The 288,358-nt window shown below is 47.3% G+C and overlaps 1 protein-coding gene across 3 annotated transcripts; it reads right to left on the reverse strand.

The window, feature by feature from the left end:
- Positions 1–848: 848 nt before the first annotated feature.
- Positions 849–195,931, reverse strand: CASZ1 (castor zinc finger 1). Of its 3 annotated transcripts, XM_066334522.1 has the most exons (21): positions 195,739–195,931; positions 160,628–160,771; positions 101,917–101,976; positions 44,369–44,935; positions 36,881–37,721; positions 34,091–34,159; positions 29,674–29,764; positions 27,443–27,607; positions 24,786–24,958; positions 23,195–24,063; positions 20,644–20,785; positions 19,443–19,506; positions 16,678–16,838; positions 13,575–13,697; positions 12,812–13,147; positions 11,893–12,091; positions 11,195–11,366; positions 8,825–8,973; positions 8,174–8,408; positions 6,474–6,764; positions 849–3,232 (listed from the first exon to the last, which is right to left on the reverse strand). In XM_066334522.1, exons 4-21 carry the CDS (start codon positions 44,889–44,891, stop codon positions 1,983–1,985), a joined length of 5,853 nt encoding a protein of 1,950 aa, XP_066190619.1. In that variant the 5' UTR covers positions 44,892–44,935; positions 101,917–101,976; positions 160,628–160,771; positions 195,739–195,931; the 3' UTR covers positions 849–1,982. The 3 variants fall into 3 exon arrangements, with proteins under 3 accessions (XP_066190619.1, XP_066190618.1, XP_066190620.1); XM_066334521.1 differs by lacking the exons at positions 101,917–101,976; positions 160,628–160,771; positions 195,739–195,931 and adding exons at positions 63,230–63,389; positions 85,744–85,863; XM_066334523.1 differs by lacking the exons at positions 6,474–6,764; positions 101,917–101,976; positions 160,628–160,771; positions 195,739–195,931 and adding an exon at positions 85,744–85,867 and having other exon boundaries at positions 850–3,232.
- Positions 195,932–288,358: the final 92,427 nt, after the last annotated feature.

A 288,358-nucleotide genomic window follows, 5' to 3' on the forward strand; every position in this document is an offset into this window, starting at 1 on the left:
TCTATATATAGTAATAACCTTTACAGGAAAAATACTGTACAACTTTTTTTTTTCCTTTCCTTTTGAAACATTAGCTGAACATTCTGTCCCCACATTTACACAGCTGAGCTGCTTGTTTATAAATCAGACCTGATCTGCACCAGTTCCTTAGGGAAATAACAAAAAACAAAAAAAAAAAATTAGCAACCTAAACTTCATGAGGCCTTTATCTGTTCAGGGTGAAAACAAATCCTAGGGATCCCTTACAGCTGAAGTGCTCATGGAGCTGAGGAGGGGAGAGGGTGCCTGCATGGTATAAAAAAAAAGAAATTTTTTTTTTAAAAGGACAAAGCGCAGATTAATCTGGTATATTTTAAAACCGGCACCAAAATAACTATCACCATTAATTCATACAAGTCCTTCCGGTGCCCTGGTGTGTGTAGACAAGCCCTTTCAGGCTCAGGCAAGGGTTTGGGGTCAAACAGCTACTGTCGCTCCTGCCAGAGTCCGGGACAGTGTCCTGTAGTGTGTGTGCTCCCAGACCAGGCCAGGAAAAGAGCAGGGAAGAGCTTGGGAGCAGGGGAAAGCCTGAGCTGCTGGAGCTGGCAGGTCCCAGCACAGTGCAGTTGCAATTGCTGACGCAGTGCCCAAGCCCGACCTGGCCACGGGTGCCCAGCCCTGCAGCAGTTCTCAGGGGGCACCTGCCCAGGTCTCTGGGCTCTGTGCCCGCCACGGCCAGGTCCTGCTGTCCCCTCCCCGGAGCCGAGTCACCTGAGAGCTGTGTCCATCACAGGCTGGCGTGGGGCAGCACGGGGCAGGGAGCCTGTCCTGGTCTGACTGCCCGGGGCAGAGCAGGGCCCTTTCTCAAGGCTCTTTGGGTGACCGGGACGCTCCTGTGGCAGCTCGGTGCTCCCTGGGCTGCACCACGGGCAGGGGCAGCTCACAGCCTCCTGAGATGGGGATACTGAAGCACCACGAAAACGCCTCACCCTCCGCGGAGAGGAAGCACCTAGGAGTTGGGATGAGATGGAACTGGATGGCGGAGTAACCCCAGTCCTCCAGTGTGACAGACCCTTGAAACTGCCTGCTCTGTTCTTCCCAGGTTACTTCAGCTAAATCCCTACAGTCAGAACAGCAGGGATGAGGAGAGGTGTCCTACAGAGAAAGTGTGGACTGAGAAAGTTTTACAATATAAATAGCATTCAAAATTATTATCATTAACAGTAAAAAGGATCTGGAAGAACAGAGGAGTGTCCCATTCCCACCCCTGCTCATTCATTAATGCATCCTCATTTATGTGACAATAAATACCCACTCCCACCCTGGCTGTCTGATGCCATTTAATGCTGGAGAAAGAAGGGGGAAGGGTGGAGAGAGAGAGAGAGCACACTCCTCACCCCCTCCTTCCCACTGGCAAAAGCTGAGCTACTTGTCTTTGTGACACCAATTCCTTTAATTTTATATATGTGTGTGTGTGTACATTATATATAGAGAGACACACACACAAATATATATTTGTAAAATTCATTACCTCTTGTTCCCACCCACCCCCCTCCAAGAAGTGGAGATTATTATTATTATCGTACAACTGAAAACATAGAAAAATAAAACCCAGAAAGAAAATTGGGGGGATAGAGCCCCACCCATAAAAAAGGGTCCCCAGATGGGCACAGGCCCCACACACCGTGCAGGGAGCAAGGAAAAGCAGCAGGTACCCTCAGGGTTCATATTTTACCCAGATAAAGGGTATTTTCTGCTGCATCCTGCCCCCTTGTTCCGGGATCTGTAGAATGAATGGAGTGATGCAGCACCAGTCCTGCTGCGAACCAACCTCTTCTGGGGCCTGGGGAGGAGCAGAGGTTTCCTTCCTTCCTCTCTCTCATTTGTGGCACGGAGTTCATTTTTCATTTGCCATCCCCATCTTTGTTCTCACCTCATACGGGGTCCTCTTAGTAATTGTGTGTCAGGGAAAAACCAAACCACTGCCGTTGCTGTCTGTAGGATTAAGGAGAAGCTGCTGGAGCAGGAGTGGAGGCTGAGGCAGCAGCTGGAGCTGGAGCAGGGGCAGGAGCTGGGGCTGGAGTGAGGGCTGGCTCGCCCTGTGGCCTGGAAGCATCGCCATGGTCTGTGGAAGAAGCACCCTCCTCTGGTTCTCCATCTTCTTTAGTGGCCAGGCCTTCAGGGTCTGGCAGAGATTCTTCAGAATCTGTGTTCAGGTCTTCTTCCTCCTCATCCTCCTCATCATCATCATCGTCATCCTCCTCTTCATCATCCTCTTCCTCTTCATTCATCTCCTCCTCGTCGTCCTCCTCATCCTCCTGGGAGGAGTCGTCCTCGTCCTCCACGTCGGCGGAGCCGGGTGCCCCCGTGTCCTGCGGCGCGGCCGCGGCTCTGCCGGGGGACGGGCCCTCGCCCGCCTCCGCCGGCTTCTTGCTGAGGTCCAGGGAGTCGCTGAGCCCCACGCCGGCCGCGTTCTGCAGGAAGAACAGGGAGCTGCTGTTGTCAGTGCTGAGGTTGAGGGAGCTGTCCAGGTTGATGGAAGAGTTCTGGATATCGTACTCGAGAGTGGAGTGGGCAAGGCCCTCGGGGCCGGGAGAGATGGCAGGCAGCTCCCCTCGCTCCTGCTTCTCGTGTTTGCGCTTGTGAGAGTCCATCTGTGACATCCCCACCACCGTGTGCTTGCAGCCAGGGTAGGTGCAGTGGAAGTGGGAGCATTTGAGTTTGTACTTGCAGTCGGGCACCTCGCAGTCCACGCTGGAGCTGAACTGGCAGAAGCCGGCGGCGCTGATGACGTCCTGCTTGCCGTGGTGCTTGCGGTGCGCCGTCACCTTGGTGCTGTCGGTGCAGCGGAAGCCGCAGCGCAGACAGTGGAAGTGTGTGCTGTTGCCAGAGAACTGACAGTCTGGGAAGTTACAGCTCAGTGAAGACTTGAAGCGTTTGAAGTCATCCAATACCAGGTTGTCAACGCGGTCGTGGTGCTGGGCGTGCTTGTACATGTGGGTACGGCCGCAGAACTTGTAGCCGCAGTTCTCCCGTGTGCAGTGGTAGTGGGTAACCTTGAGAGAGAACTGGCAGCTGGAGTCCTTGCAGTCCTCGTAGAGGTCATAGCGCCGAAATCCCTCCAGCATCATCCCTTCGTCCAGCATCTTGCGTGAGGACGCGGTCTTGCGGCGCTTGCCAAACGGGGACATGTCCTCAATAATCCAGAAACGCTTCTTGGCCCCCGAGGCAGTTGGCATAGTGATGGTGTTCCCTGAGGAGAGAAAGCGCAGAGCGGTGTTGCTGACAGCCAGGTCTCTCCAGCTCCCAGCCGTGCTGGCAAACTCTGTGTTTGCCAAGACACAATGCTGCGACTGTTCCCACCCCGCAGCTCATCCCTGGGGCTCTAAGGGAGCCTCATCTCCAGACCCTGGGCTAGCTGCTGCCTGCTGGACATCCCTTCCTCAGCTTCCAGCATATCCTGCCTGCTCTCTGACTGCTGCTCTGGCAAACCTGATCCTGTACAAGTGTTAACTGGTGCTTCTCTGGTTCGCTACTTTCACAGTTTCTCTTGCTTCTTAATTAATCTCTAGTCCCATTTTCCTCAGATCAGACTTTATTAAGGAGGAGCTGCCTTGTTCCAGTCCAAGGACTGAGGTGTGTTAGTGCAGTTCACTGGGATGGTAAAAAGAGTTGCAGTGTGTTAAAAGCTTGTACGTGTGCACTGTTTTCCCCTATCCAGGCTCCTGTAACACGCTACAATTGCCAAGGACAGGCAGGAAGTGAAGGAAGATCCCATGCGTGATTAAAACTGCAACGGGAGGGGGTGGAATTTATAGAAACAGGATGGACTTTGGCCAGGAGACTGCAACATCCCTCACTGTAATGAGCCCACATATCACAATGAGTGCACTTAGAAAGACAGATGGACAGATGTTCAATGGGGCTAATTCTCATCATCACTAGCCAGTGGACTCAGAGAAAATACCAGTTCTGCAGCATTCCCATGGGTCTCAAAAATTCCACGATGCCCCTAGTATAAATAAAGATCCCTCATCTATCTTCCTCTTTGATTCACAGGGCCAGCATAAGTGGCTAGTGCTCATGTCCCCTAGGATCACACTGACATCAAGGACTCGACCTCAGTGTATCTATTAACTTACTTCCTTCTCTGCTTGCTGTTTCCAGAATCAGCCCACAACCTCCACTATCAACATGCAGCACAGACAAGGTTGGAGGCAAGAATTTCTCACCAGGTGCAGAACTGCGAGTGTAATTAGAAATTATAGCTTGCAACTAACACATACTGGGTTTTTTTGACTCTCTTCCTGCTGAAACTGCCATCTCCTCAAAAGAGGCACAAGTTGTGACACACAGTGCAGTCCTCATCCCTGTCAGGGAGACTGAAGGGACAGTCAGTGCAGAAACACTTCCCTTCTGGCAGTGCACAGCTATTACAGGTGATGACCCCTCAGGGACTGCCCTTCAGGAGAAGGTGGTGACCACTGAAGGAGACCTCCCACGCAAGCCAGTGGCAGTGGTGGCAGGAACCTCCTCTCCCACATGGCTGGGCCCTGCAGTTGGTGGGATAAGCAAAGAACAAAAGGTTTTTCTGCACCATTTGTCAATCAATGGCTCCTGTGCTCAAACTCTGGACACCAGCTCAGGTCATCCATGGTGAGACCATCTGAGTGACACGGTGGAAACTGCACGCTGAGGCTGATTTAACCAGCTACCAGTGAAAGAATAACTTTCTGTCACTGGAGATTTGAAATTGGCAGGCTCCTAACTACAGAATCTGTGACCAATTTACTCTCTGCTCCCCCCTAAACATCTGGTATTGTAAAATGCAGTTCTTCACTCCCAGCCAACTCATGGAAGTGCAGCGGTGCCTGGACAAGTTGCTGCTGTCCAGATTAACTCCTTTTAATAAAATGTCAATTAAATTTTATAAATTTTTTTTTCAAACCATCAAGTTCCTTAGCATCAATTAACAAATGCTCACATTGTCTGTCTTTGGACAACCTATCTTGAAGAAAGGGGTCTGGATGGGAAGTAAGTGGAATTTAAATTTTACCTGTTTAAAACTATGTATCTACACAGCTTTTAAAATAGTTCAAACAGATGTGTTTAAAACTTTAGTTGAAAACCAATTCTGTTTTCTCATACAGGCAAAGTTTTGGAGTAAGGGCATAATGAAGAGAGATGACACCTTGGTGCACTCTCCTCTTTTGCCAATGTTCAGTCCCTGCACCCTGTGGAGGATTACAAGCCTCAATGGATGTGATCTCCACCAAGTCTCAATGGTTAGTGTTTTCCATAAGCTCATTTCTTTAACCACTAATACTGCCAGCTTTCACCAAACTATACCATGGTAAAAACAAAAGACACTTAAAAATATTTGATTAGAGGAAGCACAGCACAAGGTTAAAACGTTTCAGGCTGCATGCAATTCAGTTAAAAGAGAAGCAGAGATAAGAGTTTCTTGTGAATTTTGTTAATTGGCACACACTCCTTTGGACAAGGCAAGGATCTTCTCCTGCCAAGTCCCTTGAGAAAAACCTATGAACTGGAGTTGGAAACCTGTGTAGTTGGTGCTCCAGCCATACTCCCAACCACTGACCTCAGATTTACATATTACTAAAACTGGCAGGAAGAATGACTGGGACATTTGTAGGCTGCCAGAAGCCGCATAAATGTGAACTTTAAACACAAAGATGTCCTTAATTAACTAGAAAAGAGCTAGGAGTTGGGAAAGGACGCCAAAAATGAGACACACCCTAAAAGGCATTCCCAGATGGAATGAGAATATCCAGCCTGAGACATCTCTGATCTTAGTCACACATGGGATCATGGCAGCTTAAAAACGAAATCTATCTGCATTTTCTGTAGTTGATTAGAGCAGATATAAATAATGAGTGTGAGAAACAGCTCAACCTGTCTCGCTGCTATCACCATGTGACACTGCCTGTACTCCATTCCTCCTCCTGGGAAGGTACCCCTGAACTTTGTGGCTTCATATGAAGTTCACAAGATCAATTGAACCACAGAACCTGGGGACCTCATCAGACATTGACCTGCTGAGATGCGTGCAGCACACTGTGCCAGGCACTGGCTTGGGTGGCCTGGAAGATCTAACCAAGAAGTCTAAATCCCATTAATGCCACATGAGCAGAAGTTTGCTCTGTGGCCACTTTGAGGTTACCAAGACGCTGAAAATGCATTTTAACTGTGGATTTGTTAGGTTTTTCTCATAGTTAGGAACTGGTGGCAATTGCTCTCTGTCATCCATCCAAATGTCTGTAAATGATGGGCTGTGGTTTGTTTCCCCTTGGCTGTGGTTACTGTGTCAGCAAGGAGAAGGAGCAGGCAGGGATGGAAGACATTTGACATAAGGCACAGAGGGACCTTTGCTGCTCTACCGACCTCAAAGGTGCCGAGAAAAAACATGGGCAGGGTGAGAGGGGACGGAGCTGGGCACGGGGCATGGAGAGAAAGCAAAGAAGTGTTGTTACCTGCTGCATCCTGCACTAAGGGAACGTCACTTTTTACTGGAGGTGGAGTGGCAACGATGGGCGCAAACCCAGCGGTGCTGGCGGCAGTGACAATGCCTCTGCTGGCTCCCAGGGTGGCACTGAGCAACGAGTATGAGAGACAAGATGGAGAGAAGAGATAGGGGAGGCTGGGGAGGGGAGACCTAAGCAGGGCTTGGGAGAAAGATGGAGGCAGAGATGGTGGTGGAGGTTGTGGTGCAGTGTGGGTTGCATCATCGGCAGCAGCAGTAGCAGTAGAAGGAACCAGGCAGCCTGGAGAATGTGGAGAGAAAAAAAAAGGCAGAAAAAAAAACAAAAAAAAAAAAAAAAAAAAGAAAAAAAGAATAAAACAAAACCAAACCAAAAAAAATCACACAAAAAAAGGAAAAAAAAAACAACAAAACAAGAAACAAAAGAACTGAAATGAGAACCCAAGAGCAGAAGCAATATGATGAAAATGGAAAATACATTCACAAATGTATGGAACAGAACTGTAACAGAGAAGAAACAGAAGGTGAGGAATTGACAGCACCAGGAAGAGGAGAGTTGTCTCTGCAGGAGGTCAGGTGGCTTTATGGTACGGGGGAAGAGACACAGGCTCTCAGACAGGAATTCTGGATTCATTTGGTCACTCTGGTCCTTGTTCATCTATGGGGTTACTGCCTGCTTCAGGTAACAGCTGTGAGGGTGCTCCAGCCCGGGGTGGGTGCAGCTGCCCCCTCCCTGGAGAGCAGTGGGGGGCATTTCCCAGCCCTGGGGCCACTGCTGACACAGAAGAGAGTGCAGCAGCCACTGCCCCACCAGAACCCTCTGGAGCTGCCACCGTGCTGTGGGGCCAATGCCAGGAGCCAGCACTGCTCCTACAGTGACTGTGCTGTGATGGCCTTCATCTGGGGTGGGCAAGAAAACCAGGAAAATGTGCATGGAATTAAAGCAAACTGAGGCAGCCTATGCAGAATATCCCAGCTAACCAACCCTGGGAAGGATAACTGAGAGATCCTGGTCATCACTGTATGGTGGCAGAATTCCTGCCAGGTGTCTGACTGCTGACAAGTGACCCTGCAATGCAGGGCAGGGGGAGATGGCTCTGCACAGTCCTGGCAAACAGGACAGGAACTTACTTCCCAAAAGAGGGGATGAAGGGGGTCTGCTCTGTGCAACTGGGCAAAGTGGAACAAGAGGTTTTGGGTGAGGAAGGGAGCTCAGTGAGCTGCTTTTAGATGCTGCTTTCTGAAGATGTGATAGGTTTTATCCCCTGTGTATGTCACATCTGCTGTTGTACTTCAACACTACAGTGAAGTGCCTGACTTTGGATGCCGCTTGAGGAAATGCGAGAGGTACCAGAGGAAATGCCAAGTACAGAAGGGGCACACAGCTCTATTTTTTCCTTTTTTTTTTTTTTTTTTCTTTTTAAAAATAGACCCAACCCCAAAACCCAGGATAAAAAAACTCTCTTCATGGAAGGAAAAAGGTATGCTGCTAGCTCCTGGATGCTTGAGGTGTATATTTTGATGGCCCTCTTCTCTCAGGTGCTGGAGAGAGCTGGGTTAGCGTGAGGCACTACTGAAGTTGGCACAGTGTGTATTTTAAGGTGCAACTATCCCTTGGCCTCTTTTTATGAATTTACCTCCCAGGAGAGCAGGCAACTGATGGTTCATTTCACACACACCCTTCTCCCTTACCTGCTGATGTACTTTCATTGCCCACTGGAGTGCTGGAGCAGCTGCGGTCCATATTGGAAGATTCAGAGGAGATGCCCCCAGGGCTACAGCCAGTGTAATCCATGTATTCTTCTGTTTCAGTGTCCATCATGCTTGGGGGTCCCTGAAAGGAAGCTGGGGTTCCTGATGAGGCTGGGCTGGGTGCCATGCTGCCAACCTGGGGGAGATTTTCATTTCTTGGAGCGTGGCCAATAACCTGCAGCAGGAAAACAAGACGGGGACTTTTATACCAAAAGCAAGATATCAGGACCAAAACCATCTGTCTGCACATTTATCTCCCTCTGCCACAGTTCATGAGGGATAGCTGGCACATGCTTGTGAGTGGAACCCATGCACTGGGGCCAGGAGCAGGAATCCTCCGGAGCTCAGAGCATTAAACCTGGCACATGCACCCTGGTATGGGAATTGTGCTGCACTCAGGAGCTGGGAGTGCTAATCTTGGCACCAGCATCCTGGTGTGTGGACTCTGATGTGTTCACAAAGAGGAGGTGTTAATGTTGGCACTGCCCCTCACTGTGTAGGTCCTGCTGCAGCCAGATGCTGGAGCCATGCCTGAGTCATGTCAGAGCCAACACTGCGTGGGGACCTACAGCTTCAGCACAAGGAGTTTACCTGAGTAGGAACACGATCAAAGTTCTTCCCCAGCATCCTTCTCATGTGCTTCCTGGCATGGGATGTCATCTGGTGCTTGAGCAGGAAGGAGAACTGGCAGCCCTCTCGGATGCAGTGGAAGTGGCTGTTCACCTGGTTGTATTTGCAACCTGCAGACACAAAACCATTTTATGTTGCACATGAAGGTATTGAGAGGAAGCAGGACCAGAGGTGAGATGACTGGACAGGACAGAGCTGCTGTCCATGTGGATTTCTGATGGACTGAACATCATCAGTAGTCATGAGTTATTCAGGAACAGTCCTGAATGAAAAAAACTCAAACCCACAATCTACAGCCTGCTGAGCAACTTCAAGAGAGGATTACAGTGTGCAGAGATCCAAGACATGAGCCTGGTGCCATCGCTCTTTGTGCCATTATAAAGGAAGGAACATTGCCATTACATCTAGTAGTGCCTAATGCTCTTCAGTCTTAGCTAGTGCCTTTTCTTTTACAAGAACAAAATCAGGACATTTAGCTGTATTATAGAAGCTACAATCAAAACACATGCTCATAATTAGATTAGAAATGAAAAGTTCTTTTTCTTTCTTTTTTTTTTTTTTCCCCTCTAACTGTGCTCTCAGAAAAGCAGTCTCACAGCAGCTCCAGCTCTGGACAGTGTGTGTGCTCTGGTCAGGCAGGAATGAGCCAGAAGTGTTTACTGCCAGTCCAAAGCTGTTGTGTAATAGGGGCAGCTACTGAACAACGAGCAGTTCTTATGGGCTCTGGCACACAGCACTTCACACACTCTGCTCCACGTGCGCCAGGCGTGCACAGATCATTCATGGCCAGCCCCAAACAGCCACAGAGCTGATAAACAACGGCTTGTCATAGCTCAGACAGTGCATCAGTGATCAGGATCTGCTGCTTCCCGTCCTCCCTTGGCCATACCCTCAGATACACATAAGCAGAGACCTACAAACGGGCTTTTACTTATCTACCTACATCCATCCACCTTTACTTATATATTTATGTTTCACCTCTCTCTCCCCAGTCATACAGACTTATATAATTATACACACAGAAACATACATTGAAAAAAATCTCTCGTGTGTTCAGAAACACTCACAGCCCTTAAAACAAGCCAGTGCTTTCTGCACCTGCTATCTATAAATACACAACACAAACCCCAGGGATGTACACAGATGTAGAAATGAATCCACATGTTGGTAAGACCATACACACCTACACCATCCCACCACGCCGCCTCTATCTCTGCAGGCAGATGCAGGGTGCTGCCTAAGAGTGTGTCTCCTCACAGCAGGGCCAGCCTAGAGGCAGAGGCACATACTCTGCATGCCCCAGCCCTCCCAAAGGCTGCTGACACATGCAAAGGCTGCAGCTGCCTCGCTGCTCCTGCCTCACCCAGCTGATGTGGAGCTGACAGCCAGCGTTTCATCTGCGGGCCAGGAGCGTGTTTGTTTGGGTCCCACTTTCCCCACCCCGCCCATCTCCCCAGCCCTGTGCCCGGGAACAGAGAGTGCTGCAGGATGGAACACCACACAAAGGGCAGGTGAGGGCTCGCCTGTTGCCAGGGCTCCCCTTGGGCAGGTGTCACCTATCACTGTCCTGCTTTGTCTCGCCCCTGCTGTCACCTGAGACACTAAGGGTGAGTAAATAACAGCAACTGCTGAACCTACTGCCGGCTGTAAACAGGACCTAGGGAGAAACTGGCTGTGGTGTGCTGACACTCATTGCCCTGGTTACCACAAACAAACTTCCATTGGGGTACAAATTCTCGATGTATTCAAAGATGAAAAGCTCTGCTCCGGCTACTGTGGCTGTTTTCCTGTGGTGGGAAGGACCAGCCCCCAGAGGTGTTATTCTGAGCCTTGTTTGGTTCCAGCCTTTGTTCCAAACAGGAGTGATAGGGAAGACTGGGCCTTATTTGCCATTTGACTTTCAATAGGCTGCACTAGCACTGGTTAAGAAAAAAAAATCCTCTAAAGAGCACCCTTAAATTTCACCCAACACAAGCAGTAGGTCTAAAATACTACAAAGTATAAAAACAAACATCACCAAAAAATACCCAAACAACAACAAGAAAAAAAACCCTTTGACAATTGGATAAAAAGAAGAAAAAAGAGAAAGCTGTATGCCTGGACAAATTCATATGCACAGTTCTCTATAATACAGTTTCTATTTATTTACCTTGGGTCTCTTTGTGAAAACATGCTTCAACCAGACAGACCAGGCACTGATTTATGTTTTGTTGCCTTTCTTGTTTAGTGATTTAATGACCAAATACTTCTTAAGCATAACTTGCAGGTTCTAACTTATGGCATTCTTGGTCTGGACACGAGACACACCACGAGGAGCAGAACAAAACTCACCTAGTCTGCCACATTCTTCCCGCTTGGTAAAATACTTGAAGCCGTTGGCTGCCCTTCTCTCTGCCTTCTCATGCTTTTTGACGTGCCAGGGCAGCTTGGTGGTGATGTTAGTGACAAAGTAGCAGCCAGGACGCAGACAGTGGTAATGCCCTCGCATCCGGAATTCACAGTGCTGGAGGGGAGCACAAGGCTTTAGGCACATCTAAAACAAATGCACTCTCAGCTGCCTGCCACTCACTAATGATGTCCCTTCTGAGGTGTGAGAGGGGCCTGCACTGGTACTCCAGATCTCATTTTATCTTCTACAGCCTGCCCTCTCGAGTCCTTTCACAGTGCTGTCGTGTACTCCATAAAATACACTGTTCTGCACTGAAATATCCCAAACCTTACTCATGGCTTTCCCTGCATTCATCACAGATACACCACAAATTTTTATTCTATTTCATTTTGCATCTTCTCAGATTATTCTCATTCCCTTGTCCACTCACCCGAGTCAAAGACACACAAAAGCATCAATGATTTCTTATTTGATAGAAACCAATGTTTTCCCAGACCACATAATTATGATTTCCATGGTTCTGTAAGCAATGCCAAGAAAGCCACACATAGCCTCACTTCTTGCTGGGGCATCAGTCTACCTGATCCTTCATCTCCTTCTCCCCAGTGCTGCCAGAACACTGCTCTGGAATGGCTCTTACCTGGTTGGGGCAGAGACACTGCAGGGAGTAGTAAGCAAACTGGTCTCGCACATTCACCAGATTATTGTTGGGGTTGATGTGGTCCAGGCAGTGGGATTCTGCTTTGCCAGAGGTTTTGCACACATACTTGCAGTTCCCAAAGAGACAGTGGAAGTGGAATTTGTTGGCATACTTGCAGTCTGTTGCCAAGCAGGGATCACTGGAATACATCCAAAACCCAATCATCACCTTCACTCATTTCACACATTTGTTTCTTTGCCAAGATTTAATTCAAGGGGAGCCCAAGCTGAAGCCTCTGTTCCAAACATGGCCCACAGATTTCCCATAGCCACCTTCCTCTTCAGGGAAATTGAAGCTGGCAACATTACTGCAATTCCACACAGCTACTGCACTTTCTTGATTAGGATTATCAGAACGCAGCAATGCATGGTGGGTTCTGTAGTCTTTGAGGGCCACTTTTCCAATTTAAAGTTCAAAGAGAACACAACTCTTGGGCGTGGCCACTGCAGGATGCCAGGGATTCCCCTGATGTGACAAAACCAGCACTGCCCCTCTCATCAGCTAAATGGGGTTGGTACCTTCTGCCCCTCACTCAGTCCAAGGATTTCTGGCCCAATAACCCTTCACTGTCAAACACACTGCAAAGATCTCTGCCTTCCTGCACAGCTCCCACAAGGGATAAAATAGGGATCAGTGATAGATCACCAAGTTATTTACCTTCTAAACTCATGCCTAAAAGCGCTCTCAGATAAAAGTGTTTTCTAGACTTTACAGAACTACATTTTCTGTGAGATCAAGCCCAGAATACTTTCTAGACTTTGGGTGGACCAAAGTGTAGCATTGCAGCTCCAAGGAGAGGTACAGAGGGGACTGCAAGGCTGGGGAGGACAGACAGAGTCAAACAGCAGCAAAAACTTACTTCTCCTGGAACTGGAGAAATCCAGGTTTGACCTGAGGCTTAGCATTCTCCAGGGAAGTCGTGGCCAAGGGTGAAGCTGCCAGGTTAGGCACTGTTGCTGGGATCTGAGGCATCTGGGGTATGGTTGAAGCCAGCTGCTTCCAAGCAAGTAGTGTGGGAGCAGAGGGCATTGCAGCTGGATTTGGAGTGGGCACGTCAAGGGCAGGAGCACTGGCCATGGTGGCAGAAGCAGCAGATGGTGACGAAGGGGCCAGTGAAGCCTTATTCTCAGGAGCAGTTGAGAAGGGAGACTCAGAGTTGCTTTTCACAGTTCCACCTTCAGTTCGGAAGTGAAAACTGCAAAACACGACACTAATTCAGACACAAAATCTTGGCAATTTCATGTAATTTGATTAAACATCAACAAGAACATGGCAGGAGCCTGTAAACAAATTAAAGAAACCCCAGAATCACTGCAGTCACTGAGATCAGCTGTGGGGCAGCTTCCCAGGGCTGTTGGCAGGGGCCAGTAATTTCCTGCAGTGAGCCAGAGGGAACCATCAAACAGGAGAGACCAACTGTGCTAGCAGATCTGTCTTAAAATTTGCAGCATCTCCTTCCCTATAACCCCCTCAGGCCCAGGCATGTGAATGGCCCCTGAAGGCCTTACTCAGTCTTTACTTGGATATTTCATGCCCTTTAAAAGGAGCCTGGGGTGGTCTCGAGCCATAGTGTGCACTGCAGAGCTCTCTCAAGCTTCTCAGCCTCCTGCCCTCCTGCTTACTTGGCGTGCTTGATGGCTCCATCCAGGGTGCTGAAGAGGGCTCCACATTCCTCCACCACACAGTGGAAATGCACCTTGTGGAGAAAGTCACACTGGGCATCGCAGAAATCCTTGGTGCCAAACCTGGCCAAAACAGACAAGCAGACCTCTTAGGGAAGGCCCCAGGAGAGAAGTGGAGTTGGAACAGACTTTTTTTTCTGTGTTTTTTAACTCTGTTAGCATTCCCACAAACAGCAGCCATTCCAGGGAACCTAGACCCAGAAAGCACCCACCCCCTGCCCTGGACAGGAGAGTCTCTCCCAGGTGGGAGAGATGAACATCATCTAAGCAGCAGTTCCAGCCTGTTCTGCAGAAATACTGCACAGCATCATCCCTGCTGTACAGAACAACAACCCACCATGCAAACCCCAGAGCAAACCCCACCACATTACCCAGAAATGTCTTGTGTTATCTTGGAGCAAATGGCCAGCTCAGCGTGGTGTCACTGCTGAGACTCTCTGGATTTAATGAGTGCAGTACAAATGCATGTGATTTCAGGAAACTCCAGAATCACAGGGAATCAAGAAAACAAGTAAGAAACACTGGCAGGAAGGATTTGAAACTTAACAAGGGAATCTTGCATAATTAAGGTACAACAAACTACACTTGCTCTGATGAGCAGGAAAGCAAGAAACAAACAGCAGCCTGTACAGTCCCAGGAGGGACCCCTCACCAACGGGAGGGTAAAGGAAAGAGAAAAAACTTGCACTGGAGAAGGAAGGTCTGTGGATACACAACGTGTGCTGTCAGTTATGGCTTGCAGGGAGAAGAGGAAGGAAAGTAATTGTAGGGTAAGAGAGAAGAAACCACGTTATTGCAAACTGAAGGGGCTGTTTTATCAGAGACAAGAAGTGTTGAACCTAGAAAGAAGGGCTCCCACAAAAAGGGAGGTGATGAATCAAAAGTGGCTGCATTATAACATTTGCTATGGATGAGAGAACTGAAGACAAAGCAGAGAATTTGGGATGTAGTGAAGATGTTCTAGAAGGGCAGATAAATGGACTCATTCGAAAAGTGTAAAAATGCACAGATCAGTCAGTCTGGATGATGTATGTCCCAAAGTGCAATGAAAATTAACTCCCAAACTGATTACATTACCATTTGCTGGTTTTTAAGCCATAGGGAAGTGGGAGGTACTACATAAGTGGAAAAAACCCCAAAAAATTAAACAGTCAAGGTACTGGGTCTTTGAGGGGAAAAAAAAGACAAGTCATCTTTTGCAATTATCATACCTCTGGCCTTAACTTCTCCTTTCAGTAAAGTAATGGTACAAATATTAAGAGGGAGGAGAAAATCATTAAACATCTAGAGGATAAAGGAACCATGAGCAATAAACAGCATCAGGATTATAAAGAATAAATCTTTCCAGACAAATTTAATTGCTTTTTTTGATAGAAATACAAAATTAGTGGATGAAGGGATGCAATATATTTGGATTTTAGTAAAGCATTTGATTCTGTCTTGCATATGCTTAGAATTAATTCCAATTGGCCTGGACGTAATGCCACCTCATGGCTTGAAACTGGCTGAGAGACCATAAACAAAGGCTGATGACAACCAGCACCACACTGAGCTGGGAGAAGGAGGCATGGTGTGAGTGCTGAGAGGAGGACTTGGGTTAGTCTGAGTTTATTTAACATCTTAATTAGTAATCTAGGAGTAAACAGTGTGTTTATGAAATTCACAGAGATATTAAACCGGGAGGAGGTGGCAACACCAGCGCAAGAGGAGAAAAAGAGCACAGAGAGGTTTGGCAAGACAAGGGAGAAGGTTCAGAACAGGAGAATCATGTTTGGAAAGAGACAAGCACACCTGGGTGTGGAGGACTCACTGAACAACATGAAAAGCAATTCTGTGTCCCAGAGGATAATAAACATGGCACCATACATTCCTCTGTGCAGGTACAAACTAACTGTAAGCTTTGTTTGGGGGCAGGAGCTTGCTCTGTCGGGAGGGGGGTGACTCTGCATCATCTGGGGAACACCACGAAAGCAACAGCACCCACAGGCAGAAGGGACTAACCCAGAGTCAGATCAAAGGAAGCAAGTTAAATGGTTAAATGGAATGCTGAAAGGTTGGGACTGTCTGAAGGGGCTGAACTCCAGCTGCAGGGAGGGATGATCTGCTGTGGTTCAAGGGGATATAAACAGGGCTGCAACAAAACTACAGAAAGTGGAATTCAGGCCACATGCCATAGAAAAGGTGGTGACATTGACACTGACTAGGTGGTAGAATAATGCTCCCAGAGACAAGAAAACAGGCACACTGCCTGGCAGAATCACAACCAGACTGGACAAACTGCAAATGGACTGCAGGGAAGGGTCTCACACCAGCCAGGGGCTGATGCACTAGAAGATTTTCTAGTCCTCTCCATTAAAGCCTGTGATTTATGAAGTGTGCACTGGCATTTGTAGGTGATTCTCTGTGTCAGAGCACAAACCTATGTGTCTGCCTGGGTGTATCTGTGTGTGCACAAAGCACGTGTCTGTCTGGGCATGTGTGTGCATGTGTCTGTAGGTGGGTGAGCTCTGCTCCATTTTCCTCTTGAGTCTCCTTTCCTGCAACAAAAGCAGCAGAAAACACCCCAGCTCCCATACCCTTTTCCTTATTCCTGTGCCTCTACACCCCCAAAACTTGTTTTGTGTCAGTTGAAACACCACAGTAAGCATGTCAAGGCTCCAGTGACCCATGTGTAGTAACTGGCCATGGTCTCACACAGGTCCAGTGCTAAGAGCACAGCTGCACTGGGACCCCTGGGCTTGGCTCATAAGGAGGAGACCAAGGTGAAGCCCAGGATAACAGAACTACATGAAGATCTGTGCTTGTATTTGGTTCTCAAGATCCCTTTCCAAAACAATTCTACATGGGCAGGTATTTCTCACCAGCCATTTAACACCTGGTGCAGGTGGGTACAGCCAAAGGCTAAATGTGCCCCAGGTGAGCAGTGTCTGACAGAATCAGGCCTTTACATCCAACAGAATTCTGTGTTCAGGGTGAGCCAGTGAGTCAGACACTTTGCAAAGGAAGCACTTTTGCCCTGTCCCCAGTTCCAGGCTCTCCTTACCGGCGCAGGTACATCTTCCATGGCTCAGAGAGCTTCTCCTGGACAAGTGCCTTCACTGCCTTGCCCAAGTACTGGCTTGGCTCCCCAGCCCCAGCCTGGCTGCCTTCGCCTTCTGTCTTTATGTTCAGCAGGTTCCCAAGGCTGGCACTGGTCTTGGACATCTGGAACAAGAACACAGACACTGCATCATGCCCAGCACACAGACAGGGCCACCCTCAGGACTGTCCCACAGAGCGCAGCGTCTCCAAAGACTGAAAGACAAGACAAAAAGTCTGTGCAGGCTACTCCAACTGCATCAGCAAAAGTTAGTAACACCTCACTCTTCTGCTTCTTCCACCCAAACAGCATAAAGCACCCAGGTGCCCACTGAGTATTTATTCATGGATCTTGTTAAAGTAATGAAGCATCATGTCTACCTTTATCCAGGAGGAAACTGAGGTGAAGAGAGACATCTCCTATTTGACTATGGAAAAGGTGTGTGGGTTCCAACAGGAATAGCCCTGTGTAGCTCCTACAAATTGCTGGTGATAGAACTGGCAAACTCTAGTTTATTCAGTCATCTTATCCCAGCCACAAGGATGTCTCCTTTAAAGTGACTAAACTGTGAGGGTAGAAGGATGAAAATCTCATTCAAGTGGTGAAAAAATCTGTCTCAAGTTCCTGGAAAATTCTTATTAACTTCAATAATAAAATCATGTCACTTTTCTGTGCTAAATGGACACATCCTCCACGAAGCAGGACTTGGAGTCAATCTGCATTGCATGAAAGGCTTCAAATAGAATCTATACAGAAAGGTTTAGAGGTCCAGCTGTGTGAAGTGCAGGACAGAAAAATGAAGTTGCTCAAGCCTGCCTAGAGAAAAAAATTTCTTTGAGAATAAATGCACAATTTCCCAGACTCTTTCTTTCTCTGTTGTGCTCTCAGTTACCTCCAGTAACAACAGCAAAATTTGCAGCATGAGTAAAATGCAGGATTGGGCCCAATACTTGCACAGGAAACTCCACCCACTTGAGGGTCTAGAAGCCCTTTATAAATATCAGTTAATTAAGCCTGACAGCCCCCTAAATAAACTGCAATAGGCAACAGGAATCCTGGTTATCTGAGGCTCTCTTAATGCCCCCTGAAGGTAAAGCCCCTGCTGCTGTGTGGAGATTGCAACTCTTTATGGCTGCAGTCAGAAATTCAGGTCATGTGTTTCCACTGGTAATTCCAGTTCTGTAAAGGGCTCTTTTTCCTAGAAAAACAATGAAGGATTCCCCCACGGACAGAAATTGTGTGCAGCAAGAGGAAGAAGCAAGTGTGATGTCTTCCTGAGCAGACTGAACTTGACTCTGCAATCTTTAGCCTTGGAATTGGTTCCATCAATCACACACACAGTGGGTTCTACTCCTTGCTGCTTTATCTCACTGGTTAATCCCAGTCCTTTAACCTGACTCCCAGTTCACACCTGTGCTACATTTGCTCTGCACAGCTCAAAGAACCTTGTGTCAGGCTGCATACAAATAAATGCTTTTTTCTAAACATACACTTAAATCACATATTATCCTGGAGATTTTCAGGTGAAGTCTCCATTGAAAGAGAATTTCCCTAATCTGAGACCTTCAGAATGACCCATGACCCCAGAGAGCAGAGTAACTAAATTAATTTGCTCACTAAAGAAAGACCTGCATATTTGGAAACAGTAAAGGGACAATACAAAGGAACAAATCAGAAATTAAGTTTAAAAGGGAAAATCAAAACCCTAGTGTAACAGAGAGTGAATGGAAGGGAAAAGTGACATAAGGATAAATGCAGAAATTAAACAACACAGAGAAAAACAGTGATAAGAAAGAAAGGAGGTGGGAGATTAAAAGGCAAAGTCACTTTGCCCTCTCTTGAGGCCCCGATGCATGTAACACCCAGAGCCAAGGGGATGGCAGTAGTTATGCCTATAAACCCTATCACATAGCAGAATATTAAAGCATGGCTCAAAGGGTGCCCTGATCTCTACTGCAATTGTATACAGCCACAAAATTCATCTTGGTACAGTAGAATTTCTCATGTGAAAGAGAAATATACATTTGAAATTATGTATAATTTAACAAAAAAGTAAGGAAAAAGTAACTGTGCATTATCTAAAATAAATATTCTATAACACTGTAAAGGGGAATCTGTTAGATACCATTACTCATACCAGAAAGACAGAAATTGATAATTTTGTTTCAAAACTTCTAATTTTTTCTTCTCTTTCATAAAAACAGATTATTCTCTCCCTCCCCAAATGAAGGAAAATGTTTTTAAGTAAGTAAACAAAATGAGTACCTATAAAAGGAAAGTGAGAAATAAGTTGCCAGGTTCTGAAAACAAAAAAACAAATACCAAAACACCCCCCAAAACAAACAAACCCAAACCAACGCCCTCCCAAAAAAACCCCAACAACCAAAAACCAGAAAATAAAAGCAAAGACAAGCAAAAAAAAAAGAAAAATAAAAGAAAAGGAAAAGAAAAGAAACCTTTTGGAACCTCTGTCTAGAAAGGATGGGAAAAAAAAAAGGTGTCAGAGGCGGCAATATATTTCTTCAGCCAGTTCATTAAATTAATTCGTAAGCAGTGGCTCTGAAATTATACCCGATGAAAAATGGTCTCAAAATTTAAATGGTACAAACTCATCTTATTAGAGGCAAAACATTAAAAAACAAACACATCTCTTCCCCCCCTTCCCCGCTATCGCAGCTTTAATTTCTCTTGGTGGGGGGAATGAAAGGCGTTTGATGGATGGCTCTTACCTTATTCATAAGCGAGGATAAAAGAGATGAATTTGCCGAGACTGTGTGGCCATTTGATTCATTACTGAAACACACAGACCAACAGGGTTTAGTTAAGATGTGCACAGGGACTGTGAGCCCTGAGATTAATCCTTCTCCTTTCAAGCTGCCTCACTCCTCACCTACTACATCCAGAGGAAAAGAATGATGCCAACCCTCCCTTGGGCAGGCCAGACTCGCTTACTTGTGCTAGCCAAGTGGGACAGAAAGAGGGTCTCAGGTCTGCAGAATTTAGTTCTTTCAACTACTAAATGGCCTGGACCTTTTCTCCCAGTGTCCACTCCATCACACTTTGTTAACTCATGACCTCCCCCAGGTTTTACCCTTTCATCCCGTTAGAACTTTCAGAAATATCACAAAAATACCACAGAAGCAGGGGGGATGTTGATGAAGGCTCATACTGGCAGGGACAGGGGTTCCCTGGGCAGTAAGGAAGGCAAGGCACAGTCCTGCACTGAAGGGCAGCCTTAGGATCTCTGCACTTGCTCCAAGTGCTGGACTCCCAAAGGGACGCTTGTTTAAATAAGGTATGGACAGGAATGGATATAAAGGTCAAAGTGGAGCTCACTTATCCCCTGGATCAGTTCCTCTGCGTTTTTTCCACACAGCACAAGCCCCAAACACTCCTGTTCTCAGCAGAGATCCCGGGCAAGTGGGACACATGCTTTGAGATAGGTGCATTCACATCTGCACAACCATCACCACAACTGTAGAGCAGCCTGTGCCAGACCCTGACACCCAGCTGTTTTCTGTGTCCAGATTCTCTGGAATGTGCTTCCCTTAGCCCTGATTCAACAGACTCCAGCAGTGCAAATGCTGCTGCTAAGAGTGTGCTGAGGTGTGGCACTGGGGCAGCGTCCATCAGCAATTGATGACAACAGACTAAGTGAAAACAGCTTTGGCTCCATTTTCAGAAGGGAGCACAAGAAGTGAAGCTTTTGTCGAAGAGTCCAGTGCCTGTGAGCCCAAAAAACCATCTGGAAAACATACACTTAATGGGGAGCAGAGTGAGCCTCCCTGCCTCCAGTTTTGGGGCGTCCAACTCAACCACTATGAAGCTGCCTTTCACCAACACGCTGTGTCCTCTTGAATTAAGGTATGAAAAGTTCCCAAAGCCTGATGCTGGCAGTGCTGAGTGTGCCTGCCTGCCCACGTGTCTCACCCGTGGTCCTTGACACTCAAGTCCAAGCTGTGCTCCTGCAAGGGGTCCTGACTGGCGGCAGATGACGGTCCCATGGCCTCTGCAGGTTCCTGCTTCACCTGGACTGGATTGAACCGTCCAGGAGGTGCTGGTTGTCCATTCCCTGCTCAAGAAATACAGCGAAATTAAGCGCAAAAAAATACATTAAAAGCACGGGTCTAAAATGAGGTTACAATGGCAAATAAGTAAGTTAAATCATGGGCATCACGCCTAAGTGGAAAAAGCAAAAAAAAAGTGAGGGGGGAGGGAAGTACTGGGATTGCTGGTCAGCGTTTATTGCCAACTTGACATGATGGGTTCTGACGTCCACTCCAGCGTGGAAATTCTTCAAGTGATAATTATTGCAAAATTATGTCAAAGTTGTCCAGGCTATGGGCCCTTTAAAAGAGAAGGGCGGAAGGAGCGTGGGGGAGACTCGATTCTCTGCACAAACTGTCATAACTAATTTGCGGGGCTGCCTCTTAAGCGTTTATTAAAGACTCTGTTAATGCTGAGGCAATGTGGCAGCTTTCGACTGCTAGTCAAGCCCCCTTCCTCGTCCCCAATGGCAGCGTTGCCGTGGCGACAGCGCGGCCCGGCTCGGCGCCCGCCCGGCAGCAGCATCTCCCCGGCGGGACATCGGAGGTGACAGCGCCGGGGCCGCTCCGCACCGCGCCACCTCCGCCGCCTGCCCCGCGCCGCGCCCGCTCCTCGGCAGGAGAGAGAAAATCCAAACGGAAGGAAGAGAGGGAAAGAGCAGGGTGCGGGGAGGAAAGGAGGACAACAAATTGAAGGAAAAAAATTTTTTTAGGAAAAAAGAGCAAAGAAAAAAGGAAGGGGAAAAAAGTTGCTGACAGAAACATGTCTGCAGAGCTTTCTTCCACAATCCCCAAGTGACTAAAATATTAATTTGCCCTCCGGCAGTACAGCTGACGGCGAGCCGCTTCTCTGACTGCAAGTGGCATTTTATTAAAAAATAAAGGAAAATAGTTCCCTCAATGACCTTTCTCTGCTTTAGGAAACAATTTTTCAAAGAACAATTTTAAAAGTCTGGGAAGGATCCCCTCCCTCTTTAATCAGATCACTTCCTTGCACTCCCCCGTTGGCTCCTGGGGACACGGGATCACAGCTGCCGGTCACATCCCGGGACAGAGCCCGGGACAGAGCCTGCCACATCCCGGGACGGAGCCGGCCCCAGCCCGGGACAGAGCCTGTCACAGCCCGGGACAGAGCCCGGGACAGAGCCTGTCACAGCCCGGGACAGAGCCTGGGACAGAGCCCGAGACGGAGCCTGTCACAGCCCGGGACAGAGCCTGTCACAGCCCGGGACAGAGCCCGGGACAGAGCCTGTCACAGCCCGGGACAGAGCCTGGGACAGAGCCCGAGACGGAGCCTGTCACAGCCCGAGACGGAGCCTGTCACAGCCCGGGACGGAGCCGGCCCCAGCCCGGGACAGAGCCTGTCACAGCCCGGGACAGAGCCTGTCACAGCCCGGGACAGAGCCCGGGACAGAGCCCGGGACAGAGCCTGCCCCAGCCCGGGACAGAGCCTGTCACATCCCGGGACGGAGCCTGTCACATCCCGGGACGGAGCCTGTCACATCCCGGGACAGAGCCTGTCACAGCCCGGGACAGAGCCCGGGACAGAGCCCGGGACAGAGCCGGCCCCAGCCCGGGACAGAGCCGGTCACAGCCCGGGACAGAGCCCGGGACAGAGCCTGCCCCAGCCCAGCTGCCGGCCACAGCCTCCCCTGCTCTGCCCCTCGCTGCCCACCACGAGCCGAGCTCCTCAGCAGCCGGGGCAGGTTCCCCGTGCTCCCACGGGAGCCCACATCCACCTGTCGGGGATGCAGCCACGACCTACCCCAGGGGCGGCGGCAGCAGGAGAGCTCTGTGCTGCCCCAGGGCAATTCCCCTTCCCCATCCCTTACCCCGCAGGCAGCGCAGGGAGAGGGGAGCACAGCCTGCAAGAACTGTCCAAAAAGGTCTCGTTTGTGGACTGTACCAGCACTATCCCCAAACCCACAGCTGGGACAACAAAGCTGAAGCACAGAACAGTCCCCCAGATCAGGGAAACAACTGGCCATGGGCTACAGGACCAGAAACACTGGGCCCAGCTAAGGCTCAGAAGCTACAGTCCCAGTAGAGCCTCCAAGTACTGGCCAAGGTTTTTTGTTTTTTTCTTCATTTCTATTTTCAATGCAGTGCCCCTCTCTTTTCACCTATAGCCAATTGCACATGGCAACACTTCAGCTCTGGTAAGAAGCTACTTCCTTCATGGGCAAAGATGTTTCTTGCCCCTCTTCTGGCCATGTAGGCATAGCCAGGCTCCACAGGAAACCTTGCCAAGACTGCCTTCCTCAAGGGTTAGTTAGACACAACCAAATTCATTCTCCCATTTATTTTCTCTTTCTATCCCCTCCCCAGCTGCAGTCCCAAAGACAACTGGGTGGCTTCTCATTCACTCTCCTCCAAGTCATCAGGCCCTGCTCTGCCTCCCACCACTAACTATCACAACTGATGAAGTAACTCACCTGCTTCAACTGCCACAGAGGGCTTGAGTGCAGCTGCCGCCAGCCTGGCCATCATAGGAGAGATTAATCCCTTACTGGCAGAGATCCTTTCCATTATAGAGGCTGCTGGAGCAGGTGAAGAAGTTGCCACTGGCTCACCAGATGCTGAAACTGCCTGGGATGAGGAATCTGTAGGAGCAGATGATGCTGGATTGGTGCTCGAGGAACCAGCAGTCATCAGATTAGCCGAGCTGGCAGGAAGTGGTGTAGAGACCCGACTGGGGATGATGGGGAAGAAGGATCCAGCTGTTCCAGGAAGTGCTGAATTGGAGAGTGCCAGGGCCAAGGGTATATTGCTGGGAAGAGCCTGGGAAAGCAGGCCAGAGATCTTTGTGGCTGGTGTCATGCTGTTGGCAGACTTGGTGGCCTGTGAGGAAGCAAGCTCAGCCGCAGAGGAGGGTGCAGCTGGGACAATGAGAGAAACGGAAGACTGCTGACTGGTCGGGGAGGCACTCAGGCTGGAGTTCTTGGAGCTCATGGCTGAGAAGTCAATGAGGTCATCATTGCTGGACTCCTCCTGCTCGTTATCCTTGGAGCCCAGGAGTGAGGCAGGCAGCCCCAGCACCCCTGAGCTCCGGATGTGCCGGCGCTCGTGTTTGCGTTTGTGGGATGTCATCTGGCTGGTGGAGGTGAAGGTGAAACCACAGCCTGCCCTGATGCAGTGGAAGTGGTTGGTGGCCTTGCTGTAGACACAGCCCTCATACTTGCATTCCTCATACTTGTAGAACTTCTTGAAGCCATCCTTGGCATAGGCATCATCTTTGATGTGGTAGCTCTTGTGCTTCTCAATGTCACACTTGTTCTTGAAGGTGAATGTACACCCAGGTCTCCTGCAAGGGCATCGAGGAGAGGGTGGTTGGCTGTGTAGGCAGAGCTGCTGTCTCCTGCCTCCCTCTAGGACAAGGACTGGGGCTGAAATGAGACAACTGCCCCAGCTGCAGAGGGGCTGAGGGGTTGTCTGTGGGTTGACCTGGGACACCCAGGCAAGCAGATATGCTGCCACGTGGGAGAGCTGGGAAACTCACTCCACTGCAGAACTGCCACAGGAACATGGGAATGCAGGCTCCCTCCACTAAAAGTTCCAACAAAACAGCAGGTAAAGGGGACTAAGGTACAAACTGCGCTTTCCTACTCTTCCTGAAAACATAAGCAATCAATAGAAGAGCAGTGGTGTACAGAAGGCTAAGTCTGGCCCCAAAAGGGATGAGCTGGCTGCAGAGAACCCTATCACGGAATGCCATTAGCAGTGTATTAATGGCCTACTTCAGTTGCACTCTGAAGAGCGCTGTGGTCTCTTTCCCAAATGATTCTAGGCTCTATTTTCTAGTGGGTATCCTCTCCTCAGATCATACTCCTGCCTTCAGAGTGGTCTGTGGCACAGTCCTGGAAATCACATCTGCTCTGGTATACAAGCTCTCCCAGAAGCAGCACTGAGAAGGTCACAGCAGGGCAAATCAAGTCCCTGTGCATACTCCTGAAATTATGACTCGGCAGGAGGCAAACAGACCACACAGCTCTGAGGCAGGACTCCTCCCCTTCCCTGCTGTCTCACCTGCAGTGGAAGTGAGTGGTTTTCTGCCCGTAGAACTGGCATTCCACAGTGCCACAGTCCTCCGTGGCACGGAACCGCTGGAACCCGTCGTTGATGAGCTGCGTGTTCTTCTTGTGAAAGTTCTCATGGGTCATCACATCAGAGGTGCTTGTATAGACCTTGTTACAACCCACCTACCCCGGGCCCAAAGAGGAGTCATCAGCACAGCAGTTTAACAGCCTGACATTATTACCAGCAGCAATAAATACATGAGCAGCACACGTACATTTAATAGTTCCATTTGTGTGCTCCTCCTAGGGGTATTAAGTCATCACTTTAATTCCCAATCTAAAGACTGATAGAGCATAGAGCAGTTGTGAAAAAAAAAAAAAAAAACCAAACCCAAATCAGCTCTGGGCATGAAACAGTGAGGAAAAAAGGGAGGACTAGAGGGATAAAACAGCAGCTTATTATTATCTAATAATGCCTGCTTGGGGAAGCAGTTAGTAGGGTTCCTGCTCCTAAAGAGAACAGAATGCTAACTGATGCTGTTGCTTTTTGTTATCTTGGACTGACACAGAACAAAGTAGGAATTCATCTATTTGGGGAATACAAAATTGAGTGGGAATAAGTGATTTACTTTAGTCCTTCTGGGAGGTAAGGCATGCTGGTGCAACATGAGGCCAACCAGTCTTTTGAGCTTGTAATAAACGGTTTCATTCTAGCAAATCTTAAAGCCCATGTTCAGCTGGTTTTAGCAAACTGGTGACTTTTTTTTCCCTGTCACTGTTCAAGACTCCCACTTCAATAATTTTAAACTCGTGCAGCGAATGGGAATGCTGTGACAAGGACGGAATGCTGAAAACCTGCTTTCCTCTGGGTAAAGCGGGGCAACTTTGCCATATTGAGTAAAAACCCACTGGAATCTCAAAACGTCCTCAGCCCTGCTGAGGGAGAATTTTTTTTCTTTTCTTCTAGCACAACATGTGCCAATGCCTGCACCATCTCAGAAATGAAGAGAAGGAAAACACCACCCCTTAGTTCAGCCCAGGTTGATTCAAACAGGCAATAACAAAACCCATGACAAATACCCAGAGAAAAAAATAAAAAGGATCTCCAGCTATTTCCAATATAGAAGAGCCTCTCTCTCTCCACACTGACACCTTGAAAAAAGACAGGCCCTGCATGGCATTAAAAAAAAGAATTAAACAAAAGCGTCCTTAGGAATAATTTGCAATGCAGCTCTTGGTGCGAAAGCCTAAAAAAATGTCAGTTTATATAAACAGCTAACTGAATTTTATCCACACCAATTATGGACATAAAGAAAAAAAAATCCATGTGATGGATGGCACAAATTCTGCCATTTAAGCAGTATTTTCTTTAATTCAGAGTTTATATTCTGACACCTTTCCTGTAAGACACTGCTTACATGGGCATTACTTTACTGGAGGACAGTGGGCACAGGGTGGAATTAGCCATATATAGATGTGTAAGCCAGGGTCTCTATTTCAACTCGGAGTGACTGAAAGCTGTGAAACACTCCTCGTACTCCAAAAAAATCAAACAAATCCCACTCTGCTCAACTGAAGAAACTAAATAATCAACATTATGGAGGCGTAACAGAAAATGTCCTCAAGAGAAAGACACATGAAATTTCCAATTTATCAAATGCTGTAAGCACATGCTTCAACCGGCCCCTATTGAGGACAGAACTTGAGTGCATGCCTAACATTTAAGTATGTGCTTAAGCCCCATTGACTTCAGAAAGCTTACCTGACTTCAAGTTAAACACATGCTGAAGTCTATCCTAGCAAAGCATTTAAGCATGTGATTAAGGCCTTGTGACTTTAACTGGGGTCTTAAACTGCTGGGACAGGTCAGGAAGCAAGCCTGACTTTTCAGACCAGAAAATCTGTCACCAAGGGTTGTCTGATCACTCCACTTGTAACTGCAGCACATTCTCAGGGCAATGGTTTAGGCCACAATTCTACTACAACAAGTGCACGTCAAACCATTGAACCTGAGGAATGATCAGGACGAGACCCAAACAGTGTGGTGTGGTCTAAAAGAGTGAGGGATCACAGTGACATCTGTGCAGCAGCTCCAGCTCTGGCTACACTGCTGCTGAAGCTTGGCTGCCCCTAAAACACGGCTCTCAGCCTACACCACACACGAGTGCCACTGGCAAAGGACATGGAGAACCAGGGGTGTTAAGTGCAGATATGTGACATTAAGGTTTAATTACTCTGGAAATTTAATATGGAGGAAATTAACCCAGTGCTGAAGGGCAGATGTGCCACAAGAAAGTCTGGTTTCAAGGGAGGGACACATCCGTTTTGAGTAGAGACAGTGCAATGGCATTAAATAAGTCCCTGAGTCCTGGAGAATGGGACTTGCTTGAACAAGTCCAAGACTATGAGAAAACTCTGAGACCTGCTTTGCCTCACTGCAGGGACAAGGCTTCTAAAAACTGAGAACGGGGCTTCCCTTTGCCATTCCCAACACGTGGCAGGACAGCTGCATCGAGGACAGGGCACAGAGTTGTCAATGAGGCCCCTGAATCACAAGTGTGCAAGCCAGACTGTGACCATCCCCCTCTGCCTTAGGACAGCCCCGTGCTCTCTGACAAGGGCTGAATCCCCCCAGAGGAGCTGCCCCGTGTCCCCACGCTGCCCTACCTGCATGCAGTGGTAGTGAGTGCTCTTCCCGTTCAGGTGGCAGCCGTGGTAGTACACGCTGCAGTCGTCCAGGGGGCTGAAGCGCATGAAGCCATGCTGCAGGGAGTTATCACGCTTCTTGTGCATGTTGTAATGCCGGATCACGTCCTGTTTGCTAGTGAACCTCTGCAGAGATACAGGGACACACAGTGAGACACACACGGTGCCGGTGGGTGAGTAATCCTGGGGGCAGGGTGGGCGTCTTCTGTTGTTGTTAATAAACTTATGGGACCAGGAGTTGAAAGCTTGGCAGTAATCACCCCGAGAGAATCAGATTAAAGAGAAATTGTGTGCATGTATCTTCTTGGTAAAGGGAAAGTAAATACACATGAAAAGTTCTAGAGTAAACATGACACTGGGGTGATGCCCAGAATCTGCTCCCTGCAGCTTTAAGATTGCAGTTCTTCTGCCATAATTTTAGCTGCTACTATCTCAAGAAGTGCTATAGTTAGAAAGCAAACCAGTGAACTGAACAGCCTACAAGCAAGTAAGCCAAGCTTCCAAGTCACTCAGTGTAGTGGTTAGCAAGACACTGGCTGCCACATTCATGTCGGACTAGAAATCAGGAAAACCCCTTTGCTCTTTTACACTGTCTTCCCATTCTAAGTCTCTTGTGTCCCCTAAAAGGTAGGATGGTTTTATTAGGAAAACAGAGACACAAGACTTTCTTCAAGTCACAGAAAAAGATGTTTTTCTACAGAAAAATAGAGCTCAGAGCTAAATCTGTATGAACAGAATATCCTTTTCGATTTCTACCTGCTTGAAGCAATGAAGGGGTACCCCATTGTCAGAGCAGGCTAAGTGCCTTTAAAATGAAGCTTTTTATTTCTATTTCCCACAGACATCAATATTTACCACTGAAGGTGAGAAAGTAAATCTGATTTTTTTAAAAAGAAATCAATATCCATTTATTTTGAGCAGTAATTGAAAAGGCCTGTATTCTAATGTTTAACAACTTTTCTAGTCTGCCTCATAGGAAACAAATGATTATCACTTCCACTCTTTCCTCCTATAATATCAATCCTGATCAATCTCGTTGGTATTGGCACGGGAATATATGGATATAGATTTCAAGAGAAATCCCTTGGAGGTTGGAGCTATGATTTCCCAGGGCGTACATACAGGATTGCTATTGCCAATCATTGTTAATTTGTGCCCACTTATTACAAAGCGTTACTTATTCTAAAATATATCTCAGCCATAAAATAATTTGCATTTTAAAAAGCAGCCTAAATCCTTATTCCCTGCGAGACCAGACAGCTCCTTTGCAAACAGCTTCCAGACTCCTTAGGAAATAATCATGAGGCCAATCATAATAATAGGTTTTTCTGTTTTTCCATCCTTTGCATTTCTCTCTTTCTGGTGCAGGGATATCTGTGTCACAGTTGGGACAGACTCATCTTGATTACTCGATGCTTGGGCTGGAAAGACCAGTACGTGCATCCTGGAGGGAAACTCTCCTTTGATCAATAGAAACCCACAGCCAAGCCCAGCAGCTCCAGATCAACTTCCTGTGCTGTGGTCAGGCTCATCCCCGTGAGACCCAGAGGTCTCCCAGGGCAGGGCTGGAGTTGTGTCTGGTGCACGGCAGAGGCAAACTCTGGGATTCCCACTCGGGCATCAGCCTGACCACAGAAATGCCAGTGTCAACTCCGGGACCTGGGCTCAGGGTAAACAAACACAGCACGTGAGCTGCTGGCCTGACGTGCACACCCTGGCAATTCTCCCAGCAATTACAGCATGGCTCCTGCCCCAGTGCCTTCCCCACAAATCCCACACCGCTGCTGCTGCTCTCACTGGCTGCTCTGGTGCGGATCCTGCTGCTACGAAGCCACTCGGGCAGCAGAGGGAAAGAGACAGACTAACAGATCAGCATTCCCTAGTTTCAGGCACAGTTTGTAACACAGCACAAATTATGCCCTCGGTGTTTCACTGATATAAATGTGGAGTAGTTCCCACTGACTTGAGCTGATCTATATTCAGTTCCTCACTGTAGCAGTCTGAGTTTGGTTAAACAGTACTAGATAAGGTGAAATGGGAGCAAAATAAAGTTCTGTTAAGTTCAGAGTATATCCTGTCCTCTTTCAGAGCAGCAAAGTGAAAAGGCTGTGTGCCTGTGGGGGGAAGGCACAGGGGACGCACACTCCCCCATATGTTTGGGTAGCCGTGGTGCTCTTTGAGCACTGCTCTACCTGGTAGTTGCACTCGGGGTCCAGGCAGTGGTAATGCTCCCTGTACTGGTAGGCGCAGTGTATGTGTCCACAGTGCTGGCTGCCAGAGAACCTGCAAACAGGAGAGAGACAATAAACCACTGTCCTGGCAGCAGAGCCTGGAAGCAAGGTACAAATAAACTGAGTCCTGTTCCTGCTTTCATGTCACATGTTTATGGCATTAAACCCCACCTCTTTATCCCCTCCGAGGATGGTGACCCTTGCACCTTTCCTTGCTTATTTGTCACTATTTAAAGGCACTTCTTGAGCCGGATCACTCAGGTTCTGTACATCCCTAATCTGTCTTTCCCCTTGAAATTCATCTCTGTTATCTAAGCTGTTTACTTGGGGAGGCATAAGGAAGGAGGGTTCCTAGAAGTAAACACCACACAATTCTAGAACAGAGTTTAGGTACCACACCAGCAAGGTTCAGAAACCTCCCGTGACAGAAGGAGACAAGTAAATGTTGGACAAATATGGATTCTAAATTTTAAGTATAAGCCCATCTAGTATGATATCAGAAAAGCTGCATGCAGCACAGTTGGAAACTCCTGACATACAGGGTGGCAAAAAGACCAGAAAGACAGAAATGCTGTGTAATATCTACATACAAACAGTCAGTACGCAGAATTTACTGACTGACAGACACACCAAGAATTGGCACAAGGGGATGATCCAGTAACAGGGTAATCCGTGCAATGAACTCCCTCGTGTATATTCTAGAGGACCCTAGAAAAGCTTGAAAGGGAAAAGCAGTGGAGAGAAGGGGACTCAGAGGGGAAACATTCAAAGATAAAGTACCATCTGCTCAAAGGTTCCTCAAAGGTTCCTCACGTCACTTAAGCGCTGAACACAGCAGGAGTGCATATGATAAAGGGCATGGAAAAGAATTTAGGAAGGGCAACAGATATAAAGGAAAATGAGAGGAGTGAGGGTGTCCTGGGGCAATCGAGGAATGGGGCAGGAGCAGGGAAGATTACAAATCATCGTAAGGCGAGGTAACACGAGGCTACAGCACAGAAAAAGTCTGGATGAAAGGCAATACTAAATAAGCCATTTCTGAAGCACAGTAAGGAAGAGGAGGTCAACTGCAGAGACAGCAGGGGCTCTAGGAGATGGAAAGGGGACTTAATTGACAGAAAAGATAGACATTGCTAAAAAATTAAATGACTTCTTTGCCTAAGCATTCACAAAGGGAGACAGGGACAGATGCCAGGAGCAGACATGCCTTTCCCTGGGGAAGGAGAAGAAATACTGCAGGAAATCAGGATCACGTCAGAACAGGTGATTGAGAAACTGGAACAAACCTCAGCAGCAGAGAAGAAACAAACCACAAGGCAAACAGCCTGCACAAACAAAGGTGTGGAACTGAGAGCAGAGGAAGAGATTCCTGCTCAACTGCTAGGCTTGTCCAGGGCAGCTGCCAGAGCCACCGTGGCACTGACCAGGGACATGTGGCTCCACAGCACACATAACCAACTGGTTCTGCCAGTCCAGGGCTTTACATCAGCAGCACCATCAGCAGCTCTTCAAGGAAAGAAAGTGCCCTGTGGGAAGCTTCCTCTCTATTCCACTGATGTGATGGGGAAAAAAGAGCAAAGGGCTGTGCAGGGCTGGAGAACTGTGTGCTGCAGGCCAGGCAGAGAGGGTAATACAGACCTTGCTGACAAATACAAAGCAGTTCAAATTATTATCAAAAATGAGGGTGCAAAATGACCAGAGATACCAGCTGGAGTAAAAGAAGGGCCAGACACCAATGAGATTTGACGCTGGGAGATGAGCTATTTGAAGCATCCTAGCAGGAATAACACACAGGCTCAGTTTTAAAAACAATGGCTAAACAAGCACTCCAGCAGTTCCAACTCCTGCCCTCCATTCCATGTGCCATGGAAAGGTGTGTGTGGTGCCTACAGCACAGGAAGGGAGAGACAAGTGTTCCACCAAGCTGTGTGCTCAGGAAAGGAGGGAAGTGGCAAACTCAGCACAAAGGGGAAATTCTGCTCCTTCAGTGTGCAAGGTTGGGCTCCTAAAGGGTTATATTATCCTGTGTTTCTTCTGACACTTGAAACAGTTCAAAGCTATTAATTTTTAAAGCGCAGCATCTGTTTAGGTTTTTCATAACAGGAAAGCTTACACACCACACACTTACACGCGTACACACGCGCACATTTACATGCACAGCCTCCACAGGACATCAACACTCCCTGAATTTACATGAACGTACCCACAACTTCCATGCACACGAACAGACACAAACACAAACACACCCGAAACAAGAAAACTCACAGACCAGCTCCTCACCCTGATACACAAATCCCAGCTCCTAAGTTATCAATACAGACACATGGACTCAATTGCACAAGAACAGCCCACTCCCTCTTCCTTTGCATTAATCTGCTCACTTTATTTTTTTTTTGGGCCAGAAAATCTTGATCTGGCAAGAGTCGATAAATAATAATAAAAATAATAAATAAAGAAGTCAGCATGCTTAGAGAGTGTTTACAGAGTCATTACTCTGTAACGATGATGTGAAAGAAGAAAAAAAAAAACCCACCCCAATTACAAGGGGGGAGGAAACCCACACAGAAATAAATATTTAAGCAAGTGCTGCCAGAAGCACCATCTGCTGAGGCACTAATAATAATAATAATAATTTTTTCTGTGGTCTTTTTTTTTTTTTTTTTAATTATAAATATACAGGGAGGAGGAGGGGGAAAAACAACCCAACCCAAACTAGCTAAGTAAGAGGTTTTGTTTTGTTGTGTGAGAGAATGGATTATCCCTGGGCAGCTTTTGGCAGTGGCTTTGGCAAACTCATTAAGCTAATTATGCAGTACAGACATAAGAGTGTTGTGTCTCTTCTCCCCCCACCCCTTGATTTTACGGCTTTAAACTGTTTTTTTTTTAAATGTGTGTAAATTGAAGGGAAGTGGCTGTGCTGCCAACGGGTGGCTTGCGGAGCCTTTTAAGCAGGATGTGGTGTCCCTGAGGTAGCTCACAATCCTCTCTCAGCTACCTGCCTGACCCAGGGGAAGGGGCTTGCAGAGCTCCCCTAGAGTGGATGTGGCTGAACTGTTTAGTTCTCTACTCGAGAGGTGAATGGGGGACAGAAGGGTGCCACCTCCTCCTCCACTGCAATCCCTGCAATCTCAGAAAGAAAGAGATGCTGACCCTTCTGCCCCATGCAAAGAGAGATTTAAACCTCTGCTTTCCTTCCTATACTCTGTATACTCTACTGCAGTACTGTCCCCCGGGGCTGTGAATTCCCACATGCACTGGGGCATTGCTGCTTGAGGAGCTGCCTGTGGTGGCACAACTGTCCTCTCTTCCCGTGGGGTTTTGTGCCCCCTTTTCCTACATCTGGGATTCGGGCTAGAGGGAGGAAATTAAGTCACTTCTTGTTCCACTCTCAAGCTGGGAGAGTGCTGTTCCCACTCTTTTTCCCTGCCAAAATGTTCCCTTCACTTTCCTAGCAGCTGACTGTCTCCCACATGGAGACCCTCTGAGGGCTCTGGTATGGTGGGAAAGCACAGTACACACTCCCTTCCCCTTTCATTAGTAAGTGCACAAGTGCTGGTGGCAGCAAACCCTCCAGTTTTTCCCTGGAGAGAAGTGTTTGCTTCCTTCTCTGCCTCGTGTCTGTCTGCACACAAGGGGCTTTTGCTGAGAGCTTTCTCACATCACTGATGGAGGATGTAACCGGCTGGGGGCAAAGCCTGATGGACCCTTGATACCATGAGCTCTACACCAGGCAGGTGTCATGCAATCATCTCCTCTGTCCCTCTGGCTCTGGTGGCATTACTCACTCTGTCCCACCACTACAGCCCTGGGCTCTGTCTCAGCATCACTGTCCTGACCTAAGCACTCCCACAGCTGTGATCAGGTGCTCTGCTCTGCACCTGGCTCAGTGAGGGTTTTCTCAGACAAATGAGCTGCAAATATTTTCTACGATAAAAATCCCATCTTGATGCCAAGAGCTCCCTAAATTCAAGTCACTTATTAATCTCTCCAGCCTAGATTCTCAGAGCTCAGATGTTCTCTGCTTGCCTCCTGCAGACACTGGACACGGTAGGGGAAAAAGGCAGTGGAGGGAAAGAACGACAGCCAAGAGGCAGAACTCCCATTTAAATCCTGGGCTTCTTCAGTGAAGCAGTTTTCCACTATTTGTCACAAAGTTTAACAGCTCCAGGGAGCTAAGCATGCTCTTGGCATGACTGTATACCTCTCACAGCTACTGCTCTCCCAAGCAGGGGGACAGAGCAAGTACAGATGCCAAGGGAAATGGAAGTGCCAATGTCTGGTTTAAACACTTGATCCAGACAAGACCTTGTCTCTCCCACCACCACTCCACCTCCTTACTCCCAGCCCTCTCCCCAGCAAAGTCAAAAGTTTTGCCTACCTGGCAATATACTTCTGGTAAATATTTACGTCTTCGCTGACGGCTGGTTTATCAGTGGGTAATCCATTCCTAGGGAGAGACACGCAGGGCAGAGCTGGTTAGCAGAACAGGGCACAGCTGAAATTCCTTGTTTCTCTCACACACCGCTGACAGATCAGGAGAGAGGGCCCAGGGAAGGGTGCCAGCAAAGAAACCCGTAAGTTTAAATTTCCATCCCCTTCAAATCCTGTACCTTCTCCCAGGGAAACACACAGGCTGCCTACTACCCTTCCTGTATGTTCCCTCTTTGCAGGACTCAGCAGTTTGTTGGAGAAACTTAGACGAAGATCAACCACAAAAACCTGTTTCTACAGAAAAAATGCCTATACAAGAAAGTGATGGCCACATGCAAACACCTCTCTGAGGCACCTGGCAGTGCTGCCCTTGTGGGCATGGAAGCTTTGCCTCTGGCCAGCAAGAGTCTCACTGCCACATTGAGAGCTATTGCCCATTTCCCTGTGGCCAGCAGCTGCTCTATGACCAGCACTGGAACAGTGGCCCCAGCACCTGGATGGGGCTTCAAATGTTTCACAGATACCCCAAAACTCTAACAGACAGATTATGTATTTTAATCAAAGAGAAAACAGCCCAACTGTCACATAAGCCAGGATTATTTTACCTCATTAGGAAGCAGGAAAAAACCTACATCCTTAGTGATTTCAGGAAGAGGGAAAATGAGATGTAGGGCCAGACTCCAGCTGCCCAAGAGATAGAGCCACCTCAGTGGACGTCCAGATCGGCTGGACACCACCTTTTTTGTGCTTTGCCTGTGCCCAACCTCCCCTCCTCCTCCCTGCAGCTCTGCACCCTGGTTTAAACAAGGACACTTCCACACAGAGCTCACTTGAAGGTAGACGAGTTCAGGGCAGGTTAATGGCACTGGATCTAAGAGAGTTTAAACCCATGGCAAGGGTGTATGTACAGATGTGTGAGAGTAAAGGGCAATTCCTGCCAGGCTCCTGAACCCAGTGGGGACTGGGAATGGGAAGCCATGGCCCAGATACCACAGTCAGCACTTTCCTCACCAGCACAATTAACGGGCTGCTGTCTTTTATCCGGGAAGCCTGTGTCTAGTGAGTGGCCTGGAGAAGGGACCTGAGCCCATTCTGTACTGCAGTGTGGGATCAGGACATGGCAAGGGCCAGGCTGAAGGCCCTGGTCACCTCCATTCCAGCTGCAGCCCCATCGTGATGCCTTGGTTGAAGAAGTTCTGTGGCCAGAGGAAGGATCACCATGGTGCTGGCAAACCCACATGTGGCAAGGGGCAGGAAATGAGCAAGAGAAAGGAAAAACAAACTGGGATCCCAGTGCAACACCACAGCAGATAAGGGGCTTGCTTGTCTTGCTTGTGCCTTCGGGCACAGCTCCGGGATGGTGACTGAACCCCAGGCAGCTGAGTGCTCTCAAGACACTTCAGGCACAGAGTCTTGGACCAAGTGCCCCATCACAGCAGGGCACTGATCTACAGGAGTATTTACAACATTATGTTTTTAAGTAATAGGAGTCTCTGCCTGTCATTTGTAGCCTGTACAGGTTCACCCTGAGCAGACCCTGAGCATCCTGAGGAGATGTTAATAATCCTCTGTCCTTTCCCATACACCTTTACCATGGAGCTCCCCATCTGTCTGCAGGCAGTTGACAAACAATGTCACATGGAAGACAGGTATTATGTAGCTCTGCCTTCCACATGGGGAAACAGGAAAGTGGGTGATGCAGACTTTGCTGGGACTGCAAAGAGCATTCAAGTACCCCCCAAGGTCTCCTACATCCACACACCAAACACAAAATGGCCTTTTTCCTCCTCAGAGGAACGAGCAGTAGGGTGTGTGTGATGGCACAGAGAGCAGGACAGAAGGCCCTGGACTTACTACAAATGACCCCGTGTGATTCACAGCTCACAACAGACCCAGGTTCACAGTGAGGAACAAGTAAACCCAAACCATGACAAGAGAGCAGAGAAGTCTCTCCCCTCCTCCCTGCTGCAGCCTGACACACGTATTTATCTCTTCTACAGCTCCCACCTCTGGAAGTCACATTAAAAAGTAATCCAAGGTTTGGCAAGGCCTTCAGATACCTCCATTCAGGGAATGGCACCACTGCAGAGACTGCTGGCAACGTATGTGCAGGAGGTTATTAGTGCTAATTGGGCTAATGAGTTTGCCCAGTCTGAGGGGTAATTGAATCACCTCTATTTGTGTAAGCAAATTGAGAAGACACAGGCCTGGCCCCACACAAGTAGGTATATGCCTAACTTCTATGGAAATTGATGGGAATTAGGCACCAAAATGTCTTCTGAGCTCTGGGACAAACAAAAACACCCCAGTAAAGTCAGCACAGTCATGCCTTTGAGTTAATGGAAACAAGAATCAGGTTCTCCTACAGACACATCCAGATGCCTGGGAAACCAGAGGGAGAAGAAAATTAAGTAGTTCCAACCTTGACATTAGGAGTGCTGAGAGCACCATGTTCCCTCCTCTTTCATTTTAACATACAAACTAAGGAGCTATTGGACTCCAGATTCATGGCCATGACTGCTGATGGCAGGTCACAGCCTTAGTGCAAACCAGATAAATAGAAATGTAAGGTGTGAAAGAGGAACAGACAGAGAACTTTGACAGAGAGCAGAGAGAACCATCCCATGAACAACGCAGTATTTAACAGGGCAAGAACTTGAAACTGCTCACTGAACCACAGACACTTAGGGATGATCCCCCACTAGCACTTAGATAAGAGAAGCGGGAGTACACTTACTTTACTGTAGAGACTGTTCCAGTTGTGATGGAATCTGTCTTGGAGAAAGTTGATTTCAGGTACTCAGGAGTGTTGAATGGCAATGAGATGGACTGCTCCGGCCCGGCCATGGGAGTGCTGCTGGGGGTACTGGTGAGGGAGGCAGGGGCCAGGCTGGGGACTGGAGCTTTTACTGGAGTAAGCTTCTGAATGTTCCTCACGTCATACTTGGAAGGCCGGCCTACCTTGCCTGTCTTGAAGGCGATGGCTCCTCCCATATCTGGGCTTCCTTCCCCAGGCTTGAACAGGTGCAGGTACTTGACGTTCTCTAGGTCATACTTGGAGGCCTTCTTGTAAGTGTTGCCGTTTTGCGGCCTGATGCTCTCACCCGTCTTCAGCTTTTGAATGAAGAAGTCGTATTTGGAGGCCCGTGACATCAGGCCCTGCATCTGGGAGCTGCTGGGAGAGGGCAGTGGCAGGATGGTGGCTTTGGTCTCCGTCAGCAGGGAGGTGTCAGGACCCGGCACCCGCAGGGGCTGTGCCAGCACCGAGGACGGCTCCTTGCCCAGCTTGGAGCCCAGCTCCTCAGGTTTGGCCAAGTGCATGGGCCACGAGAGCTGCTCTCCAGCCTTCAGCTTGCGGATGTACTCCTCGTACTTGGAGAAGCGGGCTCGTTTGCTGATGGCATCCTCTCCGGGGAGCGGGGCAGCGGGGGCAGTGGCCTCTGAGGTAGCAGTGTGCAGCTTGTCGAAGCTGATCTTGCGGGCCAGCTCATCCCGCATGTTCTGGTCGTCGTAGCCAAACATGCCCAGGAACTCGTTCATGGTGGTGGCGGCGTAATCCCGCAGTGAGGAAGCTTCCCCTGCAGGGAAACCAGAGGACAGAGTCACACAGGGCTCTGATTTTTCTTCTCCTCCCATAGCAGCACTAGCAGCAGGGAGGGGGGGAGGAAGGGGAGAGGGGAACATGATCTACTGACGTTTGGCTCACTTGTTAGGTTTTATGACTCTTAAATTAATTTGTTTAAAAAAAAAAAAAGTAATTAATACTGGGGTAAAATAAAAAGAGTTCATCAATGCCAGGAAAATCAATTTCCTAAATGTTCTAGCCGATGGCTTTTCAGTACATTAAACAAAGTTTCATAAATGTCTCTGCACTCTTGCCTTGGCCTAATATGAAGAAAAAGTAATTTTACTGGAAGTGAGACCAATGCCAATATGCCGAGGTTTGTACAGATCTGTCCTTGTGTGTGTTTGTGTATGGAAGGAGGTGCACAGAGGATAGATGGCAGCATGTGTAAGGGGGAAAACTCGTGTGAAAATGCCGTGTGTGCTGGTGAAGCAGGGCTGAGAGCAGGCAGGTCAGCATGGTGTGAAATGGGTAAGGGAGATGGGCAAGGCCATGCATAGGGTGGAGCAGGAGGAGGGCAGGATAGAACAGTGCAGAGAGGAGGAAAGCAGCAGAGATGGAGATGAATCAAGGCAGGGGAAGAGCAGAAAAGAGAAGGCAAGACAAAGACAGGACAGCTCCCCAGCACTGCTGCAGTGCTTCCCTTCCCTGTCCATTTTGTAAGGGTTCACTCAGGTTGCTCTCTTCCCTCTCAATCCCTATAACTGGATTGCTACTACTTGCCATGTGGAAAAGGGCCACAGTCCAGTGAATGCCATGGAAACCTACAGGCAGCCTCTCAAGAAGCCAGGAACAGCTTCCAGTAACACCAGGGAAGGGGAAAGTCCTCACAGGTGCAAAATAGGTAAGGAAGAGCCTTCTCTCCATCGGGATTTAGACTGAGGAGAGAAAGCTGTTGTCCTGATGTGGGCTCCAGGGAGGGGGAGAAAGCCAGTGCTCTGGAGCATGGGCTGGGGAAGGGGCAGGAAGGGGTTAGTCTAACGGAGCCTGATTACAGGAAGGAAGAATGAGCAAAAGCTGTCCTTCCTTGGGTCTCTCCCTCTCTTCTTCCCTCCCCTACTCCCTCAGGCAGTTTCACAGGCCACCAGGAACAACACACATCTGGAGGTCACCCAATATCAGTGTAAAGGAAGAAATAAAGACTGCTCTGATGCACTGGCTTGGCCTCATTTAGGCTTCAGCCTGACACAGCGCTCCTCCTCCTCTCCCTCTTGCCTTCTCCTGCAGAGCAAAGATTTACTGTGTGCAGCAGTCCTTCAAACCTCCCTCGTCATCTTTACTCAACACTTGCTCCGGCTCTAATGGGCAAGCACACTCCTTCCCAGGCAGCCAGCACAGGGAGCTACACTGGCAGCAGAAGGGAAGCTCTGGGCATGAGGTCCTGCTCAAAACAAAGCAATACTGCCTCGAAACACAGTGGAAAAAGAAGGCTCCAAGATGCTGCCACAGAAGAGGCCAGTAGATCCCAAAGATCCCGAAGAAGTGGGGAATCTGACAGCCAGGGATGCCCCTTGCACAGGCAGGCACGTACACAAGAGCATTTCTGTGCACACGAGAGCCTGTCAATGAGCACAGTCCAAGTTCAATAGCCATCAGCTCCCACAAATCAGTTTTCACAGGACTCTATGGAGGAAAAGACTGCCTGTGACGGGCACTAAATGGGCAAGACCATGAAGGTCACATTCCTGCTCCAGGATTGCCTGGAATAGCTGTTTAAGTGCAGCAGAAGTGCTGCTATGCTGGTTCCCTGTGTACGTGGTTCTGGGGGAAGGTTCTGGGTGAAGAGCGTGCCTGGAGCCTGCAAGGCAAAGGACAAAGCCACACCTGCTGGGATCTGCTTTAGCCCAAAATGACCTTCCAGTTCTGGGCACTTAAGCCCAGCATTCTGCATGGGATCTGGGATCTGCCTGAATCCAGAATAAACACCCTGTTAGGCACAGAAGGAGTGGCAATGTCAGGGCATAGCACAACCTCATGGGTTGGTATTAAACTTAGAGGATGTTAAATGCAGAACCATTCCTCACTGGGTCTAGTAACAGGACTTGCCTGAAGGACAACTTTATCTTTCATATGCAGCATATTAAAAAAATTCATTCTGCTTTAAAGCACTTCTCCTCTTCACCTCTTTTTTTTTCTCTTCCCCTCTTCCATTTCAGCGTAACTCTATGACCCAACAGAAGAGAATGAGCCCATGAAATCCCTACTGGGTCTAACAACTTCCTGTTTCTGTTAAATCTTCTTTACCTGTTCTGCTTTTCCTTTCTTTTTGGACTTGTAAAACAACCCCCAGCTTCCCTCACAATGCCCTGATTTCCAAGGACTGCACAGAAAAACTCTAGCCAGCCCGTGTCAAGCTGCAAGGGGAAAAAGAATACCACACTGAATATGTGATATGGAATTAAACTATTAAATGTCCTTTTTGCTAGCTTTAGCCACTGCCCTGAAAGCCAATATGGCCCATCTTTGGTACCGTGTGGCTACACCTCAACTGGTGTAAACAGTTAGATGCAAAATCCAAGCCAATAGAAAAGGGTGGGGGGTGGTTCAGAACTTCTTTTGAGCTTTGTGAGGTCTGAGTTTCAGTTTTCACTGTTATGGATTTAATCCGTGGTTCCAGATGATCACAACACCCTCTGTGATCAACAGCTTTGCTGGTGTTGCTCAGTCTTTCCTCACCCACATTTGAGATGAAGCTCTGGCCAGCTCCCACTGCTCACTGCCAGGAAGTGCAGCTGGACTCATCCAGCACCAGCCCAAGAAGCCCAACACATGCCCTGAAGTTAAGACAACATGCATTTAATTGCTCAGGCACCTAACATGGAGGCTCCCCGTGGAGGCAGCCTACAGAGGAGAGCTGCCTCACCAGAAGGACTGTATTAGACTCCACCACCTCATTTCATATACGCTTTCAGACAAGAGAAGAGGTAATCGATATTACCTATTTGAGAGAAAACCCTGCTCATATCCATAAACAGACAAAAATGAAGCAGGACAACAGCTGGGAAACACTCCCTGTGAGGAATCCTGGAAGCCACAGGAAGCATTATGCCTGTGTTTTCCTCCCCCTTCCCTGCACCGCATTTTCCTCTCCTTTCCTGTGTGATAATAAAGGGCTCCCTCTCCCCTCGCGCTGCTCTCCATTTGTGGGCATTGCCAAAGAGCAGAGATCTGTGTGTCTCAGAGCAGCTATCATATCACAAAGGATCCGAAGCTAGCAAAAAAGGCGCTAAAAATAGCCTGCAGCAGCACACTATATATGGAAGGAAAAGCAAAACAGCCCAAATGGAGTGCAAGGTCTGGATACTGGGGGATGGGACATCCCAGCCAGGGCTCTGTCCTTTATTCCGCTTGAAAGGGAAAATACGTAGACTTGGGGGACACAGGGTGATGAGCAAGAAACTGGCACTTGGCATGTATGCTCTCCTAAGTGGAGTCGCCCCAGGAAATTAGAAAGAGAAAACTCTCCTGGTTGAAAACAGGGCCAATGAATATTCCAAGAGACTTAGCCAAGAAGCTAAGAAAAGAAAGGCAGATCCAAAAGTACAGGGGGAAGCTCCTACTGACTGCTTTAGCCCACTATGTAACAGACAAAGTGAAGAACATGTGTAGGAAAATCTGCCCGGCTATGTGTGCGTCAGTGAGCGACTGTGGAAAGGGATCTGTGTCAGAGACTACACTGAGAAATCTCACTGCTATATATAAATGTGCACAGAGAAGCATGGGCCGGTCAGTGGGCAAGAGAGGGTGCCTGAATGAATGAAGAAACATATCTGCACGTCCAGATCAGTTTCTGACACCCATCTCCTGACAGACAGCAGTTCTGTGACTCCTGAATGTGCTTCCCAGGTGGACCAGGGAGGAGGCACACAGGGCAAGACTGAGCACCGACCATCAGTCTTGTTCTCCCAAGGGGAGGCTCAGAAAGAAACTCCATCTTCTTTAAAAGCACGAGGCTTGAACAGCACTGAGCGAGTCTCTGTGAACACAACACACCACAAGCCTTCCTGTGAGCCTGGACGGACACAAAGGTGGCCAGGTTTGGCAACAGACCACGACAGGTATTGGTCAAGACATGGGCACTAGCTGAATCCCCAGACAGAGGACAGGGTGTGTACACATCAGGACCCTGGGACACAGGAACCCTTCTCAGCCCCTTATTATTTGGATTACTTTTCCCACTGACCAACAAAGCTTGTTAGATGTAGGATTTGCTTTTCTGTGAGGCTCCTGCTTTTCACACAAGTTTCCAGCTGATGCAAGTATGGGCTCTGTTTGAAACACTGCTCAGCACTGTCAGCTCTGTACCCTCTGTTCTTACAGGGAGCAACTGGTGCTCAGAATCTTCAAATCAAGGTTTCTGTGATGACTCAACCAAAGCCACTTTGATTGGGAGGGCAGAGCTGTATTCCTCTCCTTTTATCTGACTCCTGCGACCCCCCAGCTCCAAAAAATAATCCCTCCTTTTTGACAGAGGAAGTTCCAGATCTCCCTGGAATAAATTTAGCTCACACCCAGTAACATCAGGTCTTGAAGACTTGGTGATGAACAGCTGAAAATTCATTTCCTGAACACTGACAGAAAAAGTAAAGGAAAATAATTTTGTCCTTTCCAAAGCAAGGGATGTTTCTTGTGCTTTCAGGGAAATGTTGCAAATGACATTTATAACAAGGTTCTTGAAACAGACGCTCAAGAGGCAGCAGCACGTCTGTTTGCAAGTCAAATCCCACGTGGTTCTATATGTAAACTGGACCCCTCATGTGCCATTACCTGCCTTAGAGACATAAATAAAGCTTCAGCCCCCCTCTTCCTGAACAGTTACCCATTTTTGCATAATCCTTTGACAATACAGCCCTGCAAAGGTATTTTACTCAAATCTCTTCCCCCATTGAGAAACCTCAGCTTCTTTTCATTTTCCCTAGTTTGGTAACATTTTTTTTACATTTAAGTTCCCCTTCTTTTAGTTTTCATAGCAAATAAAAGCTGCAAATGGTGGGGTGGTGTGAATTAAAACAAACTAAACCAGAGTCCAGGCACAATCACCTTGTGTCTGGGAACGACAAGGGCTTTCCTATCAAAGGAAACTGAAGGTCACACTTTCCCTCATTGATCTTGCAATGTTTGTTAATTACTCTGTCACTGATGTGGCGAAGGATAATTAAACAGCTCTGTTTATATCTTATATGCATAATTATGTGCGCTGCCACTGAACTCGTGAAGACTAGAGAATGTGCCTCTCCAGAAGGGGAACGGACAGACGGAGATGAGTTTCAGCTGCATTATTAACAGGAGGAGGAAAACATGCGCGCACACAAAAGGAGGAAAGTTTGATGGATTCACAAAGTGCTGAGATCAGGGGAGGGGTGCATGCAGGTGGAGCAGATTAGGAGAAGATCTTTCAATTACAGATTCAGCCCGGCTGAGAGACAAATGGGGAGGGAGCTGCTCTGCCCTAATGGAGAGAATTCAATTCGCCCAAAGCTTTTATCAAGGCTTAGCACTCATACACCCCCTTGAATCAATCTGGGGGGACACCTGGCTATCAGAAAGGGAGCAAGGAAGTCATCTGAGGCTTTCCCCAGCATCTCTTGTTGAACTCAGCTTTTGAATGAACCACAAAAATAAAGCAAAAGCAATCTGAAAATAGGAAATACACAGCCGGAGGAAGAAAACACAAGATAGGGAGGTAAACTGAGGTTTGGGGGCAGCATTTCCACCAGCTCGATCCTGAGCTCAGGGTGGGCAAAGCTCAAGGACTGGGCTGCTCAAAAGGGGAGGCAGCACTGTGACACGGGTGTCACCTCAGCCCCTCCACCTGGGCCAAGGGACCATGAAGCAGCAAGAAGAGATCACGATGTTCAGTGTTGGGTGGCTCTGTAGGGGCCCTCTGGGACCCACCCCAGCCTTGCCCTGGCTCAGTTCAGCCTCCTGCAGGCTCCCCTCACCCGGTCCAGTCCCTGGAGGAACATCTCTGGCCATTCCTTCCAGACCCTTTGTCCCCTGTCTGTCCTGTCCTGTCCTGTCCTGTCCCACAGGTGAGGCTGCCTGCCCTGGGCTGTGCTGCATTCCCCACGGGGCTGCAGCTTGGGGCTCAGCCTCAGGAGCCGTGGAAGAGGCAGCCCTGCCTCTGTTCCTGCCCTCTCCCCGCTCATCCTGGGGCTTCCACCGTCAGGAACCACTAATCAAGATGCCATGTGTGGCCATGAGGGTGGTTAGATAACCCAGCCTGTGTGTGGACACCCTGCAGGATCCACCTGGGATTTGTTACAAGACAAATCTCTGCTTCTCTTTGCTTTTGGGGGAATACAAGAGCAGGAAACCCGCTATGGCCATCTGAGTGGTGTGAAGGAGTCTGGAGGGATTTGTGGGCTGGAAAGGGCTATCCAGCCTCATCCACCCTCACACCACCCTTCTTGGGAAGGGGAGGCTAAGCCAGAGGCAAACTCCGTATGGTCCCAAGAGCAAGATGACAGGTCTCTGCAAGGGGATCAGGGTTGTCACTCCTCCCCTTGGCTGCCAGGTGCTGCAGGACCCCGCATGGACACAGAAAATGTAACCCTGCAGCTGCCCTGTGTCAGGAGATGGAGGGGACAGAGGGATTACCTGAGGTGGTTCCTGCCCCCAGCTTGGAGCCTGGTTCGCCACTGGAGGACCGGTAGGCGTCGTCCTTCGCTGGCCCATCTGAATCCCTGTCATCCAAGAAGTTGCCATCCTGCGAGCCCCTGAGAGCATCTGCCTCGTCCCCGTTGTCTTCCTCATCGCTGCAGCCCTTGGGCTGCACCATGTAAACCCCTTCAGGGGGCACCTCTGCGCTCTCAGTGCCCTTACATTCCTTGCCCTCTGCTCTCCCCAGCAAGGGCTCCTCATTGTACTCCCCGTTCACCCATTTCTCGATCACCTCCCTCCTTTTGTCCTCCTCGATCTTCTGCACACGGCTGAGTCCATCTGAAAACTCCGTCCCCAGCTCTTTGGTCCCGGGCTGGGGCAGGTCCTTGTTGCTGCTCTCCTGCTGCGGGCCCTTGTCCGCACGTGCCTGCTCAGCTCCCCCGTGGTCGAAGACAACCTGGCGGCTCAGCTTGGCACAGATGGCATTCAGCTTCAGGCCGCCTTTGCGCTTGGCAGCCATCGCGGGTTTTCCTGAGGCTGCGTCAGTGCATATAGTTCTTTCAGCTGGGAAGAGAGAGGAGAAAGAAGCAAGGAAGGGCATTAGTGGGATCAGACAACTTGAACCCAAACAGCAAAAGGATGGCGCCAACCCAATGGGCTTTCAGGCACGGCCAGTCCCAGCCTTGGAAAGGTGGAGCTACTATGTGCTTCCTAAACTCTGAGTGGAAGCCCAGCCAGAAGAGCTTGGTGAGAAGCATCCTCTGAACCTGCTGGGACCAAAACATGACACTGGCCATCAAGAAAGAGGCACTTCTTTGTGCTGGGACAGACCTGGCCTTGAAAGGCCCCAAACATCTCAGGCAGGTGAGCACGGCACCGACCTTTGCTCCTGGCTGAGGCAGGACAGAAGTTTGTTAAAAGCCCAGACTGCCCTCTCCTTCAGACTGCAGCACCACTTGCCTTAGGTCCCCAGCTCTATCCCAGATGTAGTGGGTGCCAAACCCACACCAGCCAGGGACTGCACCCAAGCATCACTAGCAAGGACAACAGCCTCCCAAGCCTAACCCCATGGACAGTGATGAATTCACCTAGAAGAGTTTGTGCATAGTCTCAGAGAAGAGAACCAGTATGCACCTAAAAGAACCAGTATGGAGGACAGGAGCCCTGGCAAAGTGTGTGCTCTGGAGCACCAGAACTAGACTGGTGTGTCACAGTAGTATGGAGAAAACTGCTGTGGGCTGGTACTGGCTGATCAGGCCCCTGTGCCTGCTTGCTGTCGCACACAGGAAATTCTGCTCTCATACTTCCCAGCACAATCAGCTAATTAGTGTGAGTTTGTTATTTTAATGTAGTTTATTCATATGTGACAGCTAGTAAAGGAGGGGTGAGAGAAGGTGGGGGGAGAGAGGAAGAAGGTAAGGTCTTAACTTCAAGGTCATGGAGAATCTTGAACTAAATGGTCTCTATCAGTCACTTGCATTAGTATTGCACCAACAATTAACAAGGTTCAATCCCAAATAAAAGCAAAATAATTATTCTAAAGCAGCCGCTTTAGAATTTCTCATTTCTCCCTTTCTGAGAGATGCCCAGACTAAGCAGGGTTAAAGGACGGAAGGCTGCAATGGGCACACAGCCTGGCTCTTTCCCCAGAGCAGAGCCAAGGCAGACCCTGCCGGGCATTCCAGGGCTCAGGAAGAGCACTCAATAAAACACTTATTGGTCACACATGCCACAGGAGTTACTGTGGGCATATTGCTGGAGGAAGAGGTCCCTCCATAATTTTATGTTGTGCTGAAAGAGGTGCTGGTCACATGTAGAGCAAACAAAACATGTCTCCAGACCTCAAATGATGAGAACGGGTTCCTCTGCCACACAGGAGTCCCTTGTGGCAGCTCAGCCCACACCTCCCTGTCACCAGCACAGAGGTGCTGCTCCACAGAAGCACAGTGAGATTAATCAGACCCCCTACAATGCACCCAGAAGCCACCGTGACAGCCCCTAATCCCATAACATGACAGCCCAATACAAACAGACTGAAACTTTAGACCTGCTGTCCAACAGCCAGAGAGTGGCTGCTTAACGTAAACTCCTGACAGCTTCAGACACGCTTCCCTGTCAAGGACTGCAAGAAAAATAACCCCCCGACAAATATATCAGCCCCCCACACAAAGGGAGGCAAAATGTACTCCTCCACTTTCCGAACGCACCCCCTGGCACTAACACCTACGTGCAATCATGCTTTCACCAAGCGAAAGCACACGATGCTCCCAAACACGTACCTCCCCATCCAGAAATTACAGCTGTTCAAAGAGCCGTGTGTATGTGCTGGCACACTCCGTAAACACAGTCCTACATGCACAGGTTAAGAAGTCCCATCTCCCCAAAATGCATTCCTGTGCCTTCCCCCACGCATTCCTTTTTCACACGTTCCCCAACACAAGCCTGCAGCCCTCGCACATACAGATGGGCACAGGCAGATGCCTATAAAGCTGCAAGTCTCTATTTGCCGGCACCCACCTTCCCTTCCAACTGCATTCCCACTATTTAGGGCACAAAGTGAAGGCCGATTCCATACCCAGCTGGTATCACCAAGGGAATCTCAGGAGGCTGCTGTGAGCTCCAAGTGGAGCCTGGCCAGGACACCTACAGCTCGTGCCTGTGGGCTCAGGCCAAGGGCCAGGAGAGCTCTGCTGGCTGCAGGTGGCGGGGACAGAGCCTCCATGCAGTGCCTGCCCGGGGCCAGGGAACTGGGTCAGCAAGGAATCACCAGCCTCTCTCCCAAACACTGCCTGGAGATTCCCTGTCCATGCTCTCACGATAGCCAGCCCTACTTAACTGGTGAGATCAGCACCGCTCGCAGCTGGAGATAACTGGGAGGCAGACATTCGGCAGCCCAAATCCTCACTGCCCTACCCCTTTCTGCCAGGAGGGCAGATCCCATTATTCTGGTCTGGAGGTGAGCAGCCAAGTGTGTGCACCAGCTGGCAAATGAATATATAAATATTTATTCAAAGGAAAAGAGGAACAGACGTTCCTGAGGCTGCACTTGCTGCGTATGCAGCAATTCCAGGCAGCCTGCAACTCATCTTCCATTCCTGCTCTGCCTCCTTCCATCTCACACACTCTGGCTTTGACTCTCTACCTCCCCAGCTTCTGCCCCCCAGCTCCTGCCCTGCCCCTTGGCATCTTTCCTTTCCCTTCTTGTGTTTGGGATATTTTTCTCTTTAACATTTTGAGAATCTTTTCCTAAAGTTTAAGCTAAAAATAAAGCAAGTTCTGAAAACACACCACTTCCCTGATCTATAAAACTAACCTTCCCCCTACAAGAGACCTTCGGGGAACGGGAGTTGCTCTGAAATACCAGGGCTCTTGCACATCTACATCCCACCTATTCCAAAACAGCTGGAAATCAGAACTTCCAGCTTCTCCTGCCAGCCTTGTGACCACCTCTCTCCATGTCTGGATGCATCATTTTATCTTTCCATTCCTTTACTTCCTATCTATGGAATGGGTGGGACATTACCTCTACCAGCATTCCTGTTCCCCTCTTTTACGCTATCAGGTCCGTGAGCAGGAGGGAAACCCTTCTTACAGAGAAATGCTGAATATGACCCTTAGGCTGGAGGCAACCAGGGCACCTGTGTTTCATTGTCTCGGGCAGAGGGAGAGGAGCTGAGCTGCTGGATGAGGGGTCTTTGGGTCTGCCCAAGGTCGGGACTGCCAGATCCCCGAAGCCAGGCAGAGGCACCCTCCCCCCAGGCCGAGCTCCCCACCCCAAATCACTGTTTAAAGATTCCAGGCTAAGTAAACATCCCCCTTCATTTTCTTCGTCTAAATAGAAATGTTTTGATTTCACATCAATCTAAGGAAGCCATTTATAACCTGAGCCTGTCACACGGACTTTTCATCTCTGCCCGGGACAAACTCTTCCCACAAGCTCTATTTACACTGAGCACTTCCTCCGAAAACAATGCCACCGGGAGTTTACTCCTCTTTGCCCCTCTCCACACCCTTGGAGGAGACACGGGCTCTTCCCGCTCCGTGCCCACCGCCGCAGCACGGCAATGCTCCCTGCGAAGGCAAGGTGCAGCCGGGGCTGGCACACAGGTGGACAGAGCTCACCTGGACATTTCACTGTCCCCTCAGCCCAGGTGGCTGTCCCCTCAGCCCGGGCTGCTGTCCCCTCAGCCCAGGTGGCTGTCCCCTCAGCCCAGTGGCTGTCCCCTCAGCCCACCCGCTGTCCCCTCAGCCCAGGTGGCTGTCCCCTCAGCCCAGTGGCTGTCCCCTCAGCCCACCCGCTGTCCCCTCAGCCCAGGTGGCTGTCCCCTCAGCCCAGTGGCTGTCCCCTCAGCCCGGGCTGCCCCCTAAGCCCACCTTCTGCTGTCCCCTCAGCCCACCGCTGCCCCCTCAGCCCAGTGGCTGTCCCCTCAGCCCAGTGGCTGTCCCCTCAGCCCACCCGCTGTCCCCTCAGCCCGGGCTGCTGTCCCCTCAGCCCACCCGCTGCCCCCTAAGCCCACCTTCTGCTGTCCCCTCAGCCCACCGCTGTCCCCTCAGCCCACCCGCTGTCACCTCAGCCCGGCTGTCCCCTCAGCCCAGTGGCTGTCCTCTCCACCGTGCCCGGGTGTCCCCCGCAGCCCGAGCCCGGCTCTGGCCCCGTGCAGCCCTCAGACAGCGCCGTCTCACCATTAGCCCCCGGCGGGGGGCTGCAGAGCCGGGCACGGGGGGCTGCAGAGCCGGGCACGGGGGATGCAGGGCCGGGCACGGGGGGATGCAGGGCACAGGGGGATGCAGGGCCGGGCACGGGGGGCTGCAGGGCTGGGCATGGGGGAGCCGGGCACGGGGGGATGTAGAGCCGGGCACGGTCAGCCCTGCGGCCCCGAGGGACAACACGGGCTGTGGGGGACACGCGTGTGCACACAAGCGGACCTGCAGCCCGGACAGAAACGGGCCACCCCAGCCAAGGGGCAAACTGCTCCAAAGACAAGTCCGGCTTTGCGGGAGAGCCGGAGAGAGCCCAAACCCGCCCGCAGCTTGAGGTTCACGAAAACGCCGCCCGGCAGAGGGGAGAAAAGCGCCGTGGGGCTGGAAGAGCCCGCGGGGACGGGTGCAGGGTGACAGCAGGAGCTGTGCCGCGGGAAGGGGCAGGGTCAGGGCAGACCCCTGCCCCTGGGGCACCGCACCGCTCCGGGGGGACAGGTTTCCTGCCCGGGGAGGGACAGCCTTGTCACTTCAGAGGGCCGGGCACGGCGAACAGATGGAGCTTTCATATTCCTATTGAAGAGTTTTAAGCCCAGCTGAGCAGCTCCGTTCAGGAGGGAGGTCCCAGTGCCAGCTTTCCAGGAGCTGCAAGCTCTCATTCGATTAATTATTAACGGCATTATTTGGGGCGGGGAGGGGGAAGAAAAGAGAGCTGACATGCATGCACAGTCCTTTTCTTTTTTAACCACTGTGGTGCAAACTTGACTGGAGAGACTCCAGTCTGCCCAGCAGTCCCGAACAGGGAGGGCAGCACCGCTCGCTGGGGTAGGAGGTGAGGATGCTGCACACTGGAGCCTCTTCACACTTGAGCTGCAGTCCCTAAAATGGAGCCAAACCTTCACAGCAGAAGGCCACTGGAGCACTGGGAACATGCTTCTAAGGAGCAGTGCCCTGGCACTGCCCGGCCACATGCTAGGAGGAGGCAGGGAAGGCAGCCAAATGCTCAGCCCCCACCAGAAAACATCCTTCCTCCAGCACGAAGACCTGTGTATTTTCCCAGGCAGGGCCAGGGCAAAGGCAGAACATCCCAGGCATGGCCCACAATGTCTGAGAGTGGATTTAGTGCGTATTCTCCCCTCTTCAGTTTATCAATAAAACATTTTATTGCTTTTAGCCCAGGAAATGACCTTGGATTAGTGGATGCTGTCTGTTCTGGCTGACCTTGGGGAGTTCACAAAGGCTCTTTAACAACCTCCTCTGCCCTGGAAGCATGGATCCTGCCTGTGCGTGTCTGCAAGGAGCTGGGGAAAGCCCTCGGTGTGAGAGTCAGACGTGACAGCCTCCAGCTCAGCGCTGGGCAGGCAGGAGAAGGAGAATCAAAGACGTGGGAGGAGAAACGAAGTGAGCAGCCAGGGTGTCCTTACCCAAGAGCTGCCAGCTTCACTCCCTGCTTTCCCACAGCCAGGAGGGCTCTCCCCACACCCCCTCATCCATAAACCAGGGAGGAAAGGCTGGGGACTCTGCTCTGGTCCCCACCGCCAGCGCCTGCCAGAGCACAGTCTGCCTGCAGTCCTCACTGCTTGACTCTCTCCTGCCTCTCACACTGGCATTTACAGACCCACGAGGGGCTACTTTTCTCCCTATCTGCAGCTCCCAGGTTGCCTGGTTCAGCCCTGGCCCAAAGGGACAGAGAGCAGAGTCAGTTCCCTTCAGCAAGCCCATCTGCTTCCCTTTGCTCAACCTTCCCAGGTGCAGAGTTCAGCTGCAATTTGCTGGTGCCAGTGCGGGGCAGTGCACAGCAGCGGGCACGGGGCAGTGAGCGACAGGACACCTGAGAGCAGGGGAAGCCACGGGCTCTGGAGATCCCTGTGCCCTGCACCGGGGCTGGCAGCCAGGTGGGCTGCTCCTGTTTCTCACCTGGCCGTTTGGCTGCCCCGTGCTGCAGATAGGGCTTCTCTGGGAGAAGAGCTTATGAACACAGGGAGCCCCTCCTTTACCCAAGCAGAAAACAGCCACAGCATCTCTGAGCAGCGTGCATTTTCTGTGCGGGAGTGCACTTCTGAAGGGAGGGAATGGGACAGGAGAAACGGAGAGGAATTTTCCTCCTTAGGGGAACAGACACTACAAGTGAAGAGTGATGAGCGCTGAGCTGTAAGTCAGGGCCATGCCACAGGGCACAGACAGCCCACCCCCTTAGGCCACCCCCTCGCTGCCCTCCCCTGCCAACACAAAAGCCTCCCTTTTTAGCCATGTCCTCTCCAGTGTCCCCTGCTACTGGGCACAGGTCCCCATCCTCTACTGCAAACATCTCGACCCTCCCAGCGCTGCCCACACAGAGATCCCCTCCTGGCACTGCACACAAGCCAGCAGGACCCCTCCCCAGTGCCTGCTCCCAGCCCCCAGGTGCCCGTCTCCTCCATCGCATCCTCCTGAAGAGCAAGCCCTAAAGTGTTAACGGCGATTGGTGAAATGGCACAGCAGATTGCTACAATAAATAATTTACTGATATTTATAAATATTCAAATCAGCAAGCTTCAGAAATTGAAAGGGGGGGACTCAGTTGACGGGGAGGAGGGATGTTTAGGGAGGGGAGGGGGGGTCTGACATTAATTCCCAGGCTCTCCAAATTCACTCGAGAACTGTTTCTCATTTCAAACAAATATTAAATCTTTTGGTGTCAAGCCTCCAAAAATAAAATATCAAAGAGAAAGTCACCACCCCCTTGGTGGCCGATGCCTTGTCTGCCACGACTCTGGGTGCCCTGGGTGGCCCTGTCCTCTGGAACAGCCACTTACTGGGGGCATGATGGCAGCCTGCACTGGCCAGGTGCCTGGGAGCATGAGCTCGCACACCTCCACCTGTAACGCAGCCCACCGCAGCACCAACCACCATCCAAGACAGGAATTCCCATTGCTATTACCTACAAGACCTTGCCTTCATCTTCCAGGAGGTTTTCTAAATCTCATTGGGAAGAAAGGGCTGAAAGTGCAATGAAGATGGAATCAGGACTCCCGACTCCACTTGGGAGCACAGCTTTGTGCCAGAAACAGAACAGGAGGTCAGGCCTCCTGACTCTCACTCCTTGCCTCTGGAATGGAATTTGGTTTTGGTGATTCAGGCTGGGGATTAAGAGCCAGAAATGCTGGCTTCCAGCCTGGCTTCCAACCACAGTGTAACCGTCAGTCTCCCCAGCTTTCTGTGTCTTAGTTTCCCCATGCAGGGGAGGGGGAATGAGGACAATTCCCCACCCAGTGAGCCTTACCCAAGCGCTTTGGGGTCTCTGTATCAGCACTCCATGTCACTGTGCTGGATTGTTACAGTCTTTTTCACCTCTGATCATCCTACTGACCCCTTAGATGGCCAAGGGAGATGATCCCATGTTTTCCCCTGGACCACCCCATTGGTAACACAAGGCTCCAGCATGGGGTGAACTTCCCCTAGATGAGTAATGGCTTTTCTAATGCACGGGCAGGCTGTCAGCTTCCCTACTCCCAGTGTTTTATGGGTTTAACTGAACGGCTCTGAACTCCCTAGTAAGAAATAAAGTTATCCCTCAGCGTCCCTTCTAAACATTTCACTCAGTGCAAACGGTGTTTAAGAAAAATGAGGACATATTTCTTCTTAAGGATGCAGTATCCCCCTTCAGAGGCCTAATTTATGCCATATATCACTGGCCAGGGAGAGAAAGGCAGTGCAGACCTCACACTAGGAGTGAGCTGGCCCTAGCACAGCCGCTCCTGCTGCAATGGTGCAATGGGCTGCAACTCAAAAAGTCCTCCAGAGTCTGCAGAGTCCCTGCTGAAGAGCCGAGCTGGCTGGCAGCAGAGCAGGATGGACACCTTCACACTCTCAGGCTGCAGCATCTGCCGCAGGTCCCTCCTCACCTGTCCCCTGGATGGCTCGAAGGTGACAGCCTCCCCCGGCCCCTCTGCCTCCCCCCAGCACTCCTTTCTCACCTACTGCTGACCTGTTCCACCAGCTCCTCACAGGCATTTGGCACAGCTGGTGGGGAAAGTGCTTCAACTTCGAGCAAGGATAGGACTAATCCTTCCTCACAGCTCTTTAGTAACGCACGTCTGAACCTTTTCCTAGGCAGAGCTCAAAAATTACCCTAAGTGTGCTTTGATCTTGCCTACCCCCAGCTTCCTCACTGGGAGAGCCACTAAGGGTCTGCTTCTCACCCGAGTGCGAAGGCAAAGCCCCTCATCCCTGCCCTTCCCTTTGCCTTGCTCTGCACTCATGTGCCCTGGAACCTCCGAAGGACAAGAAAAAGAATGCCTTTCTGCATACAGGTAACAACAGGAAGCTACTACAAATTAACAAAAGGAGCCCAGTGTAAAGAGGAGGGGAAAAAAGTGGGGAACAGAGTCAGGAATTCTGATTCTGCTCCCCACTCTGCTACTGTTCCTTCTCTTTGGGCAAAGGACATCATGCAGGCTCCCCTTCATGGATCACCCATTGGGAAAGGATTTCTTGCTCAGCTTAATGAGCCCAGTGCCTTTGCAAATTTAGGTACTATTGCAAATCGAATAACAGCAGAGGAAAAGCATTGATAGAGGGCAGATTGAAGCTCAAAAGTCCCTTGTGTCCTGCAGCAAACTTCCTAGTTCATTTGTCAACGCAGGATCTTTGATAAGACATTTCAGCTGTTTCCTTCCTATGAAAACCTGCTCTCAGTGCTCCAACCCAATGCAGTGAGCAGGGTCTTGGGCTCCCCAGGCTGAGCAGCAGCTCCCTGGGAACTTTCTGTCCTCACCATCTTTCTTTCAGATAACATAAAGCCAAAAGGATCAGCTTTTCTGATCCAGTTTCTCTTACTTATTTATTTGTTATTAATTTTTTAGTCTGGTTAAAAGGTTTACTATCCAGAGGAGCATAAGTAGCCTCACTCAGCCTAAGTAACTCTATAAATCAAGCAGAACTGCTAACATCTACATCACAATCCTGCCATCAATCTCCCCACAGACTGTGAAGAAAACCAAGGGGAAAAAGATGTGAAAGAAAGAGTGAGGAGTAATAGCTCATCACCTTCAGGCCCCTGCAGGCTCCCCGTGGCCCACAGAAAACTCCCTGTGAAGCCAGACATGTTGTCAGGGCAGCTAAATGCAAACACAGTGCCTAACTTCACCTCTCCATAGCACAGATGCACGGCTGGAGTGCTGTGCCAGGAGGACACAGGGGATGCAGAGAGGGAGGGAAGGGGTGGTGGAAGCAGAGGGCTGGGAAAGCCTCTGGAGCAAAGCCTGCTGCCTCATGTGGGAGCCAGCTCCCAAGGAATGAAGAAGAGGCCAAGACATGAGCCTTTTGGAAACACTGCACAGATCCCTCTCCAAAGGCTGGGGGAGTCAAGGCAAGGGGTGCAGGGAAACATGGAGGAGAGATCAAGAGGGAAACAGACTTGGAAGCAAATACCTGACACTGGGGAAACAGACCAGAGAGACACAACAGATCCCATAGATTCAGAAGGGAATTGCTCAAAGTTTCATCAGTTCCTCTTGGTGACTGCCTTTAATGAGTGATTTTACAGAGAACCCCAAACCACCATGAACCAAGTCAGTGGACAGCAGCTCCCTGGTGTCAGGGTGGGCTCATCCCTAACTGAGGGCAGGGGTTAAGTGAGGCAGCTCCTAAAATAGGGTCCCTCTGACCCTTCGGTAGTTGGTCGGCAGTTTAAGAGCAATTTGCAATCCCTTTCAGCACTATTAAGCTCAGACCCAACAAAGAATGCAGACTGCTAATTAACTGCAGTGGGAAGTCGGGAGCTAAATAGGAATTGGGAGCGTGAATGCTTGTTGCACCACTAAAAAATGCAGGGCCAGAGAAAGTTCATTATTGTGGTCTTTCAAGGTCCTGCAAAGTGAATCAGTGTGTCACCCTGCAGGAGGTGAGTGAAACCTCAGCAAGGGCTGCATACAAAGAGTAAACCAGAGCATCTCAGCCTTCCAGCTCATGTTATGTCCCCTCCACGGCCCCTGGCTGTTGCCTGAGTTGTATGTGAGCAGGTAACTGCTCTGGGCTGGGTGTGCAAAGGGGGTACTCAGTGCTCTTAGAGGTTTCTGTGATCCCCAAGTGGGGCTGAACTCCTTTGTGGATCCAGAGCAGGTACCCATGATTACACACAGCACTGGGAGCTCAAGGGATCTTGGATCCCTGAAGATGTCTGCAACCTGCAAATATTGTGCACTGTGGTTAGGAGAAATGCTTCCATCCTGTTGGAAGGAATGATCAGGCCAGGGGAGAAAGAGCTCTGGTGTGAAAGCAGTGGGTCATGCCTGAGTTGTTCACTCAGCAGTCCTGTCAGAGCAGCACGGGAGAGCAACCTCACAGCTGGGCCATGTGGGCACTCACCCCGTGCTTCCCAGTGCTCGCAGCACTCTAATTCCATGTCTTGCCTTTTCTTGTTCTTCCTTCTGGTCATTAGGGCTCATCTTCTTATCTCCCATGTCCTCGTGAGCCCGTCCATGTGCCTGTGCTATCACTGCTGCAAACCCCCATCCGTGGGAACGCACACGTGCACAGAAACGTGGTTGTGCAGGTACACTATCACAAGCAGAGGCACACATGACCCTGCTCACACACCACTGTATGCACACGCTAACGCACACCAGCCTGTGTAGCCGGGGCCGTACAGGTGTCACATCTGCACATACACATCTGGACACGGAGAGCCAGCACCTGCACCCCGCACACACCTGGCTCCGCTCGGCCCCGCACACGCAGGGAGCACCCCACGGAGCCCAGCAGCAGCCAGGCAGAGCCCACGGGCAGCCCGACGTGCAGCCAGCACAGGGCAGTGTGAGCAGAGCACCCGCGGGCACTCGCACCACGCACACGCTCGGCACGACAGACGCAGTTTGTTCTGCAGCCTGGAGTGAGAGGACAGCGGACTCCCGGCTGGACCCTGCAGCCAGACTTGCAGCAGGGACAGACACACTCCCCACCCCGCCAAAGAGCCCCTCTGCAGCCCCAGCCCATCTGCAGCTCGCACCTCAAGGCAAACAGAGCACCGGGAATGTCTCACTGGAGCTGACGTCCCGGCAGAGTGTGTGTGCCGGGCAGGGGATCTCTCCCTCTCCCTCTCTCTCTTCCACTCGCATCTTTTCATGAACTCTATTTCTCTTTCCTTTCTGAAAACAACTGAGCTGTAAATACTGTTTAACCTTCTTCCCCCCTTCCCCCTCCCCTCCGCACTATAAAAACACAAATATGCCATAACTCAGCTGGCTCAGCCGCCGCGCCTCCAACATGCCCTGCTCCAGGCCTCTCAGGAAGGTCATAACAAACGACTTTCCGATTCAGTGCTCCTGAAATAATTTTGTGTATTAAAACCTGAATCTGCACTTTCTGGACCGAAAGCCTCTCTTAATTATGGCAAGCGTCCTTGGGATGGACAGTGATCCTTCACTACAGCACTGCTAACCAAGCGGAGAGGCAGTGGCTCTGGCTCCCCACCACCACCTCCTCCCGCTGCCCCCTCCCACCACCACCCAACCCACAGCCCCCCTTGCTCCCTCGCCCCCCCGCCTTCCCTTTGCCCAATCTGTTTTCAAAGTGTGTCTGTCCTTTATTAAATTGTTTTCTTTTCCACATTATCAGTTGCCATGGAGACCTCATCTCTCGGATTATTTGAATTTCATTATATCTATTGATTTGGGAGCATTTCATCTTTTTTATTGTTTTTCTGTCAATTTTCAAAACGAATAACCATCTAATTTGCGTCAGTGCTGATTATGTTTGTCCCTCAATAGAGGTCGGCAGCTGCGTCGGGGAAACAAATCAATGGGAAACCATCATAAACCTCCCCAGTACAATCTCCAGGATATGTGGGTGACATTCCACGCCTGCGAGAAACACTCATCATATCCAAACTTCTTTCTTTCTTTTCTTTTTTCTTCTCCCCTTCCTTTTTTTTTTTTTTTTTTTTTTTCTCCTCTTCCCCCTCGCAGATAGCTCTGCTGGCCAGTGGCAGGTACCGTTTAAAACTGTATTTATTTTACCCACAGACATGTACAATTTTGGGCACATCACATTTTCAGACAGGGAGGGGACAAGGGTAATAGAAGCGGGAAAGAGTATTTTATTTTTGTAGAAAAGAATGGAAGAAAAGAAAGACGACAGAAAGAAAAAGAGGAAAAGTAGATGGGGATTGCAAATTGCTTACTATGTTTTTTTTTTAAATAATTTATGCAATTTTAAGCATTTATGTATAAATTTTTTAATAAGCCACCCTGGAGCAAAATAGCCATTAACATCCCAACGTCCTTCTGTCCAATGGGCTCTTGTGCAGGATCAATTTCCGAGAGTACTTTCCTTTTTTTTTATGACATGATAAAATGCTTTTAAAGCAACTTACACAAATATGGAAATTTTTTTTTCCCCTCCTCTTTTTTCCCCTCTCTCTTTTTTTTTTTTTTTTTTAACAGCCTCACTTATTCACCAGGGAGAGCAAGTGAGTGAGAGTGTGTGTGTGTGTGTGCTGGGGAGGGCAGTTGGCAGAAGGATAGACCCAGCCCTAACTGGAATGGACCTGCCTGTCCTTCTAACAAGGGCATAAACTTTCATTAGCGATGCACACAGTCAAAGGCAATTTAGGGAAACGCGCTGTACAGAAAAGGAAACCTCAGCGTTTTTACTCGGTGGCTCCTTGGCTCCGTCCAGGGGGCTCTATCCTTGAGCTCTGCTTGTGCTCTCCAACCAAAGTGACCCCTCTGGCCACGGGGGAGGCAGGAGGGAGCAGAAGGAGGCTGGGGCTGCCCTGGGGGATGCGTGCACCCGGCCACGCCAGCAGCCTGCGTGCCCCGAGCTGGGCCAGGGGGGCCAGTCAATATTCGTGTCTTGCTGGAGCACACTGGTCCTGCAAGAGGCTCAGAGGGATCTGTTGCTCTGCCCACTGCAGAGCTTCATCCTCCAAGGGGCTGGTCCTCCCCAGAGGTCTTTATTTTGGGTTTCTGCACACTGACAAGGAGCTTGCAGCCTCCTGATGCCCTTTGGGGCATTAGTTACAAGCCAGCTCTGCCCAGACCAGACAGATGTGTCGCTGCTGCTCCTGTTTCCACAGGATATACAGACTAGTTATTTTTGCAGCTGGGACATGTTTGGCCTCACACAGAAACCTGGAAAATACCATTCCTAAAGGGACGGCTCCTGCCACTGGCCCCAGAAGCACACACAGCTCTGCAGAGAATGGACACGAGCACACAGCTGGAGGGAGAACAGCCCAACATGAGGGGCTTGGTGGGGTCTCAAAGTCATGACCATGTGTTGGAAATGAAGCAAAACTATCTCTCCAGCTAGCATTCTCCTGGCCCTTTAGCTTTGAGGTTGAAGTTTATGCACTCTAAGCCAGCTATACTTTATACATGCCCAAGAGTGGCAATCCCTGTGCATGTCCCTACTGTTTGCTCCAACATGAAGACCTGACAGTGGTTTTCATACAAGAGCACATTTCTTTACCTTTTTGTATGACATACAGCCAGAGATAATATAGACCTATGAATTTAATCCTACTGACAGCAGGTCTGCTGTCATTACTGGTACCTTTCACAGACCCCTTCACTCTCCCAGCCCTCTGCAGCCCCAGTGCAGGCTCAGCCCCTGCAGTACTGGCTGGCACTGAGATGGGCACACACCCGCCCCATCTGCCATGTTTGTGGGTATTTGAACTAAAGCAGAGGGAAAAAAAAAATTCCAGGGGCAGCCAATGCTCAGCTGGAAAAACACAAAGTGCCGAGAACAGCAAACCCAATCAATAACAATCACAACCCCAGCAGCGGGTGAGGAAAGCATGAACTGTTTTGGCCTGCTCCCTGCATGCTCACCCACTTGGGAAAACACACACTCCCCAGAGGCCCATGATTTCATCCCCTCCCACTCCACCCTACACTCACCCTCACCAAAAAGCTTTACGGAGTGTAAGTCCCCCATGCTCCTGGTCTGGCCAGAAATTTAACAAAGAGGAGAGAGGGGCCCTGCACAGAGGAACTGGACTCCTGGGAATGAGCTGGCACCTGGTTCTTTCTCCCAGCAAACTGCTCCTTACACCCCACACCCTCCTAACCCCTCCTCCCCTCTGAAGTTTTGCCCTTTGTGCCCCACTTCCCAAGCCAGCTGCTAGCCCTGGCCTTAGGGCACTCTTCTTCTCCCATCTTCTTTCCTCAAGTTCCCAGCACCATTCCACTCTTCTTCCTAGCATCTCCTGCCAAAGCTCTTGTGCCCCAGTCTGCACCCCCATACCCTCCTTACACCTCTGTGCCCTCATTCCCTGTGGGCCCAACAGCCAGGTCTGGCAGAAGAAGCTGGGCTGGGGAGGGGGAACGTGGAATTCTGTCAGGGAAAATACGGGAGCTCTCTTCCCTTCTCCTGATCTCATACCAATCCTCGCTCAGACTGCACAGATTTGGGGGATTTCGCTGTAGCAGCAGAGGTCAGCAGGAGTTGAAGGTTTTCAGATCATATATATCACTCTATATGGTCTTGTCTATAGTGAGAGCTAAATATAGCCAAGCCAAACCTGGAGGTGACTTCAGTGCTGTGGTGCGGGGACAGCAGCCACTGCACAGTCACTCTCCACCTCAAAGCAATGCAGATGTCAGAAGTCACAGTCCAAAATCAAGGATGCCTGTGAATTCTCTGCTCTCCCACTGCCAAGCATGTGAGCCAGACTCTCACCCTCTCAGGTCTCCATGATTCCTCATTTTGACTCGTCAAAATGAAACATCATCTTCTTGTTTCAAGGTCCATTTTTTTCCGTGGGATGTGGGACCCTCCTATGTATGACATGCCAGCATCTGTGTCAGCACAACTACTTAAAAACTTAACCAGTGGAAGAAGCTCTGAATAGAAGGGGAAAGTCTCTTGTGTGGGTCAGAATAATTAGACTGAGCTCAAATTGGCTTTAGGCATCTGCTGCTGTGTCTGAGCAAAATCAAGCCATGCTGCTTCCATCAGCATCTCTCTGCTGTTGGCCTCACCCTGCAGAACTGAAGGGATCACATACTGCCTTGTATAGGGCATCTCTGGGAACAAGACTTGCCTCAACTGAAGCCATAAAGCCTCCTCATCCACATATCATTAAAGCCAAGAGAAAAGAGGCCAGACAGAGAGATTGAGATGAGCCATTTCCCCAACAAACTTGCTTCCCTTTTTCATTCGCTCCTTTCTTTTTTTCCCCTTTAACTGTCATTAAAATAACAAGTTTCTGTTACAGTCTAAACATTCCCACATTGTATAAAGGGTTATGTTACACTAGAGTCACCGCCGGGCCCAGTGTTTGCACAGAAACCTCACTGCAGGTCCCCCCTCCTGACGAAGTGACTTATTAAAGTTTAAACAGTAATTAACAGAACAATAAAAATAAAGGGATGTTTGGGGAGTCGTAGTGCACACAGGGTTTTTGGCAGTGCCAGCACTTTTCAGTGCCCTGCGCTGGCAGAAAAAACGGCTGCAAAACCAGTGGGAGAGATTGTGTGCTGGAAGGCAGCAAGAGGCCACGGCAAGGCCAAGGTACCAGCCCCAGCACGAGGGTGTAGGGAGCAGCAGGATGCAAGGAAAGGGTTTGGGGGACAGGGGAAATGATGCCAAAGGGGCACCTGGCAGGAGGCTGATCAGATCCAGGGGTAACCACCAGCCCTGCCCTGCGTGTGCACATCAGACAGCAGCAAGAACTATCACTGCCTGTTCTCCCATTCTGCTGAGATGGTCGGGACAAGCCCCCAAAAATCTGCATTTGGGGAATCACGTCTGAGAAGCCAGAGCTGGGTTTTGGGGAAGTGGCTCTTTTATTTTAAAAGAGTAGTAGAGAGGAAAGAGCAATCGCAGAGAAAAACCTTGCAAATAGAGAGACCTTCTACAGGAGACTCCAAAACCAGGCCCCTTGCCTGGGAACTTTAAAAATAGACAGAAGATGTCTTGTAGGGACTGATCCTGCCCTGGCCCTGTGCAGGTGTGAACTGCAGATCCAACAGCATAGTGTAACTTCTGGGGTCATTCCCTCCTGAAATGCAGCCAGGGCCAGCATCACAGCCTAGAGCCTTGCCAGTGCCAGAACTTTCCCAACCATGTGAAGTTGGCTAATCAGAGATCCCTTGACAGGAGAAAACCTGTTTTTTCCTCTGTTTTGTTCCTATTCCCAGTAGCTTGGCTTGCTCAGGATGAGCTCTAGAGAATGTGGGTAGAGTTTAAGCTTAGGTTGTCAGCCCTCCCTATTACCTAACGTGCAGCAACTCAGAAAGATCACATCTGAAGATATTTTTGGTGCCTATTGTAGCTATTCTCAAATGTTTGCCTCAGTAGCTCACAGTGCTAGCTGGCTCCAGCCCTGATGTGTGACTCAGTACACACAGCATTGTGAAGTCCCATGTTTGCTAAATCTCTTCCAGTACAACTGCTCAGTTTGCAAATAAAAAGACAGCTCCGTGAGGGTGTATCTTCTGTGCAGAGGGAACTCAGGGAGTGCTGCTGTGAGCCTCTCCCAAATCTACAACTTGGCTCCTGGTCTGCCTGGGGAGCAGCATGGACCTGACCTGACCTGGGGACTGTCCCACTGCTCTGAGGACACACAGGGGGACAGACATCCATCACCAGCTGCCCCAGCCAGCCCACACCCTCCCTTCCCTCTGCTGGGGTGCAGAGGAGGAAACCTCAGGAGCTGTCCCCAGAAGCCTCAGTATTGCACCAGCACAGGTCACCCGAGTGAGGACACTGGGACCCAGCATGCCTGCTCACACTGCTCTGAGGAAAATTCCCCTTGTGAGGTGGGCTTGGCAGTGCCAGGGTAATGGCTGGATCTGATGACCTTAAAGGTTTCTTCTGACCTAAATGCTTCTATGATGTTGTGAATTCAGCCCAGGCTTCCAAGGTGCTGGTTTATTATGCCATGAGGAAGCCTGCATCAGCCATGACAGCCCTGCAAACAAGTGCCAGGGTGGAGGGCTGGCGTGTCAGGGTCCAGAATTAATGAAACTAAAACCCTTTCAGCCTTGGTGATTCTACTACATTTGGGTGTAAATTGATAAACTTGCCTGGAGCTCCAGGGAGGACATGAAATGGAAGCAAGGCAGAAGGGGGAGGTTGAGTTGAAGACACAGTGATGCCCTTTTACTTTACACCTGTGTTTTAACTGGGCCCCAGCAGCTGAACTGTGTGGCACACAGCTCTCCATCCCTCCCTTGCTGCCTTGTCACATTCAGCATCCCCTTCCCTGCTCAGGATGTCTTCACAGAAGCCTTCCTGAATCCTCGTGGGGTCCTTGGGTCCCACTGCCAGGGTGGTAAATGGGATGTGGGAGATACATCTCCATTCATAGCCTTGTTTGGCCAGCAACACTATGTCCTCTTATCCCCAAACTTCTATTGCAACTTATTTTTTTCCTCTGTGGCTTTTCTCCCTCCCTGGGAAATCAGGTGCCACTGGCTTGTTCTGACTTGCCCTAGTGACAGTTTCCAAAGTAAGCCCCTGAATCTACTACAAGTCAGGCAGGGCAACTTCTGCCTGGAATCCCTGATCAGCTGAGCTGCTGGCTCTGTTTTTTTAATTCTTTTTGCTGCCCCAAGCAAGCTGGATGTACAGGAACAGCAGCCAGGATTCAGCACTGGAGCAGGATGTTGTCAGGGTCAGCAGTTCACAGGAAAGGCAGGTACAGGTGTCTGTCTTCCTGACTCACCCCTGAGATCTCTCTGCACATTCCCACTCTCTGAACTGATGTTAGCTGAACTCCAGTCCCTTTAGCTCCATCTATTAGCTTCCAGTCCCTTTCTGGAGGGACTGAGGATGGGCAGCTCATCCCCACACACTCAGCCCAGGGCCTCAGCTCTTCCTGACTTGCTGGGCTTGATCCCTCTCTGACTGATCTTATGCTCATGTCACTCTGCTTGGCTCAGGAGAATCATTTCCCAGCTGACACCACATCAGTGACAGACGGGAGCTTATGCCTTTCCACTGCCACTCACACTAAACTGAGAGAAAAAGAAACGCCACCCAAATCTGAACTTTTCATCCCATTCACCCAACTATGGGATGTTTCTCAACTCCTGGCTGTGCTGGAGTCAGGGTCTCCAGACTCATTTGCAGTGAGAGTGGCAGTGCTTGAGAAGGGAGAGGTGTTGAACAAGTACAAGAAGGTGCAAATAGAACAACAGAAGGTGCCCCCAGGTCAGCACTCACGTGCATTTTCCTCGGCCATGTCTGAGGAGACTTGGAGTCAGAACAGAGCACAGCTTTGCATGGGGGTCTCAAACATGTTCACAATGCAGAAAGACTGTCCTGTGCACTTCCTTTTCCAACACGTCGTTCAGGATGTCTCTACAGCAATGCCAGTAACTGCCTGTAGGGAATGTTATGTTAGAAGATTATCTAATGCACTCTTAATCATCTGGTCTTGCAATCTACAGTGGGAAATCAGAGCAGCCAGCATAGTATGACCCTTCCTCCAGACACCACTGAGTTCAGATACCATTATCACTGGTAGCCTGGTCCGTGCCCCAGAACTTAAGCTCTCTTTTGGTTAACAGGCCATGAAATTATTTAGACTATTCTTCATGTTACATTCTGTTATATTTGTAATTAACAGAGAAGATCAGCAGTGCCACATTCTGTATATTGCTGAATACAAGAGAGTACTTAGAAGCACTTAGTCTTAACCTAACTGACCTGTGAGGTTTAGGGGAAGCCAACTCTTCAGAGCAGACCTGTCCCACAAGGAAAGGGCTGGGTATTGTCAGAGACCTTAACCTACATATGTCTGCAATATGATATGGGAACCAGCACCCTAAAATCTGCTCTTACCTCCTTTTTTTGGAAGGGACTTTTAAACGAGAGCAAACAGTCTGCCAGCACACTCAGTGTTCAGCGCCATCTTCAATCAGGGAAGCCTAATTATACCCATTATACTGATGAGGAAGCACTGGCACAAAACTATGCATTCACATGGCTACAGATACAAAGCAAATCAGTGGCAAAGCTGGAATTAAACCCAAGAATCATGGTGATGAGCTCATCACCCACCTCAGCACAGTCCCATACAGCAGGTTATGACCAGTCCTACCCACGTCCTGCAGGTTACAGGGCTGGTGTGGAGCCTACCACCCACCTGCTCAACAACTAGAAGTTTCAGTCCCTGTGCTGGGGTAGTTTGGGGAGCTCTGTGACATTAAGGAACTGGTCACATTAGTTGGCCCACAAGGACCAGTCAACTCAGCTCCCTGCATGAGAGACAGACTGGTGGGCTGCAGACACCCAACAGCCAGAACAGCAGGTCTGAGCTACTAAGAGACCCTGTGGCCAGAGAGCAGGCAGGGATGAATCATCTGCTCCTTCTGAAGCAGCTTAATCCTACTCCTCTGCATGTGGATCCTTGTAGCAGGTCCAGCCTGAGCCCTCTACATATTAATGATCCCCTGGGACACAGAGCCCAGAGATTTTCCTTGGCACCAGGGTCCAGCACTTGCCCTGCACTCTCCCTGCCAGGTGCTGGGTGCTCTGGTCTAAGAAAGGCTGCAGAACCCCTCGGGACTGAGAGCCATTACATAAACAATACAGTAGGATCACGGGCTGTAATTGTAAAAGCGCCAGAGGTCTTGGCACCAGAGTCTGCCTCAGCAAAGGCCTCTGTATGGAAACCCAAACAAAACAAACAAAACCCCAAACTCTCTTGGTGCTTAATGAATAGTAAATAGTAAATAATAACCCTAAGAGCCAACCTAGCAAGACAGATGTAAGGCACAAGGGCAGCTCTGAGGAAACATTGGTCCTACAGCAGCTGCCCTTCTTCCCCCATTTTCCAGTACACTGAGCTCAGGTCATCAGGTTGTTGCAGGATTAGGTCCAGGGGTAAGCCCGAGATTTCTGTCAAGAATGTGGGTAGGAATTGCAGCCTTTGTATGTCCCCGGCCTGGGATGTTCACCTGCTAAGTGAGCACACAGCAACTCATGCCCAGCTCCTTCTTGCTGCAGATCTCTCTTTAAGAGCTAAAGGCAAAAAGAAGCAGATGGAGCTGAGCAAGGGAATCCAGGTAGGTGTGAGTCCGGAGAAGTCTCTCCCCAGCATCATTACAGTCTGGACTCAGAGTCCCCCACCTGTTCTGTGCAAGCTGAGCTCCCGGCAGGACACCAGGATAGCTGCTTGGCAGGGACATGGGCTGAAACAAAGGGCCTAATTTAAGTATTTTTATAACTCGTTGCTTGTGACAGTGGGTTTAGCAGTTGCCAGCCATCTGGAATAAAGAATTACAGCCACCTCCCCTAATCCTATATTGCCTAAACCCTAAAGCTGGTTATGGTGCAAGGATGAGGCAGCAGGTTGGGAGGAGATAGTGATGGGAAGGTGGGGGTGGAGAAGGGACTGCAGGAAAATTGTCAAACTTATTTCTTTTTCCTGTAAGGTGCTGGGTGGCCCCAGATATGTCAGAAGTATTTTCGCTAAGAATCAAGAGAAGACAGAATGAACAAAAACAGGGGAGAAGGGAGACAAGGAGTCCTCCATGACCACACAGTCGCATGCACCACACACACACACGCACACAGAGGCTTACTGGTCTGCGCAGGGCTGTCAGGTAAATTAGATCTGAAAGCTGACAATTTCTGACCATATTTCCTTGATTATTTCAAACAAATGCACACCAGCCGCTGTAAGGAGATTAAAGTGACATAAATGTCCCGAGTGGGAGGAGGGAGGGCAGAGAATTCAGGTCACCCCCATCCGTCCCCCATTTGACAGCCGCTATATCGCTATCCAATCCAATAAAAAAATCCCCCCCTTTTGCTTTAATTAATTTTACAGCTAGCTTGCTTAATTACTTTCAATCAAAATCCTCCTGCCATCGCAAAATTAGAGATGGTTGAGCTCCATTAGCCTAAATTCTTCATTTCCATATAGAAAGAGGCTCCCTCGGCAAAGCCAACAGGGCTCCCTCCTATTCTAGCTGCCATCGGACAGACGCCCGTCCCTCTGTCTGTCTTCAGTTCCTTGGGAGAAGGAAGGTGGGAAGGATGCAGTCCTGTTCCCACCTTCCCCTTACACAGAGCATCTCCTTGAGAGCCCTGCTCATGGGAGACCTCTCTGCTCACAGCAAAGACCACAAGAGGTGAGGACAGCCCGCCCTCCTGGCCCTTTTATGGCCGTGCTGGAACGAGCTTTTCCATGGCCGTATGAGGAGCTGGATGGCCCAGAGCTTCCGCTGTGCTCCCAGCAGTGGGGCCAGGATTGGAAGGGACACTGCTCCCACTACAGCTGGTTTGAGCACTGTCACCCCACACATGTGTGCAGGCATCACTGACTTGTGATGATCTCGGTGGACACGTGGAAAGCACTTTGAGGGGACACAGGGGCAGATCATCTTACTGCTGCCTGCTGTGGGTTCAGTACCTTCCCTCAGAGCATCTGGCACAGTGGGCCACGGACCTGTGACATTCCTGCAGCTGCCACAGGCATCACTAGCACCCCTCTCTGGCAAACAAATCCTGAACTGCCCCATTTTGGGGACAGTGGAACTTCCTCTGAAGAGGGAGTGGCAGCAATAAGCTGCATGGTCTTTAGAGGGGACAAGGAGACTGGGTGGAGAGGGTGGATGCAGGAGGAAACCCTGGAAGGAGCTGGACACTCTGGGAACAGAGGAGAACCAGTTCTTCTCAAAGGACTACAGGAACTGGAATTATCCAGACCATTCCATGCTTTCCTCCCATTTTCTCCCATCTCCTTTGGTCTCCTTTTCCACATACCCAAACTAATTACAGAGCAATGGTTCTACTGGAATTTTACCTACACCCAGTACTCTGTGCAGGCACTGAGCCCTGAGGACCAGGCAGTGGAGCCTGGCCCCTGCTCCCTCCTGGCAGGACCTGCCCATGCCACATGTGCATCTAACCTGCAGCTGCAGGAAGGTCACACCAGCAGCCCAGTCTCTGCACTTCCCCACCCTTTGGAAAGCTCACGGGGATTCACAGGCACCAGAAGCTGAACTCCCCCCCAGCTCCAGGGAGGACGGGTCAAACCCTTCTTCTTTAGAACAAAATGAAGAAGAGACAAACACAGACCTATTTTGTTTATAAGCTTAAAACTGAATCCAATGGCGCATCTACCTAGGGATTTTAGATTAAATGGTTTAAGAAACTCAAATAGGCTTTTTAATCCGGTCAAATAAAAAGAGCCCCAAAGAAGCAAAGAATTCACCCTGCTGAGCCTCACACCTATGCAGACAGTCAGGCCTGAATGGCTTTCTTGCTCTCTGCCACTCCTCCCCACCCTGGCATGGGACAGAATGTATTTGCCAAAATCTGGAAGCTTAGGGTACACCCTGTTCAGGACTTGTGAAGACTTTACTTTCCCATGGACAACCCACTTCTATCACGCTGTATAACACTTTCTTCAGTCTTTCTGTGTTCTTCTATGCTTATGCTGTTCAGCTGGGCCCTTCCCCTAACACCTGGCAATGTGAGTGCAGTGCCAGCCTCAGTTACATCACCAGTGCCAGCCAAAAGCAATCCAAGAAATGACACCAAAACCCCTAATCCCCATTCACCACACACATAGGGGCACTATTTTTCATATGAACTACGTTCCTGAATGCTTCACAATAGAAGACAAGGAGCCATGGGCTCCTGAGAGGCAGTGAGGACCAGCAGGGTCTGCCAAGGGACAGCAGCCACTCGGCCCAGGTCTGACGGATGGAGACCAACCCCACACAGGCTGGGGGAGTGTGATCCACATCTGGAGCTGCATCCTGACAGAAACCAGGATGCAAAGGGGCTCTGTTCTCTGCTGGATGACCACCTGTCCAGGACTTCCAGCCTCCAGTACCACACCTCACCAGCTTCCCAAGAGAAGTGGTGCGCTCTCCCCCACTCTGGAAGCGCTCAGAACCAGCCTTCCCCCGAACACGCTCTGCAATAAAATTCCCGACTTGTGTCTCGCCTGCTCCAATGCTCCGAGCAGCCAGGACAATAGAACAGAGAGGCCCTAAATCCACCAGACTCACCCTAAATAGCAATGGCCCATAATTTTGCCTGACATTCAGGAGCTTGTTATTCTTTCCTCTCGTCGCCTGGCTGGAGCTGTTCAGACCCATCAGTGTTATTCTATGCATTAAATGGGAAAAAAACCAACTCAACAACAACCCAGAGAGTTTCCAAGCCTGCCCAGTGAGGGCTGAAGGGGCAGTGTCCGTAGCTGAGCCGGCAGTGAGAGAACAGGGGCAATCAATGCCTCAAACCCAGACCCATCCACTCTTCAGAGGAACTGCACGAATGGGTCCTGCAGAGACCCCCAGCAGGAACAAACACCCTCTTCTCTGCTTCCATCCCTACCAAGGAAACTGTAATCTCTGCAGCCCCTCCAGTCTCCCACCTGGTGCCCGGGAAGGCTGCTGCCCACCCCTCCCCACCACCTGGCACTGGGCAGCTTTAGCCACAACAGTTTGGGGTTTGGGGTTTTTTTTTCCAGGCTGGCTCCAGCTGATTAAGGACCTGCAACAGGATGTAGGGATTACAGCAAAACCTGGCTGCAGATCAGCTGGGGCACAGAGCCAAAGGAGAGAGCGAGGATTGCCCCCAGCCTGGCTGCCAAAGCGGCACTCGTCCTGCTGGGAGGCCGCGAGGGCTGGAGCTCAGTGCTGGAACAGCGAGCCCCTGCCCTCGCTGCCTCTGCTGGGGAATGGCCTGCAGCCCACTCTGACAAACATGCCCACGTGAAGGGCAGGGCTGCGAGGACACGGGATCCGTGGCTTACGGGGCTCTCTGGAGAGAGGAAAATCCCTACGGCCTCGCTCTTTGTGCCCTCACCCCAGGCCAAACAGAAGTGCGAGGGGGCAGGTGCACCCCTGCCTCCTGATCTGAGCAGCAGGAGCAGCCTGAGCTGGAGATGCCTCATGATTCCCTGGTGTCTCTGCCAGAGTCTGAACCATGTTGAGCTTCTAGTGTATCCTGCAATAACACACTGCAAAATACTCTGTGCTGAGTTTTTAATCCAGGAAGAAGTGATCAGGGAAAGCAATAATCTCAGTTGGCACACGGAGCACAGCAGGATCTTGCTTCTGGGGAAGCATCGAGAGCAGAATTCGCTTCAAGGAAACTCTGGGGCTTTTTTTTTTCCTTCTGCTAACACTGATCCCTGCCTGGACCAGCAGAAGCAGCAGCAGCTCCCAGCATCTTTCTAAAGTGCCTGTCACTGCAATATCCAACTGCTGATATCCCCTAGGGGACATCCCCCCAAGCCTGGGTTTTCCACATCCCTCTTAGATTGGAGCAAGAGGGACAGCAGCAGTGGGAGCAGCCCTCCTGCTCTGACCTGAAGCTGTTAGCCCCGAGTCCTGTTTTAATCAGGTCTGGCAGAGCTGCTGCCTCGCTTCCCAGCCTGCCACCTCAGAGGGATAATTTGCCAGCGCCTTCTCGGAGAGCTCAGTGGAAATGCTCTGCAGAGCTGGAGTATGCCTTTTCTTCATGGCCAAACCCTCTGAGCCTCATGCTGGCACATCTCTCTCTCCTAGTGACCCCCAGGCTCTGTCTGTATAAAGGAGATCATGAAGATGCCAGGACTTGGTCCTCTTTTCCAAGCGCTGCCTGGCCAAGACCTGGCAGTAAGAGGGGGAAGCTGCGTGAAGCAGCAGGAGGAGGTGGAAATCTGTCTGGCAGCAGCAGCACAGAGACTTCTTAGTGCTGCCCACCAGACTCATTGTAGCAGAGAAACTCTGGAGTCAGCTCCTGCTGAGCTGGGGCTGCGGGGGAAAGCAGGAGTTGATATTGCAGGCAGAGACCACTGGGATACTACTGAAAGCTGCTAAATATGACCAGGTTAGCACTTTAGTCTTTAATGGCAGGTCACCATTAATAAACCCAGGGCCCCAGGGTGCAGTACAGAGCCTCCCTCCTCCCCTCCCCAAAATACTCATTTCATTAACTTCTCTGTGAGCGGCGCTCAGCACCTGCCAGAGGCTGGGCAGCCAGGAGAGCCAGCAAGGGTTAAGGCCATCTTATGGCAGAGATAACTGCTCTTAGGACAGGAGGGAGCAAGGCAAGTCTGTACAGCATCCCTCTCCTCCCCAGTGCTCCCCTCTGTGCCTTGTTCCCCCAGTTCATGCTGGAGCCCAGCCCACGGCTTTTGGTCCCACAGAGACAGGGCAGCCTGGGACAGCTCTGAGTGGGGAAGCACTGTCCCCAGCCCATGGCCAAAGGGGCTGAGCACTGCCCAAAGACAGCAGAGACACGGCCCTGAAGCCCAACTCCAGCACCAAGTCCCTCTGGCTTCCAGAAAGTCACTTCCATCACTGTGCCTTGCCCTCCCCATCTCTGGAAAGATGAGGACAGCACTGATGGCCACAGCAGGGAAGGGCAGAGGGGAGCTACTTTGGATCCAGGCAGGGAAAAAACACTAGTTGAATAAAGAGACTGAGCAAACAATAAAGGCCAAATGCTGCTTTTGGAGAGCCTGAAATGAGCCATGGGATTGCCCCAGTATACAGAAGGGTGAACTTGGCCATTGCAAAAGGTAAGTGGCAGACAGGGGCCAGGGGAGCCAGCACAGGGTGGGATTACTCTGTCTCCACACACGCCCCACATTCTCTGCAGCCTCACAGATCCTCCTGCAGAGGCCTCTGGTCCCAGGGCTGCAGCACAGAGGACACATGACAAGGTGAGTGGCAAGCAGGAGGACGAAGCTTTGCCCCACCTGCTTCCACTGTGACACCGACCACTTCCCAGAGGGATGGTGGGGCGGAAGGAGGAACAAATACATGTTCCAGCTGCCAAAAATCCCATCCTGAGTCGCTATCGATCTGCCCTACTTGGCAACTGAAGCTGCAGCCACCGTCTGTGGTGCTTGATCAATAAGACCTGGGCAAACAGGGAGGGAGAGGCCCTTTTATGGGAAGGTGGTTCTTTGTAGGGAAGTATTTTGATTTTTCGAATGAGTGTAGAGTCAAGGAAGAGGAAATACTGGGACTGAAGCTGCAGTTTAGTTTGGACTCATTTCAAATACCTGCTGAGCCCTTTACACTGGGGACCTGGGGACCTCCTGCCCATAGGAGCTGCCCCAGCCTCTGTCCACTCTGTCCACCCAGGAGAGAGGCAAGAGCCTCCTGCCCACCCTGGGTGCTCTCAGTGCAGAGGTGTCAGCTGTAGCGATGGGCTGGTACATCCCTGATGCACAACACAGAGTCTGTGCCTGGCAATCCTCCAGGAGCTCCCTAGAGATCCTCCCCAGGGACCTGGGGAGAAGCAGAGATTCTGCAGCCGTGTGAGAAGGAATCGCTGTGCCACTCAAAGAGCCTCCAGAGATGCCTTGAGTCCCCAGGAGGCACTTTGGGATGACTTCTGCAGTGTGGCTCTCACTGGGGCCAGCCAGGTGGGCAGGTCTTGGCCTTGGTGGCAATAGGATGGCTGATTCAGCAGAGAGGACAGGCTCTGATGGGCCTGCCCACGCCATTTCCAGTGGCAAGCATCATGCCCTGCCTCTCAGGGATCACAGCCTGGTAAGACACACTGAGCCAGGCAGGTCATGGATCAGGGAGCTGATGACTGCCATTTACCCCTTTTATCCTTCGGTGCCTGGAGAGACCCCTTTCTTATGTTCAGGTCATGCAGCTGGGCCCCGGAGACCTGCTGGAGGAGAGCCCTGTGTTTGACTGCTCTGGTCACTCTGGCATTTTGCTAATTTTGTGCCCGTAACACCACCAGGAGAAGACAGAAGAGGAGGAAATGCTAGAGAGGGCTGGGTAGGGCCAACTCCAGAGGCAGAAGTGCCCCACTTCCAAAGCCAAGAAGGAGTGGCAGCCCGTCAGCTCCAATTAGAGCTGGCTGCAAGGGGGACGGTGCACTGGGTGTCACCTCCAAATGCCCTTTGGATAGATGGGGGGGTGTGTGAAGAGAGAATCTGCAGTTGTTCCAACGTCTCTTGCTCAGCAGAACAACTGTTGCCGTCCTTTTAGTACAAACCCAACAACTGTTCCCAAAAGCTCAGCCTCCTCAGCTCCTGTCCTTAAAAAAACCCCACCAACCAATCTCCAAAATGACGGCTTCTGAGTCAGGGCAAAAATGTTATTAACAAAAACATCACTCAGGGGTGGGACACCTGCTCCCTGACAAGCAACTGGCCTGGCTGCCCATGGTTAGAGTATTACATCAGACCCCAAAAAGAGAAAGGAAAGGGAGGGAGAAGGGGAGAGAGTGGAAAAGAACAGACAGAGGGAGGATGACAGCAGAAGGGAGTAACAAAGACAAAGAAGAGCAGGAGAGGGGAAGCACAGAAAGAAAAGAGCAAGTGCGAGCGTATGTGAGAGACAGCGCAGGAGAGAGCGGGAGCGTGGGGGAGCAGGGAAGTGTGCGGGAAGTGGCAGTGTGTGTGCAATAAAGTGTGGGAGTGCATATGTGTGAGACACTGCCAGCGTGTGCAGATGGCACACACCGCAGCTAAGAGCAAGGGAGACAAGAGGAAGGAAGGGCGAATGATGCCACGAAAAGCAAAAAATCTTGGAAAAGTGTAACAAGAAAATAGGGAGGAAGAGAGAAACAAAAGCTAAAGTGAAGGACATTGAACAAATGAGTCTAGTGAAGCAAGAGAGCAAAGATAAGAGTGGGAAGGGAGGGATGGGAGACGGAGGTGGGGGCACTTGGGATGGGACAGAGCCAGGGTGAGGATCAGGAAGAGAGAGAAAAGGGAGAAGAGGACAGAAGAGAATAGAGGAATAAAAGAAACAAACAGGGGTGAGGGAGAGAAAGATGTCTATTAAAAACCTCAGTGCATAACACAAAATGTCAGGGTTTATAGCTTCATTCTTGGCATTGCTGGTACTGAGAACCCCACACAGAAATGTCACTGCTTGTCATGTTTAATCACCTGCTATTTGTTAACACCTTCGCTGCAAGGAGTCTGCCCCTCACCCCTTGCAGGCTCTCCTTTCGGAGAATAAACTGTGAAAACGTGCCTCTGTCTTGCAGTTCTGGCAGGACAGTTCCAGCTGCACCCCAGGCTGGGCAGGGGAGGCCGGGCAGGGCCAGCACCCCAGGCATGGCTGTTTGACTTCCAGATGGGGCTTTCAGTACAGGGCAAGGCTTCTGCAGGAGGACACATCACGGGGCAGAAGAGCGGGACAGAGGATGCTCCCGGAGTGTGGGATGGCACTGGGAGCACAGGGAGCAGGTGAGTGAGCTAAGTTTGGAGGGACAGTGACTTCAGGGAAGAGTAAGAGACAGGGAGAAGGCTCAGCTCCTAAAATGAAGGTGCACAGGGGCAGGGAGGAGCAGGGTAGAGGGCCCTTCTCCTGCTGAAACAACCCCTGTGCTCCCATCCCACTCAGGTCTCGTGCTGAACACACATAAACAAAATCCCTGAAATCCACGCAAGTCTGGAATTCTCCAATCTGTTTGCTTGAGCAGCAACTGTCACATAAAAGCAAACATCCAAAGCTATTAAATGTACAGTTAACAGTTCCTTGCTCTGGCATCTGTGCTGGTGACTTTGTTCCAGTTCCTCCCAAAGCTGATGGTTTCCCCTGTGTCAGGCACTCGTGCCCCCACTGTCTGCGCTTCCCACCCAGACACATATTGTCTGTCTGACATCACATTGCACTGCTAGAGAAATTATTTTGAGGTCATCACTAGACAAGACTTTTCCTTACTATTTCACACACTCCAACTGGAAAGAAATCAAAAAATACTCCCCTCCATACAGTTCAGCTCTCCCATACCAGTAGTGAAGATGAAAATCTTACTCTACAGTTTTCAAGCTTATGGAAAGAAATCGAGCCCCCACCTAAATGAACTGAAATTTAAAGATGTGTATATGAGGACCATTAGTGCAGCTATTCAGGTTTAACCAAAGAGTGGTGATCAGTCCTGTTTCAACACAAATGAGAGCTCTGCTCCAGCACAATCCTTGCCCCACACTCTGAACTGCTTATGCTAGTGTGTAGTGGTTTGGAAGTGCTGATGCCACTGAGGTCAGGCTTCCCCTCTTGAAAATGAAGAGAATTTGGGGAGTCAAAGAGATTACAACAGAATGAGCTGTAAGGGGAGCCTATGCACATTTACACTTTTCTCATGCATTCAAACAACACAAAAAGTAGCAGAAGCCATTGGTTCCCTGAAGAGCAAAAGGGTTTCTGCCCCAGCCCCTCAACTTGTGGGCGCCAGGTCCTTGGTGCCCAGATTCCTCATGGAAATGGCACCAGAGCCAAGGACTGCAGGACTGAGGGGACACCAGAGCTGGAGTCGTCCAGGTACTGAGGACATGCTAGAGGAATATGAACCAGCAGAAACTTGGTGCTCAATCTCTCTCCAATCCCTACAACACAATTTTAAAATCCAGTTTAGATCCTCCAGGACTAGATGTGGGACTGAAGCAAAAACTATCAAGCCCAAACCAGGCAGTTTTGGAAAGCAAAGCTCCAAAGCCTGCTTGGACCTCACACCTTGGTCTCTGGTAGTGATAGCAGGGTGTTTCCACTCAAACTTTCTTCCTTGCAACAGTGGTTGGTCTTTTCTGACTGACATCCTCATTAGTTTTCAAAATCAAGCGTCTCCATCTCAACCTCACACACTAGAGGAACTCCAAGGATGGTTGGGAAATCTCCTGCTCCTGTCTGCTCCTGCACTGAGGACAAGAGGCTTTGCAGCATCCAGCTCCTTCTCCAGAGACCCACAGCCCCCCCCAAAATTCCACAATTAAATCCAAGCCCAGTTTCTGTGCCCAAAGACAACTGGGCTGACACATGAGCCCAGCCAGTGACCACTGCCTCCTGCACAGGGAGGGCTCAGCCCAAAACCTGAGAAGAGTGGGTTCTGCCCCTGCCCCAAAGGACCAGCACAAGCCCCAGGAGCCACCCCAAGTCCTATTCTGGGAACGGGAACAGAACACAGAAAGGCCTCCCACTGGCCTTTCGCCAAGGATAAAATTCACCCTTCTGAACACAGGCCAAGATGATCTTAAGTGACTACTGACTTTTGTTGTCCAACTTGAGTCACCTTAAATGGGCCTATTTTTCAAAGTGTCAGTGCTCAGCACAACTTAGAATTGGGCTCTTTAAAAGAGCCTAATATGACAGGTCCAGTCACTGCTGTAACAAGAAAGACCATTATTCCTCTCTTGTGTGACTTCTTCCAGTCTGGCCAGGCCTTTTATCTTTTTTCCTGTCCCCTCCCTTCTCCTTGTTCTTTTCTTTTTCAGCTTTTTATGAATTTCTGTCAGCTTTCCTCCCTCTCCCCCCACTCAAGGTCATGCAGCTCATTTCCACGTTGAACATTTACTCAGCAAGCCAGGTCCTTTCACAGGCTCTCACCACAAATATGCTTTCTGATAAAGTCTGGAGAAAAGAAACTGTAAAACCCAAAACAATGTCAGAAATAAATAAAAAAATCCCACCAGGGCAAAATGGGGCTGTGACAGGGCAGACTCTTTCAACACAGAGAGCTAGCAGGTAAAGCACCCCATTTCACTGCAGTTCTGTGACTATTTTCTTGCTCTCCTTTATAGCTTGCCTTCCTGAATATTTCTGTTTTGCTGTCAGTGCTGTGCCACCTATATGAGTGGGACTGTTAAATATAACCTTTTTTCATCCATAGTGAAACTCACCCTTATTCACGGGTCAGAACCCTCTCAGCCCGTGGGCACCTGCTCCTTCATGGCAGTGACCTGCAACCTGAAACCTAACATCTCATCATCTAAGATCCAATGCTGCTTGGCCTCCGTGGCCACTGAGAAATTACAGAGAAAAGTAACTTTGCTGGCTTTTGCCAATCAGGTCATGGTTTTACACCCAGGAGTATATCTAGCCTAAAATTTCCCAAAGGAAGAGAGCCCCCCATCTCCCTGCTTGCCAAGTCAGTTTTGGAATAACCAGCATATAGTATCAAAAGGCTCCCACCTTCCAAGAGCCCTGGGGGGTTCCCTGAGGACCACTGCCTGGAGCGAAGTCAGCTGAAAACAGTTGTCTTTTTTCTCTTGAGGCACCAGGGCTCTGCCTCCTCCTCACTCCAGAGTTGCTGCTTTAGGTTTCTTCATTTTGCTACTTTCCTTTTAGGAGCTCACAATGAAAAGCCAGAAATCTGGAGATTCCTCCTAGCAGGAAAGAGCTAATTGCCAGCGGTGTTGCCTGCCCTCCAGAGCTGTCCCCTCATTTCCACCTATGGCCTGAAGGCATCCCCCACTGCTCCCAGGTGAGCAGCTCCCAGCCACTCCCCAGCCCTATGCCCTGCTGTGCAGCAGATACCTGGCTATCTTGTTTCCATGGCATCTGACCTTCTCCTGGAGGCTGCAGAAACATGGCCTTCCATGTACAGGGATTTCTACCTAGGAAAGCCTCAAACCAGTGTCACAGTACTCTAGGTTGTGCTGGCTCAGGTAGCTGGCTGGGAATACCTCGGTGTAGTGTGGAACAGTCAGTTCTACTTCAGGAACTGCACAGGGCCACGGCTCTGCAGGGGAGCAGCACAGCTGACAGCAGCAAGAGCAGGGACCTGGGCAAGTGCCACGGTGGGGCTGTCACAGGGATAAATATTTGGGTCCACCACCATCACCAGAACTAAACGGAAAGTTACAAATTCTGCCAGACACTCACAGCCCTGACAGAAAATACAGAAAAAGTACACTCTAATTTTGAGTGCTTTTCTCCACTTGCAACTCTGCCTTAGCAGCACAGCAATGGGGAAAGCAGCACACTGGTGACAGTGACATTGTCCTGAGTGTCAGCACACTGCGAGAGAGCAGGGTAGAATGCTGTGGGACACTTTGTTGGCTGCCAGGCCCCTGCAGAGGCTGGGCACTGAGCTGGGTGTCACCACACTGTGCACAGGCTCCTGTGACCCTTCTGTCTCCCTGGCACGGCCCGTCTCGTCTCACTGAGTGCTGCTTGCCCTCCCTCCCTCCCAATGCGCACATGGCTTTAATGTTTTTATTACCTGTTTGACTCGCTGCCTTATTGCTTCTCCTCTTAATGGGGCTGTAACCGTGGAAACGAGGAATAAACGGCCACCAGAAAATGAGATGATTAAACAGGTCACCCTGGCAAAACAAACTCCGTGTTCACACAGCCCAGGCTGTGTGCGCAGTTTCTGTCCAGGGAAATGCAGGTGGGAGAGGGTGGAAGGGCTGGAGCAGGCTCCTGGAGCGAGCACACCAGTGAGAGGTGCATCCTCAGACAAGTGTGGTCTCTGCCCAGGAGGAATGGTGCTGTGAGCTTCCCAGCAAAGACACGCAAAAAAAGGTTTGCTCAGGGAATATGGAAGAGAGTGAGGACAAGACACATTCATGTAACTGGGGAAAAAATAGCAACTATGAAGAGTATAAATAGGCTGGACTGAAAACAGAACACAAGCCTGAGACAAGCTGGTATCCTCTGTTGTCCCTGTCTCTGGCATTACCCATGCCTGCCTCGTGGCAACTCCCAAGGGAGCATAGGGGCTCTTCTGCTTGCAGCTCTCCAGGCCCTGGGGCACAACTCCACCACTCTCCACGTCCCCAAGCTGCACTGGTGCTGCCCTGGCAAAGGCACAGCACTGTCCAGCTGAGCACAGCCAGGACCACAAGGAATGGAGGACCTCGTGCAGCACAGACTTGGCTCTCCCAGAGCCAGCTGCAGCCACTGTGCTCAGAGGTCCTTCTCTGAAGCCATGTTGCTGGGAGGAAAGGGACAGGACCACGAGAGCCAGGAGGAAATGACCACAGCCGGGGAGTGAGGGTTGGTCCACACCAGCCAGACAAGGAGAAGGTGCGGGGTCCATGTGTGTCCATGCCCCACTGCGTGCTAACATCTGAATGAGATCCCTCAGCCGAGCTGAGAGGTTCAGACCAAATGAGTTTCAGACCAGAATGTTGTTTGTTGAAAACAAAAATAAAACCCTAAAATATGCACACCACAATCAAAAAAGCACAATCACAAACCAACATTTAAAGTAGCGAGGATCCTGCCAGAATCCCCATCCTGTTCCAACCTGTCCAAACCTAGACTCATTGGGTGCTGGCAGTCTGGGAAGAGCAGACTTACTCCACCAAGAGCAACAAATTCAGCAGAAGAAACTGGAACAGCAAAGTCTGGCGAGGTAAAGATGTGAGACAACTGCTTGGAGCACACAGGCGAGTGGTTGTGCTTTCTTTCAAAAAAAACAGCAGGTGGTTTATGAAAAGGGCCCTATTCTTTAGGGTAATTTGAGCCATATTTCATTGTTTGATAGAAAAATCCTAATATTCATGACCTCCTTTAACTGGAAGAAGTTTGCTCATCTGAATATCAGCCCACAGATAAATGGGAAAATGAAAAATAGAGTAAGACAATGGAAGGGAGGGGGGAAGGAAAGGGAAAGCAAGACAGAATCAAAGACAGAATGGAAGTCCAGGAGAGTGACAAAGAGTGACAGGTCTGTGGGAATATGGAAAGGAAGGAGGACATAAAGGAAAGCTATTTAGTAAGAAAAGTTAAATAGTGCAGCATAAAAAAAAGGCTGAGAAAAGCGGAATGAGTGACAGAAAACACAGCAAGAGCAAGCAAAGGAGCTTTCCCCTCAAGTTTCCAAGTGCATGGATCAACTCTGCAGAACTGGGATTCTTGTCCAACTGAGTTTCAGTTAAGAAAATTCATATGCAATCGAGAAGAAAAATCAGACCTCCTTTTCCCAGCCTCTGTTCCCTCACCCTCTTCCAATCCTGTCCTCCTCTGCTAACATCTGCTGCCTGCCTTCGGGACATGCAGATGGTAATTACTCCAGGAGCAGCTTCCTCTCCTCTTTCTGCTTGCAGAGGGCCACTTGGAAGAGAGCTTCAAGCCACGGAAAGATACCACACACACCTTCACACCACACGGCCAGGAGAAGGGTTCGTGGGAGCCAGGCCCATGCCCAGAGAACTTGAGAGCACAGGGGTGGGAGGTGGGTGGGTGAAAAGATGAAGACATTTGTCTACAACACACACCAACAAAACACCCACCTGACCTAAAGGTGAGGGGTCTGGGGAGAAGCTGGCTTGAGATGTGGAACTCCTCCACACAGGGGAAGGGGGTGCTGGAGGATAGGTGTGCTGGGGAAGCACAGGAGGAGGAGGAGGAGGGCTGCCCTGGGTGAGGCAGCTCAGGGAGTGGATTCATATAGGCATGGAGCTGGCAAACACCAGGCAGAGAGGTGGAGCTGCTTTAATGAGAAGATGCTTCTATGACTCAGGCCTCAAAGGGATTGGTACTTTATTATTTTATTTTTCCATAATAAATTATGCCCTGGGATGCCAGGTCCTGCCGGGTTTTTCTGGAAATACCAGACAAAAGCTGGTGTTGCTACCTGGCTTTTGACTGTTTCCCATGTATGGAAGTGCAAAGTTCCTGGTTCTTCCTCTACTCTGCCCTGGCCCATCCAGTTTTGGGAGCAGGGCTGACACTACCGTGCCATTCCAACAGAACAGGCCGGCTGGAGCTCTTCACCCCCCAGCCCAGGTCCTGCAGAGGCCCCCCTGCAGGTGACAACCCACCCTGGGCACACCTTTGGGATGCCAGAGGTGCCCGGGGCAGGTGGGCGTGGGCTCCGCTCTCCCACACCTGGCACCCCGCCCCGGCCGGAGGGAGGAGTGCTCCTGCCCGACCCCCGCACCCACCCATGGACAGCAGCCAGGCCTCCTCCTTATCTCCATCCCTGAGCACCCAGCCCTGGCTCTGGGCTGCACAGGGGAGTATGATTATGCCGACTTTATAGATTAGGAGTTATTCATCCTACACCAAATCCTCAGACTCTGCCATGTCTCACAGACCTGTTCTGGAGCTCTTTGTTAGATTTAGGCTGAACTTGGCCCTAGTTCAGCTCAGAAACCCGTGTTACAAAAATCCCCTGTGCGGCCGCCTGTCTGAGGCTGTGGACCAAGCCATGACACCACGGCCATCGTTCAGCCCAGCAGAACAGTGGGGGCTTCACTGCAGAGCTGTGGGAGCACAGAGACACCCAACACACAGGGCACAGACCATACCCCTCTTCTCTTGCTGCCAAAAAAAGATTCACTCATGGCAACGATGATGCAAGTGCACAGAACCACAGTGTTCATCATGGCAATGTCTTGAGAAGAGCAACCTGGGGAACATGAAGTTCAGTGCACCAACACGTGAGTGTCCGGGAGCGTGGAGGTGGGTGAGTGTCTGGGGCAGACGTGCATGTTCGGGACAGGGTGATGGGGATGTAGGTGTTGGGTGTGGGGAACACCTTCAGAAATGTGCCACCAGAGCCTGGTGTTTTCACTGATTTCACAAGAGAGGCTCTGCTAAAATGCCACCTCTCCAAAGCAAAACATGAGCATGTTGGTGAATCATCATTTCACACCCCAAAACCAGGAATGGGTGGCAAAGCTCCCTAGTGAGGCACCAAATCCTCAGGGGATTGTCATAAAATGCACCCAGTGACCTTAGTCTTCCCATCCTTTTCCCTTGTATCTCCTGTTCTCCACCCTTTGCTTTCTCTTGCCAACCTACATGGGTTGTTCAGCTTTTATTCCAAGCATGAAACTGCCTTAGGACTGGAAGCTTTAAGCAGTTTCCCAGCCTCCAGAAATTTTCTGGTTTTGTTTCTCCATAGCAGAGCAAACAATTGCTTTGGTACCCAGCCACCACACCTAACTCCCAAATGCAACAAGAACTTGGAATTCTTTGGGAAACTTATACAAGAACATATTTTACATGATTGAAACACATGCATTTTGTTCACTGTAACTATTTCTTCCTGAAGGGACTTGACCAACTTTTATATGCTGAAATCACCACATGAAGAAAGATGGAAAGTCCCTTGAGAAAGAGATGAAGACTGGTGCCAGGTTAACGCACTGCAAAGAGATGTTGACAGCTGGAGTCAGCCTCTGAGAGCTCTATGGATGGGCAACAAGGGGCTCCACAGTTTGGGTGAGGGAAAAGCACCACCATCCCTCTCCAAAACACACTCTGCTCTGCAGATAAAGCCTATGCTTACATGGAACAGCAGTCTAGACCCTCACCTGTGATCACCATTACTGCCTGGTCCTGCCAGGGACCAGGAGCCCACCCACAAGAGCTGCACAAAGGAGACGAAGCCCCAGGGTACCAATCCCAGCTGTAGCCCTGCTCTGTGACCATCTGCCAGCCCAAAGATAGGCCCTATCTGGAGAAGCTTTGCATAGCCCCTGGGCTTTGCCCATCCAGGGACTGCCCTGTCACCCTGTCACATCCACCCTCTTGGTCACCACGGTGACCTGGCCCAGCTCTTCATCTACCTGTGCCCCTCCAGCACCTGAGCACTGTGCACCTTCTACCTCCTCAAGTCAGTCCCGGCTGCTGTACCAGCTCATAAGTCACTGGTCAAGCAGGAATGGGGATTAGAAACCTACAAGTTTTTCTTGTGTCACCAATTTCTGCCTCCATCTCCCCCTGCAAGCCCTTGGAGAGGAAACAGGGAGCACCTGGTCCAAGGGGCTCTCCATCCTCAAAATGGATTTTACCTGTCTCTGAAAGCTGCCTCCATCTCTCACCCCCCATAGCTTTCTCCCTAGGGAAATCAGCCTAAAAGGGGCTAATGGAACAATGTCCCTCTCTCTCCCCCCTCTCATTTTCTCTCTTTTTTTTTATTAGCATTTGTGGAATTTATTCCCAAACTCTCCTAATCTTTCGTACACAACCATTTGATTTGCATAACCCAGCCCCCTCTCATAAAAACTGGCTGCTAGTTTAATTAAAAAATGTAAATTTGCTGTCATCTCGGGGCCTAGTGAATTAGGACGACATCGGCATTTTTTATTGCTGAAGACGTCCAAATTGATCCAGTCCGCATTGAACCGGAGGGGAGGAGACGGTGCCGCGTGGGACTTTTGGCTGGAGGTTCTGCCCCTCCCCTGCTTCCAGCCAAGCCTCCTCTGCCCCCTCTTTGCTTTGCAAAGTGCAGCTGAGGACGAGGACGTTGGTTCTCCCCAACCTCAGCTGGATCGGCTAGCACGGCCTCTGCAATGTCAGCACTTCTGGGAGCTGAGCCTGGGTGGCACCTGAGCTCTCCAAACCTTGGGAACGGCGTCTTTGAACCCTGGGAGGGAGGAAGGAGCCCAGGTGGAGATGGGAGATGCAGCACAGGCAATGGTTATCTTCATCTACTACAGGATTTTTCATTACTTTCCACTTTCAACCAACTTTTCAGAGGGCACCAAAACTGTAGGCTGCACAGCAGCCATGGGGTGCGACTGGTGTCAGAGGGAGAGTCACAGTGGCCACAGAGGCTCTCGCTGTGAGGACAGCCAAGTGCAAGAAGTGGGACACAAAATGCTGTGTAGGCAAAATCCTGAGATAAATTCCAGCTCAGATAGTACTTTCCAATTGCAGGAAAGAGGACTCTGGGTAGGAGCATAAATAGTTCAGGAAAACAGAAAGAGAAACTCATGATGTGGAAACCATACATCAAATATCTGGTCCCCTCCAGTTGAGATATCTGTACCACTCCCAGCCAGTTTCAGTACAAGTTCCCCTCCGGGACTCTGTGTCTCAGACACAGTACCCGCAGCATCAGCAGACCCCACTCTGTCAGTGGCAGACCTGGTCTAGAAGGACTTGTGAGATCCAGCAGACACAGTACAGGTGAGGAAACAGGAATTTATCTCAGAGGCCAACTTTCTGGTCGTTCTGTGAGTTATCTCTCCATAGTGCCAAAGCAGTAGAAACATTCCTATGGACTTGAGGCAGCTTTGAAGCATGTTCTCCAAGTAATAGCTGGGCACTGTGTAGTCCATGATGGGAAGGTTAATTCCTGCCCTGCTAAACCCTTCTCCCAGGAACAGTCTTCACTGAGTAGGTTTAAGCCATTTGAATGCTTTCCACCCAACAAGTATCTCAGAGAACTACTGGAATGGGACATGAATACTCAAACCAACTCCCTGGGAACCTTTTGTAGAGCATGAGCTCAGGAATGACACCAACCCTGACTGAGCCAATGCCTCCCAAAAAATCTGGTCAAAAACTAACCAAACAAAAAAGCTGTCACCAGCCCAAAGAAGGTGTTTCTATCAACTGGGTATTTCAAACAACAGCAGTGATTTGACAATGACACAAAATGACCCTTCAAGTGGGAAACTGGGTATTCCTCCGCCCATTAACCATAGGTGCCTCGGTCTTCATTCGGAGGTCAGTTCCTTTAATCTCATACCAAGGATAACTAGGCTGGGGAACAGTTTCCCAAAGGAAGTGACAAGCACCCAGTCAATCAAGGTATTTAAAACCAGACTGGCAGAAAGTCACATTGTAGGGAACATCTTGCCACATTCCTGGGCAGATGGATTCAGTCTACAAATTCTTTTCAGTCCTTAACCATTACTAACATTTCTGGCCCTAGAAGGTCCATGCAAGGATTGACTGAGCTGAGAAAGCCCTCAGCAAGAGCAGACTGTCAGACCCCACTACCGAGTCCCTCTGGGAAAGAAACCCCTCTGGACTTGCCTCTGCCAGCTGGCAGCTCGTATGAGCAGCCCTCGGGCACTGCCTCTGGAGAGTCACTGCCTGAGGGCTTGGAGAGAATTCAAGAGGCAGCAACTGAGGGAGATAAGCTGCCCCAAGTAGATAAGGGTTAGAGGTGGTGATTATGGGGCAGGTCTTTGCCCCAAGATCATGACAAGACGGGTTCACCCACACACAGACCGTAATGCTGACTTAAAGAGATCTCCCCGATCCTCATTTCCATGGCTTCCTGCAGCCCCGGGTTCCCACACTGCAGACCCAAACCCACGTGTTACTTGGGCGCAGCGCTGGCGAGGCTGAGCGCCCACGACACTTCCGCGGCGGAGGAGGGTCCCTTTTTTGGGGAGGGGGAGGCGGCGGCTGGGCAGCCCCTCGGCGGGGGAACCCCCCGGGGCAGCGGGCAGGGCTCCAGCCGGCAGAGGGCACTGCAGGGCCGGGGCACAGCCCGGCCCGCCCGGGGCACAGCCCGGCCCGCCCGGGGCACAGCCCGGCCCGCCCGGGGCACAGCCCGGCCCGCCCGGGGCACCGCGGCCCGGGACGGCCGGGCAGCTGCCACGGCTCCTCGACGTGGAGATCGGCCTAAGTCACTCTTTGTTGCTCTTTAAAGCATTTGCCCTCCCGCAGTTTCACCACATCCTTAGCTCCTGGGCTGCCCACGCAGCATCCCAGCTTCTTGATCTAGAAGGGAGGCAGCCGCACGCCCACGGCCGGACCCAGGCAGAGCCGGCACGTCGCGCCCGCAGGTGGAAGCGGCTCTGGAGCCACTCAGTTCCTGGTATCAATGGTAGAAATAAGTAAATAAATGGAATAAACGACGACAAAATTATCCTCTCGCTCACAATATCAGAGTACATAGTTCAGGCCCAGTCAATCATCAACCAGTTTATTACCATCTTACTCCTTATTAAAAAAAAACAACACACACACACATACACTCTGGCAGTAATTACCCGGACCATGGCACATCGCCAGCACAGGCCTGTTTGGCTCATTGCTGCCATTTGGTTTTTAAAATGGCAAGGAATGCTTTACACCATTTTGGAGGAGCAGGTATAGCTGTGTTAGCCAGTATGGGGCCACGGTGGTGGGACCTGGTCCCTGATGAAGGTAACATCTCCCAACGGATTGATTCCTACTAAAAACTTTGAATCTGCACATTTTGTCAAATCTAACTGAGACGCTGATCCAGACGGCCCAAGAATTGGAAAACCCACCAACCCTTTGAGCCCCGCAGCTCCTGGTAGCCATCACACTCTAGCCTGAGAGAGACCCGTCCATCATCACTCCCAGCAGGGCCACCAGCCCAACCCAGCATCAGGCCAGAACCTACTCTCCATCCTGACACCTGATCAAAAACCAGTGGACAAGCCACAAAAAGCTACAATCAAAAACACACCCAACCCCAATACTAGGGCCTGTAATCTAAAACCAAAACATTGCCCCAGCCTGGCCACCTTTCCTCCTCCCTGCATGATGGGAAGGGGTGGGGGAGGTCTCAGACACCTCACATGGAAGGACAAAAACAAACCCATCCCAGATATGCCCAGGATGAAAAAAAAAAACCCAACCAAAAAACAACTCATTAAATGTAATAAGCAGCCTCTTCATCTGACACTGCCTTGTCCCAAATAAATTAAATTCCTTTTCATTTAGGCAGTACAGGAACCTGACAAGCAACCTTTACCACCGACACGCCAGAGCTCAGGAGGGGGAAAAAATGAAAGAGAAAACAACCCACACAAACTTACAACAAATACAAAGGCAGAATCATTTCAAAACCCCCATAAACTTCCCCTCCGCATCCTCTCACGACCAGCCCGCTCCTCGCCCCGCTGCCCCGGCCCGCGGGGGCCGCGCTGCCGGGAAGGACCGGCGGAGGGAGCAGAGCCCCCGGTTCCCCTCGGCGGGGCCGGGAGAGCGGGGCCGAGGCTGCGGCGGGCGCGGGAGCAACTTCCGTAAAACAAGTGAAAGAAGCGAAGCGAAAGAGGCGGCAAGCCCCCCCGCCGCACGGCACCGCACCGCACCGCCCGGCACCGCACCGCCCGGCCCGCAGCTCCGCACCGCGCACCCGCCAACAAAAGTTTCGGTGCGGCGGCAGCCCCGCGTCCGAGAGGCTGCGCCGCCCGCAGCGCCGGCCCCGCGGAGGAGCGGACAGCGCTCCGCTTCGCACCGCCCGGCGCGGGGCACCGGCACCAGCGGCCGCCCGAACGGGGGCTCCGCCGAGAGGCGGGCGGGGGGCTGGGGGCAGGAAAAAGACAATTGTGCTGTACTTACCATAGTCGGAGAGACGAAAGCCGAATTCACTTAAATAATCAACTTTCATAATACTTAATTAATACCTAATTGCAGCTGATTGCTCCCGAATAACAAGTTGTTTAAAGCACTGATGTCATTGCCGTGCCGGTCCTCCCCGAGTCACTTTGGCAGCGGGGCCGGGGGCGGGCGCGCCGCCGCGGGGGGCGGTGACAGACGGCCGCGGACCCGCCCCTCGCCGGGCCGGCCGCGGGGGCAGGTGCGGGGCCGTGCGGGGCCGTGCCGTGCCGGGCCGGGTCGGGTCGGGGGGCAGGTGCGGGGCCGTGCCGGGCCAGGCCAGGTCGCGGGGGCAGGCGCGGGGCCGTGCCGTGCCGGACCAGCCGCGGGGGCAGGCGCGGGGCCGTGCCGTGCCGTGCCGGGCCGTGCCGTGCCATGCCGGGGGACAGCGGCGGCGGGGTCACCTCGGGCGCACCCCGCGGCGGTGCCACACGGCGGGGAAGGAGCGCGGGGCCGCCCCGCACACAGCGCCGCCCGCCGCCGTGCCCCGCTGCCATCGCCGCCGCCCGGCCCGCGGCGCTGGCTCCTCCGGGGCCCCGAGCGGCGGGGCGAACCGCCAGGGGATGGATGGAGCGGGGGCGGAGGGGCCCGGACGAGCGGCAGCGGCGCCCCGGGTGCCGGGCACGGCAGGAGCCGCGGGCAGGGGCACCGAGGGTTGCCTCGGCACCGCCGTCCCACGCGGGGCCGCGCTCGGCCGTGCCGGTGGCAGCGCGCACCGAGGAGGGCTGGAGCCCTCGGGGCACTGGTGGCCGCCGCCGGCGGGTGTCACAACCCTGGAGGCATCTTGCCCAGTGGCCCTCGGGAAGATCACGCCGCTCGACCCCTGAACGCCGGGCCCTCGGGAGGCGTGGGGAAGGGGGCCCTTTTGCAGTGAATTTCCTCATTTTTTGTGGCTTTATTTTTCTAAGTAGCAAAGAATGCGAGGGAGGTTCTGAGAGGTGTGTTGGGTAAACACAGATATAAGCCTCTTTCTTTAAAACAAACGAGCAGATTATTTACCTGATTAAATAGGTATTTTGAGCAGGTTGTAGGCTGTTTTTGTGAACACACCACGTTTGGCTCCAGGATTTTGGCAGAGCTGGGCTCTTCACCGCGGCTCACAGGGAGCTGCCCATGGACTTACCAGCTTTAAAATCCTTTTAATAAGCAGAACTTAATGTGCTTCTCAAAGGAGGCCAGCATCATTACCCCACTAGGGATGGGGAAACTGAGGCACTAGTGAGGGAAGTGACTTGCCAGAAGTGGCCGGACAGGTTAGTCACAGGGCTGGAAGGAGTCCAGGTGTGTTTGGCTCCATGCACCAGGATGTGCTGCACCCAGATAGTGTCCTGAGCCCAGAGACGCAACACAAACTGTAGCTCATCACCTCAGTAGTGCTGCATTTGCATGGGCAAAAACGCACAGGCAGCGAAGCAGGCCAGAGGGCAGGGAGAGGGAAGAGGAGAGGGGAGTCATTTGTGGAAACCACAAATATTCTGGCTTCTCTCAGAAAAAAATCTAAACAAAGTCTAGTGAAACACAGTCACCCAGCGACCTTCCAAGCCAGGAAGCACGTGGGAACAGCAGTGGCAGGCAGGAGGCAAGTGTGCCCTGCCTGGGGGCTGCCCAGCCAAGCAGCACTCCTGAACAGAGCTCTATATGGGACTCACCTTCCCACTGATGCAGTCAAGCTCCTGCTTTATCAGCACTGTCTGGACTTCCCTGATCACTGGTTTCTAACCACATCATCAGCTCCAATCAGCACTGTCACCCAGTGCTGCCTTTAAAATGCTGCCTTCACTTGGCCCCAGCGCAGGCACCAGCCCAGCCAACATCAACCATAACCCTCAGCAGAGCCTGCCCAGGTCCCTACACCAGAATCAGGCACTGCAGCACCTGCCAAGGAATATCCCACCCTGAGAAGTAATGAACAGAACTAGCATTGTTTGTGCAGGCTCTGTAATAGCTCAGTTTGGACTCAACACTTCCTTCCAGGTTTGAGTTCGCTGACAGGTCCCCTAAGTTCACTGCACTTTATGTCAGATGTCTTCACTTTTGCTTCTCCTGTGAACTTAATATTTAAGGAGTGGGAGTTCTGCTTACCACCATTGTTCCCTAAGACAGTGGACCCCAGCTGTATCTCCAACTCCCAACAAAGAGGAGCACACTTTCTAACACAGATATGTCACTACACATACACAGCCCCATAGACCCTCTAAACATACCTGTTCTTCTATGTGCACCAAGCTGAGCACGTTCACACATCAGTATACAAATGTTCCCCAACCCTCCCATCCCAGCATGCACATGCAACATGCATATGCCCTCCACAAGGAAAATTATACTCTGTGCTCACTGACATTCAAATATACACATATCCATACACCATGACACACATGAACCCACATACACAACCTAAACACACCTGGAGGATCCCCTCCACAGAATTCCCACTGTCCCTCCCACTCCTCCTTGCAGGAACAACTTGCCAAGGTGTTTTTTCAGGTGAAATCCACGCCCTACAGCTGACGCAATGGCAAGGCCTGATTTCCTATCTCAGCGATCTCCTGTCACAGGATCAGGTTTTATTTCCCCATACTCCCTCCTTTGCCTCTTACCCAAGGAAAGTTGGTTCTTTCCTCTCTCAAGGGCTCTGAAGCTTTCTGCTCCTGTGCCCCCCATGAGGGCAGCATCTCCCTTCCTTCCCTTGTCCCTCCAGGGTATGGATCCACTCTGAGGAAAAGCTGCTTCTGACCGCGGTATGAAGAGGCTCCTGGACCCCCTGCTCCCCAGGAGCACTCGAGGGAAGGCAGCACCCCTCACCCTGCTCTGAACTGTGCTTCTGTGCCATGGCAAGGGCCGCCCCGTCCACTCCCACCACGTCTGCCCTTCCGTGGCAGATGAAGAGATCTCTCTGTGTCCCTTCCACCCTCCCAGGGGCATCAGGAGCTCTTGGTAATTAATGTTTGCCAGGTGCTCAGAGATCCGCAGATGAAAAGTGCAATGGGAGGGGGAAGGATGATTAATTTATTATTATTACAGTTTAATGCTTTCCCCGCAGACAGTGTGCCAGGGCTGAGCAGGGGGTGAGTCACACTGAGATGTGGGACATCCCCCTTTTTTGTGTCTCTTCTACCTTTGTTTTTTATGCTTAGCCCATTTTCTTGGCAGTTTCTCCCTCCTTAGCTGGAGCTGGCCTGGGGGCCTGGGACTGTGCTCTGGATTCATGTGGGATCAGGGCGCTGGCTCTCAGATTGCAGGTTGGAGATCTGGCAGTGCTGTGCCCCTCCTCCTGCTCCTGCTTGGGGAGTCTATTAGGCAAATGCTCTTGCCCTATTTCTGTAATTTTGTTTGATTTCTGTTTCGTCAAGGGAGGTGCCCAGAGGCCTCGGGGCCTGGGCGGCAGGAGCAGACAATCCATACTTTCTTTCCCTTTCCTTCTCTTTCCCTCCTTCCTTCTCAATTCAGTTTCAATCACATTATTGGCACACAGCTCCCAGAACCCCTTGCCAAAGCAGCTATGCTAAGTCTCAGCGTGCTGGGGTGGGCTCTGCTGGGAGCAATTCTGCCGTTTACTGTTCCTTTGGCCTTACTCAAACAGTTTGACACCAGGTCCCCACCATGTGGCTACTGCTTTTCCAGGCACTCCACAGCTTCCAGCATCTGCTGGAAGCCAGTGCTGCTCATCTCTTGACCACTGCCCAGAGGGAATGACTGTACTGGGAACGGGCCATACGGCGCTGAACATACGCGGCGTGTGCTCCACAGGGGCCCAGGAAGACTTGGGGGAAAGGAGTGGCAGGGGTTTGAATGCACTAACAATTAGTTACAATTTAGTGCAGCAATTAAAAGTGCAGCCTGGGGATTTCAGGGTGAGGAGGTAAGGGCATAGTCCTATCCAGGCAGCAGGTCCAATAGGGAAGGTACCTAGCACTCAGAAGCAGGTGCTCTGCCTGCAAAACCAGCAAAGAGCACCCTGAACCATCCTGAACCCCACAAAGCACCTGAGCCCGGGCTTGGCAAAGCTGGCAGCTGGGACGGGAAACTGCTGCCCAAGGATGGGTCCCTGACTGGGCAAGACCTATTCCTGCATGGGGCATGCGCAGAACAAAATAGTGATTTCTGTCTAAAGGATCTGCAAGCCAGCTTGTGTTCCTGCAGAGACATGCTTGGATGCAAACAAAAACTTGAGCACATGCCACGTGCACACACACAAAGTCACATGTAAATGCACAAACACAGGAAGCCCTGTGCGTGGTCCTGCAGCACCCAGGACAGGGCTGGATTGTCATGGATCAATTAGCAGAGACTGTCCTGCTCTGGACACATGTGGAAGGCCTAATGGCAAGGAGATGTCAAGGGGCGGTGGCTAGAGATGAGCTGCCACCCTGCTTACTCTAGAGGGCAATGACTTGTTCCCCCAGCAATTCTGTCCTGACATGGGCCGGGCAGATCAGTAAAGGCTACCAACACACAGCCCAGCAAGTAACAGAGATGGGGCAGGTCAAGAGACAGGCTGGATTTTACAGGACTCTGACACTGGAGTAGGGCAGGTCTCCATAAATTCACTCTGGATTTTATGTGGCTTGGGCAGGGGCAAAAGGAGAAAGGAGGGAAGGCGGAGGGAACCTGGCACATTGTTTGCTCTGTTCTACCTGCCCCATCACAGGCAGAGGCCATGTCACCCCTGCTCCCATGTGGAGCACTGAAGTACAGAGCACTGTCAGGCACTGTCCCCAATGAAGAAGTCACTCATTCGTTAGAAGTGACAATGAGAAGAGATGATGGAGGAGGTAAGAAATGGGCAGCAGACCCAGGACTGCACACATCGGGGACTGACTGCTCTTCCTCACCTGGATGTGACAGCAGGATGCTCACTGGAGCACAGGGAGGGAAGACAGAGCGTCCCCTCATACGCGAGCCTGGTGGTGGGCTCGTCCCGAGATCTGCCCGAGACACAATCCGTGTGTATCGGCGTGGGCTGGCCCTGCCTGTGCAGTGGGCGGCCTGAGCTTCCAGCTGCTGACACGGGGGACGTGCCAGCGGCTCTGAGCGACTCAGGGAACGCGCCCGGGGGGACACAGGACCCGTGTGTGGCACAGACCCGTGTGCAGGCACAGACCCGTGTGGGGCACAGACCCGTGTGTGGCACAGACCCGTGTGCAGGCACAGACCCGTGTGGGGCACAGGACCCGTGTGTGGCACAGACCCATGTGTGGCACAGACCCGTGTGCGGGCACAGGACCTGTGTGCAGCACAGACCCGTGTGCAGGTACAGGACACCCGTGTGCGGCACAGACCCGTGTGGGGCACAGACCCGTGTGCGGCACAGACCCGTGTGCAGGTACAGACCTGTGTGCAGATACAGGACACCCATGTGCGGTACAGGACACCCGTGTGCCCAGGGGCGCAGACCCGTGTGGGGCACAGACCCCTGTGCGGCACAGACCTGTGTGCAGGTACAGGACCTGTGTGCAGGTACAGGACACCCCCGTGCCCGGGGGCGCAGCGGCAGCGCGGGCAGAGGCGGCAGAGCCCCGGCGGAACACGGACCCGGCCCCTCGGGAGCCCTGGCCCGGGGCCGGGGTGCGGGAGCAGCGGCGGGCGGTAAGTGTGAGGCAGACGCAGCGATTGCATTACTGAAGGAGCCCGGACTGGCAGTGCCGAGCTATCGTCCCTGTAATCCTGTTAGCCAGCAATCTCCATTCCGAAAGAGCTTCATTTCTTTGTGAATATTTGTAAACTAGATATCTAATGGAAAATTATAGGAAAATTATAGTGAAATTCATGACGAAGAAATCCGATTAGCCCTAATTCAATTATGCCATCTTAGCCCACACAGCACATTTCCCATTTTTTTCCCATAAATACCAATGCCAGGGGTCCGGGTAATCAAATAAAACTGAAAATCATCTTCCCATTAAATTCAATTAGCTGCAATTTCTAAAGCCTATCAGAGATTTTAATTACTAAATTATAAAATTCTCCAATGCTAAATTGAAACTAAAAAAATTGCACATCCTTATATTTCAGAAGAAAAAAACCCAGCAGAAACCTTGAAAAATACCCTTCTTCTCCCATCAGCATCCACATGAACACGGTTCTGGGCAGGCTTCACCAGAGAAATGAGTGTAGAGGGACATAAGCAAGGCCTAGGGAAGAAGGTGGCTACCTCTGGGAGAAAGTGTGTGGATATCAGCTGAGATTAAAACTTAAAATCCAGTCCTAGTTTAGCTGAGCTGGGTTGGAAGAAGGAAGGGGAGAAGCTAGCAATCTGAGCAGTGTCTTTGCTCCCTTTTCCCACACAAGCTCCTCGGTTCTGGCAGGTTTTCTGAGCTGCTGTGCCAGGCACTAGTGACAAGCCACCGTGCTCCCGCAGCTAGTGAAACAGTCGAGACTCTCTAGGAGCTGGAACGAGTTTTGCCTGCAAATGGGCTTGGTGAGGCAGTCCCTCGAGTCTCCGTGTGCCAAAGCCAGGGCAGGAGAGCTGGTGATGCCCAGAGGGAAGCAGAAGGGCAGATGCTAGCTTTGTGCTTCTGATAAAAACTTCTTGAATAATGGCCATGCAAGCCTGGTCCTGACACTGAATTAAGGGAAGCTGGAGCCCTCAGCAAACTGATTTAGCTTGAAGCACTACTTCAGCAAACACGTGGGATGTTCCAGAGGAGGGGGATGTAATCACCCTTTCCTGATAGCACAGGGAACTCTTGGAGTTCACAGAGGCACCAGGCAAGCAAGCCCATCCCTAAACTGTTCTTTATTCAACAACTAAACCAAGCAGGCAAACGGGGAAACCAACAAAGCCTGTGCCTACAGATGCTCTCTTCCAGCCCTGCTTCTCTGGGGACCAGCATGGCACAGTGAGGTGTCGAGGGGCAATTAACTGTGTGAACAAGCAGTGGGAGGAGAAGAGAAGCTCAGCTCTCCAGTTACAATATCTGACCCTCCACGAGGCAGCGAGAGTAAGGATTTTCTGACACTGCGTTTATGCCAGAGAACACTTTTGCATGGTACCCTAAAGGGTTTATTCACGTGCAAACATAAACGAAGCCAGTTTTCTCACAGCTCTAAATAGAAGCTCAGGTTGCCCAGAACCAGGCCGATACTTGATTTAATTTACTGGGCACCCGAAAGTTACCAGCAGGGAGTTGCCCGCAAACAGAACAACAACAAAAAAGTTAATGATCTGGGCTTTTTCTTTAATAAATAGGCAAACTGGCTGAGCCGGATTGTTGGCTGGGATTCGTCTCCCCTTTATCACCCTGGAGCTTCTGTGACACATTCTCCAAATCATCAGCATTTTGCAATTTGAGGTCGTTACCAAATAGTATTTTTTTGCCAAGGAAGGGAGAAAAATAAATTAATAATTAAGAAGCCCAAGCAGGGAGAGGCTGTGGGTTGAATGGCGCTGCCACCTCCGCGGGGATTGCTCAGGCACCTGGCAGCCTGCCCAGCGTGCACCTTGGTCGCTGTCTCACCCTGGAATGTGGTGCTGGCACCCAAGTGCTACTTGATTTTACTACGAATTAATCAAAGTCTCCTTTGCAAATGTCTAACACTAAATCACCACTGGCTGGGCTTCAAATGCAATTCCTCCGTTCCAGGGATTTGGTGCAAGGAGATTACCAGCTCCAGGTGAAGAGCTGAAGGGGGTTTCCTCTCTGCACATCTTCTGGTTCTCCAAGGCATTAGCCTCTCCCAGCTGGAAGGAGAATAGATTTCCCACAAGTCTTCTCCTGCTCAGAGCAGGTAACCACACAGACATCCAAGATATGCTGGGATAAATCCGTCTGTGCTGCCTGACTGGAGTGTAGTTACACCAAAAAGGAATTTGGCATGACTGTGAGCTGACACAGGCAGCAAAGCACTGCCTCGGCAGCTTGGGTGTGCCTGTGACCCCATGTTTATGGAGCTGTGGAAGCATCTCCACACAGGACAACATGCAGAAATGTCTACCTGCCTGCGTGGGTATGGCTGTCTGCACATCTGTGCACACGGATGTGCATGGCCTTGTGGCACTGTGTGGGCACTTGGCCACATGTGAACAGGACTGTGCAGTTACATGTGGCTGCCCACAGACATACTCTAAGGGTGTTCTTGCCAGATTAATGTGTGCATGTCTCATTTGCCTCTGAACCTGCAGTCCTGAGCACCCCCCTGCTCTGTCCAGCCCCCCAAAAGGCGGTTTGGCACGGCTGATGATCTGGATGGCATCAGCACATGTCCTTGCACTGCTCTAGCAACACGCCACTCCCTGAGCCATGGGCGAGCTGTATTCCCCTCTCCACATTCTGCCTGTCTCAGAGCCTTTCATATTTTCAGTGCTCACTAGACCGTGAATTCACCTTCATACCAGTTACAGGGTTATTTAGCTTCGCCTGACACTGATAACCACCAAACTTGCACTGGCAGCTCAGCTTTCTCCCAAGAGACATGCAGAACTCCTCTCTCCCATGCCCATGGTGAGCCCACTCACACACATCCACCAGGAGCACTGGGGCAAATGCCCTAGTGTGACACAGTGCCTCAGAACACTGCTCACCCGCCAGCCAGTCACTTATCCCCAACCCACATGTACACTGTGAAAAAGAGGAACAGAGCAGAAGAGTTAAAAACTGGATGGAGAGAATGAAATGGAGGAGAAGAGAAGACAGAGACAGAAGGGGGAAAGGATGATAAAGCAAAACCAGTGCAAACTGGTTTTGGAAGAGGAAAAGCCCCTAGGACAACTGAGAAAGGATCTGGGAGGGAAGGCAGGAAGAGCACAGGAATATATGGTGGGGTTTTCTCCCTGCATACCTCACAAACCAACACTCTCTAGCAGTTGGCACCAACATATTCCACAGCTCTCCCTGAAATCTTAGGGATCGACTAGACAGCCCTTGTACAGCAGCTGGACTAGTTGTGCATGGGCTGGGGCACTGCCGAGGAGTAATGAGGATGATCAGCTTGTATGGGAAACATGGGATTGCCCCCAGGGTGCCCAAAGGCCGCCAGGGTGCAGAAAACCCCAAACAGGAGAATGAAACCACTCTGCAGAGCCAAGCACAAGGAAGGTCAAGCCTGTCCCTCCTACTGATCCCTGGTCACGAGGAAACTCAACTCTACTTTGCTGGCTCAGAACCACTTCTGCCACTCATGCTACCACTGGCTCTGAGCCACTGTTGCCTGTTCCCCCCACCGCAGACCTGTAAGGCACCTCTTTGACAGCTTTCCCCTCCCGTGCCACAGCCCCCGTCTCCTGGCATCATGTCTTTGGCACAAGGCTTTGCTGCTCACCCCTGGCCTTGTGGGTTTGCTCCCTAGTCCCCTGCACTTTCCCATTCTGACTGAACAATCAATTCACAGCTGAAGCAACTGCTGCAGCGACATTCACTCTGAAACCAAGCATGTGCTGACAGCGAGTGGCATCCCCAAGAGCTCCTGCTTGGCCCCCAGGGCTGTGCAGGGCCAGACACTGCTGACGAGGTGCACAAGCCGCTGCACAACTTCTGGTACCTCTTCCCATCTGTGTGGCTCCCCTGGCTCTGCCCCAAGCTGTGCCTGCAGCAAGTCACCCATCCCACTGTGGCCATCCCCATCTCCCACCCCACACAGACCCGTGGAACAGACTGACCCCATATCCCAGGAGACAAAATCCCTCCTCCTTTGGCCCAGGGATTTCATCTCTGCTGTAACAAAGAACTCAAAGCTGGGACTTCATTATGTTCCCGCAGCCGTGGGATAAGGATAAATACGATTCCTGTCACTCCCCCAAGTGTTCAACGATACGTTCCCACAAGCACGGGCTGTGCACAGACACGGGTCTGCACACATAACATGGAATGGCATGGATCTGGAAAGGGAGCTGGTAGGGGGACAGAGCTGCTCTTGTCCCTGAGGCGGTTGTTTCTGACTCCACCTAACACCAGAGACTGCAATACAGATGGAACTGGTGTGACTTCTCGGGCTGTCCGGGGCAAAGCCAAGAGCTGGATTTGATGATCCCATGTGGATCCCTTCCAGCTCAGGATATTCCATCACTCTGTGGTTCTATGATTCTGTGAACTGCAAGAGCCCAAAGGGGCAAGAATGGGATAGACCAAAGCAGTAGCCCCAGCACAAGTTTATCACAGCTAAAGGCTTTTGCCACAAATTCTTCATACCCAAACACTTTCCCCTGTCCTCCAGCTTCTGCGGGATGGTTCCTACCACTGGAGCATCTGCTGGCTTTGCATGGCCACCCTGCAAAGGCCCATCTGTGGAAAGACAGCAGAGACACCCCTGCTGCCTCACCTGCCCCGGGAGCACACCCCAGGGCTTCTGCTTTCCCCGTATCACCATGAGAAAAAAAAAAAAAAAAAAAAAAAAAGCTCTGTGCAAACAATAGATCAATAGAGCCCCCGCCTCTTCGGAAGGAAAACAAACACCCGGATCACCGCAAATTAGAGAATGTTTCGCTTCACTTCATCCAAACAGGCTGACAATTTTTTTGGGTTGTTGCCACGGTGACAGAGTAACACAGCGTTCAGCCTGTTGCAGAACAATCAATTAAGTTAATGCCTCGGAGTGCCTGTTTACCCTTCCATTTAGGAGGTGCTGCTCTCCCTCACGCTTTCTCTCTAGTTTGTTTGAGATTTCTCATCCTTTGCTTCCTGCTCCTAGTTCTTGTCTATTTAACCTAAAAATAAAGTCCCTACCCTAACTACCTTCTGGCTCGTAAGAAGCCTCCCACTTTTTGGAATGATCGCTTGGAATAAAGTTTTTCCTCCCTCTGACTCCTGTCATTTCACGGTCCTTCCTGGAGAAAGTGAGGATTTACCTTTACCTTGCACGGTACAGCCCTGTCCCCTCCTCTTGGTGTGCTCAGGAACTTGCCAAGTTTCTAAAGGCCAGCTCTAAACATCCCCTTGGGAGAGTGAATACCTTCAGAGTAACTGCTTTTAACAAGATGAAGTAACTTGAACTAAAGACCTATAAAGTGATCAGCAACCCTTCCACTATTGTTGTGTTTTACACTGTGAGCTGTAACCATAAATGAAGAACCATCTTGTGCTAAATGCTGTTTGAAAAGGAGAACTATAAAAGGGCCTCACAAGAATCCAGGTCTCATCTTATGGTCCACGTCAAACGGAACTCTTAAATATTTGCTTAAATGATTTTGGCTTAAGCAAAACTCAACCTAGTGCTCAAAGGACTGTGCTGAACTGAGCCTATGGCAAGGAGACTATAAAGGGGGCACCATGGCCAGGACTCTATGGCAGATCCATCATGCCAGTCCTTGAAAATAGAGGATGCCAAAACATCTCTTGGCTGTGCCCTGATCACCAGAAGTCTGCCAGGCCTTTCACAGGCTCAAATGCTCCTGCCACTGATCTTGTGGTTTTATTTCCTACCTCACAGGCAGCGTGAGAAGTTACACTCGGCTGTGTAGCTTCACTGCCTGTCTGCAGCCACTTTCTCATCCCTTGCCCAGGCAGCAGCAATAACTGCCCTCCATCTTCCCCAGCCCTCCTGCAGACTGCAGCACCAAAACAACACCTCCAACATCCTGGGTGAAAATGAAAGTGAAATCACTCTCACCAGAGAGTGAAAGGATTTATCCAAGACCAAGCCTGAGAAACCAATTCAGGGCTTCTGTCTCCTGATTTCTCTGCACCTTCGTGCTTGTCTTTCTCATCAACACAATATTCCTATGCTTTTCTTTGAAATCTGAGGAAAGCTGCCCCTGTCCCTTGTATCCTCATCCTAAAGGAAAAGGCAGAGGCAAGCATGATGTGAGAACACTAAGATTCCATGATACTGTCTTCTCATCCTGCCACTAGCAACAAGTGCCTAAACATAAAGTGAACATTAATTTAGTATTGAACAGATGGAAGAAAACTGTAGACCAAGCAGATAGGGAATAATGGTGCTCAAACACTAGGAAAAATTACAGTAATACAGTAATAGGTCAAATATAACATCTCCTCCCTGCTTCAGAAGCTGTATCCTTTTCCAAGGCCTCCAGTCCCACAAGCTAACACAAGCCTGCTCAGGGGGGAGCACTGAGGCCAGGTCTGCAAGGGCTGCAGGACAGCCATGCCCCAGGTCCCCCGGTTCACTCCCCCGCCCTCGGAAGAAGTTGTCAGCAGAACCTGTTGGAGCAGGGGCTCGTTGACTGCTCCCTGTCCATTACAGCCTGGATTATAAGCATATTGCACAGTGCTCTCTGCACGGTGCTGGGGAAATCCAATACGCTGAAAGGTTAATGCAATCAATTAGGGTGACAAGGAAGTAGAGTAAAGCCTTCTGAGTAGATGAAAGGGAGAGAGAGATGGAGACAGGGAAAAGCAAAGAGAAGCGGGGGGGGAGCAAAGAGTGGGAGGAAAAGAAGGAGGAAGATGATATACAGGACTTGTGCTGTAGACCTCAGGGTGCTGGTGTGGCCAAGGGCACCATCCCACCCCAGCATGGGTGGGGTTGTGTCATTCACAGAAGCAAGGCAGGCCATGGGTCCCCAAGGCAGCAGCTGGACCAGGATTCCCTGTTTGTGGCTTTTTCTGCCATCTCTTGCAGAATGTGGAGCCCTGCTCAAACTGCAGCTACCCAGGTTGTCCTGCCACCAACCTGCTTCCTAAGGGTGGTCGCTGGGGGACTGGCAAAAGTTCCTGTGTCTTTCCTGCCCAGGTACCCAGAAGACATGAAAGAAACTGATTAGGTTTGCAAGGCAAAGGATCTCATTAAGCCATGGGGGAGTATCAAGGGAGGAGACAGAGAAAGAGGAAGGACAAAGAGAACTCCTGGCTGCTCATACACTCTGCACACAAGGATAAGGATTAGTACTGTCTCTCTGTAGACTTCCTAGCTACACACTGGTCATCACCACTGGCCACATTCCTGCACCCATCCCATCATGTCTGTAAGCACGTGTAACGTAAGTGCTCTCTTACTTTTCCAGCCTTCTTCCCAGTGTGTCAACCTGGGCTCTCCTGCAAGGCCAGAGGACAAGCCTCAGCCAGCACTCAGCTGTGGCAGCTTCACTCCTGCCTGCAGACAGTTTGATGAGGCTGCTGTGGCACTCAAGCCACCAGCACAGTATGGAAATCCCAGTGCCATAATGTACATCCTGCTGCTCCGTTCAGCATGGCACAGACCTTCCCCGGGGCATTCAGCTCAGGGAAGAGCCCCATCCTTCCCCTCCGGGCCCCTGAGCTGCTGCTGACTGGCTGAACTCCTGCTCTCTGACCCCCGAGCAGAGTGGTACTTCATTAACCTGGGCTGACAGGTCAGCGAGCACAGCCCCTTCCTACCACGGCTCCTGCTCAGGCACAGCTCAGCCAGGGAGAACGTGACACCAGCTCATTAGAACAAATTATTACTCTATAACCCCTGCTGCAATGTCCCTTAATATGCCTATTTAGCAAGAGACAAGTCCTGGTGGGCTCCTCGGCATTAAAACAACCTCACAAATCACTGGAGGCACAAACACCATGATCTCCCCTTCCGGGGGTGGAGAGAGGGTACTTGTTCCTTGGATGGGTGCTGGAGGGGCGCAGAGTCCCGGGCTCTTCCCCTGCAGCAAAATGAAGCTCCAGATATTACTGGGGGATGTTCTGCAGGCAGGGAGTTGCCATCTGGCTGTGGCTCACTGTGCTGCCAAACGTGCCCAAGCTTCAGCACAACACAGTGTTGTTTCCTCATGGAAATCCACTGAGCAAGTGTTCTGGGATGCCCATTAAACTGTCAGGCCTGTTTTCCTCTGCCTTATCCCTATCTAACTCTGCCCTCAGCTCTACCATCAGTGTCATGTTCCACGTTAGACCTACAAGATTTAAATATTTCCCTGTGATATATATTAAGTCAGTGCCTGGCTTTCCAAATTCATCTACAGCACTAACCCTACCTGCTCACTCCTTCAGGTTAACCAGCAAAGCCAAAGCGCAAGTTTGGAAGCTGACACTGGTAGCAGGCACTGTGTGCTACCTCCCCATGTGAGGCCAGGCTAAATTTTGGGGGATAAACCCACTGCACATGAAAGCAGTGGGCTCACACCTTTGCAGGGAGGGCTGTCAGCTGTCTAGGCTAATCCAGAAAAAACAGAACTGCTGTAGTTTTGGGCGCAGCAAGTGAGATATCACAGGCAAAGACAGAAATATGGGCAAATGTCAGAGGAAGGCTGCTACTAAACAGGAACAGGGAGCTTGAGGAAATCAACCTCCAACCTGACCTTTAGAAGAGGGAAAAGGGAGAAATAAACCAGTGATTCATATAACAGAGAGAAGTGGCAGCAGTGCCAGGCAGGAGAAAGTGAGAAAGAAAAGTAATGGAAAGAAGAGAAGAAAGTGTGAGAAGTGTGTGATGCTGGGCACAGAGAGGGGCAGGATGAAAGCAAACGAATGGAGAAATGAGAGAGGGAGGGCGGGAGGAAAAGGAGGAGAAAAGAGCAAGAATAGCCATGCAGCGAGGAGCACGCGGGCGAGGCAGAGTGCTGTAACCAGGGTTGTGAAGCATGAAAAGGGAAGAATCTGCCTGTTCCTTTCAGCACTTGGAGCATGGCGCTCAGTGGTGACCTACACTGTGCCCGGCTGTGATCACGTTTTCAGGGCCACTGCCTGCCGATCCCAAACAATGATGAGGAGCCTTTGAAGTCAGAGAAAGAAGCCGCAATGTGAACTGGGGACTTTTTTTCCCCCCGTTTTTTTCCCCTCCATTTTTTAAGGGCCAGGGAAAGAAGGGAGGAAAAGGAAGGCCTGAAGTGGTGGGGGGAAGGCTGGGGGAGAGGTTGCAAGGACAGAACAGAGAGTTGCTCTCGGTGGGGTGCCCCGAAACGAGAGAGACAAAAAGAAAACAAACAGTTTATGAGTAGGGCACATGCTGCCTGTGTCTGCATGCCCCACACTGCTGGCCCCCCGTGCTCCAAGGGAGGCTTCTGTTCCCCAGCAATGATGGATGGATGCATAGGACCATTCAGGCCTGCCATGTTACAGCAGCAGTATTTACATAACACTGGCCTTCCACCGGTCACCTCTGACATTGGCCAGCCCAGCCTGGGGCCCCCTCCCACCCCAGCCAGCCTGGGCCCCTCAGATGCTGCTCGGACTCAGCCCATGAGCTCCCCAAAACTGGGCATTGGGGGTCCCCACTGCTGCAGGGATGCTCTAAGTGCACACACTGCAGTCAGTGCCCCTGGCACCTCTGTGTAATGTCTCACAGGGCAGAGCATCTCCCACCCTCCCCAAGGCCTTTCCTGCCCTCAGACCTGTCTTGGTGCCTGGGGATGGAGGAGAGCAATGCGACAGGCCAGATGTGGTTGGTGATGCAGGGGGTAGAGATGTGAGGAGAGAGTGGGAACTCTCCAGGTGACACACAAGGAACTTCATGGTCCTCCTGGGGTCAGCCCCAACCACCTCAGCATGGCAGGGACTTCTCAGCAACCATCTGAGGTGGCATAGGGAATGTCTTACCAAGCATATGGAGTTAAGGCATTTAAGAGGCAGTATTATCTTCCATTTCCCTGAGCTCTAGACCTCTAACTCTTACCAGGCACAGACTAAGTGTCCATTCAGCTCTAGGAGACTGTGAAGCTGGGTTTTTTTCTTCTAAGACAGACCATGAGGGTCTAGGTAAAGAGAAAACCCAGGAAAGCCCTGATTCTGCTGGAGGCACAGAAATGCTTCCACACTACCACCATGGTTCTGCATCTGAATAGATAAAAATGTGCCAGAAGAGGAGGAGAACATGCACATCACCATCTGAATTATGTGAACTGAGCTCAGCAAAACTTCACAGTAGATGAAGACGGCATCTTATTCAGTGAAAGGACCTTATATCATCTCCCTCAGCACACATGGATGAACATAAAGCAGTTCCCTTTCACCAAAATCCTTATACACTTTTTTAGCTCTAAAGATAGAGGCAGTATAGAAGATATTGAGGAAAACCCTCAGTGACAAAACCAGGTGCCCAGAACAACTGCTGTACAAAGACAAAGACAGGATTAGGACACACAAATGCCATGTCTGCACTTCACCTTCTTCTGTTTCCATTTCTCTTCACGAGTGACAACAACCCAGCTCCAGAAGTTCTAGTGCAGACATGGCCACAGTGAGCAGGCTGTAAGTGTGAGAGACACACAGAGGAAAAGAGAACCCAGGAGGGCATAGTGACATACCCATTGCAGTCTGAAGTCTCTCCTACCTTTCGGAGATTTCAAGGCCTCGTTTCTTGCCTCGCTTTTGGCTCTAAATTCACTTCATTCTGGAGTGAGAAAAGAAAGGATCCAGTTAACACATAGGGCACACCTGAGTAAGAGGAAGGCTCACAAAAGCTGGGTAAGAACATGGTCCAGCATGGGACATTCACCCTCCACAAGGGAACAAAATACTTTCCTGCTCCTGGCCATGCACCCCACGGCACTTCTCTGTGCAGGAGGTTCCTAATGAGGGTTGGGAATAATTTCACGTGGAGAGCAGCTATTACTGGCCTGAATCCTGCTCCCCAGGTACCAGACAGACCTTGGCTGGTCTGTCCATACTTTGCCCACACATCTAAGGTTACGTTCTGCTCCATGCCAGATTTTTCCTTCCCAATCTTCATATTTCCTCTATTGACTCCTCTTCCCCAGAAGTTCAGAAGTGTGCTAATAGTGAGGCCTCCCTTGCACACCTTGTGGGGCACAAGAAGACGGGGTGCAGGCCTGGGTCCCATGTCACTGAACCCCCTTATCCACTCATCTGTGCATTTTCCACCCAGGAGAATGCAGAGAGTGAAGAAGAAGGAGAAAAGGGACAGGGGAAAAAAAGTCACAGCAAAATACATGAAAAGTAAATTGAATTATTTAAAACCATATGTTCCAAAAATGTGACAGAGCATAAAAGCCGTGCCATGAGACTTCTGGAGGGGGTTATTCTGCGCAGGCAGGGTGGGAGGAGAGCTCAGGGGTGGGGGAGGAATACTCTGCAGCCAGACAGAGACTTCCCTCTCCCAGAGCTGGGAGGTGGCCAGGAGCACAAGGTGGCTTCATGCGCAGTGGCAAGGGTGCCTGGCCCATTCCTGTAGCCCCTGTTTTGCAGCCTTGCCAAGACAGCTCTCCCAACTGCCCAGGGTGGCAGCAGAATGACAAACTGCCCCGAGGTCACGCCCGTGGTTGAAGCCAGGGCCCCCAGCTGTCCATGCCATACGCTGGCTCCCTGCATGGTCCCTTCTCCAGCTGCAGCAGCGTGTGCCGTGACTCAGCCCTTCTGAGACCCTCCTGGGTCCCTTGTAGGACTAAAGTGAGAGGGATGCAGGGGACCCTGTGCTGCTGCCATGGCTCACTCGTGTGTTCCAGGGCCCTGGTGCTCTGTGCATGTGGACAGCCTTCCCCTGTCACTTATACTCTGCCACTGCCAAAGATAGATGCCACGTGTTGGCTGGGACCCAGCGCAGGAAGGAGCTGGTGAGATATCCCAGATGGATGGATGGACAGGAGGACACAACCCCTCGGGTGAAGAAAGTGCATAACTAGCCTGGCTCCTTCCTTTCCCACTCAAATCCTGATGCCAAAAAGGCAGAGGACATGGCTGGAGTAACAGCACCCTGATTTGAGGTGCTCTTCCTACTCTGGCACCCTTGGTCCTTCTGGCATCCCTTCTTCCACAGTTTTTTTTCCCTTTGTTCTCCCTTTCTTCCTTGCTCTTTCCACTGCTTTCTCTGCCACTCTGTCACACTGTTTTTCTCTCCCTATCTTTTGTTCTCTCCCTCTTTCCCGAGCTCTCTGCCTGTAACTCTCTGCCTTCCTGCCTTCACTCCCTAACCCCTGTGCACGATCAATTCTTGGGATTGGGTTTTTAATTGTTTTTTTTTTTTTTTTTTACTCTTCTTCTTTTGGCCGCAGCTTATCAATGATGCAAGAGGAATAACGCCAATTTACTTAGAATGTGTAATCCCCAAATCAGATTGGGGGATTGTATGAGGCAATATGACCTTGCATATGTCTCCATTAAAGCCAGCCAGGCCTCCTCTTGTATTCTGTGTTCCCAGTACATATTTAGACAGATAACGCTAATTGTACTTGACATGTCCTCTTAAGGATGGACTCTTCCCTCCCCCAGCTCTGCTTCCCTGCCTGACAATGTGCCAGAGCCCAGCCCGCTCACTGGCAGCATGGCACGGCACAGCACCTGTGGGAAGGGCCCTCCTGCCCAGCCCCACTGCAGGCACGGCGCTGCTCGGGGTGGGGAGGGGGCCAGAGAGCCAGGGAGCAGGGGGAGGGCTGCTGGGACACGGTTAATCTGAGATTACACACTGTTACTGTGCCAGTTGTGGCTTCCCCAGGAAAAAAAGCCTTCAGACAAAGAGAGGAGACTTGCTCACCATGAAGGTCTTTGAAGTCTTCCTCCTTTCCAGTGATGAGCTTCTACCCCACCCCTTTTAGCTCCCACATCTGCTTTGGGTAAGTATTTGCATTTGGCTACTGGACCCCAGATCCAGCTTCTAGAGAACATCACTGGAAAATCATGAAGTCCTATAATGGTTTGGGCTGGAAGAGACCTTTAAAGGTCATACAGGCCAGCTCCCCTGCCATAGACAGGGAAACCTTACACTAGACCAGGTTGCTCCAAGCTCCGTCCAGCCTGGCCTTGAACACTTCCAGGGATGATGCAGCCACAGCTTCTCTGAGCAACCTGTGCCAGGGTCTCACTACTCTCACCATAACAATTTTCTTCTTTATATCTAGGTTAAATTGTGACTCTTTTAGTTTAAAACCATCACCCCTGTTGTGTCCAATCACTACAGCCCTTGCTAAAAAGTTTATTCCCATCTTTCTCATAAGCCCCCCTGAAGAAGCACTGAAAGACTGCCTGTTCCCTGTGCCTGCTGTTCATCACTGCTCCAGAGCAGACATGCAGGATGCAGGAGGAGGAGGGGAGCTTATTCCAAGGAAACCAATGGATCCAAACTTCGCCAAAGTGGACTCAGTTTTTTTTTCCCCTTGACACAACATCCTAATTCGACTTTTTCAGTATCTTTCCTTCAACAACCTTTTTTCCTTCCTCCCCTTCCTACCCGGCAACTGCGCATTTATTAATTCATGAGGCACTAATTAGTTCTTTGTTTAATTTTGTGTTAAACAGACTGACCGGAATGATAACGACTTGCAGCGTTGCATTACGGTCCCCAACCGCCCCTGTTTTCTGACAACAAGGGAGCGCAGTGAGACTGGCGTGATGAACCCCAATTCCCACTCCAGTTGCACTTCATTAAGTCAAAATGTGACAAGAAGCTTAGAGAGCAACTTTCAGATCGGATCGCACATAACAATTGGGCAGGAAACTTTCCAAGGGGGAAGCGCGAGAGGCACTCACAGCGAAGGCTGGCACTGCGTGCAGTCCCCCGGCGTGCCTGCCTTAAAGGAGCCAGCTCAGGCTGTCCAGGCAGCAGTCAGGGCATGTGCAGGGAGCAGCGAATGCCAGAGCAAAAGAGGAAAGGAAGGGCAGCGAGACAAGCCAAAGGCACGGCAGGGCAGGACAGGAGGCATCAAGTGCTCCCCTTGTTTCCTTTGCAATGATGGGTTGTGTTGAGAACCTTGGAGCCCAGGTGGGAAAATCCCTCAGTGGTCACTTCATGAGCTTTGAGGACATCTTCAGGCACCTTCAACTCCATGCCTCAGTTTTCCCCCTGCAGCTCTATAGTGAAATAGCTGGTGCCCCTCAGCTGCTTTTCAATTTTCAAGAACTACATGATTTATCACGGCACCCCTAAACTGCAAAGGGAGGGGGTGATTCCTGGCACCCACACTGCTAAAATCAGAAGGGAAGAGACAGCTCTGACGGTAGGGAGAGGGATGTCCACTCTCCTGGAGAGGCAGCCATGCCTTCCTTCAACTTTGTGCAGTGTCTGACACTCCAGTGGCACTACCAAGTTTTGAAAAGGTCCTGATCAGTATAGTAACAGCAATAAATCTGACAGACTGCAAAGCAAGCAGATGCCGAGCCCTCGGCACTCAGCCCTACAAGGGGGAATCCAGCCACCCCAGCAGTGCCCATCCCCAAGCTCTGATGAGTACCAGGAGTGCCTCACTTGTAGCTATGGCTACAGGGTTTGGGTGTACAGTCCCTGCCCGTCCTGGACCAAGCATCACCTGGCAAAAAACACCTGAGCAGATTTAGTCCTACACACAGGTCAGCACAGGACTGACCAACAGATGACACAGCCTAGGTCATGACCAGCTGGATCTGTCCCAGCCCTTTTGTCACACAAGGGTGTTCAGCGTGTGGCCACCTCCCTGAGCCCCTTCTGGTTCACTGAAGGGCAGTGAGACACAAACAGCAAAGTGAAAAGCATCTTAAAACACCACCTAAGAAGGGGTGGGGTGTGAAAAAGAAAAAGAAGACTATCCAAGTGCAAGGACAGAATACAGAAGTTTTGCCACAAATCAAATATATCTTCTGGTACTGCAGAGACATCCGCTGTGGGAATATACCTTGACCACCTAAAAGTGAAACGGGCTGCGAGGTCTCAATGACTTTTCTAGCAAATATTTTTACCACACTTCTCCTCATCCTTCTTCCCTCAGGACAGGAAGACTCATCCCCTGGCCTTACTCTGCAGAGGCCCAAAGCTCAACTAAGGTCCAAAACACTTGGACAAAGCAATGTGAGGGACTCTGAGAGTGTCGTCAGGACTGGGGAGGGACATGAGAGCTGTGAGGGAGTGTACAGCCATATGTCCTGGGCAGGGCAGGGGCAGGAGCCCTGTGACTGAGGCCTCTGAGCTGCACAGGAGCCCTGCCGGCTCGAGTCACTACATGCATTATCAGTGTTGTCACCTGAGTGAGCTATAATCGTACCAGTCTTTGGGAAAGAGGCCAGGCTGCAGCAAGGTAGCACAGCATGGTGTTTGCCAGTACACTCACAGCTGAACAACACGCAGATCTAAGAGCAGACGTGTTTGTGCTGGCTTCCATCTTTCATGAATCTGGAATGCAACAGGGACCTCTGTGACTGACAAAAAGGCTGTTCTTCCATGACAGAAATCCCAGGAAGACACCACATCTCTCTGATTTCACTTCTATATGTGCTCTGGATCCCATAAAAAGGCATATGTAGATATTAACACTCAGTTGGAGGGTTGAACTGGTGTCCAGTATGGGCAAATCACCCATTTAACACCTGAAGGAAGAACAACTGAGAGAGTCCAGGATTCCTGGGGACAAGAAACATACCCTGCTGTCACCAGCCCAACAAACCTTCCTGGTTTTGCAGAGAGATTGGAATATTTTGGCTGCTCTATAGATCCAGTTGAGCAGTCTCACTCAGCTGTCATTTCCTGCCAATCTTGGACCGTTCAGCTGAAAAGGCCTGGGCTGAAGGAGAGGGAAATTTGTTATTTCCCTTTTCTCCCCTTTTTGGCTGCTATTACAAGGCAACACCAGCAGTGCAGCACAAACCAGCTCCATCCCCAGTTGTAAGGCTACACAGCTGCCAGTGCTCCCAGCAAAGTTTTGTGCTGAAAATTCACAAGCCTCCCAAATAGGTCACGGTCTGCCCCTTCTTCCTAAAACAACATGCTGAAATGTCCTAGACTCTATCCCCAATCCTCTTTAACCAGGAAAACTCTCCTCCCAGGATTATGGGCCCACTGCCCCCCTTCTTTTCCCCTCCATCTGGCTGGGAGCAGCCTGGGACCAAGCGCTCTTCCCAGCCCTGGGAGAACCCTGCAGTTTCTCTCTCATAAAAAAGAAAAATGGGAGCTATAAAAAAGGCAAAGACAAGAAAAGCAAAGCAAAGGAAAATCCACTGCAAAGGAGGAAAAGAGCAAAGCCCCCCTTCTCCGCCCACCCTGTCCCCATTACCTGCCTTTAGCACTGGGTAGAGCCGCCTGCTTCACTGCGCTGGAGAGTCCCCTCGGTACAGTGCTCCCTGGGAGATCCTGCCCTTCCTCTCGCCCTGTCCCCTCTGCTCAAACCTGCTGAGCAGAGCCCAGCTCAATAAAGGGGATCATGCAAAAAGGACGAGAAAAACCAGCACTGGACAGTAGGAAAGGGACACAGACCATTCCAGAGGTAACTGTGCAGCTCACTGCCCACTGGACACCTTGGGAGTGCTGGAGCCAGGCAAGGGACAGAGGACCAGGGACAGCACACACTGCCAGTCCCAGCTTCCCAGGACAGATGGCATTGAGGACCCGGGAAGGTCCCAGACCCCCAGCTCACAGCACGGCCCAGCAGAGCTACAGGGGAGTGTGAAGGGGAGATCCCAAGGAGTTCATCTCCCGCCACGGCATCTGTAAAGCACAGCAGTCCCCAAACTTGGCATTCAGCAGCCCTGGGCTGGCTCCTGCTAATTTGCTGTCAGGCTGCCTAAGCAAACCAATTAAAGCTAATCATTAATTATAAAAAAGAGAGAAAGAAAAAGACCCTGCACAAATGAAGAACTGGAAAGGGTGTGGGGAAAGAAGGACAGTAGGGAGAAGAGTGAGAGAAGAAAGCTTGAGAAAGGAGTCGCAGGGGAAGAAAAGGGTTTTCAAATCCCAGCTGCAAGAGCCTTGGATGCAGTCGGCAGAAGAACAAGCGGTTTCATGGGGCAGAGTGGGGAGAGGCAAAGGTGAGGGGATCAGGGAGGACCCAAGGGAAAACGGACAGTGCCCAGGAGCTGTGGCACATGCTGAGCCAAGGTGGCAGCCAGCACTACACAGCCACGAAGCCGGCTCCACAGTCCCTCCATCCCAGCCCCGCAGGGCCCTGCCACAGCCAGCTGTGTTTGATGGAGGAGTGGGCACCTGTGTGCCTGCAGGGACAGGGCAGGGGAGGACGAGGAGTGGGCACCTGTGTGCCTGCAGGGACAGGCCAGGGGAGGACGAGGAGTGGGCACCTGTGTGCCTGCAGGGACAGGCCAGGGGAGGACGAGGAGTGGGCACATGGGTGCCTGCAGGGACAGGCAGGGGAGGACGAGGAGTGGGCACCTGTGTGCCTGCAGGGACAGGACAGGGGAGGACGAGGGTGTAGGAGCCCAGAGCGAACGCGGAGGCCAGAGCCAGGGCTGTGCTCGGGCCTGCGAAGCGCCGGGCGCTGTCTCTCCACGCCAGGGCTACCGGCTCTCTCTGAGCAAACGCCTCAGACGGGGATGAAAAATGAGGCGTTTATGAAAAGGCCCGATTATGCAGATTTGTCTGGGGCCCCGGCTCCGCGGCAGTCGCCCCCGCTGGCTGCCCACAAGCGGCGGAGGCGGAGAGGCCCGGCAGCTGTGGGCGCTGCCCCCGCCGCCGCCGCGCCGCCGTTTTGTTCCCGGCCCCGCACACACGCACGCTTCCCAAGGCCGCTTTTGAAGAGCCCCGGGCCCGCGGCGGGCCGGCGGATGGCGGGGAGGTGGGGGCAGTGCCATGGAAACGGGCTCTTTCCTGGGGAAACGCGCTGCTGGCCCCCCTCCTCGGCCCGGGTGCCCCCTTTGAGGAGCTGTCAGGACCCTGAGTGAGTGTCACACGACCCAAGGACCAGGCGTGACCAAGCCTATTTTCTGCCTCAAATTTGATTGATTAAAAAACTTTTTAGGAAAACCATGTTTAAAAAAAAAAAAAAAAAAAAAAAAGAAAAAAAAAAAGAAAAAAATTTAAATAGAAAGCGACAAGGGGGTGGGGGGAAAGGGAAAGGCCTCGGTGCTGAGAGTTTCCCTGGCAATAGCACCAGGGGACAAGTGTCAGAGGCATATAAACAGCATAACCAGGCCGAAAATAAAGGTCAAAGGAAGCATGAAACTTAACACAACACTGATTAAGATAATGATGAAGCAGGGGACCCTAGAAAGAAAGTAAGTGTGGCACAGAGAAACGCTCCAAGGGATGGCCCAAGAGACCTGGTACGTGGGAAGAGGTGACGGGCCGGCGAGGCGCTGGACGTTCCTGGAGGAGAGTGGGGATGGAGGAAAAGCCGAAGTGAGCATCCGAGAAGCCTGTGCTATCCCCCCAGGCTGGCTGCTATAGGCTGAGCCTGCCAAACGACAACAAGCCCCAGAGCCAAGAAGTCCCTCCCATAACACAGACACTCTGTCCCAGCCAAGCCATGCTTGAATTTGCAATCAAATTCCTCAAAAGAGTTTCCCTGACACTGGGAGGAGAGCCTGAGTGTGTGTGAATCACGAAGGCCCTGCTGACACCAGTGCTGGCTCAGGATCTGGCTCTCTGCCCTTAAGCAACTGGTATAAAAAGCCTCAGAGATGCCAAGAGGGGCGGATTCTGGTCAGACCTCCCTGCCCACCTTCTCCGCCTCGCCAAGGCTAATTCTGCAGAGAAAAAGCCCAGAGAGGCTGAAGGTCTCAGAATGCAAGTCCAAGAATGTCATATCCTTCGGCATTTCCCTACTCCATCTCCAAACCTCCAGGACGATCTCACATTTTTGGAGCCCAGCTCACAGCTTGCAGTTTCCTGGGACTGGCTGTGTTACTCTCGCCAAGAGGTAGCAAAGAAACTGCAAACTGTTCACCAGCTTCTTCCTCTGCGAGTTCGGGACTTTAAAGCTTGTTCAATATAAAGTGCAGAAGCACAAAAGGTTTTCTGCTTTTTCCGTACCACTTTCCCATTGGGAGTAACTGTCATCCCCTAGAAAATGTCCCTGTTCTGCCTCTTCTGGTATATCAGTCCTGGCAGAGTTGTCTCTAGGAATTCAGTGGGACAGGGACAGGAAGATGTCTGGGTTTCCTTGTCCCTTGCATTTGGTATCCAGGGAGGCCACTACATCTCACTCATTTCCTTATATTTGCACAAGTCGAATTCTGATAGAATGCTGGACAGAAAAGGTTTTTCTTTTTTCTGACAAACACCTTGGGTAAAATAAGTTTTTAGTTGAAGTTTTTCTTTCATGTAGTCTTTATCATGAAGAAAAGCAAATAAGTGTTTTCACAAAAAAGCTGACAAAGCACTACATATATGTTCATCCCCACACATTGCGAATTTCACTTGGTCAGAAGGCTGTTTTCCATCAAGTACATTTCAATGCAAAATTTCCAGCATCATATTCATGTGTTTCCACCCTCCTCCATAATTGATATTCACAATCTTTTGTAAAGAATGATTCAATTAAACCACCGATGTCCCTTACTAGAGGAGTGTGAACAGTTAGAGGAACTCCCCAAAAACAGTGCCAGGCCAGGATTTGTTCAAACATTCACATCACAAAGATGTGCCGGTTAGAGGGACTGGACACCACCACCTAACACTTCCAGAAAAATTGCTATGAAAAAAACCCCTAAAATTACTGCTCTGATCCCTGAAATTACTGACTGAAAAGTGGGATTTGAAAAATAATAATGGAAAACAAGGTCTTTTAATTTCATTTTTGAGCCATTATGGTTCATGTTTGCATTCATTTTTTTTTCCCTTGGTAATAAGAAGAGAGAGAAATGTGATTAAAAACTAAAAAAAAAAAAATCCCCCTAAAAACCTGTGAAAGCTGAGATTCTCATGGGCCCAGGAACTAGACATGTGTCTATGGACTTGAAGGGAAAACGCCAAATGCCTTCAGACACAGGGTAAAAGAAAGGGTTGGCAATTTCATTTTTTTGATTAATGTTTTTACGAAATTTACAAAAAGCAAAAAATACTAAAGATACTTGAAAAGGTATTCTTTAAAGGTATTTTGTAGAAGTTTTCCCCCCTCCAGGTCTGATAACAATGATTTGACACCTGCTCAGATGTGTGGATAGCCCTGAGATGGGGTGATAAACTAGTGCTGGGGTCATGTGTGCAAAACTGCACTGAAATTAAAATCCCCTCACTGACAGAGCTGTTTCTTTTCTACTTTTTGCAAGGAAAACCGACCCCATGTCTCCAAACCAATAGTGGAACTGTGACATTTTCTGTCCAGATGTTGGATTACTGCTCAGCAGTATGACAACCACTTTTATCAAGATCTTTTTTTCATTTTCCAATGAAAATAATGCTCTGCATTTGCCAAAGTTTGTGAGCAAATATCTGTTTCACTTTATAATGTGCTTAAACTGATTTCTCTTGTTCAGAAAGAAAACACAGCAGCTTTTGCAATTCAACTGGAAGAGAAAAGGAACATGCTGGATCCGAAAATGACCTGGAGTGAAGGCACAGATGCTTTTCCAGCACCTCTTCTGGCAGCATCAGCCCAGCAACGGAGCAACTTTCCCTGGCTGCTGCTCTCTGAGGCAGCAACATTTGGTCCCCTCTGGCACAGAGAACCCTGCCAGTGCCCATGGTGTTCCAGAGGGCTCTGGGCACCCAGGCAGTGGGCTCCTAGGGAACATACCCTGACATCCATGTGTCCCTGTACATGCAGGACCCAGTAATCACACACACCTTGCAAACATGTGCAGAGCACACAAAACTCCCTAGCCATGGCCGAGGAACTGTCAGGAGAACACTAGCAAAAGCTGCTTCTTGACAGCGAGTCATTTATATTTTAGCTTCGTTCCATTATCCTAACGAATCCTTCATCAGCAGATGCAATATTAACAGCAGAAAATCAGCTCATTACATCCAGGGGGATTTCATCAAGATGACAATCATATATGCAGCTACCCGAGCCTGGAGAGGACACAGCTCCTGTTATTTAGTTATCCTGGTTTCATCTTAGGGGCTTTTTCTTTTTTTTTTTTTTACCTTTTGTGGGGGACAAGGTTGGTAGCTGAAGGGGAGGGTGTCCAAAACAACAACCTGAACCCAGAGTTTTTAGGATGCTGGTCCACAGACAGATTCACTCAGCTGAGAAATGCTCCAGCCCATCCACAGGAGCAGCAGATAGCTGAAAGGACAAAAACCCTCTGACAACATCTGCACCCTCCGTAGGTCCAAGGGAATTTCTTTGTGAAGTTCTGGCTCAGTGAGGGGTTTTGCATCCTATACAACTCCTGCCTTGTATCCAGGAACATCTGAAGTGGCTGTTCTGGTTCTGCTCCTGGCAGGACTCCCCCCTCCATGCTCCAAAGGGTCTCTCTCTGCAGTGTACCCGCAGTGATAAGACACATTTAGAGAGTCTGCGATTTTGTGATGGAATTCCCAGGCAAGGAGCAGAAGAATCAGTCTAGATGAGTTGAAGGTGAGGAGAACGGAGTAACAGGGAGAGTTAAAGGAAGAATTCGGAAGATTGTGGGGCTACTTTCTAGGCTACTTACCTAGGGAGCATTAAAAGGCTGAGGCAGCCAGAGCAGGCTTTCAGCCTTTAGGTTCTGCAAGATTATATCTGAAATAATCCACAGATCATCTTGTGCAACATCAAGGTGAAAACTTTGAGAGTTTGTTCTTTTCCCATATACACTCTTGATTTAAAACGAGGGAAATGGGCACACACATTTCTGGTATACTTCTGTTTTTCAGTGTCATTCCAGGCACTACAGGCTGAGAATTCCTGCAGCAAAAAGGCTGCCTAGGTGCCCTCTGCTCACATCAGAGCAGCCAGAGGGGCTGAGGGAGCTCCCCATGCCTTTGTGCTGCACCAGACACACCAGCAGCTCCCCAGGCAATCCAGCATGGGGCATGGAGCCCTCACAGGGCTGCCAAAACACCAGCAACACTGCAAAGCTTGTTCCTCACTGCCTGCACAGCTGGGGCCTGGCTACCACTGCCCAAAAATCACCTTCCTGCTCTGCCTCCCCTGTTAAGGGTCTTCCTCAGCAACAGCAACCCAAGAAGTCCTTGGCAGCCCCAGTCTGAAGAGTCACTGGCTGCAGCTTCAGACCACCTCCCTGCACACCAAGGAGCTTTAGTGCCCACCCTAAGATTCTGTGGAGGAACAAAGGTTTCCTGCCGAGTTCTCACTCACATACGGTGGGTGCCTTTGCCACTGCATGCAACAAAGCCTGGTGATTTCAGCTAGAGATCAACCTCGCTTTCAGGACTTCCTCTCCATCAGGGACTGAAGCTGGAGACACCAGTATGGAACCCAACACAGATCACTCATGGCAGATCCTGGCTTCTGGACACGCCTCTCTGCTCTCAGCCTCAACCACCCAACACAGCTAAAGGAAGAAGTTGAGCTCATCTCCTCCAGCTCAGAGGGGGTTGGGGTGGGCATTTCACATTTTCCCAGCAGGGCTGGATTTCTGCACAGCAAGGAATATGTTCCTGGGATGTCAACTCCAATCTCTACTGCGCTCTGACAGATTTAAGCTCCAGTTTGTCCGACAACATCCCAAAGTGTAAGAAACTGGGGGCAGACTCTCTAATCAGGCTGTAGGACAAAGGCCCGGTCTGACCCTGTCACTTCCACTTACTCTTGCTGTCCATCTTGCTCCCCCTACCCTCTCAGCAGCCTCCCGGCCCACCCTGGGCTGCCCTCCCTTCCCTAACACAGCTGGGCTAATCCTGCTCCTCCCGTGTCCAGCACAAATCCTCCCCAGAGTAAACCAATCCTGGGAATTTTTATTAGATTATCAGCCTGCCAGCTCAGTGCTGGCTGGACTAATCCTAATCAGGACTGATTTCTATTAGCCAGCTTCAGGGAGGAGCTGTGCTATCCCAGAACCCCAGGCCCACACTGGGGCAGCCTGAGGCCTTTTAGCCCATTCTATAAAAATTTTCCTTTTAGAAAGGAACAAATTTAGCCCAGGATCATCAGGAAATGCAAAGTTTGTGTGTGGGCTGTGTGGGCAGCCATGGGGCAAACTGTCCCCATCTCATCACTGAGCTTCAAGAAAAGCCAACGGGTCCAGGCTCCACAGCCCCTCTGGCCCCAGCTCCTGGCTGGCGTGGCCAGTTAGTGCCACACGGAAAGATGCATTGTGGCAGGGGACATCAGCCTGCTAGGTTGCAGGCTGAGATGATGGACTCACTTCAGACAAGAGGACAAGCAGCCACAGCTTGAGTGGCCAGGACAGAGTTCACAGTGCTGGCTGAGTCAGTGAGGTCTCCATGCCCCATTACCCATGCCCAAAGCAATCTACCCTCACCTCCTTCCCCATTCTATTAAAGCAAACTGTCGCTCAGGTATTTCCCTCCTAACCCCATCCCTGCCCCTGGAACTGACTTCACTGAAAATGTTTGCTCTTTACCAAGGCTGGTGAAAGTTTTGCTGCCGACTTAACAGGATTCGAGACAAGCCACGAGGGCAGCTTGGGCAGGAGTTTACGATAAGGGTGCTGGGAGGAGCGGGCTGTGTCCCTGCCTGTGTCCCTTTGTCCCATCCACCCGCTCTGTGCTCAAAGCTCAACTGTTCTCAGCAGCCCCCAGGGGCCTCCACCGCACTTCGGAGCTCAGCCAGCTGCGATGCAGCCACTCCGCGGCCGCACAGAGACATCACACGGGGAGCACTCGGGAAAGCCTGCCTTCCCAAAAGGGACCGTGGATCTTTGAAGCCTTCCGGAGAAGAGAGGGGTCGTTTAGACCCAGTTGCTGCTAATCCTTTTTAAACCTGTCTGCTCACCCTCTCACAACCTTTATGCTGCCTGCCGGAGGAGGAATTGTCTGTGGGACTGACAGCTGCATTTCCCGAGGACCATGGACGGTTCTCTCTGACATGGTGCTCAAGTGAAGAGATTGTCCTCCCTGCTAGAGGGACAGCATTGCACCAGACAGGGCTTCAAAAAAGCCACAAGGTGTTCCAGGTTGAGGCCAAGAGAAAATGTGGTTTAAATCCTTCCAAGAAGCCCCAAAAGGGGAGCTGAGAGGCAGAGCCCTGCCTGGAGCTCAACTGCTCCAACTGCATAGGGCCTGCTCCTATGCAGCCAGCTTTGCAGAGGGAAAGCAACCACACAACCCAAATAAGGGAGACATCTTCTAATGGAGCAGGTCCACACTCAGTGCCTCCAGACGCTCCATGCTGCATGAGCTCAGAACCTTGTTCTGTGCTCATGCAAATCAGTGTAAATCATGAGTAACTGTCCAGAACATCAGGCTGTAACTCAGCACAGATCAAGCCCTCTTTCTCCTTTCCGGCCAGGCTTAGAGCACTAGTCATACTCTGGTAGGTGGCAACGTTTCCTAAGAGAGTTAACCAGATCTGGCTGGAATCAGAGGCTGCAGCAGGCTTCCTGATGTCAGAGAGAGAAGTGGGGGACTTGGCCCAAACCCCCCAGAAACCACATCAAAAAGAGATGTGGGCGAGAGCCAAGAACAGATGATCCAACTGTGAAAGGGCTTTGTGTGTGGATGTGTTTGTCTGTGTGCATGCGTGCAAGCCGAGGAGAAAGGAAAAATCAAACGAAAGAGAGAAAGGAAACAGGAGGAGTAAGAATGAACACAAAGATGGAAAGAAAAGGTGTGGAGGCATGAGATCAAGAAGGGATGAAAGCTGTCACAATGTGTGTGGCCTGCATGCAGGCACGCGATGAACAACAAAACATGGCAATGATATATAATAGATGTCATATGTTAATGATAAATGCAGATCAGCAGAAATCTGGGTCTGTCTTGAGCACCTCCCAACCCAGATCTCAGATAGCTGCACAACCATGGGGCCAGGTTTGTTTCAGTAAGGCAGCACAACTCCTCCAACCTTGATGGAGCCATGGCAATGAGCATCCTTTGGAAAACCCTGTACACTCCTTGCTCTGCTGCAAACCCAGGTGCTGCTCTGCTCATGTGCATGGACTGCTTCCACAGAGGCAAAGAGGAGGCAGCAGATTTCCTTGTAAGAGCTGTGGCTGGGGACCAGGAGATTTGACTCCCAGTTCTGTGATTTAAGTACCAAACTGATGTTTGGCCTATTTGGAAGGAAAGCAGTGATAGCATTACACAGTGCAGGCAGGATGGGGTTGTGATCCCAGGCTCCTCACTCAGCACTGCCTTCCCCAAACCCATCAGCAGTGCATTGAGGGAAGATTTCTGTGACTCGGCTTTGCCCACACTGCAGGAGGTCCCCATGATACAGGGGGTCTGCAAGAGATAAATCAGATCCTGTATCTCTGCTGTGGGAGAGCAGCATCACACCCAAACCAGCTCACAACCAGGTCTAGTCCCCCTCTAATTCCCATCAGTACGAGAATGTGAGTGAGCACTGACAAACAGCCTCTCACAGCCCAGTGGGGTACTGGCAGGACTGCAAAGATCCAAGGGTGGATATGCCCCTCAAATATCAGCCTGTCCTCTTGCAGCTGGATTAGTAATGCAGGCTGGGACAAAACCTGATCGGGGGGAGTTTCCCATTCCAGCTGTGAGCTCCCTGCCAGTTCTATGGTCCAGAAGGAATACTTTGCAGAATTCACCTCCATACCATGCCTAATGACCCCATGAGACATCTCTCCTTTCTCACCTCACTGCTGTGCCTCCCACTCACATAACCTGGCAGGGAAAACTCCAGGTAAGGGAGACAAGACTCAGGAAACAGCCAAACTCAAACCTCTTGTTGAAATCCACTGTCTGAGGAATGGGGAAAGAATAGTGAGGCCTTTATATCCAAAGGCCTGTAGTATAGCCCGGATATTGCCCAAAAATGCTTGAGTACCATGGGTGGAGGTAAAAGAGAAGAAAACTTATCCAGCAAACTGGGGACATAAGAAGAGAAGGGATAATGCAAGAGATACAACCAGGTGAACAGTGGGGACACCAGAAGAGAAAATGGAATAAACCCAAGCTGCTTCTGTGCTTTACAAATGCTCTTGTCTCAAGCAAGGACACTAAGATACACCTGGCCTCACCATCCAGAGTGGCTGTGGTCGAGCATGGAATGTGTCCAGCTCCATGTTCCCCGAAAGCTGGGTCATGCCCAAATGCAATAAAGGAAAGTTTAGACTTTCCTCTCCCCACTGCCTCTTTCTTTCTTTCTTTTTTTTTTTTCCCCCAATTTATCAGCAGATTGTGAGGAGCCGAGTGGCGCTCGCCTCACCCTGCTAAATAAAGCTTTGGTATTTCTGATAAAGCCATCAAATTCCTTATCACGCTGACACAAAGAGCATTTAAAGAGACACACACACTCTCCAGCACCCTCCACTTCCCAGTCCCTGGCGCCTCAGGGTAACCTTTCTGAGCTAAAATGAAAGGGAGTGTGTGTCGAGGGAGGTAGGTGTTTGGAGCCCTGTGTTTCCCAAGCCTCGAGCCCATGTTGTGAGGGGACTTGGCCTCTTTAACCTTTAAAGAGGGAGGCTGGGTTCTGTCAGGCTGTCCTGAATACTGCGACAGATTCAATAGCTCTGTTTAAATAATGCAGGCTGAGATGTGGCATCAATAGAAATGCCCTGCAACAACAAGAATATCGATAGCCGGAAAATCCTATGAGGAGTACAGCAAACCCAAGTGTCTGTAGGTGCTTTAAAACTACAAGAAGAGGAGAAGAACCAGCGATCTTTGGCTGTCATGAGGACACAGCCGGGCCTGCCATTGCTGCTTGGATGTGCTTTCCCTCATGATGGCCTTGACAGGGTGTGAAGGGATATGGCTGTGCCACAGCCTGGACTTTGGCACTGTGTTTTCCCTGCTGCACCAGCCTGAAACCTGCCCGCAGCCCCCAGGTGATGTGACAGCGGTGCAGGCAGCCGTTGGGAACCCCTGTTTCCCTCCCCACAAACACAGCCCAGAGACATTCTCTCTCCTCTGCCACAGCACAGGCTGTTGTTTAACCTTCAAATTTATTATTTTTAATTATTTTGATTTATAAAAGCATGCAGCAGTTAAAACCACATTAAATAAACTCAGCGTTACGGCGCTTAACAAACACACATAACTTTGGACTTCTGAGGACTCCATAAAATAATCATCCTCCTGGAAGTTGCTGCAGCCGCCCGCCCCGGCGCGCTCCCTCCCGCCTGAGCGGGCTCCCCGCACGCCCACGGCCGTGTGCCTCCTGCCTCCTCACCGCTCCGGACAAACAGGATCCGCGCTGGCACCGCTCCACGGCCGCACGCAATCCCGCCCTGTGCCCAGCCTTGGCCTCCTGGCATCCCTCCTCACCACCCTCACCCCGCTCTTCGTCCCTCTCCACGGTCTGCGTGCATCTCGCCTTTCCAGCCTGGCTTTCTTCCCTTCTCCAAAACGGTATTTCAGTCTCTGACCTTCCCCAAAGGTGTTTCATTCCATCTTACACACTGCTGAGGTTTCAAAAGAAGAGCTCATAATGTTTTGATACCATAAAAATCAAACAGCATTAGATGCCGCCTGCCTTAGCAGGTCTTTTACTCGGCTTCAAATCCAGCCCTGAAAACCAAGTTCCTCTCCTCGATAAACACACAAACAAGCCTGGAAGAGATGAAGGAGAAGAAAAAAGGAGAGGAAGGAGAAAAAGAATGAATAAGGAAGTGAGAACACCTGTCTGGTAAACTCCACCCAGGATCCCATTGGGAAAGGCTGTTTTAGGACATAATCCAGCATTAATGAGATCTCTGCTTCCATTGCCTCTGCATAAAACCTCTGCCATCAGTTGAATGCTGGAAGTGTGGGCTCTGTCTCGAAGCCCTTCTCCCCACCTGCCCATGGATCACAGAGACGTGAAGAGCACACAGCATGCTCCTCCTATCCGTCCCTAGGTTCCAGAGGCAATAAAACGTTCCAGTGCTTTTAAATCCCAATCACTGGCTGTTTCTCAGAATGGCAGGGCCATCCCAAGAAACTCAGTGGGTGGGCCTGAGACACAGGCAGAAAGTCGAGGGAAGAGACTCCTGCTCCTCTGTTTCACTGGCATCTGCAGTGAAACATCAGTGATTTATACAGGAAGTAGGTGAAGAGCAATTATAATTGATTTGGAATAATTTCCTGATGGTGTCTGGATATGACTGATGGTGCCGTTCGACTGCTAAAGGACAGCAGGTGCCAAAGAGACAATCTAGTTCCCGTCCACTGAGCTGAATGTGCCACAAACCACCAAACCCTCTTCTACTATAAACTCCTGCTTCAAGAGATGAGGTTCTCCCCCAACCAGTCCTGTCCTCACAGATGAGCCTCTGATTCCTTGGTGGCCATAGTCTGACACTGAACCTTTCTGTGTTTTGGTACAGCACAAGCCTGAGAGATACCTGCCTCCCATGAGAACTGCAAGGGAAAAATTTCCGTGTGCAGTTCAACTGCTAACGCACATCCTACACTTCCCCTCTTTTCTCTAGATCCTAATACATATATAGTACAGTGACATTTCACATCTCTACAGCAACTCACGCCTAAGCCCATGCTACCTCACGGATGATATTCCTGAGTGCCTATCCTTCCTCATAAGGCAGAGCAGAACAAAATTCATAAACAAATCCTTTTGTTAAAAGTCACAAGCAAGTATCCCAAATCCCTGCTTCAAGTAGAATTTTACACTCCCAACAGAAACTACAGATGCTCCGTGAACCTCTCCAGGAAATTCACCAGCAGACATGAAAGGCCTTTAGGGGCTGCAGTGATGGCAGAGATTTACAAATGGGGAAACTTAGTCATTAAAGATTAACATGTTCTGTCCTTAGCAGAGCCAACGAGGAGCTCATTCCCATACACCTCCTGCTCCAACCACCAACTCATCCTGCCTTGCACTGGAGCAATGAGGACAGCAAACCTCTGCCGCAATTTGGGCTCAGAAAAAGAACTTTTAGGCTGGATGGTGTTACGATTTTGTTGTTCTGGGGTTTTTTTATCCCGTTTGTATTGAGCTACAGGAGATGGAGAGGACTGGATGTGGGGCAGACAGGGAGGACACTGTGCCGACCTCCTTGCCTGCAGTTGTATTTTGTTCCCCTGGGAAGGCTCCTCAGCGTGCTGCAAATGTTGGGAACTGAGACAAGGGACCCAGACATGCTAAATATAAAGGTTGGAGGACTGAAAGGGGTTTTTGGGTTGCTGTTCATGGGGAGGGGTGGAGGTAAACAAAGGGGTTGGGTCACAAATTGCCTGCAATCACAGTAGCCTGTCAATAAATTTTGCATCCACTTTACTTTGTGACAGGGATTCATTCCCTAATATGGGGCTGGCAGCTTTCTGGGTTATTTCGAGTGTGTGTGATAAAGTTTCCAGGATATTGATGGCTTCCTAGGATCAGGATTCTGAAAAAAACACAGCAACATGCCTTGATGTGTGGGGTAAAGAGAGGAATCATGGCTAATTACAGGCCTTTCTGCAAAATGAGGCAGTATAGGGGTGTGAAACACAGTCCCTTCATCTAGGGCAGAGCTCTCTGGAGCCAGGAGCCGAATCTTCCTACTAAAGAGTGCCCTGAAGATTTTATCATGTGTCAAAGCCTTTCCTGCAGAGATTCCAAGCACAGAGGAAAGGCAACCTTGCACCCTCCTTTATGGCTGCTCCATTATGCCTGACCCCCTGTGCACCAGGTGATTTCTGAGGATGAGACAGCCTGAGGCAGTCGGGCTAAAATATCAGAGGCAGGCAAAGGGAAATCGAGGCTGAGAAAGGTGATTTCATCTCTTGATGACTTGTTTAAGGTTAAATGGGTCATAGCAAAGCCAAGAAAAAAAGCTGGGTCCCCAAACCAGCACTCACATGCTCTGGGTTGCACTACCTTCCCCACCTTCTGGCAGCGATTTCAGAGACCCAGAGAGATCTGCTCCTTGCACTTTGATAAGGCAAATTATCTCTCATTTATTCCCAGCTGATTTCCTTAAACCTACCCCAGCAGCCCCCACACTCCATTACTGACAGCTCTGGAGTACTTGTCTAACCAGAGTCTCTGCTTTGTCCTTACTCTCAGCTTCAAGCCCAAGTTGTGTTTGGCACATGAGGAAACTCCCCCAGGAAAACATGGCCTCAGAGGGATCTGCTCATGCCAGGCCGTACCAAGGTGAGCATCATGCTCTGCCCAAAAGGCAGATGGGCTTTCTGAAGCAAATTCCCTGTTTTCTAAAGCACAAAAATGGAAAATCCTGAAAACTGACCCCAGCAGATGTCCTCAGGGGTCCTTCTGACTTGGATGAGCTCTTAAAAGTAGAATAAAGCACAGCATGACATAGGTGATGTGCCATGATTGCAGATGTGCCCGGCTCTCTCCACCTTTTCCCTGACCCAGTCCCAGGAAGCATTCCTGTGAGGAGCTAGAGCTGTGCCACGCAAACCACCATCCAGGAACGGCAGGGAGCTCTCCATGGGCTCCTCTCCAAGCGTCCTGGGGCCAGAGGACACTTTCTGCTGTGCCTCGATGAGGCTGACAGCTCCTGTCATCCTCTGCACTGGGCAGGGAATCCCAAGATTGTGTTCCTCTGCAATGCTCAGCTGAGACTCCTGAGGGCAGCTGTGAAGATGAAGGGATTGGAAACCAGCAAAACCAAAGCTGCTGCCACACCTGCTGGTTTGGAGCAACTTGTCTTTAGGGACACCTCAGTGAAATGAGTTGGTGAGATCTTGGTGCACATCATCAGACTGCCTGGAAAGGATAGGGCTGGGCTCAAGGGAAGGTGTCTTCTACATGAGCAGGTGGACAAAGGCACTCACCAATGCCTTGGAAACTTGCAAAAGAGAAGCCAGTCCCTCAGTCCATGTCTGCATCATTTTCAAGCAAATATACTTCACCTGGAATTTGCAACAGGCAAGTAGTGTTCTCAGAGTCCCACAGCAGCACAGCTAACAAGCAGCAACTTGCTGATCTGCCATAACATGATCATTTACATTCATGTGAATGTACCCTTGGAACCATTGCAGTGTTAATCTCAGTGTCCTAGCCGAAATCCAGCTCAAGCCACTGCATGCTGCCTACAGAAATTCCCCAGTCAGTTTCCAAAGTAGAGGGTCAAGTTCCTTACATCCTGCTCCAGGCTGCTGCCAAAAGTATCAAAAGCTAGTGTAGGGGTAGAAATCCAGGAGTTAAAGAGGGGACTCTCCTATTGACCCTGTACACCACCACTAACTTGAACTGGGGAAAATTTTATTCCTGCCTAAAATCAGAAGAGACCGTAGAAAGAGAGAAGGAGAAGGTCACAGCTGTGGAACGAACATATCCCAGCCCTCTGGCAGCTCCCTCACCTAAGCTGGGAGTAATGGAAGCAGGACCTGAGCATAAGAATCTCCTTCCCTTGTGACCAGGGTGCTCCCCCACGCACATGGTCACTCTCTCCCATTGTCACTGCTTGCTTCAGGCATGCAGGCCAGCCACTGCACACAGATCCTGCAGCCCTGCCATCTGAAAGGCCTGATACTGGCACAGCCTGAGAGAAAGCAACCATCAGGATGGCCAAGGTGCTATCAGGAAAGGGAGAAGACAAGGAGGGCCCTGTAACAACCCAGCTCCGTGGCTGGACAGAACAGACAGGGGAAGATGTTCTGGAAGTACATTTGTGGCTACCTAGCCTCCCTGTGGCCTCAAGAACAAAGCTATGGAGAGAATGGTGCAGTGCTCTACAAGCTGCTCTGAGAACCAGCATTTATTTATTTTTAATATTTATTATTATTATTATTATTATTTTTGCTTTGGGCACCAGCTACTTCTGGGCCACAAGGGGTTAACCACAAAAGCTGCTTTCTCTGCCTTCACTCTACCTCAATTTCCACTGCTCCCATCACCTTCCTCCCCCACCCCCTGATCTTATGAAAAAAACCCATCAAAATAACTATTTTATGTCTCCAAATATGCAGATCATTTTCTTTAATGAAAGATGCTTGACGTCTCCGATCCAATTAATATGCAAATGCAGGCGAGGATTTATTTGTGACATTCTGTCTGGGTGAGAGAAAACAAAAAAGGCCTGTTAACCAAAACACTAATTGCTGTGACTGATTGTCACATATCATCATTTTCATAGGATCTCCTCCATCCCTGGCTTGCAGGGAGCTGTGAACCAGGACTCGGAGACTAGCAGACACCAAGGAGAAACAGGGCAACCAGCTACCTGCCTGGCATGCTCGGATGAGCCGAGGCCTCCTTCCTGCTGTATGTCAAGCCCCTCCAGCTTGCCTCCCTCCCCAGCCCAACCAGCAGAGATACTCGGAAGCAGATTTTCATGACCCCTTTTGTGCTTTCTGGGCAAGATATTCTGTTATCCTCCAAAAGCCTTAGGAGTTACCACTGTCGGTCTTCTCTTGTTCTCTTTGCACTATTAGAAACAGTGCTTAGGAAGCATTGCGCTACCTTGAAGTTTCAAGAAGTGCCCATATGAGATGTACTGAACTGGGATCTCGTCATCACCGCCCAGGTCAGCATTCCTGGATCACGTTCTCCACTTCCATAACTCATTTGAACTTAGCAGTTCAGTCAGGATGTGGCTTTGGTCCAAAGACACTGAGCCAAACACCCTCAGACTTTCAGACACCCAAATTTTTCCATGTGCCCCTGGATATTGAACTGGACAAATGACCTATGTCAGTCTTGGCCAAACTAAGCAAAAGACTGTTTAGAGGCATGCACTATCTCTTTGTCCACCTGAGCATAAGGCACAGAGGACAGTGAGAGGGAGAGGGCAGAAAAGGGCACAGCAAGTCACCAAGGTTGTATCTACACTGCAGTTTTCTTGAGTACTTCTGGTTGAGCAGCTCTGGCAGCAAAACCTTCCAGAGAAGCTGAATGGTGCCCTGGGCAGCCAGCCTGTACCAGAGTCTGTGCTGTTCACACTGTGGCCAGCTGGTTTAACCCATGTGAGCTGTGAGACCTTAGACTTGCTCACAGCCCACGGCAGAGGCAGGAGGCTGCCAAGCTGTGCTGCTCACCTGACACTGTATGGGCTGTGCTGTCCCTGGGGGAAAACATGCACCTCCCTCTGCCTTGCATCCTTTGGTGAGCAGAAGACCCAAAGATTTCCATATTTTAGAGTCTAAGATGCTTAAGGACACAAGAGAGGACAAAGGCCCAAAGGCCGAAGGGTTAAAAGCAGAGGTTCCCAGCTGCTGGTGTTTGATACCTGCCCTAGAATATCACCTGACAGAAAGGTGACTTCTGTTGGATGGCTCCTCCTCATTTCCTCAGCTCCCCACCAGCTTTCAAAACAACTGAGGAGACACAAATCTGCAAAACTGCCCAGCACTAGGGTCAATTCTGCTGGCACTGAAGTGTTGAGTCAAACTTCCAGGACTTCAAGGAGATCAGGTTTAGGCAAACACAAAGCACATACAAATCCTACCAAGAGTATTTTCCTGCCATTACCTCCCACGTAAGCAATTGCTGGAATTGCCACAGGGAGATTCTGTGATTATGTACAGAAAGGGCATCAATCAGGCCAACTCTCTATTCAGCTGCCTCTCATCCACTGGAAAAAGTCTGGGAACGTTTGATCTAGAAGTTAAGAGCACAGGATTGAGAGGTGGGTGCTCAAGCACCACTCCCTGCTCTGCCAAAGGCTCATGAACACCTGAAAATTATTCATGTAACTTTTCCTGTGACTTGATTTCCCCTTTGCTTGAAAAGGGCAATTAATGCTCCTTCACTTTGCATAAAGTCTGAACTTTTGCTGATCATTACAAGAGGATTAAGGGCACTAGACCTGAATTAAATGCCATCATGGCTGTCAGGGTGTTTGCTCATGTTCCACGATAGCACTTTCCAACACAGAATCCTTAAATTTTCTCTAAACCTTCATCAACTCAGCACATCAGCCTACACGGTCATGAGCAGGGCTTGGGAGAAAGCTGATAGGGCTGGCTAGTAACAGAAGCACATCTCAGCCCCACAATCCAGACTAACTGCCAAACTCCCCAGAAAAAAGAAGCAAAAGTTATCACCACCACCTGTAGCTGAGAGAGCAATGCGTAGAAGCATTTTATTTAACTTTCAGGGTGTTAGGATAGATCAGCACTAAGAAAGACAGCAGATTCCTGACACCATTAAAACTGAAGTGAAATCTGTGTCTTAAATGAAGTCACCAGTTGTGGCATCTAGTTCAACAGAGACATGCTTTGCATGGGTAACATAGGTTGTACCTTTCATGTGAATCTAAGAGACTCTCCAGGGTTTAGCTTGACCAGCTAATACATATCAAAATAAATTTTAACCTTTTTTACACAAGACTTTTCATAAGGGCTAGCAGAAAACTGTTCTACACAAATCCTTTCCTCCTTGCAAGAAGACCCAGGAGATGAACTCTGCAGAGACTAGAGAAACAATTTCTGCTTTACAGCATACGTGCTTTGACATCTGGTTTAAAACCAACCCAGATCAAAAGGGACTGTAAGTTACTACTCTGATGGCTGCCCAGTGGTCTGTACAAAACACAGTCACACACCACATCTGTATCCGCATCCACCCCCTTTAAACAGGTCAGAGCAGCTGTGTAAGGCGTGTGAAGTATAATCTCAGAGAAAATACAAATCTGTGATGGTACTGATAAAAATTTCCCAGCACAGGCAAGAATATGAAATGGACAGAGCCAGGTATTCAGGCCTGAAGCAGGAAACCTACAGATGCAGATGAAGTGTAACATGCTTCCTGCATGTCCAGATTCCTTGTTAGAGCAGAACTGGGGACATCACCCTCAAAAGTGCTTGTCTCCCTAAGTGCAATTCAATGACACATTTCCTGATAAAGCAAACTTCCAGGGGATCTGGCTCACAGACAGTCAAGACAACAAAGTCAGCTCTGGGCTGTGCACCCTTGCAATGCAGGGACGCACAAAAACCAACTCGTCAGCACACTCAGCCTTTCAGCAGTTCTGGATTGCTCCCAAATGGGATGTCTGCTGCAGCCCGCCACCCAGCTCTGGGATAAGGCAGCACTCAACTGGAAGAGGAAAGGGCCCCTGAAGAGATGCCTGAGGGATTTGGTGGGCTGGGAACCCGGAAACCGTCTGGGATGTGGGTGGAGAGATCAGTGCGAAATAGCAGAGCTGTGACACATACACTTTCCATTCATCAGAGTCCAGGGAGAGAAAAAAAGTAATTTTTCTCCCTGCACACATGGGGGAACTGTGGCACTGAGACCACCTGGGGATTCCACTCCAGGAGCCACAGCAGGCCCAGCCCTTCAGTACGGCAGAGTTTGACACCCAACACATCTTTCCTATCAACTTTACTTCAAGAGCGTTATTTCAACTACACAGGCAGGGAACTGAGGCACAAATTGAGTAAGAGATTTGTTTTAGATCAACACAAAACTTGGCATAGTAGAGAGCTGAGACAAATCTTAGATCTCCTGAGCCCCAAGATAATGCCTTAACAGCCTCTGTTCATCAGAAAACATTCCCAGTTCTGTGATTCTAGTAGTTTATTATCCCACTCCAAGAGTTTAAGGAAGATCTCAGCTCTGGCTTCTCTGATCACTAAAAGGAATGATTAGGCTAGTTTCAGACCTGTTCTGAAAGCTGTCAATGATCTGATCCTGTTATGGGTAGGAGACTCATGGAAATGTTGGATAAATCCCACAAGGATTCTCCAGCCACAACATGGACAGGGTTCCTGTGATCTTACTTGCAGATGGAAGAAAAAGAATAGGTGAAGGGGACCAAGACTCTTTTCAGCAAGAGGAATACTTGCTGAATACAAGAGGAGTACAGGAAGAGGGACAGAGCAGCACAAATGCCCTTGGCCAGTAAATGTGGAAGAGGAGCAGGAAAGCCTGTCACAGCAGTTGTCCCCAGGTCCCCACCTCTGTTTTAGCTCCTTTGGGCTGACAGTCTCCCTTTCCACAGCATCTAAATGCCTGACAGCTTCAGCAAACCCACTCTCACCAGGCACGGTGCTCTTCCCAGCACAGGAAAGCGAGGGACAGAGAGGCTTCAGAGCCCAGGGAGCGTTTGTGCATCTGCCACTCAAGCTCATGACAGATGTGCTCACAGACAGAAAAGAAACTGTCAGGACCAAGGCATTCCCTCTTGTGTCATGGAAGGGGTGAATTAGTCTGAGGACTTCCAAAAGGCCTCATTCTGTGATCACTGACACCCTTCATCCAGAACCAGGAGATTCCTGAAACTCATTTCCATGGCCCTTATCACCCTTGCTACCAGCAAAGGTGGTGGGAAGGGCAGCACTGCGGTGGGGGCAAGAGACACTGTGGCAGAGACACTGGAGAAGAGACAAGCAAGGGCTGGTAAACAACCCCCTCCCATCCCCAATCCCAGTACTTTGAAGATCCGTGTGTTTTGAATTTAATTTTGATTTTCTCGACTTCAGCAGATTAAAGTTGAAATAACCTACAAATTACTTAATGTGTTGTAAATCTTCTGAAATTAAGGCCTAATGGGTAACACATGTCGGCAGGCAGGAGACACAGAGGGGAAGCTGGGTTTCTCACCAGCTCAAGGAATGCTGTGAGGATCTGAGCCAAAGGAGAGGGGGCTGGGGCAGGGGATATGGAGTGGCAGCCCTTCCCCACCACCCTCCCAGTGGGCTGGAGCTAAGAAGCCACCCCTCATCCATGCCATCCATACTTCCTGGCAAGGGGAGCCAGCAGAGGTGCTATGCTGGGAGACTGCTGAAGGAACTGGGTGGCGAGATGCTTGTGGGCCAGCAAGGGGCACAGACACCACAGAAAACACACTTAAACACCTCATTTCCCACTCGTCCTGGCTGCTCGGCCCTTCTGTGTCCCCCCTCCAGCTCACAGAGCCCGGCTGCCAAGTACAGCGCCCCTTCACACCACGACATGCCTGCAGGGACCCGCGGAACAGCCCCGCTGCCTTCCGCCCGGGCCGCCTCGGCGTGCGGGTCTCTGCAGAGAGCTGTCCCTCCTCCTTAGGGCCTGTCCTCCCCATGCACCTGTCTCCCCGGCCCTGCACCGGGCAGCCCTAGCTCCTCTCCCACACACGCCGCCAGCTCTCCCGCTGCTCCTGCCGGCTTGGGTTCCCCCTCCCCTCCCTCCTCTTCAGCAGATTTCTCTCAAGTGCGCTGCCATATGGTTCCAGTTAAGCCCCATATTTTTTCTTGTCGATTGAAAAGACACACTTTCCTCTGTGCCAGACAGTTTACAGATTGCTCCGTTGGCTCAATTTCTTATTGGATTTCTCAAAAAAACTGACATTTTAAATTAATTTACAGCCACAACAAAAAGAGTTCAGAATTTTAATGGCGTTGTAAGTAATTTTTAGGTAATCCGCTCCAGATTTTGATATTAACCTTTGAATCGAAGTTCAGGCAGCTACTATGTTACAGCACTTTAGCCGGCCCGGGTTTTGGGGAGGGGGCGGCGGGTTGCAGGGCGGGAGGTAATTTACTGCATGGCAGCATGTGAGCCGAGCGCATGGGAAAGCGCACGGCAGCCCGTGCACAGGGGAGGCCGCATGCTGGAGCGGTGTGTGTGCCGGTGACATGTGAGCGCAGATGTGCACAGGCATGTGCCTTCCCAGCCTGTGTGCCAAGGACGGGAATGGCGTGTGGGAGCCGCTGGAGGACAGGGAGCAGCCGGGCCCAGGGACAGGCCGCGGGCGCACACCTCCGCACGGGCGTCAGCACGCGCGGGCAGGTGCGTGGGGAGCCCCACCTGCGGCTCGGCGCTCCGCAGCCCCAGAATCGGCTCGGGGGACGGCGGCCCGAGGCAAGCGGCAGCGGAGGCGGCCTGGAGGCAGCTGCTCCCGCTTCAGCACCAGCACCGATGTGCCCACGGCCAGGGCCCACCCCGGCAGCCAGGGCGTCCCACGCCCCTGTGCAGATGCACACTGCCCAGGTGTAGGTCATCACAAACCTGGCTCTGCCACCTCCTCATCCCTCGTCTGCCAGGGCCACATCCAGCACAGCACCCCAGAAGGGCGAGGAGCAGGGCCAGCTACTGCCATTCCCTGGCCTCAAACCTCTGCTCAGGGCAGGATGTGAGAGTGGTTCTCTCCTTCCCTTCTCAGCGTCAGCTCCGTGATGAGTTCTCGCACTTGGGCCACCCTCAAAGTTTAAAGCCCGAAGGTAAGGGACACCTGCCAAGTGCAGCACTAAAGGGGCAGCAGCTTGAGGAGCTCTGCGTGGAATAACGATGTGTCTCTGAAGGAAAGCAACTCACTTGGGACTAGAAATAACACCAGAAAATAGCCACAGATAGTGAAAATAGGGGAGGTGAGAGGGAAGAAGAGAAAAAAGCAGAAGGAATGAGAGAGGACAACCAAGAGTGACAGGAATGAAAGAAGGAAATTAGGTGGCAAACAACAGCAACAGAAGAAAGAAAAAGCAAATGAGAGAGCAGATGACTGAGAGAACAAATTGAGGAAGAAGGGAAGGAAATTAACAAATAATTAAGAACAAATGAATGAGAGAACTGAGACAAAGTGACGAAGATGCAAAGCAACAAAGTGAAGGAACCGGCATCCCTCCTCCCTGCCCCAGCCAACAGTTACTATGCTTGTAACTGGAGTGCCAGCAATCAGGATTTGCACAGAGCCTAGCAGTTCCTTGCTTGCCTTCGTGAGCCCCCTCAGATCCCAGCTTCAGCAGCAGCCAAGGGATCCAGCCACCTGTGGAGCAACACACCCTGGCACCTTCTCCAGCCGCGGGATGGGGCACATCCATCCTCAGCATCTCCCCAGCCACAGTGAATGTGCCAGGGTTAGCAAAACGCCTGGCGTGCCCCTGGCTTGCTGCCACAGACCCTCACATTCCATTTCCCTTTATCATTTGCTCTGCCTGGAAATCCCTTTTCACTTTCCAGCTGCATATGGGTAGCAAAGCTCCTGTGCCACCCTGAGCTGTGTTACCACCATGCAATTGCCAAACCAACTGAGACAAAAGGGGAAGGGGGGGCCTGAGTACAGAGCTGCAGTCCTCGCCAACATTTTACTAAGCTCTGGCACAGAGCAGACGGTGGCTGGATATAGTGCCAACTTACTACAAGAGCGGATTTTTAACATTCCTCTCCTCCAGGAGTCACTCAAGGCAGCCAGGGAGCCTCAAGTAGAGAGATGTGACGACAACAATGGCAGCTTGAGGTCTGCTCTCTTAGAAACCCTGCCACGGGACAGTGTGACAGCAAGTACCATCTTCTGGAGCATACCTGCACAGGTGAGAGCAGTCCAGCCAAGACTGGCTGCCTGCACTGCCCAGTTACAGGCTCTGGGCTAAGTCTAGGACAGTGGCTCACAAGACTCGTGAAGTGTTCAGGACATACAAGAAAAGCCAACAAAGTCATAAAAGCAGAGCCATAACAGCTCAAGAGCACTGAGGTTCTCCAAAGGCCAGAAGAGATGGGAGGAGCAGAGGCGATGTGCTCTTTGCTTGCTCCCAGTGGCATCTGGACCCTGCACCATGGTGGGGGGTCCATCCTGCTTCTCTAACCATATGCCACCACAAAGGTGTGACTTACAGCTCCCTTGCTAAACACTGCTGTCTCTTTCCAGCTGTGCCACCTCCCTTGTTCGGGCAAAAACCTGTGGGATTCATGCAGCCTCCTGCAAACGCAGGAGTTTAAAGAAGTGCCAGGTCAGTTCCTGGTCCTACATCCTGGAAGACACAACAGTGGCTGATACTGCTGATCAGACCTGGCATGGAGCCACTTGCAGGGACAGTGTGCCACGTTCTGATCCACTGGCACGGTGCCATGGGCAGAGGGACTCAGATGCCCCGTGACAACATGCCATGCATGGGCTGGGGGGGGCAATTCAGATGCCCCCTGGCGCTGTGCCAAACTGGGGGGAGCTTTGGATGCCCCCTCTGGCACGATGCCTGGTGCCAAGGGATTCTCCCTATGGCACTCTGCCAGCAGGAACAGGGACCCTGGATCCAAGCTCAGGGAAGTTGTGGGATAGAGGACTGGATGTCTTCTGTTCCTGTGCCAGCTCTGCACAGTGAAGGCGTCTGCATTTCACTAACGTAGGAAGCAGGCTGATGAGTCCTGGTGACAAGGATCCCTGAGAGTTCCCTGCTCAGGGCTCCTCTGGAGCGGGGCTGCCCTGCCACTCAGAGCACCCCTTGGCAGGCTGCCTCACCAGTGATTGACTGGGGAAAGTTGCTATGACGACTCTGGTTTGAAAAAAACCTCAGTAGTTGGCAACTATTTGTGTTGTTGTTTTACAACTGTGGCCAGTGTCACATGAGCGGGAGCCGGCTGGGGGCCTGGGGACACAAAAGCAAATGGCTTTTTAATGGAGTGTCCTGCCAGCGCTTGAAGACTCAATAAAGAGGAGCTGGCGAGACCCCTTCATGCGGAAGGCCCCATGCACAGGGCCAGGGCCTCTTTGTAGAGCCGCAGCCAGGGTGGGAAAGTTTGGAGAAATCAGAAGAAAAGCCTCCTCCTGCAGCTCTGGGCTCACAGCACTGTCTCCCTGGGGATGGATCTGTCCCCAGCTGGCCTGGCTGTTTCAATGGATCTCACTCCAGGCACTTGTCTCACCCAGAGCTGGTGTTGCCCAGTAGAGCAGGATGGCAGCATCTGGGGAGGATGCAGGAGGGTGTGGGAGGAGACACAAAGAGTTCTCCTCTTTGTAGCAGCGGGAAGACAAAGAGCTGGATGGGAAAAAATGGAGAAGTAAGAGGTAAGAAAAGCATATCCCCACACCTCCCAGGAGCTGTCCCTGCTGACAGCCAGACTCTGACTGGGGCCGTGCCAAATCCAGAAGATACACGGACCTCCAAAGCCAGCAGGTTTGAACCTGGAAGCACATGCCCCTCTCAACTGGAAGAGCCTAGGAGCAGTTTCAGGGGGCAGGCTGGCAGCATGAAGAACCAGCAGCAAAGACCAAAAGACACGTTCAGAAGCACAGGGCACTTGGGGGCACGGAAAGTCCTGAACTTAAAAGTAAGGGGAAGGATGAGCCAGGGGCATGGGGGCTCACAGAATACTCTTCCCAACCCCATCAAATTCTCTCTCTCTTCGACTCCAGGGCCTTTTCTTACAGAAGCTATAATTATATTACAGAGTTCCTGTGTAAGCCACTGAGCTTTATTAATTAATCCTGCTTGGTCTCACCCCAGCCAGAGCCTTGGCCTCGTGCAGAGATGTGGAATTTTCCAGGAAAACTTGAAAATTGTCATCAAGGAGAAAAAAAAATGTTTACACTCAGCCTTTTAAGTGAAAGACAGAGAAAGGGCTCATTTCTCTGATTCAGCTGTAAGGTGGGAAGAGGCAATGAACAGATTTGGGGTGTCCCTGATGAGAGCTGTCCAGAATTAACATGGCATTTTCCCAGAGAACACCCTGACCATGGAAATTTGGTTAGGGGATTCCTAACTGCAGACTTAGATATGGATAAAGAGAGGCTTAAAAACATACCTAGCTTTTAAAACCCTCTGAGCTCTAAATTAAGCTTTCTTAGTCCAGACTTCAACCCTTGGAGCCAGCGCAACAGAGGCATAGGGGGGGCCCATCAGCTTTTGGATAGTCTGAAACAAACTGATTCCTCAAATGACACGGGAGCAGACATCAAACAAGGCAGAAGTCACCAGGTACAGATGGAAGCAGCTGAAATGTAACCTCTCTAAAGGGTTTTGTGTAGGGATATGAGACTCTGAATCCCTGGAGAACTCCATAGATTATAAAATAAAAAATGTTACCTAATGTCATGGCACACAATGGGGAACTAAGGCCATCAGACTGACTCACCTTTCCCAACTCTCATCAGGCCACAAGAGAGAGGAGGGAACAGCACTGCCTGCAGCCTGTGCATACACTCTCACTCCTTTCCCAGGCATTTGTACCAGGAGAAGGTACCTGCCCGCCAAGAAGCTGGTCTTGGAGTACAGGCACAGACACTCCTCACCCTGGTATAAGCTACAGCTGCAAAAGAAGAGGCCAGAATCTTGTTACAAGAACCACACAGAAAGTTTGGCTTCAAAAGGCAATTTTAGTTTTTTCTGCAGTGGCCAGAATGAATAAAAAGCTCACCTGATGAAAGCACTTTACTTCAGAGCTCAGGGAATCACCCTTATTCCTTCTTCACACTAGAAACTCCCTTTGCACCAAAGATTTAGCACCTCACCATGCTCTTCTGCTCATGGAAGGGTTGTGCACATCCCTGTGCCTGTCACTGAATCCTTCAGAAATACATTCAAAGATGCCCACCTACACTTCTGCACGTAGAGCAGTGGCACCTGGGCATTATACCTGCACACAGGCAAAATCTCCTACCTGCTCATGACTCGTATCGATCATCCTCACGAAACTACAACTTAAGAAACAGCACCAAAAGCAGCAAAATGCAAACAAACTCTCAAATGGAGATGTTCCTCCCTAGCACACTCTATGCACCCACAGTGGCTGGAATCCTGAGTGTGTCTAGTTCTGTCCCAGCTTAATCTCTTGCCCTAAATTAGGTAAAGTCACTCTATCCAGAAGCCACTGGCTTCTACTTCCATCCTGAAAAAGTAAAGGTGAGTCACTGATCAACAAAATAAATTAAAACAGAGAAAAAAGCAGTAATTGGTGAGCACCTGCCTGCAAGGAATGGGAAAAATATCCCCCTCAAAAAAAAAATCCTCTAGGAAAACAAAATGCACCAACATCTTTTTATTTTGTTTTTTTCGGTAATTATACTAAAGATGAAAAACTCATAATAAACATCTCCCAGTCCCCACCTGCTAACAGTAATTATAATAGACTCAACAATAAATGGTAAAGCAGAGCAGTGCTGCATCTCGGGAATTCTCTAGGGTATGTGGATTAGCTCGGAAAGCCTGAATGATTAAAATACACTAATTAAAATTTTGTGTTCCTTGGTAACTCGTCTGCCTGGGCCCCTGGTGTTGGCAAAATGGGAATTAACGTGACAAAAGCAACACAGAGGGTTTTTGTTTTAAATAAAGAAGCGGGGGGGAGATCTATATAAACAAGTTCTCTCTGCACACACACACACACACAAATTCAGAGGGACACAAACTTAGGGAAGGACTGAGCCGTGTTGCTGGCGTTTAGGACCAAAGCAGCAGTGAAAGCCTTCCCTCATTGCCTAGTTTGTCCCCAAACCATCAAGGAGGAAAGCCTGGGAGAGGGGAAGGGAGAAGACAGAAAGCGCTGGCTTAAGACAAACAGGGTCATGCGTGACCAGGAGCCCGGCTCTCTTAAAACAATTAGGAAAATAAACACATGGAGAGGTGGAGAGGCTCACACAGGGAAACCCCAGCACAGGACACTCTTCCGCTCCATCTCCCTCACACACATTCCTCCGTGGTCTTGTCTGCCCTGCTCTTTACCAAAGAAAACAGGACTTTGGGATAACACACGAGAGCTTCTACCCCACTGCAGATACACAAAAGAAATTGAACACTTTTGGGTTGCCCTTAGCAACCTAATTGCATCAGTACATTGCACACAGGAGCCAAAGTAACTGAATTTTGATGAAAAGACGGCGGTAATTTACGGCATCACGAAATTAGTTGTCATAGCGACGGGTTAATTACATCTCAAATTAACAATGCAAGTGTGGTGAAATTAAATATAAATCATATTTTCTGCATAAATTATAGGGGTTGATTAGACCGGGGCTCAGGGAGAGGGAAAGGTTGAGCCGCCATGGGCCTACGCAGCTTTCTGAGCCGACGAGAGAGTCTCCTGGAAACACTGTGAGGAAGACAGAGTAGGGGGGGAATAAGAAAGTGTCAAAGAAAAAAAAACGCACTGCCTTGATGCTCATCTTCTGTGGGGTTTTCTTTGGCTTTTTAATTGTCATCTGAACTCTCCCTTAGTTTCCCCTCGCGGCTTCTGGAGGAAGCGGGGAGAGGAGCCAAGCCCATGCAGCTCCAGGAGCTGCAGCCCCAGCCCAGCCCAGCGCTGAGCCTCGGAGCCGGGGCAAACCGAGCGCTGCGTGGGCTGCCTGCTGCCTGCCGCAGCACCTCCCTGCCCTCTCCACGGGACAGATCAGGGGCTGGCTCTCGGCAGCACTGCTGGGATCTTGGTGCCCAGCAAAGAAGCCTTGAGGCCAGCCCTGCCCCCTTAGTGCAGGTCACCACATGCCATCTTACACCTCTGGAGTCGCACTGCAGCTGCTCAGGCTCTTAACACATCCCTAACCTCTAATTTCTTGCCTGGTTCACAGCAGCAACATGAAATGCGGTCTGCCAAACTGAGGAAATCCATTCCTGGCAGAGTTTCTGCCTGGAGGAGTGGCACAGCCTGACCTGACACTGGACAGGCAGAGGAAGGCAATCTCTGATGCATTCTCACCTGCAGTTTCTGTTTGGAGCACATCCTGAAAAGCAGGTCAAACCAAGTGCTGAAATCAGGGGCTAAAGGGAGTAAGAGAAAGCATGTGCTATTGCTAAGAAATAACAGCGGGTAAAGGAGAGCTCTAGTGCCCAGCTGCAGTTCAGACATCCCGAAACAGCAGAGCAAAGCCCCCTCGTGCCCAGACACCGGTCCCATGCCCTGCCAGCACAGGACTCTGGCGCAGGTGGGAGGGAACAGCTCTGCTCCGGGGCAGCAGGATGGGTACGGCAGAGACTGCAAGCAAGCTGGGAGTCAGTCACCAGCTGCACCACCACGGAGCTGTGTGGTTGCTCTATTAAACTCTTGGTGACCCTTGGCGAGTGTGGAGCATTGCCACTCGCAGTGGGACCCAGCTAACAACAAACAGCAGCTACAGAAAGTGGCTAAAAATACCCGCTCTGCCCATGCCCCGTGAGGCCCGGCAGCGCTGGAGCTGGGTGCCTGCAGGAGCTCCAGCCACTCCTCCCACAGATGGTCTCCTCTTGGCTTCCAGGGGCTCACAGGCAACAGTCACAGTCCATTGCAGGGAGCACAGAACAATTTTGCTGCCTGGCTGCCAACCAGCCCTGCCCCGAGCAGGGGATGATGTTCAAGAGCTTGGCGTTACTCTTGGGCCCTGGCTTCTGCTTTCAGGCTGGGTGATGAGGGGCACTGGGCACCTCTGTACAGTTGCAGCACAGCACTGGGGAGGAGAGGGGATGGGGTAAGTGTCCACTCCAGGAAAGAGGGGACATACTTGTCAGGAGAGGATGCGAGGGAGTCAAACCCTCATAGTCCTTTGCTTTCTGCTTCTGTGAGCAGATTGAGGAAAAGCTTAAGAGAAAGTTTGCAAAAGGCAAACAAAATATACTTGCAGCACAGGCAGATGAGGATTAACACCGGGAGGAGCCAGGTGAGCTGCTCTCCCAGCTCTGCAAGCCAACAAGGCCTCCCACAGCCCTGCAGGACTTGCTGCAGTCCCCAACACAAAGGGACATTCCCACGTTTAACTCCTCAGAACATCTACTACCCCTGAAGAAAATGCATCCAGAAACCTTTCTCACTGTGCCACTCTTGCAGAATCCAATGACAAAGCTCCCACAGGCTACTCTCAGCCTGAAACCTCACGCTGCAGGTTTGTTTGCCCATCCCCACTAAATTTGCCTGTAACAACCCTCCTGGAGCCACCACCAGAGGAGTGACTGGAGGTATAAGGCTCTTGTGTGACTTCCCTAAATTAGCAGCTCCCTTCCACTTTAAAAATGTTTTTCACTTAGCCTGCACCTGCCCTGACTTCTTTGCCCTTACACAGACCATGTGCTCGTGGTGTAAGACCACTCTGCCACCTCCCAAGAACCCTCTCGGTTTCCAGCTCCTCACCTGCACACTGCCTTGCCTTCTGTCCACAACAGCTCACAGGCAGCCCTCAGACAAAATACTGAGATCCTCACAAAATCCTGCTACATTTCATCCAGGCGTGTATGAGGAATTTCTCATGTAGGGGAATTTGATGTTTGGGGTTTTTTTTCTAGAGGGGAAGGAGGGAGAGCATATGAAAGAAAGGAAGGAAAAAGCCTAAAAGTAAAAAACCCCTCTGGTTCTGGCAGCCAGCGTGATCGATGGTGGTGGATTTGCATGTACATTTCATTAATTTTTCAGCATGCATTTTATTTATCTATGCGCCATACATCTGCTGAAGTTTATATACTTGATAATATATAAATATAGACACACAGCAATCAATACGACATCCGCTTCGCAGAAGCTTCCATTAGGCACACACCACCCCCCTCCCCGCTCTTTCCCTTCCTCATTTCCACAACCTGCTGCCTGGGCACCTTGTGCTGTTCAATCGGTTTCCGATTTTCATTAGCGGTGGAGCACCAGCTCCCCCGGCCCCCAGCCCTCCCCGTGCAATCCCATTCACATCCATGCAGGCCAGGGAGCTGCACCCACGGCCGGCAGGCACCTGCTCTGTTGTGGGGAGCCTCTCCTGCTCACCCTCCCCTTACTCCCGAGCCTCAAACGCTGGGATGCTGGGGCTGCCTCGAGCCTAAGGGACACCTCAGAGAGCTCACAGCCATCCCCACCTTTCCAGCCGTAGGGTGGGAGTGTCTCAGCAGGAGGTGGGAGCAGCAGTGGGGACACCACAGAGCCCCACCTGGGTCACAGGCACTCCTGGGTACTTTCCCTTCCCCAGCTAAGCCAAAGCCAAGGCCTGAATGTCAGCACTGGGCACCAGGACGGACCAAATACACTGGATCCTTTGGCTGTCCAGTTCCCCCACTGCGGTTTAACCCAATCGGCCCACTGTCTTCACTGTGTTGCATGTGATACGTGTGTGTATGTGGGTGGGAGAGAGGGCGAGCACATCCAGACAATTCCCAGGAGGGAAACTCTCCAAGGAGGAGAGCTCTGCCCCCACAGCCCTCTGAGCCAAACAGGGCGCCCTGGCATACTGCTGCCCAGCCCAATTACCTCCTGCCACACGGCCTAGAAGCTTATTAAGTGGCTTTGTAGCCGGGATCAAACCACAGCTGCTAAGAACAGCCTGGGTCAGTGTAAACTGCGGCATGAATTCCCGTTTTTATCTCGGCAGACTGTCTTAATTTCTCCTGAAAGAGAATTTGAGAATTTGATTTGAACATTCAATCTGTCCCCATTGTATCTCTGTCTTGGGGAAAGTTCTACACTCAATTTCTGCCTTTGTCACACACCTTGGGCCCACCACTCCTTATGGAATGTTTCTAGTCCTCCTTTCCACCCCAGTTTTCAACTCCATAGGAAGGAGTCCTTCTCATTATTGATTAATCTGTCTTCATTACAGTCTATCTCAAACTAGCTGGTCCATCTATAGCACAGCTTACAAACATTTTCAGTCTGGAACAAAACACTGGGAGCCACTCAAACTACTTTTTCTAACAGCCAGGCAGCAACATCATGTAAGACAAAAACTGTAGTGTGGAAGTGCCTTGCATCACAAGAAAACACAACTGGGAAATTCATTTTAAAAGAGTAATTGTTCCTGTTATTATTATTATAACTGACTACAAGCAAATCAGTGCAAAGCCTGAGGAAGTTTATAAAAGCTTTCTGCCTGATTTAGGCTGGGAAAAGAGATCTTTCCACAGGAAAGAATGTATGGGAAGGTGTGTGAAAGCAGAGCAAAGAAATTAAAGCCCAAGTGACAAATTTCCAGGAAACAGTTCTGAATCATGAGTGCATCTTTCCTGTCTGACTAAGGAGCCACACAACCTCTTTACAAGCCACCGGAGGTGCATGGCTCAAGCCTTCACTGTCCCCAACAGCAGCCTGGCACACTGCTCTCCTCAAGCAGGAGGTCACTGGTCCGTGTTAAAATACAGGTGGAGGCTTTGGCAGCAGCCCCTGCTCTGTGCCTCACCGCAGCCTGTCCTTGGCACCTGGAGATGGCCACAGGCACCCAAACCTCAACCTCTCCACCACGAACCCCTTGCTTGTGTCCCAACAGCCTTACATCCTGGCTGCCTCCCACTCCACACGGAAAACACCATTCAGCTACTGGTCAAGAGGAGGTTTGCAAAGGGGAGAGTGACTGGAAATAAATAAAAGGAGGCCTGTGCCTTTAAAAGCATTTTCATTTATAGGCTCTTCTCCTCTTCCACCATTTCAGTGATCTATATGCAAATATGCTAATGAATGCAAATTAAGACACCACTTTTAGTCCCAATTTAATAGAAAGCATTAAAATACCTTTTTTTTTTCCCCCAAAAACTCCATATGCATGAAGGAAAGGCTTTTTAAAATTTATTTTATTTATTTTTTTAGTTTTTTAACTTTTTGTTTAAGTCACATCCAGCAGCAAATACACCATCGAAGTGCTGGAGACAAGGAGGGGAAATCTGACTGACATTTCCAGGTGCCAATTACTATGATCTTGTTCTTCTGGGAAGACTACGAATTAATTTCTTCTATTTTTTAAAAGAAGCTATTAAAACTGATAGTTCAGCTATGCGGTTCTCACTCCGAGTCTCCCCCACACCTCAGTATAAGCCCAGTGTGGAAGCCAGCCCATCACATCCGTAAAGATGTTATACTGTTTGTTAGGTTACTCTCACTTTTCGGAGGGGCAGGTGTAGGAAAAAACACACATCATCCTGGGAGCAATGCACACGCATCCTGGCTCTGTGGGAGGGAGGCATCCTGACCCTGAGCTGGGACTAAAGCCTGATGGTTAGAGGGGCTGTGATAGCGCTAAAAACTGACACAATTGCCACAGCATCTCCCAGCCTCCCGTTCCCAGAGAAGTCTCCAACCCAACACCAGCCTTTCTAGCCTCTTCAGAATCTGCTTAGCTTAGTTCAGTGAACAAAACTCAACAGATGCAATGCTAGATTATGTTAGCAATGCTGTGAAACTCTACAGGGAAATAAACTGTGACTCATATTGTTTAAAGTATTTTAAATACAAATCTTTCCACTCAAGCAAAATCACAATTTTTTACCAAAACTTTTTGTGATGAAAGATGTTAATGAAGGAACAGCCAAACTTCTCACAAATCCAAAGTAATTCTGTATAGTTAGTTGTTCTTGTACAGAAGGAAACATCATTTTCCTTTGAGTATTTAATTTGGTTGTTTTCTAAATGAAAACTTTCTACTTTTACCACCTTGTCACCTACCACTGTAATTTCATTTTATTTTAAAATCTAACACTCAAAACTGTGTAAAATCTGAATGGTTGCCTCCATTTAACTCAAAGCAACTTTACACATATTTATACATACATTTTAATCGAGAAGCAGGAAATTACTCTTCACCCAGTGGTACCTGCTGCACGGCCCCTTGCCCCAGCACTGCACACCCAGTGCCACAAGGCCTAAGCAGAGAACAAAAGCAGACAGACTCCACTCTGCTGACTGGGGTTTATCTGTGGTAATTTTACCTCCTCCACAAGGCAGTGGGCCAGACTCCTTTTGCAGCAACACTCAAGTAAATCAAGATCAAAGCCTCCCCCCAGGAAAATGGTACTGTTAGTTAAGGATTTACACAGCCTGGGCATGGATGAGAATCCCATCCTTGCAGAGAGAGCCTACCCTACATCTCCTTGCTGAACGCCCTTCAAAATGCCTAGAGCACAGCATTTCCAAGTGAGAACTGTGTTAACAATGGTCAATGGGCAGAACAGGTAACTTGGTGCATGACAACACTTCTTCCTGGATGAAACCAGGAAAAATCATTCTGTTGGCTTCAGCAGTCCCTGTGCCAGCTGAATGCCCGTGCCACTGTCAGGGCCCTGCGGCCAGCTCCTCCCCTGTGCCAAGGTGGCACACACCTGGTGGCACAAGTAGAAGGGATTTCCGTATCTAACCTGCATGGCAACAAGATGACCAGGGACCCCCTGGCTCCAAGAGACGGAGGGGAGCAGCTGACAATCTGCCTCGCATGGGGCCAGGTGCACCTTGTGCTGAGGCTGCCAACCCTCGGCGCATCTCCAGCTCTCTGCCCACCTTTGGTGTTTGCCCAGGGCCTCTGGCTGCCCTTGGCAAGGGGCTTTCTGACTGGGGTCTGCCCCGGAGCTGCCCCCCAGCCTCTGTGGCACAGCCTGGGTGATGGACGTGGCTGCTTTGCCCAGGGACAGCAATCACCCTCTTGACTTAGAGTTTGCTGCATTTCTCCTCCCCACAAAGTGCACTGCAGGTAACATGAAAGCACAAAGTGCATAAATAGGCTCCTCTGACATGATTGGGCACATCTCTCAATGTTTATGGCAGAGAACAGATATTTAGATATTTACAGGGAATATCTTTTGTCGGTGCCAAACCCTATGTTTTACTGTCAGAAAAAACAAACACAAGGACCGAAACTTGCCTTCAAATGGAAATCTGCACAGGAGAAAGTGATTTCCCCATCAAACCAGTTTCATTAGATCTAAATATCTAATTATTTGTACCAAGTGTTGGGTTACCAAATATTTTACATGCAACTTTTAGATCATGTGTAGGAGTCTTTTTAAAAAAAGACCTATGTATCTACATATATATGATGAACCTGATTTGAATGCCATCTGAAATATTTTTCCTTTTTTTTTATTTTTTCTGTTTTTTTTTTAAAGAAAGATTAAAAAAAAATTCTCTCGCAGTCAGTAGGAATTTCCCTGGCCCTGAACACCTCTCACTCCAGTAATGTTACTAATGAGACTTTTGCACCTCTGAATATTCCAGCAGGCTATTTTCCTTGATCGCTTTTCTAACATCTTTTCAGTCTTGTTCTCATAATTTTGTAAATGCACAGTCATGAAAAATACATTCCAAACACACTCAAGAGTCACCAAAGCCCATCCCTCCAAAGACCAGAATTAACAAAATTAGCAAACATCACAAACACTACATACAAAACTCATATGTAATACAAAGAGTGTGTATCCTAAAACACACAAAATCCTTATGACTCAAGCCCAAACTCCTCCACTAGCCTCACATAAGGAAAAACATACACAAATCTACATACATTCTATCTACACACTATAGAGGTAGTGCCCACACAACAAACACTGAGCCAAAATAAAAGTGCACACAAACAGCTTGATAAACATACACATCTCATTCATACATACATTACCTACCCAAACCACAAAAAAAGAGCCTAAATATAAACTCCTCCCCAACAATACACAAACATCCCTCAAGAACACACCACGCACACCCAACGCCTGCCAAGTATATACAAATACACACAGCAAATACCTGCTTCAAAACATACAGCTCATCAGAGGCAGCCCACTAACTACAGAAAAAAGGAGCTCAATGTGTATATTTAAAGGTTCAACACCTTATGTCAGCTTTTCCCTTCTAAGGAGCAGGCAAAATGAGACAGACAGACAGACAGAGGAGAAGGAGAGAGTGGGCAGGAGGCAATAGGAAGGAGGAAAATGGAAGCTGCCTTGTGGGGAAGGATATGGATCAAGCTGTCATCTGGAGACTCATCTTCATCCAGAATTAATGCCCTAAAGTTCTTTGGTTTTACTCTAAATGGTTTTAAAGAGACAGCAAAAGCTGCACCCTGGCTGCCAGGCACATGGGTACCCCAGCTGGCTCAAGCACTTGGGAACAGAAAAGGCAGCAGGTCCAGCATTTTGGGGCTAAGCTGGAGAACCTGAGCACACACTGGAGAACCTAAGCTGGAAAGAGGGATGCTATTTTTAAGACTTCTACAACATGTTCTAAAACCTCACTCAGAGTGCTCAACAGGGAGCAGGATGAGAGGGAAGTGTAAACTTACAGCACTGCCAGCAGCTCTGTCCTAGAGCTGTGGGAGAGGGATCAGCACTGGGGTCCCTGCTCTGACCCACGGGAAGGCACTGGCTATGCAGAGCAGCTGGAGAGAGCTGCAGAACACTGCGGGGAGGGCTGGCACAGCAGGTCCCCATCGTGCTCAGCTCTGCCAGGGAGTGGGGATCACACAGGAAGACTCTGAGGCACTGGAGCAAGCAGGCAAAGAGGAAGAGGCTGTGGGGAGAGCAAAATCTGTCACCACTTTGGAGGGGCACGCTGTGGCAGCCTGAGACTGGCAGAAAGGCTGATGGCACCATGGGCTATTGTTGGCAGTTGCCTTGGGAATAACTCCTGGGGCCAACCAGGGCAGGCCTCACATGGACACAGGGAAAGGCAAGCCTCACATCCCCTGTGCCCCTCAAACCACACACTGTCCTCAGGACAGAGCTCTGGAGGAATGGTATGAGCTGCACACTGACCCCCCTTATCACCTCCCTCAAGGGAATCAATACATCCTTACCTCCAACTCCCATATCCCGGGGGGATGCTATGGTTGGGGCGGGGGAGGAAGAACTGAGAGCAAACAACAGCAACAGGAACAGAGTTGAGCCATTTCAATTATTCATATGCCAGATGGATTCTTTTCCTGCCCTTTTTTTTTTTTTTTCTCTTTTGCTACCCAAAAAAAAAAGAAAAAGAAAAAAAAAAAAAAAAAAGCAGGCGAGAGTCGGGAGAGCACTGATGTTTGGGGAGTGATGGGAGGAAAACATATTTTCCCCAAAACAAAGTGCAGAAAAGAGAGGGGAAAGCCCCAGCATACCCATCTCTGTGTGAGGAGACCACAGGGAGTGCGAATTTCCACTCATGGGGCTACTCACAAATGAGTGATCTTTTACTTTATATGCACAGAGCAAAAGAGAAGGAGAAAGTACACCAAAAAAAGTAAGAGGGAGAGAGAGAGGGATGGTGACACAGAGCGAAAAGGACGAGGAATGAAAGAGAGACAGCAGAGAGAGGGAGGGAGGCAGGCAGAAGAGGGCTTTGACCTTCTGTGAAGGATATAAAAAATCCAGCAGCCTCAGGGGACACCCAACTATCTAGCATATTGCTGTTAAAATGTCTGCAAAATTTAATACACTTGGCATGCCATCTAATCAGTCCTTGGAAACCACGGTTTCTCTCCCTCCTGCACTCCAACTGTCTCAGACCTCCAGGATTTGGGCATGAGGTTGGGTATTTTCTACAGATGACAGAAAGTTTGGTATATGCACACAGGGTCAGTTGGAGGCTTTGCGTTTCATTTGCTTTTTTTTTTTTTTTTTTTTCTTTTTTTGAGCCAAATATTTTCCCTTTTAAAACAAAGCTTATACAGATCCCTGCATGCTGCTGGATGTGCAGGGTGGAAGTGCCTGGTGCAGCATGCTGCAGGCACACAACTGTGGGGGTGTGTGTGTGCACAGACAGGATGCATGGGAGAGGATGGATGGATGGATGGATGGATGGATGGATGGATGGATGGATGGATGGATGGGTGGACGGGTGGATGGGTGGATGGGTGGATGGACAGGTGGATGGATGGATGGATGGATGGATGGATGGATGGATGGATGGATGGATGGATGGATGGATGGATGGATGGATGGGTGGATGGATGGATGGATGGATGGATGGGTGGACGGGTGGACGGGTGGATGGGTGGATGGGTGGATGGACGGGTGGATGGGTGGATGGGTGGATGGATGGGTGGATGGGAAGCACAGGGGCACACACCCCCACAGCCTGGCTGGTGCCAAGGGGAGCATGCCGCCAGCACTGGCATGTGTGTGCAGGTGCTGCAGGTGCGCTCCCCCAGCAAGCCAAAGCTCGTGCATGCCTGCCTGGCGTGGGCACACTCACCACAGGGAATGGGCTGGGGGGGCGAGGGAGGGTGAAACCAGCCCGAGGATGGGGCGGTACTTTGTGCTGACACTCCTTATTGAAAGGGACAGCTGCCTACACCACTGCATAACAGTAAAGGAAACGGCTCTCGGGGAAAACAACAACAAAAAAGCACCAATCCTCAAAACAACAAATACATCCAATACTTGTTATCCTGGCAGGGCCTAAGGGGGTTACAGGGCTCCAAAACAGCTGGGCAAAGACTTTCCAAGCTGAGTGGGAGAAGGCCACTTTTTCACTGCATGGGCGGGGGTGATGAAGGAGCTGGTGCAGAGTGAGGTACATGATGTGCTTTTAGCTGTGCCAAGAGTGTCAGCAAAGAGCTCATGGTACCAAAGATCTGGCCCTTTGAGACGGGAGGCCAGTGCCTCCAGTTGAGTGTGCAGGTTTATGACCTTGGTCATCCGAAGTGGAATCCCTGGAAGGTGAGGACATGTACCAGCCCTAAGAGCAGAGCATAGGTTCTCAGGTAACACAGAGGCACTGCAAAGTCCCATTGCAGGTGAATTCTGGGCCAGGTGATTCTGGCACGTGGGCAGCCTCCCACCTGGAAAGCCCCATGGACCACGAAGGGAACCCAGGAGCCCATGGCCCTTCTCAATGTGAGGAAAGGGACAGATGGGCTGGCTCAAAGGGCTTAGGCGCCAGGCAAGGAGGGAACTGAGCCCACAAAAACCCTGAGACACCAGAGCAGAACAGGCACAGCTGCTTACAGACAGGCTGGTCTTGCAGTTCAGGTTCTTCCCAGCCCATTGGGACTATGTCATGGGAAAACCTCTGAACAGAGGGAAGCCTCTGCAATTTGGAACAAACAGGGTTCCTGGCCCACTGAAGATGGAGCGAAAAGACTCCTGGCTCCTTTTCTCTGCAGAACAAGGGGCTTGGTGAGAATGAAGGTGGAGGAGAAAGCACCGAGGCAGAGGGCAGCACTGGAAAAAATTATCAGTGATGGAAGAGAAGGTGGTGCTGAGCCATGGATGGGATAGGAAAGGGCATGGATTCACAGGGCTATGGAGAAATTTAAAACCAAGACATGGGCCCCAGCTCAATCAAAACTTTGTTCAGTAAAAAAGTTAATTGCTGAGGAACCAAATAAAAGAAACCCCACAGGCAGAAAACTGCTCAGAGTCTTTAATTAGCCAAAAAAATGAAAGTGGTTACAGGAAAATGAGAGTGTAAGAGGGGATCCCAAGGGAGTACTTATGCTACTCCCCCTTCTCTCCTTCATCACCAAGCAGCCCAATGTAGGGCCATGGTAGCAGCCTCTTTCATAGCAGATTTGGGAAAAGCATTTGGGGTTGGTTTATTTTGACTGTCCAGAAGATGAGAGTCCCAGCCAGTCAAACTCAGATGTGAATCACAGATCTAGTAAGCCCAGGCGTTCCAGAGCCTTCTGTTCAACCCCACACCAGTGCCTGCCAGAAAGGCAGGGAATGCCCTCCCCTATTTGCATTGGGACAGCTGGTTCTCTAGCCCCCTTAGGGCCAAGTAAAATCAATTACCCTGAGGGCATAACTCTGTCTCTCTCCAAAAAAAGAAAGGAAAAAAAAAAAAAAAAAAAAGGCAGCAGCTACAGGTTGGAAGCAAAGGATCATCCATACAAATTTACCCATTTTTTCTAAATTCCACCAAAACTTCACATTTCTTCCTAAACCCTACACAGGCTGGTAACTGTCTGAACAGTCACATGGAATTCCAAAATTCCAAGCGCCCAGTAACTTACCAAGCCATTTCTTCTACTGCTTTAAGAAGAAAGCAAAGTGAAGATGAGAGAAGGAGTGACTGAGTGGTTTACCTCTTCTGCTACCCCCACACACAGTTCACACCTTGCCCCTTAATTCCTGCCCAAGGCAACTGGACTGGGCTTGGCGTCTCACCCACACAATTCTCCTCACTCTGCCTTCTGCGAAAGGAAAGGCTCGCAGTCTCTGGGATGAAAGCTCTCCACCCCATACAGACAGCACAGACTCACGCTATGCTCACGTGGACCAAAAGGACACAACCTGGAATTAGGGAACAAGAGCCAGCAATGCCACTGCATAACCTGTGAATGGCACTGGAATATGTGACCACCCCTAGGCACTGGTTATGGATCCTGCAGTCAGCCAAGCTAAGAGCCTTCCCAGAATAATGACTGCATGCATGAAAATAAATAAAAAGCAAAGAAAGACTCTCAAGAACAGCACACATGAGAAAATAACACCTTATGGAGGAAGCATCCAGCCCATCCTGATTTCCAGGCTGATTCCACCCTTCTCCAGCCTACCCCCTCTCCTGGGGCCTATCTAGCTGGGAAATCGCAGACAATCAGAGAGGCTGTTCCAGCCAATTTCCTTCAGGGAACCTGCAACTTCCTCCTGGGACTGTCCTCCTGCTGGCTTATTATTGCCTCACAGAAAAAAAGTGAGGGCCACAGTCTTTCCCAGAGGTGGCTGCACCTCTGCGCTTCTCTCTGAGGCAGCACTGAGGGTCACAAATCTGACACATGGGGTTTGGACAGAGGTAGTGAAGTGGAGGAGGGCTTGAGAAATGAGACTGGTAACGGTAGGAAACAGGGTAAACACAGGCGTTATGCAAAGAGAGAGAAGGAGGGAGGTACTCCGGGAGGCTGTAAATTCATATTTGTAATTACTTCCTCATGTTTTTCAGCACTCCTCAGTCAAGTTTGATTAAAATTCCTTCCAAGGGAAGACACTCCACAGAGAGAGCTGCAATGGAACACGCAGCTTGTGGAGTTTGCAGAATTGCTGGGGTGGGCACTAACAGCAGTAGTTTGGGAGCCAGGTATGGATCAGCTTCCCCCTCAGCATGGCTCCATGCCCTGTGGGAAGCCACCGTTTGGACACAGAGCACCAGTTCAGGTTTGCTTGTTTCTCATACTGTCAGTGTATGAATTAGGACATGGCTCCCTTAGCCCACAGATCTGATGTGAGACAGCTTCCACAACAACCTTCCAAAGTGGCAGAGAGTGTCCTCCCAGGAGCACGTAACAATTTCCTATGAAACATATGCCTCAACAGATGGGGGAAGCTTATGCTTCCTTCCACCCAAGAGTCCCTTACACAGGGACTATTCTCCATAGTGAAAAGCAGGGCTCAAGACATCATATCTTTGTTTGGTTATTCAGGGGAGAGAAAGCCCAAGATCTGGCAGGTGACAGTAATTCATGTGTAACAGAGATCCTTCCAAAAGATTGAAAAGGAAGCACAGTAATAGGGAAAGACTAAGGGAGAGGCCACTTTTGTCACCTTCAGTCCTAAGCAGCCTTACTGGCACCAGCTGTCACTGGGCAGGGGTGGTCTTCCCAATGGACAGGACAGTTTAATAAAGTTTCCTCAGAGGTTATTTCCAGGAATGGCTTCAGGGTGAAATGCTCAAAGGCTCAGAAACCCTCCCCTTGCCAACTCATGATTACTAATTGTGCAGGGCATTTCTGACCGATCCATCCCCCTTTCTGCTGGCTGTAGGAATCTCTATTGCCTACAGTTAAGCAGATCCCAGGTTCCTGTCATACATCCACACTCAAGATGTTCATCCAGTGCTACGGCCAACTCCCATGCCCAATCTCCCACTCTCTGAGTCTATCCAAGCCCCCAGAAGAAAAGGTTTGAGTACAGCCAATTCTCCCTCCTGACCCTGACCCTGCTCTCCCAAGTTCTCACCAGGAAAGGATGCCCCAGGATCAGGGCTGGAACCAAGAAGGTCAGCAGCATCAGGCACCTTTTATTTATCCTCGATGCTGTGTCAAGAGTGAGATGAAGAGATGCTGCTGGATATCATCCTCTGAGTTCCCTTTATGGCTCTGGGGAAATCATGATTATCTTGATGCCTGGTTTCTTTCCCTGCTCTTCCCCTCCCCTCCCTGCTCTGAATATCTGAGTATCTTAGTGCTCATGTCAGTTAAGGGACAGCCCCTGTGACAATCAGCTCAGTGGGAACAGGCAGGTTCTGATGAGCTTCCTCTCTTACATGCCTCTGCCAGGGCACACGCTTCACAGTTCAGCTAACCAGGAGACATGTGACCCAGTGATTCCACCCATGCTGGCATGCCAGCAAATGATAAAACACCCTGTCTTGTGTTCTGGTTCTGGTTGCTCTCCATCGTATGGAAGACACAGGTCATGGAGGTGACTCCAGCCAGCTTTGCAATCTTTTTGTGCTCCCACCCAACCTGTGCCTGGCCTGTGCCAGAAGGACCTAAGGATGAGGAGAGGAGGAAGCAGAAAGATGCCAGCTGCACCTCAAATCCTACATTCAAGACTACCACTGTCCTTAGAATAGAAGTGCAGAAAATTACGTTTGAGGCCAACTCAGACATGATTAGGCTGGGAAAAGAGGGCTCATCCTCCACAAAATGCCCTTGGATGTTGTAAGCTGAAAGGTCAGTATATCAGTCCAAAGCAGGGAGACCACATAGTTACTCTCTAAAACCTGAAAATGCTGTGGCCTAAGCCAGTAAGGTACATTCAAGCAGAACAACACAGATGAGCATGACTAACTCAAGAGCTGCCCAGTCTTCGGAAGCTGCACTGAGGCATGCCTACACAGGCAGTACAGCACAGGAGCGTGCTCAGGACCTGATGCTGCCCTGCTGCCTCTAGAGATAGCATGCCTGGGATGGAGGGTGCACATGCTGCTGAGCACACACTGCATGTGGGAGAGTGGGGGAACCCAAATGCCCTGGGAGCAGGGGAGTGTGTCTGGATCACAGAATCACTAGGTTGGAAGAGACCTTGAAGATCAAGTTGAACCCATGCCCTAACATCTCAACTAAACTAAACCATGGCACTGAATGCCACTTCCAGTCTTAAACACATCCAGGGATGGTGAATCCACCACCTCCCCAGGCAGACGATTACAGATTACAGTACTTTATCACTCTTTCAGTAAAAAACTTTTTGCTAATATCCAACTAGTATTTCCCTTGGGGCAGCTTAAGGGAAACCCTTAATACTGTCCTTTTGTTCTGTCAGTTGCTGCCTGAAGAAAGAGAGCAACTCCCACTGGCTACAGCCACCTTTCAGGGAGTTGTAGAGAGTGATAAGGTCACCTCTGAGTCTCCTTTTCTCCAGGCTGAACACCCCCAGCTCCCTCAGCCATTCCTCACAGAGTTTGTGCTCCAAGCTCCTCACCAGCCTCCTGGCATCCTGTGGACAAGCTCAAGCATCTCAACGTCCATCCTAAACTGAGGGGCCAGAGCTGGACACAGGATGCAAAGGAGGAAGCAGTTTGTGTTGCGTGGCAGGACCATGATGAAGCAAGGCAAAGCCCTATGCCTTGTCCTCCCCACTGGAAAAGTGCCCAAGAGGTGTATGGAGAGGGGAACCTCACTGAGAAACCTAGAGGTGGTTTGAGGGGGGGCCTTCAACTCCAGATTCATCCAAGTTTATGGGTTAATTCATTTACTGTGGAAAGAGGGAGCAGGAAGAACAAGAAAAGAGCCTTTGTACTTAGGGTGGGACAGAAGCATAGGAAGTAATTTTGCAGAATAACGAGTTGGGGGCAAACAAAAAGAGAAAATAAAAATAATAAGCTGGTTGACAAGCTTACAAGAAAAGCCACATTTTTAACATTCTTAATCCCTAGAATAAACACACAGGGAGTAATGAGGACAGGGCTGGCTGTCCTCACACTTCACTGGAAGAGACTGGGTCTGGTGCAAGCAAGAGATTTTGTCCTGGTGGCTGTTGTGGATGGTCCTGTTCAGGCTGGTAGAGGTGTTTGAAAGAGTGTAGGAGAAACAGAGGTGAGGACACTAAAATCAGAGGCTGACACTCACTTGAATCTTCGGTCTCTGCTTTTTTTCTGTTTCATGATTTCTATAGTACTGCTGTTTTAATACCATCAAAATTACACTAGAAACACAACCAAATGAGTCCCACACAACAATGGAAATACACCAGCACTTTGAGAAATCGACATCTTCCCACCCCAGTCAGATGCCTTAGGAAGAACCAAACTATATGACACTGTGTGCCCCCACCCTCTGAGTACCATCCACCTCCAAAACATCCCTCAAATTTCTCCAGAATAGCAGGAGTTAAAAGGCTGGTTTTAGTGGTAGAGACATATTTAGGAAGGGATTGAATCTGTGCTTGGTATAGCCCATTCCCTGTTTATTAATAAGCTATTTATCACTGGTGTTGCTTTTAATGCCATTTTGGTTTAATGTTGTTAATGAAATATAAATACCCGCGCTAATGATGTTGGTCAGGAGCAGTGTGGGCTACTGGCAGCTTTGCAGGAGAGAGGCCAAACCATGGCTGTGTATATGAGAGGCTGCAGTGGTCTGACTGCCAGCCCAGCCTCCAAACAGCTCCTCCACATGCTCCCACAATGTGACTGCCCAAGTACAGCAGGATGAGGAATGGGATGGGGTGGTACAGGCAGGAAATTTTCAGACCACTCTGGCAGCCCAGGCCCAAGCTAGTGCCCCCCAGGAAGGTGTCTCACAGTCACAGTTCAGCTTCCTTCAGCTTCCAAACGGCACAGGACTGCTCCTCTCCACTCTCTACCTTTTGAGATCACAAGAAGCCACCTGAGCTCAACATGTCTGTGTGGGGGCACTGCAAGCTGCAAGGTAGCTCTCTAGATGGAAATATGTCAAAGTAGTCAGATGAGTTTTGTTGGCTTAATGCAGTGGCCCCACTGGAAGAGCAATCTGCAGGCTCTGTGCCATGCTCCCCCGGGGCAACAACCACATGATCCCAACAGCAAAGAGGTGCTCACAGTGACCACCTCAGGGCTGCGTGTGGCTCATGCCAGACTGGACACAGGGCCTTGGGCTGGTTCCAGGCCGTGGGGTGGGGTGAGCTGTGGTGGGGCCATGGGGCCAATGGGGCAGGAGGAACTCACCTGGCTTCTGGGACAGCCACCCCACAGCCTCACTCCCGAGGTCTGTGCTGTCCTGGCTCTGCTGCAGGCTAGGTGCGGTTGGAGGAAATAAAGGAGCCTTCTGCCCTTGCAAGGAACAATGCCAAAAGCCTGGCCTTTGGCAAGGACTCAGAGGTTTGCCCTGGCTCTGTAGAGAGGGCTCACACAGGCCCCTCTCCATTAGCTTGTGTCTAGCACCGTCATGGGGCAGGGATTACAAATCCCCCTAAGGCGGCTTTTGGAAATCCCATCTTGCATTACCATTTGCATTAACGGCAGCCCCTAGAGAGAGCTGAGGCCTGGGTACACTCTCAGAAAGAACAGTGGGCAGGAGAGGTTTCAAGGCACCCGAAGGGACTGCTATAGAAAGACAAACCAGCTTTGGGCCTGGGCAGTGGAAGAGGCAGGGGAAATCCTGTAGCCAAGGCCACTGCCCTGCCTGGCAAGAAAAACAGCTCCTGAAATCAGAAAAGAATCTGAAATGGACCTTCACCACAGGAAGTTCCAGACCTCTACAAGGCTCCAGAACAAACCAAGCACTTTCTTCAGGAGCAAACTCCAAACCTCACAATCACCTGAAGACTCAGGGAAGAGGCAAATTTGGAGAAAAAAATGTATCAGATTGTCTTGAGACAGCATTCCTAATAGTAATTTGTTCTTGCTTCAAGTTAACCCTCTCCACTAATCCCATTTAAGAAGTAGGGAAACAAAGTGTTTCCCCACAGAAAGCCTAATTGAATGGGACAATAAGTACAGAGGATGACCAAGCCCCCTTACCCACCTACCTCTCCCAGGCTAGGGGCACCACAGCCCCTGTGTTCTGTGATCAAAAGAGGTGGCCTTTGCCACAAAAGCCAAACCATCAACTGCTTGCATAAACTGCAAAAGATGCATCTCTCTTCCTCCCAATCCCCATCAACACCATTTTCTTCTGCTTTGCAGTCTCCCTCTTCCTCTCTCCCAGGTAGCCAGCGCAGAGGAAGCTACAACTGGTCTGCACTGGGAACTCGCCTAGTGTCCCCTGCCACAGGGAGCACCATTAATTTACACTGTTCCTTTAAGACGTTATCTTTTAATTTGGTGCTTCCCCCTTTCCCCTCTTCAGCTAACTGATTTATTAGTTTACATCTCATAAATTGCAACCCCTCACCTCCCCGTTCACCCTCCCAGATGCCATAAATCCCCTTCAGGGCTCTGACACCCTTCTGCATGTGGTGCAACCCCCTGCCCCCCAAAGTCACCTCTGAGTCCCCAGGGAGCGTGGGGCTCATTTGCTGGGGGTTTGGTCTAACTCGTCTCAGCAGCTAATCCCTTGGGTGGCTCCTGTCAGATTATTAATTAGCTAAAGCGGATCGGCCCTGGAACAACATGCGGTTGGACTTCAGATAAAACAGGACGGCAGAGGCTTGGCATGTAGTTCTTTAAAGGGACTTTGTCCCTTTTTTTCTTTGCCTTCTCTGAGAGTGGGGGGAAAGAGAGAAGGAGGAGATGGGCTGCTTCCACAGCTGCTCACAGCCCCCAGCAGTTTGTCACCCTGGTAACAGGGTTGTGCTGCTCAGAGTAGAGCGAGCACAGGCCCGGAGGTACAGAGGACAGGAATGGCAGGTATCATCCCCATCCTCACCCTGTGGCAGCTAAAACTTTTCCAGACATTAGAAAAGGTTTATGAACCTGTTCAGAGGCATGCAGCACTCAGCAGGAGGGTCTCACTGCTCCTCAGTGTCGCCTTGCTTTTGCTGTCCCTTGTCCTCTCATTCCTCCCTACGGAACACCAAACTTGGTGTTTGTACTACCCCAAAAAACGAGGCAAAGTCTGTTCCAAGGGGCTGCCGCCATCCTCACGTTGAGAACAGGTATTTTAAACAAGAAGCCATCCAGTTTGTGTGGCAGATATTAAAGCTCCCTTTCTCATCCTGGGCAGGATAAAAAGTGAGTGGTCTCCTATGCATTACACTGGAAATCTGCAAGAACGAGCTTGAACAAGAATCAGCACTACAGATGCTGGGGAGCAGCTCACCTCCTTGCTCCCTTCCCACTTTGGATTGTTTTGACTCAAACCGATGAAGCTGAAATATCGAATCACAACGGCACTAAACTTCATTACAAGCTCTTAACACAGATTACTTAATAAAAAACAGGCTGCTTTAATTGCTTTTCCCCCATTAGCATTTCTGGAGGAGAAAATTTTGATTAATTTGAAGATGCACATTTCCCCCACACCTGGTGCTGGCCTGTGAACCAGACCTCCTTCCCACACCAGCACTGTCCAGAAGACCATCCCAGAGAGCGTAAATTGCACCCAAATCCACACGACTCTGAAAAACAAAGGAACTAAGAGCCTGGATGAACAGATGGGAGTAATGGTGTGAAGCAAACAAGGAGAAGAAAAATCTCCCCTCCTTTCTGGCGAACCCATAAAAAGTGGCACAGGGGAATGAGGAAGAAGCCGTCAGAAGAGAATAATGGGATGACAGCTAGTGTGGCAGGGTTCAAAGAGCAAGGACAGAAGTTGGCAGGTGACTGACTTGGTGAAGTCCTGGGAAGCACCTTCACCTTTTGCTGCAGCTGAGAAAAGAGAGGCCAGCTCTGCTAGACAAACTTCGTGAAGATTTTCAAAATCTGGACCAAAAGTCTGAGGGCTCAGTGCTCCCCAAATGCACGTGAAATGGTCCCTGTTCCTTGTTCAGGCTCTGCCTGGATATCCATTTCCAGGAAAGGATAGCTGTTCTTTCCCCCCAGCTACTCTCCCACAGGTTAGGAGTGCTAGCAAGTCAGGGACAGGTGGGGGAAACACCCCTCATGGTCCAGCAGCTCCCTCTGGGCTGGGAAAGCCAGGGATACAAAAATCTCATGGGCAAAGAAAGGAGCCTCTTGAGGGGAAAGCCAGAGCCCTGGGCTGTGCTGCTACAGCAGAAGATGCCGAGCAGCTCTCCTCACTATATTTCTGTATCAGAGATCAAGGACGTCCAATTCCTAGTTCCTCAAATATGGAAGTAGAGAGGACAAACCCCCTTTGCTCCATACCATGTGTGACCAGCTCAGGTAGGATCTGCACTGTTCCACTGCCAGATAGCCCCAGGTAAAACAAATCTACCAAAAAAATCATTCCTGGCTTTTGGGGCAACTGGCTTCAGCTCCTGTTGCAACTAGCCCTGACAAGGGAGGATGGCAACCAGGTTCCTGAGTAGGCTTTTCTGTAGGTCAGCATACTTCAGGGACATGGTAATCAAGTAGAAATTGCTCCTATGTGACAACTCTTAGTCAACCTTGTAAATCTTCATGTTTTTCTTAAAGCCTGAGATCTTGCAAGTTACGTAAGATTTTTGTTTAGTACAACAATGTGTGTACAGTGCTATTCCTCCCTTTGCTCCCTCTGTTCTCCCACTTTCAGGGCACAGCAACCTGAAATGTGATCTGTGTGCATGCTGAACCATAGAAACCTTGGTATTATTAAGTCTTATAATTGCAGGGAGGAGGGGAGTAGCTTTTGACTTCTGGAAGGACAAGGCTAGCAATATTGTTTGCTCATTTTACTTTCAAACTCACCTTAGTTTGTCCTCTCCCCTTTTCTCTTGCATGTTCTATCAACATACAGCTTAGACAAATTCAGCAAGAATCATAAGAAAGACACTGGGACAGACCGTAAACTGCCCTGGCAAAAAATCAGGATAGTTTTGCTGAAGAGAAATGCAGCTCTGGTACATCAGCAGATGGCTTACCTGTAGCTCTTAGTAGTTAATATATAACTGCAGTAATAGCAAAAAAGAGCCTCAGCATTACCACATAATTTGTCAGAGGCAATATGCTAAAACAGCCTTTCCATATTCAGCTCAAGTAGTGAGATAAGCCTCACCTCCAGCACTGACCATGGGCTGAGCACCAGCTCTGGAATGAGCCCCCAGCAGAAGACATCAGAGAACACCTACCACTGACTTTACACTATTTGTTCATTTTTTGAATTTTTTGGTTTTATCAACAGATTTCTACAATCTACATTTTGAACATGCATTTCCCTCGAACACTCATGTGCATACTTAGCACTGATTGCTCCAAGTGCTTTTGAACTGGTTTTCCTTGAGGAATTCTGCAGGCCAGCATCCCTGCTGGCTGGAGAGCTGCCTGACGGACAGACGGACGCTGTATATACCATGCCCACCTCAGCTGAATGTGCTCCTAAATGTTGATGGAACCCTGCAAACTTGCAAAGCACTATTATTATTTTTTCAGCTAGCTATTTCATCAGGGCGCCACAGAACTACTACCCATATCCCAGCTCAGAGAACTGCTGTTGGATCTAAAGATGGGAAGAAATACTGTTGGATGGTTAAAGAAATCAGGAGGTCTGGCTTCTCCTCCCAACTCTGCTTCTGAGTCATTATTAACATAAAATCAGGTTTGTTACATCAGTGAAGCTTGAGTAAATAAACCACAACTCATCACTGTGTTTTATTTTGGCAATATTTCAGTGGGCTCCTCTCTACAAATAACACTATTAAAGATCAGTGCAATTGCAGGTATATGGGGAAGGAGGAGAACTGAAATCATCTAAACTGGTCTAAACCTTTACGAAGAGCAAGGCAAAATCTCAGCTTTTTGGAGGATAATGATTTTCACAGGACTGGCATTTAAAAAAACAGGCAACCCTTACTTTGAGACACTAAAAGACAAATGAGTCATGCCTGCATGTCTGACAGAGCTGATTGGTAAAAAATATTGGGAAACATCCTAATCCCCTTCCGAGGAGCTAAGGCTGAAATCCCAATGCCACTGAAGTTTACAGTAAAACTGGTGCTTGCTTCCCTAGCACCAGGATTTAACCTCTATAAATTTCAAGTGTGAAGACAGAAGCCTTAGGAAGGAGACAGCCAATTTCATAAGCAGTGGTGCCGGGAGACTGAGGACATCACGAATTCAAAAGAATGGCTGAGGGTGACAGGGAAAGCAAGGTCTGCACCCACGAAGACCTGGCCCGGTCCCATGTCCTCCAGTACTGAACATCCCTTTATCTATCTGAGTTTTTTGGGCAGGCTGGTCACCACCGTGACCATCACTCAGGCAACTGCCAGCCCCCACTGAAGCCCTAGGCTTCTTTAGAGCTAAGCTGCTCCACATATCCACATCTGTGCTCACACCTAACTGCACCACAGGCTTTGTTTGGCACTGAGAGGGATCCTGCTCAGCCAGCTTCCTCACTGCCAGAACACCTCTTCAGCTTTTGCCCCTCAAACAACTATTCCCCGTCATGAGTAGGTGTAAAATCACCAGCTGCTGGGCACTGCAGGGATTCTGGAAGGGCTTTGGGCTGCCCTTACCTTTATTTTGAAACTGACTCATTCCATGCCCATCAAGAGCTCCTCCTTGAACTCTGGCATCAAGGCCCTTCCCTGAACATCTGAAACCTTTCAACCTGCTTAGACCTCATTGGTGGACTTCACCCTCTATCAAAAGGTTATGTGAGCGTCCGCTGTTATCCAAGTGAGCAGGAGGTGCTAAAGACCTCAGAGGATCAGTTCTTCAGTCCCATTCCTAGACCAGATACAGTAAGGACAGCTATAAGGCCTGCCAAGCACATGATCCTCTTTTCCCTCCTTTGACTTCCCCCCATTCAGCTCTCCACAGCCGCCAACTAAACATCTGATCGAAGGCCCGGGGGAGGGAGTCAGAACTGTCCAGTCTGGTTATGAGTGAAGGTCATTGATCTAGTGCAGACTAGGGATGCAGAAAACAGAGGAGGGAGGGAAAAAACCCTCAGAGAGACAGAAGAGAGGGAGTGAGGCAGGCAGAGACAGCACGGAAATAAGTGCAGGGGAAGGCAGCGGAAGTGGCTGAAACATGGTTTCACACTCCAAGACCCAAGGGCTGTTGTCAACCCGTCCTTCATGCTCACATCTTGTCACACTAGAGGTCAGGTCTCCCAAGCGTTCCTGGAGAGCTGAGCTAGCCCATATGGCAGGCAATATGTTAACAATATGGATCAGCTGCTCGTCAGGGCCTGAGCAGATGGATGTGACAACCCTGTTCTTACCCAGACAGGCTTTTAACATCTTCCCTCCCCTCTACTCAGCCCTGCCGGAAGAGCTCCGCCTGGGAACTGCTGCCTCCAGCCTACCTGAACCGTGGGGCCACAGGTCAGGACAAGCAGCACGAAAATGCCTGCCTGGCTGTACCTGGATGGAAGCAAGCAGGAAACCCCATTGAGACCAGTGCTGGCAGGAACCAGGCCAAGCGTTTATCCAAAGATAGTGCGCTGCAAACGGAAAGGCCTCGCTGTAATCCAGATATGTGCTATTAACTCCCAAGCAGGGTGATACAGGAGATATTGTATTCAGATATATGTATATGGCATGTTACCACCAGATGCCACACTTTACAGTCTAGACTGAGTTTTGTAACTGCCTGGGAAAAATTTCTCTTACGGAACATGTAATACATAAATAGATGTGTATTTTAATGGGCAAGTTAAACTCCTCCTGGCAAAGGTAGGCAAGTCATTTCATACACAGGTGTGTAAATTTCCACAATGATTTTGCAAGGCTGTTTCATATTCCCCAGCACAGCTCAGGACCTGAGCCGTCAGGGCTGGCTGGGCTGGCCCGGCTGCTCTTCTGCGGAAGGCAGTTTTCCCATCTCATTCCTGCCGCAGCTGTGCCCATGCGGTAAATCCCAAGGATCCTAGCAAAAATAACACCATCAGTCCAGGCTAACCCCCAGATTTAGCTTTACTTTAGGATTTATATGGGGAAATATTTTGCAAATTTAAACACAGACAGAGCAGATATTTCTAATCCCTCTCCTACACTTTTTTAAGCTTTTTCCCCCCCACATAAAAGCCTACCTTCATCAACTGAACAAGAAGACTCCCTCCAACCCTTATAGCTCTAGGCCTAAATAGCCAGCTTGTGCTTATAAACAGTGAAAAAGCAATCACAGCCTAGGGATGGGCTCTGGAGAATGTGCAAACAGCCTCTGTAACCCAAAGTAAATTGAGCTTGTTTTGAAAGTAGAAGCCATACAACTCGCTCTAGGGCTGAAGACTGGAACACAGGGATTTCTAGTCCAGAGCACGAGAAATCACAGAGCCACATGACTGAAAGGCTAAATGTATCTCCTTCACTGCAGTGATGTTAGTAGAACTAGGGAGACCTCAGAAAACAGTTGGAGTCCAGCGAAATATTTTTAATGTCTCTAATGAGCTACTGTCCCTCAGGATGCAGCCCCTGAAGGACACTCAGCAATGCACCCAGTAGGTACTGGGAGGAGACAAACGTGGAAAAGAATAACTGATTTGCAAGAACCTGAACCTCAAGGATCACTTCAGCACTTAAAGAATTCCTGACATATCAGTCTTCTCCTCTTACCTTCTTGTTTCAGAGGTTCTGCTCATCCCAGGTCCAGGTCAGATGGACAATGCAGGGTTTTCAGTATCAGGAGCTACACAAGTAGAAACCTGTGACAGGGGTCACAGGAAAAGCTCCTTGTGATGGAAAAAGCACCCAGAACCTATGCAGCAGCTTCCTCAGCAGAGTTTTTCCCCCTGGATGTTGGACCTCTCCAGAGAGGCACATAAAGGTGTTTGGTGGAAAATTCACCTGCTGCAGTCAAACCTGAGAGTATTTGTCTTATTTGGTAAAACCTTAGGGCTCTTCATGTTCCTTTACCTTATTCCCTCAGGCAGAGCTCCTATTTGGGAAGCTCTCTTGCCTCTGGGGGCCTGGGGAGGCATTGCTCTAAAACGGGGCACAAGCACCAGATCAGCTCACACAGGGATAAAGGTAAGAGTTCACTACATTAATAGTTCAAAACCAGGCTTTCCAAATAAAGCATGCAAGACCCTGGAGGTGTTTCAGCATTAGGAAGGTGTGGGAAGGCACAGTTCACCCCTATCCCATCCTGAAGCACACTCTTTACTGGCAGACTTACTGAAAGCACTCAGGTCTGTAGGCCTTGAACACATGGCAAGAATTAAGACCTGCTGAGTCTTAGAGTATCACGGCTGTTACTCTTTCAGGGAGGGCTAGGGCACTCAGAACATGAGTAAATTCCTCTGTGCCACACACACAGTCAGCAACATAGAGGTATAGCTGGAGCCCCAGACCAACATCTGAGCTTTGTGACTTTTCTCATCTCCCCCCTTGCTGAGCCAATACAGTCCCTCCACCTAGACCCTTCCAGTTCAGGTCTCAGCTGCACCTGTGACTCACAGCACCTTTGGACACATTGCTTTGCCCAGGTATCATTTATGGCATAGCAGCAAAAAATAGAGGAACCTGATAACAGAATCCCCTCAGGCACCTCAGTTGCTGATCTTCTTTCAGGCATCATCAGCATTTAATGATGTCAGCACAGTATGGAGATAGCCCCTGACAATACCTCTCTGTCCTACAGAGCATATGCGAAGTCATGCAAAGGCCAGACACAGCGAGAATCCTCAGCCCCTTCCACCTGCAGCAGTACGGCAGTGCCACCAGGTACCTCCCAAATCCCCAGCACGCTGAGAAGAAATATATTATCCCACTGTTGTGTCATACCTTTCTTTGCAGAGAAGCTGTGACGGCAGCCAAGCAGAGAAGAAAGTAAAACAGCTTTCAGAAACACAGAGTCCCACCCCCTCACAACCACTCCGAGTTACCCACCGTGACCACAGACATCCTCAAACTCCTTCTGTGAAACAAGTAAATCAGAAACTGTCCCACACAATACTTACCCAGGGGACTCCCATGCGTACTACTTGGCCAACTGTTAATGCTGCACAGCAGCTCATTAGGAAGAAGGAGGTGAAGAGAAAGAGCTGCTCAAACCAGCACTCTTCTCTGTCAACTGGGTGTCTGTACAGAGGTGGGCAGTGATAGCAGGAGTAAACCCAGTCCTACTTGTAAGCCAGCCCAAGCCAAACCAACATCCCACCAGGCATTTACCACCTAAGCCACTGACTTCCCACTGCTCTTTCAAACTTCATAGGCTAGCAATTACCCAGGAACTGCAATGAAGGCTCTGGAGAGCTAAAATCACTCACTCCAGTCCAGAGCAGTTTGATCACAGAACAAAAGCTAGTACCTTGCATTGAGAAGTCACAGGCTTCAAGGTCCATTCCAGTGTACAAAGCCAGGAGTGAAGTCAGGTTCTTTGTTTTGGAGGTGGTCTCAGGTGAAGACAGTGTGAATTAGATGGCCTCCCTTCACTTGGTGAAGTCTCTTTTCCCTGAGGAGAGTTTCAAAAGGAAATGAATATTTCCTACTGAGCAGTACCGAAGCTCAGGTGAATCACGAGCACAAGCAGTGACGCCAGCCTCAAACGCTGCAGCCACCCACAGACCTGAGCCCTTGGTCACACACACCAGGCCAGCAAGGCAAGGCATTTCACACCCTGCTGAACACACTGCATGCCCATCTCCTTGTCTGCCATGTGTGGTACTAGCAACTCAAAAGCCAAGGTACAAACCACCCAGGTGACTATTTGGTAGGCTACACACTCCAACTTTCTCCAGAAAAAAATCCAGGTCAATCAGTGTCAGACGCAGCCTATAGCACTAAGCCACTTAGAGCAAAGAGCTTCTCCCTGAAGCCAGCTGAGCATTCCTGCCCATGTGATCCTGTGCTACCATCCCTCCTTTGGGGGGAATCCAGCAGCACAAACTCCTTGTCCACCTCCACATCGAATCTCATGCCCAAAAATGTTACACATACAACCAGATGAGACAAAGGAGAATTATTATTTGCAGTTTAGTGAGGCCCACAGTAATTAAGGGACTTGTCAAAGCTCACCTGGCAGATCTGAAGCAGAACTGGGAACTACAGCTAAACCTCTCAAATTCTGGTCCAAGAGTTGACTGCAAAAGTCCTGTGCTCCTTGAGTGCATACTGCAACTTCTGCAACAGGTTTCACCCTTCCCCCTGCTCTCCCTAGACAGTTAAGACAATTCCCTTCTACTGCTGCATTGAAAGAAATGCAGAAATGCATAGATTAAAATAAAAGAACTTTTACCTTACTTCCAAAATTTAAAATGTCTTAGCTCCAACCTTTGTCAGAAGCTCTGACACTTCAGGCTCTTCTATGAGGTGGGATTTGTAGACTGGAGGGTTCTGTTGTTGGTGTTTTTTTAAAATTTCCATCAGACAAAAATAAAAGAAGCAAAACAAAAGAGGGTTGTTGAGATCAACTTGTGATAGGTGTCGGGCCAAAGAAAATGGAGCCAAAGAACTCAGAACCCTGCAACCAGCAACCTTTGTGTCAATTTAAGCAAATATTGTGGCGTTTCCATGGCAATCCCTGTTTTGAATATCCACTACACTCACTTTTTAAAGGGCTTTTCCTGTTTGTGTTTCAACTTCAAAACCTGTAAATATTTTCAGCCTTAACACATCCCGACCTCCCCCAGCCTCTGAAATGAGATACTATCATTGCTCTGTCATGAGATCTGCTGTCTGCAGTACCCCAAAGCTGTGAAAATTCATGGCAAAGGCAAGTTGGCAATCCAGGACAGCTGGGGACAGCAGAGGCTTGGCTGGCCCTTTGACACACTCTCAGTGCCAGCCTCCACAGCTGTAGGTACAGGAGCCCATTCCATGCTTTTCCAAAACTGATGAGTGAAAAGAGCCATCACAAACATTCAGCACTGATAGCATCAGCCCAAGACAAGCAGCAGGCAGCAGGTATTTTGCCAGTCTCCTTCCATCCCACTCTGCCAGCTCAGGCTGCCTCTGACTTGCCACTCCAGCTGCAATTTCTGCTGGGAGGCTCTTCCTGTGACCCGCTCGGGGCCAGCTGCTCCCACAGCCCCAGCGCTGCCCCCTGCCCTGACCCGGCTCTCCTCCCTTCCCTTCTTCCTGGGCTGAACTAAGGCTGCCAGTCACACTGAGTTACGGGATGCTGTGCCATGTGCAAGTGAGAATGAAGAGTCAACTTTGTCCTCGCTTGCAACCTGGGCTAGGCTGTAAATTCCCCAGCGTCCTCAGCAGCAGCCTGCAGGTCCCTGCTGCATTGCTCTGTCTCTACTCCACCACCACGTAACCCATGGGGAAAAGTCCTGGGGAAGGAGCCCGAGTCAGGTGCTGGTGTCACTTGTTAACTTGCTGTTAACCCTCTCCCAAAGAACAAAGCTGGCCCTGCATTTAATGCTGGGCTGGGGGAGAAGGGGTTTGGCACACATAGAGGTGCACAAAAACACCTTCTGCTGTGCTTCAGAGACACATTAGGGACTTTCACCCCAAGTCCCCAAGTCTGAAAGCCTTGGCCTGTCCTGCTGGAATACAGCCCTTCCTAGCAGCCATGGGAGTGCACTGGTTAATTCTGAGTTTCCTGGCAGGGATGGATTTGTGCCAGGCCTCCAATATTAGCTTAGTGTAATTTTTGGGAAGTCAATTTCCTTTGGGTTTTTTTGGGGGTTTTTTTGGTTTTTTTTTGGGGTTTTTTTTTTTTTTTTTTTGGGTTTTTTTTTTTGGGGGGGGGGGGTGATTTTTTTGGTTTTGTGGTTTTTTTTTTTTTTTTTTTTTGGTGCGTGTGTGTGTGTTTTTGTGGGGTTTTTTGTTATTTTGTTTTTTGGCTTTTTCTTTTGCTTGTTTTGGTTTTTGTTTTGTTTGATTGTTCTGTTGTTGGGATGGGCTTTTTTGTTTTGCCTTTTTTTTGTTTTTTTTTTTTGTTGTTATTCAAGTTTTTTTCCTCTTTTAAATCAAAAAGTAGGAGCATTTGAATGAGTGTCAGGATAAGGCTATCCATCCATGGGCTGTAGCTTCCCAAGAGCATTTTATAGGCACCATGGTACCTGCACAGAACAGCCATGGAAACAAACACCAAGTGACTTCAAAAGGTGTTATGCTGAATGCCCACAGAGGCAGCCTCCCAGGAGCTAACATCACTCCTCGGTCCCGACCACCTTTCCTGTAATGCTGGGTGCTTCTGGTACCACCAGCAGATGATGCACAATGCCTGCTGTCCTGGCCAGCTTCCAGCTCAGGTAATTACATCCTACAGGAGTTTCAGCTGGATATTTTATCCCTTCTTCACTTCCGGCCCTGAGCTGCTTCAATGGGAGTTGCTAAAACTCTGTTCAGATCCACCCCGGACGTGAGTGCGTGGAGGGAATTCTGTGCATCCCGACAGGTCCCAAGAGCACGGTGTTTCAGCAAACAACCTCTAAAAACATGTGACAGCATACCTTCTTGTGTACATGCCGTAACACCCCCACCTAAGAACAAGGTGCAGAGCTGGGAAAACAATTGCCCTACCACACCAGGAACCAACAATTTCTGTATGCATGCGCTTAACACTGCCCAATGGAGCATGATTTAGGACATGGACACTGGCTCCTGTCCTTTGCTGAAGTGAGACCTTTCCTCCCATCATCTACCAGGCCTGGCAAAATTAAAACTTGTGGTGGCAGTGGTGTGAGGCTGAAGCCACAGCTGCTGGTCAGCCTTTGTCGGTGGCATTACATGCTGCAAGAGATACAAGTGATATTGAATGTACAAGGTGCGTCAGGTTTAGAGCACCCATGAGAATGTGCCTAGGGTCCATAACAGGCCAGGTCAACAGGTGTCAGTGTCTCCGACTCCTCTCATCACACTGCCACTAAAACACCGTGAGCAGGAAACACTGGCAGGGTGACACTGTCACAAATCGCTGACAACACGTGCTCCAAGGTACAGGCAAAGAGATGGGTCCACCTCCCTCCCAAGGGAGCAGTGCTTTGGCATTCTCCATTGCCACAAGAATTCAGAGCCCTTCTAAGCTGTCCAAGGCATTTGGAAATGATGTGCTAACCCACCCTCCACTCAGGGCAGCCCAAGAGTCCCCAGGCTTGTAAGTGGGCTCTACCAAACCTCTGTTTCATGCCTTCTTTGTCTTATTCTTTCAGCAGATTCTGCACCAGATGCTCACCTGGTGTAAAATCAGCGCAGTTTCGGTGGCTTTAGTGAAGTCATGCCAATTTAAATGAGTTGAGGATCCGGCCCTCCAAGTTACTCAAGTTGCCAGTTCTTCCTTTGGATAATCCCGAGGGTGATTTCACAGCAAGCAGCAGCACAGGCCCAGCCAGCCTGGCAGGATCAGCTGTGCTTTCCTACCTCCCCTCCACCCCTCCACCCTCCCTGCCCCAAGTCAGGCAGTCCCTGCTGTGAGACCCTGCTGCAGCAATGCTGGACCCATCATCATCTGCTTTGTGTACTGAGTTTCCTTTTCTCTGTTGCTTAATGAGAGATAGACACAGCACAGAGTAAATTACCCTGGGCTTTGGATCAAGGCTTTCTGTTGGCTCTTTGCAGGAGAGTTCCTGCCTTTTACAGGGCACTGTGTCATACCTTGCCAAGTATTTGGAGAGGGTGCTGGTCATTTGTCCAGCAGCAAACCTCAACCAGTTTAGGGTAACTGTGAAACAGCACATCTTTATGGAAACAGACTAGATACTGTCTTCCCCTCTCTTTACTCTCACTAGTCTCTGCTCCAAGACATGTAAAGAGCCCATCACTGCCTGGCAGCTGCTGAATGAGCAGCTACAAATCCCTTCCTTATCCCCAGTTCCACTGCTGTCCTGCCATCCTTACCACGTCTCAATGTGAGGGAAGCAGGTAATATAGGCACAGGGAACGTGGCAAATCTTCAGCAGGCACTGGATGTGCAAGAACTTTACATGCTCTGCCCTCACAAGTCCTTTGCTATCCCCCCAGAGCAATTTTCTAGGCAACAGCGTGGTTGCATTCCCTTCTCTATCTCCTAATAAATATCATGCTAAGCAAGATGAGTATCTTCTTCCCAGACCAAGCAGCATGACCCACTTTCTGAATCAGGGCAGATGCAATTGGGCCCTGGAGTCCTGGACCCCTCCCAAAGCACAGAGATTTTGTAACAATTACAGCAAGAAGAAGAAGGAATAGCAAAGTAGTAAGTGATCAAAGAGTGCAGTAGTGGAGTTGAAGCTGTGGGTAAGTGCTGCTCCTTGCCATCCTGCGCTCTGGCATTTTCCTAGGACACAGAGGCAAGAGCTGTGTGCACATGCACATAACATCTCTCCTCCACTGCCCTACATTCCTCAAAAGTAACAGGTCCAATTTCAAACTCTGGCTAATGGCAAGCCAACTGTTGCCCCCCCTGCACATCCACCCTGATTCTTCCCCTTCTTTTTTCCTTTCCCACAGAAGAGCAGAATACAGGATTCACATTCCAGCAGTGCCGAATCCTCCTTGCACAGAAATACACGTACAAATATCCTACTCTGCCTCAGTGACAGTCTTGAGGCTTTTAACAAAGCAGCTGTGCCCAGTGTCCCAGCACTGACACCTGGCTCGTGTGCCAGCTTCCCAGTAATCCGTGAGCTTACATGGGTGTAAGCCACCTCCGGCCCCTCAGCCCCAAGTCTCTCCTGACCCAGAGGTTCCAGACCTGTTGTGCACAGTGGGGAGGCTAGAGCTGGGATCCTTTACAGGTGCAGTGAAACCAAAAGCCCCTGCAGAAGACTCGTGCCTTGGGCCAAACCCAGCCTGGCTCACTAGAGAGGAGGTGGCCAGATCCTGATCCCAGCAGTAGTATTCTGTTTGGAGATGTTCCATTTTTCCACAGAACAGCTCTGTACTTTCCCAGATGTAGATGGGATCAGATTATGACCCAATGGGCATGGAAAGCAATTAAAAGGAGGTAGGGTGAATGCCAGTAGTGCTTTCATTGCTTGAATCCGCAAAGAAAACTTCTCTCCCAGGGAAGCATTAAGTCTCCATGGCCAAAACCATATAGAAAATCTCATACCAAAGAGGACAGGATGCCAGTGCCCAGACTGGGTCCTTGGCCATGCTCAGCCCTTGGGGCACACAAACCCATGAGCATCTGTGACCAGGGGTGCTAGGACACCCACCAAAGGGTCACTACCCTGAAAAACTCAGCAGGAAACTCACCTGGGAGCATTACAGCAGAAGCCCAGCACTCTGCAAAGACGAGACTCCTGTGCCAGGGTTGCACAAACAGCAAAGACAGCACTCACCCCAAAGCAAGTCTGACAGACAGGAACGACAGGCAGGGAATGGAGCCGAGCTACTGTCGCACACTCAGGAGTTCAGAGCTAGCTCTGGCTTCCAGACTCTGGATTTCTCCCCTGCCCACTGCCTACCTGCTGGAACACACCACCATCCAGCCAACAGCACAGAAACACACATTAATGGGGGCTCTGACCAGCACAAACAGCTGCTTTTGATGTTTGACACGGTGAGATAAAGCAAAAGTAACTTTTAAAGGATTTCCGTGACACTTTTCTTCCCAGTTAAGTAAAAGTATTTTAAAAAGAAACAAAAAAAGAAGACCCTTTCACCTAAACTTCAGAGATAAAAAGCGAGGGAAAAAATCTTCATCTTAATTCAAAAACCTATTTGATGTGTTGTGGCATGAAAATGTTTTTCACTGCATTTTTTCAGTGTGATCTCATGCACCCTGCAAACGGGGTACGCCCAAAACACCAGGTATTTTATGGGACACAAACAGAACACAAACACACAATTAAAAAAAAAAAAAAAAAAACTGGGATTGGTAAATATTTAAATTAATCTGAGCTGGCATCTGTGCAGCCTCCCCTCCCAGAGAGAGGGATGTTTGCAGCTTTAAAAAAAATAAAAGTTAATAACATGACCTTTTCCTTCATGTTTGTTAGCTCACTGCAGCTTGGTGAGTTGGGGCAGCCCAGGCACCTCCCAAATGAAGTCCATCAAGTGCAGCTGGGGCAGCTCCCCTGCCTGCCTCCGGGGGCTTGAGGGGACAGAGCTGGTGAGGATAGAGCTGCTGCTGGGGGAATTGCTCCAACCTGTTTGCAGTCTCACTCCGCAATGCTTGGGTTTTGTTGTGTTTGGTTTGGTTATTTTTTTCTTTCCAGTTTAATTGTTGGAGGAGTTTATGAAGCTGTTTGCCAAAAAACAATTGACTCCAGGGAGCCAGCTTACACAAAAAGGGTGTGTCGCCCGAGTGAGGCTGTGGAACCATGGAAACCACCACCTTTTGCATTTGCCCAGGTGAAGCCAAAGCTTGGTGGATGTCTTGTGAAATCAGCAGGGATCTGCAAGGAAGTGAAACACACACACGCAACTGTGCATTCAGCATTCAGCACCAAAATCTCCCACAAAGAGGGGGATGTTCACACCTTAGTACAGCTGGTTTATCTCACAGGTCACACAGACACGCCAGTGAATGCACAAGGTGTTCCAAGCATACCTGGAGCACTTGCTCTCCTCCAGGGCGGCAGGGGCTCTGGCAGAGGCAGTGCTGCCCAGCAGCACATGCAGAGTGCATTGGCAAAACTCACCCAAATAGCTGTTTGACCAGGGGTGAAAAAAGGGCACCCCTGCAGCCATAGAAAATATCCCAAAAGCAGAGAGCACCGTGCTTTAGGTGCTCGATCTGACCTGCAGGAGAGCAGCCGGTGGTGGTGGCAGGCAGCAGACGGTGAGGGGACAAGATGTGTCCCCCCACATTTCTTTGCAGCAGTAGGGTATGAGGACTGTGCCATGCAGGACCCCGTGTCCAGACAGAGATAAGCATTTGGGAGGGGGATGTTTGTCTTGTGGGTGGCTGGAGAGGGACCCTGGCTGCATTCTTCTCAGTCTTAGAAAAGAAAACAGAGAATTCCTCAGGAGCACTGGATGCTGGCCTGACTGACAGAAAACAATCCAGGAACAAAGCGCATAGAAGGGATTTCACAGCCACAGAGCCCCTGTGTGTCTGCTCCAGAACTCTCCTGCTACCACTGGGAAACGGAAGAGTGCTCTGAACTGCGGCTCTTTTCAAAGGGGTAACATCCATTATTCCCCAGTGCCAGCTGCTGAAAGCGTGGTGACGGCATTTCAGGTTACAGGATTTCATCCACTCTCATGGAATACAGGCAGGGAAGTAAGCCGAGGACAGAGCTTTACCAAGCCAACTCCTAGACAGAGCACTGTGTGGCATATGGTACAACCTGGAAAAAACTGAAGGGTGCAGAAAATCCACTGTAACAAAGTTCAAGGATCATCCTCAAAATCAGAGCTGGCCAGAATCAGGTGAGAAGTCAGAAGTTTCTTCGGCTGGCTTGACTTCAGTGTGCCACACTAAAAGTGGGATGATTCGGTCCTGACACTTCTCTTACATGAAGTCAAAGATCTCTGACCACAAACCCCTTCAACAAAACCCCCCATGCTCCATGAGCCCTGCAGAGAGGAGTACTCACCCATCAGCACCGGAGAGATGAGGGCAATGACCTTTCCCTTGGTGCAGGGAAGGAGGGAAACCTAGCAAAGCCCATCACTACTTCTATGATTCACTGTTTTTCATAATTACACCAGATCCAAAAGTGTCACCAAATGGCTTTTCCCCATTCATTCCCTGGTCATTTCCCAGCCCCTCATTCTCCCCTTTAGTTCAAGAATCCCAAAGTAGATGCGAGACAGACACTTGTGAATTACTGTGTCTGTGAATTACTGGAAGGTCCTCAGGGTGACCTCCCAGAGAAGACAGAACCTGTGGCATGGGAGAGGACTCCAGAAGACACTCAAGTCTTCCAGCCACTGTCTGCACCTCTGGGCTGCCCCTTGGCCTAGCCCACGGTGACTGCAGAGCCTGCTGCTCCCCAAGGGCAGCTGAAGGGAACAAGGGGAGCTCCCTGGGCAGTTTCCCCCAAAGGGGACCATGGGAAGGGCCCAGCAGATCCACAAAGCAGGAAAATGCCAGTAAGGCTTGGTGCGTCAGCCTTTCTGGCATCGACCTCCCAAACTCATTCAAATATTTCCTTTTTTTTTTTTTTAAATTTAATGTTCCCTATAATTCATCTGTCCCAAAAGATAATCAATAGAGGCCGTAATGAAAATTTGAGCCATATTTTATGATCCGCTGCAGGAGAAAGGGCCACATCAGCAGGACTAGCCCTGGCTTCCAGCATCATTTCTGTGTGCATTCACCTGCTTACTGGCCAGACTCCCCTCTCCATGCACCCAAGGCTGCTGACAGGGGCTGGCCCTCCAGGATAAACTTCTACCCTTTTCTCCAACTTCAAACAGCTGCCGCTGGATCCACAGCTGGAGATGTACATAAGCGGGTAAGGGAGTTTCCCACAGAGTGCAAAGGGCCCTGACCCAGTTGCCCTAGGGATCCTCCAGGCCATCCCTCAGATTCTCAGCTCTCAAACAAGTCCTGTGACCCTCTATCAGGTCCACAAGGATCATGTAGCAGGATATGAAGAATTCCTTCAACCCTTCACAGTAATGCCATAATCCCTGGCACTGCCTCTCAGTCAAGGTGGGCTTTATGCTCCTCTTTTCCCAAACATGAGGGCAGTCCCTAATGGGGAGAGAAGAGGGATTCCCCCAAGAACTGCCTGATTTGAGAGCCTGCTGTGCTGCACTGCAGCCTTTCTGGGCTCCCACCACTGGCAGTAAAGACCAAAGAAGCACCTTTGGGCTTCTTGTTTTATGAGCAGCCACACAGTTGCAAATGAAGGATCATGGTAACCTCAGTACTGTCCAATTCCAGACTGAATATTAGCAAGCACAGGAGCATACTCCATAGCATCACTCCAGCAAAACACTCATCTCTTCTCCCTCCTGTGCACTATCACCTGGGTCTCAGTCCTATAGATGCATTCATGCTTTTGAAATGTTTGAAAACAGGAATCCGAAAGCACCACTGGAAAAACAAGGAGAGAAACCTAAAGCACATTCTCACATTTAGCTACCATAAAAATTCATGTCCAGTCACTAGGACTGTACTCCTCCATTTCTAGTTCCAGGGGAAGCTCAGACAAACCCAGCTACTTCCCTTTTTTCTTTTTAGCCACAAATACTAGATCTGCTCCCAAATCTATCCGTTTTATTATAGAATGTATTAATTTAGGAGCCATGCTGACCTTGCTTGCCCAAGTGGGGAGTGGCAAGGAGAGGCAATCATGTCTCAGTGCCACCTACACACGCTGCTGTGTGTTTTCAATCCACACCATAAATCCTACAGAACTCCAGAGCACCTTGATCTATCCTCCTGGCACACAACTAGCAGCCTTGTTGGTTTCGCACATGCACATGGATGCAGCCAGGGCTGAATGAAGGCAAAAGCCTTGGTCCTGTTCCCGGAACCCTCCTCCATCTCAGATTCCCAGCAGCAGGTTCTCTGTCCTCCCTTTAAAGACTGGAGCATATTTCATTGCCTGAAGCTGCCGCATCTGCAGGGAGCCGGAGGTAACAAAACCGTCTTTGATTTGGCCAAGGGAAAAATATCAGAAGTGAAAGGCCAGAGTGAGGAATTTATAACAGCAGCTAAGGCAGCAAAAATACAAGTGCCTGACCAGAAGCTGCCCTCCTTCTCAGCATGTCATGTTGTTCAGCCTCCCACGTGTCTTCAAGGGGCAGGATATTGCAGAGAGTCTAGCCAGAAACCACCAATTTCCGACACATACGAGTGTACTGACACCCTGACTAGACCCCTGCACAGCATCAACCTGGAGGCATACGCTGCAAATCCAGGAAACCTCTGCTCACCCAGAGGTGCAGGTGGGAATCTTGTAGTTTGTTACTGCTCAAGACATTACTTTAAAAATGATGCAGTACCACTGTGTAGGTATATCGATAATATTTTACCTCCCAAGATAGAAATGCCCTGTGTCCTGGATGTACAGACTGAATCTCCACAACCAGCAGTAGCAAGAACAACAGCAAAATATTCCCACCTTTCCTTTTTCATGGAAACTTGGCAATCAACCATCTTTGTTTTAAAAAAAACCACAATAATAAAATTAATTGTTGTTTCCACAACATAAATGAGGTGACAGACTTGCAAAATGTGAGATATAAGGACTGTGAATCCAGAGAACATGGATTAGAAGCTTCATGCTTTAAACTTACACTGGAAAGGGGGCTGAAATCCCAAGCACAACTGGGAAAGCACTGCCATCTCTGTCAGCACCACACAGAGCCATCCTCCTTTTTCAATCCAGTTGCCAAACACAGCAGTGATAGAGATACCTGCCTGTGAGAACTTACAGAAAAGCATGCAGAGCTGTAACATGGCTGTTGCTGTCATTGCTAACTTGACCCAGATTTGAACTGGTGACCCTTACTAATATCATCCAGTCCCTTGATATCCTCAGGGAGCAATCAGCACGTTTTATTAACCCAGCCAATTTTGGAAGTGCATAGGCAGTATTCTAGCTACTTGTTACAATTATGCATTATAGGTCCATTTCACCCATATGCTTGCACTCAAGTGATGTGCAGCAGAGCTTTCTGCCCTCAGACCAATGGCACAAGGAGCCCAGAGCTGAGCCAGCCCTGGTGTTCTCGGAGCACAGAACAAACCCAATGCCCCCAGATATCACTTGCAGCAGTGATGTTCCACCCTAATACAAAGCCCCAGAAATCTCCACAACCAAAGCCATTTTTTAAAGTTACAAGTTTCCACCTGTTGGTCCCTGGACTGAACTAATTTCTTTTGCTAGTTCTAAAAGCCATAGTTATTTCAGTAAAAAAAAAAAAAAAAAAAAAAAAAAAAAAAAAAAAAAAAAGAGCAAGTACAGGGGAACTCACAGACATCCTCTGACTGCTGACATAAAATCCCCATATATGCAGATGTATTTGCTGCCCAGTCAAAATTCCAGCTTTACTGCATGGCATGTGACAGGGGAATTCTTCACGGTGAAGGTGAGAAAACAAGGAGTTAAAGTGACCAGACCAAACTCAAAAAGCAATTTAGTCAAAACTACAAGATTTCTGTCTGTGCTCTAACCAGTAGATTATTCCCTTCTTTGCTAAACAAACTTCTCAGTGTAAGGGGAACTGCTATTTCCTCTTAATGATTAGCATTTTCTGAGGGAGGTTGATTTGTTATTATTTTTAAAGAGGACACCCTACAACAGGGAAGCTGCTCAACAGGGGATCAACCCAGGACCAGCTTCGGTTACTATTTGGTTCAGAGAAAGACTCACTGAAAGAATGACCAGCAAGAAAAGAAACAGTTTTCTGCCTCCTGAAATAGCAAGACAGTTTGAGTGTACCACTCCAACACACAGACTCATGAGTTCAGATGCCCTGTAAAGTAGCACAGAGTCCAGCTCTAGACCTGCCTGCTCTGTACTGGCTGGATAGTCATTTACATACTGGAATAAACTACCTGAAGACAAAGCAAATGTACAAAGTATGTACAGCACAAAATCTGAAAAAAATCTGCTAAAAAAACAGAGCAGCTAAGAAGAAATTAATATACAGGGAATTTTTTAGGGATGATAACTAGAGGAAAAAAGTGCATGTCTTTTTAGTAACCAGTACTTACCTGGATCAGGAAGCAGCCGTAAGTTCTGGGTGCAATATCTGGGAAAATGAGTTCTCACCGTTAAGCAGAAACCCAATGGGAAGCAAGAACGCCCTACTTCTTTCTAGGCAAAAGCAGTGCAGCCCTACCATTTGCTGGGAAAGTTTTAGGTAAGACTCCTTTCCCCAAGTCTGAAAGAACTGCTTTTTACTTTGATGAAGCTCAGCTCTGTTTCAAAGAAACCAAAGCTGAAAGTGACCATTACTAATTTTTTATCACCATTTTATGAACATGTTAACCTTCATTCAAAAATGCTCTACAGAGTGGATTTCCTTCTATTATTTTTTTCATCCTTGATTAACAGTATTTCAAAAACACGGGTTTCTAAAAATGCATATAAGAAGAGACCTCATAAAAACTTGTACGGGTTTAATACAGAGCTCTTTTCTACAAAATCCACATAAAAATAAGGTTGTTAACAATTAATTTGAACTGAGCCAAAAAAGCTGTTTCAGTGCAGCCTATCAGTTTAACTACTACACCTCAAATTAAACAGGTATAAATGCTTTATACATAAAAAGCTCTAGATTATAGAACACAAACGAAACTTCTACCTTCTCATCCTTTTCAGCACTCATTCTCCAAACTTCCTTTGCAAACTGACGTGTTGGACAGTGTGAAAAAGATGTTTCACATGTGCATGTGGAAGTCACTTTGCTCTCATGTCTACAGCACAAAGTTTGGAAAACTTGTTTAAAGTAAGTGCTTTCTCCCCCAGTTCATCATTTATTGGATATTTTCCTTTCAAGATTTTTATTCATAAGGATCCTATTTTGTTTTTCTAAACCCCAGATTTTATGGAGAAAATACTCTGCCCTAAATCATCTCCAGGCAAAGGAAAGCTGCTTACTATGTTCCCACTTATTGCACACACATAACTCTACGTGGAGATTCTTAATCTTCACCCACCCAAGATTAAGGCAACACAAATTATGAAATCGATACCGATACACAGAGCAACATCTATTACAGTTTCAATGTTTTTGTTATATTTTTTCTAAACTATTAAAGCAGTATGATTTTAATGTGGTGGTTGTTGTTTATGCAATACAAATTCTCTGTTGTTTGATGCTGTGGGTACTTATGCAAATGCTCCATTTTCCTTATAGAAATCTTTCCTTTGACACCTCATGTGAGTAAAGGAAATATTTGAGTGTTTGCAAGGTAAGGATCCATTTATATTTAAGGCTCCATTACTGATCAGGAGGCAAAGAGCGTCCTTATGGTGGATATAAATTATAGTTATACTAATTTTAAAGACCCTTACTCTCTGTTCTACTGATGGAGCAGAAGAGCTTTCAAATAAAGGAGATTCTTCTCTCACAGCAGTTCCAGTTCTTTTCTTTCATTAATCAAAAGCTATCCTATAGATAAATATATTTTCTCTACACATGCATGTCTGAAAACCTCTTTGAGGTTTAACACTCCTGCACCTGATTCAAACACAACAAATCAAAAATCATTTTGCCACCAACTGCAACAGGCATTTCCAGAAGTTACATCACACAAGTCACACAATTAAACTTTAATGAAAACATAAAAACAAAAACACCAAGCAGCCCCTAGCGCTTGCTTTGTCTTTCACACAATCTATCAAAAAAAGGCAAGAGATTAAAATGGAAGATCCTCTGGCTAAAGCTGTGCCGTAAACAATTTTCTCCTGATGAATTCCACCTCTTTACTCCACTGAATCAGCAGAGCCAAATGGAATTTCTCTCCTCTCCTTCTCTGTGATGAAAAGGATGGAGTGCTGATAAAACTCACAACCCATGAAGATGGCTTCCCCGAGGTGAGATGCCTGCTGCCAGGAGCTCTGCTCCTGTGCGGGGTTTAAGGCCCTCCCTGCCGCCAGCTGCTGTGCTGAGCCAGCCCCTCGAAACCAGCAGGACCCTTGGTGCTGTAACACGAGATCTCACGCAAGCAGGAGAAACACAGAATGTTACGGCAACTTGAAATGTCCACACACGTTTGCCTTATAAAAGACCCGAGTCTTCCAAATGTCTCAGTACCTGCAGCCTGGAAGGCTTCAGCTACAGTGTAAGTGTCAAACACCTCTCCACAATAGGTGCCTGAATCTCGACATGCTGTTCCTCTCCTTCAGCCTCACCCTCTGTTCACGTATTTCCACACCTGCAAATGATATCCCTTTAAAATCAAACCTTTTATTTAGCATCTCCTTAGATCATATAATTTGATGGAAGGTAACTGCGGTTTAAACAAGGACAAAGGAACAGAAATGGGCTGTGATTTCCAAAATATAGTTAGGAAAGGCAAAAAGGAAGCAGCAGAAGCATCACAGTTAGATCATAAAAGCCATTAAGACCCTGAACTAGGGAGTTCCACTGGCTCCAGTCCATTCATGGCTGCTGAAACAGGACCTTGAACAGTGAGGAGTAAATTCAAGCTTGCACAAAGTAGGACAAGTCCAGCTTTCCTGTGTCTCTTGTAACATTTTTCCTCTTAGGGTTTTTCTATCATCTAGAGTGTGTAACAAAGCAAACCTAAAAATCGAGATAAATTTTAAAATATTTCACGTAAGGATTTACCTGTCACCATGTATTTTTCCCACTCTAACTCTTTTGAACATAATCAGTTCGTTTAAGGGTTTGGTTTTCCCCTAGACCACTATATCTGGACTCTAAATATTGCAGAGGATGTGCAAAATAAATTTAAAGTCAGCTAAATGCTGAAGAAAAAAAAGAACTAGAAAAGTGTCTTAGGTCATACTTTTGTCTTGAAGAATTTTTTCCCTGTTTATATAACAAAGAAGAGTTTGGTCTAAACGGTAACATTACTCTTTCTCTTACCTGCCAAAAGGGATTTCAGTTTTGAATGGAGTTTTCTTACTGTATTTTAATTATTTTCAGGGAAATCTACATTTGGATAAGTTTTGGGAGTTTTTTCAAATCACACTATTGTATTACAAAATCAAACATCTGTCTATAAGAAGAGAATATTTTCTTATATTTACAAAGCACCTTTCCTTCCCAAGTATTCACGATGAGGTGAGGTCACTGCCGTGAAAGTGCAGCCAGCACTGGCAAAGTCTCACTCTGTATGGATTTGCCACTGTCCAGAGCAGGAAAAAAAGTACTGTTCTTTTCCAGGGCTTCTCAAGCCATGTGTAAATCGACCACGACTCTACTGGGGTTTCTCTTCTATACACCACATTACATCCTCCATCTCTGAACGTGCCACAGATGAAAAAGGGGCAACGCATTTGGCAAAGGTGTATCAGATGCTGTAACAGCACAGCACCGAGCAAGGCTCTTTCATAGCGTAAATGAAGACTTAATTTCAGCACAACATCTCACCCATTTAGAATGAGCAGAGGAAAAGAGATCCCATCAAACAGGAGCTGGGCTGGGCTATGAAACCTGGGATTAAACATCTGGAAAACCACCTGAGAAAGCAGGCTTGGGAAGGCAGTGGGGGATTGCATTCCTTATCCTCCCTGTCTGGTAAACAGTTCCAGCCATCTCAGCACACTCACTACACACTACACACACACTACACCCAAACTCAGGTGTCCAACAGACGTGTAGAGACACAACCTGTCGATAACAAGAAGGGAGACACAAGGAGGAACTGGGAGAACAGGACAAATGAAACGGGGCAGACAAAGACCAGAAGGCAGGTGACAGCTGCAGCGGTGCCAGAAGCAGAAGTGACAAACTGGAATCCACAAAGTATTCTGAAGTACTGCAGGAAGCAGCTCGAACCAGAGAGCAAACCCTGGAGCCTGAACTGTGAGTGCAGGGGTGTGGTAAATTCTCCAGCTAGGTAGTGCTGGCTTGGTTGTACCAAACAAGATAGACTCTTTCAGAGTCTGAACACAGGCACAGAACAGTTCTACTACCTCAGGGGCAGTTTTAAACACTACCAGCTCTCTAGGTTAGAAAGAACTTCCTGTTTGCAGTCTGGAGCTTTCCAGTTGCCTTGAGGATGAGCAGTTTTGAGTCCAAAACACTGGTCTGATAGCAAAACAGAAAAAGAGAGAAAGCTTGTAGGCCTGGGGGTTCCCACGACTGCCTGAGCTGAGCAGTTCTTCCTGCCTGGAGCCAGGAAGAGCTGCCCAGGGAGATCAAACCTGCCCTGCAAAGTCCCAAATCCAAGTCATGCAAATTCCAATCTTCCTCCAAGCACTGACTGACTTCATCAGATGCATGAAGGAAATGGAAAAAGGAGGAGGGGCCTTACTGCCTACACACATACACACCCCACCTCAGGCAATAGAGGGGGTGTAAATAATGGAGCAGGTTCAGCAGCCAACAGCATTCAGGGTCGAGTCAGTAATCCCCTTTTTCCATTTCCGTTTGCTATTTGATGTAATTATAGTTTTTGATTGAAATCCACCCGGAGTGTAACCCCTTAGCTTAATGCACTGTTTAAATCCTTGGGTACACAACCATGCTGCTCCCCAGACTCGCCTGGAATAGGAAACCATTTCAATGCCAAAAATAAGTCTTTGCTTTCTTAGGTAACGCCCTCGGTCTTGGCTCAGCCTCTGCTACACCCACCAAAGAAGCAGGGCAGGGAGTTTAAGAGGGCTGCCTGATGCCACACATGGCTGGTCACTGTGCTGTGAGCTGAACATGCAAGAGGGTTAAACTTTTGAAAGCTTTCTTTAATGCCCAGACACTAGAAGAGGTGGCACAGCTGTATGGACAAAGACCTGGAGCCTGGCCTCAATTTTCCCAGCAGATTTGCTGCTATCCTGACCATAAATAGTAACAAGCCAAAGCCCTTCGCATGGGTTAAACAGTGGCTTCTGTCCTGAAAGGCCTCCTGAGGATAAAATTAACAGACGATATTCGTAGTCCAAAGGAGGGCTGGGAGATCTACCTTTCTGCAAAATCAGATCACCAGAGCAGGTTTTTCTTCTCCAGTTCACTCAGTACCACTTGGCCAAGAATGCAGGGCAACAGCTAGACTAGGAGGCCAGACACCAAACGAGTCCCTGAGAAATTACATCCCACAGAAGCAGCAGGCCACCAACAGCCTGAGTGGGCTAGCAGCAAAATCACTAATACAGCTGGAGAGAAACGGCCTAGAAGCAATTGTGTTTGAGGTGTTTGAGGTGTTTGAGGTGCCCATCAGTCTACTGGAGAGCATAAGGAAAAGGGTTCCTCTGAGGGCTTCATACCCAGGTCAGTACCTCTATCACTGTAAAAAGCCTGATGTGGTTTGGGGAGGTACATAATACAATACAAAGACTTGCTTCAAACAAGCATCTCAGGACAATGAACAAATGTACAATTTCACTCAAGATTAAGAAAAAATATCTTAATTCTCCCATACAGGAGAATCTCAGCATGGCTCCTTTCAACATTAGTATTGTGTGAAGACTGAGGTATATGCAACATGAACATGATTACAAAAACAGTAACTCAAAGCCTTCCCCAGGAAGGGAATGGAACCTCTGGGACTTGAAAATAGGGATGTTACAACTCCTGTTCCACACCTTCCTCTGCACAAGGAGAATTAAGGTTTTCAGATCACAAGATTTCCAGATCTGTTGCACAAACTCAGGATAAGTCCAAGAAAGCTGCTGTGTCTGGATGCTTCTACTCCCTCCAGGAGATATTTGGCCAGCTCAGTGGACCTTTGGAACCAAGAAAGGCTCTTTGGACCTTATTCTGTGGCTTAGCCTTTACAGCATCATTTATGTCAAGGCCAAGAACTGGCAAAAAAGTGTGAGAGAACACATGAGAACAGCACTGCTATAAACAACTTTATGAAGGTGAAAGGGACCAGATAATCAGCCCATCCCTTTCTATTTCATGCCACAGAGGAGTTCTGGGTGAAGGAGGAGGTCACTGAACCAGCCTCTTGGGCTGTAGGCACCTTCCCTGGCAGCACTGTGACTCAGTGGGGAATCAGAGCCAGGCAGTGCCAGATGGGCTAGGCTATGGCAGGAAGATCAAGACAGCAAAGCAAGAGGAAAGTACAGGCAACATGGGAAGAGTGGGTCCCCTGGGCCAGAAGGCAAAACCTGCCCTAGGCTTTCCCACTTCTAGGAATCGTCTGTCATTGACAGTGTTTGGTAATCAGCTGAGCCCCAGCTGCTGCACCTCCTTTACCAGGAGGAACCACATGGGCAGCACAGGGCAGGGCACACCATGTCCACTGGAACCTCCATGCCCTGTTCTGCCCTTTCCTGATGCTCATAGCAGCTGAAGCTGCCCACCAGAATAAACCTGCTTCTCATCAGCTCTTCCAACTCTCCTCCAGCCCTTCCACTCAGCGGGCACAGGCAGTCACATTTTTTCTCTCTCCTCATCAGATATCTCTGTCTCTCTGAAATATTCAGATGATTTGGTTTTGTTCTCTTCTCCCCCACATCAAATCCTCCCCCTGCTTGTGGAAGCAGTGGATTTCACCCAGGCACAGAAGGCTAATTTACACCCTTCAGGGTTTAAAATAGCAGTGGCGTAAATGAAAAGTCCAATTTCTTCAAATTTGCATTGTAAAACCATCCTTCAACTTCCTTGAAATAAATTTTACTATTTTATTAGTGCAAACAAAATGGTAATAAAACACTAATACAGCGCCTTGTATCCAGGGGAAGAGCTAAAATTAACATAGACCGAGCAGTGTTTGCTATTACATTCAATTACCTTTTTACTTGAGATTTACATTCTCATCCCCTTAATCTCCATAGTGGTGGCTTTGAAATCATTCCCCACAGTCCCTCCTGTACTTGGAATGGACGGCAGAAAAGCTGCTCACTCGCCACTACCGCTCCTGCTGCCAGCACCCCAGTACCAGCCTCTTCCCTCGAGACCCCTGGGCAAGTTTCCCTGGAACGTCTCTGGAGAGAAAACACAGCCAGTGTGTTCACCTGCCTTTCTAAGTCTCACTTGGGCCCTAATTTCTAAACTCCAGACATATACACTAGCACCAAAAATACAGCCTGTGTTCTACAGCTGCCTTCAGTCTGGCTCTGGAAACTGTTCCTTAATTCTGAGTTACAAGCCATGTTGCAGGCGAGTTTTATTATCTCCACTGTATAGATAACTAAGGCAAAGACTGAGGACCAAAGTCAGAATGCAGCTGCTCTTTGTGTAGAACTGGAACAGTCTATTTTGTAGTGGAACTATTCCAGCTTTCACCTAGGGCTCGCTGAATTCAGACTCTGTTCTCAAGGTAATTGGGATTGTGTTCTGCAGCCCAGGCTTAGACGTAAAGTCAGGAAATGAGCAGCTCCAGGGTAGTCTGATGAAACTCAGAGGGAACCTGCACTGGAAAGAAAGGCCCATATTCCTACTAATATAGTCAAAGGAATCCACGTCCCCAGCATCAGGGCAAGTTTTTAATTGACAGCATCTCTTGATACTTTAATATAGTAGGCATGACAGTGATTTGGCCATTATCAAAAGAATGGAAAGACTTCCACAGGACACTGCAGCGAAGTCCCGCATCAGTCCAGCTCCGGAGAGAGACTTTATTCTTGGTTCCTCTTTCTTCCTTTTTGTGTACTGGAAGTAGGACTTATACCCACTTTAAGCCAAGTCAAAAGATTTAACCTTTCTTTGGAGAACACAGCCAGCATCTGCAATACAGGTGACATCCTGTATCCTTTGCTCACTCATTTTGACACAATGTTTTGTGATACACAAATGAGATAACAAAGATTAATTGAGCATTGTGTAACATATTTCTAAGCTGGGCAAGAAAGGAGTGAACAGCCTTTCATCCCAGTCCCCTCGCTATCCAGCCATTCCAGCATTACCAGACCACTACAACACCGCACAGAATCAACAGCTAAGAATACAGGGCAATTTGGGAAGGCACCAGGCAGCCTCCTAGGGAGGAGCATCTCCTGAGAGAAACAGATCCCTTGAGTGTCACCCCAGCCTAGGCCAGCTGTAACACATGTGGACTGCCAGGTGCCTGACTGATGACAGAGAGAGCTGTCATCACCTGTTTGGGTGGGAAAACACTTCTACATGCTCCAACCAAGTTCCAAGAGTGCTGCATAGTCCTGATCATACCTACAGTATGCACCAGTGAACTGGCTGTAACGGCCCTGCTGAAACCCAAGCCCACCAAAATCCATTTTGTCCCACACAGCAGCAGATTATTCTAATTTCCAATGGCCCTTGGGCAGCTATTGCACAATTCTCAATTTTTCTTTTTGAAGAATAACATTGCAAGATGATTCACCAAGAGATTTTGTGCCAAGCTGAAAAAAGGGTGGTCTGTGCTGTAGCACTTGGTGGTACTCAGGTGTCTTCTAGGCAGTATCCCTATGAGCTGGCCTTATGGTTCTCTTCATTTTCTCCTCAACAAAACCCTCTGGTTTCTGCATTTTAATCAAGATTTGTCTGCCTAGCCCCTAAATTGCTCATCTGTCTCTCCTCCTGAGAAGCATGGTCCTTCATGCTTTCCCTTTAACCATCTTGATCTTCATGGCTGGAGGAGAAGGATCGTGCAAATCATGAATAAATGATAGATAATGATAGATAGATAAACGACAGAACAACTGACAAATCCTCCCCATCCACATAACAAATGTGTCCCCAGGAAACCTTTCATCTGTCCATCTTCTAGAAGGCAGTACACAAAAGCCTTTATGCAAATACAATTATCACAAGACACCAAGCAATACAAAAGACCCCAAACAATAAAGAGTAAGGAAAAGAAACCTGCCCAAGAGCACAGGGCTAAGTTTGGTTTCAGCTGGTCTTCTGTCCCTTTTTTCTGTTCTCTTTCCCCTGCTCCCCTGAACAAAGAAAGTTTGTTGTCAGGTTCAAACATTTCCTGGGCCTTGTCCGAGTTCCACCTTGTTTTTCTTTTCCCTCTTTTCCCCACCCTGTACAAATAAAGCAAAAACCAACTGGCACCACCTGTGATGAAAGGACAACTAAATGCAGAATTTTATCTTTTCTTTCTTTTCTCCCTCCTCCTTTTTCCCTTTTCTCGGCCAGAAGTTTTGAGCAAAGGACAAAAGGTATTGTTGGGTAAGCATAATTCCAGGGGCTGAGTCACTAAAGCGCTGGCTGCTGCCGGGGTAGAGTAAGCCAAGCCACTGCTTCACTAAATGCAACAAAAATGCCAGCAGCACCACTGCAAGCTCTGTCAGCCCCAAAGCACAATGGGCAACAGAAGATTCACAGAGCACGAAGAGGTGCAAAGAAACTAAATAAAGTCCTGGTACAAATATCCTCACCAAAGAAATCTTAGGAGGAAAGACTGTCACACCACAGAGATTGCACTCTTCCCTGAAAACAGTAAAGGTTGTGAAGGTCATGGTAAAAAGTTACAGCCCTTTACTTATGATAAGGGAACACTCAGATGCCTTCTTTAGTTCTTCATCCAGGCCTACTGTTTCGATTTCATGACCCAAGTCAGACCCACAGCTGGTCAGTTCTGTAAGCTCTGGAGACAGGAGCTCTTTCCCCACCACTGTAAGCTCTGGAGGCAGGAAGTTCCCATTGTTCCTGCAGCCCCAAGCACAACAGAAAGGGCACGGGGCTTCCAAACACCCCTACAATGCAGAAAATCATCAACCCATTTCTGGCTGCAAATTAAACGGTGCCCCAAGTGGGTACTTGCTCAGAGTATGTTCTAAAGCGCACTGCAGACCCTTGGAACTACATGGTGCATTTGGGGGAGCTGGAGCACGGGCTGTTTGTTTATTTTATGATGCACTTTGGTCTCTCTCAGTTGCACTGTTATCCTACACCTGTTTGCTCCCTTTCTCCGGGCTGATAACAGGCAGCACATTGTGCAGTGGGGGCCTGGCCTGGCTCTTTTTGTGTTTAATGAGACATATGTATTCAGTTGCAGACTATCAATAGTCAGGGAGAGGGAAGAGGCAGAAAATTTCCCTCAACAGGCATAATCAGTTCAGCAGTGATGTGGAGCAAGGTCCTGAAATGGACAGAAAGAGAACAAATGCCTTTGTTGAACAACTATCATGAGGGCAAATCCTGCTCCTCTGAGCAACGCATCTCCTTTGGAAACCCACACTCACGCAGGGCATTACGTTGCTGCTCCATTTCCTTAAGGCAGACACAGGCCTGGCCTCTTGCAACAGTTCTGGCATCTCTTCATGGCAGACCCCATGACACATGGAGGCGGCTGAGAACAAGGGATCATGCTTTTCCAGGAACAGGGAATCCAGATTTTCTGGTTTATAAATTTTCCCATCTGGATTTGTTTTGTTGTTCATAGGGTAGATCACCAGAGATAAGGAGAAAAAAGTAAAGAAATATCAGAGCAGTGGCAGCCCTGATGGGCTCAGATGAATTTCTTGCATGTAACAATCTCCCGTTTGGGCACAAATTTGAATGCATTTTCCAGCAGCAACACAGATAAACTGGTATTGTCCCCGGGGGAATGTTTCGGTTTCTGCTGCTGCCTGCAGGTCCTGTGATGCAGGAACCGAGGAGCTTGGACATGCCCACTCTCAAGACTGATTCCAGAAGGACATGGAAACTTCTCTACCACTTGCATGGCAAAAATTAAAGCCATCTCATACTTCTTCATGTGAAGCCCCTTAGAAGGGCAGGTTATTACCTGAAACAACTCCAATCAAAGCCTGTGTTAGGGAAGTCCTGCACAAGCTTCCAAGTGGCATAGGAAAGAATGATTAGCCCATCTCCACGTAACAGAACCAGTAGCTTTATCACTCTGTGGCACAGGGCCTGTCAGAGCCTGTTTTCTGGGAGAGAATCCCCTGGGATTGCAGCCAGATGGTCTTGGGAACAGATCTCCCAAGCTCCAAGTCATACCCCTGCTCTCAGGTAAGACCAGGCCCTACGAAACCTACCAGGATCACTCTTCCCACCTCTGCAGCCTTGTCTCAAGGCTCTGAACTGGCTTCCAGTGCCAACGGCTGTCTAGGTACAGGAAGGCACCTGCAGACTGCAGCAGATACAGGCCTGGAGCCCAAAGATTCCCATAGGGAAGAGCATTCTGAAGAGCAGAACCAAGGGGCCAGAAGCTGTAATGCTAGGCATGTTTGCTCTCCCCTGCCACCTCTAAGCCCAGCTGCTGAATTTACACACAGCAAGGACAACTTGGTAAAGCCAGCACAGTGCTGTCAGCTGGGAGCCTCCACACACTAAGCTCCTGGTTAAATGTTTTCATCAAAACCAGAGCGAGAAAGTGCAGAGCAAACACCACCAATTAGTGGCTGGGATGAATCGTTCCTGCCAGCAGTATCTGGTGAGAGGGGCATGAGTCACCTTAACCCTTTGGGAGCCAGAGCCAGCACAACTCCACAGGGGAGACATGGAAGACAGGAGAGGAAACCTCTCCTGGATCTTTTACTTGCAACTACTCCTTTTTTATTTATTTGTAGGGAGTTTAATTCAGGAGCGAACACTTGCTATATTTGGAATCACATTATCCCCATAACCTCTGCTGTCACCATTCTGCTTCAGTGAAGATGGACATGAGTTGGTTTGGAGACCAGGCAGCACCCCAGGGCAGAGGCTGCCAGATGCCTGTTGAGGAGGTCTGGGGTTGGTCATCCCTGAAGCCATCTCTACCTTCCGAACCCATAACAGGTAACAGAAAATATCACCTCACTTTTGCTGAAGACCAAAGTGTCAGTGAGAATAATATGACAATACTTGATGTCTCATTCTAAGACAAAACGCTTCCCCATTAGAAACATGAGGAAATGTAGTCAGCAATAAGAGGACAGGTGGGCTGAGGTGCACATGTCCCTCTTTCTCTACACTGCTGTAAACTGTCCAATTTCTGAATATGTGGCCAAAGTTAACTGTGTGACTGGGCTAAATTCTCTTTCAATATAAGTAACATGCTGCTGTTTGTGGCAGGATCCAGTGCCACAATTATACACCAAAAATTCAGCTATCTAGGAATATCCAATGTTGCAACATTACAGGTTTTCAGAGAGATGAGTTATTTCTGCAGCAACAAACCCTGAAGTCAGAACCTCCCTTTTGCTCTCAGTCACTCAAGCAAATACCAACTGACTCCAACTCAGCAAGGACTGAGTAGACACTGCAGGAAGGGCCCAGGACTGTGTATGGACCAAATCCTGCCCATCTACTACAGCATCCAGCAGACATGGCACTGCTGTTCCAGGCAGTGCAAGGGAATCTACCTAGGACCAAGTTCCCTGTCTCAAGGTGAGGGACAGAAAAGGCATAGGGGCAGTGGACCTGCAGCTATGGAGATCAAGAGGCATCCATCCAAGGCAAGGAAGCTAAAAGCCAGGAACAGAAAAATTAACACTCTGGTTCATACTGGGGAGGTTCCTTTCAATCTAGAGCTATGTGGGATGCAGTCCACCATCAGGCCCTCCACAGTTCCATTTGTCCAAAGCTGGGTCCCCCCAAATGTGAACTTCGAACACAGCAGGATTACTGGAGCAGACAGTTTCAGATCCTGCTGAGCCAGCTTGTGGCTGTATTCAAAATTGAGTAAATTTACAGCTGTAAGCTGGGAGTTTATACAACCCGTAACTTGTTAGGGATGGCTGACCAAGCCAGAACGATCTCTCCCCAGCCAACAGAGCTCCTGTTGGTTAGCACTCTGATTGTCTAGTAGGTTTTATTATTTTTCTTTCTCTTTTTCTTTTTCTTGGGGGGGGGGGGGGGTAGAAAAGAAAATATCGGTTTTTGTTCCTTTACTCACCAAACACAAATTAAAATTAAATCTCGGGTTCAATCCACTGTGGATTCCTCAGTGTATCAGTTGGGGACTGCCCAGTGACCATCTCCTTGCATGAGGCTGCTGTATTTGTCTTACTCTGTGCAGTATTGCACCATGAACAGCTCCACAGGATTCAATGTATTATCACCAGAGTTCATAAGGCTACTCTTATGCTGCCCCTTTTGTGTGGACACTTCCCTCCCCACAGATGCTACTCTGCTCCAACCTGGGCTGCAAGAAAACGTGGTCTGAGTTGTCTGAGTTTAGTGCAGTAAATATGGTGCCCTGAGAAGATGTTCCTTCCATCTCCTTTACAAGGATAAACAGCTGGAGCACTACCAGACCTAAAGTGATGTGAACCTGGATTCACACACAGCAACACAAGGAGCTGCCAAATAATGAGAAAGCAGCAGGCAGAGAGTGTGAACGGGACTCCAGGAGTCCTCTGATGGGAACAAAACCAGCATCATCCACTGTGCCTACAAGTGTGAAAGACATCCAGTCCGAGGGAAGCATGGGACTTGCCTGCATGTAACTGCCTCGACCTAAGATCCTCTACTTTCATTACAGCATGGTGCTGGTCCCAGTTCTTGTCTCAAAGGCATTTTTAGCAGGAAGTCCAAATATGATCTGACTGCAACAAGGCTGGATGAAGGGCTAGGGGGTTCTCCTGGGACTCACTATTCTTTGTGACCACAGGCAAGACAAGGACAGTCACACCAGCTTCCACAACACACACACATTCAGGATCATGAGGTGGCAAGGCACGGTGAGATGGATGTACACCTACCTCAGTCATTACATGGCTGCAGGCACATCATTCACTGTCCTGGGAAGATGCATTTTTTCTAGAACATGGCTAAGGAGCATAAGTAGGTCTCTCCTTTACCCTCTGCTCCATCCTGAATACGTAATAGCCCAGTACACCAATAGTTTACATGAGTTAAAGAGCCAGCTGAGGCTTTAGGGACTCGGGCAGGATAAAATACCCTTTAGCACCCATCTACCAAGTAAAAAAACTAGGTAAATGGGGACCTTTGGTGAAGTCTTAAACAGGAGACTGGAAAAGGGAAAATTTCCCCTCTCTCTGCTCTGTGAGCAGGGATCACACTACCTAGTGCTGCTCCCACAGTTTAAAATACTTAAGTCCTCCAAGGTGCAGCTTAATTTTCTTTTTTAAAAAAGAAAAGTGTCAGTCTAATTAGATAAATCCTCCATGCACGTGGCCCAGAGTTCGTCATGGAAATTAACCTCCTTGAAAGATCACAGTGACTGAAATAAGAAACTGTGTGTTTTGGCATAGTGCAGTGAAATGGGAGATGCAGGCTGCATTTCATACACCTTCCCTTTCATAAACCTGCCGCATTTCTTATCTGCCCTACCGGCCCTGAGCACGGCAGCAAGACTTTATCTCTGAATGCCTGTTTGCAAATCGCTTCTGAGAGGTTACAATAACCCCTGGGAGAGATTCTGCTGGCTCACTAGTGTGAAAGGACACCGCTCCCCTCGTATAAAGTTGGACCAGCCTGAGGCAGTGGTAGAGGGAGGGGCTCACCACCAGCAGCCCTCTGGAGAGGATGTTCTGCAGACACGGCTCCCATGGGGAGGCAGCCGGGCTGGGAGCTGTTTGCCAGCCTCCCAGCTGCTCTGCCAGCTTCATCATGCACCACGCGGGCAAGCGTGATTCTGTGCAGCCCTCACTCCTCCTGGCATTGGGATGGGCTGAGTGGGGCAGGAGGGAGATACCTCCAAGCCACAGTCTGTGATCACATAGCTCAGTATGCATTTATGCCAGGCACATTCTCTTCTTCTTATTTAGAAAGCTCTGCCTATCCACACTGGGAGAAGTGTAGGGCTGGAAGTTCATACTGCTTAGGAATAGAATGTCCCAGTACCTTTGATATTGGAAGCAGAAGCAAAACCAGGAAAGAAAAGAACTGGCTCATAACTGAAAGACCACTGCCGCCCCCACCTTCAAATACAAGCAGGGATCAGAACCAGCCTATCTTGTATTTTTAGGACACACTTTCTAGTCAGCTTTTCTCCAAGCCCAGCAGGCAAACTTGTGCTTGGGTCACACTCTCAGCACTTGTTTCTCAGGCCCTTCCCAAGCATCACACAACACATTTTAATAGATAGCTGAAACAAGACCCCTCTTCCCAGTTCCAAACAGACCATCAAGAGATTCTCTCTTTTAAGTTTTCCAGCTCCCACTGTTCTTTCAAAGGACAGCATCCAAAACAAAAAACTCCATGAAAAACTTGTAGAGTTTATCTACCTCCTTCCTTCCCAAGTCTCATGGATGATGGTGTGTATGATGCTGTGCTGCCCTGCCAGCACTGCGACTAACCTTGCCAGCTGACTTCACACACAGAAGGATCAGGAGCAGCCTCAGAGACCAACTCTGAGGTGACTTGTTGTATTGTCATTGAAATGACAAGCCCTATGGCTTAGAATCTGGGAATTGTTTCCAATGTTGTTTCAAAACAGCATCACTGGTGGCAGAACAAAAATAGGATACCTTCTGGAGAGAAAAGTACCTCAAAATGCCATGGCAGGCAAGGAGCCAAAGGCCCTCAAAGGCCCCAAACAACTGGCAGTTCTGCTATGCCTTTTCCTACAGCAGTTATTACGCACGAGGCCTTGGCAGCTGCATGGCTCTAGAGCTCACCCTGTGAGCACAGACTCTTCTATCTCCGGGTCCTATTCTAGACCAGCTCAATCAGGCGTGAAAGGTATTAGCTGACACCTCGTCAACAGCCATTGGACAGAGTCAGTGAGAGGGGTTGTAGGCAGATCCCTCTGTGCAAGAAATGGAGCCTCCTTGCTACAATTCATTAGCTGTCTCAGGAAAGTGTTCAAAAGACAGATGATGCGCCAAAACTGCATTCAAGTTTTCTCCTGCTCCCTCCAGATCAGGGCTGAGGCATGCTGGAAGGACACTACCAGAGAAACCAGGATGAATTCAGGCCTAATACAGTACCTTAGCACTTCTCTGTCAAGTACAGGCAAGCTCCACAGTTCCACTACTAATAACTTAATACCTAATAATATTACAGTAACTTAATACCTAATAATATTACCAATGTAATACTTTACCTTGATGCCAAGCACCTGGACTCAGAAAAAACAGCATTTAACAAGACTTCCACCTCACTGCGCTTGGCTTCCACCAACTGATCAAAACTCAGCATCCACAACTCCTTCCTACCTGCTCCAAGGTATTTGGAATAACTTTAAAAAAGGTAAAGCTGCTACTTCAGTCAGAAGCTAAGGCTGATCCAGAGAAAGAACACAAACTGCAGGAGGGAAAAAAAATATTCAAGTGCTATTCCACTCCCCTTCTTTAGGCTTTGGATGCATTAGGCAAATTCCCAATTACAGCAATCCCTTCTGCCTGCAACTGGAGCTGAGATAAGAGACCAGAAAGAAGGGCCAGTGGGCATCACTGAAAGCTCAGCATCTTCCATTACACATCAGCACAGTAAAAAGGGCGATGCCAACCCTGAAATGTTTTTTTCCAGAAGGAACACACGCACACCCTTTAGAATGGGTATGGTGAAATCGGCCTAGAGAGGGAAGGACTCAGCAACACCAGCAGGTTCCTGACTCCTTATCATCAAAGTAAGAAGCCCAGCCTCTGAATTCATTTCATCAGCGTCCTCTTTCTTCCTTCTCCGAGGGCTCAAATCCCTGAACGCGACTGCAAACACACTGCTGAAGAGGTCGTGCGATATCTGAATCCACAACGGATTCAAAGACATCTCCATGTTTTGCTGTCAGCCTGAAGTTTGAATAAGGGAGCCCACCAGAAAGAGTGAATGAACGCTGGCAGCTGCCAGCACAGCAGAGCCGAGCCTGTGCTTTAAGCCACCTAGTGTCCGAGCCGCGCAGGGAGATGCTTCAGGAAATGCAGGCAAAGCATTGAGACACCCAAGCTGACCGACGCGGAAAGGAGCAAGGGACAGGGCGCACGGGTTGAGAAGCGAGCCCGAGCCGAGGAAGCAGGCGCCAAAGCGGAGGCACGGCAAAGCACCAGCCCTGGGACGCCGCTCCCGCAGGGCTGAGCCGGGCCGAGCAGGGCGCGCAGCCGACTCCTTTCTCAAACTGACCTCCAGCACAGAACGTCACAATTTCAGGCCAACATTTCAGCCCCAGGGTCCAGCTGGGCTGCTCGGGTGCAAACCTGGGAGATCTCTGGGATGCAAACTTGGAGACAACTTGCCCCAGCACAGGCCCGAGGAACGAACGCAAAGCGTCGCAGAGGCACAAGCCCTTACTAACCTGCGCCCACTCCCCTAAATACCACTTTCATCCACATCCTCTCCTGCTCCCACAGTACCCCCTCCTCCTCACTCTCTTTCTCTGTGTCCTCGAGACTCCTCTCACCTTGAGGAGTGTTAGGATTACCCAGCATTTACACTCAATGCTCCTCTTTATTCCTTAAGACTTATTAAGAATGATAATGAGCTCCAAAGCAGTGACACGTCTCTCTCTCCCCCTCTGTCGCGCTCTCTCTCTCTCCCTCTCTCTCTCTCTACGTGCCTTTTCCGTCAAAGGCACACAGGACAAATCCGACCAAAAAAAAAAAGATCCTGACAATATGGATCAAGGACACATGAGGATTTATATTCTACAAATCCAGCCTTTTTTGTTTTTATTATTTCTCTTCAAATTCCATTTCTTTCCTCTTATTACTTAAGGTGTCCCCCCCCTCCCCCCCCCCCCCCCCCCCCCCCAACCTCAGACTTTGAATGAAAAAGAAGAAGAGAAGAAAGCTGCTTGCCTGGAAAACCTCGTTAATGTGGAGCTCTTAAACGGTTGATTAATTTTAGCAAAATTTATGATGCGCCCTTGCTCTTCTTTGAAGCTGCAGCCTTATATACCAAAAGCAAGTTAACTTTGAGATTTCTGTGCGAGCCAACTGTCCCCTAATTATTAGATACCCTACTTAGGTACAACAAATGCATGGGAGAGAAATGTTACAACAGAGCATGGGAACAGTCACCCTGTCGGATGCTCAAAGTGGTTCAATTCAAATCCCTTTAGCACAGCCTGATAATCACAATCTGAAAACTCCCAACTTCTAGCAATTCAATTTCCCATAAATATTAAAAAAAAAAAAAAAAATCACTAGTCACTCCTTCAAAAACAAAAAAGAAAGAAGGAAACATGAACACAAATTCCAAGAGAAGTCTCTCCAAGTTGCCTCTGCACAAGCCGCAGCAATGCCCGACTCTCGGTTGCACTGGAAACATCAGGTTCTCCCGAAGCCACCTTTAAACCAGCTACGTTTCGCCAGAGGGAAAAACTGAGCCTAAGGGAACATCATAATACTGATCTATACATATCCTGAACTATACCTCAATATTTCAATCATCTCCTCAGCTTCCTCCTGCCCAGTATTTGCTTTTATTCTTTGTCTCCCTCTGCTAGACTCTTGTTTTTCTGATACAGACATCAGAAGGCTAAAAGGGCTCAATTATCAAGTCTGTTGAATCCTCAGCTTCACGTTACTTAAGAGGTTCTCTGTTGCTCTTTGGAACTACACTGCAAAATCTTTTTCCTTCTCGGCTTTTCTTTTTCCTACTTATAACGTCTATTTCCGACACACCCGTGTGTGAACCCACAAATCTATTTGGGGTAAATGGAGAGAAACCCTGAATTGGTTTGGGAGACAGAAACATTAATAAAAATAACCTTAAGAGTGCCTAGCCAGACTAAACCTGAAGCACTTGCAATCTTGAAACCTAAAGTAACATTCACATGGAATTTACAAAATATGATTCGAGTGGTTCTAATTAGCCCCAGTCTGTGGAAATTTGGAAGGAAGCGGCTCTTTGATTAATGTTACAAACCAGAAAGGAAACATATTTTAAAAGTTAAAGTATCGGCATTGTGGAACACAGAATCATTACCAGCATGCATTTATGATACCTGCTTCAATCAGATGGCTTGGGGTTTTGTTTTTAGGGTTTTTTCCTTTTAACTTTAAGAAAAAAAGGAAGACAGGATGCAAGTAAAAGCTTTTGTTTATGGAAGTATGTGGCGCTTTTATCTCCCAAGGAATTTATATAGCTGGACTGTGTATAAATCCTTCTGAAAATGAAATGAACAAAAACAAAACAGAGTTGAAGGTGCTGGAGGGAGTGTGGGAGGGGGCAACCATCACCTCAGTAAATCATAGTGGATAACCAGCCCCTGGCTCGGACAGATAGGAAATTCAGCTTTAATAGGAAGAAACAGAGTTGGAAAGGGAAAGAACAGGATTCATACCTGCAGCAAACTCCTTGCAAAATGGGGGGACTATTTTTAATAAGCTTTTGAAAGTTACTGTGCAAGTTTGCTTGGGCTTGAAAAGAAAAAGGAAATAAGGGTTTTTTTCCAGCTAGCTTGATTGTTTTGGGTGGAGCTCAAGCATGTGTGTATATATGCTGTATATAAAAATGAATTACTAATTCTTTCCTGGAAACTGTTTGAATTACAATCTGCAAGATAGAAAAACACACCTTTATTTTAACATTGATTTTAATACAGATAGAATTGGAGGGAGGGGGAAAAGTGAGGGAAACGTTTTTTTTCCCAGTACATAGCAAAACCCCTAAGCAAGAATAACATCCCACCACACATACCCAGAGACACTTTGCTCAGCTGTACAACACCAACTTAACTCCAGCTTTCACTGGCTTTTCCCTGTACAAAGGCTTTGCTCTAAAACTGCAAGAACGACAGTGTCATGTGTATGGAAAGCTGACACTTAAATATTTTAAAAAGAAATTAGGAAAAATAAGCTGTTGACTTCTTGGTTAAAGTATTTTCTTGTTCTAACTCATGTTCCTATGTCACTGGGCTAAAAAAAAAGGAGAGAGAGGGAGAGAGAGATATGACTTTCCTTGAATGATCTGTTTAACCTAAGCCAGAGGAAAAAAAAAGAAGTCATTAATTACTTATGTGAGCTATTGCTTCTGAAAGACAATAAACCTGCCTGGTCGCCATGGATATGACATATTTGCTCTGAAAACAACACAATAATTAGCAAAGGGGAAAGATACAAGGAGAATATGCAAACTCCTGAGTTTAAAGCCATAGTGTTTCCTTTTTTCCCCTCCTCTTTTTACTTGTCAGAGTCAATTCTGTTTACAATTCAAATCAAACAAATAAACAGAATACTTACAAAAATTTTTAAATTATCTCCCACACATCAAATTGCACACACACAAACACACACACACACAAAAAAAAAAAAAAAAAAAAAAAAAAGGAAAAAATGTACAAGGAAAAAAAATTTATGTCTAATATGGACAGATCATAAACCACTTGGTGTTTTCCATATATGTGTAGCTATGCATAGATATAGATAGATACATATATATGCGAAATACAAATGTATATACACACACGAACATACATGAGTTGTAAGGGTTACACACACTATTTCCTCTAGGATCCTTCTCTTATTTTTAGGGTCAGTAGAGAAGCATACCAAGAGGAAAAACATCTCTCATTTAGGGAGTAGAAACATTTTGAAGATACACTAAAAGAAAGTACAAGGGTTTTTTTTAACTGTGTTAAACATGCATTGTGTTGGTAGTATATTTTTTGCAAATCTTTGAACTTTTCTCTAAAAATGAGCAACAACCCACAACTGGTGTGCACTGTGCATCAACCTAAACAACACACCGGCTTACCAGGACTTCTCAAATTTTAAGAAAAAAAATTCTCTCACCTCAATTACTTTAGTTCTTAAGTGTATCACACTGAATCACATGTAATAATGCAATGGATAAGTTAAGAAATAATGAAAACTGAGTTATATGCTGAGATACTTCTTTGAAATAATTCATAAACGTTGCAGGGAAAATGTTTTTTAGATTGCTCTCTCATTAAGATGAGACAAAGACTATTAAAACCTTCTCTAATGCAGTAGCTTTCTGGATTCTGACCTTCCACATTTAGAAACCAAGTAATAAAACCACCCTAACAAGCACTTTATCTTTGGAGATATTTGACTTTGAACTTATTTTAACTTTAAAAAGACTTGGAAGGTATAAAAATAACAATATAGTTGCCACAAGTTTCTGTTGTTGTGTTTACAAAGAAAAAAAAAAATCTTTAGAACACAATAAGCAGATTAAGGAAACATCGCCCTAATTTAACTGTCTCTTTCTGGTGGTTTTGTTGTTGTTGTTCTGTTGTTTTTTTTGTTTTGTTTTGTTTTTACAATAGTTTTTAGCTGGACACTTTGATCTTGAAAGGGTTCTGCTATCTTGTGTGATGAGGGGGGGAAAATGATCTGTTTTAAATGATGATGAAAAAAAAAAAAAAAAAAAAGGATCAAAGCCCTGACTTTCTGTTAGCCATAATAAGTTCTGTCTTGCACAAAGCTTCAACTTCAGGGTTCAATATATAAAATATACAGGAGCCCAGTAAAAGCACTGAAAAGGTACAAAGTCTGAAAACAAAAGGGGACGCTGCTCCTTTAAACGTTTTAGTGCATATGGAGTTTGATTTCTGAAAGAGATCAGTTTAACATCTCCATAGAAACCAGCAACAGATTATCATCAACAGAATAAATAACTAGTCTAATAAATTAAACAGGAGGCATAAGATCTGGAAACTTGATTACTGAAGTTCAACAATATTCTCCCATAAACTCTTCCAAACCACCTTTAGGGTAGCTAACAAGGTGGCAGCGACACACAGATAAAAGGTAGGTGGGAAGCAGGCAGGACTTTTGAAAGGAGAAGTCGGAAACATTCGCAAGAAATTATACCACGCTGACAGTCAGCAAATCAATAGAGGAAATAAATTCATCAATGAACTTTTGGGAGAGACAGCTACTCTTCCAGGGAGCAAGCTGCCAGGACGCGCTGTGCAGTGCAGCGCGGACAGGAGGGGGCACACAGAAGGTGGACGTGCAGCTCCTGAGAAGTTTCACCTTTCCGACCCGAAAGAGCAGGAGGTCTCGAGTCGATCGCTGAAACCTGCCGTGATTCGGAGCGGCCTCCGGCCGCAGCCCACCCCTCAAAGTTTGCCGCACAAGTTGCCCGCTGCACGGCCAGGCGCTCACGGCGCCGGCCCCACGGCAAAGCGGCAGCGCCGAAGTCCCGCGCCCGACCGAGCCTCTTGACAGCTCGCTCGCCGCCCCGGGCCGCCGCCGAGCCCGCCTGTGCTCTGCGCCCCGGCTGCCCCTCGCTCCTCCTCTGCTCCCCAGGACCGCTGCTCCGCGGCCGGCGGCTCTCGGGGCCGCAGCACGGCACCGCTCCTCGCCTTCCCCGTCCGGGCCCCCCCACCGGCCCGGCTTATGAGTGATGGCTCGGACACCTGTTCCCCGTCCCCAGAGCCTCCGGCGTGGGCAGCCGCTCCCCCGGGAATCCCGGCCAGTGCCCCCCACCCGCCGCCACCCCGGTCTGCCGTCCCCCGCCCGCCACTGCCCCGCCGCGCACGGGGAAAGGGGGAAAAGGGAAGGAGGCGGAAGGGGGAAACTTCCTGGCTCCGGATGGCAAATCAGCTGCACATTCTGCAAATACCACCGGGTAAAAATAACCTGCTGCTTCGCCCGGGGGGCCGGGCACCGACTGCCCCGACCCGCGCTCCCGGCCACCGCGGCCCCTGCCCATTGCGACCCTGCCGGGGGGGCTGCGGCCGTGCCGCCGCGGGCACCGGGAGAAGTGCTGCCGGCCCCGGCCCGGCCACTTTACAGAAAGTTCCCCGGCACGGCTCACCCCACCGCACCCGGCCCTGTCCGCGGAGCGCTCCAGCTGCCGCTCGCCCAACTTTGCTGCCGCCTTTCCCCTCCCACCTCTCGGTGCCTCGCCGAGACCCTCGGGTGGTGCGGCGCGGCGGGGCTGCGGTTACCTGCCCTCGGCGCGGAGCGAGAGCACGTGTTCCCCCGTCCCCTGCCCGGGCTCCTGGCAAAGTCTTGAGAATTGACGGGCGCCGCCGCGGCCGCGGCTCCGCCGCCGAGCGGGCACGGCGCTACCCCGCCGCCGCCGGCCCCCCTGCCGCCACGGCACCTCCCTGCTCCCGCGGGGCCGGGCGGCCGCCGCTGCCCCCGCTGTCGGCCGGTGCCCGCACGGGCTGCCCGCTGCCCGCGGAGGTGGGCGCTGCCCCGCGGGAAGCGGCTCGGAGCGCGGAGCGCTGCCCACCTGCCGGGCAGCGCCGCCCGCCCGCGCAGCGACCCGGCCCCGGGGCTGCCGGCGGCGGGGCCGGGGCCGGGCAGGAGCGGACGGGCTTACCTGCACTTGGGGCTGCTTTGGTTGACTTTCCAAGTCAAGGGAAATGTGTGTGTGTTTGGGATGGAGGCAGCAGCGCGCATGCGCCATCAAACTTGCCCTGATCCCGGATTTTTCCTCCTCGCGCTCCCCTTTGCTTTGATTATTGAATTTTCCTATTTCTAACAGGAGGGCGGGCGTCGCGCAAAACCCGGCCTGGAGCCCGCCGCCGCCCGCCCCGGCCCGCCCGGGGTGGGGAAGGGGGGAGCGGCGGGAGGGAGCGGGCACGGAGCGGACTCGGTCTCCAGGCAGGCAGGGCAGGCAGTAAAGGAAGAGGCGCCTGCAAAACCCGGACCGGATCACCCACCCCTGGCAAGGGAAAAGGCGAGAAAGTGTCCCCATTTCCCGGCCCGCGGGGGCAGCTGCTTGTCCCCTACCCTGTTCCCGCTCCAGCGGTTCCTCTTCTCCATCCGTTCTCCTTCCCAGAGAACCACTGTAAATTTTATAAAATTTTCTATTTTGCAGCCTGCTGACCCTTGTTCACCTTAGTTCCCTAAGACTAAACTCCATGGAGACGACGAATAACTAGGTTGTGTGTACCGCTTTATTCTCCTGCTGCTTTTCCTAGGCATGATGCTCAGTTGCTGTTTTAGAAACTTCTAAACTTCTAATGTTCTAATGTTTGGTAATGTTCTTTGTCTGGATTTCAACTCTAAGTTTAGAGCTAACTATTGTCTCGGATCTACAACGGTACTATTTCTCAGTTTGGCGGTGCTGGCTTTGCTGGCAGTTGCACACAGGACTAACTTTTGTGGATCTGGATCCTAGAGAAAATGCCAAGGAGCAAATGTGCAAGCTATGAGCAACATTGTAGATTGGGCTGGTTTTGGGAGATGTTGTTGCAGGATCAGAGACAAGAGTTGCCATGCACCTGAATTTCCAGCAGGCAGGCATCACATTTCTTTGTTAAACTACTTTCCCCAGCTCCACCTTCCATTTCACTGAGACACTGAGTATACATTACAGTTGCTTGTGGACATTTTGTGGTGGCAATTCCTTAGAAACACCCACAGAGACCTTTTCCTTCATCCCCTGGTTGCCTCTACACGAGCCAAGAGCCTGGGCTCACTGGCATCGTGCACCCAGCACTGGGGTTTGGAGGTACAGCTGCCTGCCTGCCCAGACAGTAGGTCTGTGGGATGGATCTGCCTCCATTGCAGGGCTTGCAGGATTTGGGCCCTAGGCCGAAGCTAGGCAAACCTGTACACTCTTGGATAATTTTGCTCATTGGCAGCAGGGAGCTCCACATCAGCACACCCACACAGAAGCCCTTGCAGGAGCGTCTTGCTCTTCCCATGCGCTTCCTTGTCTGTGTCTGTCTCCACCTGTTGTCTCTTGTCTGGTGTTTACACCATCACCTCTTTGGGGCAGAAACCATGGTTTTTTGCTCTGGATTTGTCAGTGCCTTGCACAATGTGGCCCAGCTCCATAACCACAACTCCTATGTGCTATTGCTACACACAAATAATAATAATTAATAATAATAGACTAATTCCTCTGATTTTGATGTGACTACTCATGTGAGTAAAAGTGACTCACATACACACTGAGCGTTTGTGGGACTACTGCCAGGTCTTGAGCTTTTATTGTGAGTCTTCCAATATTTGGTGTTCTCTTTTGATCCCCAGCTCCTGGAATGACTTGTTTCTAGCACTTGCATTTACACAAGGACACTTGGAAATGTGGCCTAGTGCTGTCAAAAGCCTCGGGAGCCGGAGAACAAATACAAAACTTCCAAAGAAATAATTTTTTGATGGCTTTTATGAAAATCCTGTGATTTGGCAGTTCAGGGAGGAGTGGACTCTGACTCATAAATTTTGAGCAGTCAAGTTTAGCAATGTACATCAATTGAGTTAAATATTTAGGTCCCTGTAAAGACTGGATTTCTACTAACCAGGCCAAGCTTATAGAGCAGAGACATATTTTATGGTAATAATGTTTAAATATGCCAGTGTTTTTGAAAAATATGAGGTTTTGTATATTTGTATATTGTTTGGAATTTTTCATTCTGTAGTTATTTATTTTTACCTGTTCACAGTAAGAAAATAGGAAAAAAGGCATGAAAATGGGATTATTAAAGTAAATAGGACTGTGTGAGACTGTTATAGCAATTGTGGCAAGTAATTATAAACTGCCAAAAATGCAACCAGCAAACTTCTTGAATCTGATATGCTGGAGAGACACTGCCAGGTTAAAACCCGTGTGTTTCTGAAAGTAAATGTCCCAACTTCTTCTCATGAAAGTAAAAGAGAGCAGCTCCCAAGCGATGAATTCTTGCTTATGATGCATCCCTGAAGAATGAAGGGTTGGGAGAATAGGGCCCTTTAATTAAACCTGCATCGTTACTTTTAATTGCATTTACTTACTATTTTCTCTTGTTGATGTTTTTGCATTTCTCTCATCTAGTGTGTTGAATACAGACTGAATGGTCTTCCTTCTGTTTGGAAGTTTTCTAATTTTGAAGTGCTGTGGAGCTGGCCTAGTTAGGAGGAGCACTTAGGTAAGTGTTTGTGAGGTGGTCCTGTTTATCACCACAGATCTCTTCTGCCTGTGCTCCCCTGCATGTGGTGAGAGGCTCAGATACAGTATGAGCTGTGCCTCTGACAGCTTTGAGTCTCCTTCCAGACCACAGCTCACTCAAAGCCCATTCAACCCTCTGATGTTCACTATATGAGCCTCAGAGTGTGCAGCTCCTCAGCCAGCTAGAACACAAGGTAATGACACCTTACATGGCCCATTCTAGATAAAAAGAAAATAATTTAGCAAATTGCAAATGATGCATACTTAACTATTTATGCAGCATCTTCCTGTCATCAACCCAAAGCAATTTTGCTTCTGTGTTGAACAGTGGATGAAAATGTTCTATAGATTTAACCATTGCAGGGGTTCCTTTTAAGTGGTGCAGTAATTTCTCTCCAGCTAATTTAGTGTTGTAATAAGGCACCACCCTCACAAGTCCTTTGTGTTCTTGTGTCAATACTGCCCCCAAACCAAAAGTGCTGGCATCTGCATCTGTCAGAAAAGTGGGTCTGAAACACAAAGGAAGGAGCAATATGGCCATCAGTGGAGCAATATGGCCATCAGCAGGGCAATCTCAAAAGCCTTTTGCTAATTCTGAACATACCCAATTTCATTTAGATTTCCTCTAAAATGCAATTTACTTTCTCAACAGGCTCATGATATGGTTTAACCGCACTGGAAAATTCACCAATAGACCTCAAACAGAAGCTGACTGAGATGTATCTGGTAAGCCAGAATCCTTCAGTACAGATTCAATTTTGTTATTGCCTATGGGGGTTCCTTGCCCACTGCTCAGGATTCAACTTGAACCAAATCATGTCTCTTGTTGGGATTGAAGATCTTTAACCAAAGACGTCTAAGGAAAATGTCTCTCAGTTTTGCTCTTTTCTGTTTCAAGCATACAGCACGACAGTGGAAAAAATCCAAAAGGAATTTTGGACATTACTTTCATTTCTTTCCCTCTTATGGTTTTCTTTGCTGGCATTTACTAAGCCCGTGAGACCTTACACAGTTATGGTTCCCATCTTCAGTAGTTCCTGCTTGCCTGAACATTTAACAAACAGTTCAGTTGCACAAGATCATTGACAGCTCATATTCCACATGCTCCTTCATCTCCAAAGAGGTTTTGTCTATTTCCAGCCTTTCTTTAGCTTACCATAGCATGTAGTGATGCCATTAGTCGCTGCCCTTGGGGAGAGGACATCCTGCGCACTGCCGCACTGCAAGCTTAGTACCCATAAGACATTGGCTCTATTGAGCTACATATTTCAAATGAATTTCTATGAACTGAAGTTGCAGCACATGTTTTATGCTATTTCTCATTCAGTAATTAGCAATAGTAGCATCCAAACTCATTATTAGGTCATCTGCTGTCCACAACTCTTGGTTAAACCCAGAAATTTGTCTCTTAAGCCTAATTTCATAGAATTTGCCTTGCTTTTGCTCAGAGCCCTTAAAGCCCTCATTTCCACCGTGCAGTGGGGTGGGTGCAGCTGTGTAGACATGCAGAATGTGGTGTCTGTCAAATCCCCTTGTGAGCTGCTGGGCAGCAATGAGATGTGAGCATGAGGAGGTAATACAAGCCATACAGCACAGAAAGTGAACACAATATTTAGACTGATGACAGGACAGCTGTTGGTCAAGCATACTGGCTGTGTCTTTACTGCAGAGTAGAGGTTAATGTATTTTATTCACACCCAGCATATACCCCAGAACACTCCATCTGGCTATGCTGTGCAAGTGCACCCTGAGAAAACTATGTACCCTTAAAAACTACTCACACAAGAAAAATTATGCTAAAACAACATGAGAAGGGCATGGATTAAAATGCCATAAGCAGAGAAATACACGCTGAGGGTTCTAACTTTGTCCTCAGCTCACCCTGCTTTCCGTAGAAGGGAGGAGGAAGGACTGCAAAGGTAGTTCCTGTAGCTCTGAGGGTCACGGTAATGCTCAGGCTGAGATGCCTTGTTCCCACCCACTCAGAGCTGGTGACATGACACGACATAGACCTACATGCCACGTTAGTTCCTCAAAGAGGCACTTAATCTCTAATAAATGAAGAGGTCTAAACTGACCAAAGTACCAAAACTGGACTGAACCAGTCTCCTATCCCATGTGTGCTATCCAAGAGCCATCAGGCATCAGGAGTGACATTTTCCAAACCCAGTGCAGACCAGGGTGCTGTCCAGGACCTCTGATCCTGCTTCACAACTCACTGGAAGAATGAAGAAATCACTCAGACATGCACTATAAAAAGCCTGTGTATTTACTTAGTTTCATAATGGAAAATTAAAAGTAATTGCAGAGGAGGAGGAGGAGGCATTTTTTCAGTTGCAAGTGCAATATTATCCACTTCCATATTTTATCATTGGAATGGCACAAGTGATCAAGGAGTATCATGTGGTCATTGTTTGCCAAGTGCCTTTTTGTCACAGACACTTATTTCTTTGCATGCACCCATTTCAGAAGAAGAAATTGGTTAGATTCTGATTGTACCCTGCTCCAAATCCCCTGTGCTGGCAGTACTGGGGCAAGAATTATTTATATTGAAGTAGATCAGGCTCTGCATTTTGAAACGTCTTTGCTTAGAAATACATATAATTAATATCTAATAACTAATATAATAATATTAGTATGCAAGTATGTTATATGAATATTGAAACCTTGTGGACCTAATTAAAGGCCTACAGACCGATACTAACTTTTGGTTGGTATAAATGAGTGCGTACAAGAGTTTACCATGCTCAGAATCTGTTCTTACCTGTTTTATTTGTCTCAATTACATATATATATAAAGGTTCAACCAAATGACTTGACCCTTAACAAGAAACATCCTGCATTTAAACTTAGTTCTGCCCCAAAATTTCCCAGTGACGTCACTGTTCCATGTGTCTGGGTAACATCCACTGGTTTGGGGCTTAGTCATAAGAGAGACTACTAAAGGTAACAAATAAATACAGGAGGAAACAATAATAAATAATCAACAACAAGAATAAAACAGGAATTCAAGTGTGAAGTATGTTTGTAATTGTCTGTCTGTGTTAGAAAATAATCAACTAAATAGCAATAAATAATAAAAACTTATATTAACAATTCATTTGTGCTGATACAGACCTTCAAGTTAGAGTTCATTATATTAATATACTAATTAATTAGGCACTACATCACCTGGCACCTACATAGATTTTATTACAGTTTATGGATGGAAAACTTAAGAGTCTTGCCTAGGGACACAGTGAATCAGTGGCAGAGCTGGACACAGAACTGGAATATCCTCCACAGCTCTAAGTCTGTTTGCAGCATAAAGTTGCCCTGATTTTCTGACTAATTTAGTTCAGCAGATGCAATTCTCAGTGTGGGGACTTCAATTTGGGTGCAAGATTGAGTTATTTTGTTTGAGCTTAAATCAGTTCTTAATTATATCAAGCTAGTTATGTAAAGGCAGTTTTAAAAATATCCTTGTAGGCATCTACATTTTGGGCTATTGATTTAAGAACACACCTTTAGTTTAAGTGCTGCAATTTTCCTGACAGGTCCGAAGTCACAGCAGTTCTTGAGGTCCCTCCCTTCAGCACTTCACTAGTAAACCTCACCTGCTGAACTGAGATGCGCAATTTTGAGTGTCTCCAACTACTAAATAGTGCAAATATTGGCCCTGAATTTGGTTAAAGACAGAGCTAGAGCAATTTCGTTTGGCCTTTTAATAAATGGTTTAAAATTCTTCAAAGTCAGGGTTTGCAACTGAGTCCCAATTGCTCAAGGAGATGCTGTTAGTACCCAGAGCTGAGTTAATTACAAGACCATGACCCTTCCACACTCCCTCTCCCGGGTATCTCAGAACACTTCCATCAGGGAACATTTATTGATGGGCTTTTCTGAAACTGAGCCCCCTTCCATTTGGTCACCTGCACCTATGTCCTGGGTGAGAGGAGGTGACTTGATTATCTCTGTCTTGCTCAGTCTCTCTGCAGGTCACACTGGCACTGGGACACAGACACAGGGACCCCTCGGCCCTCTCCCTTTTCTAGCAGTGCTTGCCAGCCTGGCAGGATGGTGTGGGAGTTTTGCACTGGCCCAGTGAGATGGAGGCAAACCAAGGGCTGTGTAAGGAATGCAGGAGAACTGCAGGATAATGGGAAACATTATTTATAGCCCGAATGCAGAAAACCTCCCCTTCCTCCCCCCTTGCCAACAGACAAACCCATGTCCAGTAATGACAAAGTCATTACCTTTTTATTATTTTTCAATAGGATTCAGATGTAGCGTGTCTGCTCCTTACAGGCTGATCTGATGGCTCCAGACTCCTGTCACACTGGGAACACTCATCTGAACGCACCAAGTGGGTGTGGAGTCACCAGCCATGCTTTAGAAAATTTGGGCCTTAGCCTCCCAGAAGCCTGTTATCTCACTTATTAAGGGAGAATTATAATGTTTCCCTTCCTCTCGAGAGGCATTTGGGACTACAATAAAGGCCCTCTGAGAACTGCTGCCAGATCAAAGCAGGGATCCCATTGGAGAAGTTCGGCATAGTGCTGTCCCTGATAAGACGTGGTTTTGGGGGCTTCTTATAGAAACAATGGGCTTTTCAATAATTTTTTTTCCAGCACAAATGTTATCCTTGAGAAAAATAATTTCTTCATGTGGAAATCCTAAAATTATATGATCCTCAGATACTGAAAAGGCTAAAATTCTTTTAGAATTGATGCTTTTCAAGCTTTCCATCCTAATATTGTATTTCCCATGAGAAGTCCTTATTCTGATACGCTTTTGCTCACTATTCCACCACTGATCATTCTCTGATCTCCTTCACCTGCTGCCCCTCTGTAACTCCAATCCTCCTTTTTTTTTCTCGCATCTAATGCTGTAGCATGCTCTGTCTTTGTTTTTATGCTTTGTAAATGTCCTTCCCCTCACTTTGTATCCTCAACAAGACCCCTGCGTGTGGGTCTGATAACCCACGTAGCACCCATGTCTCTGGGATTTATTTTGAGATCTGCTGCTTGTTTATTTATTTCCCTTTTAGCACACCCAGCGAGGCCTGTGTGGCATGAGATGTGAAGGGAGGTGATTATGGGAGACTATTTCCCCTCGCTGCTCATTCATGACAAACAAAGAGCAGTGATTGATGATTAAAAATGCATTCTCTGGGCTTGTTTTCTTTTGTTTTACCATTATGGAGATATTATAAATACTGAATACTAATCAATCCAGACCTGGCGGGACCTCACAGACCTTCTACAATCCCAGGGCTTTGCTCTTCCTTGTAACCTCTGAGGCTTTCTCCTCCCTCCTTTGTTTCTAAATGAAAGACCTCCATCCCAAACAAAAAGGATTAAGTTAACTTTGGATGTATTTGGACTGTCTGGCCTCTCACCTCTGCCAAACACCCATACTCTCCCCTGAAAGGATGCTAAGGCACCCAGGCAATTCCATGCCCTTTTTTTGCCCTGCAGTGGGGTGGAAACAGAAGTTAATTCCTCAGATCAAAGAAAAAAATTCTCTTATTTAGAAAGCTCAGAGTGCCACAAATTTGCTTGCAAAGTGGATACCTTGTGGGGAGGAGAAGAGATCAGGAAGTCTCCTCTAAAAAAATCATTATTCATAGCATAAGGCTGTATTTCTCCCTGGGCATTTCTGTGCAAAAGCCAGAGTGCCACATCTGATTCTGCAACATTACACAATGTCCAGATAAACAGCAAACTCGGTGGTGCTTGCATTCTTTTATCTTTATTCAGTCAAATTAACTGCTTTCTCTTTCCCTTCCTGCACCCCTGCCCTTGCCTCATTCTCCCTCACTCATGTAAAACAGAGACATGCCACACTGGCCTCTGCAAAAAAATTGATCAAAATCATCTATCCCAATGGAATGAGAAGATATCTCTTCACTTTGACCTAAACTACTACTTTTCTCTGATCAGCTATTTCCTGTGAGATTTTTCCAGTGTTCTGCTGAAGTCAATATTAAATCTCCCATACAACAAAGCTGACTGACTCCGGTGTGAGCACAGCTGTGTTGAGGCTCAGCTTTTGCTGAGTGAGAAGAAGTGAGGTCCCTCTTCTTTTGAAGAGTGAAGTTCCTCGTCTGCTCCTGACTGCACATGGGCAGACCCTAGCTGCTGACAGGGACACCGGGACACCAGAAGAGTGTAACAGCAAGCAGCACAAGGGTTTGGTTGCCTGCGTAGCTCATGTTACAGAAAATAAAATACAGTGGGCACTGACATAGATTTTTCTTAATATGCTTAGAACCAGCCCAGGAATAGCTGAGCTCAGCTGGAACATATCAGGAAGGAGAAGGAAGAGAATCTGAGCTGGGCTAGCAAGAAATTTTAGTCTGAAACATATGGCAAAAAACTGCAGTGTGTTCTTATCTTGAAGCCTGAGGATTTATTTTATGCACATAATTCCCTGATCATCTTGATGCAGCATCTCTTAGGAGGAGGGTGTTACTCTATCTAACCACCTCTGCTGTAAGTTGACAATCTCTCTATCATCTTAACTTTCTTAAATAATTTTAAATATATATCTGTGTTTATGAAATATCAGGGGCCTGATCCCATTGAAGTCTGGGGAAGGACTCTAATCAGTTTGAGTAGGCATTTGAATCAAGCCCATAGATGCTGGCTACTTTTTTCTTTAAGTATTGTATCTGTGCATCACATCTTTGCATGCTACTCTTCTGTAGTACACCCAGGGTCTTCCTCTCCCTTTGAAATATGAGATTTTTTTTTTCTATGAGAACAGCATTTCTTTATAATCTGTGTTCAAAAAATGAAAACCACGGTTTGTAAGTAATGAGAGAGCCTAAAATGCTGATTTTTATCCAACACACTTTATCCTTCTGTTTCCAAATTTACCTCCCTCTTCTCAGAGCAGTGTGAAACCAACTCAGAGTGAAGGGGGCTTTGCAGCAGTAATGAGAAGTAAATCTGCTTCAGAGTTTTGAGTTTAGCCTCAAGTCTGCAAGCTGCCTTCAGCTGCAATGTAATTACCATCAGTTCACCAACAAATTCCGTTTGCAGACTTGTTTCACCAGATTCAGTACACAGATTGATTGAAGATGCTCTTTGGTGAGCCTCTGCAATGCAATGGTATCTTTACACAGTGGTCTGTTCAAAGGAAATGTTGTTATTGCCATATTTTCAAACATACACACTTTCACCCAAAGATCCTAACTCATCTGGCCGTTTGTTTCAATGATACCACTTAAAGCTTGGCAGAGACAGAAATGCATGTGTATGCATGTCTGTATGTGTATGTATGCACATGTCCTACACCCACCCACACCACTTACTAATCCACTGGCTGATATATTTATGGCTAGTTTGCTTACAAACCACTGCCCTCTGAGGAGCTCATAGCCACCTCCTGCAACCACGGCACACACTTGTCTCAACAGTAAAACCAGCACTTCAGAAAGAGAAAGACTCCGTCTGTAACCTGGTTAATGCCAGTGCCCTTTATGCACATGTGAAGTCCAGACCAGACATGCTTTTTGGCAATGCTACCTTTAAGGTGTGCTCTCCTTGCTGCCTGGTTCATGCACCTCCCAGCCCATTTCTCTGCAGTAATAGTGAACCCCTAGAGGCTCCAGGGACAGGAGGACCTGCCTTCCCTTTCCCTTTAGCTGATGGCATCTCTTCTCTCTTTTCTTCAGAAGATTTTTCATGTGTTCTGAACTCTCATGAGAAACAGGCCTTGCTTGTGTTTATGTAGCATAGCAAAGCCAAGAAGTATCACTCTGAAGCTGGATTAGAGATTGAGCCTGGAACATTTTCTCTAGAAAAATGAATCTACACCTTGAATGAGAAGAGATGAAAATATGGCCAGGTCCCATCCGGGTTGATTTGCTCAGACTAGAGCAGAGGCTGGGGCAATTCTTCAGTCCATGATATTAAAGAGGTCAGAGAGAATATCACACTGGTCCTAGGAATAAATGAATTGGATTACAGAATATGACGACACTGCACAGTACAATGCTGGTTAAAGATACCTAAGCTACTGCTGAGTAAGTACAGCAAGCAGTGGAAAATTACACCAGACAGATCACTGTACTAATAGAGCCATACTCTTCTGATATCAGGCTACTCAGGTATCTCTAAAACTGTGAGATGTACGTATGTACCCAACACTGCAACTGCCACTTCAACTGTTTTGTCACTGTACCTCAACATGCTAATCTGTAAAATTGGAGGGAGGGGCAGGGGGGAGAAGATCACTGCTGCTATATTTGGAAGGAGCTATGAGAATTATTTGATGTTTTTTAAGAGCCCTGAAACCTCAGAGAAGGGCAATTTATTGTTCTTATTTTCCTGTGATCACACTATTCCCACTGGGATTGTTTATTTCTCAGCTCTGGGTTTCAATTTATTTATTTCTCATTGTGCTCTGGGTTTTCACACAGAGCAATTTCCACTAGCAAAGACTGAAGGGACTATTTTCCCTTTCTGGCTTCACTTTAACAAACATACAGGCTGATAAATCCTCTTGTGAAAATCCTACAGGGTGAAGCAGGCTACAGATCAAAGGGAAGGAACATTTGTCCTCTAGTATGCTACCAATACCATCAGAACCTCCTCACCTTCATAAAATGATCCTTCCCAAAAGCTCATGTCCCACTCTCCCACTCTCAGTTCCCAGATCCAGACTTCTGACTTTGCCACACATTTATGCCACCCAAGTCTGACAGTGTAATCTGGCTGTATTGGCATTAAAAGTTCAATTTCCTTGTGAAAGACACGTCTGAGAGCCCCAGGAAATAAGAAAGCAGAGAGAATAGTACTGGATCCCAGGCTGACTGGTATGTGGAGCTACAGATTCTTTATGAGTTTGCGGGGAAACTCCACCCAACTCCAAGTCCCAGCTCCACCTGGGAATGCTGTGCAGAGAGCAGCCACCTCGGTGCACTCTCAGGATGCTCAGATCTGGGCAGACTTTGCTTGTCTCTGCTTTGGTCTGGTTCCAGGTAGCTCTCCTTCCTGCTCCAACATCACAAATATGCTGTACCTGAGACACTTATGGAAATACAAAGGTCACTGCACCACTGTGTGTGAGTGTGGAGCTTGTTCCAAGAAGCAGACACACCCAGCACACCCAAGGACCTGCTTCCATGTGGTCTCCATGCGATGCACTCAGTCCTGGGAGAAGCTGAAAGCAGGTCCTTGATAACCACATCTCAGTCTAGCTCCTTCTGCATGCTGAAGCCATTACTGTAGGCAACTCAGGAATGGTCTCAGGCCCAAAAGTTCTTGCTCTAATTCAGATATGAGGGAAGATGCTAAAGTTGAATTTATACAAAACTTGACCAATGGAATCAAGGAATAGCCTTTGGATGTAAAAAGACTGGGCCATTTATATTGCCAAAGTCAGCAGGGTATTTAAAGTGGGAAGTGTCTGATATCTTTATACATCCCTTGGCTCTACTGCACATGGCAGCCACAGAGTAGAGGAGTAGCTAAGCACTTGCTTAACCAGAAGTACTGGAAAGGTCCCAAGTGGTATCAAAGAGTTTTGAGTAACTGTTGAACCATCTGCTTTCGGGGGTGTATCTCACATTCTTAAGATCTGAATCATGATTCACAAACCCAGATAATCCCTTCAGTGTATTTAGGGGAAAACTATGAATTTTGGTTCTATGCAAACTACACCTATTCTCTGTTATTAAAGTGTTCCTCTCTGGGATCATTATGGAGTAATCTGAGTGTCCACAGTTGATTCATGTACTTGAAAAAGTAGATAATAATGTCATGAAAATGTGTAGAAAAGGTTTGGAGCTTGCCAGTACACTAAGGATATGTACAGATTATCTCAAGTGGCTGAATTATTAGAGCTCATTGTTCCCCTCTCCCCACATGAGACACAGGATCTGACCATACTCCTGAGCAGTTGAAATGGCAAAGTAAAATACATTTGTCTGAACCAACATAAATACCAGCATGGTTCAACCAGACAAATTTTACTCTGGGACTGCACTGATAATTACCGTAGCAAGTTTGCTGGTTACCAATTAAACTAAAGTTTGACTTGAATCATACCCTTATACTAATAAATTTGATTTGGTGCTATTGGAGACACTGCTTTTCTGTGGACTGAAATATTTTATTGGTTTCAATGGCTTATATGATAAACCAGGCTATATAATAGTGCATATCAAAGTGTGCCCAGCAGACATATAGCCAGATTTTTATATCCTAACTTTAGTTGAAGAGCCCTAAATGTTAAACCTCAGTCTCCTTAAGACTTAAAGCACACTTAATCGATGAATGTGCAAACCAGAATCAAACTGTGGTAACTTCATGTAGGGGAATGGAAATCTAGTGCAAACTTTGCCTCTTGTTACTAAAATTATACTCTCTGATAATCAACACTTAGGGCAAGCATCTCAAAACTGACTCTGTAACTTCAGGGGCTCAGTGGGAAGGTCAGGAATCCTTGTAGGCACTTCCATAAAAATACCCATATGAATGTAGCTAAAATGGAGAAAACAATTCAGGTAAAAATTAAAAGGAAAACTCTAGAAAGCTTTGGTGAGACACAGCTGTTAATCAGTCCAGAAGGGTGGGGAGGATAATTTATTGCTATAAAGTGGACTTATGTTCCCTTACCTGTGAATGTTATCATCTTTGATAAGCCATATGCATGCATATTTTATATTTCTATGTTAAAAAGCAAAGTACAATCTTATAATGAAAAAAAAGCCCAGTAAGTACAAGGCCAGTTTGCCCATGGAGGCAGGTGTGTGTGTGTGTGTGTGTGTGTGTGTTCATTAAATGCTCCTTCCTCCCTGCCCAAAGAGCCTGCCTTTATAGCATGGTCACGAGATGGAGTTACTGTAAACATGGCCTTCTAAAGTCACCAAAAAAGTTCAACACCCCTTGCAGGAAGGATCGGTTTACACCATCTAATTTTTCTGTCTGACTAAGACATTAAGTCAGATATCGTTTCCTGCTCACAGCCCATTTATCCATTCAACCAAGCTTTCTCCCTGTCCTCTCCTGGATTACTTCTTGAATCTTTCTGTCTCCTTTCTGTTCTCTGTGTTTCCAATGTGCTCGCTATTTTTCCCAAAAAAACATTTCTCCTGAGCTTTACCTGATATGAAGCTGAACACCTTCATAGATATCTGCAATTCTCTTTGGCCCAAATCCTGAGAGACCCATTCTGGTTATATTCCAGAAAATTCCTGTCGTAGCCACTAGGCACACCTTCTAGCACACATTGGGGTGGGTCTGACCAGCAGAAAAAGCTGTGGGAAGTGCTCCATGGAATGCACAAGTTGTCCATCTCTGGGCGAAGCAGCACTAAATACTGTTTCCCACTCTACTCCTGTGCTCAGTACAGCACTGAACAGCTTCTGGCCACAGGACAGCTGTTGCTGCTACCAGAGAGACAATAACCAAAACACTTAGGAAAGGCAAGGAAAAGGATGCTAGTTTTAAAAGAGCATGGGTTGAATCTGTGGTGAGAGAACTGTATCATCAAGTGCCTGCAGCTCTGTATTGGTCTGCTGGGAAACCTGGTGGGAATCAGGCTGGTTGCACCTCTCTGGGAAGTGGAGAAGGCTGTGTGCACTGCCCACATATCCACAGTGCCCAGAGAGGGCAACAATGCCCAAAATATTTCAACCCTAGGGCAAAATTTATTCAACCTTAGCCCCCAACAAGGGGCAGCTCTGATCCAGACACCTGTCCACTCACCAAGTCTAAGTCCAGTTTATTCTCAACAGGTCGACTTGGAGGTGCTTTTTTTTGTGAAATCTACCACTGATTTCATCTGGATTTTACAGTTGCCATACCTCAGACTGTCACAGCTTGCAGTGGACTGTGGTGGGTGTCTGCTTCTCTCTCACTGTGTCATGTGGCCTGAAGGAGAGGGTGTTTTATTAGCTCATACGTTGTGAGTTTGCAGCCCCTTGGATGATTCTGACTGGAATTTCACTAGTACCAGTAAAGATCCCTGCAGACAGAAAGGGGAAATAGCTCTGTGCTCTGTTCCCCTCCTGCACCCAAACATGGTATCTGCATCCAGGGAACAATGACTTAAAAAGGACTTAAAAAACAGGCATTATTTGTCATCTGGAAGAGCTATAAAAAGAAACACTTCTCAAGTAGTGAGTGTGAATACCATTACTTTACAGATTCAAGGGAAAAATAGCAGATAACCTTGGGGAGACCCGACCTTCAAACAGGTTCAAATGACTTTACCATATTTTCCCCTCCTTTCTCCCACATAAGCAAAAAATTACATACATGTACACATTTGCACACATATATACTCCCACATAAACAGAAGTTTGTAGACATGCATGCGTCCTCTTATGCACACACATGCACACACACAGAGAGCCTCCTGTCCATGTTCTTATGTACAGACACTTGCCCCCATTCACATTTCTACACATTTTTCTGCACTGAAATGGCACTCTCATTTGTGCACACACACACAAAGCAAAAATGCAAACACAGTATGACAACTGCAGAAGAAAGATCAAGCCTCTCAATGCTATCATTATTGGGATTTATTTTGGAAAGGAATTCCAGTATTTGTTGCAGACCCACAGTGTTTAGATCATCAGGATATAATCATATGAATTTACATAGTTAAAATAAGACTACCTAAACAAAACCAAAACCAAACAACCCCACAAACAAACAAAACCTACAGCACCACCACCCCCCCAAAAAAACAAAAACAAAAACATCATCATCAACAACAACAGAACAAAACAAAAACAAACAAACAAACAAACAAAACAAAACAAAAAAACGACCAAAACTGATTTCCGCTCTTTCCCATCCCTTCTGATTCAGCTTTCTAGGCAGTCTGGATCAGCAGCAGATCCTAACAATGCTTGCAGAATGGGGTGCATACCTGTCTGAGGTGACTCACGAACTGTGCTCAGATTCCTATCCAGAGCAGGACTTTGCAGGGTTATTACTGCAACGAATCCCATTATATGACACTAGGGCACTTTGTGTGGCTGTTCTCTCAGGTACTTCTGGTTCTGTGACCAGCCACATTTATGCACTTTGCACACACTAGGGGTACGATCCTCCATAAACTATACCACACATCCAGCTTGTGACCATGTAAAGTCTCAAAGCCGAGGAGGAGATTCAGAACAACTCACCTAAACTCTCAAAGATGGGATATGGCTACCCACTATGTCCTTTTTAATGCCAGAACCAACTGAAACAAACATTCTTCCCTACAGCTTTCAACGTCAGCTGAACATTCTGCTCAGCTGGAACCTGCTTATGTCTCTGGCAAGGCTGACAATAATGCTATCTGCTCTTCTTCTTCCTTCTGTGCATGTACCTCAAAGTTCAGTGTGCAAAATCAGTGACCTTATTCCCTATATTTGACACCATGACTATACACTGATTTCAGCTTGAGGTACAAGTGTTCAGCAGCTCAGACACCTCAATTCCACCAGCTCACCTCACACAGAGGTAGGCAGGGGTAACTTCCTATCATTACCTCTTATCTCAGTCACTGTACTGAGGCACATGAATGTGTTTTATGTTTTGAAAACAAAATCTTATATGAAGCACAATATTATCTCACATGTATATTAACAGAGATAAAGAATGTGAATATGTTCTTCTTAGGACCATGCAGTAAACCAGTGGCACGATGGAATGAGGAAATCAGAAATTCAGTTTCCTAGATACTGCTGTAATCATTACATTGTATGCAATGTCCCTCCTTGATAGGGAAAACATCTTTCCATAGAGGGGAGGTTTGGTGGAAGGTAGGCTTATAGCTGGCTATGCATTTCCTTGTAGTGCAGAAGCAGGTATGCCACTTGGTATCTGATCTGGAACTTGCTCAGCTTAATTCCTGAAAAGTGGATAACACCCATGCTGAATTCTTGATTTTTTTTTTTTTTTGTTTAATTCTGATTTCAATCCTCTGGGTAAATGCAATTAAATCAATTCACTTACTCTATATTTTACCTGTGGCCACAAGGCCCAAAATTCAGTACTTTGTGAATTTTGATGGCATTTAGTAAAATTTTCTTGTCAGCTAGTAAAAATAGTTTCATTTGGGCAGAAGAAATCTATGAAAGAAATCAGTGTATGGTCACAGTTCTCAAACTGCAACAAGGAGGAGAAATGTAGGGGTTGATGTCCTGCTAGGATCGTCTCTGAGGTGGGAGTAAGTTTGGGCAGTACAGTGCTGGCTTCCTGCAATTGATGGTCTGCTCAAGGTTTGTCTGAAGAGTGGCAAAAGTAAAAGGTGAGTGTGAGAGTTCCCTGGCTGCCTTTCTACCTGCAGTCACTGTTCCACCATACTGGAATTTGAAAGGTGTGTGGTGCTACTTTGGCTATTGCAAAGCTGCTTTCTCATGCCATTGCACTTTGCTTGGGGGTTACATGAGCACTTATTGCATGGCTCCATGTGAAAGGGAAGAGTTGAGGACAGCAAGATCAGGTGCTCAACTGCTTCTTTCTGCTGCATTCTGCAAAGAGAGGAAAGGCCTTTGCAGGGTCTGATAGCAACGGCAAAGCTCAGGATGAAAACTCACAGCCCACTTCCAGTCGCCTTCATACACACCCAGAAACCTCAGGTGCTGGCTCCCCACAGCTGCTGCAGAGGGATCACAGAGTAAAAATCTGCTTCTGGAGTGCTCACAGCACAGGTTTGCTTTGGAGGTGGATGGTAGTCACTGGAGTGACAGCCACTCACTTGGTCCTGCTCTGGCACACACAGCTCTCCAAAGCCACAGGGGCTCTAAGGCCCAGATTTTAACCTGTCCTTGGTGTCCTGAGAAGCTGAGACGATGGTATCCCATCATCAGTGTTTATTCTGTAAGTCACGATGCAGTGTTTTCTCCACTGTTTTTCACAACTGAAACTATCCAAGCCATCCAAAACCCGGTAGACTTTCTCACCCCTGCTTTCTGTGGCAACAGTACAACTGTCCTTGGAGAACAGACTTGCCTACTCTTCAGTGGGTTTGGCAAAGGCAGTGATTGCATTTTTGTATTTTTATTGCCCACTGCAAGGAAGGCATAAGGAAAATCAGATGGTTGGAAGGAAAGAGGAGACATACTCTAAGGCCAGTCTACTGGTACAAGAGTTTATGCTGCTGGTCTAAAAGGTCTTATCTTACCATAAACTTTGACCAGAGTGAACTGAGCTGCTGTGAAAAAGAGAAGCAATGTCAACTCACATGAAATGTGTCAGGGAGAAGAGTTGCCTAGACTCTGAGAAATAATTTCAGACAGCAATACTTGGCCACTGAAAATGTTCCTGCTTACCCAGACATCAACAGAAATGTCTATACTGGCTTTTAGAGATAGCAGTTACACTCCATGGCCTGGATGACTCCTAAAAATATCAATCTTGGTAAACTACTGCAGAAGTTGTTTCAGTTTGTAAAGCAATGGGAAGATATCTCTTGGTAGGTGTGGCTGACTAGCAGGGAGCACCTTTTGACTACAGAGTCAGTTGGAAAAGCCTGAGCCTTGTTCAGTCTCAGAGTATTTCCAGTTTTAGAACAGAAATTATGTTGAGGTCTTCACAGTTTGTTCCAGAGGATGTGACAAAAGGTCTCCAGAAATCTTGTGAATGGCCAGTTCTGTCACTGAGCACTGCCTGCCTCTCCTGGCATCACAGATGTGATAAAAATCTTGCAATGGAATAGCAGTGAAGCAGAAATTAAAAAAAAAAAAAAAAAAAAAATCCTCCACTCTAGTGCCTGACATTCTTTTTAGGATGCCAATAAAAGATAATGTTACCTGTAAAACGTGCAAGCTGCTTCTAGTGCTGCACCTCCCTCCTCTCCTATGCCCTTCTTCTGATTTCATACTATTCCTACAGTGGACAGAGACTCGGGAGAAAAGAGCTGCAGGGCAAGAATGTCACAGACAGACCCTCTCAACTAAATCAACAGTTAAAGGAAAAAGCAAAAGAGGTGCTGAAATTCCAACAGCTCTGCTGCCCATGCCATTTATAACCTTGGTTGTTCCGAGGAAGCTTTTGGACTATCTGACTGAGTTTTGGATCAAGCTGTGAATATCTCAGTGAATATTCCCACATCCATGTCAAATATGGGACAGGGATGAGGAAAGGCTGGGGGAGATGAGGCTGGGAGAAGCACACTCAACACTGCAGAACAGAACCAGTGTGTCAAACTCAGCTCTAAGAGCACTCCAGTGGGTTGTGTCTGTCCCAGTGTGAGCCATTTCAGCTGCCTCACACTCTTGAACAGTGAGAAGTTCAAGGACAAATGCTTCAACAAAACCCTGTTTTCCAGAGGCATAAACTATTTGACATAGTGCTCAGAAAGTTTGGCTGCTCCTCTTTTTTGTTTAGTTTTCCCATGCATTTGGGGTGGTCCTGCTACTGGGATCTCAGTATGTAATACAGATTAAATGACTTTGTGCTGATGCAGTGAATTTCATCAGAAGACCTCACAGTATTTGCAAATTAATTAATTCAACTCTCATGGCACCCTACTGCTAGTATCACCATCTTATTTAGATGGCAACAGAGGCATGGAGAAAGAGCTGCTTTATTCTCAGACCACCTGGAACATCTTCAGAAAAGCTGGAAAAAGAGCTCTGATGCAAAGTCCCTTCTTCAGGTGACTTGACCAATTGCCTCCCTAACCATTACCACAGAGGCTAAGGATCTTTGGTGCAGCCTAACAGAACAGGAGAAGGTTCAGCAGAGGAGATTTTTGTGGGAGGATACAGAATGGCTTTGGGAAAGCAAAACTTAAAGCATACTCAAAGTATGATAATTAGGAGGGGTCCAGTGGGAAAAAGCAGAGGTTTATTCCTTGGTCTGAATTGAATTGTACAGATAATGCTTACAAGACTTTTCTTACTCTGGCAGAGGACACCTTGGACTTGAGCTTTGCTGCTTTCATCTGCCTTGCAGTGCCTTCAATGAATAGGATTTATCTGAATGAAGCATTTTCCCTATGGGAAGCTGCTGTGGTGCCTTTAAGATTTGGAGTGATGCCCTCGGAAAGGGGAGCAAGAATATTTCAGAGGGACTCTATCCTTCAGGAAAAAAGCCCAAACCATGTCTTTCCAAGATGGGGTCAACTCGTCAGCCCTTTATCTGGAAGCACTTACTACACAATTAATGGAAGGAACCCTCATCAAATGAGGGACAAATCATAAAATTAGGGAGATGGAAATTAGGCATGGACAAATGATCCAGGTGCAGGGGAGATTTATGGAGGAGGTTGTATTAGAGCTAATGATTTCTGCTAATGATCCTCCAAAGTATAAAGTGGCACAGAGCCCACTCTCAATGGGACGAGAGAAAATCCTGCATGCAGAGTGAAGGGCATTCCTCTTGGGGAGGGGAAGCTGGACTTACAGCACAACAGCAACATCAGACCACTCTCTCCTAACCCAGAGATGCTGGTTGTGGAACTTGCCAGCCAGAAGGCTGTGAGAACAGTGGGAACCCCTCTGCTATGATGAAAGTCACCCAAAAAGGAACACCTTTTACTGTGCTTCTCTCTCAGCAGCTTCCAAAGATATCCTGTCTCAACTCTAACACCATCTTCTTTCTTCTAAACGTAGCTCCTGACACAGCACTCAACCAGATGGAGGTTCCTCTGCCATCACCACCAAACTGAGCTGGAATCATACTGCTAAAAATGTGGAAGGGAAACCTCTCCTCTCCTCTCCTCTCCTCTCCTCTCCTCTCCTCTCCTCTCCTCTCCTCTCCTCTCCTCTCCTCTCCTCTCCTCTCCTCTCCTCTCCTCTCCTCTCCTCTCCTCTCCTCTCCTCTCCTCTCCTCTCCTCTCCTCTCCTCTCCTCTCCTCTCCTCTCCTCTCCTCTCCTCTCCTCTCCTCTCCTCTCCTCTCCTCTCCTCTCCTCTCCTCTCCTCTCCTCTCCTCTCCTCTCCTCTCCTCTCCTCTCCTCTCCTCTCCTCTCCTCTCCTCTCCTCTCCTCTCCTCTCCTCTCCTCTCCTCTCCTCTCCTCTCCTCTCCTCTCCTCTCCTCTCCTCTCCTCTCCTCTTCTCTCCTCTCCTCTCCTCTCCTCTCCTCTCCTCTCCTCTCCTCTCCTCTCCTCTCCTCTTCCAGAAATGATGGGAACAAAACAAGTTGGGTCAAATGAAGCTCTGGCTTTCACTAGGAATGCTGGCTCAAGGCGACATTTCATTAAGTCTCTAGTTTTCTATTTGGGAATCTCTCCTATTGACAATTATTTTGCCTTCCCACTGCAGAGTGGCAGAGCTCCATCTGAGAGCCATTGCTTTGACTGTAGCAAAGATGAAGTGAGCTATGCTCTTCACTAAGACTTACAGTTGGCAAAGAGCAGATCTTTTTCTTCCTGGTATCACATCCCTCCTTACTATGTTTTCATCTGGAAGAGGCTGAGCCTCAGCCTGAAGCAGCTATAAGCTTTCCACCCAACCAAAGCTCCTGGTGGCACCTGCACCAGTGCAGGCTTGCCTAAACCATAATTTCTCTGTTGCTTCTGTTGTACCAAGCCTTCACTGGTGCCCTCTGCTATGTCAGCCTCTAACTCCTGGTGGAATCTGGGTCTAGGAGGGTTGGGAATACCTTTTGCTATATTTTGTAATTAGTCCCCCAAAAAACTTTGCAAAAGGCCCCCATCCCAAAAAAATGAACTCTAGACACCCAGGTTCTATGCTTGACTCTGGCCCTAGGCACAACATCCCACCTCTTACTGCCTCTGTGATAGTAAGAACCATTTTGAAATCAAAATAATGATCCTGACCTGCTTCACACCAAGTTCTGAGATCTAATCTAAGTGGAAGATACTATTATTTGTATCACTCAGACTCTCCATAAGCATTTCAGCATCTATCGAAGATAGCATTATTCCAAATTTAAGAATGCTTTTCACAGGACATAGAAATTATAGGACCCGAGTTCTTGAAAGAAAACATAGGATGGGAGAGCTGTAAGTAAGTTGTGGCTCTTTTCCTATGGTCAGAGAAAGTGGGGGAAAATAAGGACAATTAACACTGTTAAGCACTCCCCTGGGAGCCAGATCCTGCCAGCTCCAGTGATTCGTAGTTCAGACTATTACTTCACTGTTCTTGAGTAATAAAAATTTCTGGTGAGTTTCATTTGGAGCTCTGATCACGAATGGCACAGTGATTCACAGAAATATAGGGAGGACCCAATGCCAAAACAGTACCAAGTAAAATCTGCTGAGCTGGGGGGGTTCGTGTTTTATAGTTGTGTTTTCTCACTGTCCCCCAAAATAATTGGATCTATGTGTGACAGGGATGAGATGAAAAAATGAGGGAACTAGGGGAAAATGTGTGTGAGAGTAAATGGTTCAGGACTACGAATGAGGATATGGAGGTAACAGGAGTAAGAGAGCTGCACTGGACACTGCAGAAAGAAATTAGAGTGGCTTAAATCAGTTGGTTAGTGGATATCTGGACCAGTGATGGATGCTAGCACTGATATTGTGAAGTGATACATGTAGAAAAGACATAAAGGAGACATTCCCAGAAGGCACATAGCCTGTCCAATCCCTCAATGAGCTCCTTGAGTCTCTACTAGCACTGTGCTTGTTTCTCTTTATATCTTGCTGGATGTAACGTAAACTTAGACCACATAAGAAGTATCTCCTTCCCTCAACATTGTCATTAATTACAGCAAGGGTCCTACTCTGGACTGTAATTTGGTACACAGAGTTGCTTCAAAAGCCCTTTCGTAGCCATGCCCTTTGAAGGTACAGCATTTTTACAGAGACGAAAGGGAGCTTCAAGATTGCCCCTCCTTCTGCTGGGAAGAGTTTCAATTAACACCAACTGCAGTCAGGAGCCATACACCTCAGCAAAGTATTTCCAAGAAGGGAAAGGACTGCAGAATTAATGAACGAGAAGAGGAAGGTGGCTAAAAATGAAGACTGTGGAAAAGAAAATATTCCCTAGTATTATGTTTTTGTCTTGGTTTTTTTCTCATTTGTATCTTTGCACTCTCTTTAGGTCTGCTAGGGTGAGGACTCTCTTGGCAGGCTGGGCAGGGGTTTACTATATAAATTCTTATTTTCTATCTTTTCTATTTACGTTTCTCCCTATAAAGGAGGTGAGGTTGAACAATTCACCCATAAATAAGACAATTTTCATCCTACTCTTCTTCCGAGATCTGCTCTCACCCAATGCAACAAACACCTCAGCCTGTGGAGTTGTCTATACCTTGGGGAGGGAAACAATCCTTCATGAGACCCCACACCAATATTGCCAGTCTGTTTAAGGTTCAACACTGATGGGCGACAGTATATAACATTTCAGGTGGACAGGATAAACATGTTGGTTTGTACTTAAACAGAAAGTCTAATGAATAGACAAAAATGATATAAACTTCCTTTTTATGAAACTGGTCTGGGATTGGTTTCATGCTCTGATCAAGTAGAATAAGCAGTTTGATCTGAACAACATTCACCTGATGGAGAAAAGGCTCAGGGTGAAATGGATCCCCTGAAGTCTATAAATTAAAACCTACCATCTCAGTACATTCTTTCCCAATTCTCCCTCTCTCAAAACAAAACCAAAACCACCATCACCAAAAAAACCTCAAAAAACGAAAAAAACCCCCAAACAACAACAACAAACCCAAACCAACGAACCAACCTCCTTCCCCCCTCCCCAGAAAAAGCAACCCCCAAAAACCCAAACAAAACTGAAAAAAGAAGAAACCAAAAAAAACCAACCAAACAAAACCAAAACACACACACACCAAAAAAAAACTCAGCAAAGTTAGATAACCTCTATTTGTTGTTATCATACAGCATGTCCAGGACAGTGTTTGACACACTCCCAATTAGGTCTGTCTCACAAACACCTTGAGTTTCTTTCACAGAAGAGCATACACATCAGCCCCATACATTGGGCATTTTTCCTGCTGCATCTTCATGTTTTATTCCCTCAAGTATATTACAAGTTTTGACCATAGCAGCCTTACTCCTGCTGCCCTTCCCCACAGAGATACCCTCTGAAATAGAGAGCAGCAAACAGCCTGAGCCTGCTGGATGCTGAGACCTCGCAGACTTAGGTTACAGGACTATATATATTGTGCAATTTGGATGTCCCTAGTGGTATTGATCAGAGCATTTGTAATGTTTCTGCATATACAAAGAGCAAACGGATGCTGTCATTCAGAATAACATTCATTTTAGATTAGATGGACAACCTAAGTAGAAGCAAAATGTCTGTGAGATATCTCTGTGTGTGAGCATGGATCTCTTTTTATTTCTCTCTGCTTTGGCATGGTGCAATGAATTAACACCAAATAGGCCTTCAGTGCTGACAAAGTGGAAACAACGCTTAGATCTTATTGCAATGCTTTTCATTTGAGAAACTCAGGGCAAACTTCATTCCCCATATTGCACAGCCTGGGTGGTTGGGGCACAAAGGGAGAAGGTTGGTGTGCCCAAGGTTGCAGAAGAAGTGAATGGCAGAGCTGGAAAGAGGCCCTTGTGACCCTCCACTATGAATCACTACCTGAAAGCCCACTAGTCCCACACCTATGCCCACAGCAGGCAGACATGCATGGAAGACCCATTGTTGGTCCTTCCCCTTGCAGGCCTGCTTTTAGCATCTTTGTTCTCTTGTCAGATTTTATTCCTGAACCTAGATGGACCTGCTTACTGTGATTACTCACACATCACTGTGAGGTGAAATATACAGCTTCACCCCACTGACTAAGAAAAATAAATAGGACTCTCTCCCCACCACCCACACCCACTCCCACACTTCCCTCTGAACTCGAAATAAAAAACCTGCAGAAAGATTCCCGATGGCTTTGTCAGGGAGGGGGGATGGTGAGGATTGGTACAGTATATAACATCGCAGCTCTCCTGGATCAGTCACGCTTCCTAATTCAATAAGGTGAGAAGGAGCATAATTTGATCATATTTGTTTTGCATCACTGCAAAAACAGAAAATGAGGGGCTGCAGAGCCGCACCAATTTACTTCATCCGACCTTGATTAAAAGAAAATTAATTGCCGCATCTCTCTGGATATCTCAGGCAGCAGCCAATGACTTTCCCGAATGGCACAAGGAAAAAAAAATAAAAAAGGAAGGAAAGGAAAGGAAAGGAAAGGAAAGGAAAGGAAAGGAAAGGAAAGGAAAGGAAAGGAAAGGAAAGGAAAGGAAAGGAAAGGAAAGGAAAGGAAAGGAAAGGAAAGGAAAGGAAAGGAAAGGAAAGGAAAGGAAAGGAAAGGAAAGGAAAGGAAAGGAAAGGAAAGGAAAGGAAAGGAAAGGAAAGGAAAGGAAAGGAAAGGAAAGGAAAGGAAAGGAAAGGAAAGGAAAGGAAAGGAAAGGAAAGGAAAGGAAAGGAAAGGAAAGGAAAGGAAAGGAAAGGAAAGGAAAGGAAAGGAAAGGAAAGGAAAGGAAAGGAAAGGAAAGGAAAGGAAAGGAAAGGAAAGGAAAGGAAAGGAAAGGAAAGGAAAGGAAAGGGGAAAGGGGAAAAGGGAAAAAAAGGGAAAAGGGAAAAGGGAAAAGGGAAAAGGGAAAAGGGAAAAGGGAAAAGGGAAAAGGGAAAAGGGAAAGACAAGACCAGGATAGCAAAGCACAGACAATCTTTGCCCTTCATCTCATAGCCCAACTGTCATATTAGTTGTCACACTGAGGGGGAAAACGAGCCTATATTTCCTTCTGTGGTTACCACTGTATTCCCAGTTGCTGGGGATTGTACCAGTCTCACAAAGCCTGTTTTGTTAAACTGCAGAAGCAAGGTTGGGAAGATCTCAAGGCAAGATTTGGCTTAGGGCAGCTGGTAATAGGACACAGATACTTTTCTTGCTATACTTCCCCATTTACTCAGAGCCAGGCCCATGCTAGAAATTATTTATGGTAATGTCAATTAGGGCCATGATTTTTTAACTGTATTTCTACACGGCAAAAAGCTGTAGTATAGCTGCAGTGAATCAGGAACCAAAGTGCTTTTACCAAGATAGCTGATTTCCCTCAAGAAACTAATTTAAGCCATGCCAAGCCAACAAAAGCACTCTTTGGCTGATCCAAGCTCTGCCTCACTAGTAGGATGCACTGATAGCAATATCAGCCAATATGTTCTAGTGTCAATTAGGAAAGACACTAAGATATTGTAATGAATATGGGATAGCCTTAAAACAAAAACGGGAAATACATTTCAAGTACAATTCCAATACCCTTTCACGGGGTATTCCAAAGGATAACTTTTGCCTAGGGGACTTTAGCCTGAATCTTCCAAAACCGAGGAAGAACATAGGCTGTGAATCAGTGGCCAGGTTGTCTTCTCCTCTGAGCTGCCATCTAAGCAAGCATGCCTCTGCCTGTGTTTACACTGGGAATAGAGAGATTAACCTCAGTGGGTTGCAAATAAACTCTGTGAACCACCCATAAAGGCTGCACTGAAGGGGAAAAACCTTTCAAAGTTTCACTTGCACTTTAAAGTCAGTGGCTGCCCAAACAGCAGCTCCTACAATACTCCTGCTTTGGAAAGCAAGGAATAAAGGAAAAGAAGTGTCTGTGTTTAAAACAACATATATATCTATTTATCTTTATCTCTATATCTATATATGCGTGTGTGTATGTGTGCATCTATCTATCTATCTATCTATCTATCTATCTATCTATCTATCTAACTATCTATCTATCAATCTATCTATCTTTTTTTGTTTAGTCCTTTGGACTCAGCCATCTGAATCACCTTTTCTGACAATGTTAGTACAGGCCACAGATTAAATAAACAGTGAGAATTTCTCTTGACTTTCCCTCTACTGACTGGATGCAAAGGGATGAGAACTGGCAGCTGTTGGCTGCCCATGCCCTTAAGAGCCCACCCTGTCCATGCTGCTGCCCATTTCCCCCATTCTCCAGCTACCTGTTGTAAGCACACAGCCTGAGAACTTTTCCCAGCACTGAAGTCTTACACAAAATTTCTAAACGGAAAAAAAAGATGACGACTGTGGCTGATCCAGTGCAATTATCAGATCACAAGCGCCTGCTGCAATCCCACTCAAATCTGTATTAAAAATTCATTTCAAGGGTTCCTTTTTTTTCCCTTTAGCTGCAAGTAGAAGAATTTACCCAGCTGTTGTATTAGGAAATTAAAGGGCACATTTTTCTAAGCAATGCATTGGAATTTAGATGGACCATAACCATGACTAGTGTTAATGTGAGAAAGGATATATGTGTCCTCAACATCCAACTATCCATCCAATTACACATATCACTGTACTAGCCATAACCCAAGCAATGCTAAATCTTAGACCTTTAATATAATAGGAACATAGGACTAGAAGGGAGCACTAGAGGTCACTGACTTTGGCCACTCACTTCTATGCAGGGCCGGCGACAGCCACAACATCCTTGTTTCCCTAGCCTGTTCTGAAAAATCTTCTTTTGGTGGAGATAGTACAACCTACCTAGACAATCTATTCCAATGTCTAACAATCCTTATTGCAAGAAATTTTTTCCTAATGGCTAATCTAAATATATATATTTTTTTTTCCCTGAAGTTTAGGGTCATTATTTCTTGCAACTGAATTCCTACTTTCTGGACCTCATCCTTAACATAGGAATGTTTCTGCAAAAGCCTCAACGTTTTCATAATTTAATATTTCTAAATTCTATCCTGATGAAGCTCAATCTATTTCACACAGAAACAGGAGATATGTTTAGTCCCTCTAGGGTAAAAAAAAAACCAAGCAGAACACTGTACAGACAAAAAACTTCTGGGCCACAGAAAAGTCCTATTTAACAGAGTGTAATATTTTAAATTGGTGTTTTTACAACCAAATTAAAGCAAAGTGTTTATTCTTTCCTATCATCCCTTCTGGAAATCTGTGGTTTACTTTATCACTTAATCTGCTATTCTGGGATGGGTGGGAAAAATAATAATAATAATAATAATAATAATAAAAAAAGCACATATATTTACTGAAGAGTCCTGATTTAAACACAAATAATTTGGGCAATGCATATCCTGTCCTGGTCCCTGAAATCAAAGAAATGATTCCCACATGCCCACGTCAGTTACATATTTAGCCCAAATTGCCAGCTGCAGAGTAGAATATGGGTCATAATTAAGATGAATGGGTGCAAAGATCAAAACTGGAGTCAGGTCTATTTCTCTCTGCTCCAGGATGCAGATATAACCCCGTGACGTGGACTGTTACAGAGCTTTACAGTAGTTATCATATTCCCAAAGAGAAGACAAGGCACTGCCTGGTGCCCAGTTCCCTACCAATTCCCTCGGCAGCAGCATGCCAGTAAAGCCCCAGTGCCACAAACGAGTGCTTCCTACTAGGACACCTGCAGCTCCACTTATGTTTCCCAAATTACAGGAAAATTTTATTTCATTTATGAAATGCTGAGAATCTGCCTGTTTAAATTAACTGCATTTTTGGGTGCTTTTCCTGAGAAATCTTGTAGACAAAAGAACAGTTTTAAGCTCTGGTTCCTCAAATTTGAGGTGTCTCTTCACAATAAGCAATGCTGTGCAAATCCATTAAGTCATGCTGGGGCCGCAAAGGTCTCCCTGCACCAGAACTCGAGCCTGTCTATAAGTATGTGGAGCATCAGAGACTAACAGAACAGTTTGGGGAAACAAACACACTATATACTTGAAATCAAATTAATACTCTTATGGTCATGTAGACAGTAGAGCCAACGAACAATGGGAGTAGAATCAACTTAATTAGCACTCCTGTTTTTAGCTAAGCAGCCCATCTCCTCCATAAAACCCCTATAAAATTTTATGGAAATGAGGTTCCTTGGAAGTTTTCTAAAAACTCTCCAGTGAAATGGAGAATGAGGTACAATTCAGCATTTGAATAATTCCACAGATTACTAAAGGAAAGACAGAACTTTTTTCTGAGAGGACACTGCCCATCAATAGAGTATATGCAAACACAGTGCACCGTCTGTGCAGACACACAGGCAAAATTTGTAAGCTCAGAATTTGCAAGTTAGTGCAGATTGCAACATGGGTCATGTGGGAACTTGCACAGGACTTTAGCTCAGTATGTATCACTTACACAAATATTTGTTCAAAAATAGTATAAATTTTGATTACGATTTGTGGATGGCAATGAAACCTAAGATTACTGTAATAAAGGATCTGTGCATCTCTAAATGAGTCTGCAGAAGTATTTCAAGTGGTATAGGCATGGTGGGAACAGGCTATATTTATCACATGTCATTCTATGTGCAACATTTAAGTAGACTATTCCAGCTATTTGTGTGACACATACCAGGTCTGGCTGCTTCTATTGTGAATGTGTAGGGAGGTTTGTATATAAAGGATAAGAAGTTCCCATATGCCTATATGTAGTGTGCACATGCAGCAAGAACATTTACAGACTCTGGTCTGTGTGTGCGCATGAATGCACATACATGCAAATAAACATGTGTCTGCAGTATATGAGATGCAATGAGGGACCTAATATTGCAACCACATGTGCTCATACAAGAACATGTGTCCCAGAAAACCTTATCCTCAAGTTCTTTCTCTGCTGTCCAAGGTTAACTTAAATAAAACAAAGAAAGCAGTTTCTCTTCTCCATAATTCATGGCTTGCTTTAATAGCCCATCTTAAAAACATACATAACTTCCCCCAATTTTCTGATACACTAATTACCTCACTCTAAAGCCAATGGTGTTCTTCATTTGACCTAAGTGATACATTATCTGGAAACCCCTTCTAGCCCAGACACAAAACCATTTCCTTTCATTATCCATCACCTTTGATTTCTTTGGTCTTTGCCACTACCTACAACTTGAACTCCCTGGTCTTGATCCTGCTGAGATAGGAGTCAACAGTATAATTCTAGTGAGAGCAGGACTGCTGGAACACTAAACTTTCCCTTTCTTCAACTCTGTTCTTTTTTTCTATCTTTGCTGCCTAAATTATCCAGTAACAGCAATATACTGCACGGATACACTCAGGAGTCCTTCGAAGATCTCTGAGCACTCTAGTATCTGCTAGCTCAGAAAATCTCAAATCATTTTCCAAAAGAAGTTCATATTACTGGCCATTTTACTGATGATGAAACTGAGGCAACTGGCATAAGAAATCCTGACTTCTTCCATTGGCAAGGGACAGATCTGAGAAAGATCTGTTATCTCCCAAGCCCCCACCAAGGCACCACCAGCTTGGCCATGCTCCTACCACTGCTCTTTGTGCCATGCAGCTGTCTCTGTGGTGGAGCACAACTGCTGCTCAGCAGCTCACAGGAACAGTTACACCAGCACAGCCTGGAATTGGAAATGAAGGAGTGTCTTGTTAGTAGCTGAAAGTGCCAGGAAAACTTAAAGAGGTTGAATACAGGTTTTTGCACTGAAATTTGCCCACAATTTCCAGTCTGTTGTTACTGTGAGAAGTGCTACTAGATTTTCCCTGTCAAAAAGCAGGAAGTCTTTGGAAGAGAAGATAGCGCCCCAGAGCAGTGTCCTAGATATCAATGGAATAAGCAGCACCACTTACCCCCCTTATGGTGTGGTGTCTACCTGGGAGCTCTAGAAAACAGACTCAGTTGTGGGTGCAAAATATCTGAAAATCTGGCCTTGTAAGAACAGGATTGTAAAGGCTGTTGTTTGGGCCTTTGCACACTTCTTATTTCAGAGCAAAGTGTGTAACAGAAACTATTAATAGAGTAAATAAGTCACATGTATTAATAAATAAGTGACATATAGTATGCTTGCTGCAGGTGAGGGACTACCTGGTGACATTCAGCAACAAAAGGGGGAAAAAAAGCCTATTTTCTGTCTAGGAGCTAGATTCAACTCTTATTCTTTTAGAGTCTGGCCATAAGCAGGGCACAAAGAAGTAATTTCTGTCTTTCTTGCATTTCTGTAACCAGATGTGTGGCTCCAGAGGAGGAATACATGTTATAACACAGGTGTACCTTCCATGGGCAATGGCCAAAACACATTGTTGCAGTGCAGTGTGAATCCTCTATTTCCAAAACATAATCTGTGTGCAATGTGGATTTGGTAAGGTGCCTGGCAGAGTGCAGTAGGTGTGACTCTGTGTGCATGAGTATTATATGAGCTTGTGAGTACAGTAGGTGTGGTGTGTATGTACAGTACAGCATGTGTTTGGATTCTGGGAGTAGGGGATGTTTAGTAATTAAATCCCTTTTCATCCTTCTGCACCTGTCTCCTTCTGAAAACTGAGAGAACAGACGTCAACCGGGACAAGGGCTGGATTGAATACAGCCAATTCTGAAATATTTATTAGCTTGTGACACCACTCAATGGAGGAGAAGGAATGCTGGTTAATCCGCCCAGCAAGTGCTCACTTGGTGGTGGGGCATTTTTTCTACAGTGCCTCATTATATTACAACTACTATCTACTTTGTCAAAAATGGTATAATTTTAACTTGTGTCTATATTTATTTTCAAATGCTTTTGCTAGTGACCAGAGATTTCAGTGCACTGAGTTCTGAATGTAGGCTTGTCTCCTGGACACCCATGGTTTTCTGGCCATATTATAGAGCTGCTTTAGTTCCTTGTGTGTTTACTTTCTTCGCACTGCACTCTTTCAACTGCCCTTCCCACCAGTGCTGGACCTCCCTGTGCTTAGGGAACTCCAGTAGAGTATTAAATCCTTTCTTAAGCAGTGTGAGTCCTCCACCAGGGTGCTCTTTATGTTTGAACTACCACAGACTGAGCTTGTATACATCCAGTTACCTTGCTATAAATGTCCAGATAATGTATATACATATATACACACACATATCTACATCCCTGCATATACATGCATATACATGTGTACAAGCAGACAGCCATCTTACAGCCATACACCTGTATGAAGCATGACACTATCTTTTTTTGGTCTAGGTGACCACACTAACCCCTAAAAAATGCTAAATTTTTGAAGGTAAAACTTTACTGGGGAGATGACAACCAGGACTTATAATGTCAGATAAAGGATTCAGATTACTCAGCTCTTGTAGCAGCAAACAGGAACATTAGTTTGCTTTCAAATGGGAGTTTATACACCTGGTTAAATGCCTTTTCAAAGACACAATCACAGGAGCAAGCTTGTTCCTTCTTGTCAAAGTGCCCTTAGTGATAACTTCAGTCCAGAGGATGACTTAAGTTGAAAGGGAGGAATGGACTTTGATTATAGTGGAGGACAAAATCTGTCCACACCAAAAGCTTCTGTGTGCAGAGATTTCCTGAGAAGGAAGTCTTTATCTTTTTACCAAAATAGAAGATACTCAGTTATCCTCATGGAGCTCTGAAGTAACCCACTCTTTAGAATCTCTTAGGGATTTGACAGATGCCAGTTAGATGCAGATGCTGTAGATCCCTGAATGGAATTGGGGTTTAAAAAGTTTTCTTACCTGCACTATGAAAAAAAAAATCATCAAGACTGACAACAAATCTCACTGTGTGAGGCCCATTCTGAATGGTTTTGGCATGATGCATAGTTGCAACTATTGTGTTTGAGCAGTAATTAGATGTGGCCCAGAGGGACCACAAGTGCATTAGAAGGGATGAGGCTCACCATGAGCCAAATGGCTGCTCTTATTGTTTTCTGTAGGTTACTCAGGATGTTCTTAGAACCAAATCTTTCCATAATGCTGCAGAAAAGGAACTGCAGCATGAGACCTGCAGCACGACCACCAGTTCTCTATATCTGACTCCTCACTCCTTTTATCACTTGTGCACACCCCACTCACTCACTTACCTGCCCTACATGGACAAGCACAATTCATTGTGATAGACCCCCCTGACACTGTTTGTGCACCACAGCAACATGCTCACACTTCGCAAACTGTATAGTTTATATGTAATAAAAAATATTCTTTAAAGCACTTAGCAGTGTCAAGAACAGGGAGCATGAGGCTTGAAAGCCAGAAGACCTGATGTCCCATTGACTACATCCTTATCACCTCCACATCCCCCAACATTCAATCCCTTTCCCAGTTGATTACACTGCATTCCTCATATCTATTGACCATATTAAACCTCTTGAATGTGGAATTATTCTGTTTGTCCCACAGTACACCATCACACTAGCTTCATAACACTATGGCACATATTGATTGTACCAGGTATTCCCCATCACACGGATTGTACTGATTCCTTTCACTGCACTGAGCAGATGGATCTTCCTCTCTCCTTTGCCACAGTGGCATCCTCAGCTGTACTTATTGAGTATTTTCCTGTCAATCTCTGTCACAATGATACTGAGATCTACTTACCACTGTTTATATTGGGATGAAAGTGCCCCCTATGTTCCGCTATCTCCATATCTCAATGGCATTTTCCCCTGAATACCATACGGCTATTTTATATGGTACAATGGTCTATACCAAGAAGACCATTTGGACACTTTAAGTCATTTATATCCTTTGAAATGTAAGTGTAATGTAATGTATAATCAGACAATATCACGCAGTTTTGTAGAACACACAGGGAGAGAAATAGTATTTCCCATTGATGAATTCCTCAGTTCCACAGTTTCTGGTGAGATTATAGAATCACAGAATCATTAAGGTTGGAAAAGACTTCTCCAAGACCACCAAGGCCTCCCTTTGACTGAATACCACCATGCCAACTAAACTGTACTACTAAGTGTCACATCCAGTTGTTTCTTGAACATTTGCAGGAATGATGACTTTATCACCTCCCTGGGCAGCCTGTTCCAATGCTTAACCTGCCTTATCAGTGAAAAAATAAGTCCTGATGTCCAACCTGAACCTTCCCATGTCGAGCTAAATGGAGGGAGAGAGCATCGATAAGAGCCTCTTACAAAGTCAGAAGCCTCATTCTTGTTTCAATCTCAGCTTTTGAGGTGCTCATCCACAGAACGAAACTGCAAGCTCAGATTTCAGTTCTTCAAGACCCTGGTTTCCCTCTAACATTGTGAAGACAGCATAAAAGGAGTAGACTCAATGCATATACAGTTACATGCCAGAAATTAGGAGAATAAGCAAATCCAGATAAGTATGAGATGGTCCACTTTGCAAGAGAACTCATTCCTTCCTTCTCCACTCAGTGTTGCCAATGTGCCATTGACATACTGACAGGAAGCCAAATCAAACTGAAGAGATTCTGGTTGCGCATCTTCTGTTTATGACAAAAATCTCCCAGTAATCTCATCTCTCAGCCAGGCAGACACAGTGCTCAGAACCCACCATAATCAATTCCAGAGTCAGTGTGTGGGACAGCCTGGGAATGTCATGCTAATGTAGGTTGTGGTGAGCACCATTCCACTCTGTGTCTCTTGCACTTGTTAAAAGGGCCACCTAAAAAACAACAGCTGTCCCCAAACTATGGCCACACAATCCCTTCTTGCAATGGGCCAATCCTTCTGCTGAGAGTATCAGGGCCTATACAGTGCTCTCCAGAGTGCTTCCCCTTTAAGACAGGACTGTGCAGTCTTTATTTGCTTGTTGAAACTGTTCAGTTTTAGGACAGGGGGGGAGGTCACACCTGTTGTGGAACTTGATAGAAGGCTTATTTATAAACTTTCAGAGCTTGGGATTCTTGCAGAGCTGAATGCGCTGATGTCCGGAGGGGAAGGTCACCGAAATGCTTGTTTATAAAAGCAGCAGCAACTGGAAAAACCATAAAAGTCTGAAATGATGAAATTACCAAGCTATTTGATCAGGCGCATGGGCTATGTGCTCTGTGGTCAGCCAGAAAAACCTCGCACGTAAGAGTCAACCCTGCTGGCTGCTGCCCTGAATTCTCCTTCAGAGGCGAATGCAGTGTGCCTGAAGAGGGCAAAAAATAATCAGCTGCTTAGTATGGTCTACTTTTGGGTCGCTGGCTGGTCCACTCTTAATTTGACCTTGCATGGAAAGGGGAAAGCCTACTCTGCACATGGTATCACAGCTAATCCATTCTTTAGTTTCACAACTTCAAAGAGCTACACCACTTGTTAACATTCAGAGTGTTCTTTTAGCAAGGAGTCAGTCACACCCCAAAAATCTGCCACTATTTTGGGGGGGAGGGAGAAGAGAGATGGCAGCTTCAGAAACACTTTTGGATTTCTGCAAAAATGTTGCATGAAAGGTGTTGTATTTTTTGATTTTATGTTTGTGCTGCTGTTTGAACAAGCACTTCTTATATTACAGTTTGGGGAGAAGGAGAAGTAAAAACCTTCCTTTGGGCTTCAGCTTTAGTTTCTATTCTCATTTTACAGTAGAGTAAATTCAGAATAATTTCCTTTTCTCCTTTTTTTTTCTTTTTTTTTTTTTTTTTTTCTCTCTTTGAGTTTTCTCTGTACGTCAAAATCTTCATTTAAGGAAAGCTTCATTTTCACTTGGTGACTGATAGCTGAACAGGTGGCTTCTGAGCTTGCAAGTGTCAGATGAACAGGCAGTTTAGAAATGGACAATTTGCAGCTCACTGTCTCTTGCTGACGGCCCTTTTTCTGCTGACAGATTCTTGGTTCTACCAGCCAAATCATGCACACACTATCTGCCCTCTACCCCCAGTGAAAAAAAAAAAAAAAAAAAAAAACTTCAAGAGAAAAAAACCCTAAGATGAAAGAAGATGGTCTTTGGGGAACTCCTATCCATAAAACGGAAAGAACTTCACACTTGATGGCATTCTTGCCAGCTCAGCCTACTTGGACATAATTTATAAGAGGGGCAGGATTTTCTGCTTCATTTTCTTTCCTGGAAATCTTGTTTGTTTTATGGGATTTTTTGGCAGAATCCTACATAAAGTGGTGGATGCCAGAACCAGCACCAATGACTGTCTGCTAAACATGATTAGTTTATTCAAATACCAGAGCCATCAACCCGTCCCCACAAAGTTTTTCCTTGACCACAGCTAGGAATCCTGTCAACCAGGGGATTCTGTTGAGTGAATGCACTTCTGCCTGTTAACGATGAAGACTTCCAATGATTATAACAAATAGGGCTGTATAGAACTTTCTGCTGAGACTCATATATGGCACAGGAATGTGGGCAGGAGCTGCATAGGTCTGGTCCTGCTGCCTGAGTTGCCAAGAGATTTTCATGCTGTATTTTTACAAGATCATGGGATTTTGGTAATTAAAACAGATACCAGAGTAACCTTTTTCATAAACTGCATCGCTAGAATATAGATTTACCTAAGGCAGCAGCCACTCTTCTGGTGTTTGGTTATGGGTGAATAACTTAAGAGCTGTTTTTTACAGGATCTTAGAGGCTCTTGGTACCAATTTTTCAAAAGGATTTAGATGCCTTTGAAAGATAAGTGCCCAGAGGGGTCTTAAAATTTTCAAGGCAAGCTACATTAAAATCATTTGGATTTATGTGTCTATCTTAAACAGTTTTGATAATCTACAAGGTACCTATTTGAATATTTAGATAAAGAGAGCACTTTGAAAATATGACACTTACAGACCTGAGGAATTCTAATCTGGAGAACACATCTCGCTGACTTTCAGCGACATTTAAACTCCTAAAACTCTCTCCAAAATGAAACTTAGAATCCTAAGTCACTTAAGTGCTTAAAAAATGTTGCTGTGTGTCTGTAGGAGCTGGATGAGGACAGATGAGGAGAGAAGGATTAGATGCATGCATCTGTCTTTCTGTGTAGCTCTCATAATACTTGAGTGTCTCTGCATATGGATAAAGGTGGATTGATGAGTGCATGACCATATGCATGAGCATATAATACGGCCGATTGGATGGGACAGGGAGGAACAAAAATTGGGTGGAAGTGACAGGTGATTACATGGATAAATAACTTCATCCTGCTGAACATTTATTTAGTGCTTTTCATCCAAAGGTACCCTTAAGTGCCTTACAAACTATTATGGATATAAGAATGACTCCACCAGCCACAGCAGCTCTTTAAGAGTACACAGCCAAATTATATGATCAAGTTATGACCAGATATGAAGAGTATCAAGTCCCACTGAAATTACCTAGAAATTTTTGGCCATCAGCCACTTAGGATTCAGTCAATACAGCCAGGCTAGGGCTGTTATGCAGAAAGAAAGTGCTATGGAAGTCTAACAATGACAAACGACAAGGACTTAGTTTTCAACACCATTTAAAAATGAGCATTGCCAACAGCACATGAGCTATGGAAACTGGTTCTATATTAAGGCAGAGAGAGGAGTACTGGCTTTCCATGGGTGGCAAAAGGGAAGATGTTTATATGGTATTTTAATGGGGAAGAAAATTACTGATGTTTGTTTTGAAATAAACCTGTGTAATAAGAAAAGAAGCGTAACAATGAATGGATGAGAGATCCAAGGAGGAGAGGGGTCGTTCAGACCTGAGAGGTTTCTCAGCACTGCCTGTGCGAAGCTCCAAGCCTATGTTTTCACTGAGAGAAGATCCCATCTCTTCCCACATTAGCTAATCCGGGCTGTCTCTCTCCAGGCAGCACATGCACTCCAAAGGCAAGTGGTGCCAGCTGCTCTCTTGCCAAACGGTGGAGTTAAAAGCTGTACAAAGTTATAGACAGTAAACAATGAAACAGAAGCAACAACAGCAGTTTCCTCTGCTGCCTCCACCTTTGTGCCTTGCTGCTTCCCTCTTTCACACTCCTCCTCCTCTGTCTGCCAAAAGGATAAAAACACAATTGAATCCGTACTCTGTGACAGCCTGGGGAAAAGCAGCTGCCCAGTATACATATTTATTTAAGTACAGTAGATGAATCAAGACTACGATTACAAAACAACATAAAAACTGGGATGCACTGAACGAATAAGGGAATACGTGTTCATCTGCTCTTCTATTCTCCTACCTGCATTTCCACTATCCACAACATCAAAACAACCAGTCTCTGACAAATTTAATATTATTGAGGTAGTGTTGGGAAAGGATGTACCATTTTTGTACAGCTAGCCTGTATAGAAGTCTTTTCCCACCATGAGGAGGATTTTGGGAAATGCTGTCATTGCTATGTATAGTTTCCTCACCAGTTTGAAAAGACAGTGATCTGCCAAACAGAGCATGCAAGTGGCTAGCTGTGTACTGCAGCTGTAAGAAAGAACATCTTACTGTCATGATAAGTGAGTGCTGGTTCTTTGCTGTAGCAGATCTGTTTTTTAGTACAGGGCAGGCTGTGCAGTTTACACATGCAGCACTCTTTGACTTTGGAGGATTCAGGCAATGCACGAGTGACTTACAGAACCAGTTTCCAGTAATATTCATTGTGTACTATTAGAGGAAGTCCACTGACATCTCTGTCCCCTTCCCCTTCCCCTTCCCTTCCCCTTCCCCCTCCCCTTCCCTTCCTTTGCCCTTCCCCTTCCCCTTCCCCTTCCCCCTCCCCTTCCCCTTCCCCTTCCCCTTCTCTTTACCACTTCTTCATCTTCCCTGCTCTGTTGTTTCCCAGATCCTCCTCAAAGAGCCCTGCTCCCTGGCATGCTCTCCCTTCCCTACTGCAGAGCGTCATCAAACCTGCAGCTGTCACCAGTGGTGCCTGCACAGCCGTGCTCACTGCCATCCTTGAACACACACCAAGAGGTGCTTACCACAGAGATATATTTGGAAGTACTAGCTATGGCTAGTGCTGGGACTGGGATCCTTCCCAGGTAACTGTACTTCTGGAGCCCAAGCACAAGGGTGGTTATGCTGACAAAATAATGCTCCTGGTGGTAGACATTATTTCCTCTGAGGAAGTGGTATACACTGGCCAGGGTGTTCCCAGGCCAGGCAAGCAACATGAGGGCTAAGAGCTGTTCATGGCACAGTGACACTGATACAGCCCTTCAAGTTTAGGTCAAACACTGTTCATACTTAGTACCGTTTTCATTGGGTGTCAGGACTGGATCATACAAATCCTAACTCACTAGTAGCCCACACTAAGGGATATTTAAATCAGGAAAGCAGGATGATCTCATTTGTGAAGCAATGGCCTGTGAATCAGGAGATGCAGCTCCAGTTCCTAGCTCTGCCAAGACTCTTTGGCTAGCCTGAGCATTTCACTTCCTTGGGGCTTCACTGGTAAATGAGAGATACTCCTGTTTCCTTTTTCTACTCTTCCACCTGCAATGCAAGCTTTTCAGGACAAAGACTGTTTCTAGCAATACAATTATATGGTACAAAGCATAATGGGCCTCAGAGTTGGTTGAGGCTTTCACAGTAAAATATAAATCTTAATTATAGCAAGGAAAATAAACGAAACAACAAATATTAAATATGATTATATTTTTGGTGAATGCTCAGGTTGCTGTTTTGTATACCAAAAGGAAATACTTTTTTAAAGTAAGATTTTTTAACATTTTCTTTAACCAAAAAATCTGTAATTGGGGGAAAACTGATCATAAAAATAAATACCAATGCTTTTGTTCTCCCTCACCAATTTTTGCCCACTTACAAGTGCTCTATACTTTTTTGTATATATTCAGCCACACCGAGAATACAGAAGCAGAGTCTAAGTGCAAAGGGGCTATGTTGACTATCAGCTGCCAGACTACATAGGACATAGTCTTGGAAATAGCTCAGGAACCAACTTTTACTCTCCTCTCAGTATTTGTTGTATCTGCCTGGAAAGCACCAAGTTTCTCTTATGTTTCCCAGGGTGCTGGTGAGCAGCCTGTGGTGCCAAATTGAGATGCTGTGGGTTGGTGTTTTGGTCCAACAGTCACAGATATTTTCCCCTGCCTCCGGGATGACTCCATGGTCGGGAACTGGGCCTTCTGCTCTTTGAGTTTGCTTTCATTTCTCAGCAGATACCTCCTATGGGCACAAACAGCATTTACTATGTCCATGCAGGAGTGTTCCTGCTACAGCTTGGACTGTAAATGCCTCTGAGAAGACTTCATTCTCCTTGTGAGACACATTCCCCTGTGCCTTTGAATGTTTGTCAGTGAGTAAAATGGTTTTTGCTACACTTATCAGCATTCTCCCCTGAATTTCTGAGCTGGGATGACTTGTGGAGGACTTTGGCAAGCAATTTTACTCATACCTGGCTATATTTCTTTCCCTATCATTTCACTAACTTTGTGTCACACTTACTGACAAGGGAGATCCACAACGCCTAATGCAAGTGTCTGCATTTGTGTATGTGTCATGACATGTTTACAACTGTGTATCTCCGTGTTTGTCAGCACATATCAGTATGTGCACCTGCTTAACTGCATCTGGTTTTGCTTCTTGGTTTTGCCTTTGTGTGAGAATCTGTGAACATATTCTTTTTCACCCCAGAAGTGGACCTTTTTCCAGGGGTGTGTGTGTGTATATATATCTATATGAAGTGTTCCTTCTATATTTGTTTTGCTTTTTGTATGTTCCCTTGCAGCTGTGTTGAGCTGGTCATGTATAGTTGTGCATTGATATTTGTTCCGAGTCGTGTGTCTTTTCCCATGTGCGTCATTCCCTGTCTGTGTGTCTGTGCTTCCCTGTATTTCCTTTCCATTTCCCCATGTATGCTGTGTGTAGTTACCTGGATTTGTGCATGCACATATCTCCCTGTTTTTTATTGTTTGAGGGTTGTATTTTTAATGGAGTGGGTGCTGGTGAAATTGTTCATCATTTTGCTTTGTATTTATCTTCCAGTGTTTTCCCTATGTTTGCATAAAGTAGATGCAGACTACAATTTGGTGATGAATTCTATGAATACTAATCTTAGGCTACCCTTGACCCTAGGGTCAGCTAAAGATCAAAACCAAACCATTTAATATTTTCCTTTTGCAGATCAATAGAAGCATAAATTCACTCTCAATGACAACTATAATTTCAAACAGATCTATAGGAGGCATGCATGCATTTCCAGGATGAGCTGCTCATGCGACTGTTGGGGAGGACAAGAAAAAGAGTTTCTCTGTTGTTCTGAGTTTGGGGGATTTTTTTACCATTTTGCCTTTTTTCTTTTATTGCTCTGAAATGCTATTTTCAGCAGCGCCTGTCATATAAATATCTCTTGTTTTTCTTCTCCTCTTTCCCTCCTAGTGAAAAGGGCAGGGGACCTATTGAAAATTCTGCTTTATCTCTTTCAGGAGAGTTCAAGTGCGGGTCGAACAATCGATTCCTCCTCCTTTTCTTTTTCAAGTTTCCTGTCGTTCTTTTGCCCAGATCAGCACTGAAGGAAAATAGGAAGGGCAGCCTGGAGTATGTATATCTATGCACCCAGAGACAGAATGGGAGACCATGCAAGTGTGCATTTGCGTGCATTTATAAAAATGGTTTTTTTACATATATACCGTATATATATATTCACACTCATGTACAAACACATACATATGTATTTTTTCCTGTAGCTGTCTGTATGTCACAAACTCCAGACATGTTCTTAGAGTAAAACCATTGCAGAGATAGAAAATAGCTGAGAATGGGAAAAGTTAGGAAGTTCTGTTCAGCTCTATACCACAATATTAACCCTCTCAAAAATTCTCCTGTACAAATTGCAAACGCTTTTAAAGAAATCTGTTAAGATCCCAGACAGTTCCTACAATTTTCCATGGTTGGAGGGGGAAAGAAGTGTTATTCTGCAAGCAGCATTGTTTCAGAAAAATAAATTCAGCTGATAATCCGCAAATCTTTAAAACTGCATTTAATCAAAAAAAGGTACTTTTCAAACATTTTCACCAAATCAAAGTGGCAGGCAGGGAGGGGGGGGGGGGAAGACAGAAATATAAAAAGCAAAACAAATGACACCATTAATCTGCCTGGATTTTCCACCTCATAGAACAATCTGTTTAGGAATGACTGAAATAAAGTGGAATGTGGTTTAGATTTTTTTCCTTTGCAATCTCTTTCTGCAAATTCCTTGTTTATGGGGAAACACTGAAAAGAGGAGTTAGTCCCACTAACCCCTTAGCAAAATAAAAAAAATTAAAAAGGCACTATAAGCACAGGGAAAGAAGGAGGGGGGGGGTTTGCTTTGTGTAGGAAATAAAGACCGTAAAGTGAGGACTTTTATTGCTGGCAATCAGAGTATTGCTGCTGGCAGTGGCTAAAGGTGGAAAGCAAAGATGATTTAATTTATAGAAAGGACAAAGATGTCATGTAGCAGATTTAATCACTGAAAAGAAAAAAGAAAAAACCTAGCTAACGTCATAATTTACATTTTGGGATAATAAAGAAGACAGAAAGAAAGAAACAACTGAAAAACCCTGAATGGGTGAAAAAAAAATGAAGGAAGATAAATAGATTTGCCTGTAAAACTAATAAATTTAAAAACAAACCCAGAAAGCAAAACACAGTCCCTTGAAAGTGCTGGTAAAATGGACCATCGATTTTGGAATTCATCTGCATTTTGTATTTTAATAATGCTTACTCTCTCCCTCTCTCTCTCCCTCTCTCTCTTTTGCAAAATATAAAAGCTGATCTGATAAATATTAATTTGAACCATCATAATGTATTTGAAAATTCCAGCTAAAATGTCACCACATGGAACATTAATGTAATATTTCAAGGCCCTGAGAGCAATACTCATATTGATTGCATTTATTTCACTCTAGGGAGGAGAAATAATTCTTCAATGTGGGACACATCTGGTAGCCAAAGATGCAAAAGGCTGAGGATAGAAATACAAAATTATATGGGAAAAACCCCTCCATAACCTAACACCCCAAAACCAAAACAGAAGTACAAGTGAACCTGACAAATGCAACCAATTCAATCTTGTGTTTCAGTTGTAGCAATCTTTTTTTTTTTTTTTTTAATTTTTTTTCTTTCTTTTCTTTTTTTTTTTTTTTTCTTTTTTTCCCAGAATAATTCTCTTTGATTTTTTTACTTTGCAGGGGGGAAAAAAAATCACAAAGTAACAAAAAATTCCCATCATGTTTCTATGAATCTTCTGGCATGAAAATCCACAGTATCATCACAAGTCTAATGAAAGAATGTATGAAATTGGATTTCTTATTGGAAATACAGAAGCCAGGCTGAGAAGACAGCAGAGCACTTTATCCTGTAAAACTTTGACAGAGATTCCCAAGAAAGGTGCTCTTATCTGTGGAGGGGCTTGAACTTTGCAACACTGCTAACCCAAACATGTCCAAGATTGGGACTATTTTCCTGTGATTCTGCAGAAGGAGCATGGAGACGCTGCCTGTCTGGGGTCCCATAAAACAGATCTTTTCCTTGTCATTAAGAATATTGATGTTCATTAGGCCCAGGCGTCAATGAGTCTTTGTGCAAATGAAACGAAATCTGAGTCAAATTTTGACCCTGAGCCCAACACATAACCACAATTGGCTGCAACTGGAGGGCTAGGGATTATAGGGGTTCCCCCTAGCACCAGAAATTCAGCATTCCTTACTCTGAGACAAAAAAAATCTCTGCAAACACAGACAAAGAGTGTAAGAAAATGGTCCTGTCCCTCCACCCTGCCCAAACACTTTTCATATAAGGTGGTTTCTGATAAAGATGGAACAGATCAGGGCAACTTTTTGCATTCTGTCAAGGCAAGATCTCTTCAGGCAAGATAAAGGTGTTCTCTGTCCCAGCTTCTGTCAGGGTAGTATCACTTCTGCTGGTAATGCTCCTTCTTTAAATTTGTTACTAGTGTTTTTCTCTTCCACCGTGGGTCTCGGATTGACATTCCTGCTGGACAAACTCCAGGCTAATGAAGCAAACTCAGGCCCTGTAATTCACGGCAGGCTGCTTTGATGGAGCACTTTCAGTGTTAACAGTGTGATGGGTGCTTTTCAGAGCTAATGCCTCACTGATATTAACAGCCATGCCATAGAGCAAAATCTGCAATGTAAAAGCGAGTGGCTTGCTAAATATTTACAGGCGTGCACATCTCCCTGTCCCATTCATTTCCTTGACCTTTCATGAAGGGGGATGGGAAAGAAGATGCCAGAGAATGGTCCCTTCTGAGGTACAAATGCACTAGAGCCAAACTGGCTCCCCAGCTGCTGACAGCAAGATTTTGAGCTGTCCCACTCTTTCCTTCCCAGCAGTTCATAAAATGAGGTCAAGTAAAGCCACCACATGCAGTGGGCAGGCTTTGGCCTGAACTTTCTGAGCAGGGATAGAGGAATAGCTCCTAAAAGGAGAAGAGCCTTGTTATAAACTGTGTGTAGGTCACTGAGGCATTTCTCTGCAGATCAGCACAGAGGCCAGTTAGATCCCCAAACCCCCAAAAGTTGATCCCAGGCACAGCTGTTCCCAAAGGAAGGCAGCATTCCTGAAGAATTAAAGATAGGAACCAATTAAGGAGACTTCTTAGTTCTGCATCCAGCTCTGCCACTGACGTGCTGGATGATTTTGGGCAAGCCTTTTCCCATCTCTGCACCTCAGTTTCTCCTGATAGTATTTAAAATAAATACAGGGACGGGTGTAGCAAACCCTCCTACATGAAGACGGGAGAGGGCATTGTGAGGCTTGTTTAATGCTTAGAAAGCACTTTGAGATCTGCAGATAGAAAGCGGTACGCGGAAGCCAAGTATTATAATTAAACTTTATATAACCAGGCTTTATAGAAACCATGGGGGCAGGAGCAGCAGCTCCGGTTCCTGTACAGCACCAGGCAGCGGAGCGAGCCGGGGGCCGGAGCTGCGGCCGGGCACGGCGGGAGGCGGCCGAGCGGGGTGTGCCGAGGGAGCCGAGGGTGACCAAGTCCGGTTTTGTGCGACGCTGAGCCTCGCTCAGCATTTGCGCGGCTGAGCAGCCTCCGCACTCACTCAAACTGCCGCTCCGCCGAGCTGTCAAAACAGCGTGGTGGCTGGTGCGGGCGTTTTCTGGCGGCGAGGGACCGGCGGCCGCACCGAGCCCCCGCCCGAGCGAATCGAGCCGGGCGAGCCAAGCCGGGCCGAGCGGAGCGGAGCCGAGCCCGCGGCTCCGGCGTGCCCCGGGCGCCCCCTGCTGCCCGCCAGCTCCGGGGCGCCGCAGGCACGGCCCGGCCCCAGCGGAGCCCCGCGGGGCTCTCCGGGTGCGGAGCGTCCCGCAGGCAGCGCCGGGAGCGCGGGGGGTTTGGGCCGGCGCCGGCCCGGCCGCGCTCTCCAGGCGGACTCCCGGGTGCAGACCCCAGGCTGAGCGAGAGGTGGAGGGAGGGCTGTCTAAGGAGCAGTTATTGAGATGGTTTAATTAAGCCCGCCAGAATTTCCAATCCTTATACAGAGGAGAGGATACCGTAAGACAACAGTGGAGAGTAGCTGGATAAGTCAGCCTCACACACATGCATGTGAAAAGTTATAATGGCCAAACCAGTTTCACACAGAATTAACCACCCTGTAAAGGACTGAATGTGCCTTGTGCAGTCTCTATTACAGATAATCCTACAGGTCTGCAACCCTCCAGCTACATCAGCCCAAGCACTTTCTCCAAAGATGCACCATCCCAAAATTATTTTTATTCACAGACTGAGAGTTTTGTTCGTGCCTGGAACAGGAGAAATTAATTCCCTGCAGCTTGTCTGTCCTACTACACCTTGCAAACTCCAGTGCTCAGGCAGGCAATGACAATACCTTCTCCAGACAGAGAAAGCCTGGAATTAGTTTTTTCCCTGCTGTTCTCCTTATACACCTATGCAATACATAAGACTGCTGGGAGCCTCTGTGGGGACCACACCCTCAGTAGGAAAGGGGGTTTCAAGTCCATCATGCCATAAGCCCCCACCAGTTGCACAGCAGCAGTATGAGCACAGGGCTTCAGATGGGCCTGCAGAGCGCTTAGAGTGGGACTCTGTGCAGGTGGCTGTGCCTCAAACCACTCACAGGACAAACTGAAGTGACCCTTTGAACACCATGGCCTCAAGAGTCATGTTCAGGGATGTGATGATCATTTCCCCAGTCCTTCAGGTATTGCACAAGAAAACACCCTCCCTCCAGTCTCTCCTCTGCCAACAATTTCCTTCCTTGTCGTTTACATGATTGTCAATTCCAAGTACCAGGACAGAGTTCCAGCTAGTGAACAAACCCAGATGCTCCTACCAGCTTTCACTATGTGTCTTTCACCAGAAGTAGAGGATTAAACAGGATAGTGGTGAAAAGAAAAGCTTATGATCCTGGTCTTTCTCATGAGTGGTACTGGGTCTGAGTCACAGAGGAAGATGGCACTGGAATAGCCTATACTCCAGAAAAGCAGCACCCTGTCTGGCAACCTGAGCTCAGGAAAGAGCCAGGACAGGAAGAGCAGGTCAGGAAGGAGATGCAGGGGAAGAGCCGCATGTCTGTGGGAGCTCAGATGGTGTATGCTCACTGTTCTAGGATGAGTCAGGCCCACACAAAGGGCGATAAGCAGCAATGCCTGGGGCAGCATGCATTGATCAGGATTTCTTTCTCAGGATTCTTGTCAGGCATAGGAATGGGCCATGAACACCCAAACCAGGTATTTTGAATCTGCTACTGAATTTTCCTAGTGCTCCATAAACCATGGATGAGAAGGAGAGAAGAAAAGCAAGACTGAACATTGCAGAGAACATTTTACAAAGGCCTTGGATCTCCATACCCCAAGGTCCAAGGGTTACAAACCTGCAAGATGTTGCCAAGAAATGGCCTATAGTAACAGCCCCACCTGGAAGCCTTTCAGCAGCCCCATTCTTTCCCTGAAGACCACACAGATAACCTTGCAGACCCTCAGAAGGGCAGCCTTTCTGTCCAAAGCCAAAGTGCCCACCACACAGGGTGAGGCAGGAGGTAGTTCCCACAGAGATACCCTTGTTTGCTTTAGGCATGGCTCTACATACAACCTGTGGATGTGCTCACTGCCATCAAAGGCAGCCCCACCTTGGGGCTAAGCTTCAGAGTGCCTCATCAAGGCCCACATCTCCAAGATTAATGACTGCCTACACTAGGACTTCTCCATTATCCCAAGATGATCCCAATGCATATTTCACATCCACATGCTGCTGAGCTCCATTATTGCCTGCATCTATGAGTTCATGCCTTTCTTACCCATTTCTACTTCTGGTACCCCACCCAAGACAACTTTTCTCTTTTTTCCTTCTTCTGCCACACCTCCCATATACTTGTCTGTATACCAAGGGTGGCATTGCAAGCCAGAGTCCCCAAGCACCTATGCTGTGACCTAATTGTTCCTGGGACTCCACCTCTTCCAAGAGGCCTGTGTACATGCCATTCTAGTAGTAAACTTTCCCACAATTAGTGGAAGTGTTTGCATCAGGAGCATAGCACAAACCACAGAGTGTGGACAAGCCATCCCTGAAGATAGGAGCAGTGCAGCTGAGCCACTGTAGGATCAGGCAAACTAATCACATCTCTCTCCTTATCTTCTGTTGTTCAATTTTAGAAGAAAACTGCTTGCACCCTGCAGGTCATTGTACCTCACACCAAAGAAAAGTGCTTCTCCAGGATTGAGAGCCTACCCTGGGAGAGTTTTCCATACACTTTACTCTTAAGGATTGACAGTGTGGGACGAACCACTAATGTCACACATGTTATAATATCCCAAATATGTAGAGGAGAACAGGGACACTGAGATTTGCCTATTAAGTATTAATGCCAAAGATGAAAAGCACCTGTGTGTGCTCCAGGGGCAGGCGCATGAAGCATCTGGCTGGGTGGTTTTGAATCTAGAGTTGGTTCATGAGAACCAAGCATGCAGAAAGCTTTACAAAACCCCTCAAAGTTATTTCAGACAATTAATGTTTGCCTTCTCCTCCTCCAGCTTCACTGCCCTTCTCTGGGATCCCTCCTAGGTGCTGAGACTGACCATAACCCCTTGGTGTGCACAGGGAGAGCCACAGTTCTGTGGTGTCCCAGTGCTTCACTGCTAAGACTGCAGCAGAACCAGCCAGAGTGCTCAATATATTTATACATAATCACCTCTTCTATGCCCTGCAGGAGAGTGTGACTTCACAATGGTGTGTGTGAATGTCACACAGGCTCAAGGAGAGATACTGCTTTGACTGCTACCTTGGCTCCTGGAGGGCTTTCTTCTTCTTTGCCCTGCCTCCAGAGCCAAGGATCAATGTAAGAGGCTGCACAGGTTGCTGCATGAAGACATAATAGTACTAGCTAAGACATGTCCATGAAGTTGATGGTTCTCAGCCATCACACTGCAAAGGATTATCCACATACATCTATAGACTACAGAGAAGCACAGTCTTTCTGCCCCAGACTCAGTGACAGACTGAGTCACTGAAGTCACCTGGCACTGGAGTATCCCGCTTGACTGGATCCCCAGAGTCCTGATGTCCCAGTATATGTTGGGACACTAAAGAAGCAGTATAGAAAAGGACTGTACCACATTCTTCTGAGAAGTTTTTCCATGGAAGATGGGGCACAGAAATGTCCCCAGATTGGGTGTGCCTAAATTACAACATGCTGAAGTGCCCTGAGGATTGGTGAATCAGTGAGTGGCAGAGGACTGGCCACAAGTTTGGGTTAGCATCCAAGCTACAAAGCACGGACAGGTATACATCTAGACTGGGACACCTGGCTGGGTCTGACCCCCATGAACCTCACAGCAATTTATCTCATGCTGTGCCAGACCTTTGCTTAAAGTGGTCAGTCTTCTCATCTGAGCCCACAGTGACATTGCTGTCCTGCATCCCTTCTTGAGCCTGTGCTGAGACATTGCTCCCACATGGACCTGCTCTGAGTGCCACAGGATTGAGGGTGCCTCTGAGGCAAATCCTCCAAGTGCCTTGGAGACACCAAGCTGGACACAGCCATAGTTGAGTGACACTGTGTGCTCCACGTTCAGCAGAGATCAGATCAGAAAATGCTGTAAGTCTCCTTTATTGCTTTCTATGGATCTGACCAAATATTCCTAGGCATTTGCCCTGCACTGTTCTTGTTGTTACCTTAGAGCTCCAAGCATTGGTTCTCCTTCACTCCCTGCCACTGACTCATTCGATTTCTTGGCAGGTTAAAGAGAGAGGTGGGCAGACAAGCTGTACCTGATTTCCTATTAAAGTATTGTGGCAGAATAGAGAAGGGTAAGTATTGAAGCCTGAGAGATACTGTAAGATAGAAAAAGCTTTGCCCCAATTTGCTATTGCCCCCACTCCTTTTGTAAGGGTTGTTTCATGAGTGAGATTTCCCCTGTATCCTCTACGGGCAACGCATGCCTGGCTCACCTCATTTACTCAGCTAGAGCATGTTTTATTAATCTGGAGTCTCAACAAGGTCCTTTAGTTCTATTAATTTATTAATATTGCTAATTAAATATCATATTCGCAAATGTAAATTTCCTAATAGTGTCCCTTCCATTTTCAAATTTAAAAAAAAGAAAAAGCAGCAGCAGCTTGTTATGTTAGTCAATTGAAAGCAATTCAGGCTAATCAGGAGAGCGGGTCTGCCTTGTGTCTGCAGAGGGAGGGACATTTGCTTTGGGGCAAATATTCACCTTCTACCAAGAGCTTTAACAGTTACATTTCAAAGCAGGTACAAAATTATGTGAGTGGAGTAAATGGAAGGGGGTGAGAAAAGAGGAAAGCAGAGAGTTTGGTGTATGTGGGAAGAGGTACCAGGAAAGAAACTCAACAATTGGCACAGCAGAATTGATGAGGGTCGGGGGAGCACATGTAGCCGGAGTCCAGGGCCAGCACTGGTGCAAGGGAAAACACAACTTAATAGGCAGCCAGGAAGCTTGGGGAGTGGCTGTGTGAAAAGAGTCATGGGAGGGGACTGGCCCCTCTGGAGAAATGAGGTTCATGGGGGAGGTCCAGCGTCTGAATTTCCCTGATGACACGTATATATATATATATATATATATATATATATATATATATATATACACACGTGTGTGTGTGTGTGTGTGTGTGTGTGTTTCGGAAGATAGGATAATCTGAATGTCGGGATGACTGGGCTTCTGTTGCATTAAGGAAAGTTTTAAAAATACATTATATTGTTTTTATTATTAATGGTAATGATAGGGGCCTGTTCATTATCTTTCCTTTCTTTATGAGCTCTGTAACGTGAGGATGCTGTGGCAATGTAAAAGGGATAATGCAGTGGTACTGCTCAGTCCAGTTCTTTTCTAAAATTCCATCCTTCTTAATATTTATGATCAGAACCCAAGAAATTGACAGGTAGTTGCCTTTTTTCAAGAAGTTATTAAAAGTGTAGAAACCTTTTTTTGGATCCATTGTGCAAAACAGACCTCAATAAAAAAATCCTTATGCTCATTGTATGGATGGAGAGACAGGCCCAGAAGGCAAAATATGACTCCTAAAGTTATTGCTGAATGTCTCTTCAGATCCCAGCTCTTTCCCTAGGCTAAATGCTAAACCATTTGTATAAAGGCGCAAAACAGTACATCATGAGAAATTTGGGTGCAGAACACGGGCCACCCAGTATTTCATCCCTTGCTTTAAATGCTAGACTGCTCTAGCCCAAAGTATAAATAGGTAGAAGGGTACACACTGAAACAGGAAAATACAGCTGTCTCCAGGCAGGTGATTTTTTTTCTGTACACAGAAAGAATTCCCAAATGAAAATCCACTGATGACTCCAAGATGCCTAAATGAATAACAGCATTGACTAGGTCAAAAGTAGATCAATTACAGCTGAGAGCTGGAGAGTGACACTCCCTCAGATGCAGACAGACCTGTACCTTTGGAGAAACAGGAAAATAAGGCACCTGTACTGAACCCGAGCAGCTGTCCAGCTTTTGCTGTTGTGTTGCATGTCCAGACATCAAGGCTGGTGAAGGGTGAATGCTTTGCAACCTGGTTGGGCTGTTTCAGCAGAGTGAGGGATATGTCATGTGGAGGGGTAGGTCTAAAGGGGAAGAAAAGGGAACAAACTGCTTCAACAAATGCCTTTTCAATCTCCCACAGAGAGCAGAGACAACACAGAAAGCCCCGGCTGAACTGGAAGGAACTGGTTCTTTTCACCTCACATACACTGGTCTTTCATCTGTTAATGATCTCTGTTGATGTGAACATCATTTCCTCTGCATCTTGGCGTGTATAATTGAGTGGTTCTGCAATGGGGAGACAGCACCTCCACCTTCCCAGTCAGCACTTACTAGTAAGAAGCCTAATATCAGCTCAAGAAATGTTGCCAAGGTATCGGCCTCTGATGCCGCATTATCACTCCAGTTTGAGAAAGTATAGAGCACACCTCCTCGTGCTGACATAATAGGAGAGGACATCACCTTAATTCCACCTCCATTAGACCTCAGAGAGTCGACTGTGACCCCCCTGACCTCATCAATATTCAAAAGCTTAACAAAAAAAGGCTATAATTGGGGAAGTCAGAAATAATGTAATGCAGTATTGATTATTTTATGGTACGATTAGGTGTAATTACATCCCTCAAATTTTATTTTAATGTTACTTTATACTACTTTTAGTCTTTTAAAATTATCCAAAACATCTCTGTTTAACGGAATGAACATGCCTTCAATTTAAATGTGAAACAGTCTTTTTCTGCTAAAGTGTGACCTCAATATATTTGAAAACATAAATTACTGCTATATATAAACCATAAAAAATGAATGATGAATTTAATTCTGGTGAAGCGTGAGGGACCTGGAATGCAATAGGGAAATACTGTTTATCCAGAGGAGAGCGGACAGCCCAGGTGGAGAGAAAGAGGCAAAATATGACCTTGTCTAACACTGAATGGGACATGGCATACAAAGGACTTGACTTTGGATTTACAGACCAAGGGCAAAAATCATTTATTCCTTGGATCAAGTCCTCAGCTGGCCTTGATCAGCATAGCTTCATTGCAATCAAAGGCGTGATACTGATTTATGGCAGTGGAGATTTCAGTCCCCTGTATTTGCTTGGTATTTGATCCCCTCCAGCTTTTTTAGATGTGCAGAGATGACTGTTCAAGCCAGAGATCCACAGGGTAACCTCCTAACTCCTCATCTTTCAGACCTGTTTGCACTGCCAGACCAGTGTAAAAGGACCTTTGCATTATCAGAAACAGGGCCATAAGAACCCAATAGAACTCTCCTGTCTTTCCTTTGCCAGTATCACTTCACCCATTATTAGAACTAATTTTATTTCTTACTGGGATCTAGCAGCCTTCTAGGAGCCTTAGTCTTGAACCAGAGCTCCATTACTAAAGAGATGAGACAACTGAGTGCCCCTACTCAACCTCTGCTCAGAGCCTTTTCTAATACACCAGTGTTTGCATCCCTGGGTGTTGTCACAAGAGATTTATTAATAAATCATGATAGGCAAAAAGTGCTTCCTCAGTGACCATAAACAGATGGTTTTTTTCCTCTGGGCCCCCTGTTTTAAATAGAAACTATTCCTGGACTTCACTGGATTTCAGCAGTCCTATCAAGTCCTCTGAGCACTTAATGTGCAAGTGTAAGTTCAAATTTCATCTTGACAGCAATTCCTATTTCCAACACAAACATTTCCTTATTTTACTTCGTAACATGCAGGTAAGGAAGAAAGTATGCTGTCACCCAGAAGTGTATATAACAGTTTGAGTTAATGCTTGAGGAAAGGAGAAGCAGGGTGGCTAGAAGGGTCACTGATAATGGTCTTAGAGCTCTTTTGGGCCAGTGTGAGTCCAGCCAATTTCTCAACTTAAGCATCTTGAAACTCATGTATACCTCCTCTTAGCACCTCTTCAAACTGAGAATAGATGGCTGTGTAAAGTGGTAATTGCTGGGATCCTCCTGATAGCTTTGTAAGGCTGTTGTTGTCCCAGAACTATTGATATGGACTTACCGTGAAGAACCTGCCTGTTTAATCCACAACTTTTCAAAACACCTGCCAGCAGTTCAGTGCATTCAGCAGCCAAACATCCCAGGATGCTCATCAGCTGGAGCTGCTGATTTGTTGCTATCTATTCTTCCAAGTGTTCCCTTATCTGCTTTACATCAACAGCCAGGGTGCCAAGATGCTCATTACTTCCTAATGGTCCATATTCCATTTCTATATTTTTCTTCTTAAAGATCAATTAAAAAAAAAAACAAAAAAAACAAAACCAAAAAACCAAACAACAACAACAACAACAACAACAAAACAAAACACACCAAAACCTAAGTAGCTCAGCCATTTTAGAATCACCACTGATTCCAGCTCTCTCCTAATTTATTAATGGGCTTACCCTCTCTATCGTATTTCTTTCCCCTGATATACTTGGAAAAGCTCTCATTATTTATTGTAGCCCTTTGGACCAACATTTACTCCTTCTGCTTCCTACCTACACTGAAAGCTGGAAGGGTTTCTCCATTTGCCTGCTGGCTTTTTCCCCATAGCTGGATGAGTTCAGACATCTGAAGGTTTTCAAATTTGAAAACAGAGGAAGTTCTGTGTCATTCCTATTTGAGTCACACTAACTCCAGAAATCCTCGGAGATCAGAAATTGCACAAGTGAGCATGTTCTAGTATCTCAAGAGCAAGAAAATGATACCATATTTTAGGAGCAGTCTATCTAATACAAATTTTTTTACCATTACAAGGGCTTTGAAGAAAAGCACAAGAAATCTGACAAAATTGGACTAAAAATAATTTGAGTCTCCAAAAGACTCCACCAGCTCCTACCAGAACAAATCAAATAGTCAAGTTCAGCATTATAAAGTTTCAAAGGGAGCTGAGCACATAATTTCCCTGGTTTTTCTCTGTATTTTGGGAGAATCTCTACCTGTGAGGATAGTTGCATGGGCTGCTAGGATTTACTGGATTTTCTCTCTGTTCAGATAAGCAAATTATTTATAAGACTGAAGTGGGGAAATCCACTCATCCCTGGCCAGAATCAAGTTTCCCATCAATTAGGCAAATTGGCATGATGTTTAACATTTTCCCATTTATGGTTCCAAAAGTACTATGAAAAAAATCCCTCAAACTGATATCCAAGCTAACCTTACCTTGTAAAGCAACTTCAGGAAAAGAAGGTAACATTGCTAGAAAGTTTTACCAGCAATAGAAAATCAGCCAAAAACAAAAAGGGGTTTTAACATTAAGGAAGGACTGTCTTCCAAGAAAGTACATCACGCAGACAAGCACTGAGAGAATGCAAAAGTCAGATTAACATTCACATTTCCCATTCTAGAGAAAAATTATTTCTACAAAGATTTCAGGTAAATCTCTCTAAATTTCCACATTATAAAGTAAATGAAGAAGAAGAGGATGTTTATGAAAGCGCAAAGAAAAGGCGTAAGTGTGCACAAGTGTGTATGTATGTACGCCAGTTTGCAGTAGATCATTTCCGCATAGGTGCACATGTGTACACAAAGAGATTAGCTGTGCTTTCCCATTGGTCTTCCCCTACCCTTAGTGTGCAGCAATGACAGAAAAGGCTCTCAAATTGCCTTTCACCACCACATAATCAGTCATGCCAGTCTATGTACAGACTCTACTCTCATCCTGGCTCAGATTTAGAGCAAGATGACTAAATAATAACTTTCAATTGTGTTTACTTCCATTTTTATCCATCATTTTTCAAGTTTCATCTGCAGTAGCAGGAGTGTAATCCAGCGAGCAGCAATGTTAATCCCAAGGGAATGCCAGTCCCTGGGGATAGCCAAGGCCCTGCTTCCTGTTTAACGAATGTGCAGTGACTGGTTAGGCAAATTGTGTATCTGCATTTCCTATGAATATCCCTGACCATCTATTCCCAGCTGTGTTTTCTATTTAAAGTTGGCATGATGCATGCTCAGAGAAATCCCAGATGCTTATCCCTAGCAGGGAATACAAATATCAATTCTCCTGAGATAATTCAGTTTATCTGTTATCAAAATCTGTAGCACAGTAGCCCCTAGATGTCATACAGTGCTGAATGGACACATGCTAAGAGGCAGCTCCTATCTAGAAAAAGGGAAGTCTGAACAAATAAACACAGAGGAGGAGAACAGAAGCACGGAGATAGAACATCTCCCTCCCCCTGACCAGGCACACACAGCATGTCAATGGTTGAACTACTAAGGCAGAATTCCTGATCCCAAAACCTGCAAGTATACCTTAAACAGCTAAAGGCTGGAGTAGCACTCTTTGGGTAGACACTCAAAACTCATTACCAAACAGGACAGATCACCAGCTTCCCTTCCTTGATGCTTCTGTTCTTTACTGTATCAGCACTGGATGGCACAGAAATTCCAAGTATAGCAGCTCAGGAATCTCTTACCTATTCCCTACTTGCCAGCAAAAAAGCTTGTTTTGATATTTGCAGGAGTGAATTAATTTGGTATTCCTGATAAGATCTCAGACACACCCCAATGACACTTACACCCACAGCCACAGAGGCTGATAACATCATCAGCTGACTTCTCAACTCAGCAGCAGTCTTTTTCACCCGTTTCTAGGATTATGAAATACATATTTTGTGTGGCTGGCTAATGCCAAAGTTACAAAATCTATGTAATTAAGATTAATTTAAGAGCTGGATTGGATCAACTTGTGGCATCCACCCATTAATTAAAAGAAACCCTTTGAATTTCAAGTGGCTGCCTTAATATTTCACTCTGTGCTGGCACTGTTAACCTCAAATTGGCAGGTGAGATGTGAGTGCCCAGGTGTGAAAGGCTGGAAGCCATTGGTTCGAGAATGCTGCCTTGCATCGGCAGACAGGTGCCCTCTTCTGGAAGGTGCCAACATACTACCTGTACAGGCTACTGGAGTCCTTGCTTCCATGAATACCTGTGCATAGAGTCCTGGCTAAATGCGCACAAACATAAAATCTATGTACACAAGTCAGTGTAAATATATATATGACACACATCTTTCTGATGACTCACATGAGTTGTACATAGATGGTTACCTGTAATGATGGGATTTTATGTATTATGTGAATGTTTATAAAAGTTTGTGTTTTTTACTACATATGCATATGCATATTAGTTCTGCAGAAGATTATGTAATGTCTGCATGTGCTAGATTTTATGAGCCATGCAAAAACAACACAGAAATGATTAACTGTTCAAAGCTGTAGGGGAAGTATTTCAACCAAACAAAAAAAAACAGTGACAAATGTTCTGCACAAGTTTATATGTATGGCTTTGTAGGTTCTTTAGGTGTCCTGCCTGCCCACCTCATCTAATCTTTCCACAGAATCTGACCATTTTTATTAACTATTTGCAGTGTCCTAGCATCTAAATTCTTAAACAATCTGATGTTGCCTTTGTTGCATAAACAGGAAGGAAATCTACAAACTGCCCTGAAGAGCTCACAGTTGATAGTATGGAGTGTTAAAACCACACTATATGCTGAAATGTAAAACTTCAGGTCCCAAGATTACCTTTCATTTGGAATGGGTCCATTTACCCCTGGGAATGAAATGAGAAATAACACTTATTTGGAATAACCTAATTTTTCGATTTGACTATGTTGATCACCTCATGCATGCATGGGAATATGAACAAAGATACACATATGCACCTTGGGACATACTGATGCATACGCGCATGAGCACATTAATTCAAAAAGGAAGTTAATTTGATAAGATTATGTACATGCACATAAAGTGTGTCAAATGTCCAAGGATGTGCAGATATGTGCATATATATACATACAGAAATTGCATTTAGATGCCCATATGAACATGTCTACGAAGTCCTTTAAGCAAACTTGTCAGAGAAAACTGTGTAAACAGCTGGAAAGATACTTAAGACCAAATGTTTTTCTTACTGTCATGTTACAAAAAAGTTAAGAATCTCTTCCAAATCCAGATTTTCTCTTCAATTCTACAACTGCCAAGTCTAGTTGTTTTATGTATTTTTTATAATACGAATTGCTCTCATGCAAAGACATACTTTAATTCATTTAGAACAAAATCTCTCCTTCTTCTCTTTATGACGGGGGAAAAAGTTCACCCCACACAGCATGCTGCTCTTTTCAGCACCTCCTGTTGGGTACACTTAGACTGGTCTCCTCAAATATATCCCATCATTTAACTTACAGCCATGGCTGAACCAGAGATCAATAAGTGCCTCATAACAGCATTGGCTGGATGAGATGTAAACCAGCCACTGTCTTTCTACCTTATCCTCTCTATCATTCCATCAGCACTCAGCGCTGTCTGAGTACAAGGCTTTGATCAAACTAGTAGTTTCCCTTCCAGACATCACCATGATCCATATCCAACTATCCTTCAGCAGGGCAGGCTCCAACATCTCTTTTTAGTAGCTTTGTATTTGCAGAATTGTGGCAAGTACAGGCTGGATAAGAAACTGCATATGTTTAATATAATCTAAATAACTGAGAGAGTCCTGGATTTAGTTTAGTTTACAGACTGGCTATTCCCAAATCTATTATCGTTTCTCATTGTGTCTTCTGACAGCCTGATCAAGAGAGGCAATCCAATCATTTACATTTCTGATATTAAACCAAGTTACAAACAAATAAATATTTGGAAATCATCATCATCAGACAGGTATAACCTTACCTGTCTATGAAAGGCAGGCGCATCCGGAGTGCAGTATAGCAAATGTTCAGAGCATGGCAAAACTGCAGTCCAGTGTGTCTGCAAGGGAAAGGAAGAATTTGATTAACGAGTTGTCCTGCACAAACTCTAAATCAATTAACAGATTTTATTTTTAAATAGCTACATTTGTAGTTTTACAGCTTATCTATGAAAGCAGGCTAGAGGTGAGAGGACTTGTTTGATGTTACCAGTAAGCAATCGAATAGTAGCTAGAAGTAAAATCCAGAATTTAGCAACACTGCACTATCTGTATTTCTAGCAGCTCTGCTCAGTTATGCTTAAGAATACAGTGAGATCTTTAACAGGCAGAGATGGCCAGAAGGTCACCCAAACGAGCCTGCCAGAACTGGTATAACTAATAACCACACAAGTTTCCATGGTGAGGATTATAACATAAGCACCTCCTCTGATACCAGCAGATCTCTGCCCCACTGATAAGTACAAAGCCTACCTGCACCTGAGGCCAGGGCATGGCAGCAGATTTTGAGGTGTCAGTGTACTCTACATGTGTTCTCATTCTTGGGAAAAATGTTCATGATTATTTCATTTTGTGGCAGTAATGGAAAATACATTTTAGTGCTTGTGTTCTGCATTTGCAATTCATGTTCCCATACATGATTACATTAAGTCTGTGTTCTGTCATTTTTGATGAATGTAGCTTGTTTTCTGTAAAAAACAGACTCGGGCATGGAAAGTGACAGAAGTGAAGCTGTAACAAAGGATGATCAATTTTTTATGGCCAGCACCAAATGGGGGGAAAGTCCCTGGACATCTCTCTGAAGCTGGGGACTCTTCACCCACAGGTTGAAGTATGACCCATTCCTATCACCATACTGCTTCTGGCAGTCACAGGGCACCAGTGGCTAATACTGCTTTCTTCTTTTGCCCAGAGTTGATAGCTTTTCATTAACAGGTCAGTGGCTGAGAGCAGTTTTGCCTCTGCAAGCAAATGTACACAGGTAACGAGTGAGCAGCAAAGCAGGCAGCAGTGGGTGAATTTGATTCCTTTGTTAGCGCTTAGTAACATCTCTGATCTTCTGGTATGTTGTGCTGAAAAACTAAGAGACCCCTGTCCCTTCCAAAGCCAAAAAGCAAAGAAATAGGAGGAGAAGAAAGGCATGAGGAAGAGAAGTGATTTGCTCAAAGATAAATGTTGAAGGCTCCATTGGAGAGTATCAGGAGAGGTGGACTAAAGGTAACAACCCAAATGACTTACTCAACAGTGACTTCAGCCTGGAAAACCAGAGTAATGCATAGCCAGGAGGTTTTAGCTGATCTTATTCAGATTGAGACCTCAAATAAGAAAAACTGATCCCACATATTTGTGGGAACATAGGGATCTGCTGGTGGCAGAACTGTTAGGCTTGTATGTTGTTTTGGTTCAGATGGTCATGAATCAGATCTTGACCTCTGAGACTCATCAATAACCACCCAGAACCTGGGGAACTGACAAAGGGGGTTTCCTGCTTCATAAAAGCTGAGACTAAAGCCTCTTGACACACAACTCAATCTTCTTCTGCTATTCAAAATTCTGACTTAGGCTACAGTGGAAGAAGTTGTAGGGCTGCTGGATTTGCTTCTGCCCCCCCCCCACCTCCGGGACATGTGCTCACCATAAGCAGATGGTTTCAGAGATTAGGTTCTAAGGAGGCATTAGCAGGAATATCTGCACACAGCACTCCAGCAGCTGCCTGTGCTCACACCTGTTCTAATTTTTACAGCTTTCAAAGAAACAGTGTCCAAGGCTTTTCTGCCCTTTCCTTTTTAGGAAAATAGAAACCTTGAGGCCAAATGCAGAGCCAGCTCCTAGAGACACTCAGGGTTTCTTCCCCTTGCAGATTCCCTGGAGCTTCACCTCAGTCCAGATTTTTAGCTATCATAGTAAGGTTGTGAAAGAGAATGAATCTATTTCCCTAATCCAGAAATTACAATAACAGAGAGCTGTGTCTCAGGTAGAAGTCAAAAGTCCTTATCACAGCAAAGGAAATTCACAACTGTTCTCTATGTTTCAGTACAAAAATAAAAATTATTGGATGACAACTGAAAGACTAAGGGATCCACCCTTCACACTTCAGTGTAGTTCTGTAGTCATGTTTCTTCTTAATTCAGAGAGATCAATAAGAAAAGCAGCAACAGGTATCACTCAGGACTCTAAAGGTGGCTCCTGCTGCTGGGCACATGGTTAAAGAGTGTAACCCCAGGTTCTGCACCCCTGAGAATGGCATCTTGTGTAATGTGACACCACTAAATAAAGCTGGAGATGCTGAGCTTGAGTCACTTTCTGCAGGAAATGCGAAAGGGATCTTTCTTCATAAGAGGACTTTAGGCACAATGTCATCTAGTACCGGGAAATGCAGCCAGCCCATAAGAATAACAAAGACATCAGCAGCAAAGCAATAGTGCTGGAATTTCTCCTTGGTTTAGCCATAATCTCCAGTTGCTTGCCATCAAAAAAGTAGATGTGCTATTCAAGCTGTCACACAACAGACAGCAGAAAACCCTTATATACGTACAATAGTGACCACTTGATTCATTTGTGTGTACCTGTCTGTGGGAAGCTAGGTGATGAGGAGCGCTTCTTGAGCATTCATGGTGTACAAATTGAATTCCTAGTGCACATAAGCACTTACAAATGTACCTAGCACTTCTTAGAGTGAAAGCATTTATGTGCTTGGATGCACGTGCTCCCTGCTATTGCTGTTCATAGTCTGTACATGGTAGTGCTGCAAGTTCTGGCTCCTGTTCTGATAACTGAAGTAATTCTGATAACAGTTAGAAACTCAATCTACTGAGCAGTGCTATGCCTATCACCAGGTTTGGAATCAAAAATGCTTATCCAAAGTGATTCATAGACCTTTTTCCAGACCCAGTGTAATACCTACCCTCTTCTACAGCAGCCAGCAGGAATGTCTTTTGTCTTCACTCCCTCTCCTACACAACATGATGCAGTGAAGTATGAACATGAAAGGGTTGCTACTGGTAGCCAAAAACGTTCTAGACAAAGGCATGAGCATCAAATAAAAGAAGAGGTCTAGAAATAAGAGAAAAGAGAGATAGGACAAAACAAACAAAAACAAACAAACAAAACAGAAAAAAATCAAAGATCCAGAGAGGATAAGAAATTTATTGTTCACACAGTCAGAAAAAAAGAAATTAATGTGGAGAGGGTAAAGATGGCTAAAGATGCCCCTTACTTGCCCATGGCACCAGGCTACTACACTATCCCAGTGATCCAAACTCTCCTCACAACTCTGGCAGCAGCACACACTACTTATTAGCAACGTGCCATCTGCCTCCACCACTGACGAGGTCCCAACCTTGGAATCAACACAGATCTGTTGGTGACATCTGTTGGGACGGGCCACAGATACCAGCGGCTTTTCACCAAGCACACTTGTTTTCAACAATGCTCAGCTGGTACCCAGTTCAGCTGGTGAGCACTGGGCTGACCCTGTATCCCTCCAGTGCCTGCAATCCTCGTGAAGGGGGTGCCAGCCAGCTCCCCACCCCAGCCTGCATGGTGGGAATGCCAGCCAGACACATGTGGCCTCCCACCCCAGCCAGGACACCCCACATAGAGGGGATTCCAGATGGCTCCCTGGGCCCCCCACTCCAGCTGGAACACCTCACACAGAAAAGCGTTTTCCAGTAGAAAACAGACTCTATCGTGGAAGGTGACAGAAGTGAAGCTGTAACGAAGGATGACTAATGGCCAGCATCAAATGCAGGGAAAGTCACTGAATGTGTCTCTGACGTTAGGGACTCTTCAGACACGGGCTGAAGTATGACCCATTCCTGTCTCTGGCATACTGCTCCTGGCCCGCTCCAGCCGTGACACCCCTGCACGGACGGGGCCCCGGCCGGCGCCCCGAGCCCCCGCAGGGCCAGAGCGCCACCTGCAGACCACCGTCGCTCCACTGCGGGCCGGTCCCCATGAACAAGAAGGACACGAGGGCTTCACTTGCACCCTACATCGACTGCGACAGGACGATGGTCCTGAAAAGAGAACCGGGTGGTTGCAATATGACCAGTATCGGATATCTCGTCAGAACAACGGAAAATAAATGGAAAGGGGAAACCACGTTAGGCAGGACAGGAAATTCCTGCTGCTGTGTCATATGTGGCTATGCAGGTCTGTGAGCAGACAACTGTGAAACACCTGCAATACTTTTTACTGACAGCTTTTTCCCTGAGTACCTGACTGCCTCCTCTGACACATCTTGGAGAGCTTTTGGGGCTCTTCTGGAGTTTGCGTCTCCATCTGCAAGTCCAAGTCTGCCACTCATCGAGGTGTGTATTCCCCAACAGCTTCAACCAAGCTGAAGTGCTGTGTGCCAGTGGAGTGGACCTCCAAGTGCCCATATTCCATTCCCTAACACACAGACCCAGGTGCCCCCTAAAACTCTATATACCTGAAGAAGGAATACACTGAAAATCTGGTATAATCATGTGATGAACTGCATTTGCCATACACAGTTCCCTTCAGTTAAGACTTTGTCCCTACCTTTTGACACTTTGGAGAAGCTCAAAAACAGCCTAGAAAAAAAAAATTATTAAAACTCCATATCCACCTGCATAATTCTTGCAATACTCTTCCTGACCCTGCCTTGTTTCTTAATGAGAAATTTACTATCCATTCCTCCCCATATGAGCAAATGGAAGGTGGAAATGGAACAATGGATATTTGGTATCAGTATTACAAACACATTTTGCAGATCATCACAACAACCTGACAAAAGAGCTCTAGAACTGTTGAATGTGAAAATGGTTCCTGCCTATCAAGGAAAGGAATGTCTGTCTTACTCTCCCACAAAAATGAATGAACAGACCTTCAAACTGTGGCAGACAGAATGGCAACATTTCATCTGGGTTAGAGTTTTCTCCCATCAACGACATCTCTTTTATCCAGTCATAGGACTTCACAGGTTTGATGTGATCCAGAGGCAGCAGGAGATGATGCTTTGTCAGATGTATGAGATAAAAACTAGTTCAAATGAAGCACACTAAATTTCTTTAGAGAACAGTTCTAGTGGAATGGAACTATGGAATATAAGCAAAAATTCAGCCAGATACAGTGTGGCCTGGAGGAGTTCTGGCTGCTTGATTGGAGATTGAAAAGGTGAGCAGACTGTTCCTCTCAGCAGACTGTTGCCCTCCCTCCACCATCAGGGTGGACAGATTAGTCAGGCCATATTTGATCCCCAGCCAACAGTGACTCCCAGCCCCACATAATGATTTATATAGCGTTGCAAGGACACTGTGTGATGCTGCCAGCATCACCCAGTGACATGGCCATGTCCTCTCTATTGGACAGCAGACCTCCACTCCTCTCTTCCCCTATTGACAATTTCCTCACATCTGATAGCAACGCATTGAGCAAAACTGGCAAGCCCCCCTCAGGACCAGCAGAGTCAATCCCACACCAATGCTATTGGGATTTACTGCTCTCCTAAGATGTTAGCACTACTATTTTAGATTCCAGCGCTAGATCCTTTTAATATCTCTTTCCATCATGGTCTCTGAGGACACTGGTGTGAGAGAATGACCATATAACCTGGACAGAGGGATTCGCATTAGGAATCCGAAGACCCAGCTCTGTCACTGGGACTCTGCCATAATGACTTCATCCACCAGTGCCTCAGTTTCCCCATGTGTAAAATGAGGATAATGATAATGACCTACCTCAAAGAGTGTGGTTTGGAGATGGGTTAGCGACCAGCACTACAGAAACAACCCCCATCAATAAACAACCCAGCCTGGCGCTGAAGGCACCGAGGGCACTGCATCCTTCCCTCACTGATCCTGCTCAAGAAAAAACTGCTTGCCAGAGCTCTCCTGCCTGCGACTGCGCAAATGACCAGCCAGCTCCATCCTCATCGAACCATCCTGCGTCTATTTGATAAAGACGAATATTGCTTTTTAAATAAATATAAAAACTCTGTTTCCTCCTTGGTGAGTTCATTTTGAGTCATTTTATCTCTCTCCTCCCCCTATATTTTTCCCCAAATAATGTGATTAAGTGAGTCAGCGTTCTGCTTTCCCTGACAGCCTCTGGATTTAATTCAGTTTGAGGACTGTGACCTTTGACTCCTTTTTACTATACTAACCCAGCTAAGAGAACACTTAGCGATTTCTCCGCTTCCTACTGGGAGAGTATCTGGTGAAGGGTGAGGAGGGGGAGCAAGAGTGGAGGGGGGAGGAAGAGAAACAAACTTTCACATAAAATTATGGTATATGGATAATTGAGAAGTTTAAAAACATGAATCTAATTGTGCTGTCCCTTGAGAAGCAGATATTGAGCCATCCTATAAAAGGCTTGGAGTATCCCAATGGTGATTTATTGCTAAATCCTAGTATTTTTCAATACATTATAGTTTTTAAATTGTGTTTAAATTGAGTGTAGAAGAGCAGAGGCCATTAGGAGATGCAGAAATGATGATTATATTTAAATATTCATGCACGCAGTACCTTATTATTGAATCTGAACACTAACAAAATCAATATTAAGTGCGGTTTGACATGAATTTATTTATGAATTTCGACTTTCTAAGTACTGTATTTTTTCACTCAAAAATTGTGAGTATAATGTAGTAATGATATCAAAACAGAGTGTCAGAGAGCATTAGCCGAGGAGGTTATAAACCTCCATATTACAGGGCCCTATATTGCCCTTAGAAGTGCTTAGTGCACAAAACCAAAATGTTGTGGGGTTGGGGTTTTTTTGTTGTTGTGTTTTTGGCTTTTGGTTGGTTTTTTTTTAAACATATAAATACACACACGCACATACACACACACTCGCTCACTCAGAAATAGGAAGGAAATTCTCAGTCGGAAATTGCACTGCAGTGGCTTTGATTGCTCTCTGAAGCTGCTTCAGGGACCAGGCAACTCGGGATTTAAAGACCAACAAACCTGAATGGAGTGCTCTGGGCATGTGGTTTGTGGGGGTACTTCAGCACTTCGAGGGGAAGCTGGCAAAAAGAGAACAGCTCACAAGCACAGGGTGTAGTGAGGGTCCCAGCCAAATCCATCAGTCTGCCCCAAGAACTCACCAAGAACTCCTGTCTCACAGAGCAGTGCTTGGTCAGTCGCATTGGCACCCCAGAAGGCAACATCAGTCACTATTCTCATTAAAAGAGTCTGGTAATAAGTTGTGCTCAGATTGGCGAGTAGGTCTGGTAGAGAAAGATGCTTCACTAATGGTTGCCAGCAAAGAGAATGGAAACAGTTTGGGAGACCCTTTTCATAAGCAACATGGCAGGTACCTTCAGCAGTTTTCACTCAAAGTGGTGCAAATATAAGAAAACTGGGTAGAAATCACCCCCTTAGTTCTCTCAAAAAAATATGCTTCTATACTTTTCATGGTTCCCTTCTAAGGTGTATCTCAAGCAGGGCACTTAGTAATCAGGTTGGAACTTCCCCAAAAAAGAGATAGACAGCTCTTGAAAGCTTGGCACTTGATGCCACTCATTTAATGATGCCCATGATCATTTAATGGCAGCATTGCAGCAATCCCCCTGCTTCACAGACTCCTTGTCCTTTCAATTTCCACGTTGATACTCCATTACTGTTGCCTCTGGACATTTGGTAGGTTTTCTGATGGAGCTATCACTCCTTCCCGTTTAAATGAACAGAGATTTCAGCAGTGGAAGACTTGGTAATGGGGAGGGAACAGGAATAATTCAGACTACAACCTTGATATGAGGGGACACAAAGGGGGGGCTTACACAGATCTATCTACAATTTAAGTGATGTGTATTAAAAGCTATTGCCCTTCCTCCCCTAACAATTCATTTTTAAATGTGAGAAGAATTTGGAAGATTTATTTAGTATTGGCAGGAATCTGGAATGAATCCTCCACATGCTGTATTGTGCATCCTATTTTGAGTCCAGTCTTGGTTCAAAATACTACAGAGCCCACAGGAGACCCTCACCTCACTTCCATTCTTTAGCATAAAACACTCCTCTCCTGGCATCACACCCAATAGAAAGCCAGAAATATCCTTTCTGCTTGGGAGCCATATATCTGTAAGTATCATACCACATAAAGTAAGACAAAAAATTTTGGCAGCTCTCAGTCCTGTCTGTTGTCAGAAGTCTACTAGAGGCAGCACTAGATACCACAGCAGCAGGATTTCCTAGTTCTTGCTCTCTGTAGAGACAGATATAGAAAAAATAACAGTTTGATAGAAGAGAAACAATTCAGTTTTGCCTGATTTTTGACTATGACCAGGAGTCATTATACTTACTGAATCCAATGCAAAGCCACACCGAGCCATGCTGCCTTCAGTAACATTAAGGACCAGATATTCAAAGGGTTAGTACTTCATAGGGCTCAAGCATTTAATTGGAAGCAGACTGTTGAAGAGTGCAGCTCAATATACTTAGAGTTTTCTGAGGTCTCTATAATATCAACTATTGGCAAGCAAAAGCCAGGGATGCCAAGCAAACTGTACAGTATAGGAATAGTTTGCAGTTGTAAGGGAAATCTCTTCTGCTAGGAAGACTTCTTCGTAAGCTATTCAGCAAAGTGAACAGCATTCTGCAAAGCACAAGCTGAAGACAATATATCCCTGGAAGTCCTTTTTGGATACAGAATTGCTGCTGAGATTAATCTTTCCTTATTCTCAGGCTTGCCTCTTTCTTTTGTGCTCATGCTAGCATTTCCCAGTACAGCCTGCCAGGCTCTTAATGGATTGGCAACATTCTTCAGGGACTGGAATTGACACAGAAACACATGTAACATATCCCCTTTTGGAAGGGGTTTGATCACAGAGCACTGACATCATGGCAGATCACACTGCCTACACAAAGGACACGACAGGGCAAGCAGCAGCAAAAACATCACTCATTAAAATTAATTCCTTTCTCATTTTCATCTTAAAGGGAATGCTCAGATTTACTGGTCTCAGCTGAGTCTCCGATGGATAGAGGTCTGCAATAACAGAACCCAGTATATCCCATTTGATTTGGTTTATGCTCTGCAGAATGTATTAATTCAGTGACTTTTCCAGGAGCAAGAACCAATGAAAGACCCCAAGACTACGAGACAGCATTGGCAAAGATTTTTTGGGTAACTCTGAAGCCCCTGTTACTGGATACATCCATACTTTATCCACATCTCTTTGTTAAACTCAAAGTGAAGCTGTAGGATTCCAGGAAACATCCATCCCAATGAAAGCTCACCATCTGAAAGGCTTGAGACATCCCAATTTGACAAGGAACCAAAACACCAAGAGCATCTGGGTGTCAGAAGATGAAGCCCTGATCAAAATCATGGAATCATATCACTGAAAACAGTAAAAACACATGGAAAAGAAATATTTTGTATCATCTTTGCAATCCTGCAGAGTCAAAGGATGCTACATGGAGAAAAGGCGGGCTGGGGGGAGGGGGGGTGTGTGGAAGAATTTTGTTAGTGTAATGTACAGAAAAAGCCATGTGCCCAAGTTATATAAACTTTGTAACAGTTTGGAATCAAGAGAGGATAGTGTGTCTGTCAACTGCCTTTATCACAAGCTCTTCCTTCTGAACTCAAAATGTATCCTTGCTAAGAGATGCAGTATACAGGGCACTTGAGAATGTTCAACACCCAACCTTAGTCTAAGCTTTTGCTAAAAACAGAAAAGTCTTCACCACACTATGGCCTCTATCAATGCTACTTCCTGTGGCTATAGACAGGACAGTCTAGATGCCTTGGGAGAAGACTCCAGGCTGAAGTGTCACTGGTGTGATCCATGTCGAGCTATTCCACATTTCTCAGGAGATCTCTTTCTCAGAAATGCTAAACACCATCTTGGAAACTCTGCACACAAGAGATGTCTAATGCTGGCATTATTTCTAACACTAACAACTCGTTAAGTTTTTCCACTGTGCATCTGTATCAATATTTTAACACAACTGTTACAAGGAAAATTGCTTTTTTTGTGCATGTGTGTGACTGTGTCTCTTCCCTCTCCTCCTCTCTCATTAAATGAGCATGACAGATTTTAGCCTACTTCATAACTAAGTGAATATCTCAGAAATCTTAAATCCCTAAAGCATGATGATGGGTTCTGAAAGCTCTCCAGTGGTGCGGGGTATGAACAAACCCAATGGGTTTCAATTGTTCCTTCCCCTTATTGTAACTGTGAGCAGGCTGCTGTTAGAGTGCAAAACAATGGGATCAGCACAAATCTCAGTAGGAGATAAAGAACCCAATGCACAACTTACAACTGTGAGATTCAGCAGTACAACCACAACAGGACTAATTTCTCAGGTAAGGTTGCCTACATCAGTGTAGCACCACCACCAAGTTGGTTCTGGTAATCTAACAGCTGGCTGAAATTTGTTTTAGAGGCAAATATGGAGCAGGGCAAGGGGTGGGAGGGGGGGCATCCATTACACTAAAATGAAAGTCAGACATCAGGATATGGATTGCACAATCTATACATGGGAAAGGAGTAAAAAGATCCCATTCAGATCAGTTCCCACTATGAGCACACCAGCCATTTACAGGTATTTGGAGATATGAGTAAAATGATTAATGAAAGGTAATTACTTCAGCACATCAGCATAGACAAAATGGTCCATAGTGGCGGCAACAATTGGAGTACTCTCAGAACCAAGGGGGGGAAATTATCAGGAAACTGATAAAAAAAGAGCAACAACAACAAAAAACAACCAACCAACCAACCTGAAGCACACCAAAAACCCCAAAACCAAAACAAACAAAAAACCTCAACCCCCCAAAAGAAGAAATTGGATGTCTTTCACCTGGAATATTCACCAGCATTTTTAAAAGGTGGGTGGTGGAGAATATGCTATCACCAAGGAAAAAAATTCAAACCCTCTTTTCCAGTAAATCAATGTATTTTGCTCTAATTTTATTAGGAATATAAAAGGAGCCTTTAGAAAACTGCTTAGAGAGCAGAAAGAAAAAAAGAAGAGATAGGGAAGGCTAGCAGTGGAAACATTAGTCTGTCTGTATTAGGAATCCCATACTCACATTTTATTGTTACTGTCAGGATGCAAAAGGCAGCGCTTAAAACAAAATAATACATAATGTATTACAGGGGCATAAACATCAGCAGTCATTTTTGTTTTAAAAAGAAAATAAAAAAAAAAAAAAAAGAGAGATAGCTTGCAAGTGAGGGATTCAAGGTGCAGCATTTTTATCTGTGTCCACTGACATAATCAAAAAGGTATTAGAGCAGCTGATGGAACAGAGTATCACAAAGGGCTCCTCAGCAGTTTACCACTGTTTCCACTACAAGGTGGCTGTGGAACCTCTTTCAAAGAAATCATGGGGTCAATTATTAGGCTGGGTGGGAATTTACTCCAACTGTAAAGATTAACTGATATTTAGGAAAATAACTCCATACTTCTGAATGAGTAGTAAAGAAAATGGATTTTGTACAGTTGTGCACATTTTAGGAGAGAGAGTGAGGAAAGATGCAGAAATAAGAGTCATTTATGCTTTCCAGCCAGGCCTTTTCAATCAATACTTTTTTTAGAGTGCTTGCTTTATCTATGTTCACTTCTGCTTATTTAGAGTTTGTTCTCTTGATCTCTGCACAGCAGACCTAAACCTTGGAGACTAATTCCAGCATCTTTTGTCATGGCCATAGTATAAATAAATAAGCTTTATAATACCTACCTGTCACAGGAACAAGCAATGCATGTGCCATCTCTCTTGTCTGATGGGACTACTGGGGGTAGGGAGCGTCTCTACTCACATGGTTTTATCTCAGAGTCGTCTTCCAGCAGAGACTGTCCCATATTCCATGGGCTGCTTCCAAACCTCACATTAGCTACACTCTGTTTCTGCCCTGCTTTCCATCCCTGAAGCTTCATGGGCAGAACTCAGTCTTGCCCCTGCTTGGGCTCCTACACCATGCAAACTGCACAGCTGGCCCCATCTCCCTTGTTCAGATTCCGATTCCAATACTACCTGCTCAGCAAGAAGAGGAGACTCCTTTACTCTTAAGAAGTTTCTACAGCCATGACTGCTTTTGAGAGCAGTCCTAAACTCAGGAATCCAAAGAACACAATGTGAGTGAGAGTGGAAAGTGTAGATGAGCTGCAATTAAGCAGCATTGTAAGGGGGATGCTTGGGGGAATGAAGAGGATTTTAAATACAGAATATATCTCCTTTAAATATTTCAGCTGACAGCTGGATCTAACACCCCCCCCCAGAACAGCTGGATCCTCTTCTGTCAAAAAGACTCAGCTCTTGCTTCTCATTCCCTGCGATTCTCTGAAGGCCTCAGGAGGTATTTGATCCCCTGTTTTCCCTATCTGGTTGTACTGCTTTTGTCACAACATATGCACACGAACATGGCACAGCCACAGTCTGTGATGGGATGATGTCAAGAAGATGTGACTGCTATGGCCTGTGTAGTCATTTGGAGGACAGGGAAAGAGGATGGGGAGGCAAATTGGCAGAGGCCTGGGAGGAGGGGCTAAGAAATGAGATAGACAGAAAATAAAGGACAAGCAAGTTCAGAAATGGAAAAAGATTAGGAAGGGAAAAAAAAAAAAAAAAAGAAAAAGGAAAAGTAAAACTGCAATGATCTAGCTTTTTAACTATTTGTCACAGTAAACTACACTAAACACAGACATTTTCAGGACCCTGTCTCATTTACTCTGCAAAAGTAAGTGAGGTAAATCATATTTACTGGAGAGCAAGACCAGGTGTCTTTAAAAAAAAAAAAAAATTAAACGTGCTCAATTTTCTTATATAAAATTATCTGGAAAACAAGGGTCTGCTCCAGGAGCCAGGAATTATTGACAACCAAAGTTTAGAAATCCCTTAAGGAGATGATATGCATCAGAAATTGATGAATTAAGGAGTTCTACAGTTCTGGAGGATTTGCTCTTAAGAACTGGAGAGGAGTTAACATATGAAGCTGGATTTCACCTCCAGCTATATCGCTTCACTTCTCAGCACCTGAGATTAGCTACAATGCTTAATGGCTTCACCAAAATAAATATGGATATTGCTCTTAAATTGAGAACTCTGGAGATGATCAGGATTAGTGGGACTCAGCGATGTGTTTGTCTTTCATACAAGGACAGGTATTGGGAATTTGCTGATTTTAGGTTGTCTTAGGGGATACTAGTTCATAAAATGAAAATAATTGTATGCATGCTAGAATCCTCTATTTGAGAGAAAACTGTGGGTGATGAATCAGAGCAAGGATATACTGATGGAACAAGTTGCTGGACAGGGCTGCTTTGTAAGAAGCTGCTTCAGGTCAGGCCTCAAGGGCATAGAGAGCTGTTCAGAGAAGAGCTCACTGTGCATCATTTTGGGTAGCCCTCGCATTTGCCTTCCTCTCACTAAAAATTACAGTGTTTTGAGAAAATATAAAAAATAAAGGAAATCCCACAAAACAAATTATTAATTGTACAGCTTGTGAAAATTCTGCACACAATACAGAAGACAATTTTCCCCTCCCTCCCTTCATGCCAGCTTGTCTCTGTAATATCTTTTCACTTCATAAATCTCTTCCTTGATTTGGAGGCAAATCTGGGAAACTGCCCCTTGGGGAAACAGTTCCTGAAAAGCCTGCGTGCCATGCCAGAGGCACCTTCTCAATGAGGTACAAAGCAAGTAAAGGCCTCAGACTCATTGCAACTGCGTGAGAGTTCTTGGCACCATCTAGTGGAATCATGCTGGTGATGAAGAGGACAGGTACTAGAAGAAAACTTGGCAAATCTTCTTGGGTGGTAGTGGCAGCTCATGTAGAACAAGGAGGAAGAAGTAAATGCTTGCCATCTTCACATGCTCTTTGTTCAGGGGACATTTGCAGTAAATGAGCTAGAGGTGATGCTACATCATATAGGAATATGGAATCTCCCTGGAGGAAATCACCTGCTGTTCTTAATGCCAGCTTTGCTACTACATGTCAAGGGTGCACACCCTCTCTACTATCCTGCAGTGTGATGGCCAATAATACGTTCCAGAGAGCAGGCCAAAATCAGAAACCATCTGAGGAATCCTGAATCCTGAGCTGCAAATGAAGTTGCACCAAAGAAATATAGAAGATGACATAAAGTAATATGTTTGAAAATGGGTCTGAGAGAGGGTGTACCTACCACTTCATGAGAAATGAAAAGTAATTTATCAGAGTTGATTACTCATCTACTTCCCTCCTCTCCTGTGCAAGAATAGTAAACAGTTGCCCAAGTTAAACAAAACGATCAAAATTTAGAACAAACCAATGCCTCTTGTTATTCAAGATTTCCTGGAGCCACCTCCCTTCCTATCCAGGCTCATCACCTTTCATCATTTGTGAACATAGCCATCACCACCAAACACAATGGAACAGCATTGATACCAAGCCCTGGTACTGAACCTCCAAGAACATTATCACCTGGAAAAGACTACTGGCTTGTGATGTTCACAAACTGTGGCATGTGTGCTTTGGAGGACTGCAAGCATCACTCCTGCCTGTAGTCCTCAGAAATCAAGTGAAGGAATCAATTGACTATCCAGGAGTAACATTCTCAAATCAACTCAGCTCTTCATCTTTCTAAGAGAAGCAAGATAAGGATCATGCTGAAACCTTAACCACAGGGCTCAGCCACTCTATGGACACTAAAGATGTGAGGGCAGTTTCCCAAAAAGCAAGTATTAGCCTTGGCATCCTTGGCCATTGTTGAGTTCCTCTTTGCTGTTACAAAGCAGCCTTTCCATGCAGCTAAGAGACAGATCCACAGGGAAATGCAGGCACCTAGTTCCAATTTCACTGGAAATATAATGTCTCTGTACCTCCTAGCCTAGACTGCAGTACTTCAGGATACCTGGAAGGCATACGGGTGTGGGGGAGTTTAAACCCCACTTCTACCCTGTCTTGAAATTCGTGTTATTGTTCATTCCATATAAAGCAGTTCTGAAAAGCTCCCAAGGCAAAACTCCCCTCTTGCTCAACAGGGTAATAATTTACATCCCCTTTGCCAGGGTATAAATGATACCTTCTGGTAAAAGGAAGCAAGAGGATCCAAACCCTGTGACAATTAAATGGGAAATCACTGCCATGGCATGGATCAGACAATGCGGGTACAGTTGTGTTACCTGCAATGCTCAGCACTGGAAACATGCAGCACAGTGCAACAGCATCCACTCTACAGTTTTGACTCCTTTACAGACATGGACACATGCAGTTTTAAAGTGCTTTAAGCAGCTAATTAGGGTGTCTTCCCCTCCTTCATCCCACAAGATGATAATTGCATTATAAAAATGAATATGTAACTAAGCAAAAAACCACAGGAACGGTGATGGCAGAAAAGGAGATGGAACCAGCAGCAGATTCACTCCACAGTCACAAGTGGAAGCCCTCACATTAGAGAGACTCGTGCTCCAGTGCGGTTTCTGTAGCTGTGGGGAGGAAAACCTCAAAAAAGCCCCACATCATTTAGAGTCACAAGAGTCAGCGAATGGTTTAGTGCTTAAACAATCAATGTCAGGAAGAGAGAAGATCCGTGAGAGTGTGTCTGCCTCTTGCTCTCCCTGCATACCTCTCCCCAGAATGTCTACAGTCATCAGGATAATTTAAAAAGGAATAAAAAATTACAGACTTGGCTTGGCCTAACTAGGGCTATCACTGTAATTGTGGAAGGAAGTGAGAACATCGCCAGCAGGGCCCCAGGGAGAAAAAAGAAAAGTGAAGGGAATGGAGACTGTATTTGTGGGACCCTGTGAAACTGAGGAAGTGTCAGAGAGCAATGCAGTGATGCCTGGGGGTGGAGCAGAGCTAAGGCAGTTAGAGCCTCCTGAAACAGCAAATACCACAGATTCCGAGCTTGGAGCACAGCTGCACAGCTAGCCCTGTTCCTGGGGTTCCCTCAGTAGCTAATACCATGGATGACCAGGTATGGTCATCCTGTATGAACAGGGCACATTCTCTATACATTTAAAAAGAGAGGAATCATTGTAAATAGCTGCAGGGATGATAAATATCTTTATTTTTTCAGGGAAGAAAGGGGGGGAAATCTTCTTAGTGCCAGTTCTTCTCTGCCCCCTATGGAGCACAGGCAGCTCTATTCTGCCAGTCCATTCTTCCACAATCCAGTGCATTATTATGAACCCTCCAGCACACACAGCTAATTAGAGAAAATATCCTTTCTAGCAATTTAAATGATTTTGGCATTTTCAGGAGGGCACATGTAATATTCAAATTACTTCCACTCTGCGCTGCCTTGTCTTGCCTGGCTCATCTTCCCAGGTGAATTTGTAGTCTCTGAAATGCTCTAATTTCCCACACAAGCCATGTCAAATATAATTTTGGTGCAAAGTTGGTAATTATACGTAACATCAGTCTGATGTTAAAAACACTGAAAAATTTAGCAAGAAGAGACGAATGGAGAGACATAAGTCTGAGACCAAGGAACGAAAGGCGTGCGGCCCCCTTAGTATTTGTGCTCATTAATTAATAATAGCATGTTTTCAGGAACTGAAAGGACGTGTTTCCCGAACTGACTGGAATTCACTTATGTCCCAATTACATTGTCTCAGTGAAGAACTTCGGTCAGGTCTTGCTGAAGAGCCGCAGAAAGAGAGCAAACCAAAAGCAAAATCCAGACTCCCCACTCAGACCATCCCAGCTTCAAGGGTATGGAAAAGAGCAGAAATCTCATGCCAGGGCTTAAACCCAGGAACCAGATTGTCTCTTCTCTGCAACCCCTGCTGCAACCTCCTTTGGAAGTAGTCAAGCAGATTTGCATCAGTGAGTCACCAAATGTATGGATATGTATTAGAATAAGTGTAATTATAACAGTTGACCCCGAAGTATTGGGAAAACATTCTAACAGACTTGTTCCTTTACTCCAAACAGAAGAATTATCATGAAAAGTGATTTATCTGACCCCATCATCAACCCTTCCCCAAAGATACCAGGTCTGCCTATTTCAAGGAACCTATTCAACCAGGTCTGCCTATTTCAACCCCAATCCAGCCTGTCTTTTTACACCATTTTCCCAGCAAAGTCTCTGCCTCTTAAAAAACAGTGGAGAATTTCTGAGTTAACCCTATCCCATGCTAAAATCCATGCCTGCAATAACTGCTGGGAACCACAGAACCTTCTGCTCTGACATTGTTGCTTCAGGTAATCTACTCATGGAGAGGAGTAGACCCAAGTGTCTCATCGAACTGAACAGCAGTTTCTGGATCATGTGAGAATTTGGACCCCTGCTGGAGAGGTGGACTTGCTTCATTTTGTTCCTGAAGGCTATTATGCCAACAATCAAGAACCATATCAAAAGCCTGATCATATAAGCAAAATCAGCACACCCAAACAAGGGTTAAGTAACGATTACACCCTAAAGGATTAAGAGCCACTGAATAAATCTATTCTTTCAGCAGAATGAGATGAGATGGGAATCAATGAAGTCTCAAATAAACTTTAAGCTCTTGGACATAGGTGAACCCTACTTTCATCCTATATTAGTCATTGTGTGCTTGTACACAGGAATTCCAGACCTAATATTTAATTTAAGTCTTTGCATTTCCTGTCTCACACCCCTCTCTGTCTTTCTTCAACCCCACATTAGAGGGAGAAATCTCTTGTTTTGGAGAATGAACACTTCCTGCCTTTTCAGCTGACTCCATCTACTGTCTTAAAATCAGTTCCCACTTCTCTTGCCCTTCTTCAGTGTCTTGGGTTTGTGCCACTCATTTAACACTGGCTACCTGTGCATAAGCATAAAATCCATTGTGCTCAGATGACGTGGGCCAGAGAACACCAGAAACTTTCACCACAGCTTTATGAAGTCCTTAAGACCCTCGGAAAAAAACTTTCTAAATGTAAAGAGGTTATGCTCAGCTTTTCCTTCTCAGTCTGAAAGGATAATGTGCAAGAGCAGAATAGGAAAAATGATATTTGACCTCCAATTTCCTGAATGCTAACTACCTTTCCTAGCCTTTTTGAATCAGATCTCCAATGTAAGGCCAAGATGTGGTGAGGTAGCTGGACAAATAAAGAGTTCCTTTGCTGCCATGGCAATGATGCAAACAGCAGAGCACACGCCAAAGGAAGTTGCTCTAAATCCAAATTGGTCAATTCTGTTTAGTTTCCAAGCAAAGGTTATGCAAACTGGCTGGAAACTGCTTCACAGAGAAGCCAATAACCATTTTCTTCAGGAAAATGCACTGATTTGCAGATTATTTAGTCTTCTTGCAACTCTCCTCTGGTCTGAAAGACTAATTTTGGAAATCAAGGGTAGCTTGAACTCTGCCAGAGTCTTAGAAACATTAAGGGTAAGACATTCTAGTGTTCAGATTTTTTTTTTCATTTATCACATAACAAGTAGTGAAATAAATCCCTCTTGGAGAAACATGCTTACCTTCAGGAGTAAATCTTATCAAGGATTCTGCAGAGTGAGCTAAGATATGTGGAATACACATTTGCATAGATCACCCTTTTCTGTCCCGCTGGACCTTTCCACAAGGAAAAAATCTTCACAAGTCTACAGCACTTCCCACTGTCTCACTGGTGGACCAGGACAGTATTCTATGGTGCAGACAGGACTTTCTGTGACTCTTATGCCTTAAAGTCATTCATTTTGTGACTCAGACAACAAACTGGGCAATTTCGCCTTCACAGTGGAGAAGGAAACTTCTATGCTAAACACCATTCAAACACCGTTCAATGACCATCAGAGGCAGAATGAAATCCAGCTTGTTCTTAGGCAGCTATTTTGGTTTTGTGGGCTATTTGTAGCTAAATTTCTTGGGAAAGGGGAAGGAGAAGGTTCTGCTCCATCATTTGAGAAGCTGCACTCACAGACTGCTTTATAAGGGGCCCAGTTGGCAACACCCACCATGCATGGCTCCATTACTGCATAGGGAGGCCAGTGATCAAAACTCCACTGCAAACCTTGCTGCATTCTGTCAACACCACATCTCATCTGGGCTAATGTAAACCAGAACCTCACCCTCCCTGGAAGGGGTCAGATAGAGTTATAAAGCATGAGAGTGTTGACAGGGTCTCCAGAAACATGCTCCTGTTGTATCATTAGGTCCATATTCCCTGCATCTCACTCTTCTGGATGATGCCTAGGTTCATTCTGATGCCAGAGACATTCTGCAGGCAGACACAGGCTTCTTTCCAGTTTACTCAAGTCCAGTCTGCTCAACTCCTCCCCCAAAATTTCATATTTATACCTATGCTAGGAGAGTGCAAAGCACTACTCAGTAAAAACAATCAAGAATTTATCCTTCAATTGCCTGATGTTTCGAGGGCACACAGCAAGAAAGTGGCTTCTTGGCTTCTCCCTGCACTTAACTGTTAGGCCCCTCTTGGCTTGCCAACCCCTCCAGCTGGTGAGGCAGATAAAACAGGACAGAATTATTTTCTAGGCTAAGCAGAAACCTCCTGCCCCAAAGTTTACAAAAGTCAGCAGATAAACAGTAATGGATTTCAGTGGACGCTGACTAGGTGCAGGCTTCCTAAAAATAATGACAGCTTCACCCACAGAAATATTCATAATTGACAGGTAAAATATGGCAGTGGTATTTGTGTAAAGGTAAAGCGCCATAAGGAGGAACAGCTTGTGCTGGTATGGGACCAAGAAGGTCGCCATGACTTCAGGGTTCCTTGTGAAAACACACTGATCTAATGCAGCCTCTTTCTCACCCAGGGTAATTCACTAACTAATTGTTTCCTCTAAGGTGGCAGCAGAGAAGCAAACAGGCTGGACAAGGGATTTCTGCCTTCTTGTTACAAGTGTCCTGTGGCCTGGCACAAAATAAAGAAGACACTGATCACAGTCCTCAAGGCCTCTGAAAGAATTTAATGCTAACTGAAGTTAATATTGTAGTCCTTGTTTAGACAAAGAGGATGAAGGAAGAGACCGAGTGAGAGCGCCAGCAGAGCAACTGATTTCCCGTCATTTCATTTCATTATTACCAGAATCAAATAAGCAAAAAACTCACGCATCAAGCTTTTATAATCAAGAGAGCTGAAAATGAATGAATACATTGGATTACTTTGTACTGACCTGACTTCAGAGCCATTACAGTGATAGAATTTCAGACTTTTTGGAGACTATTGATGTCAGAATTCGCCTTTATCTCATGCAAGAAAAATAACCTCACCTAATCATAGGAATCTCCAGCTAGGTCTTTAAGCAAAATGTGCACCCAGCTTAATGCTATACTCATCACGGTCTCCTAAGGTTTGAAAATTAATTACCATTAAGCAAGAGGGCAGAATTAGATACAGAAGAGCCAAGGTAAGATCCAGTTGCAGACAGTGGTGGTTTTGGCGCTGTGTCTTAAAATGGACTCCCCAGCATGCGTCACCATAGTATGATGCTGCTTTAATTTTCTCATTTCCCCATCCAAACAGACTCAAATTATTTTATGAAGTTTGCTGAATGGAAATAGGATACCTTTGGTCAGCAGTGCTTGATCACAACACACTGTAGCCTACAGATGTGGTATGGCTGTGAAAGTCCCAGATCAAAGTCTTGCTGCTGAAGCAGGTGATGAGCCAACTAAAATTTGGAATACACTCATGGTTTTGACTATGTAGCAGCAGAATAGTTTCCTCTGACTTTCTGTGTTAAAAGCCATCCGGCCTATGACCAGCATGATATAATCCAGCAGCATCTAATCAGCTGCTGCCACCCTCAGCTACCCCCACCTTTAGCACTGGCAGATATGTCAAAGCAAAAACATCTCAGCATTTCTGATCTCCCTGGGGTCACATCTGGTTTGAGTAAGGCTCCCCATTTGGTTCCAATCCACCAATTTCCTGCTACTGTCCATGAAAAAGAGTGCAACTCTGTGGCTTCCCCTGGGTGTAATGGTCTAATCTGTACCTTGTTGTGCACTGTAGAGGGGAGGGGGAATCAGTGCTACTTGGGAGCAGATTCCTCTTCCCCTGTGACTGTGTCCTGCTGTCATGCAAAGCACCTTTATTCTTGCCAGTAATGGCAGTCCCAGATGTCCTGGTGCCCTCCCTGTATCATCCATATTCCTCCAGCCTCCTAATTGAATCCTTTCCTGGATAGGACAGGCTTTCCTCATTACAATGAGCTGGATCCAATTTTACTCCCTCCCTTCCATCTCCCAGTCTCTCGTCCTGAAACACAAGGCAGGCCCCACAGAGCTTCTGTAGGTGAATGACCATCACAGTGAACTGTTCTCACAGCTACTGGAATACCGCTCATGTTACCGGAACAGGAAAGCCTGAGTCAGGTACAAGGTGGTAAAGGCATCTTCTCACCAAGGTTCTGGCAACATCAAGATACAATTTAGTTCCAAGAAATAATATTTCGTTCTTTTAACCTATGGTTTTCAAAGCCATTTCTCTAAACTACTAGTGTTTTGCAGCTGGTGAAGTAGCCTAAGAATATGCACAAGAGCAGTGGCAGAGCCCAGGAGTTTAAGGGGTCTCCTACATCCTCATTCCATAGGATCCTCTCTGTAGGAGGGCAGTACCCATGAGTGATGTTTCACTCATGCTCTGAACAAGGCAGGAAAACATACACAAAACAAGTTCTCTTTCTTTACTCTCACTCATCCACTGAAAACCTCAATACTGAGGGAAAGAGTTCAGTCCTTTTCCTCATCCTATTTACCACCTTCTTCCTCACCCTATTTACCACCTTATTTACCCTTCTTCCTCTTAATTTGAGCTACATTATCCAATGCTGCCCCATACAGCACATAGTGATCTGCATTTTCTTTGCAGGCCCCATTCTGGACCAATGCTCCAGCATTACCACACTTAAGATGACCCTGTAATGCACTAAGTTGCATTAGTTCAGACACAGCATCACGCTATACTTTGGGTTTGATACTTAAAATGGTTTGTTCAAAGTTAGTTAACTTATTACACAAACTGCCTTAGGGTGTGCAGGAACAGCGAGGCTTGTGTTGAGGGAAGTAAACTCAGGTAAACTGAGGTAAAAATCTATTAGGTGCATGGATTTCAAGGCAAGTTGTCATAAGTGCTGGGAGGAGACCCAGCACACCAAATTCCCCTAAGTACCATCACTTTAACTACCAACCCACAGTCTTCTGCTGCACTAAGTACATCTGGATTCCATCAGAGCCTGAATATTATTTTTTGAAATAATCAAATCTTTGGAAAACAAAATACCTCAAAGCACTAGAACAAAAGCTCTGATCTAGAGGCTTTTCAGCATCTTAGGGAATGAGAGATGCTATTCTTGTTACTAGAAAGGCAACAGCACAAGGAATGATCTACAGGGCACAAGTATGTTTGTTACGAAAGTATTTGGATCCACAGAGAAATTCCATATGTGGTTCTCCCTCTGGTGACTAGAGGTTCCCACCTTGGCAGTAATCCTGGAGTCCCATGCCTACAGGCTCAGCAGCATGGAAAGGGCGGGTGGACGCTGGAGGAGTAATGGGATCATCAGGCGCTGAGGCTGCTGCTTGGCATGCCGACAATGTTTGTTTGCACCTCTTTGAAGATGAGAGATGAAAGTGGCGCCCACATGGGCTGCCTTTGATTAGCTTCTTATTTTTAACATTGCAGCTGCGATTATTTTTCTTTTTCTTGAAGCATTTCTTCCCCAGCACCAGAAACTCTGAGGTTCCCTTCTCCAGGGAGGTTCAACTTCAAGGAAACATAACAAAGAGAAGTGTGAATGTAAAGGAGACTGGACAACTCAGGGCCAGTAGGGAATTATGTCATTTTATTTTTAATTTTACTTCCATTTTCCCCCAATCCCCCATCCTCAGTGGGTCTCAGCAAGAAAATACTTGTTTACTTCTTTTTTATTAGGGAAAATAAATGAGTCCTGGGATTGTACAGAGCTGTCACGATGAGGAAAATGTCTAATGGTTCAATTCCCAGCTCTGTCACTGAACCACTCTGGGACTTGGGGAAAAGTCAGTTCGCCCATCTGTAAAATGGGATTTATAATGCGCTGCTTCTCAGGGGTATTGAAGGAGTATGAGTAGCATTGATGGAATGCTTCATGCACCTTGGATAGAAGGGGCAAGAGCCCTGTGAAGTGCTGTCCTTAATAGATACTTAGAGGAGTTTCCTTCACTGTGGTACTTATCTGACCACAGCAGCTGAGTGCCTCACAGCCACTGATGGATTTTTCTTTTCTATTGCCTCTCTGTATCATAGGATTGTTGCAGAGAAAAGCAAGGCAAATGGAATGGAATGGACCCAGTCATATAGAGAATATGTGGTAAAGTCGGGACTAATCATTTATTTCCTAGATTTCTGTGACAGCCAACTGACTTTCATCCTATGTATATGGATTTTGTGATCTGAAGATATGAGAGAAAGCCACCTTCCCTTCCTCCTACACTGGCCAGTCACACCATGGCTGTCTTCTTTCTGGATGAGGGGCAAGCGGTCTGGAAAGGGAGTCACTGGGGTACATTACTCTATTCCTATCATAACATTTCAGGGGTTGTTTCTTTCACTGCTAGAGTAGTTTTCAGCCAAGAATTTAATGTTAATCCAGCCTTCCATAGTAAATGTTCTAGTTTTAAGATGCTGATGGTAGAAAAACTTCTAGATTTGCTGTTCCTTATTTTCAGGACTAAATTCTAGGGGTAGTGGAGAGCCATACATACAAGCGAAATCAGAGAAAACTGCTGGTAATTGATACTTCCTAAAAAATAGCTTCACAAACTGCTGCTGCTTGTATCAGCTTAAGTTTAACTTCAGTCAGAGAGCCTTAAAAATGCAAGGCAGAGCATGATAGCAACAGTATCAATTAACAAGATACAGAAATCTTGAGTGGAGATAAGAGGAACAGCCAAGCATAAATAACAATCAAGTTCTTGATGCTCACACACTTCAAAAGAAAAAACACAACCATGCATGTTTTTATTTATTTATTTATTTGTGCTATCAAGATATTTACCAGCCAAAGAGAACTGGGGGCACACTAGTTGACTAAAAACTTGTGAGATGCTTATGCAAATCTAGCCAAATCTGAGAGGAAAATCTAGTTTCACCAAATATAACACCTGCTAAACCCTCTAAAAGACACTGCAGCCTTACTTTAGTCAGTACAAAAAGCTTAGACAAATCCAGACATAACATACAACTTCATCAGGTTTCCTTGTCTTTATGGCATTTCTCCTGGTCCCAAGAAAAGAGACAGATAATTGTTCCAGCTCAGCGCAACATCCAGGCAATCACAATGCCCAAACATGATCCTGTTCAACCCAGCTCCCCATGAAGAAATAAACCAGTATTATAGGCTTTTTCCAGGATATCTGGAATAGGTATCCCATACAGGACAGCTTATAAAATATACTTGCTTCAGATTCACTCCAGAGAAACAACATATTCCACTCCTACTCCATCCAGTCACCCAGACTCCAGGACATTAAATTAGCCCCCTGTGAAATTTACTGCAGGCCATCTGACCATACCATTTAGCCCACACTAAAGACAAAATCTATACCTAGCTACAGCGAGGAAAGCAGGCAACTCTGTGGAAAATCTAGCTATATCGTTCAAGGAGATCAATGGAGAGCCCAGGCCAGTGACCTTGGATTAACACAAAACTTAAATGAAGAAAAAAAAAAAAAGGTCTTAAATCAAGACACCATAGCTGTTAGTACAGAGAATTCAAAAGCTTACTGACCAAGGAAAAGTGCTTAATTTTGGAAATAGAGCAAGTACTCACCCACTGCTGGTACAGGAACAGAGGTACAGACCTGCTTTCCCAGGACTCCCAAGACAGCTGCCTGTGCCACACAGACAGGGTCTTGGTGTAGTGTGACACTTTGTAGTGGCTTTTCTGGAAGAAGTTACTACTCACTATAGAGACTTTTCCATGGATTGTTTCCAGAAGGTGCTCCCTTGGGGATCTCCTGCCCAGATAACTGTGAAGAAGTGGCAGGGGGTTGAGGCACCTGCTGAGGGGTCTGGAGGTCACACACACTGGTAAGATGAATTTAAAGGCCTCAGATTCCTCAGCTCTGCCTCAGAGCATCCTTTTCTGCCTAAGCCTTTTCTCAACTTCCTCAACTGTCCCAGCTCATCCTTAACCCCCTCAGATCAGCCTAAACTGCCTCAGCCCAGCCTCAACTGCCACAGGTCAGCCTTAACGGCCCCAGCCCAGTCTCAGCTGGCCTAACTCAGAGCAGCAACAGCCCCTGAGGGGCTGCTCAGGGGGCTCCAACAGTCACAACATGGTGGCCATGGGGAGGGTGCCCAGTACTCAGTTTACTGAGGAACCAGCACAGCTCCACGTAGATGACACAGCCTGATAGTGCCGCACAGACCATAAGGATACGTAGCCATGGCAGGAGACTGACGCCTGCTCCTGCTGAGGCACTGCCTGACAGACTAGGAAAAATGGCAAAAAATAACAGGAAATGGTGGCTGCCTTGGGTCCCCAAACTGGCCTCAGTCTCTCACAAACATGGGCCCTGCTGACCCACCAGCCACATCACTTCTTCCTACAAACCTTCTCTCCAGTGTAAACTCCAGCTGTGTCCACAGAACACTCTCAGGAAGGGCTTTCAGAGGTACAAAAAAGTCCTCACCCTGTCACAGCTGACCGTAACTTAGAGGGGACAGCTGAAAATGGGACCAGACCCACCTGGCATGGCTGTGAGTTAAGTCCTAAAAAAGTTAAGAGTCTGATTGTGTTTCATTATTTTTTAATTAAAATGACCATATTTAGGCCCTGGAAAGAGCAAGTTACAGGGACAGTAAAGCTCATTGGAAGTTGTGAAGAATCAGGTTTTATTTTTGGAGTAGCCACTGACTCTAGTGCAGTGCTGGACATGTTAACATACTTCTGCTGCCTTTAACACCTCTTGTTTTGTTTCAATTTAACCGTTTTTAGGCAAGAATGCATTTTTGAGTGTACAGGTCTGTGCACAGTAGGGCTGTGCTCTGTCATGTGGCCATACAGGATAATGGCATGCAAGTCGTAGCAATGTTGGCTCTGCTCATAAACCGTAACTTTCTTGGGTTCTTGGGGGCTTTTTTAAAATTTTTTTTTTTTTTTCTTCACTAGCTGAGAGATTCAGGAGGCTGATCCCTCAACTGGGGACTAGTAGGTCCCATTTGATGTCCAGCTTTTGCAGCAGAGCTGGCTGCCACATTGTGGCCTGTTCCCCTGAACGTCACATCTGGCTGATGTAAAACACACATGTTTTGACTGAAGCTTTTTCTTTAAAATGCCAACATTAAAGGAAGGTTTGCTTTGTAAAACTGAAACTGTAAAACTCTTCTGAAACCAAATCTGGGGGATTAAAAGAACCACATGAAAAGGGATAAATATGACCTGGACATTTACTTCCTGTGCAGAAGTTCGCTGAACATGTGCCTCCCAGCCTGTCAGTGCAAAACCAGACCTTCTGCTCTTATTCTCAGAAGGAAAAAAAAAAAAAAAAAAAAAAAAAAAAAAAGGAGAAGAAGAGAGGAAGACATGACAACCCTTTTCTATGTCATGGCTTATGTCAGACACATTGATTTCTTCACAGTGGCATCTCATGCACCTTAAAACCAGAAAGACGCATAACTAGTAATCAGAAATTAAGTATTAACAAACTATTCTTATTTGTACTATATAGTAAAATTGAGCTTGATCCATTTTTAACTGGCAGTCAGGGACAGAACTCCTTTGGGTTTCTGTGGGAGTAAGATCAGACCTAAAGATACGATGGACTGAGTCCAAGGATTCTCTGATAATGTACAGAAAAAACACATGGATAGACAGAGCTTCAGTTAGTCAGAAAATGGCTCACTTTCAAACAAACTAATGCAAGATGTTTATATCAGTATTGTCCATTTTAAGCATTTAAAGTAATTTTTGGGTTCCAAAAACAACTTTACTTAAATATTACGAGACTTGAAAGGAAAAAAAAAAGTTACAGATTCTCTGTTTTTCTTTACTAGGTTTTGAATCTTCAAGAAGATATCACTTTTTTTTCTGGTTTCCTTTACTATTAATGAACTGCTAGAAGCTTGATTATCTTTAAAACTGAAACTGATATTCTGATTTATTATAGTAAGATTTCAGAAGACAAGAGTCGGGAGGAGAAAAATCATATAAATGCAGGCAATACATTAAAGTCATTACTGTTCTCAAAATAACTTTTTGATCTCTGACCCAGTACACAAATTGCAGAGGATAAAATGCAATATAATGTAAAATTTGGCATTGCCATTCTTTTTTGGCAAAAAAATTCCCCTTATCCCAGTAAAGTTCCCTAAAAGCCAGTTACACGTTAATTTGGGATTACATTTCTCCCTCATAGACAATGGTGTAAAATTACACTGAAAGTGGGGTTAGTTGCCCAACAGTCAAAATGGGGAGAAACACAACTTTATATACAGAGAGAAGAAAGCATTTTTGATATAAAATCAGACTTCCAAAAGACAATATTGGGCTCTGCACACCAAATGTCGTGGAGAACCTGCTTGCACCACTGGGCTGTAACTGCTGCAGTAGCTAACCCTGTGGATGCACATGTGGGATCCTAACTGGATCTGAGTTGGAAATTTTTCTGGTTTTCAGGGTACTTGAATGCGTAGTTTGTCAGTTCATCTCCCCTGTTGATTGAGTTGCTTGTTTTTTTTAATTTTAGAGTGATTAGGTCTGGATTGGTGTTCTTGGATAATGTTCCCTGTCCCATATAAGAGACAGAGACACCAAATAATCCCACACCATACTGCATTTTTCCCAAATGCTCTCCCAACTGGGTTTCATCTTTGAGATGGACTCATCTTGTCTACTTGCAGCCTAAGTTTCTAATTCCATGGAGGGCTTTCCCATTGTCTGCTACTGTATAGTGCTGGTAAAAAAAATAATCTTCCTTCTGTCTAACCTTGACACAATTTTAAAAACAACAAAAACAAACAAACCTTCATTTTCAAGCCAGATCCAAGCAAAACAAAAATATGTTTCAAAGTCATCATTCAATGGAGAAAAAACAGTTCCCAAATCCTAAGTAGACAGTTCCTCAGTCATTTCCAAGATGGAAAGAGGCCATTTTATGCTTCAAAAAGCATCCATTTTCTGTGTCAGTCCTGAGCCAGGGAGGATTGTGCCTGAGTCAGTTCTAGGGGGGGAATGGCTGGCATTTCTCCAAGCTTAGGAGTGTTGCTATCACAGCAATTGTTTGGTGATGCCATCCCAATGAAGCTTCATTATGGTGTTCCTCTTTCTATAAACCTCAGTGCCCTCCAGTGTCCCCAGCAATCACTTATCTAATATTAGGATATTAAAAAATATGGAAAGATTTTAAAGAGACTTATTAAAATGCAATTAGCAGCATGTACAACTTAAGCAGTGAGATTATTTTAAAAAATGACTTGATTGTGTGGAATGCCACGCACCTTATAGAGATAATAAAGCTGCCAATCAAGTCTATTTTCAAATTAGGAAATTTTCATTTTTTTTTACAGCCCCCTAAGTGAATATTAAAACTGATTATTAACCTCAGAGTGTAGCAGCGGCCCCCGAGCCTGGGAGCTCTGAAAGGGAGGTTTCATAACCGAGGGTAGCCTGGGCTTCAGTTCCCATTTGGACTGAGATCTCTGTGTTTATTTAAAGGGACAGTGCTCACCCTTTGAATAAGGAAATCTGGAAAGGCTGCATGGTTCCTTGTTTAGAAAGGGGCAAAGCCCCAGAGCTAGCCATGGGAACCTAGGAGGCCAAAGCGCTGGCTGCAGCGACCCGGCTACGGTGTTGCAAGGCTGTGATAACCTGCAGGTAAGGCTGCCCCCGTATGTCCGATCACAGTATCTCCACGAATCCTGCACTCCCAGCACAGAACCCTCCTTTTGTTCAAGGAAAAACGTGTACATTAAATGAATGCTTCTGTGGGAACACACCCCTTTGACATACTCAGGTTGCTGTGCCTAGATTTTCAGTGGATGTTATTATTCTCAGTTTATGGTATTACTTCCCTCATTAAATGTAAAACCCTGTCGTTTACCTTGCCTTCTTTTTATTTAATTTCTGTTCTACTGAGAGACTATCAAGTGTGACATTTCCTGCTATTTCACTTTGCTGGCATTTTTATTTCATTTCTATTAAAAGGATCTTTCTCTGAGAAATTAAGTCACATTACCTTGACAGGTTACTCCTTTTGTGGCTCTTTACTCCACTGTCAAAGCAGATTTATTGATGCTTCCTGGGTATCTCTCTTCAAGATGGAAATGATGAATCACTGGAAGGCAGCAAGTTATTCTTAAGTTGAATGCTTTATTTTCAGAAGATTCAGAGGGAGTCACTTAGGAAGGGGTAGTCAGAGATTCCAATTCCAAAGCAAGAGAATGTCCTTAACTTTAAGTATGTGCTTAAGTTTACCTTAGCTAATCTCTTTGGGAACACACACAGGTCTGAAGATATGAATGTGGACACTTCCCCGTACTGGTGCCAAGCTGCTTTGCAGGAATGAGAGTCCAGACAATACCTAAACAGAGAGAATGTCACTGAGTTTGGAAGCATCTAGAATAGAAGTCATTAACCAGCACATATCTCATGACTGTAACTCCCTCTAGAATCTAGCTGTGGCGCCTGGCTCTACTTAGAATTTGCATGGAAGCTATCTATACATCTTTACAAAGCAAATAATCTGCCTGGGTTGGATAATGGGGGTTAGGAGGATGACAAATTGGGTTAATAAAATGTCAGCAAGAGCCAAGTTTTAAATCTGGAATGAGTCACACGTAAAACCAGTTTAGTCGCCATGGTTCACCCTTGATCTTGAATTGTTATTTGTCCACATCACTGAGTAACCACAGTGTAATTCAGCATAACTGACAATCCAGCATTGGCAGTATTGTCTGAGTGGAGAGGGGAGAAAGATGTTACTGCCTTGTTAGTCATGGCACAGTTAATGAGAAGAACTGAAGAAACAGTATGCCACAGAGACGACAATAGATCTCCAAAGTCTCTCCTGAAAAGCAGCATCCCCAGCACACCCCATGTCCTGTGCTGGTCCTGAAGCTTTTGATGCGCCTCTTTTCTGCTTGCCAGAATGGAACAAGTGCTTTCATGGCTCACCCTTTAGGCTAGTCTGGGTGGAGAACGTTTGCAGTGGTTTAGTATGCTCATCGGGATGAACTGAGCATCAGTGATATTTTGTGAGTCAGAAGGCTAGAAGGGAAAGAAATGCAGTCCATCAGTATCAAGGTACACCACAGAAGACATGTGGAGACTTGGGGAGCTATATTGCAGGTGGGATAATAGAACTGAATAAAAGAGTTCTGAAAATAACTGTTGGTTGTTGTGTAATTTTGGTTTATTTTTTCCATTTTCATAAGCAACTACCCACTGATAAGCAAACTTTATGATTGGAACCCCACTGGAAATGACAAAGAGAATTAAGGATATGTTATAGACATCTAATCTTTGCGTCTGTGAGCTACTAACAGTAAATAACTGAGTTATTAACATATTCTAAAATTAGAGCAAGCAAAACAAGCATTCACTAATACTGAGAAAATTCCTGGCAGCGAAGAGAGGTTACTGAAAAGATTTGAACAAGTGTTATGAGAGAGAGACTGCCAGGCTGGAAAGCAAACTTCGAAAAGCATGAAGACTTTGTCCCACAAGTTGCCTTGCTTTCCTTGACTAGGATCAGCTTCAGGAAAAGCCTTAACGTGGGTGCTGGCAGACCCAGACATGAAAACTACCTAATGCCAAATCTTCCAGTGGCAGCTTTGACAACAGGAATTGCTCTGCAAGTCTGTGTTTCAGAAACTCAACACCGAGTTAAGCAAATGGCAAAGCAGTGGGAAGTCTGATACACAGCAATTCAAATATATTAGACCAACCAACAGAAAAAATAAGCTTGCATTATTTGTAGCAGCTTATTGACCAAGGTAAGTTTTGATCCAAATATTTTTGAGCATGGAAGAAGTGAATAATTAAGTGACACAGTCACAGCTCCCGTGTTTCTTCTCTACTCCTAAAAATAGGCATGGAAAATCCGAAATAAAAATCTGTATTTTTCTTTACTGTTGGAAAAGGGGAATCAGAAGCATATTGAAAGCACCCCTCCAGGAGAAAAGTGTAATTTCAAATCCTGGGATCTGCCACCCCCTCTGAGCTTTCCCGACTCAGCTGTGCTGCAGGATGTATGGCTGCTGCAGGCTCCCCACCTGCCTCTCACAGTCCCTCCAGGTGTCAGCCTTGCACTTTGCATGAGGTTTTCTTCCCTCAGCCACATCTGGAATGAAGCATCAGGTTCAGTGGAGATTCCTGACAAGAGAATATCAGAGAACTTAAAATATTGAATGCATTCCCTAATTTCATTTCAGAAAAAAATGCTGAATTATCAGACTCCCACCATGCCTCCCTCAGAATGGCCAAACTGATGCCAAGGTGTATGGGAGGGGATCTAAATGGGTCCATTAGCTTTCAGAAGCATCTGCCAAGGAAACTGTGAACATTTGCCAGCCCAGAAGCAGTCCAGGACTTTCACTTGAATTTTCTTTTTTTAGGATGTAATTGACATGACTGTCCTTTCCTCAGCCTTAATCCCTAACTACTTCCCAAGATACTAAAAGCTTTTGCTCTCCTCTGCACTCCAGCACATAAATCAGGACTACACTGAGATTTTCTCACTGCATCTCATCGTGGTAAAGCCACTGAAAACTCAAACACAGGAAAGCATATCCAGGCCCACCACAACATCTGACCCTGCTCTGACTTAAGAGTTAAGATCGCTGGTGGGGCTGGTTTTTTGTAAGGACGAACACTGTAGGAAAGATAGCGAAGAGAGATAAATGGGCCTTGTTAGACACTCTTATACCTAGAGGACTGCACAGACAGCCTGAATGTCAGCAGCAGGATTCCCCTTAGGATATTGCTGTAATTTGCGATAGGGCTCAGAATTGCTACAATTCTTCAGGCAGGTCAAATTTTGGAGCTATACTTAAAACTACATGCATGAGCAATAACACATGAAACAGCAAAAACAGAAATCCATCCTGTGACAGAGAAGGAAGGGGGTTGTGTCAAGGCTAAATGGTATGAGAAGTTTACAAAAATACAATGTTTGTTTCAGATTTAAGTGTCTTTCAGTTTCATGAGTAGAAATTAGAAGTGTGGCAGAGTCTTGTTGTCATTTGGGATGACATCCACAGATCAGAAACTGGGTTGAATTCAGGGTTTAATTCTTGTAGTGTAGCCGCAGAAGAGCTGTTTGGTGGCGGCAATTGTCAGAAACTACTGAGCTGGGAAGGCTTCAAATACAGGCTGTGATGGATCCAAAGGTCTGCATACATTAACTGTCATAGGACAACCTGCAAACATCATAATGAATGCAGTTTTCACAAGGTGTTTCAAAAAGTCTGAGCGTTTCAAAATTATTATGGCTGTTAGAAGCAAGTTTGTCATGACAGCACAACTCTGGGTGTCAGGCGTCACCAAGGTTTTTCACTATGGGCTCGCAGAATGACCCTGGGGAGCCTGGCTTACCCTAATACCTCAGTTTTCCAAGCAGTTACCTACAATATTACTGGCCAGAACTGGATTAATTAAATACATTATAAATTTACAGTCAAAAAGAAGACATGAAAAAATTCAGAAAGATAGAAGTCGATCACCTCTGGCAGTTTCAACTACACAAAAAGTCCATTTAGTCACGTTTGGTTGATTGGTAGCTCACACCACCCTCATCAAGGATGACTTTCACTTCTACAAGCATTAGTTCTCCCCGTTATGTGGATGTCAACTATTTCTCATGTAAAGGTCTTGCTTCTCTTTCAAAATTACCTGTATTAAGTCAAATTATGTGTTCCCTTCCTTTCCTTGTTGAAAGTCATTTACATGAAGGATCACAGATCTGAGATTACAGATACTGGTGCAGGGAATGCAGAAACACAGCTAAGGTTGGAAATTTGGGTGGGCCTCAATTTATGGTGGACGGCCAAAGAACAAAGGTCTGATGTCATTGTAAATCATTTATAGTGCAAATGATTTAAAATAATGAAAACCCATATGCATTAAATTTTGACCTGTACATCCATTTGAGATATTTTAAGTAGACAAAAGATAGATTTTACATATATCTTCAGTAAATGTATTTTGAAAAAATATCACCAGGCACTAAAGCCTAACTATTTTAAAAACAGTCTTTGTCCTATCCTTCAGCTCTTGCTTCAATGTGCATCATTCAAAAACAGAAAAAAAATATTCAAACTCTCTGCCCTGTCCTTGAGAGAAAAGCAGAAAAGGTAAAAACATAGAAGGAAAAGTAGACAAGACAGCTTGTGAACAGATCCTGCCAAAGCTGTCCTACACACTATTCCAGGTGTTACAGGAATAGCAGTTACACCTTACCCAAGCCACCTGTGGCTTTTGAAGGAGTCTATTTCCAACCCTCTGTGTGAATTCCAATGTTTGTATTCAGTATTTAGAACCTGTCACATACCAACACATGCAATTTCATGGACCAGTTCCCAGTCTGTGGATTTTATCTTTCCATTTATACCAACCTACACTGATGGAAGTTCATGCTTTTACATGCTAGAAGTTAGTATATAATCTAGCCAAAAAGAGTCTCTGAATACCAGTTCCAGTATCACTGTACAAGGCCTCAAATTCCTTTAGAAGGTGCCTGGCACACCAACACTGGGAACTGAGCTCTGGGAACTGACTAGATACCTCCGTGAATCACAGGGAGAAATTCTTCTGAGGCTCTGCTATTGGATGCTCTAGAAAGCCAAGGGAGATGACTTGAAGATGGTTTGATCTAACTCTGCCAAACAAAACAGAGCAAAGTGAATTTTGCATTCCCTGTGCAAGTTGCTAACATTTGACAGTTCCCACAGGTATCACTCAAACAAGAGGGTGGAGATGGCACACAATCCCCACTGTTTGGAACTCTCTGCAGTTTGCAAAGGTAGGAACCAGCAGGCCAATGCCCAGAGTGGCTTTGGAGCTCAGAGGGGCCTTTTTGTCACCATTCAGGTTTCCAGTAACTACAGAAGATTCTTAGTTCCTATCAGAGCTCTCAGCCAGGCCAGTCCTTTTGTTTGCTGAGTACACCCGGCTAGTGAAACCTGGAGTTCCAGTGACATGAACCAGCCTCACCCTATAGCTACTAGGGCTGAAAGGACCCAGACTGAGCCACTGACCTCTTCAGGAACTTTAGAAGAGCCAAACCTCTAAAAAAATCTGGTTTTCATTGTATTTGCTGAGAGATTAAAAAACATATCACCTGTTCTAATCTAGTTCGGAAGAGTTTAAGTAAATAAGGATATGAACCAAAAGGAATGCAGAAAATCTTCCTCTTTATAAAACAGGACTAAACTATGCTAGATGGATTAGAAATGAGATAATTGGAAAAAATATTTTATAGGATCATAGTAAAATTGCCCAAAAATATTTCAAGCACTATAATGAAGTCTTACGTGTCATCTTAACTGAGGGAATTAGGAGCGCGAGTACCATGGACTAAGTGATCTTTCCAGGTACTTTATGTGGGTGAAAGCTACTTATTTTGTTTCACGGAAACTTTTCTTTAGTAGTTGTTTTAGACTGCTGGGCGTGAGTAAATTTTTATGTTAATAACTTGTGAATAGAAAGCTCTAATTATGGTAGATATTTATGGAGAAACTGTTCATCCTCCTTATATTCCTGCATTATTCTGAGACACTTCATGTTGTGGGGGAAAATAAAAAGACTTCCACTGAGTAAGGACCAAAGGTCAGATTTATTAACTAATAACAAAATCAGGCTGTCTACAATTTGACTACACTGATACACCGTTATTCATGAAATTCTCCTGTCTTTTATTGCTCTGTGACTAGGAATAGGCCCAAGCACTCCATGTTTTTTAGTACCCACAGATGCATGGTGCTTTTGTATCAGGAGCTTGTATTTACGTGCCCATTGATGTTGTTTTTCATGCCAAGTGCACTGGGTGGGTGAACAGCTGATCATTACACTGAGTTTGCTTGTACCCATGAGCACACTTAATCTAGAGCAGCAAATAGTTATTGTATTGCATTTTGTTTTGTGCCTGTGGGCACACTTAAGTCAATATACATGATGGCTAGCACCGCATATTGTATTTGTCTGCACCCATGGGCCCTTGGAATTGTCAGTGTGAGGGAATTGGTGAATTAACTAGTGGTATGCCTGCTGGTGTACTTACTTCAAGAGCAATGCTACTGTTAATTGCTTAACTTAAACCTAATCATAATGCAAAATAACAGAAAGTGCTGCAAGAATCCAAATTCACACAGAAAAGAGATAGCGACATTTGCTTAATTCTAAGCTTGTTGGTTGCCAAAATTGAGGAAGAAGATTTTGGGGCAGAAGTCTCTTATGGCTAACTGTCCTTCTTTCCCTCCCTGTTTTACAGCCAGCAGAGAGCTCCCTGCTCTCGTCAAGCTTTAACCTGCAAACCTTTAACCTGAAATCTAATCCAAGGCTGGTGCTTACTCTGCTCATTGGTGAAATTACCACCAGATGCTCTGTGAGATGGAGGTTGCTCTGGCTCAGCACCACGACAACCTCTTCAACAGCACTATTGCAAAACTCTAAGTGGACATCGTGCAGCAGGTAATGTTGACACACTGTGATTACCACTCTGTCCTCACAGCACATTCAAATGACGCTGGTTGTCTCCATGCTGACATGGCAACACCAAAACTGGCTTTGGGATGCACATTGTGGATCACTAGAAAATGTAGGCATTTCAGGAGCATTACTTTCTCTTGTTAGCCTTTGTCTAGTCAGGTCCTCTTAGAATGATGTTGAAAAATGGTAATTAAATGGTAAGACTGAGTCTCAAGTGACACTGGGATAGATGAGCTGAGCTTCCATGGTGCTGGGAGCCCATTTTTGCACTTGAAGAACTCTAAAGTGAGAGTCTTAAATACTCACAGCAGAAGCCATTAATGCAAGGTAGTGGATTAACCTTTTCTAAGCAGTAGAGATAGTCCATCCTTACTAACAGCCCTTTATTTTTATGGGGGTTCCTTGGGAGGGTTTTTTTGTTTTGTTTTTTGTTTGTTTTGGTG

This window comes from Sylvia atricapilla, chromosome 22 (genome assembly GCF_009819655.1).
Source record: "Sylvia atricapilla isolate bSylAtr1 chromosome 22, bSylAtr1.pri, whole genome shotgun sequence".
Classification (NCBI taxonomy): domain Eukaryota; kingdom Metazoa; phylum Chordata; class Aves; order Passeriformes; family Sylviidae; genus Sylvia; species Sylvia atricapilla.

Excerpts from the sequence above, each read along its gene's own strand:
- CASZ1 (XM_066334521.1), bottom strand. Across the intron at positions 34,160-36,880 it reads GGAACAGTCTCTACAGTAAA|GAATGGATTACCCACTGATA; the intron begins GTAAGTGTACTC and ends GTCTCTCCCTAG. Across the intron at positions 8,409-8,824 it reads TTGATCGTGTTCCTACTCAG|GTTATTGGCCACGCTCCAAG; the intron begins GTAAACTCCTTG and ends TTCCTGCTGCAG.